Source organism: Halichoerus grypus, chromosome 11, assembly GCF_964656455.1.
Source record: "Halichoerus grypus chromosome 11, mHalGry1.hap1.1, whole genome shotgun sequence".
NCBI classification, from domain to species: Eukaryota; Metazoa; Chordata; class Mammalia; order Carnivora; family Phocidae; genus Halichoerus; species Halichoerus grypus.
In genome coordinates this window covers 106,530,252-106,757,516 of record NC_135722.1, presented here as the reverse complement: position 1 = coordinate 106,757,516, position 227,265 = coordinate 106,530,252, and the positions used below count along the sequence as shown (strand labels likewise).

Here is a 227,265-nt window from a genome sequence, read left to right as displayed (position 1 = left end):
TGAGTAAAACTTTGATATGTGCTAAAAAGTCATTTTGTTTGAGTATTTTGTATTGTGTTATGTATTATATAGTATTCTATCTAACTGCGTGTAACCCCAATCTGTAAATAGAATCACACTTAGAAGACCTGTTTTATATGAGCCAAACTTTTCCTTATGAAGCAACATCCATGGGTTATAAACAGACCTAGGCCTTTGGCATCTGTTGATCTCCTGAAGTTTACTGAATGACAGAAAGAAATTACAAATGACTGTCACACCCTGGTCCTGATCCCCATGAGTGACACTGTCATTATTCTCCAATGCTGAGTGCTATGGAAGCAGGCAGAGGACTTTCCGATAGTTCTCTGGCACACTTTCTTAACCATTTCTTTCTTCTAGAACTGCACTGTCCAATATAGTAGCCACTCACTACATGTGGTTATTAAAATTAACTGAAATGAAATAAAACTTAAACATTCAGTTTCTCAGTTGGACCAGTCACATTTCAAGTACTCAGTAGCCACATGTGGCTAGTGGGGGCTGCCGTATTCGAGAGTGCGGAAAGAGAACATTTATATCTTCACAAAAAGTTCTGCTGGTAGAGGAAATGTCTAGCTTCAGTGAAAATGTACAATAAAGCAGGACGCCAAAATCCCAGGAGTACTTCTTTGGAAATCTGGCTTGAGGGATGAAAACATTTTATTTTACTTTTTTAATTTTCTATTTAAATTCAATTTAGTTAACATTTAGTATATTATTAGTTTCAGGGGTAGAATTTAGTGATTCATCGGTTGCATATAACTCCCAGGGCTCATCACATCACGTGCCCTCCTTCATGCCCATCCCCCGGTGACCCCATCCCCCCCACTCCCCTCCCCCCAGCAACCCTCAGTTTGTTCCCTAGAGTTAAGGGTCTCTTATGGTTTTTCTCCCTCTCTGTTTTTTTGTTTTATTTTATTTTTTCTTCCCTTCCCCTATGATCCTCTGTTTTCCCAGCAAGAGAAGGGCAATGAAACTGTAATTGTTGGGGTTGTCTTCTCTACCTATCCTAAGAAGGAAGAAGAGGTAGAGGTGGAAGGAAGGAACAGAGGGTGGTACCTCACACTCACAAATAAATGACACTGGATTTATCTTTCCCAAGAGCCAACGTCTCCTTCAGATCTCTGGGCTTCTGTAATGGACACTAACAAGGGCAATTCTCTTTTGAGCCCCATCAAAGTAGTGGTTACATCTTCTTTTATAGGATTCTCACAACCATTCCTTCCTGTTTCTTCCCACTGCCACCCAACCACTGCATTGTCTTATCATCTCATTGTCAAAGTCAATTAGGCAAACAAAAATTTTTGTTACTGTTTAAGATTCAGGAAAACTTTTTAAATCAGTGTTTATCTCCACTGTGGTTAAGTTGTTCATTGAATACCACAAAGACAAATGAAACTCTTATAAGCTCTGAATACTCTGCCTCTTAAAAAAAACTTAGTAAGTTTTTACATTTATTAAGATTTACTTATTTATTTGAGAGAGAGGGGGAGAGAGATAGAGAGAGAGAGAGCGCATGCACAAATGAGGCGAGGGGTAGAGGGAGACAATCTCGAGCAGACTCCCTGTTCACCATGGAGCCCGATGCAGGGCTTGATCTCATGACCCAGAAATCACTACCTGAGCCAAAACCAAGAGTCGGAGGCTTAACCAGCTGAGCCATCCAGGTGCCCCAGTTTTTACATTTTTTAATAAATACATTTTAAAATCACCTTTAATTTTCACTTTTACAACTGTTTTCTGAAGTAAAATTATCTGGACAATGTTTAAAAAACATTTGAAACATTTAAAGGGCACAAGAGATGAAAGGTCTTTGATCTGTTGGAGGGAAGGAAGGGAGGGAGGGAAGGAGGAAAAACAAAACTAGTAAACCATCAAGTTCCTGAGTGCTAGAAGAATTTCCTTTTCTTCCTGAGGGAGAAGTTACAGATCAATTATTATAGTGAAAAGGTACCAAAAATACCTTGACCTTGGTGTCCACACGTTTTCTTTGACCTTCAATCTGGTTGTCAAGCACTACGGTGCTTTGAAGCTGCACATCTTCCTTAAAGAAGAAATTCATTTTTCTGATCTTGCCTTTTGTCGAGAGAGGCTTATATGTCTTTCTCTCCCGTCATTCATGGACGACTCTGCTGGCCACCACTAGTCTTCCTGCACCCCGTTCTGCCTTCCCACCTCCCACCCTAGCCTGATCACAACACCTCCTCCAGAATAAGCTTCCCGAATTGCTGCTTTTTTTTTTTTTTTTTAAAGATTTTATTTATTTATTTGACAGAGAGAGAGAGACAGCGAGAGAGGGAACACAAGCAGGGGGAGTGGGAGAGGGAGAAGCAGGCCTCCCGCGGAGCAGGGAGCCCGATGCGGGGCTCGATCCCAGGACCCTGGGATCATGACCTGAGCCGAAGGCAGACGCTTAACGACTGAGCCACCCAGGCGCCCCTCGAATTGCTGCTTTAACTTAATCACTCCGCTGCTCAGAAAACTATTAGGACTCTGTTCCTATTATGTAAGTTCCACTTTCCTTAACCAGCATGTGAAGCCCTTTGTATTCTTATCCTAGCCTCTCTCTCCAACCTCACTGCCCACTCCCCTCACTCCCATGCAGACAACGCTGTCGAAGATAATACTTCTCAACCCGGGCTCCCGTTAGAAGTCCTGAGGGTGCCTGCGCCCCAGTTCTCAGAGGTCCTTCTTTAACTGGCCAGGGGGGTGGGGTGGCTCAGAACTCTGTTTCTAAAAGGCTGCCCAAGTGATCTTTTTTTTTTTTTTTTTTTTTTTTTAAAGATTTTATCCATTTATTTGAGACAGAGAGAATGAGAGAGAGAGCACGTGAGAGGGGGGAGGGTCAGAGGAAGAAGCAGGCTCCTCGCTGAGCAGGGAGCCCGATGCGGGACTCGATCCAGGGACTCCAGGATCATGACCTGAGCCGAAGGCAGTCGCCCAACCAACTGAGCCACCCAGGCGCCCGACCAAGTGATCTTGATGTACAGAGAAGCCAAACCAGACTCTGAACGTGGAGGTGAGTACACTACTGCTTTCACCTCTTTGTAATAAGCCCATTTACACCCATGGGAATCCTTACCCAGTCTTCAAGTGCAGCTAAAACACCACCCCTCCCATGAACCTCTTGCCCGGTTCCTGTAGCTCAGACTTTCTCTAAATTCTTAAGCCAATATTTCCACTTACACAGTCTCCTATGTTATAACTTATCAACTCTAACTGATGTCAGGTCAGCAGTTCACAGAGTTCTCCCACGAATCTCTCCTCTGGTCTCTTTAATTTACTGTACAATGGGGGCTTTATCTCCCCCAATGTACGGATGAAGAAACTCTGGCTCAGAGAGTGTGAATTTATCCCCCAAGCTCACACAGTTGGTAAATGACAAAGCCGCAGGCTGAGCCCGAGTCTCCTGAGCCCAATGATTGGGTCAGAAATATTTAAAACAGGAAAAAATCAAATCCTCATCACCATTACAATGCGCAAACGTTACTCAAGGAGCCCATCAATGCGCACACACCTGCGTCCCAGCCTCCCGCGACTCGGGCTCATCTACCTGCACAGGTCCAGGAACCTGCACTTCCAATGGGCACCACCAAATCATTCTTATGCAGGCGTTCAGGGACCACATTTTTGAGAAAAACTGCACTAGGTGAATACACACCATATGGAGATTGTAGGGAAACTTCCAAATGGCCATATTACCCATGTAAAACGATAATTCAACAATAATTAAGAATTAATTGAGGGAAAAACAGGTTCTGGCCGGTAGAGATCACAGCCCTTTTGCCCAAAAGCGTTTTCTCTGTAATTGTGAAAGTTGCTTCTTAAAACCACATCTGTCAGTCCTCCAGACCAGCAGAGGGTGGGTAGACCAGATGTCCGCTTGGTGGCTGGTGCAAGCCTGCTCCCTCTGAATTATGACAGGTGTGCTTACGTTACAGTCCTCCTCTGGGAAGCACAGAGGTCACCTGTATCATCTCTCATTCCAGGAGGGCTTTGCGGAAACTCGATTGGCTCAGAGCTTTCAAACCAAATTTCCCTCATGATAGACTCTTCACTGACATTCTGTTCGGTTGACTTGGGTAATGTCCTATGGCTTCCTGGGGGGGGAGGAGGACCCTCTGCCTAGATTAGAAATGACCACCTGCTTCTGTGGGGAAAGTTTCCAGTATTTTAAATGATACCATTTTACAACAACCTTGACATTCTGAAGAAAACATCTTTTCAGGATCAGCAAGAATAAAAACTGACATTTGGCCTTTTGGCATGAAACTTCTCCTGGAGGTCAAATATGTCAACAATATCCTGACTTCTGTGTGAGAACTTTGTGGAGTCCAAGATTACTTGGGTCTATTCATTTCTCAAAGAGGACTTGTAAAAAGGTTATTCTCTAACTGGAGGCAATAGATTTTTCATTCCTCGAGGGAATCTTCCCTCACCTGGGTAGCATTATGTAGGGAAAGGACACAACACTGTATCGGATGAGCCCTTGTGTCTAGTTTAAACTGAATTTTAAAATAAGGCTCTCTATTCTTTTGAGCACCACTTGGCTTTAGAGCTCAAAACACTTCTGTCTCTTGCCCTTCCCAATCCTCTGGTTTCTTAAGAAGGTCAGGAGTGTCTGGCCAGTATAACAGTAATAACAAGGATAAGCTTACAGGGTACTCGCAAATTACCCAGGGCTGTGTCTTTCTCTCTGAAAAGAACTTTCCCCGCTCTCAAAACAATATCCAGGCCTTTTACTTCCTTGGAAAGAGAAGTAGGAAACTAGTAAATTTGGGGGTTTCAAGCCAAAGGGGAGTTAGTTGTTAATCGGACGTGGGGAAATGCACTCCACACCTTTTTCCCCCTACTCTGTGCCCAGGAAGCTGCGCTTCCTGGACTGCATCCCTGGGCTCCTTTGCTTTTTGGTTTCCTCTTGGGTTCAGCCAGCGAGAGACGCAGGCAGAAGACTGGAGAGGGAAGAGGAAGTAGGGGTATTGATTCCCCTGAGCCCCTACCTGTTTGGCTGTAGATTAATGAGTCTGTGTTCCTCTATCTAAGGCCCCTGCTGCCGTGAGGCAGCCCTCTCCCCAGCTACCCTCTCCGGCTCCCAACACTCTCCCTACCCCTGTTCTTGTGACTTCAGGCCTAGGGAGAGTTATGGCTCCCAGCTGTTGCCAGCCCCAGGTGCTGCTTCTCTCTGACGGTTTCCCCTAGCCTGGCCCACACTTCTGTCACCAGTCCCTTCAGTGAACTTCCCCCTAGCACCTATTGGACTGTGTCACCTGGGCTGTCTGCTGGAGCCGGACTTACACAGACTGTGGTTACCAATACCGAACTTCACAGTCGTCTTGGTGCAAAGAAACGAGGGCTGCCTTTCATCGAATTTGGAAAGTAACGAAAAAGAATTCTCAAATAAGATGACAACTAAGGCAGAGCTGACTGATACAGATCTAACTTTATAACCCTAAAATAAACACTTTCTTTTCAGATGCTCAGACATTCACAAAAACTATACGTTAGGCGGTAAACCAAGCCTCAACGAATTACTGAAAAGTAGAAACAGCTCAGATGTCATTCTCAGATCATAAATGCAGTAAAAGGAGAAGAATAAGGGAACTTTAAAATTTTATTATAAAATCAGAAAAGTTTCCATTGTGCCTTGAAAATGTAAAGGTCTTTGATATAATTAACTCTTTGACAAATGGAAGTTGCCAGATTTCTTAAAATCAACCATGATGGAAACATGACATTATCAGAACCTAAAGAAGAGTTTAAAGGACAATGGAAAACTTTTATCAATACAAAAGGAAAATGAAAATAAACGAATTAAGCATGTGTCTCCCAAAGGAAAGCAGAAGGAAGGATATCAGCGAATCAGAAAATAGAAAATCAGTATTAAGGAATAAATCCAATAGCTAATTCTTTAAAGAGAAAGTTGGACACACTACCCAAGTGCTAATGGGGCAAAGCACAGAAACAGGAAGTAAGAAATGATAAGAAAAGTAACCATAGGGGCACCTGGGTGGCTCAGTTGTTAAGCGTCTGCCTTCGGCTCAGGTCATGGTCCTGGGGTCCTGTGATCGAGTCCCACATCAGGTGCCTTGCTCAGTGGGGAACCTGCTTCTCCCTCTGCCGCTACCACTGCTTGTGCGCTCTCTGTCAAATAAATAAATAAAATCTTTAAAATAAAAAAAAGAAAAGTAACCACAGGAAAAGAAAGTTAAAAGAATCCTAGAAGATCACTTTGTTCAACCCTGTGTAAGCAATTATGAGAACCTGGGTAAAAGCGATAATATTCTTAGATATAATATCTGACCTCAGGAAGCAGAAAATCTAATTACATTTCCATTGAAGAAATAGAGAATTTGTTAAAGAGCTATCCCTACCCAGCAAAGCAAATAAAACAAAACAGAAAGGCCCAGAGTGCTTCGTAAGAGTTGGCCCAAGCCCTCAAGGAGATCACTCCAATGCTCTGCAACAATCTCAGAGCTTGAGAAGGGAAGTGGAGGGGAGTGGGCGGGTGGAGAAAAAAGCTTCTGTAGTAGTTTTATGAAAAGAGTCTAACACTGACACCAAAACCCGACAAAGACCGCAAAGAAAACTACAAACAATTCTCATACATGAATAACAATGCCAAAATCCTCATTAAAATAGTAGGCTATTAAAAGAAAACATACATGAGCAAGTGAGGTTCACCTGAAAAATTTTCAATGATTCAACATTAAAACATCTACTAATATAATTTATCACGTTATAGATTTAAGGAAAAATAATTACATTCATGTCCTTAGGTGCTAAAATAGCACTTTAAAAAGTGAATGACATCCTTGTTTAAACAAAGGTCAATAAAATAGGGATAGACTTGATACCGCAATAAAATTTCAGCCATCTCAGCCTCAAAACAAGTAACATACTTAAAGGAAATCACAAGAATCATTTCCACTCAGGTTAGGAATAAGACAAAGATAATCACTATGTTGTTATTTAACATTGTACTGGAGATACTAACACAAATAGATAAGAAAAAGAAATTAGAGTCATAAAAATTGTAAGCGAGGGGTTAAAACTATCCTATTTGTGTATGATGTGCTGAGTATATGGGAATAACAAAAGAACTCATTGGAAATTACAACTGGAAGGTATGAAATTAGTCCACAGACTTTAAGCATTATACCCAAACACAAAAATTGACTAGTTAAAATACATGCTATGTTCTTGGTGGGAGGACTCAACATCATAAAAATACCAACTCTTCCTAAGTTCATATATAAATTTACTACAATTAAAATTTAAAATCCAACAAGTTTTTAAAATTAAGGTGATTCAAAAGCACACACACACACATAAAAGACAGGCAAGAAACTCTGAATAAGAGCAGTTGGTGGGGAGGAAGAAGTGACCAGACTCACCAGATATAACAAATCCTCAACAATGACAACTTCACGGAACTAGTACACAAGTAGACTTAGCAAATAATGAAATGAATTAGAAAGCACAGAAATACATCCACCTACATACAGAAGATTATGGGAAATATGAGGTCCCAAACCAGTGAGACAAATATAGACTATTTAATAAATGGTATTGGGTCAACCCAGTAGCTGTGTGGGAGAAATGAATACATTTGACCTTTATGTTACACCATGCAAGCTCCAAATGGATCAATTATTTAAACATAAAAAATCAAGCCAAGATTACTAAAACTTAAGTGCGGAGTGAGAATGGAAAACAATGGGACAGTTCCTTAGTATCTTCAGGTAGGAAAGATCTTTCTAAGTTTGATTCAAAATCCAGAACCATGAAAGGAAAGATCAACACCAAAGCCCCATAAGCAAACTAAAGAGACAAAAAGCTGGAAAAAATATTTGCTACCTACTCCATAAGCAAACGAAAGAGACAAATAAAAAGCTGGAAAAAATATTTGCAACTCATCTCACAAAGGGCTAATCCCTAAAAATCAACAGAGAAAAACTTAAGTCAATAGTAAAATAGTCAGAAGACGTGAAGAGACAATTCACAGAAACAATTAAAAATGACTTAATACACGAAAGTATGTTCAACCTCACTCATAAGAGAAATGCAAATTAAATGCCCTGAACTATGATGTCCATCTATCAGACTGGCAAAATCCAACATTTTCATAACAAATTCAGATGGGGAGTTATTCTCACATATTTCTGGTGGGATTATAAATCAGTATAAATTATGTGATGGGTCATTGAAAATAGCAAACAAATTTACAAATGCACATTCTCTTTGAGCCAGCAACCCCACACTTTGGGGTTGTTCCTACAGATATATTATTGAAGAATACATGAATGTACAGAGGTAGATACACGTTTTTGTCATAGCTAAGAATAGATATACTAGTTACCTCCTGCTGCGTAACAACGTATCCCCAAACGTAGAGGCTTAAAACAATATACATTTCCGATCTCGTTTCTGGGTGTCAGGAATCTGGGCACAGCTTTGCTGGGTCCTCTGCCTCACTGTCTCTCACAAAGCTGCCATCAAGATGCTGACCCAAGATCTGAAGACTCATCTGAAGCTACACCTGGGGAGGAATCTGCTTCCAGGCTCACTTAGTGGCCATTGGCAGCATCCATTCCTCAAGGGTGCTGGACTAGGTTCCTCACTGCCCGATGGCCAATGTCTGCCCTGAGTTCCTTGCCACAAGGTCTCTCCCGAATGGCGGCTCCATCACCAAGGCCTGCTAGCCCAGAAGGAAACAGAGAGTCTGCTAGCAGGACAGAAGTCACTTCCTCTAGCCTAATCGTGGAAGCGACATCTCATCACACTTGCCATCCTGTTTGTCAGAAGCAAGTCACAAGGTCCGGCCCCCATGCAAAAGTTAGGGGTCAGAGAAGGGCATGAATACCAGAAGGTAGGAGTGGTCGACGCTATTTGCCACCACAATCGGAAACAGGAAGATGTTGGGAACTAAGCATAGAGATGACAGGGTGTTGGCAGGGTTCAGAAATTTTAAAATAACAAAAAAGTTATCAGTGAAAAGTTACTCAGTGGTGAAGCAATGAAACGCCTTCTACTATTTAAAATTTTCTCAACCATGTGAATATATAACTTACGATATCAAATTAAAAGTGCATGTATTTAAAAAAATAAAAAATAAAAAAATAAGTGCATTTATTTTTACTTTTACTTCTCATCATTCTGCAGGAGCTCTCCTGCTTTTATTCTCTATGAGCAGATCCAAGTTATTTCTTTAGAGCACAGGATAATGACTTGCATATTAACTTGTTTATTGTTTGTCCTTTTCACGATATGCTAAGCTTTTAGGAAGGCAAGGGCAGGTCTGTTTCATTCAGCAGTGTATTGCCGAGGACCGCCATGGGGCCTGGCACAGAGCCAGCATTCAATAATTATCCACTGCATAATGAACAAACCAATGAGCAGTACAAGCATTAAGAGTGACAATGTACATAAGACAAGAATAGAATGGATTTGATTACTCGCAAGAAAATGGAATAAAGTTGAGAATGAAGTAAAAAAAGTAACAATGTATCCTCTTTTAAAACCCAATGGCATGATATATACCTCTTATCCTATTACTATACCTCTATCACACTGGATTATTTTCCCACACCTGTGAGCCTCTTGAGAGATAATTAAACTTGATACAAGTATAACAGATATCAAATTTATTAACATTTCCTTCTCAAAATTTAACTAGAATATCTTTAATCATGACATTTCTTTCAACAAAGCGAGCTTACATTCATGTATACCAATGAATATAATAAGATACAAAGGAATAAACAAGACCATCCCAGGTAAAACTCTTTGGAAATCAGAAGAAAAAGATACTATTTGGGGGGGGGAGGATGGATATATCTGGAGGGAGGGATTGGAAAAAGCTTTATGGAGGAGATAGCATTCAAAGTCGGCCTTAAATAATGGGTAAGATGTGAGCAAGCAAAAATAGCAGAAAAGAACATCTTGGGAGCAGGAAGAGAAAGAATCGGTAAACAACGCGGGGAGAGTGTGAGGCATGCATGGGAAGGAGCGTGATATTCGGTAGGAATGGGGCCCTGGGCGTGAGGGAGGTGGGGGCAGAGAGAACTGACAGGGCAGACCCAGCAGAGAACCGTTATAAAGTCACATCTGATAAATGCCGGAGCTTGGGTTTCATTCCTGGGAATTAAAAGTCACTGATGGAGTTCAATTAAGGAGAAACATCTTCAGATTTTATAAAACTCGTTTTGGCAGAAGTGTAGAAAATCAAAGACAGGTGAGGCATAGGGCAGGGGAGAAGTCAAGGCATGGCATATTTAGGAGTAGGCATCAGAAGGACTCGGTGACCCAAAATGCAAGAAGTGACGGAGCGGCGCAGGACAGAATCAATTGCAGGACTCAGCCCTGAGCTGCAGGCATGTGGTAGGGAGCTCGGGGCAGGGAGTGGTTTAAAGGCTCGGAGAGGCCGGGACAGATGTCGGGATGAACCAGGCCGTGCCATCTGTGAGTCCTGGAGGAGCGGATGCCTCCTGCTGAGTCGACCGCAAGTTCGTGTTAAAGAACCAAGCTTTGCGTTTAAGTGCAGACTGGGAATCCAAAGCGCGGCCTGCTCCTCATTACTAAAAGGACTAAGTCACTGCATGCGTTTAACTACCCGAGCCAACCAGTATGCAGCCAGAGTGACCGGAGAAAAAGTAAAAGGAGTTGGAAACGTGCTTGTAGCTCAGGCAGCTCCACCGGGTACCGGGGGATGTGCTCCCCGGCCGAGCCATCAGCCCGCCGTGCGCCGCCGCCCGGTGCGCCCACCACCGCCCAGCGTCGCTCGAGGCGCGTCCGTGTGCTGCCCCAGCCAGAGAGAGGGCCAGCTGAACGGGGACACGCAGGCGTCCCCCTCGCCCGCTCCGAGTGCTGGCGGCGGCGCGCATCCCTGCAGCCCTGGGGAACGCGGCTGTGCTCTGGCCTGTTCGCCTGGGGAGGCAGCGCTAGCGCTCGCGCTTGGCCCTTCCGACAGCGACGGCCCTGCCTCCACGGGTCGGGCACCCACGCGGGGCCTCTGGCAGCTGCCGGGTACCAACATTCCCGTGCTTCCTTCTGGAAGCAGGGACGTAAGCGCACGATGGGGTCGGGGCCCCGCTGTGAGGCGGACCTGAGCTCAGACTCCACCATCCCCGGTCTCCCCGTGGGGCCACAGCGCCCTCTCGGGTCTCCCAGAACCGGAGGCCGTTCACGGCCGGGGGCCGCTAATCGCCCCGAGGTCTGCTTTCTTTGGCCCAGGGTGCATCGCCTGGCTGGGGGCTGCGTGGGAGGGAGGCTGAGAGAAGGTGCGCGCTGGGAGCTGCAGCAGGGGGCCGGCGTCCTTCCCCAAGGGGCGCGGGCCTCCTCTTAATTCAAGGGGCTCCGCGTCCGCAAACTGGCTCATGTCTGGAATTGACTGAGGGGCTGAGGCTCTCTGTGTGGGTGATTCAAGTCAGACGTGACCTGTAACTATTCTGCTCACCATATCCAAGTAAAAATTGTTAGCAGATTCTCATCTAGTTGTCTTCTCGGGACACCATACTCGCCCCGCCAGGGCCACAGGCCTCTTGGAGTCAGACTCTGCCGTCCTGGACGGCAGCCGCACCCCCCTTGCTTTGGTGGTTAGGTGCGGCCGCTTAGCGCCTGCCCCCCAGGAATCCAATGACCCCCACTGCTTTGGGGTCCCGGGTTTGTTGGCAGCAGCTCTGTCTGTAATTTCAGAGACGACTGAGCACAGAGCTCTGCAAGGATCCTGGAGTCGCCTCACAAATTTGAGATCTCCTTGGGGGTCCCCTGCTGCCCCCACTCCTCCTGCCGCCGTCGCTGAAGGCTCTCCGGCTGCTGCTTGGAGCAGGACAGTCCCTGTTGCTCTGCCCATCGCCGGAGACGTGGCTGTTAATCCCACGGCTGTAGCGGTCCGGCCAGAAGATGCCGCCACGTCATTTCTGCCGGCCAGACAGCCTCACGGTGCGGATGCTGCGCCCCTGCATCGTGTGGCTTCATCTGCCCCTCTCCTGGAGAGGACCTAGAGCAACAGGAAGATCCTCGCTGCAGGTAGCCCAGCCTCTGTGGTCGTTCTGCTGAGTGCAGGCCAGACTCCCCATTCTCAGTCCCATGGTTGGCGCAGTACGAATGGACCCAAAGATACGCAGGAGGGCCCCGGGGGCGTAAGCCAGTCAAGGGATCCCATTCCTCTGGCTACAGTGACAGGTGTAGAAAATTGCACCAAACCCAGGCCCACGCCGATCAGCCCTCCATTCTCCTAGTCACGGTGATGGAACAGCAGATCAGACAGAATCCTGTGCCACCAGGCTCGTGACTATACGGTCCAGTAACCAGTGACAATCTGCAGGGCGATAGTTTTGTTTTCTCCTTGAACCGGCTAATGTTTCCACCGGTCTCTGCCTGAAAGTGTGGGGCCTCTCCTACTATGGGTTCAGTTGCTCTTTTTAACAAGGGGATGGACTAGTCTGGTTTGTTTTGTGTATCGTCCAAGAGGAAACAGGAAGTTTTCTGTAGGGAAAAGACCACTATCCTGGTTAATACCTATTCTGCCTTTCCTATTCCTGCCCCCAGGTTAATCACAAACTAAGGAACATAACCATGCCCTCATTTCATTTTCACTTAGTCTTTTTCCCACATAGGACCCAAATATGTATTCAAAAGGCTGGACCAAGGACTGATTCAAGTAATAATCATATAGACATACCACCCCTACACACACACACACACACACACACACACACCCTGGGGGCACCTTTACATCCCCATCTACCAGCGCCTCTAGTGCTTAGACTGTGGGCTGTCTTTAAATCTCATGAGCACGAGCAAGGGAAGGTCACTGCCTAGAGTCTATAGCTTACGCGTTTTAACTTTTTTTTGAAAAAAAAAAAAAAATACGGACCCTTCCCCAAGAAAGAGGTCCACATGCACCTGCCCAGTTTTGCATACCGTGTGGGTCACTCACACTCTGAAGCTTATTCACCGACCATAGGTGAAGCATTCCTTCCTTAACTCTACAAGCCTCTCTAGCTTTTTCTGCTGAGCCTTTAAAACAGCTTCTAAAGGCTTTCATTTCCTTACCTGCCCTATTTTCCTTGCTTGCAACTACAAAAGCCAGAATGGACATTCTTTAAAATTGCATTAGAGGCTTATTCGCCATCTCTCATTAATCAGTAACAAACTCCAACTGCTTTTGCAAGGGGGAAGACAATGAAACCCTGCACTCTGATGGAATATCTCCTGTTGTTTCTTCTTTCACACTTGCTTTTCAGGGCTTTTTTGGGACCTGTAAATAGAGGTCCAACAGAAGGCAAGGCAAGAATAAAGCTCTTCACTGCCTCTTTTCATCACTATTTATGCCCCCTTGCTTCTGCAAAGGGCATTTGAAGGTTATGCTCCTGCACGCCTGGCTCTTTCTTGGGGAAGCATTTTCTCTCGAGTGATTTACTAAAAATAAAGTGCCATCAATCACCTGCCTTTCTATGGCTTACACTAATTTGGAATCCCTGGATGTGTGTGTTTATCTCGGTCTAATGGCCCCTAAAGGAATTTATGGTGACAATCCTTGCACTGCTTTCTATTTCTGTTTCACTGACTGAACATCTAGCTGCTCGGGAGCGTGCAGTGTCTGAGCTGAAAGTACCTACCGGGTTTACTGCAGATGGATTACCAGGAAGACATGCTCAGGGCGGCACCATGATGGACCTATGCCTGCAAGCAAGCCGGGGGAAGAGAAGGACAAAGCAAAATTGCATCTGGAGGACAGATCCGGAGAACTGTGAGACAGCTCCACTCTGCCAGTGTGGGGGCATCGCTGGCGTCCCCTACTCTCCCACACCCCACCTCGAACCCGTCCCCCGCGCTGATGGCCCTACCTTCAGATTACACATCCCAAAGCCATTATCGCTGGCCCCCACCTGCGCTGCTGCCTCGCTGGGACAAGCCAGTCGCCGTCTCCCATCCGGATTCTGGCCACAGCCTTCCAGCCAGGGCCCCCGCGGCCACCCTCCTCGTCCTGTCGCATCTCCACACAGCAGCCAGACTCGCTGACATGGAACGGAGATCATGTCGCTTGTCCACTCAAAACCACCGAGAGGAAAAACCAGAGACCTTCTGGCACATCCTGAGTGGTCTGCCTCACTTCCCGAAAAACCCTGACCTCACCCCCAACGGCTCTCACGCATCCGCTCCAGCCACACCGGCCTCCAGGCGCCCCTGCACCTTAGGCCTTTAGGCTGGTCTCTCCCTCTGCCTGGAATGTTCTTCCCCAGATCCGTACACAGTTAGCTCCTCCCCCTTCTCACAGACAACCATCCTGACCACCCTTTTAAAAACTGGATCCCGGGGCGCCTGTCTGGCTCAGTCCGGGGAGCGTGTGGCTCTTGATCTCAGGGTTGTGAGTTCGAGACCCACACTGGGTGTACAGATTACTTAAAAATAAATAAATAAAATCTTAAAAAAAAAAAAACCATGGAACCCATGTGACCTCCCACCCTTCACCTCTTTTTCTGCTCTACTCCTTTTCTCTATGGAAGAAAAAACGCATCCCTTTATAACATGATATATGGTTTACTTACTTATGTTTATTGCTTATTGTCTATTCCACCACGTACCATGCACGATACGACTCCCCCCAACTAGAGGTAAGCTCCACGGGCACAGGATCTTCATGTTCACTGATGCGTCCACCATTTAACACAGTGCCTGGCATGTAGTAAGCCATCAGTAAATGTGCACTGGATTAACTAGTTAATTAATGCCTGTGTCACACTGACCACACACACACACAAACGCACACACACACACAGATTAGAAAAGGTAAAGACCAGATTTGCTCTCAGGGATGCAGTTCGGCAGAAGATGGGGAAGGAACAAGCTGGTATTCACTGGCCATCTATGCTGTAATATCTTCCATGCAACCTCACATAATCCACCCAACACCCTGCAAGGTAGGTATTATTACCCTCTCTTTACAAATATAGACTTCCCCAGGGACCTACAGCTGGTAAGTAGTAGAGTTCAGTTTCAAATCCATGTTTGACTTAAAAACACTTGATTCTTTCTGGAACCACTAAACCCATTTGCCTCGGGTCAGAAGGGCACCAGGGAAGAGTGTTCAGCCAGGCGGACCCTAAAAAGTAAAGCAGGCACAGAGTTGCACCCCACTCTGCTCTTCACGCTAATTTTCAAAGATCTGACTATAATTCTTAGAGCATAGAAAATATGATTCGGATCAGAGCAGAGCTCCATTATTATTTCTTATGCGTTTGTCCTATTTTATCCAGTGCTGATTTGAACAGAGTATCTTCCCAACTATAAATAAGGTTTTGAAGCCACATGTGGGGAGCTAATATTTCTAAACAAATAATCCGTACCCTCAGCCCCCAGATATTTTCATTCGAAACTGATCAAACAAGCAGCAGAGGGAAGAATTGTGAGTCACACTATATCTTGGTGCCCCCCAACACCCTCTGCTAAAATGATAATTCTTCAAAATGATGGGGTCATAGCTGGAAACATTAATTGGAAGTCATATTGTACATTCTCTCTTTCTATGTGGGAATCTTTTATGACAAGATCAAGACTTCTACTAAAGAAGGTTCTTTGAGGAGAAGGCCACCAAGACTGGACCTCGAATGCTCCTCTTCATCTTCAAGGGAAGACAAAATACACAGATGAAGCTAGGAATCGAGAGGAAGCAGGACACGGGAGGTGTAGAGAGAAGTCATACCTGCTCAGACCACTGTGAGTGGACAACATTCAGGAGCTGACTTAAGGCTCTTGGCAAGAACGACGGACTCACTTAGTAAACCCCAGACTGACAGCCACGCTTGCTATTCCCAAGTGGGAAAGCCATGAAGGGAATAATGCAAAGAGAGAATCGCTCTTACTTTTTTTTAAATGTCAAGGAATAAAGAAATATTCAAAGAAGCAAAAAGAATAAATAATACATTTTAAATGAATTTTTATCCTTATGGTCAGTCAACATGGCTTACTTGCTTTATTTGGAATCTTAAATTCTCAAACACAATCTTCACACATATTTAGGAACTGGCTAAGATCACATTTCTTTCATATATAAACAGTGTCTTATTTTCCTCAATGGATTATAGAAAAACGGCATCATTAAATTGGGTTGTCATTTGAAATAATCCTACTGCAAATTGTTCTGGGGGGGAGGGGGAAGCCTCATTAATGGAATAATAAACATTTTTCCACCATTAGTCTTTTAAAAGTGGGCTCATGAGAATCTACCTTAATTATGTTTTATTAATTGAATTTTCCAATTATAAAATTCATGGAATTCTCTCCCTGGTCAACTCAATCTGGCTAGAAGTTTATCAGTTTTATTGGCAACAAGAACATGCTTTTGGTTTCATTGATTTTCTTCATTGGTTTTGTTTCCTGTGTAATTGATTTCTGCTCTGATCTTTATCACCTCCTTTCATCTGCATACTCTGCATTTCATTTCTCTTTTTCTAGTTTCGTGAGAAGAAAGTTGAGGTTCTTGTATTTGAGACCTTTCTTCTTTTCTAACACAGGCATTTAGTGCTATAAATATCCCTCTAAGTACTACTTCAGCAACGTGTTGGGAGTCCCGAGGTCGATCCCCAGGTTCAGTGATTTGCTAGGAGGATGCACAGGACTGAGCATGTCACTGCACTCAGGGCTAAGATTTATTGTAGCAAAATAAATCACAGTCAGCAACGGGAAAGGTACACGGGGTGAAGTCCAGAGGAAACCAGGCACAAGCTTCCAAGAGTCCTCTCCCAGTAAAGTCACACAGGACATAACTAATTCCCCCAGCACTAAATGCTGCCAACCACAGAAGCTAGAGACTCAGTGCCCACATTTTTTACTGAGAGCTGGTCACGTAGGCACTCTCTGCCTGGCCGGTACCCAGATTCTAGACTTCCAGAAGGAAAGCAGGTGCTCAGCACAAACCATAATGTTTGTACAAACACTTCAGTCACTGGGAGCTGATCTTATCAGTTAGGGCAGTGGGGAACCCCCCTCCCCAAATCCAAATTCAGAGATACCAGCCAAGGGCTAACTTTCTAAGTAAGTCTTTCTAAGGATAGCAATGTCAGGACTGCTGTGTTTCTGTTGTTGTTGTTGTTTCTCTGCACAAATTTTGATATATTGTGCTTTTATTCTCATTCAGTTTAAAATACTTTCTATTTCCCTTTTGAATTCTTGCTGAATCTATGGGTTATTTCCACTGTGGCCAGAGAGCATATTTTGTACGACTATAATCCTTTTAAATCATCAAGTCTTGTTTTATGACCTGGAAGCCAGTCTTTCTCAGTAAATGTCCTTGTATCCCCTGCTGTTGTTGGCTGGACTGTTCTACAAATATCAGTAAGGTTAGGTGGTTGTGTTGCTCATGTCTGCTCTACGCTTTCTGATTTTCTACGTACTCGTTCTGTCAGTCACTGAAATTTCCACCTAAAATTACAGATGTGTCTATGTTTCCTGCACTTACTTAGATCAGTCTCTGTTTTGTGTGTTTTGAAGCTGTGATGAAGTGCATAAAAGGACAAAGCTGGGAACCTGATTCCAAACCTTATTATGAAGCTATGCTCGCCCGAACAGTAAGGTATTGGCGTAAAAACAGATACAAACATTAAAAAAAAAACAAACAAAAAAAACCCTATGCAGAAATATAACCACATCCGTACGGCCAAGTGGTTTTCCACAAAGGTGTCAGGCAATTCATTTGGGAAAAAAAAAATTACCTTTTCGAAATGATGTTGGAACAACTGGATAGCAACATGCAAAAAAAAAGCCAACCCTCACAACATGTATACAAAAATTAATTTGAAATGGATCATAGACCTAAATGCAAGGGCTAAAGTTATGAAACTTCTAAATTACAACATAAGAGGGGCGCCTGGGTGGCTCAGTTGGTTAAGCGACTGCCTTCGGCTCAGGTCATGATCCTGGAGTCCCGGGATCGAGTCCCACATCGGGCTCCCTGCTCGGCAGGGAGTCTGCTTCTCCCTCTGATCCTCCCCCCTCTCATGTGCTCTCTCTCTCTCTCTCTTTCATTCTCTCTCTTTCAAATAAATAAATAAAATCTTAAAAAATAAATAAATAAATTACAACATAAGAGAAAATCTTAGTGATTTGAGTTGGGCAAAAATTTCTTAAATAGAACACAAAAAGCACAACCTATAAAATTAAAAAAATAATGGAAAAATTGGGTTTCATCAAAATTTAAAATGCTGGCTCTTCAAAAGACATTAAAGAAAATAAGAAAGCAAGCCACAGACTAGGAGAAAATGCTTTCAAAATATATGTATGATAAAGCACCTTTATCTAGAATATATATAACTTATATAACTCATTAAAGAGAAGACAACTCAATTTTTAAAAACTGACAGAAGATTTGAACCAACACTTCACTGATGACTACATACAAATAGCAAATAATGTAAAAATGCTCCACATCACTTGTGTTTAGGGAAATGCAAATTAAAAATATGGAAAGATGCTACTACACACACACAGTAGAAGGGCTAATACTAAAACGACTGATAACACAAGTGTTCGCAAGGATGTGGTGTCACTGAACTCTCAAACATGGCCAGTGGGCTACCAAACTGGAACCACCACTCTGGAAAAGTTTGCTGGCGTCAGGTTAAACATACACTTACCCTATGACCCGGGATTCGTCTCTGAGGTATCTACCCAAGAGAAATGAAAACATATAGACACACAAATGTGCTCCTAAATGTTCAGAGCAGCCTTAAAAAAATTAGAAGTTCTGAACTGGAAATAGCCCAAATGTCTATCATCTGGTGAATGGATAACCAGATTGTGATAAATCTTTACAATAGAATACTACTCAGCAATAAAAGGAACAAACTATTGATATATGCAAGAACAAAGATGAATCTCAAAAGTACTGTCTTGAGCAAAAAAAAAAAAAAAGACATAAAAGTCTACAAGAGTATGATTCCAGAAATTCTAGAAAAGGCAGAAGTATAGCAATAGAAAGCAGATCAGTCTTGGCCACAAGAGGGAACCAATCGCAAAGGGGCAGGAAGGAACGTTTCGGGGTGATGGAACTGGTCTCTATCTTGACTGTGGGAATGATTACATGACTATCTGTTGCAATGAGTCAAAACTCATCAAATTACACACTTCAAATTGGTTAATATTATATGCAAATTATACCTCATAGAAGCTGACATAAAATATATTTGAAATATTTAACTGTGTCTTTTGAACTTTCTTTTACAAATTGTTTTAAATTCTTTTTGAAAAGATTTTATTTATTTATTTATCTGAGAGAGAGAGGATAGTGTGAGTGGGGGAGGAGCAGAGGGAGAGGGACCGGCAGACTCTGCACTGAGCGCAGAGCCCAACACGGGGCTCGATCCCATGACCTGAGCCAAAATCAGGAGTCAGACGCCTAACCGACTGAGCCACCTAGACGCCCCCAAACTGTTTTGAATTTTGAAGTTTATATTACACATAAAGGTATACAAATCATAAGGGTCTTATCACACACTTAGTATGTGAGTTAACACCAAGCAAGCACCCATGTAAATGCCCCCCAGAGAAAGAACACTGTGAACACCCAGAAGGCCCATTCACTCCTTCTTTTCGAAAGCTCACTATTATCTAGTCTTGTAAAAGTAGAATATTGCTTGTTTTTAAACTCTCACCTCAAGAACACTGTGTAGTAGAGTTAACCTTATCCAAGAAGAGGTCTGGCCTTTGCCTTAGGCTCCTGGAAGCTGATATCTAAGCCCTTGCAATACCCTGCCTGGTAAGTATCTGTTTACCTGGGGGCGCTGGGCCCAGTGGTTATCAGCCTGACCTCCAGAGGAGCTAGCGATTAAAGGTCAGCAGCATGTAGTTAGGCCCTCACTGAACACCGAGCCTCCAGGGCACCTCCCTGGTTGGCAACACTCCAGGTGTATTGTCCTATATCTTGCTGGGAGAAATCAGCTCCATCCAAATCCCACTGGGAGTGGACGACTGGAAATTCCATGCGAGTAATGCTCCTGCACTTGGCACCACGCACCTCTTCCCTTGACTGATTTTAATCTGTATCCTTTTGCTCTAATAAACTATGGTCATGAGTATAACAGTCTCTGTGAGTTCTGTGAGCCCTTCTAGCAAATTACCAAACCCGAGGGTGCTGGTGGGAGCCCCTCCGAACTGGCAGTTGACGCCAGAAGAGAAGGTGGTCTTAAGAGACACACCTGAACTCTGCAGGAGTCGTATGGTTATTACGTCTTCGACGCAGCATTATGTATCTGAGATCCATTCATAATGCACCTTGTAAGGACAGTTTATTCACTGTCGTCACTCATGCAGTGACAATGAATTGACCATTATTTACTCACTCTACCGCTGATGGACATTTGGATTTTTTCCAGTTTTGCCATGTTATTGAATAGACTTAGAAGGACAAATAGAGAAATCCACAATCATAGCGGGAAATTTTGATTCATCTGTTGCACCTGATAAGAACAAAGCAGATAAAAAAAAATCAGTAAAAACAGGTTTTGATTATACAATTAACAAATTAGATTTGACATCACTCAATACTTAAAACTCATGTGGGCTTTCTTTGGGAGCAACGGTAATAAATATTTTCCCCAAATGCTTACTACATTTTTGTACCACTCTAAGAACTCTGTAAGTATTATTTCAGCTAATTTCATAACAAATCTTCCAACTTTACAGCTGAGACACTGAAGCATGGAAAAGTTAGGGAATTTGTCCAGAGTCCCATAGCTAAAAAAACAGCAGATCAAGAGTTCAACTTCAAATCTGATCCAAGAGCCAAGTTCTGAACTCCTGTGCTGTTTTCTACCTCTTCTCGAGGCAATGTTGGTATTTGCGTCTTCCTTGGAAATCATCGATTCCATCCAGAGTTTAAAATTTATTAGCATGAGCTGAACTTCATATTGCGATATGAAGTCCTAGAATTTCTATCAGATTAAAACTGCTTTTTAGCCGTTTATTTTTCCTTTCCATATCATGAACCTTATAAACTCATCTGGAGGGAACATTTATAATCTTGTAGTTAAATTCCATGACAAAAATATTCATTGTCTCACCTAAGACCTATTGATCACCACCAGTTTCTGGAAGCTTGATGCCTGAAAATAAACATTACGAACACTAACAAGAGATACAATCGTCTGGGCATCATCATTCACGGAAAGGAATTTTTCTTGAAGTTGTCTTAAGTATTACGACTATAAAGCAACATACGCCGGCAGTAAAATATTAAAAAAAAAAAGTCCTTTCCTTTCTGCGTGATCATTTGACCTATGGTCAACTTTCTACCTTTGTTCCTCCTGGAAACTTGACCTAAATGGTAAGTTAACTGAGTCACTATGACATAGTTGTGGGTAAAAACTGCTGATTGCACCCGGACTAGAACAAACTATGAATGGACCAGAAATACCCAATAGTAACACCATAGCTTTGGCTCTATGGGCATAATTAGGTCTGACTGACAATTCTAACTTTTGCTATTTATTTATTTATTTATTTATTTATTTTTTAAAGATTTTATTTATTTATTTGAGAGAGAGAGGATGAGAGAGAGAGAGAGCATGAAAGGGGGGAGGGTCAGAGGGAGAAGCAGACTCCCTGCTGGACAGGGAGCCCGATGTGGGACTCGATCCCGGGACTCCAGGATCATGACCTGAGCCGAAGGCAGTCGCCTAACCAATTGAGCCACCCAGGTGCCCTCTAACTTTTGCTATTTAAACAAAGGAGTTACAAGAGCATATTGGGGTTGCCTTTAGCACCTAACTCGATGCATTAGGGGTACCAATTAATTCTTGGTAATAAACTACAGTCAGGATTAGTGGTTATCTCAGCCCTTTAAAAATAACTCTTTTGGGCACCTGGGTGGCTCAGTTGGTTAAGCGACTGCCTTTGGCTCAGGACATGATCCTGGAATCCCAGGATCGAGTCCCACATCGGGCTCCCTGCTCAGCGGGGAGTCTGCTTCTCCCTCTGACCCTCCCCCCCTCATGCTCGCTCTCTCTCTCAAATAAATAAATAAAATATTTAAAAATAAATAAATAAAAATAACACTTTTGTTCTCAGGTGCACCCTCCCACTCTCATCTTACTTTCCCCCATGGCATGTATCACCGTCGAGCACACGGTGTCTGTTTATTTGCCTATTGTCTGTCCTCCTTCTACCACGAAGTTCCAGAAGGGCAAGAGCTTTTATTCTTGCTCGCTGCTCCACTCCCAGGTCCTACAATAGTAACTGATACATAGTAGGGGTTCGATGAGGATTTGTTGGATGAAGCTCCTACTAAGGTGTGGCTATTATCTGATGGACTAAAATCTTACTGGGCACCTACTATGTGTCAAGCCCTGTGTTAGTAAGGTGAGGGGACAGAGTGGTCATCAGCTGTGATTTTACAGCGTTAATAATCAAAGAGAGAAAACTTGAGACAATTCTCTACTGACCAAGAATATTTTCTTTATTAAAATGTTGTACGATTACACCACTAGGATCCTACGTGACTTAGCTCATTAGTAACATGTCCAGCAGAAGTTCATCTTCAAGGCGCGGTATTCTCGCCCCAGGACCCAAGTACTTCGCAGACGGCTCCACTCGCTTCTACAAACTGGCGCTGGTCCTCACGTTCAGGAGAAGCCCACATTTACGGAGGGAAGGAGGTCGGCCGTAGCAGCGGCCTGGGTGTGTCCCAAGCATCTGCTCCCGAACTCCTCTCAGGCCCGCTCCTCTGGCGCTTCCGCACGAGCCTGCCGTGGCCGCGGACGCCGGCGAGCTCAGTGCCCTTTACGGACCGCGCCGAGCGCTCCGCCCGCAGCCCCGTCGGCGTCAGGCCTTCTGCAGAACCACGCACCAGTTGCCCTGATCGTAGTAGCTCCGCAGCAGGCGGACGTGACTCAGGCGCCGGCAGGCCTCCTCCAGCTCGCCCGCACGGAACACGTGGTAGTACCGATGGAGCACGGGCCCGCCTCTCCCGGGGCCCCCCCGACGGTGCCAGGGCACCAGGACGTCCTGAGAGCGGAAAGAGGTCCTGTTCGTGTGGACCGGCAGCGTGGCATCCGTGAGTCCGCCGGCGCCTCCCCCTGCCGCCCGGGCGTCGGGACGCGGGGGGTCCAGGTCGCCCGCCTCGGGCACCTGCTCGGCCGGCGGCCCCGGCTCGGCTGCGTCGCTGGGGGTCGCCTCTGCCTCTCCTCGGCGACGTGCGCTCCCTCCAATGTACTTGGATTTCTTCTTCTCATATTCCTGTTCCATCGCCCACACGTAAACGAGCGCCATGCCCCCGGGTCTCAGGAGTCGAACAAGTTCTTGCAGAGCCGCCGCTCGACGCTCCTGGGGAGAAAGCGACACGTTGTCCTTTGTCAGCCGAGAGCAGACGCGGCAACAGGAGAGTGGAACTGACGGAAGTATCAGATTTTTTTTCTTAAAGGTTTTATTTATTTATTTGACAGAGAGAGAGAGAGAGGACAAGCAGGGGGAGTGGGAGAGGGAGAAGCAGACTCCCCACTGAGCAGGGAGCCCGATGCGGGGCTCGATCCCAGGACCCTGGGACCATGACCTGAGCTGAAGGCAGACGCTTAACGACTGAGCCACCCAGGCGCCCAGTATCACCGATTTTAATTAAGTTGAACAGCCCAGAAAATCTTAACAAAATATATAAAAAAAGGGGGGGGGGGGAATTTTGTTCTGTGATTAAGGGGGAAAAAAGTTTAAAACACAGGGAAAAGGACATTTTTATTTGTGCTAATAAAACAGAGGCACAGGGGGTTCTTGGACTTCGTTTCGCATTCACGCAGGTCGTCGGGTGCAGGAGACCCCGAGTGCGGGCAGCACACGGCGACCTGTAAAATCACCGCTCACGTGAGGGGACAGACCAGTGACACAGGAAAAATAAGCCGTTTTTTCTTATAAGAAAAATACAGAACATTAAATTGACTTATTTTGAAATCAGGACCTTCTAAGACGAATTAAAGCACGAGGGACAGACTCCTACCAGCGAGTTTGGAAAAAAGAACAACAGCGGGATGGGAAGGAAGACTCGCGAAGGTCGGGGCGGGCAGGGCTGAGCGGGCGGCGGCCCAGGGCGGGCGAGCTCCCGGCTCCGCGGCGGCTGGAACGGGAGACCCTGCTTCGGGGAGCCGGCCGGGGCTGGGGCGCACTCGGCCGGGCAGAACCGCGCGGCCCGCTCGGCTCGCTGATCCCCGCCGGCAGCCGGCAGGCCCCGGGGGCGGGAGGGAGGGAAAGCCGCGCGTCCGCTCCCGCTCCCGCTCCCGCTCCCGTCCCTGCGGAGAGGGCGGCACTCACGGCCGTGGCGAGATGGTGCGTCACAGCAACGGAGATGCAGGCGTCCCACGAGCCGCCGCGCAGGGGCACGGCCAGCGCGTCCCCGACCAGCACCTCCGAGCGCCGCTCGCGGCAGATGCCCACGAGGGCCTGGCTCCGATCACAACCAACCTGCAACAGAGGAAGGGCTCGTTCAGACGTCCTGAGAAGCAGAGCCACGGCGTACTCGCCACCACGCGCGACGCCACGGAGCGCAGTCCGCTGCGGGCGGCGGGAGGCCCTCGGGCGTCACACTGACTCACGCCCGCGGGACACAGGGTTAGAGATGGCGCGGGAAACGGCAAGTCCTAACGGGCATCTACACATCACCGACCGGAACCGACATCTTTTCGTAACATCACACATATAAAAATGGAAATTATCCCATAAACACAGACATTCAGTCTTTGGTGGGGGGCCCCAGGTGTCACTCAACACGACAAACTATACTGTGATGGCCCAGATGGCAGGAGGACGGCTGGGGGCTTGGCCTGCGGTTTCTTACTTTTCAGTACATTTTACTGTACAATCAGAAAATAAAATCCCCAAACTATAAAAAACCAAAACGATCTCATTTTTTTGAAGCTTTTGAGTCTTGTTCTGCTAAATATAACTTAACCTACATATATATATATATATCTCAAAAACAAAGTGCTGAATTCAACATTTGCAAAATGCTATTTAATTAAACCTTTTAGTGTAAGCCGACCACCCGAAGGGAACAGCAGCATCCCCTGGTCTCCCCAGGCAGGGACTGTTACTAAGGTCTACGGGACGTGTTTGGGAGCAGGACTGCCTGTCTCCTCTCAAGCTCTGTTATTTTTGTACACAGTTCTGCTGTTTAGTCCTAAGAGTACACGCGTGTGCGTGCGTGTGTGCATGGAGGACAATGTGCACAGGTAAACTGAGGGAGCACTGGGAGGGGGGAGGGGCATAAGAAATGTTAAATCACTAATTAATAATCATCCCCAGATAGTTCTTCCTAACTCACTCTCTACAATAGGGAAAAAGAAACGTGAAAGTAGATTTCAGCAGATGGAAGCGGCCACCTCAAGCTTGTATTTACTCATTTGAATTTTAGATGCAGTGAGCATTGATTATTAGGGTTGCCTCAGTCTATCTGAGAATAAAGAATAGGAGCCCTCATGTCAAAACAAGTCTTACTAAGTTAAATCTTACTGCCATGCTAGGCATACTTAATATGAATTTGCTCAATTTCTAATTGGTATTAAACAGCTTCTTTCTCTATCCTAGAGCTGCATTAATTTTTGAGGTATAATAAAAGGCACCGAGCTAGAGGTGAGGTATGGCAATGTCCCTTTGATATATTTTACGATAAGGAAGTACAAAGGGCCCATTAATAACACAGTGGCACAATTCCCAACTGACTGCTGTCTTTACCTACATAGGATACATAACTGGCTTATTACTTTTATTTCTTTTCCTCCATATTCTGTGCCGCCGAGCCAGCAGTCACAATATCAAGCTGACAATACCACTCAAATAATACGCGTATTACATTGAGGGGCTTGCCACCTTTTTTTACAATAAAATTCAGTTCATGGAGTCAGAAGTCTCAAGTCTGTCCAATTCTGACAGACTGCTACAAATCTTGCTAATCCAACTTTACTACAAAACAAATACCAGGAGAGAGAGCTCAACCAAGAAGGAAAGTTATTACCCGAAAACCACAGATAAGGCAGAACAAGGAGAAGAGCAGCCAAACCAAACCGGAGGAGATGTCCTTCCTCCAGCTGCCCATCGGTACGGAGGGCGGTCTGACCCACAGAGCAGCAGGTCTAGGGTAGACAGGACTCGCGCCTGGCGCATGACCTTCATCCTGCGCTGATTCTGCCCAAGACTTATATACACTCTCATCCAATCATCACTAATTTTCTCTCTTCCCTTTCTATTCTTAAATTTCCTTAAGTCTCTGTACCAAGGACAGTACCCAGGATTTGAAGGTCTCCCTAATCACGATGCATAATGTCAACAGTGTGATAGAAAGTGGCTTATTTATAAATACAATTTATAAACACATTTATTAAAGGACTCATGTAAGGCTACGCAATTCTGTGTGCTGGACGGAAGTCAGTGACATGAAAACACACACTGGTTGGGCTTGAAATGTATACTTACACTCCTTTATAATTTTTTAAAATCTTCAACAAAACATTAAACACGCAATTCTGGGAAGACTGGTACAAAATGAAAAACATTCGACCTAGTAGTCAAAGGTGCAAACTACAAAACTAGGTTTCATTTTTCTCCCAGTGAAGTATCGAAAATATATATATTTTTTAAGATTTTATTTATTTGACAGAGAGAGACACACAGCGAGAGAGGGAACACAAGCAGGGAGTGGGAGAGGGAGAAGCAGGCTTCCCTGAGAGCAGGGAGCCCGATGCGGGGCTCAATCCCAGGACCCTGGGATCATGACCTGAGCCGAAGGCAGATGCTTAACGACTGAGCCACCCAGGTGCCCCATCGAAAATATTTTAAAATCAAAATACGCCACGGGGATGGCAGCAATAAAACCAGCTCTCCGAAGCACTAGGACAGTGCAAATGGACTCCACCGGTTTTCAAAAGCCATCTGGTACACCACTTTTTAAGAAGGATAAAAATGTTCACAACTTTTTTTTTTTAAAGTAGGCTCCATGTCCAGCGAGGAGTCTAATGCGGGGCCTGAACTCATGACCCTGAGATCAAGAGTCAGATGCTCAACCAAATAAGCCACCCAGGAGCCCCAAAAATGTGCATAACTTTTGACCCAATAATTGCTCTTCTAAAAATTCATCCTAAAAAGAAATTATCCAAAATATGAAAAAAGCTAAATGAGCTAAAAAAAAAAAAAAACCTGCCTTTTACTGGCGCAGCCACCAGATATGACCGCAGATTCTCTGTATTAATGACCTCAACCCTGAACACACACCCTGAGTTAGCTACTGTTACTACACTGCAAATGAGGAAGACTTGTCTCACCACACGTAAGTCATCTGCCCCAAGTTAAAATAGTTAAGTGGTGGAGCAGAGATTTAAACCTGGGCTTTTCTCCCTCTAAACCCCACGTTCTTCCTTCCCGTCAGACTGTTTCTCAGGGGAGATGCTCGTTACTGTGTTATTTATAGTAACTCCACACTGAACATAAGGAACCATCAAGAGTGTTATTAAGTCCAGGAACTGATATATTTCCATCAACACAGAAATATGAAGTGATACGAATGAGTCATCAAGGTGTACGCGTATTCGGGACGATACAAACATTACAGGAAAAACATGGGAAGGACATCTCCCACGAGAAACTGCTTTCTTAGGGTGTTAAGATTACAGGCAAACACCCTTCCTTTTGTCCATTTTCTGAACTGCGGCTGTATTATTATTACTTAAAAAACACCACATTTTTGGGCGCCTGGGTGGCTCAGATGGTTAAGCGTCTGCCTTCAGCTCAGGTCATGATCTCAGGGTCCTGGGATCGAGCCCTGCATCGAGCTCCCTGCTCCTTGGGAGCCTGCTTCTCCCTCTGCCTCTCTCTCTGTCTCTCATGAATAAATAAATAAAATCTTAAAAAAAACAAAAAACAAAAAAAACACCACATTTTTTAAGCTACTAAGGAAACAAGCACTATGGGGAGATGAGACTGGCAATAAGGGGTTCAGAGTGCGGGGGAAAAGGCGAAGCCCGTCGACGACATTGAAAACAGCAACCTCAAGTCCCGAGCTGAACTAGCTGGACAACCTAGGAAAGCCACTTAACTTCTGCTTCCTCGTCATAAAAATGCCTACTTCTCAGGGATGAGATGAGAACCAAATAATTGATGTGTATGAAACACTTCACTCCACAAATGTTATTGTGACCGCACGGAACAAAGGCTGGACACAACCTCTCATCCTGGTAGTATTTCAAAAATACATTTTGTTAAGGAAGCATGTAATAATAATATAAACTTGTTTTTTAATTCTAAGACAATCCTACGTGTGAATACCTAGAATGAATGTCCCAGGTCACATTCCCTCATGAATATCAAAAAATGCACATATTTTCAGGCTCAAAGACAGCTGCCGAAAATACACTCAAACATACAGGCTGGAGCTTCGGCAGCTTCCTTCGATCATATGTGACTCCATTTCTGGTATAATGACAACCGTAACTCCAGCCAGACAAGGCGTCTTCATTCCTGCATTGAACCAACACCTACTGAGCCTTCCCGGGAGGTCAGACTGCGAATCACAAACTGCCAACCATGAAATGAATATAAATAGTGGAAAGTGACTATACTTGTGATTTTCTCATTCTTCTAAATGTATTCTGTCTTGAACAGATTCAGATCTTTGGGCTCAGTTTACCAGGAAATCATGTTTCTCAATTTTAACAGGATAACGCAGTCAGTAGGACTACGTCAGTGTGGTTGACCTCCACCTCGCTTCGCTGTCACGAGTGCTGCCTGACTCCGTAAAGCTGGGGGTTAGCATCAGGAAGGTGCAAGAGCAGAGCTCACTGAGAGACGTTTTGGCCAATACCTTAAGACTAAAATATCAGCAGATATCACTTGGATTTTAAGTGGCACATCAAAACCTACTTCTTCCACATGAACAAACCTAACTCATTAAACCTTATTCTTGATAAACTAAAATTTAATTGTAAACATAATGACAATACATGGATACTAATATCTTATCTTGATGAAAAGCTATGCTTTTATCTGTCTCTTAATGCATGAACCCTGCAGCGTAACTCACTTTCCTCAGGCAGGTGCGTACTATCAAGGAGGAGGTAAAGATACAGATGACGCGCCACGTGACGTCCTCCAGGAGCCCGTGAGTGTGGACTGCTCCGTTGTCCCCACCTCCCTCCTTACTCTAGTCCTCCTGCCCCTAATCTTGAGAAAGGGAAGTTTCAGTCCTCCCAAGAGCAGCGTTGATATGGGTATTTACAATAATGCACCAGTGTAGGGAGAATGTTCTCCTTCCCAGCACGGCAGGAAAAAATGTGAACCGCAGGAAAGGAAATCATAGCAACTGGAAACAAATTTGGCACGATAAAGAAGTGGGTTCAGATCCTGGGCCTCGAGCTGTAACCTCGGTCACTTGGTTTAAGTTCCTTAAGCCCTAGTTTCCTCAACAGTAAGACACCAATAAACAGTAACTTTTATTTTTTCCTACTGTGAATGAAAGAATACTATATTGGCATCAGAGGCACAAGTTCAAGTCTCAGTTATGTCCCCTAATTATACGACAGCAGGGAAGTAATACAGTCTGTGAGTCTTGGTTGCCTCATTTATAAGAGACACATGAAAATATCAGCTTTAACTTTCTCATACTTAGGAGGATCTAAGCAAAGAAAGTGGCTTCTCTAAACATCCCTTCTGACCTGTAAAGAGTTTAATAAATATAAGACAGTTTCTGAATCATGGAACACTATATCTAAAACTAATGATGTAATGTATGGGGATTAACATAACAATAAAAAAAATTAAAAAAAAAAAATAAATATAAGACAGTTTTACTGATAAAATAAGCACAATCTAACGGGAAGGGGAAAAAAAACCACACACATACACTACAAATAATGGCATGCACACCCACAAATTCTCAGGGGAATAAAAAAGAATAGGAGTGCTCATTAATTTTCCATCTGTTGGTTATAACTTTTATAATGACCTTTTAAAAAACAGCATTATACCATAAGGCAGAAGGTGACAACAACCTAACAAATAAAGCCAAAAGAGAGCCAGAAGCAACAATGACTTGCCATATATAACTCCTTATTGATGCCAAGATACTTTCCGTTTCCACAGCCAACATCAGCCACTAATGAACCACTTGGCAAAGCTTTCAAGAAGTCCACGACGCGCGGCCACGGGGTGTGTCTCGTGCTGCTGAAGTGCTCAGCAATCTCTTCATAGACTCGATGGACGTATTCTCGCTCCAGCTGTGAGGCTTCTCTAGCACTCTCTGGAAATGATGGGGGGGTCTCCTTCATCTGGCTGTCACAGACCAAAGGGTAACCTAATGAAAAATAGGGCAATATAAACCGTTCATTTTTATCCAAGTGATTCATAAGGTATGTTTTCTTATTTTTATTTTTTTTTTTAAGATTTTATTTATTTATTTGAGACAGAGAGAATGAGAGAGAGAGAGAGAGCACATGAGAGTGGGGAGGGTCAGAGGGAGAAGCAGGCTCCCTGCCGAGCAGGGAGCCGGATGCGGGACTCGATCCCGGGACTCCAGGATCATGACCTGAGCCGAAGGCAGTCGCTTAACCAACTGAGCCACCCAGGTGCCCCATAAGGTATGTTTTCTTAAAAAAACAACCAAATCAATGCAAATTTGGTGGCTAGGGGTAAGCAGGCTCTGATTTATCAGTTTAAAAATAGCTCTTACCTAACAAGTCCAATTACATGTGTGAGGGGTCTAAATGAAAAAAAGGGGAAAAATCCATCTGCAACAAGACATGAACTGCAATTCTGCAAGCCTGATAATGCAGATGCCTAGTTCATCCTGGGATTAAGGTCCTTTTATTTCGGAAAGCATCTTGATGGGCCTGGCCTAACCAGAAGAAATTTAGCTGAATTAACAGGAGTTAGGGTTTTTCTCCTGGTGAGCAAAGGAAACAGGAGTTCTGGGGCCCTAGCACTCTTGGAAAAACAACAAGACCTAGGAGGAGGTGTCATTTGGTTATGATCACAAGCATTTAATGAACACTATTTGAAGGAGTTTATACGGATGGTCTCAATTCTCACAATAACACCTTGAGATGGTACTGCTGCGTCCATTTTACAGATGAGGACATGAAGCCCAGAATGCTGAGTAACGATCCTGAAGTGACAAAGATGGTAAGTCACAGGGCCAGGACTTGCACCCAGCCAGTGGGGACTCGAGAGCCCATCATCTCAGTGACGACAGGCATCGCCTCCTTCAGCGGATCAGCACACCCTAAGGAGAACACCGTCAAGTCCAGGGGATGACAAGGGAAGCTGCGGATACACTGTTATCCTAGTTAACATCCTAATTAAATGAATTCTGAAGTTGTTCCCCGTTCCCTGCAATCATGGCTAACACTCATTTTAAATCCCTGCCTGTTCTCTGCTATGCTGTAATTTCCCTGTATCTCCGGCCGACGTCTGGGAGACGCATCTTTTCACTGCAGGAAGTACAGGAGGAAGGAGCGGTGTTCCGGAGAAGCCACAGTGAGAAATCATGTGGCAGCTCAGAAGTGGGCGGCAGCGTTCACGGCTTTGGGAACCCTCCCTAACTCTCATCAGAGCGTGCCGAACCTGGAGAAATGGGTGGGAGACAGCTAGTCTCTGCTACTGTGTGAAGGGCAGCTCTAAACACTTCATGCGGACATTGGAGAAAGCCCGACAGCTCTGACACCTGCAGGTGACAACAGACGGGTCACCTTGTATCCTGCGCACATCAGGATCACACTACCACGTACACTACAGTGACCCTCAACCGGGCCTGGTAACATTTCATCCTCTTAGAAATTATAAACAGCTAAGTAATCTAGAGAGGCAACCCTTCTCCTTAAAAATTCACAAATTTTGACCAAAAGTATCCAAAAAGATGGCCTTGAACGTGAAAAACATCTGTAAACTGAATATACATTCAGAGCTCCTATAATATGCCTTACATTCAATTAACATCCGCAACAAAGAAACCTCTGTAGAAGAAAACTAGGCTGTCTCTCCAACTGGACCCTCAGGTTCCTCAAGAACAGGAGTCGTGCTGTATTTTTCATTATCTTGTAAAACTAGAGACAGTGTCAGACACTCAACAAATACAAAATACACTTTTTTTAATTGATAAAAAAATTTGATGTTCCAAGGCCTCAATGACACTTTTAGCAAAAGAAACAAAAGTCTGTTTTAAGTTTCACTAACATCAAGGTATCAGATATAGGAAAAAAAAAGATATCAAATATAGCAATTTCAAATTTAATAACAGATACTACTTACAAAATGAAAGAGATTTTTATTCAATGAGTCCAAGAAATACAGGTTATGATGTACTTGTATAGACAATTCAAAATAACATCCTCTTGACAAGTTTTTGGCATTTCTCTTATTCCCTCCTAGATTTCCAAATTGACCAAAACACAAACCACTGTTTATCCCCCTAGAGATATCTACTTACTATGCAGCAATTGGTTCATCTCTAACTTCCTCGTTGGGTTAATGAGAAGTAATTTAGAAACTTGACAAGCTGTTTCCAATAAAACCTATTTTTGTACAAATGATATTTTAACATGCTATAATTTTATTTAGCACTCTTAACTGTGACTTCAATTTAAAAAAATGTTTATTTGGCATCCAACTATGCCTAAGTACTATATTTGGGAAAATAAAGATGAATAAAATGCAGTCCCTGCTTTCAAGGAATATAAACTCAATGGGGGCGGTTAAGAAAAATCTCCATTAAGTACAACACTACGCAGAGTATGAGAAATGCCATTAAGGTTAAGACCAAGCTCTCCTTGGTTCTGATGGGACTTTAAAAGATTTTTACACTAGATTTACTCCATTTTACAGTGGAACCAAAATTATATACTTACTACAATTACAAGGTGTTTGCCTCACTTTCCTAAATGTAAATGATGTCCTTATTCCCCTCTTGCTTAAAGTTAAGTCTCCAACATCACTGGTGATAATCCCACTTCTGTGACCCTTGGATGCTTGAACAGTATCAAATTTTCTGGGTGTGATTCTAAAAACGAGAGTCAAAATAATTTATTTAATAGTGTATTCAAAAAAAATTTCATGTCCTTTTAAAAATATCAAGGGAACAAAGCAAACTTAGAAGAATTTATGCCACAATAAAAAAATTAAAAAAAAAAAAAAAAAAAGAAGAATTTATGCCAAATATCTACTGGATTCCCCAAATTGTTAAGCAATTTAGAAATAGAAGTCTCTATTTTTTAAGAAGCTATCTTCAGGGTAATCATATTAAAAGAATGTACACTAATAAGTTATTCAAAAATACAAATAGAATAACAAATATTTAATTTTTTTTAAGATTTTAAGTAATCTCTACACCCAATGCGGGGCTTGAACTCACAACCCCAAGATCAAAAGCGGCATGCTCCTCTGACTGAGCCAGCCAGGCGCCCACAAATATTTAATTAATACAATTCTGAGAAAGGGAAAAAAAACAAGGAACAGATGGAGTGAAGAGGAAACACATAAACAGTAAACTTAAATCCAATCAATAATTACGTCAAATGTAAAAAGACTACAACATCCAATTAAAGAAAAAAGAATGTCAGAATGGGTTAAAAAAATAAAGTCCATGGGGCGCCTGGGTGGCTCAGTCGTTAAGCGTCTGCCTTCGGCTCAGGTCATGATCCCAGGGTCCTGGGATCGAGCCCTGCATCGGGCTCCCTGCTCAGTGAGGAGCCTGCTTCTCCCTCTCCCACTCCCCCTGCTTGTGTTCCCTCTCTCGCTGTGTCTCTCTCTCTCTGTCAAATAAATAAATAAAATCTTTTAAAAAAATAAATAAATAAAATAAAAATAAAAAAATAAAGTCCAATTATATGCTGATTACAAGAGATACCCACCTTAAAATAAGAACATAGAATGGCTGAAAATCAAGATAGAAAAAAAAAGACACAGGGGCACCTGAGTGCCTCAGTCAGTTGAGCGTCTGCCTTCGGCTCAGGTCATGACCCTGGGGTCCTGGGATCGAGCCCTGCGTCAGGCTCCTTGCTCAATGGGGAGCCTGCTTCTCCCTCTCCTCCCCGCTGTGCTCTCTCTCGCTGTCTCTGTCACTATCTCTGTCTCTCTCTCTCAAATAAATAAATAAAATCTTAAAAAAAAAAAAGAAAAAAAGATATACAGAAGACAAGTATTTTACATATTCCAAGCAAAACCAAAAGAAAAGTGGTATAGCTATCCTAATCAAAGTAGGCTTCAAAGGAATAAATATTACTAGAGATGAAAAGGGACATTTCTTTTTTTATTTTATTTATTCATTTTTTTTGTGTAGGCTCCACACCCAGCGTGGAGCCCGTCGTGGGGCTTGAACTCATGACCCTAAGATCAAGAGTCCGATGCCTAACCAACTGAGCCACTCAGGTGCCCCGAAAAGGGACATTTCATAATTAACAACAGTGTCAATACAACAGGAATGTATAAAAACCATCTATATTTGGATGCATCTAACGAATAACACAGCCTCAAAATACATAAAGCAAAAAGTGAACAAAAATAACAGGAGAAATAGACAAATACGTAATTACCATTGTAGCTCTGAATACATCTTTCTAAGTAAGGGAAATCTAGTTGAGGGTCAAGGACATCAACATCAGAAAACAGCAGATAATGGAACAGTTCCAGGCTGACATTCTTATACTTGGTATTTCCTGAGTTTTTAATTTTAGTCATTTTAGTGAGTGGCAAGTGGTATGAAATTGTGGTGGTTTGTTTTTTTTTTAAGATTGATTTATTTATTTGAGAGAGAGTGAGCGTGCATGCGCAAGTGCAGGGAGGGGCAGGGGGGGAGAATCTTCCAGCCGACTCCCCGATGAGCCTGCAGCCCTATCTCAGGACCCGTGAGATCGTGATCGGAGCCAAAACCAAGAGTTGGATGCTTTACCAACGGAGCTACCCAGGCGCCCCTGAAACTGTGGTTTTAATTTGCATTTCTCTGATTACTGATGATGCTGTATATTTTTGTGTGCTTATTAGCCATTCATTGATACTTTTTCTGGTGAAGGATCTGTTCAAATCTTAAGCCCAAACCTTTGTTAGATATGTGTATTCTGGATATTTTCTCCCCATGTGTGGCATGCCTTTTCATTTTTTTAATGATATTTTTTGACGAGTAAGTTTTTAATTTTGATGCGGTTAATCTTTTTTTTCTTTTATAGTGTGTTCTAAAATCTTTCTTTAAAAAGTTTGCCTACCCCAAGGTTGCGAAAATATTCTCTTGTATTTTCTTCTAGATGTTTTACAAGTTTCACTTTTACATTTAAATCTATGTTCTACCTTGGGGCGCCCGGGTGGCTTAGTCGGTTAAGCATCCAACTCTTAATTTTGGCTTAGGTCATGATCTCGGGGTCGTGAGATCAAGCCCCAAGTCGGGCTCCACACTCAGTGGAGAGTCTGCTTGGGATTCTCGCTCTTCCTCTCCCTCGCCCTCTGCCCCTCCCCCAGCTTGCTCATGTTCACGCTCTCTCTTAAAATAAATAAATCTTTGAAAAAAATCTATGATCTACCTCATATTACCCTTTGTAAATGGTGTGAGGCAGACATGGACATTCGATTGTTCCAGCACCAGCTGTTTATAAATTTCCTTTCCACACTGAATTGCATTGGTGTCTTTGTCAAAAATCAACTGACCTTGGGGCGCCTGGGTGGCTCAGTCAGTTAAGTGTCTGCCTTCAGCTCGGGTCATGATCCCAGGGTCCTGGGATCGAGCCCCACGTCAGGCTCCCCGCTCAGCAGGGAGCCTGCTTCTCCCTCGGCCTGCGGCTCCCCCTGCTTGTGCTCTCTCTCTCTTCTGTCAAATAAAAAAACAAAAATCAACTGACCTTATATATGTGGATATATTCTGCCCCACTGGTCTACCTACCTACACACTAACACTACATTCTTTTCACCCTCTTTTTTTTTCAAGTAGGCTCCACATCCAGCGTGGAGCCCAACGTGGAGCCTGAACCCACAGCCCTGAGATCAAGACCTGAGCTAAGATCAAGTCAGACATTTAACCGACTGAGCCACCTGGGCATCCCACACACTTTTTTGATTATGTAGCTTTAGTAAATTTTAAAAACCAGGTAGAATAAATCCTCCAACACTGTTGTTCTGCTTCAAGACCTTTTTGCTTTTACCAGATCCTTCACATTTCCCTATAAATTTTAGAATCTGCTCATCAATTTCTATAAAAAAGTCTTAAGATTTCTAATTGGAATTACACTGAAACATTGGATCAACTTCGGACAATCGATATCTTAACAATACTGAGTTTCCTATCCCTGATCTCAACATCTGTACCTCTTCATTCATGTCGGTCTTCTTTAATTTCTCTCAGCAGTGTTTCATAATTTTCAGTGTATTATGTGTTGCATACCTTTTGTTAAATTTATTCCTAAGGATTTAAATCTTCTGAGTCTAAGTGTTCTGCTTGATATACCCTAGCTAATCTACCTCCTAGAGAGGTGGGTTTTATATTCAGAGGGAATGTGCTAAGCCTAAAAGATCTCAGCAAATTATTAAAAAGCATAATTTTATATTTAAGTTGTTGATTCCTCTTTAGTAGGAGCCAGGTAAGTTTTTTCTACACATCTAAAAAAGAGAATGTTCAACCATATAATTAAAATGGATTTGATCCTAAAGTGAAAAAATATAATGTATTTCAGTTCTCAATTTTCATTTTGTCATTGTTATACTATTTCTTCAGTCTGTTGTTAGAATCAGAATTCCCAAAAGGCAACAAAAGCAAAAACAAACAAGTGGGACTACATCAAGCTGAAAACCTTTTGTACAGTGAAGGAAACCATCAACAAAATGAAATGGCCACTTACAGAATGAGAAAAAATATTTTATATTATATATCTGGTAAGGGCTTAACACCTAAAACATATAAAGAACTACGACTCAACAACAAAAAACAAACCATTTAAAAAATGGGCAGAGGATCTGAATAGACAATTTTCCAAAGAAGACATACAGATGGTCAACAGGTACATGAAAATGTGCTCCATATCACTAGTCATCAGGGGAATAGAAATCAAAACCACAATGAGGTATCACCTCATACCTGCTGCAATGGCTATGATCAAAAAGATAAAAAAATCACAAGTGCTGGCAAGGGTGTAGAGAAAAGGAAACCCCTGGGCCCTGCTGGTGGAAATGTGGTTTGTGCAGCTGCTATGGAAAAGAGTATGGAGGTTCCTCAAAAATTAAAAACAGAACTACCCTGTGATCCAGCAATTCCACTACTGGATCTTTATCCAAAGGAAATAAAAACACTAACTTGAAGGGATACCTGCATTTCATGGTCACTGTAGCTATCATTTACAACAGCCAAGACATGGAAACAACCTAAGTGTCCATCGGTGGATGAATGAAGAAGGACACTGTGGTATGTATATTTTAAAAAATTTCATTTTCTAAAAACTAATTTTTGAATATTGACCTAGTAGGCTACAACCTTGCTATATTCATTTTTTAGTTCTAGCACTTGTTTTGTAGATTTCCTAGGATTTTCTACATCCGTAATCATAAAGAGTTTTACTTCTTCCTTTCAAATCCGTATGATTTTTATTTCTTTTTCTTGACTTGTTATACTATGTAAAACACCCACTGTAATATTAAAGAGTGGTGGTGAGAGCAGACATCCCTGCCCTGTTGAGTATCTTAGGAAAAGGCATTCACTATTTCACCATTAAATACGATGTCAGCTGTGGGTTTCTCAGATGCCCTTTATCAGATTGAAGAAGTTTCCTTCTTTTTTTGCCAAGTTTTTATCATGAACGGATGCGGAATTCTGTCAAATACATTTTTTGTATCAATCAAGATGATTATTTTTTTCGCCTTTGTTCTTTTTATGTCATGAATTACATGGTTTGGTTTCAAAATGTTAAGCCAATCTTGCAGTCCTGGGATAAACTCTACTTGGTCATGATGTACTTTCTTTTTTATATATCATACAATTGGATTTTCTCCTATTCTGCTAAGGATGTTTTTTCACCTCTGTTATGAGAGATATCGGTCTGTAATTTTCTCTTATTGTAATGTCTTTGACATGTTTTGGTGTCAGGGTAATGCTGGTCTCATAAAACATGTAAGGAGAGTGGCTCTTTTTTTTTTTTTTTTTTTAAAGATTTTATTTTTTATTTATTTGACAGAGAGACACAGCGAGAGAGGGAACACAAGCAGGGGGAGTGGGAGAGGGAGAAGCAGGCTCCCGCCTGAGCAGGGAGCCCGATGCGGGGCTCGATCCCAGGACCCCAGGATCATGACCTGAGCCGAAGGCAGACGCTTAACGACTGAGCCACCCAGGCGCCCCTGAGAGTGGCTCTTTTAAAAGAGCTTGCACCAAAGGCAATTTTTTTAGAAGTAAAAAGCAAGCAAACATTGCCTGGATTTATATGATTGTTACCCTGATGGCAGAAAATGAGTAAAACTGTAAGTCAAGTCAAGTAAACAAAGTCAAGATATTTCAGAACAATGAGTATCTTGAAACTCTTATTAGCAAATAAAGTTCCCTTTTGAGGACCAAGTAGTTCTCTATCACAGTTCTTTTAAGTCAATTACTTTACTTGCCTAGAATTAAATCTTAGACAAAGGCCAAGCAGTACTTAACAGCTTTTGGCACCAATCTCAGATTTTTAGGAATAGGTAATCCACAGGTTAAGATTAATAAATTCTTTAAACATTACTGAACATCTTTTTTCCCTCCTTACTCAAATTTATGATCTAGTTGAAAAAATATCAAATAAAAAGATAAAAACATTTTTTAGATTTAAATAATACTTCGATAGAAGAGACATCTCAAGGTAGCAGAAGACAATATAATCTCTAGGAGTTTAAGGGAGAAATTATTTCAGGCTAATGTACCCAGAAAAAGTTTTATATATTATAAAGGACGTAAGAGCTGAGCTCTATGTTAAAAACAAAGGAAAAGGAAATTTATTGCACTGAGGGCTAGCGCAAGAGTAAAGGCCAGAGGGCACAGCATAAATTTGGAGGAAAAGGAGCAACCTAGTCCAGCAGGAACGACATGGTTAAGGACACAGATCCTGAGGCCAGACTGCCTGGCTTCTCATCTTGGCTCTGCCACTTCATGGTTTTCTGACTTTGTACAAGTTACATAACCTCTTTATGCTCCAATTTCCCTTAAAAATGGGGACAAAACCACGCAACAAACTTTCCACTGTGACTTGTAGGAGTTAAGTGAGCTAATTGTGTGAAACTTTGAGAACAAGGCCCAGCAGAAAGAAAATGCTCCAAAAGTAATTTAAAAGGAGAGTCAAATAAACTTATAAATAAATGCCTGCCAAGCCAGTCGAATAACCTCAAGGAGGGAAGCACGTGGGTTTGTCTAGAAACACCCTGTTTGCTGTTAAACACGTATGAAGGGTTTCGTTTCAAAACAACAGTGTTCTCTTCCACTTTTCTTAAAACACTTGCCCACTCATTCTAGCTTCCCATTTGCTACTTTTAATGCAGACAAGATTTACCGCACGTCCAAGCAGCTCCAGTGCCAGCAGTGACGCACGGCAGCTGGTGCTCAGCCCTGGCGTGGGCGCCACAGACCGCGGTGGGGACTGCGGAGAGCTTGAGGACGCAGGCCCCACCTACAGAAGGCCACACAGTGTCTCCAACGCCAGGGCCAGGCCTCCACGGGCCCAGTGCCGTCACACCGCCCAATTTTCAAAAGAGACTGAAGACTCAGACGTTTTAGGTGAAAGCTCCTGATTTTTACATGTAGGCAATTTATAAAATTGCTGTCGCAGGGACCACCACTGCCCCGCCTGACTGCTGGATTTGGCTCAGGTGCTGCCATTTCCGACTTAAGGTACGGCGGCTACGACAGTGAGTCTGAACTAGACCGAAATAAGAGTTTGGAATTAGCCCCGCATCCGGCTCCCTGCTCGGCGAGAGCCCGCTTCTCCCTCTCCCTCTGCCTGCCACTCTGCCTACTTGTGCTCTCTATCGCTGTTAAATAAATAAATAAATATCTTTTAAAAAGAAAAAAAAGTTTGGAATTAACTGTACAGGGCAGAGTTTATCAACTTTTTTTTTTTTTTTAAAGTAAACTTCACCTCTGATGTGGGGCTCGAACTCACAACCTCAAGATCAAGAGTCACACGTTCCACTGACCGAGCCAGCCAGGAGCCCCAAATCAACCTTCTTCAATTCCTATCCCTCGATAGTGCTTTCTAGTGCTTTGTTTTCAGCACAGAGATCAAAATAGTTTTTTATCAAGGTGTATTTCCTGTGTTTTGTACATATTTTTAAGTGTATTAAATGTGCTTTTTCAACCTAGTCTCTGGTCCACCCAGAGATTCTGATGAATACCTCCATAGTTGGTATATCATTATTTGGTCAGCCTCTCTCTATTTCTGTCTCTACCTGCAGCCCCTCCCTCCTTACCCTACCCCTTCCTTTTCTCCTTCTCTTCCCTATACACACACACACACACACACACACACACACACACACACACACAATCACATTACAGGCAATGAGTATCAATGGGAGCCTTTAAAAATAATACTGAGGGTTTTTCTCCCCTGAAATTATTGTAAAGAATTTTGATTCTAGAGAAAGGTTTAAAAATAAATGTTGCCTGCAATTCAATCTTCCAGAGATAACTACTCTTAACATTTAACCTCACAATATTCTTTTTTTAAAAGAGAATTTGTTTATTTGAGAGAGAGAGATAGAGAGCGAGTGAGCATGAGGAGGGGGAGAGGGAGAGGCAGGCCCCCCGCTGAGCAGGGAGCCCGACATGGGGCTCGATCCCAGGACCTGAGATCATGACCTGAGCCGAAGGCAGATGCTTCACCGACTGAGCCACCCAGACGTCCCCACACAATATTCTTTGAACAAGAAAATAATGTGATCGGGGGCAACTGGGTGGCTCGGCCGGTTAAGCTTCAGTGAAGCGTCTGTCTGCCTCCTAAGTTTAAGTGTACTCTTAAGTTTAAATGTACCGATAGTAAAAATGCTTAAACTTAAAAAAAGAAAATGTGAATATTCTCAATTCTAGAAATACCTGAAACCACTGGATCGCCTCACCATTTTCATTTACTGTAAGTGAAAATATTTTAGAGGCCATCGAAAAAAATCAGGTAACTTTAAGCCTCATTGCACAAAATCAGGCCATCAGTTTTTATGGCTCACATTCAGGACACGTTACCGAATCATTTACATGTTCATTTCCTTTATTTCTTAAAATGCATCAGTTAAAATCAAGCAGGACTTTATTAGTAAGTACAGAACTCAGCAGTATTTTCAGTAGACTGTATGTAAATTTTAGTAGTTCAATGTTTCTCCTCTAAAGGCTAAAGCTATGCTCTTGCCGAAAGTGCATAACCCATCTCTTTGAGATGAGATTCCATCAAACAAACTCAAATTGAGGGCCATTCTATAAAACAACTGGCCCCCTTAGAAAGGCCAACATCCAGAAAGACAAAGAGAAGTTGAGGAATTGTTTCCAAGTGAAGACGACTGAAGAGAACTGACAACTAATCAGTGTCATAGACGGAGTCCTGGGTCAGAGGGAGAGTGTACTACAAACCACTAACAAAGATTCTCTGCTTGACCAAACTTTAGTCTGACTCCCCTGAGCCCAACTCGCCCCATCCTGGGGCATGTCCGTCAAGAGCCCCACTTTAGCAAGAATCCCACCGAGTCGGCTTAACCAGAATCCCCCACTACCCACATCTGATCCTCCTTGACAACCGACCAAACTCCTCACTGCCCAGCTGTCCCCCAGCTGACGTCTACGCAGCAGGAATCCTATGGTCCTTGGCCAGAAGCCACCCCTCCCACCCCGCCCCATCGCTATGCTTCCACTGGGGTTCCTCCGGCCACGGGCACCGCCCCACGCCCAGCTCCTCGGCCGTCTACCCCGACTCCTCCTGCTGTGTCTGGGATCCAGCCCAGGTCTGTACTGACGTCCCTATTCTCCTACTGCGACGGTCCCTGAGTGAAGTCTGGGTTCATGCCCACACTGCTGGCAATCTGCAACAGCACTATGCTGTGAGGTACGACTAGCAAATCTGAAGATGGCTGTGTGAGAATATTTTATCAATGCGGATGTTTCTGAATTTGAGCTGCACCACAGTTCGGCAGCGCAGGGGTTGGCAAACTTTTTCTGTAACAGGGCCAAATAGTAAACGTTTTAGGCAAAAAAGGCCACATACAGTTTCTGTCACATATTCTCTGATGTTTTTGTTTTTTACAACTCTTTAAAAATGTAAAAACCAAAACAACAATCATAATCATAATAATCATAAACACATTTTTTAAAATACAAATAAAAATGTAAAAGCCATTCTTGGCTCAAGAACTGCACAAAGCAGGCTAAGGGCTGAATTTGGCTAATAAGCCATGGTTTGCCAACCCCTGATATAACCAATATCCTTGCTCTCAGGAAATATGCAATGAAGGACGTAAGAGTAAAGGATCACGATGTCTGCAACTGACTCTCAAATGATTCATCAATGATAATAATAATGATAACATATGAGAACAATAAAATACATGGTCAAATGTTCACAACTGGTAAATCTAGGTGAAGGGAGTTCATTATACCATGCTTGCAACTCTCCATTAAACTTGAATTTCGTCAAAATAAAAGCCTACTATTTACCATCAAAAGGGCACAGATGTCCGTGGGGGTTGAAACCTGGACACCTCAGTGTGCAGACATGGGACACAATTCTGGTGGCTCAAGCAGGAGAGAATGCGAGCTCTCACAAAGCAAGAGATATTCTGTCACCAAGGTCATTTCGATACGTACCCATGTGTCCAGAGGTATCTAGATTCTCCGGTCATCACCAGCAAACTCCGACGAGGCAACATGACCGGCACTGTGACACCATCTGGGTGCTTGAAGTCCATGACAATCTTGAAGGAAAGACGAAAGCATAAAGATGAATCCAAAACGTAATGTATTCCAAGGACAAGAATGATGAATTGATTCTGGCTATCCTTCTAGGTTAATAGAGATTAAAACATGATAATGCTTATAGAAGAGCATAGCACAGGGGTCCTCAAACTTCAGAGCACATAAAAATCAACTGAATGGGGCGCCTGAGTGGCTCAGTCAGTTAAGCGTCCAACTCTTGATTTTGGCTCAGGTCATGATCTCAGGGTCCTGGGACTGAGGCCCACAATGGGCTCTGTGCTCGGCACGGGGTCTTCTTGAGATTCTCTCTCTCCCTCTGCCCCTCCTCCTGTACTCTCTCTCTCTAAAATAATAAATAAAATAAATCCTTAAAAAAAATCAACTGAACGACTAAAAAACATACTTCATCCATAGATTCAAACTCAGCAGGCCTAGGATGAGGCTCAAGAGTCTGCATTTGTAACAATCGCCCCAGGAAATTATGATGCAGGTGGTTTGAGGACCATACATACGATGCAAAACACTAGGGCGGTGGTCAAATGCTAGGACTTGGAGCTGAAACACTCATATCCTGAGTCTTCCATGTGCGAGCCGCATGACCCAGGACAAGCCACTTAACCCCTCGGTGCCTCAGCATCCTCAGCCCCTTACCCCTCTGGTAACCAACCAAAGGCTGGTTACATGAATTAAATATACAATGGTTATAAATCACAGTGTCTGACACACCATACAAAAAAACAGCAGCTATAATTACTCATAGTATATTAAAAATTAATGAATAACCCCCCCAACAACCATTAGATGCCTATTCTCATATAACCCATTTTGCCTTTAAAGTCACTCAACATTTTGGATATTAAAGGCTAATTTATAGGAGATAATCAAAGAACAAAGGAACATTTTCAGCAACTCTTCCTAAGTTGTGCTCAAATATTATTATGGATAACAACCTATAAAGATACAACATCCAAGAAACTGTTTTTGTCCTCAGGAACCTAAACACCAAAGAGTTCAGTCTAAATGTAGCAGCAGCTGACAAATGTGAATTCAAAAGGCATGCCACAGGGCTAAAAAATGTTTTTTAAGTGAACAAATCAATCCACTTGAAAAATAAATACAACAACCAAGTATCAGTGGGATGAGCAGACTTTAGTATCTTCGTTTTTTGTTTTTTTTTTAAGATTTTACTTGACAGAGAGAGACACAGTGAGAGAGGGAACACAAGCAGGGGGAGTGGGAGAGGGAGAAGCAGGCTTCCCGCCGAGCAGGGAGCCCGATGCGGGGCTGGGACCATGACCTGAGCCGCAGGCAGACGCTTAACGACTGAGCCACCCAGGCGCCCCCTTTTTCATCTTTTTCTATATGAAAATTTTCATACTGAAAAGTTGGAGAGAGGGGAGAAAAGCCCACTGTGACCCATTTTTAAACCAATACATACAGGTTTCACTTTTCTGAAGAAACACTAAGGTCTACATAGGAAATAATGAGCACATTTATTAATTATTTTATTAGAGAAAATCATTTGTGGCTTAAGGGGATGAAAACTGTTGATGGGAAAATACTCTGAGAGACTAGACTCCAGTTTATTCTTTAGACAAATATTTATTTTTCACTGTCTGAGATATCAAAAGCCACAATGTTGAGCGAGGGACACGACCTTGCCCACCCAGAGGTTACAGTTTCTGGCTAATTAACATTCAACATGTGTGACAAATATACAGCACCTATTTACTTGTGAAATTCAAACACATTTCCTCCCATCAACAGAAAGCAATGATTTCTAAATAGGGAAATCTCAGTTTAAACAAATGATTAGAACTAACAAGACAAGTATGAACGTGACACTAATTAATTTGGAAATACTTGTCCTGAATACAGAAGCCAAGTTTCAAGGAAGAAAAATATACTACCAACTAAGCCAAATATTATGGGACTTAGATTAGAAAATATATACAATACTTATTATTACCCTTGATGACCATTATTAGTTTGCTAGAGACGCTCACAGAACTCAGGAAAACAGTTTACTCACTGTTGACCAGTTTATTATAAAATGATATGATAGAGGATACGGACGAACATCCGGATGGAAGAGATGCATAAGGCAGGGATGTGAGAAGGGGCACAGAGCGTCCCTGACCTCTGCGCGTGCGTCCCTCTCCTAGGACTGCCACATGTTCGTTCATCAACCTGGAAGCTCTCTGAACTCCATACTATTGGGATTCTTATGGAGGCCTCATCACATAGGCATGATCAATTATTACCTCCATTTCCAGCCCCACTCCCGTCTGGAGAATAGGGACAGGACTGAAAGTTCCAAGTTTCTAACCACGGCTTGGTCTTTCTGGTGACCAGCGCTCATCCAGGAGCCCACCAAGAGTCATCTCGTTAGAACAAAAGACACTGCCGTCCCCCAGGATATTCCCAGGGATTCAGGTACTCTGTGTCAGGAGCCCAGGTGAATGACCAAACGTAAGAACAAAAAATGCTCCTACTACTCCTATCGCTTAGGAAATTTACAAGTGTTTCAGGGGTTCTGGGCCAGGAACTGGGGAAAAAGACCAATATATATGTCTTCTATTACCTCACAGGTATCTAATGTGAGACTACAGGTTTTTTTAGTTTAAGAAAGTAATTTTTACTTATAAAATTAAATGTATATTTTCGATGAAAACTATATTTTTCTTGAAACAGTCCATCATAAAATATTGTCCCTATCATTATATTTATTTTTTTAAAGATTTTTACTTATTTGTCAGAGAGAGAGAAAGAGAGAGCACAAGCAGGGGGAGCGGCAGAGACAGAGGGAGAAGCAGGCTCCCCGCTGAGCAAGGAGCCAGATGCGGGGCTCAATTCCAGGACCCGGGATCAATGACCTGAGCCGAAGGCAGACGCTTAACCAGCTGAGCCACCCAGGCATCCCTCACTATCCTCATATTTAAAGTATCTTTATCTTAACTAAACAACACTTAAAACCAAAAAAAAAAAAAAAAAAAAGGAAGAAAAAGAGAAAAGAAGACTTTTTAAAAAATTCACAAAGGATTCACAATCAATAAGGTCCCCTGCAACTCCTGAATCATTCTGCCATGGGACAGCTTTGTTCCACAAGACCTTTTTTCCAATTACTCTTTTTGGTTTTACCTATTTTCCTTATTTTCCGAGATGGCAGAGTCAATAGGATCAAGGTCCCAGCAAGCTTGTGGGGCATGACTAAGGATAATATTCAGTTCAAAGCAAGCAAACAAAAAATTTTAGACTTTCTGATCTTACAAAACCTTTGCGCATCCAAAGTACAATTGAGTGAAAACCCCAGACACAGCCATCACTCTATCACTCAAGTGAAGAGAAGACTCATGACAGGAAAGTACATAAAATAAACAGATCTCCACGTCAGCTAAACAGGAAGATGGAGAGTACACTGCTACTGGGAACACTCCGGATAAGAACACAAACTCAACGTGGATCCTTACTGGTTTGAAAGGGGCTGAGATGGTTAGCCTTCTAAAACCTAAAGGGCGTATACACAAGAGACAACACGAGGTGAAGCAGGACGTGTGATTCACAGAGAATGACGAATGCCAGAAGGGTGGAGGAAAGTACGTCACAGCCGAGAAGGGGGCAGGAGAGACAGAAGCCCACGTGTCTCCCACAGCCTGCCGAATATAAATCTTCTGTAGTTGCACTGATGTTCTCACTGGACCCAAAGGTACTAAGAATTTGCTTTTTGTTGGAAACAGCAAACAGGTGATTCCACAGGCTTCCTCACGGCCATGTCTACCATGTTTGGACAAGCGGGAAAGGAGAGAAGGAGACACACTCACGATTGCATGTGGACAAGACTGAAGCTACAAACTATTGACAAAGAAATACGGGTATGTCAAAAATGCCTGTTTACATCCTCTCCTTGGATCACAAATACAGAATCCCAGCATATCACCAGATCATTAGTCCACTTGGGGGAGACGAGGAACTGAAGACATTTTTAGTAAACCAAATACAATTTTCTGTCTCTCTACAAAAAAATGACACACCTAGACGTCTACTTTGCCTAGCTGAGAAGCAGCTGGAAGAGAAGCCTGCTGACATGCCGTATTATGCCAGGGCAGAGGACCTAATAGGAATTTTGTCTGGAACACGCTGGAGACCAGCAGCTGATGTCAATGACCTTTCAATCTCCTCCCATATAAGCCTGCTCAGTTTCCATTCCTTGAGGCAAGTTAAAATTAAAGACTGAAACCAACCTGTTTCCCTTCCTTGACTCCTATTAGCAAGATATGTTTCCAAACAACAACAAAAACAGGAGCCTTGAAATCTGCTAAATGTCTTGAAAACTGGAATCTCAAGATTACCAAGTCTTGTGAAACTCAAAGGAAAGAAACAACGGCAGGAACAAGACCCAGGGCCTCTCATTTGAAAATCACTGTAAGAAACCAAACTCTACTCCCTCCTTCTGCAGCCAGGAGCAATATTATAAAGGACAGGTCTCCGTCCTTGTCAGGAGGTGGAAACTCTTGCACATGTGAACATAAAGATGGTGCTCTAGGGCAGAGCAAAGCGGTCCCTCAGCGGGGACACGCAGGAGGGAAATGCTACTATAGCCCAAACGCATGGCTTCTCACTGCCGCCCAGAGAGGGTGCGAGAAGCAGAGCGTCACCTGAAGTTTCTGGTGTGAAAACCTGCCCAGCTGGTCAGGTACCATGTACGCATTTAGCACACATACCTGGGAACCTGTCTGCAGTACTGTGCATGTGAAGCGAGCAAAGTGAGGCTAAAATTTTAAAAGAAAACACCACAAACAAATCTACTTTATAGCATATGTCAGCAAATCCCACTTCTGAATACAACGCTGCCTTCAGAGCCAGGCCTCAGCTGCTGACTGAATAGAAGCTGCCATCTCTGCATCTCCACCCCAAATACACGACTTTGAACTGCTTTATCTGACCGAGCTCAAGCTGAATGTAAAACAAGAGGAGGCGTTTTTTAGTTTAATGGTCGAAACACATTTGCAAAAGGCACAAAAGAGAGCAAAGGAGACCTTGCATAACAGAAAAATAAGCGTGAAAAAGAAAAAATGCTAAATTGGAGACACTTTAGCCACCACTGAATATCCCATACTATAAATGCTTAGCTTAAACGCCTATAATACAAGGGCGCCTGGGTGGCTCAGTCGGTTAGGTGTCTGCCTTCGGCTCAGGTCACGATCTCAGGGTCCTGGGATCGAGCCCCACATCAGGCTCTGTGCTCAGCAGGGAGCCTGCTTCTCCCTCTGCCCCTCCCCCTGCTCACGCTCCCTCTGTCTCTCTCTCAAATAAATAAAATCTTAAAAAAAAAAAAAAGCCTATAATATAATCATGCTTATGTGTCTGCACTGAGACCACCTGCTTTCAGCTTTCATTTATCACACTGTGGCTTCGTTCCTCTGTAGGGACTGTGAAGTGAAAATCCACGTCATCCAAAATCAGACTCCAAAAACAAGAGTCAATCACAAACCACTTCAGTAAAATTAAGTTTTATTTTATATATGACAAAGCTCCAAAGGTAATGAAACATTTTAGCTTTAAAAAGACATTTTTTGAGATTTTATCCTTATTTACTTGCTAGATTCTGTCTAGCAGATTATACTCAAGTATTTTTGAATGAATAAATTAATGAATAAATTCATCATAAACAATTTATGTGAAAAGAACAGGGTAATGTACCTTACATTTTTGGACAGAAGGCTTCCTAAATTCCATTTATTTATTTTCTGAGCTTTCCTCCTTAAGCAAAATAAGTCAACAGATTCATATACACAAATAACCAAAACGAGACAGCTAAAGTCAATAGTTAAGAGTGTATCTCTGGCCCTAGATTACTCCTCATAAAGAAAAACTCATTTAGGATAGTACTTTCCTTAGGTACCATAATGAGGTATCACCTCATCACTCTTAAAATGGCTACTATCAAAAGAAAGAAAGAAAGAGAGAGAGAGGGAAGGAGGGAGGCAGGGAAGGAGAGAGGAAGGAAGGAAGGAAGGGAATGGCACAAGTGTTGAAAATGTGGAGAAAGGAGAACCCTCGTGCACTGTTGGTGGGAATGCAAGCTGGTGCAGCCACTCTGGAAAACAGTATGGAGGTTCCTCAAAAGAAACTAAAAACCCTATGATCCAGCAATTCCACCTCTGGGTATTTACCCAAAGGAAATGAAAGCACTAACTCAAAAAGATACCTGCACCCCCATGTTCACTGCAGCATTATCTACAACGGCCAAGACATGGAAATGACCTAAGCGTCCATTGACAGATGAACAGACAAAGAAGTCGTGGTGTTTATACAGAATAGAGTATTATTCAGCCATTAAAAAGAAGGAAATCCTGCCATTTGCAACAACATGGATGGACCTGGAGGGCATCATGCTAAGTGAAGTAAGTCAGACAGAGACAGACATGCCATATGATCTCACTTATATGTGGAATCTAAGAATAGAAAACACCAAACTCCTAGATCCAGAGAACAGGCTGGTGGTTGCCAAAGGCAGGGAGTGCAGGGCAGGTGAGATGGGTGAGCAACCCTCCAGGTATAAAACAAATAAATCCTGGGGATACAACGTACAGCATGATAACTGTACTTACTAACAGTATAATGTATATTTGAAAGTTGCTGAGAGGTCTTAAAAGCTCTCATCATAAGGGGGAAAAAGTTGTAATCATGCGTGGGGACAGATGTTAACTAGACTTACTGTGGTGATCATTTTGCAATATAGACATATATCAAGTCATTATGTTATACACCTGAAACTAATACAACGTTATATGTCAATTATATCTCAATTACAAAAAAAAACAAACAAACTAGGAGATATACACCAAAAAAGAAAAGAAAAAACAAACAAAAAGCCCACCTCATTGCTGGTGGTAATGTTCACAGTAATGCTAGTGTTGCCAGTGGGAGTGGAAGCTACAGTAGCTGCTGTCATTATTAAATTCTTCTCAATTCTGTTTAACAAATAAAATTCAAGAACTATATGCCAACTTCAAACTTCAACAGAAAGCACAGAAATGAGGTGACTTCTCCATGGTCCACTAGGAGTTACCAATAGGGATGAGCTAGAACCCAACTCTCCCAACTTGTCCATGCCGGATCAAGTCCCAGTGCAAACATCTAAGGGTCTGGACACAACACGCAGAGACTTTCACTTTCTCGGTTCCTAGCGCGGCGCTGGAGTATTTAATTGCATGGTGACTGCAGCTGCCCCGGCACCTACATTATTTCATGTCTACTTATTCTGGGAAAGATTACTATGAAATCCTACTGCCTTTGAAGTTGATACTCTCACAGACTGAGCCTTTCAGCATTTTCTAACTCAAAATCCTAGCTAAATATCATAATTGTCTGTGAGCTTTCTATAAATACAGAAAACCGGCCTTCATCTCAGGCATTCCGAATCAGAACAAACCACAGTACCTGCTCTGGAAAAAGCCAGTCTAGCAGGGAGAATGGAAACAAACCACGGGGACCTCAAATATGCAACTATAAGATACAGGCTAAGAAACAAAGATTCTTACCATGTTTACAGATATAAACACCAAGCTTGAAAATCTCAGCAGAGAACTGGACATGACTTAAAGACATCGTAAATCTGAAGAAAAACCATGCAGATACTCTAAAACAGAAAAATACCATGACTGAAATGAGGCCATCGATGACTGGATTTAGCAGCAAATCAGACGTGGCTGAGAAGAGAATTAGTGACAGAAGAAACCGTCTGGAGTGGAGAGAGTAAATACACCAAACACAGAAGAGAGGGTAAGCAAAACAGTCTACAGAAAACAGGCAGATGGAGAATGGAACAGAGACAAAATCTACAGGGATAATGGCTGAGTTTTCCAAAACTGATGGAAAAAAAAAATCTACAGGTTCAAGACACCCCATAAAAATCCCAAGAATAAATAAACCCATCAGAATAAGCAGGATAATCAGGCACATCAAAATGAAACTACAGAAAACAAAAGATAAAGAAAAAAAATCTTAAAAGAAGCCAGAGAAAGAAACAAAGGTCACCTTCAAAGGTCACAAGAGCAATACTGGGAGCCAGAAGAAAGTAAATGAAATCTTTCATGCGCGAAAAGAAACTAACCACCAGCCTGGAATTCTGTCCCTGGTGAAAGTACCCCTGAAGGATGAAGGTGAAATGAAGACAAAAATAACAGAGTGGCCAGCAGCAGACCTGGACTAAAGGGAATATAAAGGGTGCTGTATTATAACGGGAAAATGATCCCAGATGGAAGGTGTGACATAAAATAATGAAGAGCAAAGAAAATAGTAAGTATGTCTAAATGAACACTGACTGTAAGTGCCAAAGAAGTATCTAAAAAAAATTAAGAGAATTCAAACACACAATAATAATGAGATATAAATTATCAGGGAGTAACGGAGTTTAAGAGTCCTGAAGTTCTTATACTATTCAGCAAAAAAGATACCAAATAAGCTTAGACTCTGAATGCATCTCAGGTAATTATGTTGACTGAAAGAAGCCATACAGCAAAGAGCATATCCTGTAACATGCCCCTGTAAAAGACTCTGGAAAATACTTGTGATCTAAGGTGCTGAGGAACAGGAGGAGATAAGGAAACTTCTGGGGATGATGGACACGTCCGTCACCTTGAAAGTCATGAGTGTCTATTTTAATATGTGCAGCTTACTGCATGACAATTATGCCACTAGGAGCTGTTCTTAAAAGAAAATGTGGGGGATTTGGTTAAAACAGTACTTGAAAGCAAAATTCACAATCATAAAAATGTATGTCAAGACTATTTCCCAGGTTCTTGGGGCACCTGGGTGTCTCAGTCGGTTAAGCATCTGCCTTAGGCTCAGGTCCCAGGGTCCTGGGATCGAGCCCCACATGGGGCTCCCTGCTCAGCGGGGAGTCTGCTTCTTCCTCTCCCTCTGCCCCTCCTTCCAGCTCATGCTCTCTCGCTCTTTCTCGCTCTCTCAGAAATAAAATCTTAAAAAAAAAAGAATATTTCCCAGGTTCTAAATTGATCCACTGGTGGACAATTAAACAGAGCAGGAAACGCAGGAAGAGCAAAAGCTTGTTTTGTTTTGTAGGGGAGAATAGCAGTAGGTAGTAAATGGCTGAAGAGAAAGATGAGTTCAGGCGTAGAAAAAAGAAAATGTCTTTTAGAGAGTTGGATATTCAGGTCCAAAATCAGAGCTGGGGAGGAGGGAATCAAAGCTGGAAATATTTTTGTATCTCCCACATTGCTTGGGAAAATGCAGTCAGAGAAATAAAAGCTGTTTTAAGAGACGTCTATTTAACCAACTGATATACTCCGTTACTTCTGGAAGGTATGTTCAAGCCCCAAATGTATGCTGATCATAGGCAACTGTCCAACACGTTCATGCATTTCTGCTCTCACCACCTGAGCTACATGCTTAACAAGTCAAGCACACTTATTTTGCAATTACTTAATTTAATGATACATTATGTAAACCAATGAAATTGACAAAGGAAAGATAGGATTTTTTTCTCTATACATTAGGTTGAATGCTGCTGACAAACAGTACAAGTGAACAAAATAATGAATTGTTGTAACAGATGTGATAATTCAACAATAAAATCTTGGAAATACAAACATCAAAACATAAAACCCTACACTCAGATGTCACAGATAACTTTAAGCTTTTGCTTCACCTTAAAGAAATGAAAACTGGAAAGACAAGGCAGACTGTGGACCCTCCCAGAAAGAAGGGCCCTACATCAAAATACTGGTGAGTGAATTTGTATGTAGGTTAAAACAAAGTGTTTGCAGTATGTATGTATCTTTTATTATATTATCCCCAAATTTAAGTGACTTCTCAATTAACAGCCATGCATCTCCTAAACAGGCCTCTATTGTAGCTTTCTGCACTCAGTGATAAATTTTATTCTAGTTCTACATACCTGGAGTGATACAATGTTGCTGTCTTGCTACAAAGTAAATGTACAAATTCTACCTGAAAAGATAAAAGAATTGGTACTTGGAAGGCTCCAAATACAACAAAACGTTCTATTTCATGATGTCACGCTGTGAAACAGATCTTTTTTAGCAGATTACTGGCCCCGGAACAGGCCTCTTTGCTGTCCTCCTTATTGTAAGGGCAGCACGGATACTGCTACATATAAAGGACAGGAGGACACTCTAAGAATTGTCAGCAGACTCTCATTTGCCCCATTTACACAAAAGGGGATTTGAGTCTCCAAGAGATCTTGAAAGATAAGAAAATTAAACAAAAATTGGCATCTTCAGAACCTAAGTTAGTAGGGGAAATGTTTAAGTGAAAATAGAATTCAATGTATAAAGAAATACACAACCAAGTAGGGTAAAGCATTTACTTCTGGCCCACAGACTGGCAGACCCACTGGTCCACATTAGTTCTGAATGTTAGGGACACACTGGATAAAAAGGAAAATGGAGACGTGGCCCAGTACACCTCCATCAATATACACAGCCATACCACAGCTATGGATGGACACAAAGCGCCCACGCCCACACCCACACCCAAAACGGGGGAGAAATATAAGCCCACTTGGAGAGCAGATCATCATCCTTTCGATGCTGAGGGCACTACAGAGATGATGGAAAACATCACAGGTAAGTTTTAAGGGACAGAGAAGGGAGAAAGGAGCTACACAGCAGACACAGTTTATTTGACAGAACTTTACAAAATGTAAATATTCCAAGGACTCACAAAAGAAGTCTGGGGCCTAGAACCAAGATAAAAATAAGAAGAAACTGCTTGGCTTCTGAGGCTATAAATGTTGCTTATATAGACACATTCTGAGGGCTGAATTTGAGGTTAAAGATGAGGTCAGGATGCTGAGGGTGTAGATTGTATTAGTTGTTTCAAGCCCCATAAAGAAAGTGTCTTTGTTTTCTTCCCCCAATTTGTGCTGAGGATCAGAAAATAAGGAAATATTTGTCTGTTAAAGCAACATGCTCCTAAAAGAGAAGTACCCTTGAGTCATTCCTGACATACAGGAAGTGATGAGAATCACTCCAGCATCAGAACATCTCTGGGGCAAACTACACGGAGTTTGGAAAAAACCAAAGAATCTACAAAACTACTCAGCTTGCAACAGAGAAAGTGGGTCGCTCGAGACATTTCACAAAAAATTTTTCCTCAATACCTCATATTTCAGAAGATCAAGCTGGACTCAGTAACTATTTGCTAAAAGCATGAGCCTGGAGTGAGAACAGGTAATATAACGAAAGACGGAGCCCTGTAGCAGGCATTCAATAGACAAAGTCTTCCTTAACCAAATACCCAACTGCCCAGCCCACTCAGTTGCAAAAATCATCATAATAAAAAATATTTACTGATAAACCGACTTCTTATAAAATTAGTACTTCTCCAAATATCTCTGTGTTTAATACCAGCAGCTATCCGTACCGTGGTAACCCTTTGGTCAGTCTTTCTGTGAATTTTGATGTAATGTATATTAACTTTGTAGGGTGACAGAAGGTAACCAGACCCCTTATGGTGATCATTTTGTAATGTATATAAATTTCAAATCACTACCTTACACCTGAAATCAATATAATATTGTATGTCAACTATACTCAATAAAAAAAAATTAGGAGTTCTCATAAATTTTCTAGGAAAAGGAAGCAAGTAAAGAGTTAAGTATAATCTCAAGGATTTTAGCTAAGGAGAAACAAACAAAACAAACACTAAAAACAATGGTGCCACTGACAAATTATTACAATGGAATGGAAGCTGGGGTAGATACTACAGTAAATTTCTTACAGCAATTAAGGATGTCAAGCATGAGGGAATAAAGAAAAAGGGACAGACGTCTGGGAGCCAGGTTCTAGGTCTGGGGCAAAGAGCCAGGAGAGAGTGCAAGCAACTACACAGTGTCAAAAGCAAACAGAACAGGCGCAAAGGTGGGTAAATGCAAGAAGAAAAGGTGAAAGCCATCTTTATGGGGACCACCGGAAACCTTATTTTGAGGCCATGGGAATGTGACCTTCCCTCTGTTACAGAAGTGAAACCTTCCAGGAAGGGACCAAAGAAGCAGCTTACCTTAGTAAGTCCCTACACCCATGAACTGCTCTGAGTTAGAAAACAGTTTCACATACGTTAACTCACAATCCTTCGGCCAGGCAAGAGCTAATATTAATCCCATTTTACATATGAAACAAAGGGCTCCAAATATAGCCAACTTTTTAAACAGCATGATACCCTTACATGTTTAGTAAATACTTCTTCCAAAATTACAAAGATTAGCTACCTGTCAAAAACATTCTTTTACAAGAAAATCTATTGTTCTTGTCATAAGTTGCAACATGCATGCTTTTCTGTATTACCAAGGCGGCTTTAACCACGAACCCCATCATTCAAACTGGCAGCTAAAAATTATGTGCCTTCAGAGACACCAAGTGGAGGTGACAATTGCAGGAGATAATCAGTGCAGGTAAAGGGCAGTTTTCCCTTCTTTACGATTTTCAATTGTGGAGGAACATTTAGTCCCACTCCTCGTATTTCCCTAGGGGGGGCAGAAATTTCCACAGGAGTGAGAGTATAGGAATAACATACCTGGCTTTTCTCCACTCCTTCACTTCTTTTCTTTTTAATTTTTTTTTTTTTTTTTTTTTTAGGGAGAGAGCATGCGGACGACCAGGGGGAGGGGCAGAGGGAGAAGAGGGAGAGAATCTCCCCCAGACCCGCCACTGAGTGTGGAGCCCAAGCCGGGGCTCAATCCCACAACCCCGAATGAGATCACGACCTAGGCTGAAATCGAGGGTTGGTCACTGAACCTACTGAGCCACCAGGCGCCCCTCCACTCCTTCACTTCTAACTCTCCAGGAGGAAGGGCACGGCTCAGGCCAGCGGCTAGCCCGGGACACGCTTTCTTGGCTGAGCTCTTCCCTCTTTTTCAGATCTAGCTGGTTTGCAGAACCTAGTAACTGCTCCTTCCGTCCGATGTTAGAGCGGAAGAACCTGCCTCTACGAGGAAGGTTTCCAGTTGTCTGGCTGCGTCAGTGACAAGGACGGCATGTCACTTTAATTCAGAGGTGACGTATTAACACGACCACTTGGCTACAGATCTAAAGCCATGCTCTCCCGTGTTTTCTCAGTAGTAAAGTTGACACTCTGATCTCCAGTTATGTCTCCTTTCTCAGCTGGTTACACAGTTGAGAGGAAAAGACAAGGATGTTCTTTACTGATCCCCTAAAGCCACAAGCCAGGATAAGAGGTAAAATAAAAATAAGCCAGACAGAGAAGAGCTCTTGCTCTTTCCTATCCGTCCTCATTATTTTATTTTATAAAGCATTTAATAAAAATCCACACATGTGAGTGATAAGATGGTTCCGTCTCATAAACAGCACTAATTCTCTCGTCACAGCCTCAACATGATCACACAGAATTCAGTATCGGTTAAAAAGCCAAAGCACTAAAAACCTAGTGATGGGAACTATACAAATGCAAAACAAAACAACCTAGTAAACAGTATTCGCCTCCAGGAACAAGATCAGATTTTGAAGCAACCTCTAATCTAGTTAGATTAGATGACCTGATATTTTAAAGGTTCTTCTGGACTTAAAATTCTGATTTCTAACTAAAATTCTCCCTGCAGTATGCACCCATCACTTTCAATCATGCTTTTTCTATCTTAAGCAGGTCAAGTAGAGTGCAGCCATACAAACAAGTCGATGAATAAACATGAACCTCGTATTCTTCATCTGTAAAAATGAGGGTATTACCCTGTACTGCTCAGAGTTTCTGAAGGGATTGGATCGGGTGATATATGTGAAAAAGTATCAAAATTCTGGAAAGACATATTTTGTGTTCCTTTTTCTGTGGCCCGCAGCCACCATCCTTCGCCACTAGATGGCAATGCTGCACGAGTCAGGAGGGTAGTCTGGCTTGTCTTCACCAGCTATCAGCGAAATGCGTAAAAAATGTGTAAAAAACAGGGGTTTTCCTACCATCTGATCAGCTGATGGATAAAACTTCAGACACCCGCAAGAAGAGGCTGTGTTAATTTTACATTCTATAAGAAATGAAAGTACTAATAGCACCTTTACCTCTCATGTTTAAATCCTAACTCATTTAATTAAGAAATCCATGAAAACAGCATCGTATAAGGTAAGACAGTTGTTGATGGCTAATGAAAATATTTGAACATTTACCTCTGACCCCAAACTGAGAGAAACAATCTCCTCCTCAAAAGCAGAATGTGTGTCAATATGAGCAGGAATTCCTGGGATAGAAAATAAAATAATAGGTCACTTCATTTTTCCTTTCAGTAGATTTAAGACACGTGCGGCCTCACTATAGTGGGGAGAGCACTGGTGTTCTCAGGAAGGTACTGCAATTTTAGTTAAAAGGAAACATCTGGGGTGAACATGACTACATAAAATCAAGCTAAATCTGAACTAAAAATATCTCCAGTCGGTCCTGAAGAGCCACTGGCAGCCGTTCTGAAACCAAGACGCAGGAGCCACGGCTTGCCTGAGGCATTTACCCAAGCCCAGCCCAAGGGAACATGCGACAGAGAAACACCAAAGTCACGTGGGCCCGTGAGCGGGGGATTCCCAAGTACGTGCAGAACAAAAGCAAGAGCCAGGTGTGAAGACTAAGCATATCCCTCATTCAGATATGGCTTCCTCCATCAACTTCTCATCTACGTTAACTGAGCATCTCCCAAGAAAAAGGATTTGCTACGTGGTAAGAGCATGTAAAGCAGGTAGGACACATCCCTGTCCTCAGGGGGCACACAGACCAACAGAAAGACTGACAGCTAAATATGTAATTACAATACATTATGATAAGAGCAGGAAAAAACCCAAAACCCCATGACGTCTGCCACTGATAAAATCCTTACGATCATTTCATTACTACAAATATCACATGAAGATGCTGCTAATAAGTGCAAAAAACTCAGGAGCCTAAAGATTTTTACTAACATATCCTAGAATTGTCTTCACATTCTCAGAGGAGAAAGAAGAGCAAGACCATCCAACCAAGCAGCCTTCTTCTAGGTATCTGTAAATTATGTGGTTCTTCCACTACACGTGCCTCCTATGTCTTTGAAACAACCTCCTCCCTCTCTAAATGAAATGTTGAGAAGCAAACAAAAAAAAATCACAAACAGCAACTGTGTCAGTCTACTTATCTACACTCTGAGACACGAGTTCTTCAAGGGATTAACATGTAAATCTGCAAGGGATTAAAGTCAACACAGGTAACAAACATAAGCAAATTACTGCGAAGAGTTAATTTAAGCTAAAAAATCATATCTTTGATTTTAGGGAGTTAAAGAATCTACTCAGTTATGAAATATATGATTGCAGTGTGGAAATAAGAAAATACTCACCATGCCCAGGTTCATACTGGTTAACAGTCAATTGGTCAGGTTTGTGTTTAATGAAACCTTCTTTCAACCACTTCTCCAGAATGCTATCCCAAATGTCAGGAAGACCTGATGTCAGTAATCATAAAGATAAATCATTAAAATATTTACTTTGCATGTTTTACTCAAGAATTTAAAAAAAGCCACTGTGAGAAAAATCACAGAGCTTTTATTTTAGTTTAGCAGTCAAGGTCTAAACATAACAATAAACCCATAAGACAAAACAATAAAAACAAAACCTTCAGAATCTTTTGAAGTTATTTTATTGATTTTAATCAAACAAAATATCCAAAAGAAAAATTTTGCTCACAATTCTGGCACTTTGTAAAACAGCAATAAAATTATAAAATTTAGGGCGCCTGGGTGGCTCAGTTGTTAAGTGTCTGCCTTCGGCTCAGGTCATGATCCCGGAGTCCTGGGATCGAGTCCCACATCGGGCTCCCTGCTCGGCGGGAGGCCTGCTTCTCCCTCTCCCACTCCCCCTGCTTGTGTTCCTGCTCTCGCTATCTCTCTCTCTGTCAAATAAATAAATAAAATCTTAAAAAAAAAAAAAAAAATTATAAAATTTACTCTTACATGCTGGAAATTAGACTGACCACTCTTTCTTGTTATTTAAAATTATTCCACTTTTTAAAATTAAATTTAAATTTAATTTACTTATTTTCTAAATCATTTCCTTTTATTTTTTTAAAATTTTCTTTTTATTTATTTATTTATTTTTAAAAGATTTTATTTATTTGACAGAGAGAGACACAGCGAGAGAGGGAACACAAGCAGGGGGAGTGGGAGAGGGAGAAGCAGGTTTCCCACCAAGCAGGGAGCCCGATGCGGGGCTCAATCCCAGGACCCCAGGACCATGACCTGAGCCGAAGGCAGACACTTAACCGACTGAGCCACCCAGGCGCCCCTAAACTTTCTTTTTATTTAAAAAGCAATCTCCACACACAACGTGGGGCTCGAACTCATGACCCCAAGATCAAGAATTGCTCATTCTTCCAACTGTGCCAGCCAGGCACCCCTAAATTAGTTCCTTTTAAAAAACATAGTTTTTGGGGCACCTGGCTGGCTTAGTTGGAGGAGCATGTGACTCTTGATCTCGGGATGTGAGTTTGAGCCCCACTGATTCACATGTTAGGTGTAGAGATTACTTAAGAAATTAAAATATTTAAAAAACAAAAACAAACCAGTTTTCAAAGTAGAACTAACTTACTTTCACTGGAATCAGAAATGTTATTTTATGAGGGAAAGTAAGCCTTAAATAAGATTCAAGTCCATCAAGTAAATATAACTCCAACACAATCCTACCAAAGGTTTAATATCCAGATCATACAATAAAATCTTATTCAATTAGTCAACCCATTAGAAAAAAACCGGCAAAGGATATGAAGAGGAATTCACAGAAAGGTAAATTAAAAATGGCCAACCTCACTAGTAATCAGGAAATTATAAAGTTAAAAGTTTTGTAATACCACATGTTGGTGTGGGTGGGGGAAGGAGGTACACGCTCGGTAAGAATATGTCAATACAGCTGAGTTGGGGACAATTTTTCAGTATCTATTAACATTTTTAAATGGACACAACTGACATAACAATTCTACTACTTAGCAGTCTCCCTTGAGAAATTCTTGCTTACTGCATAAGAGATAAACACAAAGACACGCAGAGCATCACTCCTTATAAAAGCTAAAACTATAAATAATCTAAATGTCTACCAAAGGGAGCTAACTGAATAAGCCACTATTGAACACTGAATACAATGAAAAATCAGGCAAGATCTCCAAGACATTCAATAAAGGGAGAAGAACAAGTTGGAGGCATACGTGTAATATGTGAACATACAACATATAATACTCAATACAATACTCCATGTTAACAACTACATACTTCTACAGTATCTCCACTGGGATGTAAACTCTTTGTTACAGCACACGTGCTCACCTGTTAATAGTACTACCTCCGAGAAGTACGGGAGTAAGGCTGGTGTGCAAGAGGAACTTCAGCCTTAGCTATATGTATCCAGTTTTTATAACAAAACTGCACTACGTATGTAATTTAAATGTTTTAAATTTAATCAGCTATTTCAACAGTTTACCTAGAAATGACAAATGAAACATACTATGACATACTTCCAATATATTAAATCTTTCTTTTCTGAGCCAGCATTTGTCGTTTATTAGCAATTACTTACCCCCAGGTAATGGCTTGTCTTTATCTACACTGTTGTTCTCATAGTGGAATTCATAACCAAAATGCTTTACTCTCCTGTGCTTTAAGGATTTTTGAACTAAATGAAGAAAAAAAAAGTAAACTATTTGAGAGAAAAATATTTGCATTCCTTTGTTTCAAAGTCAAAACTGTGAGTCAGGATTCCTTTAGTAATGGTGATTTTGGTTAACTGCTAAATTACTGTCTTTAATAAAAGTAACCATTCTACCTCACCTCTGCTGTTCTTTTCAGTCTAAAATGGTAACAAACCCTTGGAGAGTTTCATCCCATCAACCTGAAAAAGTCAAACATGGACGCTGCCACTCACAAGACCTTTTATATCTGGAAAGAGTCAGAGGAACTCTAATTTGCACATAGCTCCAGGAAGCTCTTACTGCATTTCGGCAGCAAGGTACTGAGCGGCTGATCCCGCACCGGAAATGTGCCTGGGGGGCGGCGGGGGAGGGACAGGATCAAAGAAGATAATGTATGTGAAAGGGCTTATCAGTGCCGGCTCTACAAATGTTAGCTAATAAATATTAATTAGTTTGGAGCTTAAAATTGATAGCTATATAAATGTCATTTATTATTAATGCCCCTAAGAATTGTTGGCATGACTTGCCTAATACTAGATCTAGGCCACTCAGTAATTTTGAAGAAATATTAGAAATTTCAGTAAAGCAAAGGAGGAGGAGGAAAGGAGAAGCATTAGCATGGCATTTTGCAGAGACATTTAAATATCAAATTTGAGAAGTTTTACTTACCATTATGATTGTCTATATCCTCTGTCCAGTTAACGCTTTCCAAAAGGATTTTCTCATCCTCAGAAGAAATAATTTCTTCTACTACCATGAGGCCTGGAGGTAAAGCCTGAAGCCCCAACTCTTTCCATTGTGCTGTGAAACCAAAACAAAACAGTCACATACAAAACTTAGAGTTCCGAAATGCAAATAATTCTGTCCAGAGGCCATTTATCAGTTCACAGAATTCCCTATCTTCATATTCAGAAATAAGAATGCTAAGGGCACATGACATAGGAAAATACAAAAATAAAAACCAAAATAAAGATTTTTTTTTTTAAAGATTTTATTTATTTATTTGACAGAGAGAGACACAGCGAGAGAGGGAACACAAGCAGGGGGAGTGGGAGAGGGAGAAGCAGGCTTCCCACGGAGCAGGGAGCCCGATGCGGGGCTCGATCCCAGGACCCTGGGATCATGACCTGAGCCGAAGGCAGACGCTTAACGGCTGAGCCACCCAAGTGCCCCAACCAAAATAAAGATTATGGTACATTGTATCCACCACAATTACCAACAGCAAATAAAACGGTATTTACTTAAATATTATTTGAACACGATTGAGCTACTTTTTAAATCTCACTAAGAAACAAGGTTTGTCATAATATCTACAGTTTGCCATTCTAGCCAGACCGTCTCTAAATATTGAATACAAAAATTTAAATGCTCATTTTTGCCCTTAGGTTCTTGATACTAGGCTATGGCCCAGGAACAGAAAAAGGTAAAACAACAAAAAAAGTATTCTAAAAAAATAAAAATATCATCCTATGAAGAATTATTTGGTATATATTAAAATAATTTAAGTCCCTGTGCCCTTCAAAGTTTACGATAGGTGTAGCTGTGAAAGAAAAAGAAGAAAAGAATTTATGATTAAAGGGAATAATGCAATTCACATTTAGGGATCTCATCGTTCACGCTACAGACGTGATTTCCAAAGCTTTTCTGCTGAAGAGTTTTCATCCTTGAATCACTTAACATAAAAATTCACAGAAACAACAATATAAACGTCTACTAGATTTTATTACTATTTCAGAAATACAAATAGTGAATCACCTGATAAATATTTACCAAGTGTTTACTACATGTCAGGCATTATATTACTTATTCAAATTATGTAAGGAAAGCTTCGAGGAAAATTCCTTAAAGACAGGCAATTTATAGTACAAGTAATTCATACTTAGTTTTCTAAAAATAGTTTTTTAAAAAAGAATTAAAAACACCCCTTGTATTTCTTACTCAGTGGCTCTCTGGTAGCAGTTATCGAAACCAATATCAAAACATTTGTGACACAGTTTTGTTCTCTATTTGTTTCTATTGGGATTTATTTCCTAACAACAGCCTTGGAAATACATCTGGATCTAATGTGGGATTTCAAATAAAGAACACCCCAGAACTCACTTTGTGCAATTTCTTACAGAGCGTTCAACATACTGACTAGGGGAAAACCCAAGGACAATACTTTCTGATTAAAACTTACTCCCAAACCACTCAGTTTTCAAAAGCTGATCATAAACACATACAGAGATAACAGTTTTTTAAATCTAAAGCTTATGTCAGATTTTAAATTAAATACACATACTGAGAATTATAACTCCTAAAATATATCTTTAAAAAGTCTTTAAAAGTTTCCTCTGAGTCTTATTTTACAGAAACATAAATTCGGTCAGATTACCCTCACCTACCCATCCCCGGGGTATCTGAACAAAACAGTGAGCTGCCTAAGTAGGTGGCAAATGAATATAATGGGAGACCAGATGTCTACATCCAAGTTCATCTCAGTACGTCTTATTTCCATGGGACAGTGGTGAAAAGATGTAATCATCTCTGTAGCAGTTCTGTTTATGGGTCTATAAGGCTTTTATTTAAATTAATTTCCTTAAATAAAATTTAATTAAAAAACCAGTTCCTCAATCCCACAATCACATTGCACAGTGCAGCTATGCACGTACAGACGCCATCATCACAGGGAGTTCTGCCGGACACGGCCACCGTAAAGCTTTAGGAACCCCCGGGGGCTAACGGTGTCCCTCCGTACGGCAAGACTGGCACACAATCATTCGGATCACAATTGATTCCTAAGCGACTAATTGAAAGCTTCTGGGTAGACTCTATAAAATTGGTAATCTGAATCCCCAACATTAAATTTTGAAAAGCACAATTAGGTAGCAGGATTCTAAAATAAGTAACACAGATAATAAATATACCGTTAGGGCGGTAGGCCCAGCTCCAATCCACATCCCTTCAACGACTGGCCGCACGCCCAGCGAAAACTGGGTGCGTAAGGAGTGTTTGTCAGACAGAAAGGGGCTGCTTAACTGAGGTCCTGTTTGGTTTCACAGTAACTCAAAAAACAAGAAAAGAAAAGAAAAGAAAGGAAAGGAAAAGAAAGAAAAGAAAGGAAACAAAACTCACACAAAACCAACGACTTTTTTTTAAAAGACACCTGTGTAACTAATACCTTTTTCCACAAAATTCAAGTACAGAATGATCTTTTGTCCTAAATCATCCACTATTTCTTTTCCATTGAGGGTGACATAGGCTTTCTCAGCTTCTTCTGCAGTTTTGTATCTTACAAATGCGTAGGGCTTATTAGGTGGCATTAGGAGAGCATCCACCAGGCCACACTTCTCTAACACTGGGAGCAGCTGGTTCCTACTCACATTGTTACCCAATCCACCATTGGCGACAACCAGGCTCTTTAGAAAAACAAAAAAAGAAAAAAACCATGAGCAATTAGTATCAATCCATTTATTTTAAAATAAGATTTTAAAATAATATTTATTAAAATAAGATTATTATTTATTTTTTTTAAGATTTTTATTTATTTGACAAAGAGAGACACAGTGAGAGAGGGAACACAAGCAGGGGGAGTGGGAGAGGGAGAAGCAGGCTTCCCGCGGAGCAGGGAGCCCGATGCGGGGCTCGATCCCAGGACCCTGGGATCATGACCTGAGCCGAAGGCAGACACTTAACGACTGAGCCACCCAGGCGCCCCTAAAATAAGATTATTTTTAAATAAGATTTCCCTTCAAAGGTGTAATTAAGACGAGAAAAAAGGTTTCCTTACGGTGGTTAATTGGGTTTCTAATTTCATACACAGTATATAAATTAATTTATTAAATATCGTGGATTAAAAAGTATACCTATGATATAAATAATATTGATTTTTAAATAGACTTTGCAGTAAAATATTCCTTTCTTAATGGCTATACATACAAATTAAAATGTCACATTTATTACTGCGTACAAGTTTAGCACAATGAAAGAGAAATAAGAGAGAGACAAGGAATAGGGGTTACATAATACTTTCTGCCAGTCAATACCTACTTTTACCTACTTAATCCTCATTAACATAACCTTCACAACAAGCCTACAAAGTGGGTAATATTAGCCCCACTTCACAGAGTAGACACTGAATAGCAGAAAAGTTACGGTAGTGATGGGGGAGTTGGGTTTCAAACCTATTTCTGTCAGTTTTCAGAATCCACACTTGACATAACCATGATACAATGTTACTACAGTTTCTACTGAACACAAAACAGGAAAATTTTCCTCTGTGTCTGAGTAATTCAGTCATTTTGCAATTAAAACTTTCTCCTTAGTTAAATTTCATGCTTACTTCCTGTTATCTGCAGTCCTGCACTAAACTTTATTCAAGGGGTTTGTCAGGAGGCGGGGGGGAGAGAAGTTTCCTATTTTTATTCTGATGCTTATGGCCTAGCACCTCTTATAAAACATTCTGCACAGTGTTAATATTTTTAATTTATAATCTATGACTTCTAAAAGCTTTGTAGCATAAGAGAAGTAAACCACTGATGGCTTACTCTTACCAGTTTTACCATTTATACCAGGTATTGACAAACTTTTTCTGAAAAGGGCCAGACAGTAAATATTTTAGGCTTCTCAGGCAAGTCTCTGTCACATACTTTATTTTCATTTTTAACAACCCTTTGAAAATGTAAAACTCATTCTTAGCTTACAAGCCAGATTTGACCTAGGGACAGTACTCCACCGACCCCTGATTTATATACAAAGCTGGAGATTAGAATATAATGTATTAGTTTCATATACACCAAATGGGAATATCTAGAAACTTGTTTTAAAAGAATGTAATAGATTATTATAAAACTGGATGAGAAAAGTAAAGCTCTGTGCTGTCACAGAAGACCCCACACTTCATATGTTTGCAAATACACACATTCACATGATGAACAAATATGATAATACAATGATATAAAACATGCTATAAAATTTAGTCTAAGATGGCTTGCCTTGGACCTCATTCAACAGGGTTTATAAATTAAAGTAGTAAAATAATTTGGCTGTATGCAGCCATAGTTACAAAAATATTTCTACATTCCCAAATCTAAGGAATTGCAAAGGTGATATAAATGTCAAGGGTCCACTACCCCATCTAGAGAATGAGGAGCGTGGTGAGGTGTGACCTGAGGAATACTAGTGGTCCTCAAGGACACTAAGTGATCTGTGGGCAATTCTAAAGGCAAACCACACAAAAACAAGTGCAGAGGGGAGGAAAGGGAGGAATTTATTTTCAGTTGCATGTGAGTCACACAATAGAATTAAAAGCAGTAACTGTCTTATCTATAATTGTTCGAGCAATCTTCCCAGTAATATGAAGTAGAGAATTCAGAATTTTTTTTAACTTATCTTCAGTCCTGACAATTTGCGGCCACCGCTCTAGAGAAATCTCACAACGGCTATAAATTTGCACAAAGGCACGTATACCTATAACACATCACGAAAAGAACATTTGTTCTCTCCTGGATAGATAATATGCAATTAGGTTCTTCTAGAATTTTATTCCTTTCTTGTAAAAATATTGTGGAGAAAAAAAATAATCAAGCCCAAATAAGAAGACAATTTGGAAGCCATGAAGGTGAGGTTAAAGCTTCTAGAAATCTAAAAAAACAGATCCATTAGAAACAGCTTCAGAGGCAGAAAAATTATAACCCATTTCTTTCCTTACGTTTGTCTTCACGACCCTAGAAGGAAAAGAAAGCAAGTTATGCTTGGGAAGAGAGGAACAGAGACCATGTCAGTTTAGTCTTCTGAACGCCACACAGCCTCGGCGGCTCTTGGCAGAAACAGCAGAGCGTGCACATCCGTAGTACTTCTAATCCAGTACGTATTCTATCCTCTATAGGAGTTTGGTTTAATTCTCTGAAGTCGTTAATACTGTGTTGAATCTAAGTATGGGCCTATCACCTGCTAAATTTAAATCTCCCTCAACAGGGGCGCCCGGGTGGCTCAGCTGGCTGAGCGTCCGACTCTTGATTCCGGCTCAGGTCACGATCTGGGGTCGTGAGATCGAGCCCCGCATCGGGCTCCGTGCTGAGCATGGAGTTTGCTTAAGATTCTCCCTCTCCCTCTCCCTCTTCCCCACCCCGCTCTCTTTCTCTCTAAAATAAACAAATCTTTAAATAAATAAATAAATCTCCCTTAACAGATCACTCATTTCTAAAACTATCACACAGCACAGCAGACAGTGTAACATGATGTAAGGGAAGAGTACTGGTCTGAAACCCAAGTTTTAATCCTAGCTTCACCTTCTCAAGGGCATGTGCTCGGCCCTTGGTTAGATGATGGCTGATCTTCCTTCCTACCCCTAAGAACCAGAAAAAATACTTAATGTTCACATGGAATTTTAATGATTAATAAGTACTGTCACATACTTGCTCTAGAATCTAACAATCCAATGGAATAAAAAGGCATGCGAGACTACGTCTTTACAAATGAAGAAAGCTGATCTCGAAGGGACTGCTCACGTCCAAATAAGTGGAAAAGCTAAGAGTTAAACTAAGTTCTTCTTAACTCACAGTCCAAGAACTCTCACAGTCCCTCATAATTAACACATATTATAATATAATATATATAATTGAATTACTGCCATTAGAAAATGAAAAGGCTTTGTAAATAAGGTCTAATAAATTAAAACTGTTTTACAGCACCTGATCAAAATACTTTATAACAAAAATGAAGTTAGGAATAGAGGCGAAAGAGGTTTAGGTTTAGTTTTCTGTCCAGCCACCCTATCAGAGGACATACCACCTGCCAGGGCCTTAGTTCTCTAACCCATCGTGTAAGAATTCCTAAGGAATTAAATAATGAATGGAAATATGCTTTGTAAGTTCTGTACAGTTATACAGTGTTTCTGTTAACATATACCCACCACTCCCTCCAGTTCAACCAACACGGTCAATGGAAATTCAAACTATGTCCCCAAAATAGAAAGTTAGCGGGTCCTGTCATGTGTATACTGAATAGAGACACAACACAAGACTGAACAATCACAGCCTTCTTCTCTGAGCAATTATTAACAAATATGACGACAACACGTTAACATGGCGACACGGCTACATTCAAACGGTGACAGTTTTAGGTTACCCGAGTGGCACAGGATACGGTCTCAATGCCTTCGTGTCTCAGCAAAGTATGCCTGGCTTTCATCTGCTTCCTCAAGAACTTCTTCTCAGTTTTACTGAGTTTGTAACTACTTTGATGGCTGCTGTCCATGACAGTACTGGAAAAAAAAAAAAAGGTATAAAATGTCAACTTTAAGAATCCTAGCGGAAGTTGTAACAATGCTATTCATATATTCTATAGTTTATAAATATTTCTATGTGATCATTTTTTAAAATGCTTACTTTACTTTTCACCAACCAAGAGAAGTGAAAACAAACCGATGCCTGGACAACAAAGGGATATTTAAGAAGGTAACAAAAAAGCAAGAACATCAAAAAAGCAAGAGCATCTCTGAGGGTCTACAAAATGTTCCAATGCTCTATTCGGTGCACTACATTACCCACAGGTGATATAGCCCCTTACTTGTGAAGTCCTAGGTAAAATGTGCCACAGACGAATTTCACAACATAAGGTTAGGAAAGAAAGAGGAGGAAGAAGAAGAAGAAAGAAAATAAAAAATTCACAGAATATACGGTATGATTCCATTTACATAAAGTTCAAAACCCAAAAGTAAGCCATATGTTGTTTAAAAATACACATATAGCAAAACGCAAAGAAAAGCCAAGAAATAATAAACACATAATCCAGGAGAGAAGTTATTTCTGGCGGGAGGGGAGGAATGTGATATAAAAGGGACATACAAAAGCATCAAAGGTACTTCTTAAGTTATATGGTGATTTCGGTGTTTTTTTATTTTTTAAGCTGTACATATTATATATATTTATAGCCATAATTTTTTAAATACGGATATAAGAACCCCATAGAACTGTGTTTTCCTTCTACTAAAATATGTCAGTCAGCAAGTAGTTACTGAGCACTTTCCCACAAAGGCATTCACACTATCCAAATCAACACCCTACATCATGCTTTATTACAGTGGCCTATTTATTTTAGTCACAGAATTTAACATAATTTGTGATGATTCGTTTGTAGCTTAATCGAGCAGGAATGCTAGACGTAGTAGGTGCTCAATAAAAATGTGTTGAAGGGATAAATGAGTGATAATGGGCAGATACACACATGCCTATTTACGGTCTCAGCACTCTGCAGCCTACAACTACAATACACAGTTCGTGCTTTCAACAAGTTTAGAAATTAGTTGAGGAACACAGACAAACACTAAACAATGAAAGAATAACATATCTTGATATAATTAAGTGTTAGCTATAGAGTCTTTCAATGTGACATGAATTAGAAAAAAAATAAGATCGCTGTTAACTGGAAAAATCAGGGAGAACTTCAAAACAGAAGTCGACTTGAGCTGAGCACTGAAGGGCAAGGGGAATACGGAGTCATCTGGAAGGGAGGTATCCAGTGAGGCAATAAAGAGCAGGAGCTAAAAACAGAAATGGATGCGTCTGGCAAAGAGAGTGAGAGGTAGGCATATTTTTTTTAGAGCAGAGACTGTTGGCTGATCCACCGATCCCACTCTTCACCCACTTGAAAATCTTCAAAGTTAGCAAACAAAATAAATTTAGGAAGTTAAATAAAATCATATTCCAAAACAGCTCATAAACAGCCAAAACTCTAATCACTACTCTTTATGTCTAGAGAGAAACTGCTGACTCGACTGGAAGAGCAGCCAGGAGCTAACTTAACTAACCCACAGGGTGCGTGTGACAGGAACTGAGGCCAGAGCAGCAGGCCGGCTGGCCAGCCTCACAGGGAAGCGAGGGGCAGGAGGATCTGCAGTAACCCGGCCTGGCAAGTAGCAGCACCGGCCGCTCCCGCGCGCAGGGAGGCTGTAAGAGAAAAGGAAACAGAGAAACGGGGGAGGACCAAAGAAAAGTTCTAGTACCTTCCATAGGACTTGGTGACTACTGATACATGAGGGAAAGAGGAAACACAGATCACTTCCTAACAGGACAGAGCCCAAGTGACCAAGACCATCAGTGTCATTCGGAAACTGCAGAGTCAGAAGAGGGTCTGGAAGAGAGACAGTAACGAGGAAGGGAGGTAATGAGTCGGACTGAGGATGTAACAGGTCTGAGGCTCTGGTGAGATACAGTTGTAATGTCTGGCTGGCAGGTAACAGCAGGAAGTGGCTAAAAGGAAAAATCAGGTTAGAAAGCTTTCCGTGTCCTCATTAGACAGGAAGAGGAGAGTCGAACAGATATCTTTGACACCGCACTGATTATAATTATTTGTTCTAATGTCTGGCCCCTTCCATTGGACTATTTTGACAAGGATTAAATCATAATTTTCAGTGCTTCCCCAGAGTCTCCGTGAGTGCTATGAGAGAGTACAACACAGTGTTTAGGGGTCCAGGTTCTACATTCAAATCTCAGCTCTACCACTTACTAGCTGTACCATCCTGTGAGTTACTGATTTCTGCGCTTGGGTTCCCTCATGTGTAAAATTGGGCTAATAGAGCCTGCTCTTGGCACACAATTCCAACTAAACCCTGCACTAAAAAACTAGACCAAACTCGACCATGGCTTCTAGCAGCATAAAGCCACGTCCCTAGGATGTCCCCAGCTTCCCCATTACAATGACTGCCTGAGAAAACTAAAAATGCCGCCAGGAAATTTAACATTTGTTCTAGCAACACCTACTGATGGGCCCCTTATCTCCCTTTCCTAGAGCATTTACTAAAAGGGAATCACATTTGTGAATATGTATCTCTTGCAACTCAGAAGTATCTCTCTCAGAGCACCTGGGTGGCTCAGTCGGTTGGACGTCCGACTCTTGATTTCAGCTCAGGTCATGATCTCAGGGTCGTGGGATCGAGCCCCACATCGGGCTTCACACTGAGCAGAGTCAGCTTGAGATTCTCCTTCTGCCCCTCACCCCCACTCACACACTCGGATTTTCTCTCTCTAAAATGAATAAATAAATCTTAAAAAAAAAAAAAAGTATTTCTCTCAAGGACCTGAGAGTCATTCCTTTGAAATGTAATCATCAGGAAGGACAGGGCCTCTGTTTCCCAGTCTCTGTGGTAGGATAGAATCCTATCTTTAATAACTGCCAGCTAGCAAACACAGCTGGCCTAATTGCATTTGCAATGACCTTTGTGATTTTTCACTTCTCTAACTCTATGGAGCCCCTGCTCTACCCCGCACCCCATTCTACCTTTAAAACACCCAAATCATTTCTCACAAATTGGAATGGAGCTCAGCTCTTTCCCCTACTGTCAGTAGTGACTAAATAAAATCTGTTTTCACCACATTAATGTCTGGCTGTGTTAATTTCTGACACTATCTCATAAATTTGTTAAAAGGATTAAATGTGTCTGTTAATAAATTGTTGGTAACTTCCAGAAGAGCAGGATCAGAATGGTTTAAGAAGACAAGGAAAAGCTGAGGGCCTTCAAAGGAACTATCTTATTGCCATTCAAGATCATCACCTTTGGAATGGCATCTTTGCAGTGTGAAATGGAAAATAAGGGATAAAAACACTAAGAATTCTTATTTTAATATGTCACATGAGCAAAGACTGCAAAGTGGAAGAAATAAGAAAAAGATGCTGAATACATCTTTTTAAAAGCATGAAACTAAGAGCCTAGAACAGCAGATGGAGCCTCATGATCACATTCTGTCATCCTCTCTACCTTCTTCCCTTTCTTTTTTTAATTTTAAAATGTTTTACTTGAGTTCAAACAATTAAGATTAGAAAATACTTTAAAAATTTAATAAAGTTGGAACTCTGAACTCAATCAGAAATATTCTTATTGAGCTAAAAACAATGCTATTAATTCAAGTGATAGTGTGTTTTTTTGTTTTTTCCCTTCCTCCCTTTCAAAGACAAATCCAGATAGCTCTGGAGGCTCATTTGTTTCCCATTCCAGTGACTTGGCTATGTGCTGGCCCAGCAGGTCTGAGTCGCCTCAACACAAGGAATAGGCTGATACCAGCTGCTGAGGGCTGGAGGTGCCCTCCTGTGTAAAATTGGGCTCACAAGGCCACTTCCCTGGCCAAGAAATCTTCACTATTGCACAAAGGTTTGGATGCTCCTTGCCATGCTATGGTAGTGTTATGGGATGTTACGGGAGTAAGGTCACTCATTAGTTACTAGATAGACTATTAGCCATACTGAGTCCAGTCTAATCAAAAACAGTCTAAGCACACTCTCCATGAGTTAACAAGAGTTTAGAGATTACACAGACTCTGCTAGTAAGTTTAACCCCAACATATCCTATTGGATATTGCCCTAAGTGCTAACGGTAGTGTGATCCTGCCCTCCTTGAACAACAGAGTGCCCATAATGAATCAACACAGTATAGAAAAATGTTCCTGTGCTTGTAGATAAATTTGAATTTAGTAGCTATTCAAACTGCATTGCCTATTAAAAAAGAAAATTAAAATTTTAAATGATTAAAAAATTGACCCCATCACTTGTCATATCACCCTGTTTTAATTCTTTGAAGAACACCTGCTCTGTATTTTCTTATGTCCTCATTAATTTATTTTCTTTCTCCTCTAACTTACCAGAAAAATAAACTCTATGAAAGTAGAGATTTTGTCTGTATTGTTCACCCTGGAGCACTCAGCACCTAGAACAGGATCCAGCAACGAAAAGCCACCCAATAAACGTTTGCTGAGGAAGCCTGTACTTACTAAACTTAACCAACCTTGCCTTCTTCCCTCCTAAACCACTTCTTCAGAATTCTGAGCTTGGTGGCCGTGCTGGCGTCTTCCCTGATGCCTGGCGGCTGCCTCTCTCGCCGCCATGTTCAGGTTGTATTACAATCACCCGTGTGTGCGCTGCGCCCGCCCAGAAAACTGTCGTCGACTCGACCTGAGGTCAGAGACTTGGGTGCCCGGCACACAGTAGGTACTCAATGAATATCTGTGACCTAAAATCAGCTGAACCCACAGCCGGACACTCGCAGGCGCCAAAGGGCCGCAGGGTTACTCAAACGCGAGCACAGCAAGGCGCAGCGCCGGGACCCAGCGGACCGCCCATGCCGCCTCCTCACCGCCCCGGCTCAGGTCAGACGAGCCCGAGCAGCTCCCGACCGACGCTCCCCAGGGAAACAGAAGAGTGACACAGCACGTGAGCATCCGCCCGAACGCACGCGTGCAGCCCGCACACCGACAGGACCCGCCGCCCACGGACCAGCCCGGGGTCCCGCTCCGCTCATCCCTGCCCTGGCTCTGGCCTCAGGCCCGCCCGGGGGAGGCCGACAGGAGGACGCGGGGTTGCAGCCACCCTGCCCGCCAGGAGGAAGCGCCACAAATCTCCGCCACGACTCAGGCTGGACTCTCGCTACGCCGGCGCCCTCCCCTTCGCCAGCCTCACCAGTTTGTCCCCGAAAGCTGCGGCGGGTACCCGCACAGCACCTTACCCGGGCGCAGCCATACTGGAGGAACCTGCACTACATTTCCCGTGAGTCTGCGGGCGACGGAGGGCGCTCCCACAACCCCCTTCGCCGCCCTGAGGCTCTCGTCCTCTCGCGCGGTCAGAGGCCGACGACGCGCTCTGCGTCACGGGGAAGGCTTGGTTGCCTTGTTTGCGGGAATAGAAAGGGCTGGGAGGGCGTCTGACTTCCGGTGGCTCCCCACGTGGTCACTGTCAGGCCCGCTGTGTCCCTCGGTCGCACAGTGATGCCTCCCCCCCTTGGACTTGGGGCAGCTCTCCTCCTGAATCTTCTTAGAGGAATGGAAGTGGGCCCTGGGGTCTGAAAGGTGACCTCGCGCGGGCGCCGGGGACGGGAGGAGAGGGAACATGCATGACCGTGCCGGGGAAGTGGGGGGGACCACCCGGCGACAGGACGATGTGTGCAAGGCGGCGGGGCAGGGGAGCTGGGCCGCCCCGGGCACAGAGGACTCCCGCTGCTCTGCGTAGGTGTGAGAGGGCCTGGAGGAGACGGTGGCGTGTGGCCAGAGCTGCTGGTGGAAGGCGGCAGGAGAGCGTGAACGTAAGACCACCAGGCCGGTGCAGGGCTTAAGTATAAGCTGACTGTTAAGTGGGACCCAGTAGCAGCAGACAACGAGGAAGAAGATCTGGTAGCAGACCGGAAGACACGGAAGATGACGATGAGCCACTGTTCCCGCCCTCATGTCACGTGTGGGACGTGAGCGTACTGTCCCCGTCTGCCTGCCTGCACTGTGAGCTGTGTGAGGGAGAGCAGGGAAGGAGTCGGGGTGAGGACGACGTCACTTTGCATAGCGCCGATCGATGCAGGGCCCCCACGCGCACCCCGTCACGGTGGACCTGCAGTCAGAGCTGGGGCTGGCTGGCCAGGGAAGAGGCACCTTTATGCAGAACAGGTTAGGAGGAGGAAAGAACGGGGGGACAGATAGGCAGCCACTGCAATAGTCCAGGGAAGAGAGGGTGAGGCTGAGGCCGGATTCCAACACTGAAGAGCCAAGTGCAAGCTGGAGAGGACAGATCAACCGCACAGCGCCGACTATGGAAGAGACGATAAGGGAAAACCTGCTGTCTCCCCATTGTGTTCTTACTTCTGCACAACTGGATGTGTTCAAAAACACACTCCCCTAGGGCTTTCTGTGATGATGGAAATGTGCTAGTTGCCCAGTACGGTAGCCACTGACCATATGAGGCTTTTGAGCATTTCAAATGGTGAGTACAACTAAGGAACTGAATTTTGAATTTTTAAATTTTTTATTTGGTTTTAACGAATTTAAATTTAAATAGCTGCATGTGGCTAGTGGCTACCAAATTGGACAACAATGTAAAATATCTCCTCTTGGCCAAATTCAGTTATTTCATCTTCTTATCCAAGGTACTGAAGCTTTTAAAACTTTTGAATTTCTTAGCCTCCATGAAACTACCTTAGTTCTTGGGGCGCCTGGGTGGCTCAGTCGTTAAGCGTCTGCCTTCGGCTCAGGTCATGATCCCGGGGTCCTGGGATCGAGCCCCACATCGGGCTCCCTGCTCAGTGGGAAGCCTGCTTCTCCCTCTCCCACTCCCCCTGCTTGTGTTCCCTCTCTCACTGTCTCTTTCTGTCAAATAAATAAATAAATAAATTTTTTTTAAAAAAGAAACTACCTTAGTTCTCTTAGTTCTCTTTACACATTGTGATCACTTGTTTTTAGAGTTTTTCACTAGCTTGCCTTCATCTTTCCACAATTAAACAGAAGTAATCCTTAAGGTTTTGTTTGATCCTCTTCTCATTCTATAGTCTTTCCCCATCTGCTGCCCCAGAGTTTGAGGGATATGTGAATCATTCCTTAATCTTTTATCTTCACCCCTGACTTCCCTTTAGGAGGCAGTTTGGTTTAGTGAAAACAATATGGGCATTGGGGTATGACCTGCCACAGAAACTGCAGAAGAGCATTCACTTTTGGGGATTGATGTAATAATTAATTACTATAAAGTACCTATTAAATGGTTGTTCGTTCCTTTTCTACCTTTCTGATCTTGCGTTACAGGCACAAATTTCCAACCACCCACTCTCCATCCTTGCCTCCATATCCTTAGAAAAAGGTGGATACATATAAAATTTTGCATGAAATCATTTTATACAGGCCCTTATCTTTTGCTTGGAATTGCATGGATCGTTTCTCCCAGAGAAGATGACTCCCTGAAGTGATTTTCAGCTACATTAAGATTCTGTTTTATTCATTATGTAATTCCAGTGTCTTCTATAGTCTTGTAATAACAGAAATCTAATAAATGTTGAGCTGAAAAGAAACTTAACTTGAAGATAGAATTCATCTTCACCTGTGCCAAAAGCTTTACATGGTGATCTATAATTATTTCTCGAAGGTATTAAATGCTGACCTAATGACCCTTTCCCTAGTAAAATCTATCTCAGCTTCTTGGTAGGTGCAATCCTCTGTATGACAGGTGCGGGGGTTGGCAAGATTTTTCTATAAAGGACCAGAAAATAAATATTTTCAGTTTAGTAGCCACACATGGTCTCTGGTCACATATTCTTTTTTTGTTCTGGTTTTGTTTTGTTTTGTTTTTAAACAACCCTTTGAGAATCTAAAAACCTTCCTCAGCAACCCTGGCTTATGCCAGCAGGATTTGGCTCATGGGCTATAGTTTTCTGACCCCTGGACCCCCTTCCTGGACTCTGTAACCCTGAGCACAGTCTCAAGGTGAAGCTAAGATTGATGCCACGACTGAACACATTTATTATGAATTACTATATAAATAAATTCATTCAGATTAGTCAATACAACATTTTAAGCATGGAAAAGCAGAGGTCTGTCCCACAGTAGAGCTCCAGAAATCAAGGCTAGGAGCAACATATCATTCAGAATTGCTTTTAGTTGCCAGTGACAGAAAACTAGACAGACTGCTTTAAAAAAACATAATTTTCCTCAACTGACAAGCCATCCAGACAAAAGCAACCACTGGTATTGGTTCTACTGTTCAAAAATGTTTCAAGAATCCAGGTGCTTCCTACTCTCCCACTCCACCACCAAAGCTTTGTATGTTGACTTTTTATCCTCATTCTTAATGTCTCCTTGTTACAAGGTGGCTGCTGCAGGTGCTCCCAGATTATCTTGTCCCCATACTAGTGTCTCTAGCTGGAAAAAAGGAGCAGGGTCTCTGTCTTTTCACCCAGGAAACGAAGTTCCCAATGGACTCATTCTTGTTTCTTTGATCATACATGGGTTGCATACTATGGGAGGCAGAATAATGGATCCCCAAAGATACCCACACTCTAATCCTTGGAACCTATGAATATGCAGGAATAATGAAGTTTGCAAACCTCAAAATAGAGTATCTAGGGGCCCAGTATAACCATACAATTCCTTAAGAATAGAACATCCAACCCTCTGGTTCCCTTTCCCATCGGATCTGAACGCTGGTCTTGGTGGTTGTTAAAGGAGGAAAAGGAACAATGAAGCTGGCCTTCCAGTGTTTATAATCTGGTATACAGCTTGTGGGCTGTTTTAAACAAGGTTTGAATAAAAAACAAAACAGACAGAACAGAACATCTACTCTGGCCAGAGCAAGAGAGATCGAGCAGAAGAAATAAAGATTGCAAGTGTTAAGGATTCATCATACTGTTGCTGGCTCAGAGAGGTAAGAGTCTGTGTGCAGGGTCTGGAGAGAGGCTTCTAGAAGCTAGAAGCAGCCCCAGCTGATAGCCAGCAAGGAAGTGGGGACCTCAGTCCTACAACCACAAGGAACTGGATTCTGCCCACAATCTGTGTAATCTTGGAAGCAGATCCTTCCCACAGTATCAGGGCCCAGCCAGCTGACAGCCATTCTGTCCTTATAAAACTCAGAGCAAAAAAAAAAAAAAAAACAAGCGAGCCAACCCAAACTTAGGGCCTACAAAACCGTGAAATAGTAACTCTGTGCTAATTTGTTACAGCAGCAATAGAAAACTATTACACATGCTTACCCCTGACCAATCACTAGCTAAAGGGAGTGGGATTGCCATGGCTGCTTTAGGCTAGTCATGCTTAATTCCATGGGGCTGAGATGAGGGACATCCTCCCTGTGATCAAGTAACCTTGATAGAATACACTGTACCTGGAGAAAAATAAAATGAGGGTTCTATTAGCAAGAAAAGCAGGAAAACAACTGTTGGGTAGATAAGTAACAGCATATTCCATAAGAGGGTTAAACACTTCATTCAGCTGGATTTATCTCAAGACCTAAAAGAAAGGGATGCTGGAAGGATGGGCACTACCATAAACTAATAAAGCATTGAAAGGTAGAATTTTAATAGCATTACATTTCCACTTCAAGATTCCTCAATCGGAAAATATCAAAGATGTTCCCAACAGTCCCTGAGGCTTATTATATATTTACTATGGTTCCAAATCATGATATCATTTCACTGCAGTTTCAGATTTAATTCCTATACTTAGGGGGTTTCTAATTTCCCTTCCTCCCAATCCAGAACATTTGTTTTTGGCTACCTTCTGGCTTTTTCCTCACCTGTCCCCAGTGGCAAGTGTACTACTTTTGTTTTTTGTTTTTTTTTCCTACTTACGGTTTAAAAAAAAAAAAAACTTCATTTCTCAGTCTTTCTACTTATTCTTCTGCTACTTATTTTATCCCTCCTAGGTAAATGACAAGTTTGTATCAAATGACAAGTTGCCCTTCCAAACTTTTGTCTCTGCTGCTTCCTGGATTGCTGTCTTCTTGAAACTACAGCAAGAATGCATTATGTAAAACCATTTGATGTTCACGGTGACATTTCAGGACTGAATGCATTATTCATGCTTTGGTGATAAAAATTCAATGAAAAGTTTGCAGTTTTGTAAGTCATATGGTGAAAGACTTCCCATGCAGTAATTAGAGGCAAAAAGAAAAAAAGAAAGGGGCCAGTCTTCAATGTGTTATATAAAACATAAAACACTGCTTGGAGGATTGTTGGGTTTTTGGTCAGGTGCAAAACATAAGATTTTACCTGTAAAACATTAATGTTCCCCCACACACACACACAATGGTTTACTTATCTTGAGGCTGAAGACCTGCTACTTCACAGAATAATTACTTATTTGCAACATACTTCTCAGGCAGAAGAAAATAAAGAGCAGATAACTCAGGGTATAGGGAAATCTTTGGTATGACCAGAGGACTGGGATTTGTGATTTATAAAGATTATGGTCAAATGAGGCAACTTCTTTTCTTTTTTTTTTTTTTTTTTTAAAGATTTTTTATTTATTTATTTGACAGAGAGAGACACAGCGAGAGAGGGAACACAAGCAGGGGGAGTGGGAGAGGGAGAAGCAGGCTTCCCGCTGAGCAGGGAGCCCGATGCGGGGCTCGATCCCAGGACCCTGGGATCATGACCTGAGCCGAAGGCAGACGCTTAACGACTGAGCCACCCAGGCGCCCCAAATGAGGCAACTTCTTAAAAATGCTTCCCTTTACAAGAATTTAAAACATATAATCTTAAAAATCTATAAACAATTCATTTTAAAATGTCAACTTTGATGGCTTCGTACTATCATTAATCTCTCAAAAATGCACCAAAATAAAAAGATACTTGCCAAGAGACGGCAAGCTTCATCATTAACTGCACTGGATATAAATCTGTATTTCATATCATCTTCATGCTCACTTCTAATTTGGGGGGATTTCTTATTAGATCTGATTAGATGGTCTTAGCTTTTCCTTTATGGCTAACAAAGACCTCCCTCATGCCAGAAGCATCAATTTTGCCATTTTCTGTTGGTTGGGCAGAAATTATCTTTATTCACCTGTATAAATAGGGAATTTAGGGAATTTGGAATTTTCTAACCCACTTGTCCATTTTGCAAAAATAGTTTTTGGATTATGTAAGCAACTTACCAGGCACCAAAATCCTGCCTCACTTAAGGCAAAGGCGGGAAGGCACGAGAGGCAGCTCCTCGCCCTGAGAGCTCGCACTCCGCTCTTCTTTCAGAGTCTCTCTCTAGGGCTGCGACGTGCGACAATCTGACACGCAGACCTGGTGAAGCTCCCGTATATCAACCGTGAGTGGAGTCGCACTTGCTCTATGTGAAACTGTAAACAGAATTTCCAGCATCTCCCAGCCACTCTCCGCCGTGCACACTACATCAGAGGCCACAACACGGGCAGGTTTCTCAAAGGGTGGCCCCTAGACCGGCCGCCATCAGCAACAGTACAGTACCTGGTAAAAACAATCCCAAGCCCCATTAGACAGGAGTCAACTAAAGGCACATGTAAGTTTTAATAGCTTCTCTGAACCCCAGTGGGTTATAGGGTGCATTTAAAAATCTCTGCAGCCAGGGCCTAGCGATCTGCATCCTTAACAAGCCATCCTGCTGCTTTTCAAATGTTCAACCATCGAGGAAAAATTTTGCATATTATTCATCAATATAGAGCTCTTTAAAAACCTGCCCCAGAGTAACAAACAGCCAGGTTTCTAATGTTTTGGGGATTTATTTAGGTGAAATGTTTTCATTTTATAAGGTACGAGGGACCAAGAAACCAAATGGTACAGCACTTAGATTATCAAATTATTACGGAACCTGTAAAATGTGTGTCTCAAAACAGTTCTAATTACTGTCATCTCCATATCCCACTTTGCAGATGTAGCAGCTGAGACTGGTTAAATAGGAGACATTTTTAAGAGAGTGATTCACATTCTGTGTTCTCACAGTTTCATATGTTAAAAGATATCTATCAACTATCTTTTGGCAAGTACTAACACTGAACAGATGTTATTGTTTAACCCTAACAACAAAAAACAACCCTAGGAGTAAGTTTTATTCTCTCAATTTTACAAATATGGAAACTAAGGCTCTACGAGATTAAGCGACTTTCCCAAGATCATGCAGTTAGTGACAGAGATAGGAGTCCATCCCAGTGTCCCTCCTTCTCCAAGCATATGCATTACGCTCAAGGACAGCACTGTAGGAAGATGTCCGTTGGCGTTCTGAAATCTGTCCAAGCATTCTGAGACAAATACAGACACGACAAACATGAAAAATGGTTTAAATGGTTGCATCTTTTAAGCAAGCACATGCAAGAATAATTTACACAGTATAATTTTTAACCTTCAATAAAGATAGTGTGTCCAGAATCCTAATTGCAAGTTTAGATGCTCTCTTGTCAACTTTTTAAAAAGACAAGCAGTATTTTTTTTTTTTAAGATTTTATTTATTTATTTGACAGAGAGACAGCGAGAGAGGGAACAGAAGCAGGGGGAGTGGGAGAGGGAGAAGCAGGCTTCCCGCCCAGCAGGGAGCCCGACGCGGGGCTCGATCCCAGGACCCTGGGATTACGACCTGAGCCGAAGGCAGACGTTTAACGACTGAGCCACCCAGATGCCCCCCAAAAAGACAAGCAGTATTAATTGTCTTGTTCTCTTCTGTCATTCCAGCCCTCAGCGTCAGAAATAAGATGGGTCACCATAACTTTCTCGCCTATTGATGATCATGGCTTTGGAGGCCATGGTTACGAGGAAGTCAACTAGACCTAGAATTTACTTTTCAACATCTCTAGGAAGCCTGTTGACATTCTCAGGATGAGGAATTAATAATTAATTAGCATTGATTATGGAGCTCTTCATGAAATTTAACACACCATAATGGAAACAGATAGCTTTGAAATATCATTTGAAACAAGAAACTTAGTGAACTTGAATTATTGAGATGGTGATACAGGTAGACCATGATCTCAAGTTTAAAAATGTTTTCCGTGCCTGCCTAAATAATTGTTTGGGGTTTAAGGGTCTGACAGATTTCTTATGTCATCCCTTCTATTACAAATTCCTCCATAGTTTTAAATGCTCTTATTGTAACAGTGGCCTCGTGTTAACTAGTTCTGGTCTAATCCAAGGAGATTGGGGTGGCATGAGACAAGCCTTGGCTGGGAATTCAGGAAACAAAAGGAGTTGGGGATAAATTGTTAAACAAATGGGCGTCTAGGACCTAAAGAACCTCAGGAAGCATAAAGCCGCACCCCGTTCAATGTAGCAGGCACCTCCAGCCAGGAGAGGGCAGCAGTGGAAGCGGGAACTTAGAGGAAAACAGAGAAATAAATAAGAATCCCGGGCAAGTATCCATACTTGAAAATCAGGACCGGGTCTCCAGGGCTCCGGCCTCACTGAAGGCTTCTGGCTGCTATGGAAGCCTTTAGGAGGTGCCATGTCACTGAAGTGATCCCAGGCTTCTCCCACTCAGAGTCCCAACAGAAAGGGTTAGGCGTACTGAGCAGGTGGTAACAAGCCAGGGTAGCAAAGGGTCTCTCAGAAGTCAGCCCAGTTCCTACCAAGGAAAATCAACTAGGCGTAACAGAAACATCAAAGCATTTCAATAAGAAGCAGAATGATGAACAGGGATTCGGGCCATAAGTCATAGAACAAAGCAGAGAAGCAAATCTGACTGGGAACTAAAAATGTGGACAACAGGGGCCAGTGCCAAAGATCTAGGCGGGCCTCCGGTTCTGCCAGGTCTTGGAATGGTGGTGGGGATCACCCCTGGGAGGACTCGGGTCTGAGGCGGGAGGTATTCTGGCAACACACAGCCATCTTGTGTCTGGGGGTAGTTCAGTTTCTTGAGCCATACCTAGGTGGTAATGAGAGCAGCTACGGTTAGATGGTGCAGGTCACACATGCCCCCTTCTCATCAGCTGTTAAATAGAGGAATAAGGAATGAAACCAAGGTGTCAATTAGTTGGATCAAAGAAGGCCAATGAATGTTTCTTCCCAGGAGCTTGAAGAGAGTGTTGCTGGGGCTGGGGTCAGACCTAATCACCACAAGGAAAGATTATTACAGTAAGGAATTCACTTCTAGTACAACATCTTACATTCTTGGTTGTGCCATTTTATAAAGCATGGCTTAGTCTCAAGATGATCTAGAATGGTCATTAGTTCTTCTAGCCAAGTCTATGACAGAGGTGATGGTTGGAGCCTTACATCCGTAGAAACACTGACATGAGAGAAATGGGGTCAAACCACAAATTGAAGAAGAGCTGAAAACCTTTGTTTGGGGTTCTAAACAAAACACTTAGATTTCAGCAATCATTTCTATTTCCTGAGGGAGGATGTGCATCAGGAACACTCCTTCCCTTAGTCATAATTTTCGGTTAAAGCAGCATCGTATCAGGTTGTCTGTCTGGTCCAGAGCCCAGGATGAAGCAAGACATCAGTCACCCGTCCTTCTTTTAAGGAACAGGGCCTGTTGCTCAGCCTCAGATACATAGCACAGCTCCTGCTAAGTCCTAAACACTCTTCTCAACCCTCTCCCCTTTCACTTCAAGACCCAAGGTTATACTTTCCAGGTGAGTCAGGTTTGGAACAGGTGCTGCTTGGCAGAGCTAGCCCCCAGGTAAAGGATGGCAAGCAAGCAAAACCAGAGTACTCCACAGTCAGAGTACTCTTGCTTTGTTTCTTATACAAACAGGGCAGGGGAGCCTCCAAGGAAATATGATATGTAGAAATGCCTAAGGAATTTGAGATTCAGACTTTGATCACCATGATCCAGGCCCTTGCACCATAAAACACAGGGAGAACCCTGCCTTGCTCCCAAAAATACTGTGGGGGAGACTGAGGATGCCATCCATTAGCTGAGGTCCTATATGGACCTAGAGACTGAGGCTCCAGCCACTAGTCTATCACTAAAGGTGTAGCCACGGTTGCCAAAGGTCCAGCCCTATTAAAAGGGGGTAAATGTAACCCCTACCCCTCCAAGCAAGGCAGTTTGCATACCAACCATTGGCCAGGAAGCCAGAGTCCCAAGTCCTACACAAATGCCAGAAGTGGACAACATAAAGCAGCCCACACAGAAGAGAGCTGTCAGGCCTTTAATATGGAGCTGAGCGGTCTCCACCCTCGCTCTACACGGGACATACAGCTGGAAAATGCTCAGACTCCCACAGCTGACGTAGGTCTCCTATCAACAGTTGGGGCTTGAGCTCTTCTCTGCCATGATGCACTTCAACTGGAGAAAGACTTTGAAGCTTTGAATTTAAAAGCTGGGTTACTGCTTCTCTCTCACACCAGCATTGTTTTTCTCCCCCCAGATTTGTGAGGGCTTTTCCATAAATGCTGTCCAGGGGGCTGTTACTCACACAGCAGGTTGCTTACCTCTTGAGGCTAATGATCTTCAGCCTGATTTTCATGTGATCAGGAGAAGAGTCCATGACTAGATTCTAGGACCTAGAAAAATAGAAAAAGGTAGGTCAACACCAAATAACTAGCCAGGACTTCTGTAACTCCACTGGGTCAGACTGTCAGTGAGGTGGGCCGCACTGTGATGAGATGTCCTCTGTGCTGGGTCTTTAAGAGGTGGTGCTCCTCACTGAGGAAGGAGATGTAAGGCCTCTGAGCAGCATTCTCCCATAGTAACTGCTGGTCTAGACGCCACAGAGCCCGTGTTATGGGGGTAGGTGGGGGGGGGGGTGGTCAGGGCCTAGAAGGGACAGGTAAGGCTGCTAGTTCACTCATGCTCTTATTTGCAGATTAGGTTGTAAAAAACAACTCTCCATCCCTTAGTGACATAAAGGCCCAAAAGATACATATGCACTCAGGTGCACATTCAGTTAGACTGACTGCAGCTAAGACCAGGAAAAGCCACCAGCAAGAAGCGACAGGACCTCTTCGGGCACCACTGGCAAGGTCTGTTTCCCCAAAGGGAAGATGCAGAACTACCCATCCATCCTCCAGGGTGGCCAGAAGACGGTCCATCCAGAAAGCATGGCAGACTTATCAGGGACATGCAAGCAACCCAAGGTAGCAGAGTCATCCCAAAACAAGGACAAGGAAGAGATCCAGGAGCAGACAATCACTGAAACTCCAGCAAACCATCTTCAGGGAAGTCTACCAGCAGGGAAAAGCCCTCTGTCACCAGAGTTTAAGTCGACTCAGAAGAAAAAGAAGCGACAGGCAGGAAACACTTCTGAAGAGCTCATAGATTAAACCAGATACTGAGCAGCAGGGGAAGCAGCTGGGGCAGGTTTGATCCGACAAGTGAGAGGTCAAGGACTCCAGGCGTGTTCAGAACCTCCCATGTGGGGACAGCCCAAGCCCTCGGCGAGCAGAGATGGATAGTGTCTGATTAAATCACTCCTGGTAGCTCCCGCCCCCTGGTCTCTTTCAACTATTCAACTTTTAGGTTATTAATTCAATTTTCCCCAATTAGGCTATGAACTCTTTGAAGGCCATAGCTTATACTTTTATATCTTACACTATTGCCTCCAGGATCAAGTACTGCACGTAAATAGTGCTAATATATATTTGTGGATCTATTCTGTTCACGGGTTGAAAGGCAGTAAGGTACATCCGAGAACATACTGCTGGGGCACAAGTGAGGAGTATTTCATTCCTGCAAGTCTCATCACCTTTCTGCACCTCAACTGCTTCTCTGTGAAATGGGGCCTTCAGACCTAACTATTGATTTTTCAGTTGGGTTTCTGTGAGCCTCGGGGTTTCTCAGAGATGCGTCAGGTAGTCACCAAGCACAGCGGGAAGGGAGAGCGGGGAGGGACACTGGTTCAGGCCCACGTTATGGACAGCACATCTGCTTCTGTCGGTCTTACATCGTGCGGTTCACAGTAGAAGGCCATTTATCCGAGTTCCATGACTAAAATTTTTTAAAACGTTACCTGACTCGAATATTTCAAAGGTCCCTTTCACTCTAACATAGGGTTTTGCAATTTCATTGACATTTACATGGGACAAGAGGCTTACTAGTAACAGTCCATCCCTGTCCAAGGACTGGGTTTCCCTTTCCTGCCCCGGCCTCTGGCCTCCAGCCTCCACTGCAGCCCTCCATGTCTGCAGAGATGAAACAGACCCGGGCTGTGTTTGCATCAGACTGCATCCCTGATCTGCACTCCTCAGCTCACTCATTTCAGACGCGAACCCCCCTCCCTCTCCTCCAGCTTCTCAGGAACCTAATGGGTGTCCTGACAGGTGGGAAAGGCCCCTGGGCACCCCTCCCTCCACTCTGCATGGACACATCCCGCTTCTCTCAGCTTTTGCCGTCCGTGTAGGGTTCTCACCTCTGCCTCCTCTGCCTGGCATAACACTTGGCTTCCTTCTCCCACTCTGCCTATCTATACCCGAGGGTTCCCAAGAACACTAAGAATTTATGCAGGTAATGTCTCTGGACTGACAGCCTGAGCAGTGGAAAAGGAAAAGTGATGGCAGGAAGAAAGGGAAAGGACAAAGGGGAGGAGGAGAGGGAGAGCAGTAGAAGGAGGTGTGCGTGGCCTCAGCAAATGGCGCTACGCACTCTTCCTCGCCCTCCTCTAAAAGTCACCCCAAGTTGCCACTAGGCATGGGGCTGCTTCTGACTAACAATTAGTAAAGAGACAAACCCGAATAAAATATGCACTCCATTCCTTATCACCAAATTAGAGTCAGCGCCAGGACTTTGAGAGACAATATCACCTGGTCGTTCAAGCACACATAGACTGCCTAGAATCTTGCTAGCTTCGTGACCTGGACCTCTCCGTGTCTCAGGTTCCTCATTTATTGTGTTGTTTTTTTTTAAGATTTTATTTATTTGACAGAGAGACAGCGAGAGAGGGAACACAAGCAGGGGGAGTGGGAGAGGGAGAAGCAGGCTTCCCGCGGAGCAGGGAGCCCGATGTGGGGCTTGATCCCAGGACCCTGGGATCATGACCTGAGCCGAAGGCAGACACTTAACGACTGAGCCACCCAGGCGCCCCTCAGGTTCCTCACTTTAAAGTGGGAATAATAAAAGGACTCACCTTTATGGTTGTTACGACGATGAAGTGACAGAATGCAAGCACAGTGTTCTGACTTGAGGCTGGCCCACAGTGAGGCCGTAGAGATGATGGACAAGATTCTAAAGAAATGTTTTGCTTTAAGACTTTTCCCCCATCCCCGTCTGCTACACCATATTCCTTTGTAAATGAATTGGCCCAGTCTCGGGTGGCCTTACCATGCCGACCAGAGCCTAATAAATGTTAATGGTAAGTGACGGCAAACGTTGCTTCTCTCTCTGGAGTGCCTATTAAATGCCCTTGCTGTCATGCTAGTTAAGGACTAGTTCCACTTAGGCAAAAAAAGGAAATAACCACATTACAGTCTATTCACAATAGGCCTGTTCAGAAGTTTCAGCCTGGGGAAGCATACAGATTCTATGATTTTATTGTAAGAATATAATAAAATATGAAACAAATGAGCTCCTGTTCATGCTCTTACAGAACTTGGCTTATCTCCTAAGTGTGTGGTCCTTAATTAGCTGTGTGCATTAGAGTCACCTGGGAGAGTTTTCAAACACATACATGCCTGGGCCCCACACCCCAAGGATTCGGATTCCCTAGGCCTAGGTGATGTTCTGGCATGTCTATTTGGGAACTATTTACCCAAGCGATTCTGATGCAAAACTAGTGTTCCAAGTATTCCTGGCCCCTTTCCTCCCATTCAACAAAAGCCAATTTCAACGAGAATGAAAATATCACCCGCAGTTTTGATGGTGCTCTCCACATAACTAGGTGTACTGGGAATTTCTTAGCAAATTCTCAGATCACAGAAGAAAATGTCTGTAGTTCAATTTCATCACAGAACCATGGAATCATGTTCCATGAGGACTGAGCTACTAGGAACTCTTCTAGAGGGTTGTTCTGCCATTTTAAAGAGAAAAACAACAAAACAGAGCCTTTGTGGATAATTTTGCAGCTCACTCCTTCACCTGATGTTTTGAGCATGATGGCCTCGCTGTTGCCCCTTTGATTCTTCCCTTGGGGGCTTCTCCCCCTACTTTCTTATTTTTGGGTGCTTGTTTACATTCGTATCTGAGGCACCCAGTCACGCAGAACTTTGATCTAGAAACAACAGTGGAACAGGGAACAGGAAAAATACAATGAATTTTATTCTATGTAACTGTTTAACTTTGATCTAGACACAAGAGTGGAACAGGGATCAGGAAAAATGTAATGAATTCTCCTCTACTTAACTAATGCATGTGTTTTACTTTCATAAAAGGATAGATGTTATAAATAAAAAAGACATATTGGTTCACCTACTTGTAGCTCCTCAGCATTGAAAGTCCTCCGAATTACCATTGGCTGCTGCTCTGCCTTTAAGAAGTGTTGATAATCTGGCCATCTGTAGCCGCTCCTTCCATACCAGCTCTAAGGAAACACTGGCTCAAGTGATCTAGCAAACAAAACAGGGATTTTAAAAGAGGGCTCTATTTCCTCGCAGAGTCAATCACAAATTTCTCATCTCCTTTATTCCCAAATGCACAGAAATCTATTAAATCAGAGACGTGAGAGCCCCCCGTCATTTTAGTTGAGTTAGTATGTCAAGTGCTTACAACAGCGCCTGGCACATCATGAGAGCAATGTGGAGATGTCAGTTATTTTTATTATTTTGTGTTACCTTCGGGTATTATTATTATCCTGGGGCTACAACTAATTTTTGGGACCCAACTATGTGGACTCTCCCTAGAAATGTGTCTCATTTATAGTAGGCACTCAAGAAATGCTTGTCAAATTTATAATGAATTTGTAAGTAACGTTTTTGAACTTCAGAGACGCTCCACAGAGGAAATGCCCTTTCTACAATAACAAAAGAACAGGTACGCTAAGCCTGGCTGTCATGTGGGATTTCAAGAGCTGCAAAGTCCAACCTTCAGAGGCACATCACTGCAGACTGCTCTACATTGTGACTAATATACTTAAATACGAAATGTAAAGACAGCTTTTTCCATGAGCAGCACACCCACACGGCATGAGTCACAGGGCAATGTCGTGACATGCCACTGAGCTATGAGGAGACACGCTCGTGGACAGAAAAGTTTCCTTGTGTGTAGGAAATTGCTGGACGTTACTAAAGAGGGATATACTCAGACGCTCCTTCCAGTGGGCTCCCCTCAGGAATCTGTCCATATCGCCAGTCCACCACTTACTCTTTTGCATTAAATATGTCTAGGGGTGCTTGGGTGGCTCAGTCAGTTGAGCGTCTGCCTTTGGCTCGGGTCATGATCCCAGGGTCCTGGGATCGAGCCCCCCACGTCCAGCTCCCTGCTCAGCAGGGAGCATGCTTCTCCCTCTCCCTCTGCCTGCCGCTCCCCCTGCTTGTGCTCGCTCTCTGCCTCTCTCTCTGTGTCAAATAAATAAATAAAATCTTAAAAAATATATAAAATAAATAAATAAGTCTGTTTCCATGACTCTTTTTTTGCTACTAGACTGCTACTATTTTTGAGGCTGGTCCCCACAGTATTTATCTTCACGTCCCCATTGCCCACCAGAACCTAGCACATAGCACTCAATAAATCCAGCATGAAGATAGGATGTCATGGTAATCTTTTTTTTTTTAGTGTGCATATTAAATAAGTAGGAGAAATATCTCCATGTATATGGTAACACGGCTTCTGAACCAAAAATTGAGATTCATCATCTGAAACACAATCTGACAGTGAGAGAAAATATTTGAAATCTGGAGTCTCAGAAAATTCTGGACAGGAGAATGCCTTGTCCATGGTATTCATTTACCCAGCCTCCCCTCCTTCCCTCCTCTCCATTTATCCACCCATCTGTCCACTTATCCATCCATCCATCCCTTATTTACTCAAAGTACATTACCAACTCATACTTCCAAAATGGGTTGGGGAGAGGCGTATATGTTGCTTTTGACATTAAATAAATACATAGTCACAAAGATTGCTTTTTTTGTTTGTTAGTACATAATTTTTTGCTAATAGGTCACATAATATAGGATTTAAATTAGTGAACATGTTTTATTTTATTTTTTAAAGATTTTAGTTATTTGAGAGAGAGAGAGAGAGCACGAGCAGGGGGGCAGAGACAGAGGCAGAGGGAGAAGCAGACTCCCCGCACTGAGCAGGGAGACTGACTCAGGGCTCGATCCCAGGATCCCGATCATGACCTGAGCCAAAGGCAGATTCTTAACTTTCTGAGCCATCCAGGCACCTCTCTAGTGAACACATTTTAAAACCTTCACCAAAACTTAAAACTTAAACCAAATTCTTCTCTACCACATAGATAAATATCACAGAAAAAGCCACACTTTATTATATTATTCCCTCTTACAACAACAAGCTGGTAAATTCTGAAGAAAAAATAAATTTAAAACACCAATGTCTATAACAAATTTGATCTTCAGTATTGCCTCACTTGAAGATGAATGAATTACATCAATTTTCAGGAGAATCAGAATTATTCAGTTATGAAATAAAAACATTTCTGCTCCACAGACACAAAAAAAAGCCTTTAGGTTTGATGTTGATTGTGAGGTAAATAGTATATTCAAGGTTAAGGCAAATGGTACAATACATATGTGGGGTAAACATGTGGACATTTTATTGGAAAATAGTTTGGAATAAAACAACCCCATAAATTCCCAATATGGGTTGGAATGAAAAACTTGCAATAATGTTATATTGTGTAATAGCTAATTGTTAGAATGTTTCAGTTGTAGCCTTTCAATAATTTAACATGACCAAGCCATCTGTTTTAAATATAATTTTGCCAGAGATTTTTTATCTCTATGTTTTAATTATTATTTTAGGCTATACATCCAGCAGAATTCTTTTTTTTTGAAGAGAAAGAGAAAGAGAGAGTGCAGAGGGGGGAGGGGCAGAGGGAGAGAAACCCAAGCAGACTCCCCACTGAGCGCGAAGCCCCACTCCAGGCTGGATCTCACAGTCCTGAGATCACGACCCTGAGATCACGACCCAAGCCGAAACCAAGAGTCCGTCCCTTAACGAACTGAGCCAGTCAGGGGCCCCTAGAATTCTTTTAAATAAACTAGGTCCTAATTCAAAAATTTTCACTGTATTCACGAAGAGTGCTCCCAGAAGTCAGCAAAATGCTGCCCACTGGTAGTTTTACCATGTAAAGAACATAACATGAAAAATTATTTTGATGAAAATTATATGTGAAATTAATTGTTAAGAAAGTACAAATTTAAGATTTTCCATATGCCTCCTGACCTTCACTCACTTCTTTTTTTTCCCCAGTGGAAAACTATGTTCTTTCTAGTGATGAGAACTTTCCTGTTCTTCTAGGAATGGAGACTTCTATCCCCAGCGAATGAGAAACAAGGAGCCACTTCTTGCCACGTCGGCCACAGCCTTCCTGAATGTGCCCTCCTAGCCAAGGCCAGAAGTAGCAGGGAGCTGGACACAGCCGCACACGTGCTGAGACCCCTGCTGATTCCTTCAAGTCTGACCACCGGAGCCATGAGTTCTAGCTCTGAGCGGTCTTTGAAGAGGCCATAAGCAATATAGCCAATTTCACTATTCCACCTAAAACCATGTTGAACATGGTTCCAACCCTGGGATCAGCAACGAGCAATTTAAAAATTTAATATGCCTGAGCCTCCCTTCCACCACTACTGAGATCCTAGAAGTTGGCTGGGTTTTGACCAGCAAAGGAAATGATGTCATCCAGAACCATGTCTAGCCCAGCACCATCCACAAAGCAAATGATATTCCCATTTATTTTTACATATTCTAGGTCATGTCGTTTTCAACAGATGCATTTTTTAATTTGTTGTCCATGGAAAATGTGTGTTTTTGTAGGTGTCTTGAATTGTCCTGGAAGTTTATTGTGGCATCCAAACAGATGACTTGTCTTTCCACAGTTTCATCAAAGGGCTTCCGTGCAACTAAGTAGCATAAATTTTCAGGAAGAAATTACACAGGTTCTTATTGTATCGCAGCCTGGTTTTCACAGACCCACAGAAGCAAATTTTCTCCCATCCACTAAACGTGACTGTCCTCAAAAAAAAAAAAAACTTCAAAAATGTTAATTTGCTCCTTACATATATTCTAGTATAGAAGCTGCTACCGATTAAACATCAATGCCCCAGGTCGAGGCTGACCATCAGTAAAGGCCACTGCAGGTTGGGCCCATTAAAGTTTCCAAGTAGGAGCATCATCCACAGTGTCAGTCACAAAATAGTCCGACTTTTACCTCGCTATCTGACGTGAGTTTCTTGCTCGTGGATTCCTGCAGGATCTGCCGTCTTTCAGAGATTAACTAAACCCCCTTGGACTTGGCTGACCAGAGTGGGGCCTGGGCACCAGGACTCACAGATGTTTTCGGCCTCGTGTCCCGGGACAATGACATCTCAAACAACAACCAGGCCCAGGGGAGTCTGACGGGGTGACTGAGAGGGGAGGGGAAGGAGGTTTAGTAGAGATTTAATCCTATATTAGCAAAAACCTGGAGAAAAGGCCCACACTGTGTGTGCGTGTGCGCGTGCGTGCACACACAGGTGTTTATGCCTCTGTGGATATGAGCTCCTCAAGATCACACACCGGGCTTTATCCATCTTTGTCTCCCCAGGATCTAGCATAACATATTATATACACTAGGTGTTCAATAAATGATTATTAAGCGGACTGCATTTTGAAGCAGGGTTTAGGCCCTGGAAAGCCCCTTCTGTACCGTATCCTAAGACTCCTGCCACAGCAGCATGTCTCAGAGCCTTAGTGTATTTGGTTTCAAGCGTTCTCCAGCATGACGATTACCTCTCATACAATCCCGGGCACAATTTTATCCACATAGATAAGGCATATACTCCACATAAGTTGGAGGCACAGTGGGTCCAACTGCCATGTCAGTTTTGTACCCAGAACTCCATAGGCTTATAAAATCCATTCTATTAGGAAACAGAATGGCCTTATATTGATTTCTAAACTTTACACAACAATTAAGCAAAATGAGACAAGGCCTAACACTTTTTAAGCCCAGAGGTTGCCTTTCCGGTCTCATGATGAAGCCAATATATACAATACGTACATCTCCTACTACCAATTCTTCAAGTCACAACATGAAGACCAGAGCTAGATTAAAAATAAATAAATGGGCCACGACTTCCACTCCACCCACAAAATGGTCCAGGCGGGAGACTCCTACTGGCCTGTTGCTCAATCGAACCTTGCTGAAGATAGAAACCTCTGGGTGGGGAGGTTTTTATTCAAATAAATACCTAAGGATGATGTTACATGAGAGATCTCCTGAGCAAGATAGCACACCCACCTGCCTGGGAAAGACAGGAAAGACTGTGTGTCACCTGTAATGAGCTGAGGTGGAATCCCACAGATGAGAGAGCGCAGCATCCGCTCCCTCCTCAGCTCCACTGTGGTAACCGGGGCAGGCTTTAGTGGTACAAGTCTCTCCTCTGTGGACCCTCCCCGCTCATTACACCCAAATGCTACCTCAGATGGTCTCAGTTCCTTCAGCTGCCACCCCCATTGACCCCATGGTAATCTGTTCAATACGATTTGTATCCAAAAGTAATGGAGCTCCAGTCATGACTAACATTTATTGAGCACTATGGGCTAGCCACGATGCCAAGCACTTTACAGATCACCCATGTAATCCCACCAGCAACACTATGAGGTAGACGTTCTTACTGTCATCCTCGCTTTAGACAGGAGACTGAAAACAGCGAAGCCTAGACCCCTGAATTCCCAGGCTGGTGCTTTATCATCGTGTAATATCGCTGCAGCAAGTATCACCAAATACTTTACTTCCTTCATTGCAACAATTAATTGCTGCCAGACTCCCTGAGCAAGGATCCCCATGGTTTGGAAGCCCGTAAGGACTTCCTGGATCAATCCAAACAAGGTTATTACCTGAAATTCTATACGTCGCTCTCAGCATCCTCCTATGCTATCAGTCAGAGTCCTCCAGTGTTGATGAACTGACGAGAAATGCTTCATTTGCCTGTGACAAAGCTGCATCTCAGAGCAGTTTTCCTTGAGCAGTGCCCAGCTGGTACTCTACTAAAAGATAACAGATGTCTGATGATGGAGATATTTAGAAGCAGAGCATGAGGTCACACATCTTGGTGTACTTACAAGCTTGGCAGTTGTAACTGTAACCATGATGAAGCACAAAGGAAATGCCTGGAGATGGGAGAGAGCCGATGAGGCTTCTTTAAAGAACCCCTGAGAGCGTCACATCAGCCAGTCATTTTTAGACACCTTAAAGGGGCATGGGTGTCCAATCAGGCTTCCCAACAAACTCTGGGTATGTTCATCAGAAGATGGAAGGTGGTTGAGAGAGAGAAGGGAAAGAGAGAGAAGTTGGGCATAGCTGGGAGAGAGTGAATAAAGATGGAAGAAAATAGTCTACTGATACAGACTAGCATCAAGAACAAAGATATTCACTCTGCTGAGATTGAAGAGGAAGAGCTGGGGTGGTGGGGTGGAGGACATAGTCACCGTAATGAGCTAATTCCTAGGGTGATGACCCTTGATGGTCTCTCTTCTCTGGGGCAGTGGGGAGAGCCAGAGGTACATTGTTCAACACACAGCTGGTGGGGAAGATGGGAAAGAGAAAGAAGTTTAAAAAACAGTTGCGGTGGACCAGAGGAAACAAGAATGATACCGATTTACAGAGAATACGTTGTGGCTTTCGTTATAACACACAAATTATTTCATGAATTAAGGTTTTCTTCAGAATGCTCTGTGGACCCTGAAGGGAAGAGATCTGTGGATTTGTGGCAGGAGGGGAAATTAGTAGAATAGAAAAGGGTGAAACTGAGCCAAATCGTAGGGTTCGTAGAAAGAGTAATTAGAAAAGAACTATAGTCTGAGGAAGCAAGAAGAGTTGAGAACCTGTACACATTCATTCATTCATTTCACAATCTTTTATTGAGGATCTATTGGATAATGGTCATCTGCTAAGTGCTGTCTACATAAGGATGAGTGAGATCCTGCCCCAGAGTTAAACCTTAAACAGTGGCAGGGCTGTCACTAACGGCTATGGAATACATGTATACACGTATACTTTGGAAAAGTTGGTTCTAAGTGGTGCCAAGTCTGTCTCACACTCAGACAATAAGAAAATCAGAGAAAAAAGCTTGAGTCATTCAGATAGCAGATAGATCCAAACTGTCAAATGACGTCCAACAGAGAATAACTATTGACATAAATAGAGGCCAAAGATCATGAGAGGGGAGGGACTGGGAGTGCTGCGTGATCCTGGAAGAGAGGCCTGGGACTCAGGAGAGCTGGGAATCCAGGTTGAATCCAGCCACTGGAAATGCCATTCCTTGAATTTAGAGAAAGGATATACTTTTGTGTGGGGGCTAAACTCTCTGGCTTTCCCCCATCCTCTTCCACTCTTCATACGGGATTGTAGGAACCCACCTAGAATGGTCTGGGATTAGGACTGTTTTAGCTGAGGGAGTCAAATGAAAGGAGTAAAAATCATTGCTTCTGCAACAACCAGTCAGGGATCCATGTCCATGTAGTCTGGTCAGCCCAGGGCCAATATTAATATTTTTATTGATGTTTTTGGAAGGATGAATCTAGACTGTATACATTAATCTGATGAATAACACAAAGACAAAAATATACATGGCCTGTGTCCTTGGTGATTATTTACTGTTTAGGTGTTTATTGCCTATCTTCTTCAAATGAGACTATAAGTTACATGAGGGCAGGCACCCTGTCTGTCCTGTGCGTTGCTATCTTCCTGGTGCCTGGAATGGTGCCTGAACCTAACAGTCACTGGGGAGGTTGTTTTAGATGGCTTTGACAATGCCACTAGACGGTGACACACGCAGACAGCAGGATGACAGCGGAGTATTAACTCCGCCGTGGGGTTTGGGGAAGTCTTTGGAAAGAAGGTGGCATTTGAACTTGAAGAGTGGGTAGGACTCTGTGAAGTGGAATGGAAAGGGAAGAGTATTCCAGAAAGGGTGGGATACCATAAGTAAAGGCACAGTGTCATGAAGAAAATGATATGTTTTGGAGATAATGTTTACTTTTTTTTTGGACAGAGACACAGCAAGAGAGGGAACACAAGCAGGGGAAGGGGGAGGGGGAGAGGGAGAAGCAGGCTTCCCACTGAGCAGGGAGTCCGATGCGGGGCTCGATCCCAGGACCCTGGGATTATGACCTGAGCCGAAGGCAGACACTTAACGACTGAGCCACCCAGGCGCCCCAATGTTTACTTTTTTGAGAGAGAGAGAGAGAGAGAGAGAATGAGTGGGGGCGGGGATGCAGAGGGAGAGGGAAAGAGAATCTGAAGGAGACTCCACGCCCAGCACAGAGCCCAACGTGGGGCTTGATGCCACCATCCTGAGAGCATGACCTGAGCTGAAACCAAGAGTCAGATACCTAACCGACTGAGCCACCCGGGCACCTCTGAAAAGCTTACTTTTTGAACATCAATACTTTTAAGAGTGGACAGTATTATGCAGAGTAAACTTCCTTCCATACCTTACTTTGTGCAATAGTTGTGAAACAAGGACCACAGGGGAATGCAAGTCAATAAAACACTTTTAGAAGACTATGGAGTGAAATTCTTATGTGGATAATCCTGCCCATAGTGAATCACCCCTCTATATGGCCTTGGTCTAGCTTTTTTCCTAGAGGTTTATTCAAGGAAGTAGGAAGAAACTGGAGAGTTGAGAGAAAAGGTAACAGTGGCTAATATTTTTTAACAAAAAGTTAGAAAGATCCAAGTCTAAGGTTATTTAATGTGAAGAGGCAACACCACAAATGTTCACCATTTCAGGATTAGCACTGGCCCGCCCAACCTGTCACGAGAACAGACCAGCAGGTGTGGAACCTCAGAGACTCATTTGGCGAACACCTACTGCACAGCAAGAGCTCTGCCTACTTGCCGCACCCAATCCTCACAACAATCCAGAGAGGTCAGGATCACCACCTCGGGATGACTACAGAGGCCCGGAATGGTTAGGGAACCGGGGTGGTAGGTGAAACTGAAATCCAGGCCGACCTCGAGGCTCACCCTCTTTCCTGACCCCAGGCTGCCTCTGACGTAGGCAGCGTTTTGCTTGCAATATAGAGAAAACGTTCTTCATTCAACATGAAGCACCACAGCACAGAAAGGCACAGGTTTCGGAGAGTGTTAAGTGAGTCGTTCTGGGCCACTCCTGTTGCACTGTGAAGCAGTGCTCCCTAAATAGCCCCAGGCCGCGGTGTGTATCATCCATCCATTACAATTCACCCCGGGGTGAAGATATTGTTTCGAAGCCCTGGTTGAAATGCAGATATGTGACCTGGGAGGACTGACAGCATCTCTCAATTACACCTAATTAAAGAGCTGGCTCTTGGAGAACTTGACCCGACTGTCCAGGTGTCGGAAAAGGCGGGTGCTACCCGCGCACCCCGGAGGGCTGGTCCCCAGGCACAGGAAGGCAGGTGGGACGTGCGTGCCAGGATTGCGGGAATCGCTCGGTGAGGCCGCAAGGGCCGGAGCTGAGCTAAAGCAAACTTTGCCTTCTGGACAATTCTCTGGGGAGCAAGCGAGAAGCACACCTTGCCCCTCATTGCAGGGCTCTCTGCAGGACACGCTGACAGGTGTCCGGGTCCCCGCGCCCGCGGGTCAGCCCGGCGCGACCCAACCGGGCCACCGCGCCCGCGTCCCCGCTCTGGGCGCCAGGGGCGGTCCCTCCCCCGGCCCCGCGCCCCCGGCTGGGGACTGGGCATGCTCAGTCGCCGCCCGCGTCGCGCTCCCAGGGAAGCCTCCGCACGCCCTCCGCGGGCTGCTCTCGGTCGCCTCCCCGCCGCCGGCCGCCCGGGTGCCTCCCGGCTCGCTCCGCTCCCCGCGACCCAGATTCCTGGCCCGCCCCCGCCCCGCCCGCGCCCGCAGCCAGTGCGGCAGCCGCGGCCACCCTGTGCAGCCGCGGCGCGGGGGACGGACGGACCGCGTCCAGCGCCGCCTCCGAGCGCGCAGCCCGAGCGCCTGCGGAGGGCGGGCATGGAGACCCGGCCGCCGCGCGCCGGGACCTGCTGAGCTTCCCGCCGCCGCCGGGGTCCGGGTGAGTCGCCGCGCCTGGGCCGACCCCGCAGGGGCAGAGGGGCGAGGGGCGAATGCCCTTGGAGAGCAGGGGGGTGGTGACGAGGACGCGGCACCCTGCGAGCTGCGTTGCGTCTGGGGCGCAGCCGAGAGGTCAGGGCTGTGACTAGAGAGGGGCTGGAATGAGAGTGCGCGCTGTCTCGGTGCAGGGGCTTCGGGGGGCAACCAGGACCAGGTACCCAGCGTCATCCTTTCCCCCTCCGGCCCCCCAGAACTAACACCCGCGGGCTGCGGGGCCGCGCGGGAGGCCGTTTGCGTCTCGGCCCGGACGCGGGTCACCTAGCGACCGAACGGGGGCTCTGGAGGAGACATCCCTGGCAGAGGCCAACATGGGAGGCGGGGACGCCGAGGGCGGCCTGGCCCCGGCGAGTGGCCGACCCGGGTCCTGCCCCCCCCGCGCCGCGGCCTTGGGCCCCAGGGGCGGTGCGGGCCTGCGGGGCAGGGGGTCTTCCGCGCTGCGGTCCCCGAGGGGCCGTCTGAGGGGCTCCTGCAACTGCCAGGAAACTGCTCACTTGGAGAGCATCTCTCCTTCCCGGGCAGGTAGAAGGAACGGGCGTGTGGGGAGCGACGGGCTGCGGACCGCGGACCGCGGAGTGGGGCGGCGGGCTGCCGTCGCGAGTGCCTTCTGCCCCCGAGCGTGGCTGCGGGCCGCTCCTGCTCGGCGTGCGCCTGCTCCAGCTCTAAGCGGCGAGTCCGCTCACACGCCTTCTGAATATTTCAGGAACGACCTCGCAGGCTCGCTTGCTCCAGCTCAAGTTCACCGAGGGTGTCTGTCAGCCCCGCTGCACAGTCGGGCGGAAACCCCGTGCCTTAGCTTTCCAAATGTCCTCCCTGTCTCGCACCGACCGGGGAGATGCCGCTCCTGAGCCCCGTGAGCTTGGGCATGGCCCCATAGACTGAGCGTGTCATTTGGAGAGCCCGGTGGTGGGCAGGCGTCCAGGCATTGTTCTGCATCTCTGCAGTGTGCGTGCGGTGCCGGCAGCTCGCCTGACAGCCGTCCCCAACCGGAGCTGCCAACATGGTGGAAAGCAGGGGCCGTGCTGGTGTCGGGATCAACGTCCTAATTCATTATCCCCTGGTGACACCGGCAGGTGCGGCGGACTTAGTCATTCTCCCCTAGAAGCTGAAGCTCAGGTCAGTCCAGCTGATCTGAGGAAGGTGCACTCCGGTATCCCTCTCCTTAGGGACGCATTTCTCGCTCCTTGTTGCTTTCGTGGGAATAAGCAGTGAGCAGTCCCTGTCAAGCACACTGAAAGAGGAACGCATTAATGTGGGAAACTTTCAGGACGGGAACACGCCGTCCCCTTCACTCCCACTGCACCGTCACCGTCGGTAAACCCACGCACACAGCAGTTAGTACTCTCCCATGGTACTCCTTTGCAGAAGAAACCTGCTTTTTTCTTTCCTTACTGAGACAGGTGTGTCTTTCAACGACCTGGGAGGAATTCTTCTGTTGACCAAGGTTTCAAGCCTCCAAGATTTACAGGAAACTAAAAGAGGCAACTCTTTCCGCTTTCCAGCCCATTCACACTGACGCTGAAGCGCTTGGGTTTACAGATGTTCCCATTTAGGGGCGCCTTCTCCAACAAAGACCCACTGCAGTTACATCACAGCCCCGGCTCCGCCTGCCGGGCTGCTTCTCCCCAGCCTCTGAGTGAGGACAGTATGTCTCACTGTGCTTGATTAATGAAGAAAAGCCCCAAAATGAAAGACTTACTTATTTTCAATATTGTGTTTTGCTGGCTTAATTGAAAATATTAAATTTTTAAAAATTATTAATTATTAACACATGTAGATAGGACTTGACTCAGGCATAGTAATAACTGAATATCAGCTTTGTAAGAGATTTTGAGCAACGCTACAGTGTTCTTTCTGCTAAAATTATTAACAGATATTGGAAAGGAGTTATATAAATTAGTAAAATAAATGAAATTATATAAACAGCATTTCCTAAAGCGTGTTACTGAGATGTTCAGAAAGAAACCCAGCTGCAATAAAAGACAAAATCTGCCCAACTGAGAAGTTTGCAGAGCTGGGACACAAACCTCCAAGTGCTCTAAAGAAGCATCTTTAGAATTTTTAAGGAGTCACTGGTTGAACTGTCAGACTTAGCAAGTAAAAATACAGGCTGCCCCGTTAAATTTGAATTTCAGATAAACAATGAATAATTGATTTTAGTTTAAGTATGCCCCATGCACTTCTTGCGACATACTTATACTTAAAAAAATATTTGTTGTTTATCTGAAACTCAGTTTTAATGGAGCAACTTGTATTTTATCTAGCAACTCTAGTCACTGGAAATTTCTCACTCGTTTTTGGGTCACTTATGGGTTGAAAATAAAGTGGAGCAGGAATCATATGCTGTTCTGCAGACAATCTGGGACAAGCTCATTTCTGGTTCAAGCTATTGAAAATAACTCATGCTTAAAAGTTCGTAGTTTCAGTTCAACACATATTTGTTGAGTACCTCTGCTTGCTAGGCTTAGTGAGAGGTGCCAAAGCTGTGAAGATGAGTAGGGGCAGTGTGTGGGGGGGGGCGGGGGGGGGGAGATCTACGTCATGAGACATGAAACTTGCTAGCCAAGTGGGCCTAGGAGCCAGGCAGCAACACTGAATTCTGCTGGGCAGCTCCAGTCGGGGAGTGAGATGACCAGCACTTTTGAGGGGCCTTGAATAAGAGAGTGAGATCTTATCCTTATTCTGGGAGGAAAACAACCCCTGGGTTTATAGCTAGTGGAGGAGAGCCAGAAGTTGAAGGGTCTTACTTGAAGGCTTCAGTTAGAGGACAGAGTGGCCTGCTGAGGAGGGAAGTGAGAAAGAGATTCAGAAAGAGACTTTAAAGAGTTGCTGATGGGAGGGAGCAGAGATGGGACAAGTGCAGGGCTCGCTAATGGGTGAATGCATCTCATTGCATTTAAAAAAGCAGTTGGTCTGCCCTTTGCCTAATACCCTAAGTCCTGCTTCACTATTCCGCTACCGTCCTGGTTTCCTCAGGTAAACAGTCATCAAGTAACACTGGAGTATAGCGTTTTATAGTGTTTGGTATGAAAGTAGATGTTTAAGTGTAATATTGAGATGTCTATCAATATTCAGTTGCTTCTGGCATGAACTTCTGAAAAAGGATTAGCAGATGTTTTGGTTTTAGCAGATCTACTGCCTCAAGTAGGAAAAGATACTAACTTGCAATCATTTTCTGATGTTGTCCAGCTACCTTTAAGGAAGCATATTCTGATGGTGGAAAGAATGTAGATTTTACAGAAATAGCACTGTGTGAAAATGACCGACCATATGCTTGTAGTACCAGAGAGTACCTACTCAGAATATTCCAAATGCAACTAATTCCAAAAAATAGCACACCACTTACATTCGTGTCTGAAAACCCTGCGGGTGCCTTCACTATTAATCAGCACAGGTAGTTTCCAGAGAAGTTAAAGATCAAACCAGTACAGCCATGTAGAGAACTCAAAGATTCCGATTTGTCAATCTCAAGCAAAGGACACAGGGTGCCATTCTAGATAGCACTTCTGTCAACAAATCTAGTTATCTGAGGGACCATCTTCAGAAGAGGCTCATATGTTTGAGTATCCAGATGGTTAAGTTTCCACTTCATATTTTATAGTAAGTCTTAAAAATCATAAAAATTACTCTATGCTAAAATGCATAATGAAGTAGTTAATTAGGGTCTTTCTTATCAAAGGATTATCCTTTAAAATAGAGCAAAAAAAAAAAAGTTCTATTTCAGGTATTTGTACCGCTCCTCTTTGTAAGTGTCTGCCAAACGTGTCTTGCCTTATAATTCTGATAGATGAGAAAAAAAGTGATCTAGGACATACTGAACTTACTAAAATTTCCAGGCAATTAGACCACAGGTTTTATTTTCAGCAAGATTTCCCATGGATATGGCTTATTAAAGAAAGGCTTACTGCAGTGGTCTCTAATGACAGCTTATGTGCACTATCACCCCGAGAGAGCTTTAACTGAAATTGTGTGCTCGGTTCACATTCTAAGTCCTCAGTAAATACTCTGAATTTAAAGAATCTGAAGACAGTGTGTTCTTGCCTCCCAGGAGCTTTGAACCCTCCAGCACACTTACACTGACCACAAGCAAGTCTTATTTTACATCAGTTTCTGTGCTATAAAATGAAAGGCGCATTTAAAAAAGAAAATTATGCCAACTCCAATCCTCTATGTCTATAAAATAAATGTTAGCTTTTACTACTGTTTTAAGGGATAAATAACTTCATTTTCAGGGTAATTAGACAATTTGTATATTGTCTGTGTACCCTCTGCTGTTTTAGACACCATTGAAATAATTCACAATTTGCTCTGTTTCATTTTTTGCTTTTTCGGTACAAAGCAAGATGATTGCAGTAAATGCTTAAGAAGAGCTTATTAAACCCCTTTAAAAAATCAGTCTCAAACAAGCTAATAACTGCAGAACTCAAAGGTCTTTACATAGTTTTTAAATATAGTTTCCATTTTAACTATTGATATTAGGACTTGGTTAATGAGAATGCTTCGTATAAGAGCTTATTTCAGCTGCAGTAACTCTCCCTCCTATTTCCCTTGTACAACTAGATGGCAAAAAGCTGCTATGTGTTTTGAAGGTTTCATTCATGGTGAAACTAACAATTTATTTATCCCACAGCTGCTTTTTGGCTTAGCAAATATCAATGACATCATAAACTCTGTCCCCCCCCCTTTTTTTTTACATCACCAGTTGGCATTATAAATATTTTAAGTGTAAATCGATCCCTGCAATGAATTTACTATACAAGTACATTTCTTCCTTTTTCCTTCAGAAGAAGAATAAGAATGTTCCACCCTTCAGAATTTAGAAGCCAGATTTTCTAAAGATTCTACATTCCAGTAGAACACTTTAATTTTAATTAGATTTTCTTTGGTCTTAGAATCCATTTAAGTTAGCAAAAAAACTTAAAACAATTGTTTTAAAAAAAAAGTTAAATCATACATTCTCTTAAAATGGTAAGCATTTATCAAAGTTGTTTTAATTAAAATGTGCATTATGCTCATCATTAATTTTTAAAGCCTATATTAAAATGCCTAATGTAGAATTTTGACTTTCATATTGACTCATATACAATGTCTACGTAGCCCAATAGTAAACCCAGCATATGAAAATCAAGACTTACAAAAGGACTGGGTTATAGTTTTTGCTTCACTGAAGAGTTTTGTGTTGAATCAGAAATTTCTCCTACTGCTCTTTTAAATTGTAGATAACCAAGAGTATTTAAAATAGAGCCAGACCATCAGATTTTTAAATCCTCACAGTCCTTTTGGGACGTATCTGTAAACCAGGCTCCTGAGTAATCTTTGTGGATGAGATACAGAAATGAGTTCTAGGATGTGGTCTAATAGCTGGGTTGATCAGCTGTACCCAAAGAATGTTCATAGGTGTGGAAGCCAACATAGAAGGTGGTTCGTGTTGGCCTGCTTCAGAGCTCTTGCCTTGACTCTGACATTTCTACAATTTTATCAATGACTCAGGTATACTTAGACTTTATGTATATTACGTTTGCTGATGATGCAAAGCTCAAAGCACTAGTGAATTTGAATGACAATCACTATTAAACTTGATATCCCTGAGCCCAGAGCAAGGGCTGAAACTAAGACTATGTTTAAAAAGAATAGATGTTGGCTTCATTTAGGTTCTAAAATCAGCTGCCCAAGGACATGGAATGGAATTCCTAGCTTAACAGCAGTTTGGGTTGTAAAAAATAGTTTTAGGTCACTTAAGTATTAACCAACAAGACAAAAGAAATTAATGCTATCTTTGGTGAGATTCATAGATGAATAGAGTCCGTATCAGAAACAAACAATATAATACACTATACTCAAAATGATGCATTGTGGACCACCTGTCAGGGATGTAACAAGGGGGACTGCCTTTGTTGGTATGGACGCTGGATCACATGACCGTAAAAGCACCTCTTAAATCTGATGATGCAGTTCAAATTGAGCTCCCAGGCACCTATACGTGAGTCCGCCAATGTCCAACTCAGCCCGATTCAGTAACATTTATGTAACATGCAACTATTATACATCCTTTTGTTGATTTATAGTGAATATCTATCCTTATTCTTTTCTACTTAATGATTATTCCCTAGGTAATTAATCAGTCATCACTTAAAGTAAGTGCATCTATTCTGTGACCACCACTGGGTTAAATTTAAAAGGCTATTTCCAAGTATTCTTTCATTATCTAAGATCATAATTAAAATTCCTAGTTCAAAATGATATGTATTTTGAATAGCCATAAAATAGGCATGTGTCCAGGTTTTAATATAAAATTGCACAGTACACCTAATCAACTTCGACAAAGATGGAAGGCGAACATGTGTTCACTCCGTGTACTCGCTGTGTACTCCACTACTCTACATTGTGTTTTGGCTTTCAAAAGTATTTCTTTATAGGGTCAAGTGGACACTTGTTCCTTTTTTTTTTTTTTTAATGTTTTATTTATTTATTCATGAGAGTCAGAGAGAGAGAGAGAGAGGCAGAGGCAGAGGGAGAAGCAGGCTCCCCGCCTAGCAGGGAGCCCGATGCGGAACTTGATCCCAGGACCCTGGGATCATGACCTGAGCTGAAGGCAGACGCTCGACCATCTGAGCCACTCAGGCGCCCCAACACTTGTTCCTTTTGAACGCTGTCATCTGAACCCCTTTCCCATGTTGGGGGCTCTCCCACATTATGAGGCAGAGCCCAATCCCCACCATAGGAGCTAAAATGCTAGATACATCAGGCTTGCATCCTGGACCCATGACCCAGACTCTGCCCCAGTGGTAGCTGCTCCAGACAGCAACACCCCTTGCCCCGTGCTGGGGGATCAGCGGGGCTTGCTCCAGAGTCTGGACCCGGTGGCAGCAGGAGAGGTGTCTTCACTGGACCTGCTCCATGCCATCATTTTAAGGGTTATTTTTGGCTACATAACCTCTAAACCTAGTTCTCTGGCCCTCCTGGAGAGTCTATAGTTTACCTTCAGAACATATTCCTTTTCAACTAAAATAGGCAGAGCTAGTTTCTGTTCCTTGTGATAAGAAATCCTGGCTGTTAGAGGGTGGAAGTCTGTGCTTATGTGGGCATGTTAGTCGGTCACTAGGACCTACTGAACGTGATGCACTCCGAACAGCACAAAAGGAAATGTTTATTCATTTTCTGAGTATTTTTTTGCTTGGCATTGGACAGAAGAGGCACACGAAGCTGGTGTTTTCAAATTATTGCTGTGGGGACAAGTAGGAGGAGGTTGTCAAACAAGATGGAGACAGATATTATTTTGTGGGTTTACTGATTCTGAAGATTGATTTAGCGTGGGGATAAAGGGTCAGAATAAGAAAGGATGCTCTTTAGAAAAATACTGTGTTTCATCAATTCCAAGAGGCCATTTTTTTTTCATCTTAACATTTATGAAATTAGGAAACATTGTTAGAGTGTGTCATATTTTAATTGCCACTTTTTTCTCCTAAACCCATCTACTATATTTCACCAAATAAAAGATGTTATTGATATACACTATTACATGTTTTAACCACTAAGAAACAAGCTCCATAAATATTTTAATTTTTTTTTTGAGAGAGAGAGAGAGAGAGAATGTGAGCAGGGGAGGGAGAGGGAGAGAATCTCAAGCAGGATCCATGCTTAGCGCGGAGCCCTACGTGGGCTCCATCTCATGACCCTGAGATCATGACTTGAGCTGAAATCAAGAGTCAGACGCTTAACCAACTGAGCCACCCAGGTGCCCCCTCAGTAAATATTTTTAAATGGCGACACCTAACACCAGACGGAGGCTCTAGAGCATTTATAGTTCTTAAGAGAACTAAGTCAGTCATGGAAGTGGTATGGGTTAGATACCAAATTCCTGTTCATTTTTGTTGTAGTCTCCCAAAGCTGTTAAAGAGTAATAAATTTGCCTCCAACTTCTGTTATGAACAAAGTCAGGTGCTAATCATCTTTGCTTGGCTATAAAAAATGCTTCTTATGGTTACAGTGATTCTCAATTTTGTTGAAGGCACCTTTTTTTTTTTTTTTTTTTTGGTAAGCTTTTATTTGGAAAATGTCAAATATATACAAAAGTAGACAGAATAGTATAATGGATCCCAATATTCAAAAATCATCAACTCATGGGGCTCCTGGGTGGCTCAGTCGGTTAAGCGGCTGCCTTCGGCTCAGGTCATGATCCTGGGGTTCTAGGATCGAGCCCCACGTCCGGCTCCCTGCTCGGCAGAGAGCCTGCTTCTCCCTCTCCCTCTGCCTGCCACTCTGCCTACTTGTGCTTTCTCTCTATCTCTGTCAAATAAATAAATAAAATCTTTAAAAAAAAAAAATCATCAACTCATGACCAGTACTGTTTGATTTTTAACCTATTGTCTGCCCACCCCATTTTATTTTGAAGCATATCCTAGACACATATCATACCATTTGTAAATATTTGTGTATGTTCTGTGAACTATGATGACTTTTCAAAAATACATAATCACAATATCATTATTACATTCCTGAAAAATATATCTATAATTCGTGACATCTTTTTTTTTAATAACAAATTTTGTATTCATTAATTAGGTTTTAAGGTGCTTTTATCTGGAGGTTTTTTGTTTGTTTGTTTTTTAATTTTTTTTTTTTTAAAGATTTTATTTATTTATTCATGAGAGACAGAGAGAGAGAGAGACAGAGGCTGAGGGAGAAGCAGGCTCCCCGCGGAGCAGGGAGCCCGATGTGGGACTCGATCCCAGGACCCTGGGATCATGACCTGAGCCAAAGGCAGACGCTTAACCGACTGAGCCACCCAGGCGTCCCTATCTGGAGGTTTTTAAAAAGAAAACCAAATTAGGTCCACTTCCATGTCTACTGATTTCTTTTTAAGAAATTAATATGATGCTGTAGGTTGTATTGCAGCTTTGGAGTAGTATTGATCTTGACTTTCCATTCTGTAGCTTTCTTATTATTGTGTTTTCCAGTTGAGAATTTGTATAAATATACTGCTATTCTTGCCATTTCCAAAGCAACCTTCAGAAAACTCATATCTATCCCCTTTTTATTTTCATTCCCAAAAGGAGGATTCATAATTACTGTATCAAATGACTTGGACGTTCTATTAGATAACGGGCACACCTGCAACGCACCGTGTCAGCATGTGTTAACACAAACTCTGCGACTCCCCTGTTGAAGATTTCCAGTGCACCTTCATGTGTGTCACACCCAGCACTCACCCTGCAGCTTGTGGCCCAGTCAGATACTGTTCTAGAAGTAGGGTGGGCTTTCTGAATTCGCCCCCTTGTTGCAGGCAGTGCTCTGGTTCCTTAAGCCTTAGTTTCTCTTTCATTCTTTCTCTCTTTTCTGTCTTTCTTTCTGTATGGATTCACAGAGTTTAGGGCACTGGACCTCGGGAGGCTGGAAGCACCATCCTCTGTGCGTCTTCTTTAAATTTAAGTTTTTGTTTTTATCAGAGTAATATCCACCACTTAAAACATCATATAATTATGTCAAGTAATCTGTCAGTTCATTTTTTTCATGAAGACATCCTTTGTTAAGCCCCCATTCACCATCCTCCTGAGAATTCCTTTCACCTTTCTCAAATATGGATCTTCTGATTCCTGGGTCCAATGTCTTCTCATTCTCTCCCTTCATTTCAGTGGAATACTTCCTTCAGAAACTCCTAAAAAGGCATGCTTGGGAGGTACATGAAAGGCTTGTGTGTCCAAAATTGTCTTCATTCTCACCTCATACTTAATATTTTGGCTGGGTATAGAAATCTACATGGGAAGGAATTTTTTCTCATAATTTTTATTCTTGCTTCCATGTTCCTACTGACAAACTGGGTGCTCTGATTCTTAGCCCTTTGTATGTGAACTGTCTGTTTTTATTCCCCCACTGGAAACATTTATGTTGTGAAATTTCATCATGATATGCCTTGGTGAGGATCTTTTGTTGTTTAAGGAGCTGGGTATCCTGTGGGCCCTTTTGATCTGGAGGCTCGGATTCCTCAGTTCTTGGAATTTCTTGTATTATTTCTTCAATAATTTTTTCACATACTTTTTCACTTTTCTTTCTCTCTGGAGTATCTGTTGTTTGAATGTTGAATCTTTTCCTCCCATTTTTCATCTTTTTGTCAATTTCTTCTTAGCAGATTCCCTCAAATCTGGGACATTTCTTCAACTTTCATTTCTATCATTTAAAAAAAATTTCTAAGAACATTTTCTTATTCTCCTAATGTGGATTTTTATTATTTCTCATATCTCTTTCATGAGTGTAATATTTTTCTAATATCTATGAAAATTGATTATGATGTATTGTTTTCTTCCCTTTGCATTGCTTCTGTTTCTTCCAAATTCCCCCTTTTCTCACCTTTCATTGAGTCTCTATAATTCAGTCAAGTTAGAAACTTTTCTTAATTCTCTGATAATCCCTGGCTGTCTATTCACATTTAAGACTGAGGCACTAAAACACTGATTGGAAGCTTTCTATGCATCATTGGGGCTTGTTGACCAGTAGGGGGCTGGTGCTTCACTGGGGGAGATCCACATGTATGTTGGGTAATTTCCTGAGGGATAAATCCCCAGTAGCCTGAGGAGTAGCATTATGGCTGCCTCTGTTCTGAGAGCTGAGTGGAAGAAGAAACCTGAATAAATCTCACATTTACCATGTAGTCTTTCACTTAAGCTTCTTGTATTCAGTATGAACCAAAAGTTCAGAACCTCTCTAGTTCAACCTCTTCAAGAGTAAATCTTACCTATTCTGATAGAATGGTGAATACTTGCTTTCAAAGAATGGGGAAAGAGATCTAACTATTCCTTATGGAAAATGTCAGCCAAGCCTCCTGTGTTGACTTCATCCTACACTACCACTTGTAGAGGAACTGGGCATCACTAACTCCTGAATATAACCAAGATTCTGTATTCTACATTGTATTGCCTTTGGGTCACTTCCTTCACTGCAGGCTTCATCAGTTAGGCTAAGTAAATTACCACTTGTCCATCCTTTTCAAGCTCTACAAATCTGCTGACACCTCATGTATGCCCCTGTTGCCCTCAGCCTTATGGATTTATGCCTTTTTGATTTCTTTACTCTCATGTCGGTGGGATTTCATGTGTTTTATTTGCCGTGTTTAAATGGAAGTCCATGACACAAGTTTTAAGGGCACACTTAAAAGGAATTAATGTAAAATACTGTTACATACATCAGCAATAATTACAGTGAGAGAATTACTATGCAGTATGGACCTCATATTGCCTATGTAAACTCGCACAACTGCCATACTTGTTTTGCTTACTCCTCTTGTCTCCTAATGCACAGTAAAATTTAATACTCTCTTAACCTACTCATACCATCTTCTTAGCAAAATATTCCACCTAACACATACTACTATAAATAATATGTACTCCCCCCTAAAAAGAGAGACAGAGAATTTCATATAATCACTGATCAAAATCTTGTCACACATCCATGAAGAGTCCATGATACTGACAGATTGCTTAGGAAGCCTTGCCTAAGAGGATAGTCTGGTTTAGTCTGACATGGCTGAAATGTATTTTTGTTTGAGACAGCTCAGAGCTTCTGTACTGACTTCAGAAAGGCCCTAGACTCCATGTGTGAGATCTACTAGATTTTCCACTCCTGGAGGGCAAAGTCTGTGTCCTGTTTATTTTGTGTCTCTTAGTGCCTACAAAGAATTGAGCATAATAAGTAAATATGTTTATTGACTAGAAATAGGAGCTGAGGTCTTTTCCTACCAACTGGTTGTCTGGCCTTGGACAAGTCATTTGTTGGATCTGATTAAGGCCAAAAGAGCAGGTCACTTAGAAGAGGTGAAGGGGAAGAAAAGGGTCAAGAGTGGAACGCTAGGGAACACTTAGGCTTAAAGGGCAGGCCGAAGAAGAATGTGAAATAGATGGAACCAGGAGAAGAAGGATCACGGAAGCCAAAAAAGGCCCTTAGAGAAGCAGCATCACCTGAAATCATATCAACTAAGAACAAGAAAATGGAGCTTGGATTAGACAGTGCTCTGTCTTCAATCAAGCATTTCCATACTCACTCATTCACTCTTTGTGTAGATAAGGCATGCTCATCACTCCTGAGATGTTTATGGTGAGAGCATAAGACGGTAGCATAAGGAAGTTGTGCTGAGCCCCGTGTATGTGTGAGAACATTATGTGTGTGATTTGTGTATGCTGTGTGTATACTGGAGGGACTGTGATATGGAAGAGAACCAGACCCTAGAGACTATGTAGTAAGGGGTTAGGAGGATCTCCAGTGAGTTAAGAAGGACATGAGTTGCTCATATGTAATCAACCTATAACATATCATGGAATTTACTCAGCCTGGTGTAACCTGAACAGAAATGTTTGAGTCAGGGAATAAGAATCCCCTAGTGTGATTTGCTGCAGGCCATTAGTGCTCTTTGTCATCAACCAATGGATTCTTCTGCAAAAACATCATAGCCTGGAATTTGGAAATAAGTAGTAGGCTTCAGTCTTACTCTATTTCATTGATTCTAAGATTTTTTTTTCCCACACCACTGAAATTAGGTTGTACCACAGTTTAATTAGCAGCATTTTATTCTTCCTTAAGGACACATGACATAATGGTGTATTTTACCCTTTATGGCCCTGATGAAATACCATTGGAGAGAATAAAATAATATTCACTCAGCAAACATTTATCAAGTCATGCATATCAAGTCATAGCTCTAACGTGAGTTTAAAACTGTTTTGTTTTTTTTTTCCATTTGTTTTACAGTACAAATTGTGCAGAAGCCTAACCTAAAAGATCTACTTGTCCTCAGTGAATGCTATTATCTCATCTGTGTGCTGTGGGTTTGCCGCCAGGTCCCTGGAAATGCTCCGACTGGCTTCCCTGTCCAATGTTTCTAGCAGATGCCCTCACTCTATTTCATTATATGAAAGAGAAAATTTTACAAAAAGTATCAGTTTAGATTGGCAAAATCATAATCCATTTAATTTTTATGCAGACATAAGTTTACCATTCTTTGATTATGATTTTATTTAGAAATTTAACTTTTAAAACTCAAATATATAATTGAGAATGTATAAAATCTACATTGAGTATTTTTGTTAAAATGGATTAATACTTAGATTTTGAAATTTCCTTACTTTTTTTTTTTTTTAAGATTTTATTTATTTGACAGAGAGAGAGAGGGATAGCGAGAGAGGGAACACAAGCAGGGGGAGTGGGAGAGGGAGAAGCAGACTTCCCGCGGAGCAGGGAGCCCGATGTGGGGCTCGATCCCAGGACCCCGGGATCACGACCTGAGCCGAAGGCAGACGCTTAACAATGGAGCCACCCAGGCGCCCTGAAATTTCCTTACTCTTTTAAAGATGAAAGACAAATCTGATCAATTCTGCTTTCCCCACCCTTCACTCCCTCCATGAAAACAGTACAGACATGTAGGCAACCACAGTGAGAGCCAGAAAATCACTGTACCTTTAAAGCAGATCATAAATACATTTGCAGGCAGCACTGAATTCTGTGGCTGGCATGGGCCCCCATTGCTATAAATCACAAAAATAAACCCTGGGTGAGTGTTTTATTCCCAAAGAGGGGGAAAAAAACCTTCTTAATTGTCATATTAGTGAGTGTCAGCAGAGCATTTTTCAGGCTAATCGCCAGAGGAAAGTTCTGGAATGTGGCCTCAGGGAGAATGTTATACATGAACATTATACTCTAATGTGGTATGCAGGCCAGCATGTTTTACATGTAAATGCATAATCGGAAAGATTTTTCATTTCTCCAGGATGGTGAATTTTCATATTGCTTGCTCTCTCCCTCATCTGCATACCTGTAATAAAGTCAAAAGTGGCATTGTATACATGTTTCAAATGCTCAAAAATAGCCTTAGAAATGTTTCTTTCCCTTCTCTTTCCTCCCGTGCTCTGCCCACCCCTCCCTTCTTATCTCACGTGGTGAGTGACTGCGTTATATCCTTTCAAGACTGAGTCCCTCATCTGTCTAGGGCTCCCTGACACAGTGCTTCTTAGGACTTGACAAAATAGGAAGCATGATGCAAGCTTAGCTATTCCCTAAACTTGCTAATCTGGACCTATTTGTTCACCTAATTTGAGTCTGATGCTTGGCCCACCAGATTTAAAAGACTGACCTCCACCTTCTTGTGTTGCTCTGCGGGTCGGTGCGGCCAGAGCCCAGCCCCTCGCACGGCAGGTGGCTGACCAGCCACTCCCCAGCCACCACATCCATCTGTACCCCTGCCTCTGTCCCACAGACACGTGCTCGTTTGGGAGCGGTTCTCAGGTAATCACACCCCAAAATGATCTTCGCTTCAAACATCTGTAAGGTTTGGCTTCATCAGAAGAGCTGCCTTCTCTCTGTTTTACCTACCCCGCCCCACAGACATATCGCTATGGCTGAGGAAGGGGTGGAAAAGAGGAGCCTGTATCTGTTTCTGCAGAAGTCCCAAATCTCTCCTGACCGATCGAGGATGTCACCACTGTGACTTCACTGGATGCTAGCAGGACACTAGGAACACCCTCTGAGACTATTCCAGAGGGAAACTGAAATTGCCCCACAGGTGAAGGTCATTGACTTGGGTTTATTATGTCTCAAATACTTTTAAGAAATATTTAAAGTGACAGAGTATAATAAAGACAGAATAAATGGAATTGAACCAAATTAGCCATAGGCTTTCTTCTGATACCCAAAGCAGCTTTTGATCAAATGTATTTTTAGGGGAGAAAGCTATAAAAGTTATTATTTCTGGACCTTATGGTTCAATGTGTCATTGTTTTCTTCTTTCAAGTGAAATGAGAAGAAAAGCTTAAAGTGAGGAAATTAAATCAGTGGCAAATCATTTTGCTGCTGCTGACCTTGACTTTTATCACCTGCAGAGTTAAGTTGTAGGTGTGCCCCCTGCAACTGCTAAGTGGACGTTTTTTTCACTACTGCCAAAAACCGTTGCCCAAACTTTGTCTTTTGAATCCAGACTCAGGGGAGGAGGAGTGGAATGTGTTTTCATCTCCAGATTATAATTACACATTTTGAGATTGACCCATTTGATTTTTTTCTTCTTAGTTGTGCTTTAGCGTGAAAAGAAAACAACAGAAGCAGTTAGGGAAATCTAAAGAATGGAACTTACTTTGCTTTTCAATGACTTCAAGAAAACTCATTCAAGTTAATATATATCTCCTAGGTAAATGTGGAATATTTTGCCAGCCATTATATGTATTTTATGTACAGTAAAAAAAAAGGTAAATATTTTCATTTGCAAAGGAAAAGGTGTAACGTATTATGAAAACAAAAACATACAGAGGTGGACTGAAAGCAAACCCAGAGAAAATGCTGATTTGAAGACCCTGTCACACTGATCAATGACTCAAAGAGTAATCTGGGGAGAATGAAATCACCACACAAAGAGCACTATGAACCTAGAGCTTGAATTTCATTGGATTTCCCCTAAGGGAGCACTAGATTTACATTGAGGGGAAGGGAACTTTTACTATTAGTTATTTCAGAATTACACTACCAAGGATTCATATGTCCTTGGCAATGTGGCCTCAAGAGAGGATATAAAACCCACCCATTGGGGCTCTGTTGTGTAAGTCCCCATAAAATGTTCTTGTTTGGAAACTTTCATATCTGCAGTGCATTTGCTTCAGGAAAGGAAAGAGGTTAATAGTGGAATAGGAACCCTTATTATGCAAGAGTCCCCTCGCTAGCTAGCTCCCAGAGGAGCACGAAGTTCTGAAGTGCAGATGTACACCCAGGCCTTGATTATCCCCAGCTCTGCAGTCTAGTTTGAATTGAATACACTGTTCATTTCTTTCACTCTCTTGTCAGTCCAGAATTTCCTTCCAGTGGTTTCCAGAGGCAGCACAGGAGGGTGCAGAGCCTCAGGAGCCAGGCGGCAGGCTCTGGATCCCAGCTCTGCCAGCAGTGGGGAGGTTGCTTCACCTCTCTGTGCCTCAACTTCCCCAGCTGTAAAATGGAGATAATAATTATTATTCACTTCATAGGATGACTGTTAAGTAAGTTACTATAAACAAAGCTCACAGAATGTTGCCTTGCATATGGTAAGCACTTTGTGAATATCCGCTATTATTCACAAACCTTTAGGCTGAGACTAAATATGTAAATTAAATTTTATTTTTTAAATGTGTTCCATATAACTTTTTTAAAAAAAACTAGGATAATCCCAAGGCAAGTTGTGAGAGTAGAACACTGTTCACTTTGTAGATTGTCTTTTATTTACATATAAACATTATGAGTCCACAAGCATTTTGGTTGTTATAGGGGATTTAGTCAGAATTTGAAGGGCTACATACAACATCAATTTTTTAGTCTCACATAGGGATTATGATTTTATTGAAAGGATTTCTCTTTCCTCTAGCTGAGTGTCTAATTCATTCCCTGGGATGCTCAATAGATAGATTGGTTTCTAAGAGGCAGGGTCACCCTGAGGGACTCTACAAAGAGCCTTAGGGGGCTTCTCACTCAAAGGAGGCAGGGCAGGTTCCCTGATACCAGGTGAGAGGATGAGTTCTCAAAGGCGCAGACCACGCCTGCTGCCCCTTTCTTCCCAGCTGGAAAAAAAAAAGTACAAAGGGGACATAACCCCACACACAGCACTGAAGTGTCAACTGATCTCGGAGGTGTTTGATGCATCAAACACAGTCATTTGATACTTCCCTTTGGAACAGGTCCAGGTAGTGGACTCATACATGTGGAGAGGAATCACTGCAGATAAACTGGAAGGATCAGGAAACCCACGATCATGATCATATTCTTTGTTTTGGTTTAAAAAAAACCAAACAGGTTTTTCTTTTTCTTCCAGTGGGGAGATTTTTCATTTGTTTTATTGGTGCTCTTATGGAATAGCGCTATTAAAGAAGTGCATTGCTCTAGAAGGGTGCTGAGTTCATTCCAACAAACCCATTCTGAGCCCCCAATGTGCCTGGCATTGTATCAGGCCCTGGGGCTTCCCTGGTGCCCTAAAAGAGCATGTAGTCTAGAGGGGAAAGAAACAGGAAGCACATCACTTCAGAACAACAGGAGAGATTTTAAACAACAGGGATTTCTGATGTCCACCTGGTTAAAAACCCCTCCAGAGAGGAAGTTACAGGGAAGAGGCGGCACAAGAGTGGTTCCCACATTGTCCTTGCATGCTGCGAAGCAGGGGCATTAGAGTTCGTGTCTGACCAAAAAAGGGCGAACTTGGTATAAATAATACCTGAATAAATCTGAATTAAACAAGAAGTTCATATCAGTGTTTTTCAAGTAGTGAGACAGATACAAACAAGGCCAAGTGACTTAATTGAGTTAAAGTCAATAGGCTGGTGTGTAAAATACTTGAGAATCTACCCGGCCTACCCTTTTGTTAAAATGTTGTGCAGACCAGAAGCAGCTGCAAATTCTCCCTGAACTCTGGCCCTGCCCAGCACTTGAAAAATGCTGCTTTGGCCACAAAGGAATAGATTAACTCAGCACCACTCAAGGGAAAAGCAACTCAAAAGACATTTTTTTTTAAATCACAGTGGCTTGGAGTATCATACTTTGCACACTAACTATTTGTTGCATGTTCCTACCTTTACACAAATTGTCTAGTTAATAGCAACTAGGACATTGACAAATGTGCCTCCTTTAAAACAAAGCCAGATTTTAAAAACTTAGTAAGCAGTAACTTTTTTCTTATAGAAAACATTTAAAGAAGCTATTGAATGAATACCCAGTGAGCACTGAGTTAAACAGCATTTACACAGGCTTTCCACCCAAAGCCATTTTTGGTGTCTCCTCTTTGGGGGACAGATAATTAGAACTAATTGCTGTCTTTGTTTCCTGTTTGGGGGACAGATATTTGGAACTAATTGTTATTTTGCATCCCTCCACTTTTCCCATCCAACAGTAAGTCCAGTTGATGCCACCTTCTCAGTATTTTCCATGTCTGTTCACTTCTCTCCACCACCACTGTCAGTGTCCCAGTTCAGGTCACAACCTGCCAGGATTTATCTAAACTATCTCCTCAGTGATTCTTCACTTGACAAAATGGCCTTTCATTTTAGAAGAGTCTTTAATAAGAATGATAAAGTGTTGACAACGACGAGTACCAACTCATTTAGCGCATATTGTCCACCTGTCACTATGCTAAGCACTTTACATGCTTTAGCTCATTCAGTCCTTAGTACAATCCTACAAGGCAGTTATAATTTCTTTCCCCATCCACCAGGGAGAAAACTAAACCCTAGAGAGGTTAAACACCTTGTCTAAAGCTACTTGGCAAGTGGTAGATCCCAGATATGAACTCTCTGTCTCTAAAACTTATGCTCTTAACTACCATGCACTCACTGCCATGTTTGCTGAATTTTCCCTTAAATAGTAAAGCTCCCCTGCAGTATTAAACTATGTTATATTACCCAGCACGATGCTAGCATTAAGAACTCAAAAAGTTTTTTTTTTAATGGATAGATTCAGGAATACTTATGTAGACAACAAGAAGCTGAAGTATTATAATATTTCACTTATCCCACATCATTATGAAAATTTTTTAGATAAACCAGTTTTCTAGATAACAAATTAAACCATTTAAGGATATAATTATGTTTATTTTGATAAAATCTCTCTGAAATGTATTTCATTCTTTATTGCCTTAGTAATACAATTCTAATTTATTACCCTAATGACAAAGAACTATTGTTATGAGCAACAAATGTTGTATACACTATTTAGTATTTCCTTCTGGATTGTGATTTTATTTTTTTTAAGACTTTATTTATTCATTTGACAGGGAGAGAGACAGCGAGAGAGGGAACACAAGCAGGGGGAGTGGAAGAGGGAGAAGCAGGCTTCCGGCTGAGCAGGGAGCCCAATGCGGGGCTCGATCCCAGGACCCTGGGATCATGACCTGAGCCGAAGGCAGACACTTAATGACTGAGCCACCCAGGCGCCCCTGGATTGTGATTTTAATTACCATCTATATGCTGAAGAAGCCCAGATCTTTGTCTCCAACCGGATTTCTCTCCTGACTTTCAGATCCATGTATATCCACACTACCACTTGACCCTTCTAAGTATCTCTCAAATCCATCACACTTCTTTCTCTGTCCATTGCCCTCTCTGGCCACTAGTATCTCTGCCTGGATTGTTGTAACAATCTAAATGGTGCCCCTACCTACAATTCTAACACAATCTAACTAATTCTTCATACCACAATCGGAGTATATTTTTAAAACTAGAAGTCTGGTCATGTCACATCTCAGTTTGAAAACTTTCAGTAGTTCCCCATTGCTCAGGGGATGAGGTTCAAATGTCTTCAATATTGCTTACAAAGCCTTCTGAGACTTCTTGCCTTTCCATATCTTGCCATCCCTTTTAACCTGTCCCTCTCCCCGAGCACAACTAGGTCATAGAGAACATTTCCTCTCTACACGCTGTGTATTCTCTTCCTTCTAGGATTTTGCATGTGCTGTCTGGGGAGCCCCTGACCCCTACATCTAAAGTATGCATCTCTCATGCTCACAATCACAGCAGCTGTTTCCACTTGTAATATTGTGGTTAAGCACCCATTTGTTTCTATCATCTTCTCTTCTCTCTCCCTCAAGGAGACGGATGGAACCCATGCCCACCTGTTCGACCCGTATCCCTAGCACCTAACTGTGTGTCTAGAGCAGAGTAGGCACTAACATTTCTTTTAAATTTTAGTATAGTTTTAGATTTAGAGAAAAGTTACAAAGACAACACAAAGAGTTCCCTTACACTGGCACCCAGTTTTCCCTATTGTCAACATCTTACATTAATGTGATACATTTGTCACAACTAATGGACCAATGTTAATACCTAATTATTAACTAAAGCCATGCTATTCAGATTTCCTTAGTTTTTTTTTTTTTTTAAGTTTACTTATTTTTTAGTAATCTCTACACCCAGTGTGGGGCTTGAACTCATAATCTCCAAGTTCAAGCGTCATATGCTCCTCCAACTTAGCCAGCCAGGTGCCCCCAGATTTCCTTAGTTTTTAACCTAATGTCCTTTTTCTGTTTCAGGATCCCATCCAGGATACCACATTCTATTTAGTATCCGTGTCTCCTTAGGTACCTCTTGGCCTTGACAGTTTCTCAGACTTCCCTTCTTTTTGATGATCTTGAGAGTTATAAGGAGTACTGATTGGGTATTTTGTGGAGTATCCCTCAATAAGAATTTATCTGATGTTCTTCTCATGATTAGACCAGGTTATGAGTTTGGAGGAGGAAGACCGCAGAGGTTAAGTGCCATTTAGATCACCTCATATCAAGGGTACAGAGGGCCAACATGACTTACCACTGTGATGATAACTTGATCACCTAGCTGAGGTAGTAGCTGCCAGGTTTCTCTAGTGCAGGGTTACTAATTTCCCCCTTTCCATTTTGTACTCAGGAAGTCACTACACTATGTCCAGTCTACATTCAAGGGGTTAGGAGTTAAACTCCACCTCCTTGAGGGCAGAGTATCCACATAAATTATTTGGAATTCATTTGTACTAGAGACTTATATATTCTTTCTTTATTTATTTATATCAATATGCAATCATGGATATTTATTTTCTACTTTGGGCAATAATCCAATACTACTTTATTTTGTTACTTAAATAGTTCCAGCTTTGTCCATTGGGAACTTTTTCTGTTGGCTCATGTGTTTATTTGACATATCCTTGACTGTCTGTCTTTCAAGCACTCCCTTACTTTCTGGCACAAGACACTTCAGGCTCACCTTGTGTGCTCCCTGCCCCTGCCCTAGAATCAGCCATTTCTCCAAGGAGCGCTGGTTCCCTTAATTGTAAACTGTATTCAAAACCATGATCTGGGCTCTGGGTAGGTACTAACACTTTTTAATACAAAACCAGATTCATTTTTAAAAGCCACAAAAGCACAAATACTAATGTATCTTCCCACCACCCAAAATAAGTAGATGTTTTTTCCCTTTGTTTTGCTTCAGATATATGTTAAGAAATAAAACACGAAATCGAAGGCCAGTTTTCCCCAGTGGCCTTTTCCCCAGTCCTAACCCCTTCCCTCACCACCCAGAAGCAACCACGATCTTAAGTTGAGGTGTAGATCTCTTTTTCAAGCATTCATGGAACAGTTACAGAAGCATATGTATTAAAGGAAAAACCTGGCTTTTATTTGGGCTGAGCTGCCCACCTTCTTGGGCTGTTCTGGTTGGTAGTGGTGAGTGTGCCCCAAGCCACGTGTCTGCACCCTCAGCCCTCGCCTCGCTCTTACATGCTGGGGCTCCGTTCGTCTCTTCTCTCAGTCACCTCCAGCCACTCTCTCTTCTCTGGTCTGTATACCTTTCCATCTCGCCCCAACTTGCTGCTTTGTAGGCAGCTTCTGGCAACCTCCCTGTCAGGAGGAAGGAGACCAATAGCCCGTAGACTTTGCGGAAGCAAACTATAAACTGGAAAGTGCAGGCAAATGGAAAATTTTACTGTTTTGTTCAAAGTGCCAAAAGGGGAGGGGAGTGGGGGCATAACATTCATTTGTTTGAAGTACTTGGCTCTTTAACATCTAATTTTTAGCTTAAAGACATTACCAGTTGCTTCTAGTTACTTTTGAGCTGTACTTCTGTAAAGTTGAGGCTGCCAGATTTAAGGCCACCAGATATCTAGAAATTAGGATAGTTAATTTCATGATTCTCCATTTCTATTTTTCTTACAAATACTGTTCTTCAAAATATAGGAATAATACCCAAAACAGAGAAAACCCTTACTATTGAAGAGGTTGCTTATGAAACGAATTCTTTCTCCAGCAAGGGACCTACAATGAAAGACTAATTAATTATGTAATTATAAAGTGAAAGCCTTTGGCTATAATCTCCATCCACCGAATTGCAATGCTATGTGAGCAGTTTAGTTGATCATGTTCTGGGTGCATAGCACATTATCTGCTTATTAAGGTAAGCAGTAATCTTGGGTTTGGGATTTCTAGCCCCATTAATAGTAAATATATTAAATTTCTTCCCACAGCTTACACTTACTCTGACAAAGGCAAGTTTGGAAGCAATTACTTGGGGACAGTTTGGATAACACCTAGATAATCAAAACGGGCACAATGAAGCACTTCCTGAGGTAAGTATTTATGGCCTGCTTGAGCCCTCTAAAATGGAGAAACTTCCTTCCAAATTAGGAAAATAGTTCTCTGTTCACCATTTGTAATCCTATAACCAGATCTCTTAGGATTGCATAAAATAGCATTGTATTTTAGCTAAGAATAATTTGGTCACAAGTTTCCTCTGCTGCCCTATCTGAATACTGATGCTAAGAGAGCACTTACCAGTAGGAGATTATAAGAGAGCACAGGCACAAAAGCACGGGGCAGGTGTACTTTGGACAACCTGGACGCCATGTGTCTCTAAAGCCTTAAGGTTGAGGTTTGAGGAATCAGTAAGTAGTTAAGGAATCAGTATAATTTGTGTGGAATCATTTTCCTGAAAAAAGTAATTTTAAATATTCCTTAATTTAGATTTTGGTTAGCTGGCTATTCATACAGGCATTTTCAAACATTCCTTCTTGCTAAAAAAAAATATATATATATATGCATATAAAACATATATATATACACATATATATAATATATGCATTCTAAGCTTTTGCTCTTCCTGCCTCCTTGATGCGTCTGAACTCTGCATTGTTGGTTCCCTCAAGATTGTGCTGTATAGAGTAACATATATGCTGGTGTGTTCTGTAGTGATATTGTACTGTTCTGAAAGCCATTTGGCTGGACCTATAATTATAATTATTTTTAAGAGTATTTAACAGCCATTCACAATCCATTAATGAAATTCCCAGAGAAATTTTACATCATATTAAAATACGACAAAATAGAGTTATTCTGGTCCCGAAAGTTAGAAAATAATACATACTTTCCAGAATATTAAGTTTCTTTTCCTCAAGATAGCCTACCTCTATTACACATTCCTGCCCCTTGCTCTGGCTGTTTTCTCTAAGCAAATAATTAGTGGGCTCACTTCTTTTAGGAAATGATTTCATTCTTTTAGTGGCTTCCATTTAAGATTTTCTTTCCCTCACTGATTTTGATTGCATCACTGTGTCTGGAACACCTAGATCAGTTTGTGTGGGATTCACTGTGTTTTGGTGGGGCTACTGGTCTTAGAATTATGGAAACCTCTGAGGAGGTCACTGTTAAACCGTTTACAGGCATTAGCTTTGGTTTTATTGTACAGAATACTCCCCAGCCTGTTTATCTCAGCTGTGTAAAAGGGTAGTATTTGAAAAATCACTAGGACATATGCCAGCACAGTACTGACCTGACGTGATTGTGGCTGCCATGGTAATTAACCCATCTACTTACACATTCTATTTATGAATCCCTCCTGAATGTAAACATGGTGTCTTTTAGTTGCAGAAGGTTTTAGTGTTAGATGAAGCTTAGAGGTCAGGAGCTCCTTTTGAAAAGGGGGAGATGGTAGTGGTGAAGTCTGGGACAAGATTCGTCTGATGGATTTCTTCTTCAGAGTCTTCATTTAGAAAAACTTGAGCAGCCTTACAACCAGCCATTTTAGGAGAAATAGTAGCATTTGTTTCTGTTAGTCTTCTGTTAAGCTGAATAGCTACAACACTGTGTCTAGTACAGATGAGAACATTTTTGGAATTAATTTGTATTTGGGACTGAGAACTAGTCTGGTAAAAACCTGCTGTGACTTCACACAGGCTAGCACCAAGAAGAGCAGAACCAGCACATCCCAGTCAGTTCCGTGTTCTGACACAAATCCTTCTCTTTCAACTCGAGACATATGTTTTATAAATATTACTTGACATTGATCATTTATATGAAATGGAAGCTAGGGTAACAGATTACATATCAAGAAAGAAACTTGAGGATTTTCATTGACCATTGGTTTTGAAATAATAAAAGGAAACTCAATCACTGCCCCAAGCTGATTATTGCTTTGGCCTTAGTTTGTGTTTTTAATGCTTTTTTATTGTTATAATGTGTGTGTATTCATTATATGTTGGTGTTTTTAATGCTTTTTATTAAGTTATAATGTACGTATTCACTATATGTTGGTGTTTATGGAATCGGAAAGATAAGAGGGCAAGGAGAATTACCCTGAATTACAAGCTCTATCGGGTCATTTAAGATTACCTTTTTTCCCCTGTAGTCCCTTTGCACAGATGTGGGACAATTTCGGCAATCTTTTGATTGAATCAAATCTTTTGATTGATTTGAACCAAAGAGGAGGCTATGTAAACACAGCCTGAACAAATTAGGTGTTTATTCCTGAGCTCAGCAAATACATTATGCAGAATAAGGAGTTGATTCTGAGAAGAATTCAGTATTATTTAAAAGCCCACAGAGTGGTTAAAATCGGTCAGCCTCTGAGTTGCTCTAGAATGAAATGCTTCATGTATAGCTCCAGCAGAAATGAGGTTAATCTTTTTTTTTTTTTTTTTAAGATTTTATTTATTTATTTGAGAGAGAGAGAGAGAGAGAGCGCACATGAGAGGGGGAGGGTCAGAGGGAGAAGCAGACTCCCTGCTGAGCAGGGAGCCCGATGCGGGACTCAATCCCAGGACTCTAGGATCATGACCTGAGCCGAAGGCAGTCGCTTAACCAACTGAGCCACCCAGGCGCCCCGAAATGAGGTTAATCTTAAACCAAGTTGGGGTAAAGAATGGATTTTAATCCACAGTTAAGTGACATGATACCCACACTCCACTCTTTCTAGCTCACTGCTGCCATCAGTGTGACTGTCACCAAGTGTATCAATGGTGTAACTGTTCAGAGCACAGCAGGGTGGAGAAAATATTTGATTAAAAAAACATTACATGAAATATTAGAAATAACTGCCACAGGATTAGTACACCTAGCTGATGGGTATATTTGAAATTGAGAGTAGATACAGGATACTGGATAAGTAACCTGTAGTCATTCAATGACTTTAGCCGTGGTCTGCATTAAGGGAATACAAAGATAAAATGCAGAAGAAAGTGAATTTATGTAGATGATCAGAAAAAGAGGGGGAACTTTTTGAGCCCCAAATAGAACTGAGGCTTAGGGTTTAGTTTATATATTTTATTAATTTTAATTAAGTTGATGTATATAATAGGGATGGCTTAAAACTTGTACTAAGATCTTTTCCCATGCTAGGATTTTTTATTGAAATTGTATTTTTTACAGTTATCAGTACATTATGAAATTTTCTAATAAAGGGAATCTTTTAAGTCACTCCATGTAAATAATTGCTTCCAACTGTCCTAGTCTCAGGATCTCACTTTCTTGGCCATGGACTTCACTGCGTACCTTTTTCCCTTAGGCAGAAGAGCGGGAAGGAAAGCATCTGTCACACTCACACCTCCTTGGGAGAAATTTTGAGAAATAGAACAAACTTATACCCAAGTGCTGGCTATAAAGCAGTGAAGGCGGGGGAGAAAGTATTTTACTGCTATCATTAGGTAAATAAAGGCTTCCAACTAACAAAAATATCTGTAAATTGGTTTTTTAAAACATTCACACTTGGTTAATATCTCGGTCCACTGATTCATTTAGTAGGCACTTACTGCTAATAATTCTAGTAGTATCCCACATTTTTAATTTTTATTTTCTCTTTATAACAATTGTAGCAAAGTAGGGATTACTATCCCTTTGTACAGAGCAAGGCAAGAAGGCTTAGCAAAGTTAAATAACTCATCCAGGGGCACACAGGTATCTGAAGGCAGGCCTGTCTGCCTTCAGAGATGTTTCTCATCATTTCTGCACCACGTTACCTCCTCACTCTGTGCCTGTTGTGAGGTGTTGTAGGTGACACAAAAGCGAATATGTGGGGACCTCTGCTCCAAACCTACCACATGCTACAGAGATGAGGCACACACATATAAAACTCTGATATAAGTAGGAATGTGCTCACTGATGTGCCACAGGCATTTTGTGGCAGGAATTTTCAGGGAAGGCTTCACTGAGGTGAGGCTGAGGGAAAGGAAGGACTAGAAGTTAGTATTTTTAATTAAGGACAGACGGAGTGGGAGGTGGAGAAGACGCTGGGAAGGAGAAAGGGCTGAGAAAGTGTGACCAGCTGCCACAAGCAGCAGGTGGTCCAGGTTTATTGGCTGTAGACCCTTTTTAGGGTGAGTAGAAGAGAAGTGGCAAAGATAAACTTGGGGCAGTTCTCGGAGACCTTTGCAGGCCGGGCATAACACAGCCCAGGAGCATGGTAACCTTTTCAGCCAGACCTACAGTGGGACTTGAAGAGAAGGGAGAGTCCGATGAAAACTCTTTTTGCCTTGCGACACATGTCTAGCCTTCTCTCAGAGCCAGAAAGCTAGTCCATTCCCTTCACCTGACGAATGAGAGGGCAGAGACCCAGAGAAGCAAAGTATCTTGTCCGAAGTCACATAGTTCATAGTGGCAAATCGAGGCTAGAATGGAAGTCAGGCTTCCAGACACTTCCCTACTTAATCAAGCGGTATTTCCACTCAGCACCAACCCATTTCCACTACTTGTAAAGGGCAGAAGGTGTGTACAGTCATGCATGTAGTTGTTCCAGAATTTGGTTAACATTGCTTGAAACGATGACTGAGCTTAGGAAATACAGAGGCGGAGTCCTGAAAAGGGGAAGGTTTATGGCCTGAGCATCCAAATACCTCTCTCACTGGAGACCGGTACTTTTAGCCATAGTTTTCTCTTTCTTAGGACACACACACGCACACGTGCATGTTGATCATATATGTATATACATACATGTGCACACACACATGTACACATGTATGTATATCTACACATACATATATTTTAAATCATTTTGTTCCCTGCGTTCAAATAAAACAACAACAAAAAACTGTTTCCATATCCTTGTTGAAATATGTTAACCTGAAAAGTTTTCTAGGCAGTTTCCTGTGGGTGGCCTCACCATCTAGCTGTGTTAGAGCTCCACTGTCGGCAGCCCTGCTCTCCTGCCCCTTTGCTTTCCCTCAGCTTTTCAAGACTGACTCTTGGCCACCTCACTGTTCGGGAAGCTCTTCCTCCAGAGCATGAGCAAGATAAATGAAAGCCAGGGACACTCAATAAGTGCTTGTTTGCATTTCATTCATTGAACTATTGTATGTTTCACTTTTGTTCTGAAGGGAGGAAGGCATACTGATTTTCCATGTTGTTTCTGCCTCCTTGTCAGGAAAATCAGTTGCCAAGAGCTGGCTTTCCTGTCCAATCTCAGAGGAAGGTACTTTCTCTCCTCTGCCTCTCTAACACTCTGGACCATTTCTTTTATAGAATTATCACACTGTTTCTGTTTTTACTGTCATTTTCTTTACTAGACTAGAAGTTCTTTGTGGATAAGGGATGGGCATGGGATTTGCAGTGACATTAAGTTCTTGACTCCTATCCACCTCTTCCCTCTGCCATATCCCCACCCCGTTCTGTACTACACAATTTCTCATTTTGTATTTGTTCAGTTCCGAGAAGGAACTTTCAATGATCGTTTTTAATTTTTCTCCCCAAGTCATCTCAAATCTCTTTCCTTCAGCTACTCCGGGTCTTTAACTCAACAGAAATTAATATATTCATAATACTGAGAACATCCTCTATGTAGTGAATCTGTAAGAGTAACAAGCCAACTCCTTATGCCCTCTAGAAGATTTTGAGGCCTATTATGGACGATGACTTTTTTAAATTTTTATTTTATATTATTTTATTCTATATTTTTTATATTATATTTTTAAAAATATTTTTATTTATAATAAAACTTTATATTTGAGATTATGTTTAAATACTCTAGTTTCTTTTTTATTTTTATTTTTCACTTTTATTTTATTATGTTAGTCACCATACATCACCAGTTTTTGATGCAGTAATCCACGATTCATTGTTTTCGTACAACACCCAGTGCTCCATGCAGTACGTGCCCTCCTTAATACCCATCACTGGGCTAACCCATCCCCCCACCCGCCCCAAAACTCTCAGTTTGTTTCCTCAGAGTCCATAGTCTCTCATGTTCATCTCTCCTTCCGATGTCCCCCCCCTCATTTTTCCCTTCCTTCTCCTAATGTCCTCCATGCTATTCCTTATGTTCCACAAATAAGTGAAACCATATGATAATTGACTTTCTCTGCTTGACTTATTTCACTTAGCATAATCTCCTCCAGCCCCATCCATGTTGATGTAAAAGTTGGGTATTCATCCTTTCTGATGGCTGAGTAATATTCCATTGTATATATGGACCACATCTTCTTTATCCATTCATCCGTTGAAGGGCATCTCAGCTCTTTCCACAGTTTGGCTACTGCGGACATTGCTGCTATGAACATTGGGGTGCATATGGCCCTTCTTTTCACTACATCTGTGTCTTTGGGGTAAATACCCAGTAGTGCAATTGCTGGGTCATAGGGTAGCTCTATTTTTAATTTTTTGAGGAACCTCCACACTGTTTTCCAAAGTGGCTGTACCAACTTGCATTCCCAACAACAGTGTTAGAGGGTTCCCCTTTCTCCACAACCTCTCCAACATTTGTTGTTTCTTGCCTTGTCAATTTTTGCCATTCTAACTGGTGTAAGGTGGTATCTCAATGTGGTTTTGATTTGAATTTCCCTGATGGCTAATGATGTTGAACATTTGTCTGTTAGCCATTTGTATGTCTTCTTCAGAGAAGTGTCTGTTCATGTCTTCTGCCTATTTTTTGACTTGATTATTTGTTTTTTGGGTGTTGAGTTTGAGAAGTTCTTTATAGATCTTGGATACCAGCCCTTTATCTGTAGTGTCATTTGCAAATATCTTCTCCCATTCTGTGGGTTGCCTCTTTGTTTTGTTTACTGTTTCCTTTGCTGTGCAGAAGCTTTTTATCTTGATGAAGTCCCAAAAGTTCATTTTTGCTTTTGTTTCACTAGCTTTTGGAGATGTGTCTTGAAAGAAGTGGTGGTGGCCGATGTCGAAGAGGTTACTGCCTATGTTCTCCTCTAGGATTTTGATGGATTCCTGTCTCACATTGAGGTCTTTCATCCACTTTGAGTTTATCTTTGTGAATGGTGTTAGAGAATGGTCGAGTTTCATTCTTCTATATATAGCTGTCCAATTTTCCCAGCACCATTTATTGAAGAGACTGTCTTTTTTCCATTGCATATTTTTTCCTGCTTTGTCGAAGACTATTTGACCATAGAGTTGAGGGTCCATATCTAGACCATAGATATGACCATAGAGTTCTAGATCCATATGCTCTAGACCATAGAGTTGAGGGTCCATATCTAGTCTAGTCCATACTAGATAAACCATGAATTTATTTATTGTTTTAGTTATCCCTCTGTCAGCTATTGCTCTCTAAGCCCTCAGATAAAATTTCCCTGGAATGTAAAAACAGTGCCCTTTGCTCTAGCAATAGAATTTGGAATGGTGTCAATCCATGATAAATTTATATCACTACTTTTCAAAGGCAGTGTGATCTTCATGCCCAGGGCACTGGGCTCGATGGGGGGAAACATTCTTGTTCTTCTAGAGGCCCATAAATGGTTGTGATTTCATAATATCAGTTCATGCATCAGGTCCTGTCCAGCCTCTCTTAGTAGTAGCAAGCTCATTATAGAGAGGGGTCCATTGACTAGGCCAAACCCCTACTGACAAGTTAATTTCCAGTTGATTGCCAGTGCCCCTAATTAGGAACTCCAACAGAACAACTAGTTTTTTAAATATCATTTCAGAAAATGCATGAAATGCTGAAAACATTGAGCAGTTTGTTGTTCTTTATGGCCACTTAGATGGAAAGTGTTTCATGTAGGAAACTGTGGCTTGACCAAGAAATGTGATTATTTTGTATGTATCCTTCCTCACCAGTAGTGTACTTCTTATTTATTACAGGATTTCTTCAAGCAAGAATTCACTCTCATTAGCAAACTCATTGAAACTGTTCAAAATAAGCCACTTTTCTCTTACTATTCCAAACGAAGACGTCAGTCACAAATTTACGATGCTGGAGTAGTGTTGCACTACAGGTGCCCTCACCTCCCACCCCACAGGCAGGGGGCTGCATGGTTCTGGGTGATTCTCCCATCTCAGAGGCCCCATCCCTGCTGTGTGGATTCCTCTAACAAAGCACCACAAGACAGGAGCTCGCTTTTATTTGGTGTTAGAGATATGATCCATTTTGAATAATTTACATTGGATGGCTATTCTGGTTCAAGCCAGAGAATGGATGTTAAATAATAGAAGTGTTCATAACTGCCTTGTGGAAAAACACTGCTGTGAACTCCACCATAAACCTTACTCAGCAGCGTATTAACAAACAGTTGTAATAGAAAATGTTGGAAATAAAACATGCGTAAGTAGTTCTTATTATTAAATCAGTTTCTCCCAGTGCTTATGCAAGGCATTCGTTGTTAGGAAGCCACAATAAGTCCTTCTGGAACACCATCAAAATGCTGTGATTAAAAAAAAGAAACAGAAACGAACACAAAAATTGTTGTCTATGCATACAATTATTAAAAATGGGATAGTGATCAGTATTTTCTCCTAGTACTCTTGAGAATGTTATTGTTGTTCCTACCAAATGTAGATCTTTTCAGTAGTGAGTTAAGAATCTTCCATCAGAACTAAGAAAATAAGTCTAGTGTTTTAAAGAAAAAAAGCAAAAGATTCCCCTAATTAAAAGTAAGCCTCTTGTTTTGGTAAGTTAGGCCAGAAGGAAAGACCAAGCAGAATTATAAAACCTCTGAATAGTGTGCAGATGGTGGAGAGGGTGTGGCTATAATTCTTATTCTGAAAGTAGGAACTTCCTTCCTTCCTTCCGTCCCTTTTCACCTAAACCAACCACGGATCAACTTGAGAGCATTTGAAGATCCATTTCTTAAGTTCCTCCTTTTCAGGGTAAACATGCCAAAATATTCTCCCAAATTTCTCCCAAAATATTTAATCATGTTTATCCTCCTCTGGACCTTCAACAGTTTTTTCATAAACTTTACAATTTGGGGACTTAAATAGGTCCAAAAATTTTAAAAGTAAGCCCCTGGCAACACCCAATGGTGAAGAACAGCCATCCTGAGATGCTCATAGGGAGGCTTTGCTGATCTGATCCTATCCAAGCAAGTTGGATCTTGTTTTTGTCATCAAAGCAAGGCTTCCAAAGTAAAGGGCAGCACTGGTGTTTCCATCTCTGACCATGCCTTAGATTTATGATCTAAATGCAAAATAAATTATATCTGTTAAAACACTGACTTGATGATCTAGCTTGAAAAAATACAAAGTACCTAGCAAAGCAAGAAAACACAGTGCCTAGCATAGTGAGCTGGCATTTTAATGAAATATTTGTGGGTGTTTTGGCCCATTAGGAAAAAAATTAACATAATATCCTTCATAATTAATATTATCAGGACAACTGGCCCAGAAATTACAAAAGAGTAAAGAAGCAGTGTATAAATGTCACTCTGCAAGTGAATGGGCATTTCTTGTGCACAGTTTGTGACAGTGTTTCTGTGACTTTTTTGAGAGGGATGCGGTACACCTCGGAGAGACGAGCCCAGAGGGATGATGCAGCATCTTGAACCCCTCACTGTACATTTCCACTGGGTTTTCCAGTCTTTGACAGTAGGAACCTCCTCAGGGGAGTTGAAAAAAAAGAAAAGAGAAAAGCAAACAGAACATGATGTCTTTTCTCTCCTTTTATGTAAGGCTGTCTTAATGCAAAACAGCTCCCCAGGCATTTTCTTCTCGCGTGCAAGGAGGCCAGTGGGAGAAACTACAGATGGGCTAGAAGCCACTGTACACCTGGACACTCCCTGGCCCTAGGAAGACACTTCTAGGCCTCAAGCCACATCTTTGTATGGATCTGATGGAGAAGTTGCATGGGGGAAACTTTCTAGTTTAATTTAAGCTATAAAATGGTCTGGTGGCTTGAACCCTAAGTAGAGTAAATACAAAGATACTCCCTAAACAATAATCAGAACCCTTTCGTCTATGAAGATTTGGTACTACAAGAACCTGATTGTCCTAGGAGTCCTGACACATGAACTGAAGAGGCTTCGTTTGTGGAGTTGGCTCCCGTGCTAGGCAAATGACATGGGCACCATAAGGACAGATCATGGAAAGCTTTTATCCTCAACTTAGTAACAGGCATAAAGCCAACCTGTAATATCATTACCACTTGGCTGGTGACCAGTTAACAAAGATATTGCTCAGTCTTTTCTTCTGGCATGGCTGTCTACTAGGTGGAAAAACAGAAAATTTTTTCCAAGAGAGAAAGTTGAAGTTTCATAAAATTTCTCACTCATCGAATTAAAATGTTCCTCTAGCAGCCCCTGGGTGGTTCAGCTGGTTAAGCGTCTGCCTTCAGCTCAGGTCATGATCCCGGGTCCTGGGATGGAGTCCTGCATCGGGCTCCTTGCTCAGCGGGGGAGCCTGCTTCTCCCTCTGCCCCTACCCCCCACTTGTGCGCGCTCATGCTCTCTCTCTCAAATAAATAAATAAAATCTTTAAAAAAAAAAAAAAGGTGTTCCTCTAAATTTATTTTTAGGTTACCTTTTTTGGGAGGAGGGAAGCTGATAACCTCAATCCTAATACATTTTAGGATGTATTTGACTAAAATAGTTGAATTTCAGATTTTATGAGATAGTAAATCCATTTTTTATCTTGCAGCAGAATCTGACTTCACATAGATATTTTATATGCATTTCTGTAATGGCTTTTGGTGATCATTTTATACATTTTAATTGTTAAAACCTTTTTTTCTTAAATAAAATAAAATGTACAAAAGGAAAATATACTTAGCCAAAAATGAAAATTAAAAGTACTCATAATTCCTTTACCTAGAAATACCACTGTTAACATTTTTATTGTATATCCCTCATCTTTTTCTTCTTGTTCATACATCACAATTTTTTTTTTCAAGAGAGAGAGGGATGGGGAGGCACAGAGGGAGAGGGAGAGAGAATCTTAAGCAGGCTCCATGTGCAACGTGGAGCCTGGCGCAGGACTTGTTCTCAAGACCCTGAGATCATGACCACAGCTGAAATCAAGAGTCAGATACTAAACCAACTGAACCACCCAGGCGCCCCACCATTAAATTTTTTTTAAAGAAAAAGTAGATCATTTCATATGTGTTTATTTCTAATTTTTTCTATATGTTAAGCATATTATGACATTTTCTCGTGTTACTAGATCTTCTAGAACATAATTTTATTGCCTACAAAGGATTCCATTGTGGTATCTTAGCATAGCAGTTTCGTTACTGTTTCCTTCGTTCCCTTTGCACTTACAAGATATAGATCCCAGTCCCTTGTACAAATAAGCCTATTAGAATTTTTATTTTTAACACAGGCAGTCCAATATTAGAGCCAGAGCAATTACGCAAAGGAACACAATCAAAATGTTGGTTCATATTCATAGATGGATCACATCACTAAGGCTATTAGTTAACTACTCTCATTAATCTGAGTGACCCTGGATCACCTTATGTTAGAGTTGGAGGGAATTAGTGAACATTTGTGAAAAAGAAACATCTTTTAGAAATGACACCAATAGGAAGTTATATAAATAATTCTGCCTCCAAGGAATGCATAGTAGGAAGAGAAGATGGGTTGAATATAAGTTCCTGGATGAGAAGTCCTCTTTACTTGTGTAGCTTGAGTCATTTTGAGACTCTAAACAGTACTGTGAAGTGGAAGACACTCACATATTAAAAATAAAAGTCAGCATACAACACAAATCCCCATGTGCCAAAGACATTGTAAGTACATGATTGGCGACTATACACTTCATAGTTTGTTGAGGAATTATTGGAGTGAGACAGAGGGTGCTATAAAGAAAACTTTGTTAGCAGGAGCCAAGAACAAACTTGTCAAGAGGCAGAGTGTGGGGAAGGTTTAAATCAGAGAATGTTGGAGAACTAAAGGTCAACCCACGTGTTCAATGAACTGATGAGGAGCCTTCTGGCAAGTCCAAGAAGTGGTGGGACTGGGCAGCAGAGAAGACAGGTCCTGCACAAGCAAGTCCTGCAGGGGGACAACAGTGCCTAAAGGAAAGCAGAGAGCAGGAGGGAAAGAATGAGAGCAAGAATCAAAGAGAGGAAGACTCAAAATAGTGGCCCCCTGGCCAAAAAAGGCACTAAGGAGGGGCTGGAAACTGACTAGGACTAGCTGAGAGGCTGTCTCCAGAGGCAGAAGAAGACAGCTGCCATAGCATGTTCTTCCCCAAGACTAAGGGAGAGAGACAACTTCTAAAACACAAGGATACTGTTCTCAAGGTACTGATGTACTGATTTATTTTCAAAATGTTTTTAGGCAAAGGTAGGAAAAGAAAGGATTCTTGGCTGAGCCTCACCCTCGGTTTTTGGAGTATCAAATTTACTAGAATAGAGCATTCTGGAGTTGCTTGCAGTGATAGATAGTGCATCCTCACAGACCCTGGGCTTCCCTCCCAATAATGGGTTTTGTAGATATGTCAAATAAAAATAACATGGGATTAGAAAAATGAAATATGCTTTTAAACCCAGAAGTCTAATGGTTGATTTTCTTCTGGGCTTTTCCTGCTGGTGGTGGCTGCTTTCTGTTCTCTTCCAGAGTTCTAGTGGAAGGGTGCTGTCTTTTGTCTTTGACAGAATGTTCTTCCAGGTGTGCCTGTATTTTTACTGTAAATTTTTGTGGCGCTGCCTAAAATTTGTAATGAGGAAGCTGACTGGAAGATGTGAATTGCAACGGATCTGTTACAATACCAAGCCTGGGGCTTCTAGAACCATGAAAATCGGTAAGCATGAAACAAAGAAGTAAGCAAAATGTAAGCTTGGTGGGATTGTGGAATAGTGTGTTATATTTGTGTATAGTAATTTTAAACCACTTGTAAAGGAAAATTTTTGAATGGCTTTTTTTAATTGTCACTTTTACAGAAACATCACTGAGGGATTCAAAAAGTAAGGTAAGTAAAATTGTTTCTATATTTTCCAGCAACTTTTCACTTGGAGGCTTACCTCCATTATCAGAAACTTAACATTTTAAGAAACAAAAATATACCAATGGCTGTGCAAACTGAGAAGAAAGAGTTACTTGCCCATCACAAGCCACTCCACTTTTGACATGAGAGCAGCTACTATATATGAATTTCTAGGCAGATTTATGATGCACTTATGACTTCATTGTTGAAGTTGATTTTTTATACTTTCCAAATTATAGAATAAATATTCCTTGAAAATAAGAGCAATGTTAACTCTCTGGCATTTCTTAAATATCCAAATCATTTAACTTTATACTCAAGATTTCCCAAGAAAATCAGAGAAGCCACTATGCTAGCTTGTATAGCAGTTAAGTGTCCACATAAGAGAGAAAATCTGGGGTGTTTTTTTTTTCAAGATTCTTGAATATTATTACTTAATTTTGGCATCCTCAAGACTATATCCTCCATGTACTTCACTTAGTCATTGGCATACTGCCCATTAACAATGGAAACCATGTATATTGGATAAGAAAAATAAAATAATATTTCAATATAAATAGCTTGAAAAAGATGAAAATAGTAAAAAAAAAAAAACCTTCTTTCTGTTTTATGTTAATTACCTTAATCAGGAAAACTGCACTACCCCCCTATTGTGAAAATGTCTAATTTACTAGAATTCAAATATGAAACCAATTTTTGCTTTTAGCTTAGTTTTAATTTAGTCTCATTTAAAAGCTCTAAGCAAATACTTGAAGTCCCATCTAAATAGATCCCGCTCAAGTCACCGATGCTCTTGACAAGGGAATTGCCTGAACCATGTCTTCCAGCTGCTGCAGACTTCAGTGAGTGTTCACCCTGACGCCATTGAGAAAACTATAGAGGACATCATGGAACTGAAGAAAATTAACCCCGACATAAATCCACAGTAAGAATGCATTTATGCTGTCGTAAACACAGAACACATGGCACGTACTTAGTATTTCTGTAGTGCTGAGCTCGCTAGCGTGCTCTCCCTCTCTCCCTGCCACAATCATCTGCAATATGCCTGGTTTTCCGATGAAGAATAAAGAAAAAAGGTGCCTTTTTCATATTTGTAAATAGCAGCAACTCTCTAGTTCTGTTATGATTTATGCTTATGCTTCTGAGCTGCGGTAAGAAATCTGATGGATGCCCTGATATCAGAAGATGAAATCAGGGGAGCCCATTTATCAACAGTGGCTCCGTGCGACACCTGTTTACACTAACAGTAAACGTTCACATTGTAAATGTGCCTAAGCTGATTCTGCTCCATCAAAAATATTCCTTCAGTTTATGACAGGCTGATAATCTTGGAGACGGTTCCTACTTGCTTGTCAAGAAGACTGGCATGTGTGGGAGGGAGAGATGGTTTTTATATGAAGACTTCAGAACTTTGTAATTTAGTCATCTCATCTTGGAAATATTAAAATGCATTTGGCAATGTACATGACGTTTAAAATTAGCTTTATATTTTCCCTTGGGTAGAGGAGTTTTTCAGTAAAATTTTGGGCTAAGGATGTTGGGTAGAATAAATTCCGCAGGCAGATATATTTAGAGACAGTTTAGGTAGGTAACAATCAAACTGTCTTTTAGATGTGCATAGGCGAGAACTTCACATTATTGCTGAGAAAGGCTTTTAATTGCCAAAGACAGGGAGCTGTAGTTGAAGAGACTTTCAGAGAGTGCTGCATATAGGTCTGTCTCTTGGAGGGAGGGATGCTGGGTACTAGCAATTGGGGCTCATCACAAAACTCCATTTCCACATGGTCTCCACAGCATTCTTCTGCAGACACTTCAGCTAATTAGCTGTCTTTTCCTTATTCAGTCATTAAGGGTGATTTAATTATACAGCAAATGTCTTTTTGAAACCTCTGACATATATTTTATTTCTTTGGGAAGATGATAAGAAGGCAATTCATTTTAAATTAAGTTGAACCAAAAATTTAAGACTGCAGTTGGGCATGAGGGATATATTAGACCCACAATCATATTTGGAGATTGGATTCAATTTAACAGTAAATCTTTTTTGTCTCTTCTATGAAAGTTATGTGTTTCATTCAGAAGCATTTCCTTGTCATCTATTCTTTTGATTTCCTTTAGGGCAGAAAAAACCCTTATAGGTAGTAGACTGTGTTTTTACATCTCAATGTGGATTTCAGTGCTTTTTTTCTAGACTGACATGACAAAATGTAATGTTTTAAAATGAAATAATTTTCTGTAAAAAAAATCAGGAAATAGAGAAGGCTAGGGGAAATGTTTTATAATTTATCAAGCTATTACTACCATTAACCACACTGTTTTTTTTTTAATTCCAGTGTAGTTAACATACAATGTTATATTAGTTTCAGACGCACAAATAGTGATGCAACACTTACATACATCACCTGGTGCTCATCATAACAAGTGCCCTCCTTCATATCCATCACCTCTTTCCCCCATTCCCCCAACGCACCTCCCCTCTGGTGACCATCAGTGTGTTCTCTGTAGTTCAGAGTCTGTTTCTTGGTTTGCCTCCTTTTTTCCCCTTTGTTTTTGTTTTGTTTCTTAGATTCCACATGAGTGAAATCATATGGTATCTGTCTTTCTCTGACTGACTTATTTCACTTAGCATAATACTCTCTGGATCCATCCATGTTGTTGCAAAAAACAAGATTTCATTCTTTTTTATGACTAATATTCTACTGTGTATGTATGTGTGTATATATATACACATACACACACACACATCTTCTTTATCCATTCACCTATTGATGGACACTTGGGTTGCTTCCGTAATTTTTAACATTTTGTTTTAATTACATTTTTTTCAAAGTGCTGTTTATGCACTTGAAAAATTACTACAGTAAAAATGGGGGAAAAAATGGAATTGGCTCCTCTTATTCCCTCCTGTTTTATTTCTCTTGCTCTCTTCCTCAAAATCAACTCTCTTCTCAGTCCTACATTGATTCCCTGGGTGACCAGTGCCACTCTGTCCTTTTCCTAAATTTAAGTATCTCATTTAGTTTTTTGGTAACAGGTAACTATAAGGGCCATTTAATTGAACATTCAAGTTTTATTTAAGTTTAGTATTTGGGTTATCTGACCCTGTGCTCGACGTGTGGAATAGGTATACAATCTTAAAAATGTATGATTCTCTATTACTCCCAGCGTTAGACTTAACCTCTAAATATCTCATTTTCTCCTTCAAAAAAAAAAAAAAGATAGTCATGATTATAATAACCACCACAACAAAAATCCTCAAATGTAGTGTGAATTGGGAGTAGGAGCATATTGGACAGTAACTCTGAGTGGAATCCTATGAAATTGCCAATGTTCAACTATCTTGGAGCTACAAAAGTGAATGGCTATAAAGAAACAACAGGAATACATAAATGTGAAATACTGCCTTTAGATTTAAAAATGCCATCAAACAAGTACAGGAGAATAATTTACATAACAGTAGCTTGATAAAGTTGTTATGTGACTACTTGAAAAGACCCTATTTTATCTACTATGTTGTAGGAGAGAAAAACAACACTGAGGTCACAGTAAGTAGTGATCCTCTGTATATCATGCTTGCTAAACTGTTTTCTGTTCTGGTGATCTGTTTTAAGGGGGCTGTTATTCAAACAATACATTCAGAGAAGACTGAGTGAGAGAATAAAACATGTGAAACCCATGTCCCATGAGAGGGAACTGAAGAAATCCGGGATTTTTTTTTTTTCCCCTGGAGATCAGACTAGAAGAAAGAATCACTATCTTAAAATAAGTAGTCACGGCAGGGGAAAGTTGGAAATAAATTTGCTCAGAGAACAAAATTTGAACCACTTGGTAATAAGGAAAGCAAACTTTGTTTCAACATAAGAAAAAGCATTCAGACAAATAGAGCAGTCAGAATGGAATGAGAAACTTCATAAAGTAGTGAGTTCTTTCTCTTGGCATTGCGTCATCTGTCAGGGATGCTCCCGAGCACAGATGTTTTTGTATTTGTTTTGTTATTGTTGTTTTGAAATTTTCCTTCCACTGTGCCCCTGAGAGCTAGCTGTCTCTCTCACACACATTATCACCTATATTTTCTACATCTTACTTAAGTCACCGGCAAAAAGAGCTTCCTTGTTTTTTAAGCCATATTGTTGCAACTTGGTTTAAGAAAAGGCCAGAACAAAAGGTAAATTTTAGCCAAGTTCTACAACTGTCCATATGGAGCTTCAGTAAAGAAACTGTGCTTCCTCCACTCAAGTAAGAAGTGGTTGTGAGACCAATGCAGGAAATGTTACATTCCTTTATTTTTCTCAGTAAACTAAATATGGTTCTTTGTCCACAAAAAGAAAAGAAAAACTGGGCTTCGGTTAAATACATCCCGTACGAGCAATTTCCTCAATATTATATAGATGTGGAAATCCTATTGTGCACATATCAAGTGAACAAATGCCAAAATATATGTTTTGTTTTTCCTCATGTGTGTTTCTTCTGTTTTTGAACACCTTAGGCTGGGAATCTCTCTTCAGGCTTGCCTTCTGCAAATTGTTGGCTACCGAAACCTTATCGCAGATGTGGAAAAACTGCGCAGAGAATCCTATGATTCTGATAACCCCCAACATGAAGAAATGCTTTTGAAGGTTAGACCTCGAACACATTTCAGTGCTTTTCTTAGGTCAGCTAACCTCTGCCAAGCACCTGCTAAGTGCTAGACACTGCTCTGATGGGGAGGGTATAAAGATGAATAAGACACGGGCGTGTAACTGGTTGGTAAAGCCTACTTTGCTTGCTGGTTCAGATGTACGAGGTAAATTCTTCTTTAGAAAATTCATGTGGGAAGCTAAATGTAAAGCCTTTTTTTTTTTTTTTAATCTGAGAGAGCATCAGAGGTGATTTCCATGAGTGCTCATATTCTGGCTCAGGTTTAGGCTGTTTAACTGTATTGAAAGCCAGTAGGAGAAAGAGCATTTGTCAAAGAGTGACCTGGGATTTCCATTTATGACTTTTAATAGACATCAAAGATGATGGAGTTGGTTTCTGCTTCAGCAATAGCCCTCTTGGGAAATTACCTAAGATCTTATTGCTGATTATTTATTCATGTAACTTGGAGAGTATCAGAAGAGGAAGTTAAAGTTTATATCTGGTTTATTAAAACTGTTAGAAGAACAATATGCACTTGTAAATACTTCTTCTGGCTGTCAAAGCAAAACCTTAAAGATTTTATATGATCTGATGTGCATTATTAAACACCAATAAAACTTGACCTCAAAACACTGAATTTGGAGTTTAAGAAATTAAGACCCAACCTTTAGAACTATTCATCTGGAATATTTTCTGAATTCACTTCTGAAAATAGATGCTTTTTAGGATGGAGTGCTTCCCTGTCCTTTGCTAGAATACAAAAATACACTAACAAAATTGGAAGGAAACATTTGTTTAGCTGCCTTAACTCTATCTTATTGAAAATTGTCAATAGGAGCTGTAATTTTGTGTGAAGGAGTGCTGTATTTTTGTGTAAAGGAGTGCATGCTTTTGTGTATGTAAATACTTACGCAGATGACTTGTCTCTGCTAATTAGTGCTATATCTGATGTGAATCCCTAAAAATGAAAGAAGACTCATTCTTAGCAGTAGTTTTTCTTCTTCCCTTTCTGCTCTGCTTAAATTTAGCTAACCTACTGGCTGAGCTTCATTTCCTATTATTGCCTTTTTTATCATATTTTTTGATAGCCTAATTAAAATCAAGCTTAATTAAAATGACTTCAAGGTGAGAACTGAGAGGTGAATGAAAGAGAAGTGGGGCGCCTGGGTGGCTCAGTTGGTTAAGCGACTGCCTTCGACTCAGGTCATGATCCTGGAGTCCCTGGATCGAGTCCCGCATCAGGCTCCCTGCTCGGCAGGGGGTCTGCTTCTCCCTCTGACCCTCCCCCCTCTCATGTGCTCTCTCTCATTCTCTCTCTCTCAAATAAATAAATAAAATCTTCAAAAAAAAAAAAAAAGAAAAAGAAAGAGAAGTGGAAAAATTAACAGAGTGGCCACAGGCAGCTGAAGAATTCATTAGAATGGCCATGACGCCTTCAGGATCAGTGACACCTGGGCGCCTGCTTTGCACCATCTTAGCTGATCTGTTGTATGGATGCTGCACATAGTGGGTTTTCAACAAATACGGGGAAAAGCATGAATTACTGTGGTTCATTAGCTACAAGAAGTCAAGAACTTCTATGATACACCTTTTATATGTGGTTGTGATTTGAGTTTGTATGTGTTATTTTTACTGGCACAGCTGTAAGAGGTAAGCAAGGTGACGGTTGGTAGCTACAGCAAACTACAAGCATTTCAGTGCAGATTCTGATGCATACAGCTAATAAAGTATAAAGCCAGGACTGGCCACTACTGCCTTAAGCACTTTGAGGAAATGCATCTTTTCTACTCTCAAGTGTCTTGCAATCTAATTGGGGAGATACTACGCATCTACAAAAATCACTAAATCTTATCCATAGACCTCCCTCAAAATAGCTCTTGAATGTTTCCCATGCCCACCACCTTATTCTAGCATTATCTCCAGCTTGGGCCATTATAATAGCCTTTTAATTCTGCCACTAAGTATTAGCTTCCTCCCTTCCATCTTCTAAAATACTGCTGGAGGGATTATCTAGTCATGTTATTCCTTAGGTCAAAAACTTTAGGTTCCCTGTATCTGACAGAAGACATCCCATGCTTGGCATTTTGGACCCTTTGCAGTCTGTTTTTCCAAGCTGTATCTCCTGTGTCCTCCATGCTCTGTCATTCACCTTGACCCAGAACAGGCCGTGCCATCCCTTTTGCCCAGGTATTTGCTCATGTGGCTCCCTCTATTACCTATTATTCTCATAGCAGAAGCTAGCACTTTTTTAAATCCTTACTCATTTGATTTTGAAATCTTCTCTAGTCTCCCCAAGAATACTTAGGAATGGGGTCTTTATTCTCTTCTTTAGTTTATTCAAATCCCAAGTATGATAATGAAATCAATAATAATAAAACATTAAGTGAGTATTTAGCACACGTTAAACATTACAGTAAATGTTTACAGCATTATTTCATTTAACGGTCACAGCCTTGTGGCGAGATCTTCAGGTGAGGAAGACGAGGCTGAGCAGTTACGTACTGCCCGAGCTCACAGTTAGAAAGGGCTCCACGCTACTGCACTACGCCACCTCCCAAGGGAGGAACTGTGTCTGGTTCCCATTTGCATTTCGAGAGGCTGGCCTGTGGTTTGTGTTTAACTGCCTGATCTTAGGCTGCTTCATCTTTAAAATGGGTAGTAATACCCTTGTTACCCACTTCATAAATTGTTTAGAGCAAGAGCCAGCAAACTAAGGCCTGCGGGCCAAATCTGGCCTGCCACCCATTTCTGTAAGTCAAGCTTGATTGGATGTGTGTCCATACACGTGTACACCACTGCCTGCGGCTGCTTTGTGCTAGTGACAAAATTACGTAATTGCAGCAGTGACCATTTGGCCACCAAAGCCTAAAATATTTACTGCCTGGCCCTTTACAGGCAAACTTGGCCAACCCTTGATTTAGAGACTTAGGTAATATATTACCATATTGTTTAAGTGCTTTGATTTATAAACACGGGAGACCATTATCAGTGCTTATAGTCTTAAAATATAAAAAAATCTGGATTTTATGATCATTCAAATATAGGGTGAGATGAAACTGAGTAACATTACTTTATGTTCATATAGCACTGTCCATATGTTATTCATCCATATGTTATTCTATTAAACATTTGCTAACCACATTAATAATAAGGTGAAAATTTCAGGTGAAGTCATGTACTTAATAGAAAAAAATAGGAGCTCCTGGGTGGCTCAGTCACTTGAGCATCCAACTCTTGATTTCGGCTTAGGTCATGATCTCAGGGTCATGGGATCGAGTGCTGCATTGGGCTCAGCACTGAGCGTGGAGCCTGCTTAAGATTCTCTCTCTCTCTCTGCCCCTCCCTCCCTCCCCCATCTAAAACAAAACCAAACCCAAAATTAAAAGATCCTCTCCTGATGGGAAGAGATAATTCCAAGGTGGCCTTGGTGTGAGGCTACTTTTCCTTGAATGAATGGATAGACAAATGGCCTTGCCCTTGCTCTTTTGCAGCCGACCTGAGACAAGGGGAAATGTTGAAATAAGTTTGTGGTAAAGGCTCAGTGCAAAGAGAACAGAGTTACACAGAGCGTAGGCCATGATGGATGACAGTCTGACCCAGGGTACAGCTCCCACACCTGAAGCTTGTCATTTTCCACAGGAATCACCCTTGGTGATCTGGTCTCCTCCCTGTAGCAGGTAACTCTGTAATAACTCCACTGCCACCAGCACAGTTTGGAGGGCTGAACTCCACAGAGCCCCCCATCAGAGGCCCACCACCTTTGTTCAGATTTCTGGTCAGCTCCATATATGCAACAAATGACCTCACCCTTCAGGGCCACCCTGCCTCCTCCCCTTACTTTTTCAGAGAAGAGCCTATCAGGAGAGAATCTAGTAGCTCATTCTTAAAGGAAATATACACATGGTAGCACTTCACAGAAGTACTTTAGCATAATCGACTTTCATTTTCTGAGAAAGTGGCCCTTATTAAAGCAGATAGGATTAAGACCTTAATTAAGAACACTTTTTAGCCATTGGTCTAGTCTGTCATGATACACGAAATTATTAAAATGGAATTTCTTTTTTAAGCATTATTCAAACTTTTACTCCCCTAAAGTATTCCCCTAATGAATGAGGTTTATAACCTACCTATAGAAATGAAGTGTTTGCTTTTGCCATTTCACTCCACTGTGTAAGGCCCTGAGATTCCTTCGAATTATTGACCAAATGAGTGTGATGAGCTTTACCAACTGTTTCCTTTCGTTCTTGTTTGTTTTTTTCATTGTGGCAGTAACCAAATCAGTTCCTAAAGAATTTTTATTTTTTATTTTTTTAATTTTATTTTATTATGTTATGTTAATCACCATACATTACATCATTAGTTTTTGATGTAGTGTTCCATGATTCATTGTTTGCGTGTAACATCCAGTGCTCCATTCAATACGTGCCCTCTTTTTCTTTTTACCATTTTTTAAAATTTTTTTTATGTTATGTTAATCACCATACATTACATCATTAGTTTTTGATGTAGTGTTCCATGATTTATCATTTGCGTATAACACCCAGTTCTCTAATTACATGCCCTCTTTAATACCCATCACCAGGCTAACTCATCCCCCCACCCCCCTCCCCTCTAGAACCCTCAGTTTGTTTCTCAGAGTCCATAATCTCTCATGGTTCCTCTCCCCCTCCGATTTCCCCCCCTTCATTTTTCCCTTCCTACTTTCTTTTTTTTTTTTTTTCTTTTTTAACATATAATGTATTATTTGTTTCAAAGGTACAGGTCTGTGATTCATCAGTCTTACACAATTCACAGCACTCACCAGAGCATATACCCTCCCCAATGTCTATCACCCAGCCACCCCATCCCTCCCACCCCCCACCACTCTAGCAACCCTCAGTTTGTTTCCTGAGATTAAGAATTCCTCGTATCAGTGAGATCATATGATAATCGTCTTTCTCTGATTGACTTATTTTGCTTAGCATAATACCCTCTAGTTCCATCCACGTCATGGCAAATGGCAAGATTTTGGGGGTTTTTTTGATGGCTGCATAATATTCCATTGTGTGTGTGTGTGTGTGTGTGTGTGTGTGTGTGTGTGTACATATATATATATATAATATGTATATATACATATCACATCTTCTTTATCTATTCATCTGTTGATGGACATCTTGCTCTTTCCCATAGTTTGGCTATTGTGGACATTGCTGCTATAAACATTGGGGTGCATGTGCCCCTTCGAATCACTACATTTGTATCTTTGGGGTAAATACCCAGTAGTGTAATTGCTGGGTCGTATGGTAGCTCTATTTTCAACTTTTTGAGGAACCTCCATACTGTTTTCCAGAGCGGCTGCACCAGCTTGCATTCCCACCAACAGTGTAGGAGGGTTCCCCTTTCTCCGCATCCTCGCCAACATCTGTCGTTTCCTGACTTGTTAATTTTAGCCATTCTGACTGGTGCGAGGTGGTATCTCATTGAAGTTTTGATTTGGATTTCCCTGATGCCGAGCGATGTTGAGCACTTTTTCATGTGTCTGTTGGCCATCTGGATGTCTTCTCTAGAAAAATGTCTGTTCATGTCTTCTGCCCATTTCTTGATTGGGTTATTTGTACTTTGGGTGTTGAGTTTGATAAATTCTTTATAGATTTTGGATACTAGCCCTTTATCTGATAAAAGAGGCCTTTTCTCTCATTTTTTTATTGCTCCTCTGTTGAACTCAAACATTTTCTGTCCTAATGTAGAGCACTGGCAAATTCTCATATGCATAATAGAAAAAGAAATTTCTTATACTCATGTTTGCTATTTTGCTTTCAAGCATGACAGATTTACTTTCTTCCCTCTGAATTTTTTCTCTCACCCTTCAGATTGCATTTACCTGTTGAGCCACTAACATATTGTATCCTTCGAATTGTATCTTTTTTTTTTTTTTTGGTTAGTGTTTCCTGTCACTGAATGTTATGTTCTATATTGAGTCAGATATGACAATTCACTATAAAGCAAGCTGTTTCTGTATTACTATTCTCTGTAAGATTTAAAATCCATACATCATAGAATAAACAATTTAGAAGTTGAATTATGTCTGAAATAATAATAAGAAAATTTTACATTTGTATTTGACCCTGTCTATAATAAAGATATATTATTAATAGTCTAAAAAGTAAATTTGCTTATATGCCCATCTCTATTTATTTGAAAGACTAGTTTGAGCATTATATATTTATGCAGCTGTGCATCTCACTCTTTCTCAAGTAATAGTATGTGCTGAATCTGTCTTTCTATAGAAAACTCAGGAAAATAGAACCAGCTCCTTAGGCAGTGAAGAGCATAGTGTTTGCAGTTTGTATTTGTCAATTAATATATACTGATTGGAATTAAAATTCTTTTAGGTAACTCTTAAAAATGATAATATATTTTGAGGTTTATTTATCCATGAACATCAGTGATCCTCCTTTATCCAGCTATATGATGCTTGTTTATTCTTACCTCTGCTACAGGTGAGAAATGAAACTCAAGTCAGTCCACTTTTCTTTTTGTTAATAATGCTGTAAAAATAATACATGGCCTCAAATTTTTCCTTGTTCACCCCTTACCTTCATTCTCTTACATATTTTTGAGGACCTTTTGTGGGAGATTATGCAGTTATATTTTTATTAGAAATTAAAACAGAAAGATGTAAAACACTAAAATATACAAGTACACATTCCATAGCCTCCAGAGTAATGACATTATCACATGTCATGCAGCCTCTGGAAAATTCCACTATATACTCATGAGAAGATGAGAGGGAAAAGGCAAATAACCTCCTAGTTTTATTACGAAATAGTTTTTACCTCCCAGGCCCTCTGAAAAGGTCTTGGAGTCCCTCTACGGAGTCTTCAGACCATACTGTGAGAACTGCTGTCCAAATCATTGAAATATGATCAAATCTATATTCAGCTTTGTAAAACTCCTCCTAATAACGTAGTTTACAAAATCTACCACAGGAAAGAGCGTCTGTGTTTGCACCCACAGGCTAACTTTCTGTCTGATCTTCCAGTTATGGAAATTCTTGAAGCCCAATACTCCATTGGAATCTCGGATTTCTAAGCAGTGGTGTGAAATTGGTTTCCAAGGTGATGATCCGAAAACAGATTTTCGAGGAATGGGACTTCTGGGCCTATACAATTTGCAGTAAGTAAAATGGAGAAGGGTCAAGTATTAAAAAGTGATGTCCTAGTCACATGGAAATGACCGTTGAGTTACTAGTTCCAAAAGCCACTTGGCAGAAAGCTCCAAGAAAACAGTGAAGTCCTCTGAAAGTCCTCTGAGAGATAACTCAGGTTCCTAAATTTTAAAAAGGTACTACCTCTCCCTTTTCTTTGGCAAACTTTATTGTTTTATAAGCAGATCTCAAATGTTTTAATTTTTAATTTCGTATTATGAAAAAATTTAAGTAGATACAAAAACAAATAGAAGACTGTAAAGAACCCCCTTATACTGCCCAGGTTCAATAATTATCAAGATTTCGAAACACCTGCAACGCTTATTTTTTTTGGCGGAAGTGTGTTAATGAAATCCTTTACTGTTTGTCATTTCGTCCTCACATTTCAATATGTAGCTCTAAAAAAATCAGTATTAGCTTGTATTAACCCCGGTGCCACTATCACATCTAACAAAACTACAGCGATTCCTTGCTGTCATCTGTATCCAGTCCATAGTAAAATTTCCCAGCTCTCTCAAAAATGTCTTCTTATGGCTGGTTTCTTCCAATCCAGTTCCATAAGAATATCTACAGATTGCACGTAGTTATTATGTCTCTCCCTGTCTGCCTTCTCCTTTTGCCCCCTCCCCAATGTCATGAACTTGTGCAAGACCCCAGGTCAGCTATCCTCTAAAATGTCCCATGCTCTGGATTTTCTGAAAATTGGAGGTATTCAGAAAGGCATGAGTAGGTTCAGGTTGACACTGAGGGTGGCCTGCCGTGTCCCCTTCTCAGTCCTGTGCTGAGAGGGATGGGAGGCATCACAGCCTGATGGCTCCATTGCAAAGTCCCCCATCAGCCTTTTATCTAACCATTTCATCCTTCAGTGATCTTTGCTGGACCAGTTAGTTAATTGCACAAAAAGTGCTTTTCCAATTCTGTGATTCCTCCCACAATTGTTGGCTGGAATTCTGTAAAGATTTGGTTTCCTTCATCAACTATGGTTATTTACTTTCTCTAACATACAGGCAGGACAGATGCTCTATTTTTCCATGTAGTTGCCAATTATCAAAGTGAGGAGTTAGTGCCCTAAGGTCCCTCGTTAGTGACCAAAAAAAAATTTTTTTTTACTTTATTTTTTAAATACCATTTTTTTAAACAATTAGGCCCTTACCTCTTTATTTTATTTATTTGTTTGACAGAGAGAGAGAGCACACAAGCAGGGGGAGGGACAAAGGGAGAGGGAGAAGCAGGCTCCCCAGCTGAGCAGGGAGCCTGATGTGGGACTCGATCCCAGGACTCTGGGATCATGACCTGAGCCGAAGGCAGACGCTTAACCAACTGAGCCACCCAGGCGCCCCTTAAATACCATTTTTAATTCATGGCTCTTATATGTTCATGATGATTCAAATAACTGTGCGCTCATTCTTTCTTTCATGTTTAAATTAATTCATATGGAGTCACTATTTTTCAAGCCAAAGGGAGTCCTTTTCAGTGGTTCTCTGCGATTTGACACCATCCTATTAGTTAGGGTAGCTATGTATTTTTTTTTTTTAAAGATTTTATTTATTTTTATTTGACACAGAAAGAGAGATAGTGAGAGAGAGAGCACAAGCAGGGGGAGCGGCAGGCAGAGGCAGAGGGAGAAGCAGGCTGCCTGCTGAGCAAGGAGCCCGATGCGGGGCTCGATCCCAGGACCCTGGGATCATGACCTGAGCCAAAGGCAGCTGCTTAACTGACTGAACCACCCAGGCGCCCCAGGATAGCTATGTATTTTAAAAAGAAACGAAGCCTGGGATGCCTGGGCAGCTGAGTCAGTTACGTGTCTGCCTTCAGCTCAGGTCATGATCAGGGTCCTGGGATCGAGCCCCGCATAGGGCTCCTTGCTCAGCAGGGAGCCAGCTTCTCCCTTGGCCTGCTGCTCCCCCTGCTTGTGCGCTCTCTCTCTCTCTCTCTGACAAATAAATAAATAAAATCTTTAAAAAAATAAAAATAAAAGAAACTAAGCCTTAGTCATTTTTGATGCACCCCATTTTTCCTCTAGATGTTTGCCTTTATTTTAAATTTGGGACACTTAATAATCACCTATTCTTTTATGAAATGTTGTAAATACCACATTACATAACATGAATGAATAAGAAGTAAATTTTGAGGACAAAGATACTGTGACAAATAAGTGGATAAAGGATGAGCTTTTGAATAAGTAGAGCTGAGAAAAAAAAAAATCTCTACCTCTGTCTCAATCTCAGTTTCACAAATGGAATGTCAAAAACAAGTCTTTACAACTTTTGGGAGAAAATCTTTTCAGATATATAGGGAGGGATCCCTTAAAGACACAAAGAAAAAAAAGCACAAGTTATAAAACAAAAATCAATACATTTCACACATTAAAAATTTCTGTAAGATAAGCCACCATAAATAAAGTGAAAAGACAAGCCAAGTCTGACACTCACATAAATGATAAAGGATCCCCATCCAGTATATTATTCTCTATAGGGTTATTTGTCTTATTTGTTTGAAGACATTTTTAGATATGCTAGACCAAAAAATATGAACAGATAAGACACAAAAGACATCCAGGTTTTCTAGATGGCCAAAAAAAGTATGAAAAGAGACTCAGTTTCATTAATAATCATGGACGTGTATATTAAAACTGCTGACTGTGGTTTGAAATTTTCTGAGAAAATTCAAGAGCTTGTTTCATGCTTCAGATTTATGTGGGAAATATATACACATCAAATTAAATAACATATGCTAATCTTTTATTTTGTTACTGTCTTCATGAAATAATTTTTGTGATGTATTTTATAAGGTATGTAACTGTATTTTTTAAGAAATTTCATTGCCCTTTTTCCCCAGGGTAGAATTTTGCTTTTAGCACCGTATTTTCCATTCATCCAGAATTCAAATACCCATGAATACTCTCCAGGAAAAATGCACTTGAAGTGCATCATCTCTCACCTCCTCTACTCTCTTCCTCTCTCTGTCCCTTGACTGTCACAGCCCCTCGGTATGTCCCTTCATCCAGGCTGCTTCTGCCTTCTGAGGGGCCTCATCCTGCCCCCTCATCTATAACCCTTCTAACTACAAATATCCTTAGCTCCCTGGGGAATGGCAAAGTTCATAATTAAAATTTCAAACCTGTGGCACCTGGGTGGCTCAGTTGGTTAAGCAGCTGCCTTCGGCTCAGGTCATGATCCTGGGGTCCTGGGATCGAGTCCCACATCGGGCTCCCTGCTCAGCGGGGAGTCTCCCTCTGCCTCTGCTGCTCCCCCCTCTTGTGCTCACTCGCTCTCTCTCTGTGTCAAATAAATAAATAAAAATCTTTAAAATAAAAAGATAAAATTTCAAACCCACTCGATACATTCCTAAATCTGTGTGGGTTTTACAACTACCCTATTATACTGTCATTATATTTGGAAAATCCTATTATGAAAAGCCGTCTGTTCTCTGGAAGAGCTGAAACAAGTGGGAGTCTTCTGCTGGTGTCTACCTCTGAATGCAAAATGGCCTGAAACTGGATTAAAATGAATGCATCCAACAGGTATGGAGCTGTGGTTTTCTTTTCCCCCAACTGCAGGTATTTTGCAGAAAGGGACGCTGCAGCAGCTCAGCAGGTCCTCTCTGACTCTCTTCATCCAAAATGCAGGTAATTACTAAAAATAAAAGATGGATTAGGCTTATGGCTTAGGTCAGAGGAACTTCTCCTCCATAGATATGTAAGTGAGATTCTCAGGAGCATCAACCCACCAGAAGTGAGGCTTAAAGCTCTTTCAAATGAGCACTTTGGACAAATACTGAATAAGAGGGTTAAAACTTCAGGTACTTATGACAGGATTCAGGATGTAAAGTGGCACCGTTCAAGTGAGATGAGTATTTAAAGGGACTGATAACATCGCTGGTGTCCAGAGGATTAAGGAGGTGGGCATAGAAGGAGAAAGGCAGAGTCTGAAAGAAAGATTTCAGAGACAGAGGAGCACGATGGGGGGACAGAGGGGAGAATGGGAGCTATGAAGTCAGGGGCCAACTGAGAAAATCCAGAATGCTGAGGCTTTTTTATTTTCCTTGATAAAAATCTAGATTCTAAATATTTTGCATTTTCATTTAACTTCCTAAATTTTTTTTTCTTTAACTGATTACATGAAGGGATATCACTAAAGAGGAAATAAGGTATTTCTTGTTTGCTTTTGTGTTTTGTTGCTTTTATTTCATTTTAGAATCAGTATGGGTAAGAATTTTTACAGAAATATAAATTCTTGAAAATTTTTCAAAAAACATTTCCCAACTTTTTATCTATTATACTTCATTATATTTAGGTTGTGTTTTAGTGAAGGAAAACCAGATTAGACCAACCTAACAGAAAATATCAGAGCTTTTGTACAGTCACGGCTGTTCCTGATCAGAGAGCCATGCTGAGCACCTCACCTAATGGCTGAGCACGCCACCACACATGCTCTGACCTCATCTGCTCCCCAGAGAGGGACACTTCATTTGGAAGTTCTGTTGCATAGAGCAATTTTTCTCTTCTACTATCTATTTCTAATTTCATTATTAAAAATAGTAGTTATTGTATATAAGGAGTTCTGCCATTTTGCAGTCATGCTTTTGTATCACTTTTTTCTCCTCAGCATGCCAAGTTCCTTGTTAGTGTTCATATTTAATAAATCAACCCAAAATTTTATCATACCATTCTCAAAATTCAGAAACAGGTTACCTTTGCTCCCGCCACCTTACTATTATTCAAGCTTCATTTGGCTAAGGTTCATTAAATTACACTATACTTTCTAAATTTGTATTTATACTCTTTTATTTATAAGATTACATTTTCATTTTTTTACCTTTTTATTTGAGAAAAACAGTAAAATCATTTAGCTCTTTCTTGAGATAGATATATATATATATATATAAAACCTGGTTAAAACCAAGCTATTTTAATTTAATTTTTAACTGCATTTTCTGAATTGCATATTTCTGTAATGTAGAGACTCTGAACTTCCTCCAATTAAAATTGTCTGGGGAGTCCATGTCTATACTCAGGTATTCCTGGAAGAACATCAGAAAAACACATGAATCCTCCATGGTCATTGGGAAGTGAATATTTTTTTGATTAATCAGGATGATAAATTTTAGCTGTGAGCCATTCTCAAAGCTAGGCTTTGTAGTTTTATTTCTTGTGTCAACCATCAGAGAGGATATATTTGATAGTTTATGTGTGAATACTCTTATTTAAGAAGAGACTACCATGTGTGGGGGGGGGGCTTATAGATAAAGCCACCATGCTGTGTTCCTCAAGCCACCATAAAACTGAGTAGTATTTGAACTTCAAATATTAATCACTTCATATTGATGGTAAATGTTAGTAAACACAAATCAGAATGTTTTGAAAATGCTACTGTCCTTCACCAATGTCTAAAATAAGTATATCTTGATCACCTGTGCTAGCAGCGTAGGTTCTGCCAGGCCCTGAATACTTCAGGTGCTGAGCAGCAGTGTATACTAAGGAAACTCTCCTGTCCACCCAACAGCAAGCATTATACATTGCTGTATTGCTCTTGTAAACCTCCATCTGTTAAGTCCTAGAGTAGCCTGAGGGACATAAGTACACTCAAGTTTAAGAGAATTTTGCAACAAGTTTGTTGTTGTTACTGCTGTGTGTTTCTTGAAGAAAGGGATTCATTCTATTTGGTCCAGGATATCCTGTAAGTGATTAAATGAGTGGAGGTCATTTGGCCTTTTCTTTTATTTCCAATGCAGAAAAAGACTTCACTTAACAAATACTGAGACACTATGTATTTTTAAAGCTTTGTTAAGAGAAAATAGATGCTTATAAATCTGTTTATTTAAAGTTTCTTAAATTTCATCCCTAACTCAGTTTAGTTCAGATATGAGTCTTCTAAGTAAAAATCTAATGCCTTTTTGGCTGGTTGGTTGGCTGGTTTGTAGGCAGTTACACTTTAAAAAGAGGTGGCATATTTTAACATGAATGAAAGGCAGTTACTTTGAATTACAACTAGTCATTTACAGAGTAGAAAGTACATATAGTTAAATAGCAATTTTGTATCATGTTTTTGTGGTCTTGTGCTGTGTGTATCACATGGGTCTTTTAATGTAGTGTGTGCAACGTATTATAGAGAACCCTAGTTAGATGGAAGCTAAATGTTCATAACAGTAGTTTTAAAATGTTATTTAGTTCAAATGCTAACCACATTTTTTAGTGTAAAATGAGGATTACATTAGCCAGAGAGGAGTGGAACATGGTTTCTGTTTACAAAACATTGACAGTATGGAGCGGGGGGGGGGGGGGGGGGGGGGGGGGGGGGGGGGGAGAATGGGAAGGACTTGCAAGTCCACAAAGTAAAAGAATGCACGGCAGTATTTTCAGAATACTTCTATGATAGACCCCTTTCTACAAAGTCTTATTCAGAAGCTCAAATTATAAAATGGATCAAAATGGGACTGCTGTGGTTTAGCTGTCTTAGCTTAGACAGAGGAAATGCCATAGGACTTGTGAAAACAGAGTTTTTAAAACCTATATATCCTTCCTTCCTCTCTCCCTGCCTTCATTCCTTTCACTAGTTCACTACTTTATTCAATTGGGCACCTACGGTGAGCCAGACATCACAAATAAGAATGAATAGGATAAATGCCAGGAAATAAAACCAAAGGAGATGCGGTGGGGAATTATGAGAGAGCAAGGGAGCATCTGGTTAGAAGAGACATACCCCATGGAGAAAGTATTGTTTGATAATCGATGATTTCATAAAAAAGTACTTTAGTGTTTCACCTTAAGGACTGTCTCTCACTGCTGCACTAAAGGGAATAAGGGATAAGTAGCAGGGCTTTAAATAATCCCATTTCTGAGCTCCACATAAATTTTACTGTGGATTTTTAATTGATAAAATTTAAATTGATTAGTGTTTGAGAACTGAGTTACAGACATCTCTGCATCTAGTCAGTAGTTTTAATATAAACATTAAAAGAGAAAAGTACCAATTAGAGATTAAATCTTATTTCTTTATTCATTCATTCAGCAAATTCAGCAAAGCAGAATGGGAGAAGAAAAGGATGGATAAAGCAATTGGGTGAGTGTGGGATTTCATATATAAAGGCTGTCAATCAGAACCAGAACCAGGGAAAAAAAAAAATGTCCTAAGAACACTGTAAAAGATGACAAAGATGAAAAATGTCCTAATGGAAATATATAATCCAGTTGAACTTTTAAAAGAATCTGTTTATATGTTTTTGGATTTATTTGGGTGATTCTATGGTAGTACTTTGCCTTTGACCAACTGACAATCTTTACAAAGTTATAACTATATGGAAATGATTTTCAGAAATCATCATTTAGAATTATACTTGGTAGGGTAGGGTGGCTTAGTTGGTTAGGCATCCGACTCGATCTCAGCTCTGGTCTTGATCTCAGGGTTATGAGTTCAGGCCCTGCATTGTGCTCCATGCTGGGTGTGGAGCCTACTTAAAAAAAAAAATAAGTGTAGGGGCACCTGGGTGGCTCAGCCGTTAAGCGTCTGCCTTCCGCTCAGGTCATGATCCCAGGGTCCTGGGATCGAGCCCCGCATCGGGCTCCCTGCTCCGCGGGAAGCCTGCTTCTCCCTCTCCCACTCCCCCAGCTTGTGTTCCCTCTCTCACTGTGTCTCTCTCTGTCAAATAAATAAATAAAATCTTTAAAAAATAATAATATAAATAAATAAATAATAAGTGTATCTGGTAGGGTTTTTTTTAAGGATTTTTATCAAGTATCAGGCTATTAGATTATACATTTACTTTATTAGTTTTTTTTTTAATGCCCCATTTCATTCAAAAATATTTCTGAATGGAGACTCCTTTTTTTTATGTGCTGGATTTATATTTCCCACAGACTTAAGACCTCAATTCCATTTAATTTTTGTTTTTTGTTTTTTAAATATTTTTATTTATTTATTTATTTGACAGAGAGAGAGACAAATAGCAAGAGCAGGAGCACAAGCAGGGGGAGTGGGGGAGGGAGAAGCAGGCTTCCCTCCGAACAGGGAGCCCGACGTGGGGCTCGATCCCAGGACCCTGGGATCATGACCTGAGCCGAAGGCAGACGCTTAACAACTGAGCCACCCAGGCGCCCTTCCATTTAATTTTTGGTAGCCATGTAGAAAAGGAACTAGGAAATATACCCTGAGTGTCAAGATACTTAAATTTTGCCTCATTTTAAAAGTAATATATGACTTATTATGGAAAATATAGAAAATGCAGGAAAGGAAACAAAAAAAATCACCCCTATATTATTCCTCTAACATAGCATAGTAATATTTGGGGGCACTTCATTCTTGCCCTCTTTTTGTGCACATGTGTGAGCATGTAATAAAACGTAGCTTGTTTCATACATAATGTTTCCAACTTAAATAGTCTTTAGGAATACAGTATTTGTTGGCTGTAATATGAGATTGCCATAATTTATTTCACCAGTCATCTTTTTTTAGAATATCTGAATAGTTCCCATGTCTTTGCCATTATAAATAATGCTATAATGAGTATCCTTGAATATAAAGCTCTTTGTTTCTGATTTTTTTTTCTCTCATATATTTGGAAATAGAATTACCAAATCAAAGCATATCGACTCTTAATTCCCTTGGTTACATTACGGGCATTTTCTAGTAAGTTACAACATTCAGGGTAAAGATTGGGTAGAAAGGGAATGGCAACCTGCCACTCTGATAATTTAGCAGCAATTTAAAAATCAGATTATTTTTAAATGCTTATGTGACATGCAGTTGGTTTTGTGGTTTGCACTTTGCAGGTACTCATTTGCAATTGTGGGCATCAATATAACTGATCTGGCATATAATCTACTGGTGAGCGGAGCTCTAAAAACTCACTTCTACAACATCGCCCCAGAAGCTCCAACACTGTCTCATTTCCAGCAAACATTCTGTAAGTGTCCTGTTGCTGAATTATCAATACAGTTACTATGGAACATTCTATGCAAGGGGCAAAGCTGAGAGATCTTTGCAATGTGGCTGCTTTGGGATCTTTGAACTTCCCCTTTGGTTTTGATTTTGTTGTTGTTTTCTCATTCAGAAACCTCGAGTAATATTTTCAGGCATTGTGGATTTTTCTCTTTCCCAGCTCTTGCATAATATCCACTCTATCAACTTCTGGTCTGGGTATCTCTCTCCCTCTGATGCAGCATGGCATAGCACTCGAGAGTGCAGGCTCGGAAGGCAGCCCGAGTTGATTCCCAGATCTATGTTTACCAACCTCTCTAAGCCTTGGTTATGTCAGGTATAAGATGAGTCCTTTCCTCATAGAGTTGCTATGAAGACAAAGTGAGATCATGGGTAAGAAGTTCTAAGGAGCTCGCTCCCTAGTTAGTGCTCAGTGAGCATCAGAAAGAGGAGATGTCGGTGTAGTGGGTGGTGCTGATGGCGGTGGAGCTCCATGGCATTATCTCCCTGCTACCACTAGTACCGCTACAGAAGGAAGTACTAATGAGGGCCATCCTTTGGGTTTGCAGGGACACTGAGGTTTCAGAAGATAAAAACCGAGACTCTATGACAGAGTCCTGGGACAGTGTTTTCTATTCTTAGAGAGAGAATCCTAAAATCTGAATGTCATTGTGACCCTTGTGGGCCAGACACAAACTGGTTTGGAGGAACGTGGAAAGATGTTCCAAGTCACTAAGCAATCCAGGCAATTTAAAGGAGAAATGTCATTTAAACCATTTAAACCATGCTTACTGCTCTGAGGGCCTTGTACCCAGACTTTCTTAGAAATTTTCTAAGAAAATTTCAAAGTTTTTCTTCTCTTTTAAACTTTTTCAGCTCTTCTGTTAATTTGCTGAGCAGGTCTGCCACTCTAACTATGGTTAAGACACAGCTGTTCATCCCAAATCCACTCTGGGGAATACTGTTCCCCACTTCATTTTTACAATGTGACAGAGTTAACAGCAATTTCTTTTATCTAAACTCCTAAATTAATAGTGATTATGTTATCTAGGATTTTGTCTTTTTTAGTGTCTGCTTAATCAGGACTTCTGGTTAGAGATGGCATAATTAATGCATGCATTATGCTCCTTTTGAAATTTCACTAAAGTTAACGTAAAAGGATTTTTCCAAGAAAGCATAAACCCACAAGGACAGGAAAAATCAGGAACAAGGCAGGAAAAACCTCATTTTGGAAGCTGAAAAACAGGTGACGTGATAACTGATTTAGTAGTCCTGAGGAAGCAAATCCCAAATAGGCAGTGTGGAAAAGTAAGAAGCAACCTGATTTATTCCATGGGACCTCCCAGAAGGTTCAGGAATTGGCACCATTAGGTGTCTCTGGAAATAGGGCTGAAGGCAGGATCAAAAACAGCAAGACTGCTTGAAAATATGTTAAGAAACTCTTAGAGGCCCAAATCCCCTTCCCTAGGACACAGCTTCTGTCCTTCCCTGCCCCCCAGGAGAGGCTGGTGGATTATTCTCTAGAGAGTTAAAAATAACATGTCTCTGGTCTGATGAGAATCAGGTACAGCTGTGGGCAAACCACACTGAAAGTGATGATGGGCACTGAGTCATGCAGGCGGCTTCTCCCCCACTCCTCTGACCTCGGCAGCCAGTCACGAGGCTGACAGGGCCTTCTCTGGGTTATCGGAGCAGCCCGACAGAAAACAGCTGAAGATGCTGACCTCTGGGTTTCCCCAGTGAAACAACCCAGCCATAGCACTCTACAGTCATGCTCACTCTCAAAAAGCCCTACTTACATGCCCAGAGCTTCCAATAAGCTTTTAGTCCCTGGCTTTTTATTTAGTAAAAAATATTAAGACAGCCAAGGATTATCAGATGTCTTAGTTAAAAACATGTCCTCAAATTCTTTGACACTCCTTCCATTAAGAGCTAGGGTTTATTTGTTCCTCTTACCCCTTGAATCTGGGCTGACCAGTTGGCTGGCCAGTAGAATATAGCAGAATTGACACTATGTGCCTTCCAAAACTATGCTAGAAGAGGTTTTTGCCTGGTTCTCAGGGACCGAGCTGCTTTTGAAGGCATGAGCCCCATGTAACGGATCTGATCTCTACATGCTGTGAGGAAGTCTAGGACATATGGCGTAGCCATATGTAGGTGATTTCACTGACAGCTCCAGATGAGGTCCCAGCTGATAGCTAGTGTCCCCACAAACATGTGAAGATACCTCCACGTGATTCGTGCCACCAGCTATCAAGTCACCACACCCTTCAGGTCTTCAGACATTGAGTGGAGACTCCAGTTGAGACCCCAGACATTGTGGAATAATCCCTCTTATGCCCTTTCTGAATTCCTAATCCACTGAATTCATGAGTGTATTAAAATGGTTGTTTTAAGCCACTGGATTTTGGAATAATTTCATAAGCAGTACTAGATAACAAGAACAGTAATGAAAGCCTCAAGCATGAAAGAGTCCAAACAAGCAGAAATAAAGCCACTAGAAGGAAATAGAAACCATGCAGGGAGAGAAAAACTTCAAAACTATGTATCATTAGTATCCCCAAGGAATTAAGAAATTGTAATTATGAAACAAGAACAAGGTGCTACAGAAAGAACATTCAGAAGACAAAAGAGTGCTCTTAGAAATTAAAAATCAAATAGCAAAAATTAAACACCAAAAAGGATTAGAAGATAAAGCTGAAAACACTCCCATAAAGTAGAACAAAAAGTATAGATGAAAAATAGAAAATAAAAGTCAAGATAATAAAGGACCATTTTAGAAGTCATATATAAAAATGGAATTTCCAGAAATAGAACAATGACACTAAAGGGAGGGAATCAAAGACGTAAATCAAGAAAAATTTCCAGAACTAAAGGATGAGTTTTCATATTTAAACTAGTAAGCACCAGCATAACAGATTAAAATAGATTCATACCCAAGGTCCATATCACTATGAAATTTTATGACATCAGAAAGAGATGATTCTAAAAGTTTCCAAAGCTGCCACATGAAGAATTGGGAATCAAGATGACACTGGAATTCTCAACAGCAACATTGTATTCTAGAAGACAGTGGAATAATGTATTCAAAAATTTAAGAGAATATTTTTTAAAATCTAAGGGCATATGATTTCAATTTAGATTTCTATACCCAGGCTAACTTCCCAATTAAGTGTGAGAGAACAATAAAGATATTTTTTAAATGCAAGGTCTTAAACATTTTACCTCCTTGTACCATTATTAGGAAGATCCTGAAGGGTATGTTTTCATAAAGAGAGTAATCCTGAAAGGAATACGTGGGGTCCAGAGAGCAGGAAATCTATCACAGGAACCAAGTGAAGAGAATCTTCAAGGATGAAGGTGAAGGGAAAGCCCAAGGTGGTATCTGTGCAGCAGGATGAGAATAATAAATCTAGATTTTAGCAGGTCGGAGGCTCTGGTAGAGACTCTTTGAAGAATATGAAATTGATGGAATATCTACTGTTTGAATACACTGCAAAGATGCTGGCATAGCTTAGAGTCCAGTGGGTGAAAACTAAGCAAATAAACAGAGAGGGCAGTTGGTAATACAGCACAAAGAAAATTGTTAGAAAACATGTGATAATGTGGTTGGAATGGGTGAAAGGGAGCTAAATCTTCATCTTCTTATAAAGGAAGTCCAAAAAATCAAGCAATGGCAATCATGTTATATAGAGCTATGGAGGTCGATAATCAGAAGAATCAGCACAAGAATTGATATGTTCCTTTAAGGAAGCAATAATTAAGGCAGGAGGTGCTGCTGGTTTTGTGGTTTTTTGTAACAAGACTTGTTAAACTATGAGACTCTATAAACTATGTGCATGTATAACTTAAGATAAAAATGAAGAGCAAATTTAAGAATACATATACCTTATAACTTGTTAAAAATGGAAAATTAAAGTCCCTTACATATGTGATTATAGCTCCTACTTTGACAACTAGATGATTATATTCACTTTGACCACTTCTGACAGATATTGAAGTTTTACTACAGATCAGGTTCTGTGCATCTAAAAAAATAATTAAAACATAGTGGAAGAATTTTGTAATTGGGAAGTAAATGTACTGTTTTTAAAAACTGAAAAGTCTTATGACTGGCACAGCTCACTCAGTCTGGGAGTCGAGGAAAACTTCCCAAAGCAAATGCCACTTTCCATGAGACCTGAGGGATGAGTGGCAGGAAATCAAGAAATGGTGGCTGAGTGGTCCAGCCACAGGGGGTGGCACAGCAAAGGCCACAAGACAAAGAACATGGTGGACTCAAGAATCAGAGCATAGGGTTTGAGGAGGCAGGTGATAGAGCTGACAATAATAAGAGCAGGGATGGGGAGGTGAGGGGCACTTATCTTGAAGAGCTTTGTAAACCATTTGAAAGAACATCAACAGTACGTGCACCCCGATGTTTATAGCAGCAATGTCCACAATAGCCAAACTATGGAAAGAGCCCAGATGTCCATCGACGGATGAATGGATAAAGAAGATGTGGTATATATATACAATGGAATATTATGCATCCATTAAAAGGAATGAAATCTTGCCATTTCCAACGATGTGGATGGAACTGGAGGGTATTATGCTGAGCAAAATAAGTCAATCAGAGAAAGACATGTATCATATGATCTCACTGATATGAGGAATTCTTAATCTCAGGAAACAAACTGAGGGTTGCTGGAGTGGGGGGTGGGGTGGGAGGGATGGGGTGGCTGGGTGATAGACATCGGGGAGGGTATGTGCTATGGTGAGCGCTGTGAATTATGTAAGACTGTTGAATCACAGACCTGTACCTCTGAAACAAATAATACATTACATGTTAGAAAAAAAAAAAGAAGAAGAAGATAGCAGGAAGGGAAAAATGAAGGGGGGGAAATCGGAGGGAGAGAGGAACCATGAGAGACTATGGACTCTAAGAAACAAATGGAGGGTTCTAGAGGGGAGGTGGGTGGGGGATAGGTTAGCCTGGTGATGGGTATTAAAGAGGGCACATACTGCATGGAGCACTGGGTATTATACACAAACAATGAATCATGGAACACCACATCAAGAACTAATGATGTAATGTATGGTGATAAACATAACATAATAAAAAAAAAAGAACATCAACAGTAGATAAATAAGTCCCCTTGCTTTGCTTCCCTACCCCTTGTACGTACCCTATTCTATATTTACCATGCTTTTTAGGGAAGCAGTTTTGAGGGAAAATAGAATGAGTTTTAGTTTCAGGCATACTGGGGGTGAGTTCCTTTTGGGAAATCCACATGTAGCTAAATAGTAGACATTCCAATGGAAGGCCCTGGAGCTCTGAGGAATTCCAAGGGCAGATTTGGGATGCATGAGCATTGAGGAGAAAATCAGAGCCACACAGTGTGGGAGCTCTGGCAGGAGAAAATCAAAATTAGAATCATAGGAATTGACATTTAAAGACAGGCATTTTGTTGTTTGTATTCACTACCTCAGCATAGAGCCTGATACAGAGTAAGTACTCAGTAAATATTTGTTGGATGATTGGATGGATGGATGGATGGATGGGAAGCTAAAATATTGGATAATGTCTTTTGTGGAAGAAAGGAAGTGTAGTTCCTCATGGAAAATTTAGCCTTGGCCCTGAATGGATAGGCTTTCAAGACAACCCTAGCCCAGGTGAGTAGCATGCAATAGGGTTACTTATTTCCCAAGGCCCTCACCAGGTTTTAGAAAGAGCAGCAATCCCCCAATAATTGGGGTGTAAGCAGAGGGACTCATGCCTCTCCAGAGGAAGCAAACCATGCCCTGAATTCACTGTTCCTCTATCAGACATGATCAGTTCTGCACGTTTCCTCTGTAATATTCTTGCAATTACCTGTGTCCTTGCTTATGTCTCTGCTGTCTACTAACTGAATGCAGTGAAGCAAAACTAAGATACATTCAAGCAACAACAAATACACTGCAGGCTTGGGTTGGAAAGCCAAATTAGTATTCTAAACAGGTATTTCATCTAGGTGAAAAAATGTAAGAAACTAATGGCTCTATCATTCTGACTTTATAGTATTACTCAGTGAATACTGCACTGCCAAGGCAGTGTGCTACAAAAACTGCATTCCATCTAAAGCCCCACGGAACATACAGTTCCACTGAAATGAAGTAAGGCAAGGTGTAGTGAGCACAAGGGAAGTATAATGATCAGAAGAGGAAAAAGAATGATCTTTCCTTTGACCTTCAGAAGAAGGGACTATTCAGTAAGAATAAGAACCAGGGAAAGAGAATACACTAGGAAAGGCAGCAGGTACAGTGGTGAAAAGTCAGCTGATTTCGGGTTCTCGCTTCCAGCTTCCAGCTATATGGTGTAACTGTACGCTATTCAAATATCTTTTCTAAGCCCCATGTCCTCATCTGTTAAATGAAGATACATCTACACTACCCACTCCACAAAGAATTAAGAGACTATAAGCAATAGCCTGGCCTCTGTTTCCTCCCTCTACTTTCCACGCCATCTTGTTAGCTTCCTTAGCTACTAAATCATTGGCTGAAATTGTCTACCTGGGTGTCTCTCCCCAAGAGACAAGAGAATTGGGGAGCCCAGGAACTCTACCTTTTTCTTGTATCTGCTGCATATTTGTTAACTGGCAGATGAGCCAACTGATCAATTGACCAAGTGGATAAATGAACACTCTGTAATGTTATAAAAATGAGTGGAGTATTATAATTATAAATGTACCCTGGAAGCCAAGCCACCATTTCTGCATTTTGATTAAAATCATGTTATACAATCTGTATTTTCCTGGTAGGATAGAGAGAATCTGCAAGCTTTACAGCTTCACTTTTGTACCCTTAAGAGGAGGGATCCTGAGAATAGTGTCAGATTGTTAACCACCCCACCCCTAGTCTTATCCTTGCCTTTTTTTTTTTTCTTGCCTACCTTTTAACCCTTTCAAAATGTTTTTCTGTAATTGCATGTAAGGTGGAAAAATGAGGAAACCAAATGGATCTGCATTCTTTTAACACTCTGCACCACACTAGATCACCATTCGAGTGAGTTGCCAGCATACAAGCACACTGTAGAAGAGTATTTTTATACATATGATGCAAAAGTGAATTCTTCATTAAAAGATAATTTTCACAGTACCTGTTCATTATTGTCAATAAGAGTAAAGACCTTATCACTCATGAGATAATAATGAGATTCTTTTAACTCATCATGTATGATTTTAATTCATAGTATTATGAATTAGTATTAGAAGCCTGACTCTATATACAAAACAGCTCAGATGTGTTTATTTGAGCTGAGAGGCCAAGTCAGGAAAATTATGTATTTTATATAGCACAGGAAGAAGAAATTATAAGTAGTCATAGATTTCACTTAAAACATAAAAATATAATATTTAGGAAAAAGCCAAGGGAACTTAAAAAGAGGGCATCTTTTAGAGCAATGGATCTCAAATTTTAGTGACCTGAGATTCATCTTACTGCACTGCAGCTGAATCTGGGATGGGAGGTCTGCATTTTTAAAAAAGTACCCCATAGCATTCGTGGGATACTTTAGGAGTTTGCCCAGTCACTGAAATGGACAGATGATTGAATTCTTTTGGTTGAATAAGGTACTGAGATTAAGGGGAACCACTTCCTCTTGGTGTGCACTAAACCCAGCAGAATAGTAAACAGATTCCCAGTCATGGCACGTGAAAAATGGTGAGGAGAAACAGGGATGCTTAACCTGGAAAAGGGAGAAGCTCAGGGCACAAGAGACACTTCAATTACCTGAGTTGGAGAAGGACTGAATTTGTTCCAAGAAATACAGGGTAACAGATTTTGGCCCAGTGTGAGGAAAAATCCTTAAGAATCAGGTTCTTCATCCATGGGACAGGTTAATGTCAGTGCTGTCACAAGAAGAGCTCAAGGCTGGAAGCTGCCTCCGGGACTCCCAGCACCAGATAGAGCAGAGATGGACTGGACAGCTCCTGGGATTGCTGATACCTGTGATCTGGGGCTTCCCTGACGTTATCAGGTGCCCGTAACAGTGGCAGTGGGCCCTGGAGTGTGGCCCAGAGGCATGTGAGTGAGGGTTGGTGGGTGTCCCCATCAAGAGATATTAAAAACAGTCACATCAGTTAATATGTGTGGAGGGCCCAAAGATAATCCAATCCTAAAAAAATGCAATGGTCAAACCCCCAAAAAAGTAAAATAAGTTTTCTCTCTCCTTACTACCTTTCTTCCTGTAGTTGTAGAGAGACCATATACTTAAAAATGTATAAGCATATTTAACAGTGTAATGAATGAGAAACCCAGGTGTGTTTGTGGAAGTGGACCAGTATCTGGAAGTGTGTTGGGGGTGGGAAGGAAGGTCACTTCTAATTTTGTATTACAGTGAGATATGGTAAAGATTTTAAAATATATGTTTACAGACCTATGTTAAAGGTTTTCTCATAAGTAGCTAGTTACTAGAAAAACAAATGGCATTCATTTTTTTTTTTACTATTAGCATTGAGAATGTTTGTTCTCAAATTCTCTCCCCATGCCCCTTATCATTTCTGCTGCTCACTCCTTCCTGTGGAGGTGGGAGGGCTAGGATTCAAACCAGGTTTCTAGCTTCAGAATCCTTGCTCCTATATTCTGCTCCTTCTAATGCTAAAACCAAGAAAAGCTTCTGTAATGTTCGATTTTTTAAACTAGAATTATTTCCTTAAATGCTTTGCTTCTAATATATGAGACACTTGAGCTTGTAATAGGTTTACTACATACAAATATCTATTATTGTCTTTTTAAAAAACTATTCACATTTCAATTCTGAATGTGGTTGGGGGAGGGTGCACAGTGGGGAGACAGAACACAGTGAATAGATTCAAATACTTAACATTTATTCCAAAAATGTTTCCAATCCAGATCATTCATAGATAACACTTTTGAGACAGAGAAGTATTTGAATACAACATTATGCTTCAGAGCAAGAAGGTCTTATTAACAATTTCATGTAGTTTAATGACCAGTCTGTGTTTTTCAGAGTTGATTTACAATTTTAATTGTCTCACAATAGACTGTCAGAAGCCATTTGTTTGATCTGTCAGAGTAATTTAAAACTTTACTCAAATCAAATATCAAGAGAAAAAAAGCTGAGTGGAGTAATTTTGAAAAATCAGACCATTATTTTAATTTAATCAGGAGGGGAAGGATGAAGTAGTCACTGTCGGCCTTTCGGATTATGTTCCAGATGTGATTCATATTCAAGAGATGGCAGAACTGATTTGTCTTCCTCCTTGGGAAGAGTAAGAATAATTCCAGGACCAATTGCAAAAGTCTTGCAGATTGGTAGCTTCTACTGCACTAGTTTTAAAGAATAATCTTTAACAGTAATATTTGCTGCATTTTGATCTCTTCTTTGAGCTCCGTGGTTGCTGTCATTTGGTCTGACATCTCTTTCAGCATTCAGTGATTTTGAATGTAATTAAGGACTTTTTTTTTCTCCTGCATTCTTATCACGGTCTTATTTCTAACAGGCTATTTGATGCATGAGTTTCATAAGTTTTGGATTGAAGAGGACCCCATGGACATAATGGAATTCAATCGTGTGCGGGAGAAATTCCGCAAGAGGATCATAAGACAGCTGCAGAACCCAGACATGGCATTGTGCCCACACTTTGCTGCCTCAGAAGGTTTAATCAACATGTAGTCACCCACGCTGGTTTTAACGGATACCCTAGAACACTGCCTCATTGTCGTGTTAGATCCTGCTTAGGTCCCAGCTCACACACTGAATGCACAGTGATTGTATGCATGCCTTCTGGTACAGTATTTTCATCTCTTGGTCATAATTACCAGATCCCCAGATACCACTGTTTCTGGAGTATCTGTCATCCAGTGACCGTTCATATTGTGGCATTATGCAGTGTTACATTTGCCTTGACACCCAGGTATGGAGAGAGTTTTCTATTTTTTTAGATTGTTCTCCTCCCCCTCATAATTCAGCACTGAAGAACTGTATTTCTCTAGCTGTATTTTGTATGCAAGAGATTTAGCTGAATCTTGTTCTGTGAAAGCCTTTTAATTTACTGATATGTTTCATGACTACTGCTGCTAGCTCTTCAGGCCAGGTTCACGCTTGGATCTCACTCCACTAAAGTGTATGACTTTCAAACAATACAGACAGACACATGATAAGCCAAACCATTCCTGCAAACACAGCCGCGCCTCGTGAAAATGTAACAAGGCTTACAAGAAGCAGATTTAGGTAGGTGCTGTTTTTGTTTGAAGAACCGCAGAATTATATTGTAACTTCCCCCAGCTGCAACTGTGTCATAGTCATATGGATACCAAATAATTTTATTCCCATAATTTTACTGGCTTGGATGCCTAAATATGTTTATGATGCCTGGAGCCTCAGAAAAGAAGTATGCATACTTCAAAAGCTGCAAAAGGTTTTTCACTGCCTGCCTCTTGCTGAACTCAGAGTTACACCCTGGCACTGTTCTGATCCAAGCATCTTTGCTTGGGGAACTGAGTGCTGACTGGTTTGTTTTCAATGTCAAGAGGTTATATCAAAAAACAATTTGCAAGAAAATGTGTTGCAAGAGAGGGATCTAAGCTGTGTCCTTCTGTAATATTTCTTGAAAATAATGACCTTGTCTTGTATCAGTGAAAAAAGTAAATTGCTTGGAAGGGAAAAAACATCAAATCATTCCAAATCTGCTAAAAATCATTTTAAAAATCATGATTTAGTTTGGAATTATGATTGTAGTCTGTTGAATAGTATTTACCATGGCATTTCATACCCATGGTATTTTATACCTTCTGACTATCAATTTTAGTATTATTAGACATTTGTGTGATCACTTGCTTATTTAAATGAAGTCTGGGTCCTGCCTAACTGTCAGTTATATGAATAAATTACATGTCATTCTACTGTAACGTATAGTGGATTTCATTTTAATATTTTTGTGCTTGTACAGATTCTGAATATGCAAATATATGAGTGGGTAGAGTGTCAAAGACAGACGACCTAGAGCTGAATATAAATCATGCCATCATTCAGAGTAACCAGGTGTAAATTAGAGTGTGTCATGTCTGACAGACTTCTTTTATTTAATGTTGAGGCCTGATGGTGCTTTAATTGAAAGAGTAAGATCCAGCTTCTTCTTTGTAACTTCCTATAAAGCCTGGTTTATCTACAGCTAGACAATGATAAAGGCAACATGAAGCTGCCTTTTGTTTCCTTGTCCCTTCTAGCTCCTTGGGGACTGTGCATACTTTCTCTCTCAGCTGCGTACCAGGTGGCAGCATTCTGCATTGCAACTCTTACGGCCCTGTGCCCTTCGACAGAATGGAGAAGGGAAGGAGTTGATGAACGCGTGATGTGTATCGTGAGGAATGACAAGAATACAGATTCCTCTCCAGGGTGAGGATGTGTGAACCCGCTAAGTGGCCCGTCCCGGGAGCCGTGAGCGTGCGCCGCAGCTGCAGCTGCTGAGCGTGCGGACAGCTCTCCACTTCACTACAGCCTTTGTCAGCCACGTGTGCGTCCGTCTCCTGCTCCCCACCAGGGCCCCGTGTCACTGCCGCGGCTTGATAGTATGTGGCATTTACACCAGCTCATGTCTCTTCTGCTCAGGTAGACACAGTTGATGGTAACAAAGTCGGGAGTTTTCCCTCCCAGCTCCTTGCATCTCTCTCTGTTGTACCCTAACATGGCTGCACAATTTTAGGATGCGCAAACTGCCAGCTCCTTCCAGTTCTGAGTATTATTAGACTTCTCGTTCACACCTCTTTGTGAAAGATGCGTTCTACCCAGTAACCGGAGGTGAGGTGAGAAAAAGAAGAGAAGAAGGTTTCAAAAGCATAAAAAAATGTGTGATGTGTATGCGTTTTCCTCTTGAGCATTCTTAGCTTGCTTATCCTTATTCCGCCGAACAAGGGTTGACCACTTAAAATGTAAATTATGTAGCAAGCCTCTCACAAGTTTTCCAAAACACTGCTTGCTATGATAAACACATTCCGGTTTGTACCACAAAAAGAAAACTCTTTGAAGCACCATTTTTGAAAATTATGACTTCCATTTGACTTTCCTTATCACAGTTCTTATTATTGTAACTGAAAAAATAGTTTTTGCCTGATAACCCACCATCTTTTCCACTTGAAACAAAACTTAAATACCTATCTATCCCAAAATGTAGGATGACCTTACAATATATCTTCCAAAGCTCACGACACTTTTGAGAGAAAAAGAGGATGCTGTTAATAATTTCTTCAGGACAACGGCGTGAACTGGGACAGTATAAGAAAACTGAGATGTCAGACATTAAGTAGGGACTGTCTACCCACAACTCAGACAAATGCAACCTGATTTTTTCACATTCAAGCCTCTGGCAGAAGTATATCACAGGGATACAGATATTTTGATATCTAGGATATTACCCAACATCTTAAAGACCCATCAAGAGGCACAAGCTTCATCTGAGAAGCTCACATGAATAGGCTAGGCTTATTTATAGAAAGCAGTAGGGAAACAAAACCCAGCAATCATACTCCATGGCCCTAAATTAGCTTGATCTGTAAACAGATGGGGCCAGATCCAAACCGAAGAAATATCAGGAGCAGACCCAAGTTGGTAAAGTGTGGGGATCAGGCATGAGAAATAGAAGGAAAAGGGGACAGGAAAAAAAAAAGTGTCAGCTAGGTCCATAGCCATACCTAGGAAACTTTGAGCCACGGTGACATACTCTATCAAAGCAATGCTTCTAACTCTTCAGGGAGCTTGAAGTAACTGCTCTAATCTGGAAACAAAATGGCAGAAAAGCAGAATCAAGTATAACATCAAGTCCTAGAATGACAGAGATTCTAGTATGGTTTCCATTTCAAGAGTGAACATTTAGTGAGTGCTGATGCTATGTGCCAGGACCATGCTAGCCTTTATTTGTATTAGTTCATCTCCTCAACAACATACAAAGTGAAATTGCTTCCTTCTTTTTCTAGACAAACAGGCTTAGAGAATCAAGTATATTGCCATGGGTCTCAAGAAAACAAAATATCACCTCACACAGCAAAATGTTGAAGATGTGGAGAAAAGGGAACCCAGGTGCACCGTGGGTGGGAATGCAAACTGGGGCAGCCACTCTGGAAAACAGTGTGGAGGATCCTCAAAAAATTAAAAATAGAACTACTCTATGATCCAGCAATTCCATTTCTGGGTATTTATTCAAAGGAAATGAAAACACTAACTCAAAAAGATATCCGCAAACCCAAGTTCACTAGAGCATTACTTAAAATAGCCAAGACATGAAAACAAGTGTCCATCGAATGATGAATATATATATATATGCCATGTTTTCTTTATTCATATATTTTACACACACACACACACACACACACACAATGGAATATTATTCAGCCAAAAAAAGAAGGAAATTCTGACATTTGTGACAACATGGATGGAACCTGAGGGCATTATGCTAAGTGAAGTAAGTCAGACAGAAAAGCAAATACCTTATGATCTCACTTATATGTGGAATCTAAAAAAAAGCCTGAACTCACAGATACATATTGTGGTTGCCAGAGCAGGTGGTAGGGTAAAGGTGGTCAAGAGGTACAAAAAAGTAGTAGTAGTAAGTGGCACAGCTAGATCTTGAACCCAGGGCCTTAATCCCTGACTTGTAATCATGCTGTCTCCCTAACGAATTATTCTCTATTGCCCAGGGTAGATTATAAACTTAAGTATACAACCTACCTCCCAAGTGATAATATATATGTAAAAACAGTTCTTGCTCAGGTGTCTTTAGGATGAATTCATACACTGCAGATCACAAATGCTGCCATACTGTCCCTCAGGACTTCTCCCATTTTTGGTTAGAATTTCTTTCTTGATACACAAAGAACAATTTTTACAGGACTGTGAGCTCTCTCTCCTGATCTCTGTCTCCCCCAAGAGTCATGAAGCCTGCACACCACCTCCAGGCTCCCCTGTGGGAACTTCAGTGAGGTTCCTCCATGCAATATGCTCACACAGATGCTTAGGAGAGAGGGCAGGGCAGGATTACAAAAAATAAAATGTTGACTTAGTACCTTCCTATTATTTTATCTATTGTGTACCTGGCACTGTGGTCTGCTTTGCAAAAGAGGCCATAGATGAAAAGTTTATGGTGGGGCACCTGGCTGGCTCGGTTGGGTAAGCGTCCAACTCTTGGTTTCTGCTCAGGTCATGATCTCAGGGTCATGATATCAAGCCCCGCATCAGGCTCTGCACTCAGCACGGAGTCCGCTTGAGATTCTCTCTTTTCCTCTGCTATTCCCCCTACTCATGTAAGTGGGCTCTCTCTCTCTCTCAAATAAATAAATAAATAAATAGATAGATAGATAGATAGATAGATAGATAAATAAATGTATGTATGTGGCAAAGAGAAGAGAAAGCTGAGCTTCAGCTTGTAAAGCAACAGTTGAACCCCCTCCATCATGCAAGGTGGGTTAAGGGAGGTCCCTTTAAGACTGCCACCTACCATAACAATAGCTCAGATGCATTCCACAGCATTGAAAGGCATGGGTCTTGGAATAGACTTTATTAGGAATATTTCTAAATCAAGGATTAGCAAGAGGAAACAAGATATGAGTGCATCCCATGTCCCAAGGCATACCAGGGCCTGTGTGCTACGCTAGACACACTGTAGGTCTGAGTGGGGGTGAAGAATCCCGATCCCCCTGTTGTCCTCCCTTCTTTTAGGGCAAGCCTGAAAGCAACCATGGGGGAGGTGGTGATCTGACAGGATCACTTTGTACCCAGGCAGTCTGGATCTGGCTGCCAGCTGCCCTGCCCCTGCAGACCATGGGATGTGCGGGACGTTGCCCTGGGGAAGGAAATCTCTGGTCCTAATGAAAGGTAAGCAGATGCAACCCCTTCTGAAGGGAGAGAAAAGAGCCTTCAGGCACAGATAGTTTGGTCAGGCAGCCCAAAGAGAGTTTGTGAGTTCTTTTTTGACAAATCTCATCATATCACACCCACATACACTTACATTTTAGATATATTAGCTCTTCTATGCCAAGTGTGTAGCAATTAACAAGGAATAGGGACATCAGCAGCCTCTCGGTATATGATACTAAAAGTTAAATAATCTGCTTTTGGTCAAGTTTTTACTATTTCTGCAAAGTACAGCAGGGAAAACTGGCAGTCAGAAGACCCACATTGCAGCGTACCTGCTTCTAGCCTTCTTTAGGCCAGTGACCTGCCCTCTGTGACTTCGCTTTTATCATCCGTAACAGAAAAATAATAATGACAGCTCCTCTTCAGACGATTATTGTTAAGAGTAAAATCAAATAAGCTCTCATTAATTAAAGTGCTTGGGAAACTCCAAAGTACTGGTTAAACACATGTTTAATTACGGTTGGTATTTTATCCATTTGGTTTTTGGCTATGAGCTTACTCTAACAGAAAAGCTATAAAATTTGTCCTTGTAGCCAGTGTCCCCCATTAATTCAATTCAGCAAATATTTATTGAGCACTCACTTTGTGCCAGGCATCATGCCAAGACTGGGGATAAAATGGGAAACAAGACAGTGTCCTTGGTCTCACAGACCTCATCGTCTAAACAGCACCTTCTTGTCAGATGTGGTCCTTGGGCCAGCGGCAGGAGCACTGCTAGAAATGAATCGTCGCTGAGCGCCTGGGTGACTCAGTTGGTGAAACGTCGGCCTTCGGCTCAGGTCATGATCCCAGGGTCCTGGGATCGAGTCCCGCATCGGGCTCCCTGCTCAGCAGGGAGCCTGCTTCTCCCTCTGTCTCTCTCTCCCCCTCTGCCTTTCTCCTGCTCGTTCTCTAATTAATAAAATCTTAAAAAAAAAAGGAAATGAATCACTGCAACCCCTCCCCAGACCTACTGAACAAGAATCATGTAACACTCTCCTCAGCCGGTTCATGTGCACTTTTGACAAACACTGCTCTAGAGGGTATTGATCCTGTCACTCTCCACTGAAACCTGACAAAGACTACACCTCAACTGTTAATGGTTTAGAAATCAATCAAACATCCCCTTTGTTTTCCCACAGCTTTCTCTGGAGCAAAGAAGGACTACATGTTCTGTTGTCATCCTCTTCCAAGTGCAGACAGGAGTCAACGTGGAAGAGGAGGGCTGTGAGGGACTGGATATCTGTGTCCCTCAGTACACTGTGTCCCCTTCATATGCTGAAATCCTAACCCCACTGTGATGGTCTTAGGAGGTGGGGCCTTTGGGAGTGATTAGGTCATGAGGCTTCGTGGATAGGAAGAGACATGAGAATCTCTCTTCTCTTTCTCTCTCTCTCTTCCTCTCTCTCCCTGACGGTACAATAGGAGGGTGGCCATCCAGCAGACCAAGAAGAGTGCCCTCACCAGACACTGGATCTGCTGGTACCTCAATCATGGACTTCCCAGCTTCCAGAACTATGAGAAATAAATTGTTGTTTAAGCCACCCAGCCTATGGGATTTTTGTTACAGCAGCCCAAACCGACTAAGACATCAGCTTGGACACAGGAGGATGGCCTGCCCTTCCACCCAATGCTTCTTGAGAAGGCAAAGCTGGTGCTGCCCCAGATGCATACTCTCACTGAAGGCCATTCTCAGAGTTTTGTTCTCAAAGTTATCTGTCAGAGTGGCCAGCCTCTTACATGCTGGAGAAAGCAAACAGAGTCTTCACATATTAGCCAAAGTCTTCCCCTCACTGAACAGAAATCATCCAGTTGCAACTTAGCAACTATCCAGAGAAGTCATTTGAAGTCTGAGGCATGTGCTTCTGAGAGCAAACCCAGAAGCTTGGAAGCAGCAAGAGGATAAGAATCAGAATAATGCAACTCTGCCACCCCAGTGTCCTGACCCTATTCTAAGAGAGAACCAAGGAGTGCACTTGTGATGAGCACCAGGTGATGTATGAAGTGGTGAATCACTATATTGTACACCTGAAACTAATATTACCCAGTATGTTAACTGAAATTTAAATAAAAATTATTTAAAATAAATATAAAAATAAATTTTAAAAGAATTTTTAAAAAGGGATGTGGGGTAGCTCAGTCAGTTAAGAGTCCAACTCTTGATTTCGGCTTAGGTCATGATCTCACGGTCATGAGACAGAGCCCTGCCTTGGGCTTTGCACTGGGCGTGCAGCCGACTTAAGATTCTCTCTCTCTCTCTCTCTCTCTCTCTCCCTCTGTCCGTTTCCACTCCTCTCTGTCTCTCTAAACAAACAAAAACTTAAAGAAATTTTTTTAAAAAGAGAACCAAACATTTGCAGAACAAGATGGAGCCAGTCTTAAATAAACTATAAAGAATCTCACCTGACTTATAACAATCTAATCTTTTCTCATGATCTAGAATAAAAATGGCAAGTTTAAACCAATTTAAAATACTAGTCAATTATAAGAAAGCTATTTAAATGTCCTTATGAAACTGCTACTTTTGGGGTTACGCTCATCCTTATCATAAGCCACAAAGCCAATTTCCTGGCTTTAGGTCTTTTCCTTGCTTATACTGGTGTTCCTGACTCTATTTAAATATAAAATGAATTAACATGTATGAATATGCTACACAAATGTGACGGTTTCTCTTTTGTAAAAATTATTACTATTTGCAGCAGGATACATGGATCATCTAAACAGGATTCATCTAAAATGCCATTAACTTGCTGTGGGTTTCTTTTTTTATGGATTAATATGTTTTAATTACATTAATTTTGTTTACTTTCCCAGCTTCTGAAAGCATTTTTTAATCAAACTTTTTAAGATAACTGTACGTCTTACCACATGCAGTTGTAAGGAATGATATGGGAAGATGCCATACACCCTTCATCCATTTCCCCCCAGTGGTAGCATCTTGCATAACTATAGCACAGTATCACAACCAGGAAACCAACACCGATACAATCCACCTCAGATTTCATCAGTGTCATATGTACTAATTTGTGAGAGTTCTGTTCTATGCACTTTGATCCTGTGTGTACACTTCTGTAATTGACACCACAATGTTCAGAACATTTCAATCACCATAAGGATGCCTTGGGCAGCCCTTCTATAAGCACACCCACCTTCCTCCCCCACCCCAGTCGGTAAGCACTGACAACCACTAATCTGTTTTCCATCTCTATCATCTGGTCATTTCAATAATGTTTTATAAATGGAATCATACGGTATGTAACCTTTTCTGATTAGCTTTTTCACTCAGCATAATTCCTTAAGATCCATCCACGTTTTTTCCTTTAGCAATAGTTTATTCCTTTTTATTACTGAGTAGTGTTCCATCAACTAACCATACCAGTTTCTTTAACCATTCATCTGTTGAAGCATATTTGAAATGTTTCAAGTTTTTGGCTATTACAAATAAAAGTTGCTCTGAATATTAGTGTGCCTTTTTTTTTTTAAAGATTTTATTTATTTATTTGACAGAGAGAGACACAGTGAGAGAGGGAACACAAGCAGGGGGAGTGGGAGAGGGAGAAGCAGGCTTCCCACTGAGCAGGGAGCCCAATGCGGGACTCGATCCCAGGACCCTGGGATCATGACCTGAGCCAAAGGCAGACGCTTAACGACTGAGCCACCCAGGCACCCCATAGTGTGCCTATTTTTATGTGAAAATAATCTCCATCACTTATTTCACCCATCCTCCCACCAACCTCCCCTCTGGTAACCATCAGTTAGTTCTCTGTAGTTAAGAGTCTGTTTCTTGCTTTGTGTATGTGTCTCTCTCTTTTCCTTTGTTCATTTGTTTTGTTTCTCAAATTCCACATATAAGTGAAATTATATAGTATTTGTCTTTTTCTGACTAACTTACCTCATTTAGCATTATACTCTCCACCCATGTCGTTGCAAATGTTAAGATTTCATTCCTTTTTATGGCTAACATTCCATTATATATATATGTACACCATACCTTCCTTATCCATTCATCTATCAATGGACACATGGGCTGCAATGCACATTTAATTTCATAAGAAACAGCCAAATTATTTTCCAGAGGAGCTGAACCATTGTACTCAAAAGATGAGTAGGAATTTCTAGATACAGCAGAGACTGCCAGTAATTCCCCAATATCTGAGTGACCCATCTCTCATAGTGATTGAAACCCCTAATTTTGGCTACCCCAAAGTAAAGACTTACATTCTCTGTCTTCCCTCGCAGCTAGGTATGATCACTTGATTAATTCTGGCTAATATCTTCTAAGTAGGAGTTTTGTGGGAAGCTTCTAAGAATATTCCATTAAAGAAATGCAGATTGTACCCTCTGCCCCTTTACTTATTTCTTGGTTCGTCCTGCTGCTATAAACTAGATGTGATATTTGCCATCCTGGATCATAAATACAAGTGCTGCATCCTAGGGATGTCAGAGTGGTAAGCTGGAAGTAGCCTAAGTCCCTGAGGACCCCGGCAGACCTATTAGCCCTAGACTGTCTTGCCCAGACTTTTATGTGAAAGTAAAATAAACTATGTGATTTAGGCTGTTCTTTAATTCCCTGTTATTCACAGTTGGGACTGAATCCTGACCAGGTACCAAAGCACGGAGACATAAACGATCCACCCAGGAAACACCATTAGCTCAGAGCAGTGTGAGCACGGAGTACTCCCTGGTACCTAACTAGAAAGGAAGCAGAAGCCAAAGACAAAAGCAAGGCCCAGTCATGAAGGGTGTGGCACACCAGGGCTGCTCATCTACAGGAACAAAGAGCTCTCTTTCAAAAGCTTGCCTTAAAGGTCTAGGAATACCCATGCATCCAGATGGGTTTTCCCACAAACCACCGAGAGGGAGGCTTGGCCTTGGCAGGAGGCTGGAGCCCGCCCGGAGGCCACTGCCCCCCACGGATCTGCTGGGCAGCTCAGCCTCCTGGCTCCACTGCTGCTTTGGCAGCTGACACTGCAGCTCTGGTGCACATATCATGACAAATAATTCAGAGCCCCCTGGTCACCAGATCTCTCCAGCAACACTGCTTGTAGCTATAGTATCACCAAAAGTGCTTAAGAAGACAGTGCCTTCAGACTCTGGCCCCAACTCCCCTCCCCCATCAGAGGGGTCTCAAGAGCACAGGGGATTTCAGACACCTTTCTACCCTCTCCACACTTCTTCTGGAGCTAAAGCACAGAACTCCTTCCCTCACCCTCAGAATCCACACACACACACACACACACACACACACACACGCACGCACACATACACTTTCTCACTCTCCATGAACCACACACACACACACAGGTAAACATGGCAACCCCGTGACCATGGCAGGGCTGTGATATGGTCATTTACACTTAAGACTGCTCTCTGCTTGCTGCATGGAAAATGGTTTCGAAGGCAGCAGGAAAAGAAGCAAATAAAACTGTGATGCCCAAGCAAGAAATTCTGAGGGCCTGAACCAAAGCAGAGACGGGGGGCGGGGGGGGGGGGAGCGGTATATTTGAGGATCTCCTCCCCGCAGAGAGGAGGGGACAGATTTGAGTAGCACGAAACAAGTAAAATCAACAGCATTTGGTGACTGGTAGATGTAAGGATGAGGACAGGGAGGAACATGGGGAGACTTCTGGGACAGGATAACTTAAGTTATTAATACTAAAGCTACTAGAAAGAGCCGCCAATCACTGGCCACCAACTCCATGCTACTCCCTGAGTCTGGTGCTTCATATTCATCACCTCTTAATTCTTAGACTCACTCTGTGGAATACAGTTTTAATCCACACTTTACAAATAAGGAAACTGAGGCAAGGAAAAGTTGAGTGACCTACTCAGAACTTCCCAGGTAGAAACCAACAAGGATATGCCTCCAACCCTGTTCTCTGGCTCAGTGCAGGTCTCCATGACACCACCCTATGCTATGTCCCCCAGGTCAGCATTCAGATGCTGTTTTTCAGAAAAGGAACTGAAAGAAAATATACCAAAATGGTTACCTTTGGATGGCAGAAGCGGTTTTTATTTTATACACATCTATGTTTTCCAGATTTTCTTCCATGCATTCGCACGGTATCTATAAAGGAAGCAATAACTGTTTCTATCTAAATAATAATATAACACTCTGAGAAAGAAAAGCTTCAGAAATCTAAACATATGTACATATTCTTTGGCAGGAAAGAGGGGAGGGTCTTAAGTCACAGGCCCAGGTTGCCATAGAAGTGAGAGCCAAGCCTAATAAATACTCCCAGTAAAAGCCTTGTCAGATGGCAGGCCCCTGGGCTGGTACTGGCCAGGAAGGCCCCTCTTTTCACAAAGACATTACCTTGAGAAGTTCTCATTATCTCACTGGCTCTGAGACCACTAGTTTGTTGGTTTTTCCTCTTTAAAAAAATTTTTGTCAGTAATAATTTCAGGCACTGAAACAAAAATTCCAGACAGCACATCCTCTGCCAACACTTCATATGTGTCTGAATAATGGCACCATGAATATTTATGTCTTGTTATTATCACGGCTACCAGGAATGACAGTTTCAGCACAAGTGACCATATTCGTTTTCATCTCACTGTTTGACCCTGAATATTCTTTATTTCTCCCACTCAGCAGCACCACATACCCCACTGCAGATTTGCGTATGGTCCTGTTACACAGGGGGAATACTCCTCTAAGAAATGTTCGGTTTTCCTTTCCTGTGCAACCAGAGAGCTAGGGAATCCTGCATTCGTCCATCCATCCATCAGCAAATACTCATTGAGGACCCTGTGCTGGGCTCCAGGACACAAAGCTGACATGTTCCTTGCCTGCAAGTCGGGTCAGGAGACAGACACATCAACAGCCCGTTACACTACACTGAGGTGAGTGCAATGAATGGCTGGCACTAGGTCGCAGGTGCTGTGGCAGATACCACTAATGGGGACAACATGAACAAAGGCACCAACCTGAAAAGAGCACAGTCTGGGCAGAGCATGACGAGCAGTTCAATGTTGTCAGAGAGCAGCGAGACAGAATAAGAATGGCCTCAAAGGCTTCAAGAAAGAGCTGGGACTTGAGGGTGAATTTAAGGGATCAAAATTAAGGCAGCAAGATTGACGGGAGATTGGTAGTACAGGCCAGGAAACAAAATTATGGGGGCCCAAACTGGAACTGTGGGGGTGGGTATATGGAAAAGGAAACAGATTCAGAAACTACTGGAAAGATTAAATCAGAAAACATTGGTCCCTAGTTAAAGGAGGAGGATGGTGTGCATTTGGACGAGTTGGGAGAGGAGTATTAGGGTGTAGGAATGGGAGGAACCAATACATAGAAAAATCTGCAGATTATTTTATGGAAATTTCATCTATTTAAAACATGGTATCTTCCAATCCAGGTTCTTATTGTCTCTTCAAATATTTAAATCTTCCTCTAGTCCCTCAATAACATTTCATCATTTTCTTCACTTAGGTCTCACTTATTTCTTTCTAGATGAATACATACGGATTTTTTATTTCCCTGTTGCTATTGTAAATGGGCTCTCTTTTTCATCATATTTTCTCATTAGAAAATGCGTCAGTTAAGATTCACTTGGTTACAAATGACAGAAAATCCAACTCAAACTGATATAAACAAATAATAGTAACACATATTGAGTGCTCATTATTGCTAGATATTGATCCAAGCACTTTACATGTATTAATCTTCTGACTCAGTTAAATATAAGGAGAAGATTTAAATGAAAAAAGTGAGTCATGTCTGTCTTCAAATATAGATGGATCCAGCAGCTCAAAAACCCTCACCAGGACTGAGTATGTCTCCATCTCTTGGCTCCACAGTGGCAGTGACTGAAGCAGCTTCCACACTGTCTACTTTTAGGTGCAGGCCTGGCAAGGATTTAGGTAGAAGAACCTGCTCCAGATAAAGACCTCACATTGAGTCTCTCACTAGCCCAACTTGAGATGTGTGCCCATCACTGCTACTAGAGGGAAGTGGTGCTTTGACTGGCTAGATGTGGTCATGTGCTACTCTCCCAAAACTGTATACACTGAGAGTAGGGGAGGAGTCACTCAGTCTTAAACAAATCCTTTGCAAGAAGTAGGGACATGGGGGGAGATGGCAAAAAAATAACCAATGTCCACTCTACTGGTTACTACTCCATCAATTACTATTATTACTTTGGATTAAAACTACACACACACACACACGCCTAAATATTACATGTGTAATATACATATAACAAGCAACCAGCCTGGATAATTTCAAGGTTACTTTAATTGGGTGTTGTACTAGAGTGATTGTACTAGTAGCCCCAATCTTCACACTTCCCTGAATCTGATCCCTCCGCTCTCCACACTGACTCTGGGCTCAGCCTGGTGCCTCGCTTTTACCAATGGGACAATCTCAAACCTGATACAAACAGGCCTGAAAAAGAAACTTTAGGTTTCCTCCTCCTCTCTTTGAACTTGGCCACCACCAGGAAGACAAGCTTGGGTTAGCCTGCTAGAGGATCAAAAACCATGTGGAAGAATGTCAAGATATCCTAGCTAAAGCTATCCTAGACCCAACCAGCCCCAGCCGACCTGCCAGCTGACTGCAGATGCATGAGCAAGCCAAGATTAGCCAAGCTCAGCCCGGATCAGCAGAACTACCCCACCATAGACTCATGAGAAATAAAAAATGGTTGTTGTTTTAAGCCCCTAAGTTGTGTAGTGACTTATAATGCAGCAATAGGTATCTGAAATAGACATTCTCCATTTATGCCTAATAACGTGATTATCAAAATTAACAAAGGCAACAAAGCCCAACATACTAATGGGCTAGTGCTGGTGCTCAGGAAGATAGCAGGGAAGAGATGGACACTGGGCTGCAACCTGAGTAGGCTGCTACATTACGCACACTAGCAGCCTGAGATCATGGAGAGCAGGGCCAAGAGTACTGAAAGGCAGAAGTAAGTTGTTAACAAAGGTAATTTGCAAATCGAACCAATCAACATACAAGTTTCAATTCACACATTTTTGTGAATGCAGAGGTCTAGGCCTTGAGGCAAAGATAAAGGAGCTGGGGAGAGGAGACGCCAGCTCATGAAATGAGAGCATAATGATCCCTGTGATATGACCAAGTACACATAGGCGAGACGCAGGAGCAGAGCAACATAAAACTGGAGAAGGGAGACGGCTAGCCCTGGGGTGCAGGAAACTTGAAGGAAAGAAACCAAGCCAGATTTTCCATGAAATGGGAAGAATATAATCCCAGGAAATTTGGAAGCTTGAAGAGTATACTAAAGGATGTGAATCATGTTGAAAACCACAAAAAAATCTGGAAAAATTTATTTCATTGTTTTTGTGCTAGAATAGAAAAAGCAGAGTTGACGTCAGGAGATGCAAGTTTTGTTTCTGCTTGACCTTGGGTAAGCCACAGAATGTCTTTGTGTTTTGGGGTTTTTTTTTAAGATTGCTTTATTTATTTATTTTTAAGTATCTCTACACCTAACCCAGAGCTCAAGCCCACAACCCCAAGATCAAGAGTTGCACCCAGCACCAACTGAGCCAGCCAGGCACCCCAGAACATCTTTGGATCTTAGTTTTCTCATCTATAAAATAAAGAAATTCAATAATCTCTAACCTTTCCTCCATGTCTAAAAATTCTCCATTTCTTTCTTCCTCTCTCTCTCCCCCCCCCCACTCCTCCCTCTCTTCCTTCTCTCTCCTCCCCCTCTATATATAGCAAAAAATATAATTTCTGGAATATTTCATCCACCTTACCTTTGGTCCAAGAATCAGCTCTTCTCCAGACAGCTGGAAGAGGAGCGAAAAAACGAGCCAACTGTCAAAGCCGAGGATGAGGGAGATAAATATATTTATCTCCAAACATATGATGAAAAAGAATAATCTCTTGGCTATTACCATTTTCCAGAAATGTTTCAAATCTTCCAACAGTAATAAGGACTCTTTTTTGACACTGTGAAAATAATCAAATGTCTTTCTCTGCTTGGAACACTAACCTGGGAGTGGTAGCTCACTTGGTAGCTCACTCTGCTTGGAACACTACCACAGGGAGTGGTAGCTCAGTATCTACTGTCATTGCTCTTTTTCTTTTAAAATTTTTTATTAACATATAATGTATTATTTGTTTCAGGGGTACAGGTCTGTGATTCATCAGTCTTACACAATTCACAGCACTCACCATAGTACATACCCTCCCCAATGTCCATCACCCAGCCACCCCATCCCTCCCACCCCCCTCCACTCCAGCAACCCTCAGTTTGTTTCCTGAGATTAAGAGTCTCTTATGGTTTGTCTCCCTCTCTGGTTTCATCTTGTTTCATTTTTCCCTTCTTCCCCTATGATCCTCTGTTTTGTTTCTCAAATTCCTCATATCAGTGAGATCATGATACTTATCTTTCTCTGATTAATTTATTTCGCTTAGCATAATACCCTCTAGTTCCATCCACGTCATAGCAAATGACAAGATTTCTTTTTTTGATGGCTGCATAATATTCCATTGTGTGTGTGTGTGTGTGTGTGTGTGTGTGTGTGTGTGCATGTATATATACCACATCTTCTTTATCCATTCATCTGTTGATGGACATCTTGCTCTTTCCATAGTTTGGCTATTGTGGACATTGCTGCTATAAACATTGGGGTGCATGTGCCCCTTCGAATCACTACATTTGTATCTTTGGGGTAAATACCCAGTAGTGCAATTGCTGGGTCGTAGGGTAGCTCTATTCTCAACTTTTTGAGGAACCTCCATACTGTTTTCCAGAGCGGCTGCACCAGCTTGCATTCCCACCAACAGCGTAGGAGGGTTCCCCTTTCTCTGCATCCTCGCCAACATCTGTCGTTTCCTGACTTGTCAATTTTAGCCATTCTGACTGGTGTGAGGTGGTATCTCATTGAGGTTTTGATTTGGATTTCCCTGATGCCGAGCGATGTTGAGCACTTTTTCATGTGTCTGTTGGCTATTTGGATGTCTTCTTTGGAAAAATGTCTGTTCATGTCTTCTGCCCATTTCTTGATTGGATTATTTGTTCTTTAGGTGTTGAGTTTGATAAGTTCTTTATAGATTTTGGATACTAGCCCTTTATCTGATATGTCATTTGCAAATATCTTCTCCCATTCTGTCAGTTGTCTTTTGGTTTTGTCGACTGTTTCCTTTGCTGTGCAAAAGCTTTTTATCTTGATGAAGTCCCAATAGTTCATTTTTGCCCTTGCTTCCCTTGCCTTTGGCGATGTTTCTAGGAAGAAGTTGCTGTGGCTGTGGTCGAAGAGGTTGCTGCCTGTGTTCTCCTCAAGGATTTTGATGGATTCCTGTCTCACATATAGGTCTTTCATCCATTTTGAGTCTATTTTTGTGTGTGGTGTAAGGAAATGGTCCAGTTTCATTCTTCTGCATGTGGCTGTCCAATTTTCCCAAAACCATTTGTTGAAGAGACTGTCTTTTTTCCTTCGGACATTCTTTCCTGCTTTGTTGAAGATTAGTTGACCATAGAGTTGAGGGTCCATTTCTGGGCTCTCTATTCTGTTCCATTGATTTATATGTCTGTTTTTGTGCCGGTACCATACTGTCTTGATGATGACAGCTTCGTAATAGAGCTTGAAGTCCGGAATTGTGATGCCACCAGCTTTGTTTTTCTTTTTCAACATTCCTCTGGCTATTCGGGGTCTTTTCTGGTTCCATACAAATTTTAGGATTATTTGTTCCATTCCTTTGAAAAAAGTTGACGGTATTTTGATAGGGATTGCATTAAATGTGTAGATTGCTCTAGGTAGCATTGACATTTTCACAATATTTTTTCTTCCAATCCATGAGCATGGAACATTTTTCCATTTCTTTGTGTCTTCCTCAATTTCTTTCATGAGTATTCTATAGTTTTCTGAGTACAGATTCTTTGCCTCTTTGGTTGGATTTATTCCTAGGTATTTTATGGTTTTGGGTGCAATTGTAAATGGGATCGACTCCTTAATTTCTCTTTCTTCTGTCTTGTTGTTGGTGTTTAGAAATGCAACTGATTTCTGTGCATTGATTTTGTATCCTGCCACTTTATTGAATTCCTGTATGAGTTTTAGCAGTTTTGGGGTGGAGTCTTTTGGGTTTTCCACATAAAGTATCATATCATCTGCAAAAAAGTGAGAGTTTCACTTCTTTGCCGATTCGGATGCCTTTTATTTCTTTCTGTTGTCTAATTGCTGAGGCTAGGACTTCTAGTACTATGTTGAATAGCAGTGATGATAGTGGATATCCCTGCCATGTTCCTGACCTTAGGTGAAAAGCTCTCAGTTTTTTCCATTGAGTATGATATTCGCTGTGGGTTTTTAATAGATGGCTTTTACGATATTGAGGTATGTACCCTCTATCCCTACACTGTGAAAAGTTAATCAAGAAAGGATGCTGTACTTTGTCAAATGCTTTTTCTGCATCTATTGAAAGGATCATATGGTTCTTGTTCTTTCTTTTGTTAATGTATTGTACCACATTGATTGATTTGCTTGAACCAACCTTGCAGCCCAGGAATAAATCCCACTTGGTCGTGGTGAATAATCCTTTTAATGTACCGTTGGATCCTACTGGCTAGTATTTTGGTGAGAATTTTTGCATCCATGTTCATCAGGGATATTGATCTGTAGTTCTCCTTTTTGATGGGGTCTTTGTCTGGTTTTGGGATCAAGGTAATGCTGGCCTCATAAGATGAGTTTGGAAGTTTTCCTTCCATTTCTATTTTTTGGAACATTTTCAAAAGAATATGCATTCTTTAGTTCTTCCTTAAATGTTTGGTAGAATTCCCCTTGGGAAGCCATCTGGCCCTGGGCTCTTGTTTGTTGGGAGATTTTTTATTACTGCTTCAATTTCCTTACTGGTTATGGGTCTGTTCAGGTTTTCTATTTAACTGCCATTGCTCTCTTAATACACGTAGTAGACTAGGTCATTATTTAACTTCCAACACGTACCCCCATTCTAACAGTACCTCAACTTTCTTGAGGGGAAATAATTCTCCTCCACTGTGTAATCTTAGAAGAAAATTCTTGGAAACCACTTCCCATAATAGAAGATGAAGGGCTCAGCTCCTCCTTCTCCTGGCCCTGGGAGTGGGAGCAGGAGTGATGCAAGTAACTAAGATTGACCAATAAGACATGTTCTGAGGACTTAGAATTTGAGCCAGCTTCAACTGACTTAGGGTTGGGTGTTATTCTTTCCAAATGTTGCTCACCACACTGTTCCTTCCCCACAATGCCTACTGAGATTTCCATGGGTTTTTATGGGTTCTACATTTCCAAGCCTGCTTGTTCAGCCTCCTATCTGGTGTATGAGCCTCCTGACATCCCACCAAAAATTCCCTTTAGCTTAAGCTATTCTGAGGCAGCTTCTAGTATAGGAGACTGAGAAGTTGACTGATACAATAACATTCCACCAGAACCAGTCTTAGGCATAAGTCAATGTTAGGCTATGTCTTACTTCCTGCCCTTTTACACACTGTTTCCTGTGCATCAGGTGCTTTTCCTCCTTTAATAATAATTAACTTTTATTTATTTATTTACTTATTTATTTTTACTTTTTATAGAGATGATAAGGTAGCAATTAAAAGCACAGGGTAAAATTCCAGATTAGGTCCTAAATGTGAGCCCTGAAACCATAAAAATCCTAGAAGAGAGCACAGGCAGTAATTTCTCTGACACTGTCCATAGCAACACTTTTCTAGATATATCTCCTAAGGCAAGGGAAACAAAAGCAAAAAAAAAAAAAAAAAAACCTATTAGGACTACATCAAAATAAAAAGCTTTTGCACAGTGAAGGAACCATCAAGAAAGCAAAAAGGCAACTTACTAAATAGGAGAAGATATCTGCAAATGATATATCCAATAAGGGGTTAATATCCCAACTATATAAAGAACCTATACAACTCAACACCAAAAAACAAATAATTTAAAAATGGGCAGAGGACTTGAATAGACATTTTTCCTAAGAGGACATACAGATAACCAACAGACACATAAAAAGATGTTCAACATCACTCAACATCAGGGAAATGCAAATCAAAACCACAATAAGGTATCACCTCACACCCGTCAGAATGGCTAAAATCAAAAAGACAAGAAATAATTAGTGTTGGCAAGGATGTGGAGAAAAAGGAACCCTCGTATACAGCTGATGGGAGTATCAATTGGTACAGCCACCATGGAAAACAGTATGGAGGTTCCTCAAAAAATTAAAAATATAAATACCATATGATCCAACAATTCCTCTACTGAGTACTTACCCGAAGAAAACAAAAACACTAACTCAAAAAGACATATGCAACTATACCCAAATAAAAAATTTTTGAAGATTTAATTTAAAAAAATAAATTTCAGTTTATCCACTTATGTACTATTCAACAAGCTAGCCATTTAACACCTATGGCTTTGATTTCTTCATATGTAAAAGGAGTATAATAGAAATATCCACATCACAGAATTGTTATGAGGATTCAGTGAGTTATATTACCTGAGAAATTAAGTAATAAAGTAAATGAGAATAATGTCTGGCACCTGGTAAATGCTATATAATTGTTTGCTATTGTCATTATGTACTGAGTACTGTACAAACAATTCCCTGTGCCTTTCACAATGTATCAAGTAGGCACAATAATCTTTATATATATAAGAAAACAGACTCAGAGAAGGTAAAAACTTGCCTTGGTCCCACACTTAGTTAAGTATCAATGGCAGAGTCAGTTTCATGTCTGTATCTAACTTCTACTGTCTGCCTCAACTCAAGTTTATCTCCTCCAGAAAGCCCTGAAAACCCCATGCATTTTCCATGATGACTAGCTATTACTTTCATAAGCAATACAATTTAATTTTTATAAAATGGTGACCTTGGAAATATAATGGGGACTGAAGACTGACATTAATCAATGAACTTACCTCCATCTCTTCCTTTCCCTGGTCAAACCCCTACAACAAACCAGGCTCCAAGTTCCCTCCAATCTTTCTGTGACTGTATGAAAAATGAATTTAATCCTTTTCTAAGCTTAATAGTGCAATTGTCTAGCACAAGAGTAACCTCTGTTTGGGCCATTTAGTATTTAGTTATTCCACTGTGGAAAATTTTGCCATAAACTTTCCAAAACAAGGTGGTGCTTTAGTCATTATGCATCTGGCCTCTAGGATGATTTACACTTTTTTCTAGTATAAGTTTCAGTTAAGATAATACAGTAATGTATAAAACATGTGTTTTTACATATGTATATCCAGTGTAATCACCATTCATGTCAAGAAAGGAAGCATCTCCAGCTCTCCAGAGGGTTCCTTCATGTTCTGTCTAGTCAATAACCCCCCCAGTCAAAAACCATTATTCTGCAGACTGATATCAACACGGATTATTAGTCTGCCTGTTTTCGAACTTAACATAAATGGAATTATAGGAAATGGACTCCACTGTATTTGGCCTCTTTAATTCAAGGTTATGTTTGTGAGATTTATACCCGTTGTTTCATACTCCAATACTCTGTTCTGTTTCAGTGCCAAATAATAATCCATTGTTTGAATTTTCTAATTTACCTATGCTACAATTCATGAGCATTTTGATTGTTTTCTATTTTGGTCTATTAGGAAGAGTACTGTAATAAACATTCCTGTGCAAGTCTTTTGTTGTGCATATACATTCACTGATATCGGGTATAAATCTAGGAGTGAAACTGCTGGCTCATAAGACTAACATACAGCTTTCTGAATTTTCCAAAGTGATTCTATTAATTTCAAAGTAGTTATATTAGTTTTAAATCATAACAGCAGTATATGATAATTTGTATTTCTCTATATCCTCACAAACACTTGGTATTATTACATTTGTTTGTTTTATTTTAAACTATTTTGGCAGGTGCACATCATATTATTTTTGCTTTAATTTAGATTTCCCTGATAACTAATGAAATTAACTACTTTTATATTTGTTTATTGGCCATCTGAATATTTTTTGTGAAATTCCTGTTCCATATGTCTACTCATTTAAAAAAAATACCCTGCCCCATTTCTCTTATTGATTGGCATAATATCTTTATACATTCCGTGAATCTTATATCAGATATACATATTGAAAACATCTTTTACTCAGTGGTTTATCTTCTTACTCTCCTAAGGGTAACTTTGGAGAAAATATATTTTACATTGTAATGAGGTCCAATTTATCAACCTTTTTTATTTACACTTGATACTATTTTTTTTTTATATTGAAGCATAGTTAACAATGCTACATTAGTTTCAGGTGTACTACATAGTGATTCAACATCTCTATACCTTATGCTATGCCCACCACAAGTGTAGCTACCATCTGTCATCCTACTATGCTATTACAATACCATTGACTAGGGGCGCCGGGGTGGCTCGGTCGCTTAAGTGTCTGCCTTCAGCTCGGGTCATCATCCCAGGGTCCTGGGATCGAGTCCTGCATCAGGCTCCCTCCTCAGTTGGGAGTCTGCTTCTCCCTTTGCCTGCTGCTCCCCCTGCTTGTGCTTTCTCTCTCTCTCTCTTTCTCTGTCAAATAAATAAATAAAACTCTTTGAAAAAAAAATACCATTGACTATATTCCCTATGCTGTGCCTTTCATCCCCATGACTTATTATTCATTCCATAATTGGAAGCCTGTATCTCCCACTGCCCTTCACCCATTTTGCCCATCCTCCCACTCCCTTCCCACTGGCAACCATCAGTTTGTTCTCTATTCGTGGGAAGTTCTCCCTATCTGAATAGAAGCACCCTCCAGATCATCCCTCCCTTCCCACTCCCAGTTCCCATCCCCCACACTCCACCCCCTGTCTAAATCAGGCCTTATGAATTCCTACATGAACTATCTCTATGGGTTCCAAATGGTTCCCTTACTACAACATTCCTCTATCAATCTATTCTGCTATTCCTTGTGAAACTCACCTTCCAAATGGTATCTATGATCACATTTTCTCTTCCTCAAAAACCTTCCTTGATCCCTCACAACATATTTCTTTATGTAGGGAAATAACTTTTAGACAGTATTTCATCCTCAAGGCATTTGGAATAACCACAGAGAAGGCTCTTCTTAAAATGATGGAAATTTTATATAGACAAGAAATTCAGAGGCCACCTGAGTTAATTCATAGGCCTACATATTTAAACTCAAACCCTTAAATCTCTATGAAAAATGAACTGGTGGGTACAGAGAAGAGATGGTCTTGATCACTAGATGGAGTGAATTAAGGTTGTGGGTTCTGTTTAAACCCATAGTCTTGAACTGTTGAATTAGACACCTCAAAGGCATCTTGCCTTCAATCTCTCCTCCCTCCAAACTTTGTATCATACCACTACCAGAGACAGCTTTCTAAAACCCAAATCTATGTCATGCCTTTAACAGCTTCCCATTTTTACAAAATAATGTCCATAGTTGGTATTGAGATGGCGATAATCTCTGGTATCTGATTTTACTGCAAGAGCACACATGTCCACAAGTCTTCACCCCTCTCTGTATCCCCACCCTATGCAATTTGACTTTGCAGCTCCTCCCACCAAGGGGTGGAATCAATTTCCCCACCCTATGAATTTAGGCTGGTGTGTGACTAACTTTGCCCAATAGAAAACGGCAGAAATGGCAGAGTACCAAATCCAGGCGGAGGTCTCAAGAGGCCTTGACCACTTCCACTCACCTCAGAACCCTGCCACTGCCCAGTGAACAATCCCAGGCTAGCCTACTAAATGACGACAGGCCCAATCACCTTGATCCACCAGCCAACATCCAGCCAACCACCACACGTGTGGATGAGGCCATGCTGGGCAAGGCAGCCCCTAGTCTACCCATTAGGTCACCAAAGACTTGTGACCAAGCCCACCTGAAATCAGCCAAGTCTGACCAGATCAGCAAAACCCCCCAGCCGCCCTGTACCCTCATAAACAATAATAGATACTGATGGCTTAAATACTACATTTATCATAATTTGTTTCGCAGCAAGAGCTTACGTGACTTATTACCCAGCACAGTTGAGACACCAACCTACTTTCCACCTTCTCCTCCCACTCCCTGCCTTGTATTCTGATAGTCCTTCATCCCAAAGTACTTGAAATTCCCTATCTCACAGTCATACCTCACTGCCTTCGTTATGACCCACTGCCTAGAAGGCCCTCTTCTCTCTCCTATATTGTGAAAATCTCATCATTCAAGATCAAGCTCAAACATTATTCTTGGATCATGAGATAGTTACTGAGGCTAGGCACTAAGGTTTCAAAACTGAACGAAACACAGTCTGCCCACTAAACCAGTTCACAGCTGAGGAAAGGCTGATGTCCCTGTCTTACTTCTTCCTCCTCCCTCACTCTCTTCAGTAGACTTATGTCCTTCTTATTTCTTCCCAAGCACCCTTCAGTTACAGCACAGCTCACAGTGTGGTGCCAGCCAGGCACAGTATCTGACTTACAGAAATCTTATGAATAATAGATGAGAGTATGAAGGCAAAACCCTTAACACGGTGTGTGAAACACAGTAAGTGGAAAATAAACGTTAGCTGTTGTTATTTTTAGTTAACACATACTCTCATCTCCCCTACTTGACTGCGTGTAAGCTTCTTGAGAGCAGGACCGAAGCCAAACTCATCTTTGTGTCTGAAGTGCCTGAAGTGTGTATGTGCCTGGCACAGAATACACACTCACCAGATGTTTGCTGAACAGCCATCACCAGATCTGTAAGAACTGAGCACAAACCCAGTAACTGCAGAGCTGTTCAGTGGCCCCGGGGCTTTAGTGTTATACCGGGGCGCCCTCTGCTGTGTATGATCTGTTCACCATCTGGGTAGGAAGCAAAACTCCTGAGGGAACTCAGTAAAGCTGCAAGTTTCCAGAAAGGCTCATTCCAGGCAAAGCATTCGTCTCCTTCACCAGGGGGTACTGCTTTCCCTCCCCGGTGCTATACCTGGGGTCATCCATTTTACAGCTGCAGTCACCCATGTCATTTGTTTTTTGAAAAAAACAAAACGTTTTGGCTCAGTTTTTTTCTTTAAAAGACTTTTATTTATTATAGAGAGAGTGAAAGAGAGAGAGCGAGCACGAATAGGAGGGGCAGAGAGAGAGGGATAGAGATTCCCAAGAAACTCTGCGCTGAGCATGCAGCTGGACGTGGGGCTCAGTCTCACGACCCTGAGATCACAACCTGAGCTGAAACCAAGAGTCAGGCGCTTACCTGACTGTGCCACCCAGGCGTCCCTGGCTCAGGTTTTATACCTCGTTTAGGTCATAAATAAGCCCTTCATGAGTCATAATGGAATAATAAAGTGAGGTGGTGGGACAGATGGTAGGACAGCTCACAAGACTCCACACCCTATCATGTTTGAAAACCCTCTGAAGAGACAGCCAGAGAGCAACTATGTACATGGGACGCGTCCCTCACTTGAGATTTTAGCTAAAGACACCTGGATGTAGAAGAACCTCAACTGAGAGAACGGACAAAATCTGAGGAATGCCCACGTAAAGCACACTTTTAGTGAATCATATCATATGCTATGATGAACCAAGTAACTGCCAAGAAAATGTTTAACCAGAAGGGATAAAAAAATTACAATTAATCTTGCAGCAGATTATTTAAAATACCATATTCACCTGAAAAGAGTATATAATTTATATGTGAGCAGACACTGTCTGGACACTGCGGTGAGAAAGGAAATGTGAGTGGGAGATGCATTTCCAGTCACGTCCCTGTTTCTACTTGAGAGAAACCATGTTCCAAGATAGCTGCGCTGAGTAACTCAACGCACAGGGCCCCACACACAGTGGCCCCTTCGTCACCTCCACACAAGCCATCGAGGTTCCACGCCGTGGCAATGCTGTTCCCTACACCGACGCTTCATGCCCTTGGGCTCCAAGCCGGAGCCAGACGAGCCACGCAGAGCACCGCGCTTTTCACAAACACAAAACTCCTTTATTCCCTAATTGTGCTCCTGCTGGATATCAGTGCCTTTGAACTAATTTTAACTGAAACCGACCGCTGACACTCGCCAGGATATATGGCAGATTTGTAACTGCAGCAACAAATTTGGGTAAATTTAGAAGACCTTTTCCCTTTCTCAGCGTTAACCGAGGCAAGTACGAGGGCCACCTGTAGGGGAATCCTAAGCCTTCTCTAGGGACAGGAGAAGAAAATTTACAAAATTAAGGTGAGGCGGGGCGGAAAGGAAGATGAAGACAAAGCAAATTAGCAAAGAAACGGTAACATTCCCTGAAGAAAACTGACTGTCAAAAAAAGAGGGCACCTGAATAACCTGGAGACTACAGTCCAAATGGGTAAAAAACACTGCTGGAGGTATTTGTGCACATTAATGGGGCACCCGACGGACTCGGCGTGCACAGCGTGCGACTGTTGACCCACGCGCTGCGGGTTCGAGCCCCACCTGGGTGTAGAGATTATTTAAAAGTAAAATCTCAAAATACCTAAGTAAATAAAATTTTAAAAATAAAAATACGGGCTCAATAAAAGTGACGCTAACGAGTCCTTTAAGCCGGATAGCAGCAGCAGGCCTGGTATTCCGGGAAGGCCGCGGACCTTATAACCTTCTCTTCCTCCACAGCGATGCCCTCACACCCCCACGCAGGGAACTCGACCCACGGAGCAGAGGGGAGGGCAGTGCGCGCGAGCGTGAGGCCCGCCGGCCCCCGGCTTCCGCAGCTGTGCACGGCGCAGACCCGACGCCCCGGCCTCCGGCCTCCCACCGCCCTGCGCCCTCCTTCCCAGCCGCGACCGTGACAAGCGTGTCCCCGGGCCGCCTCCGCCTCGGCGCCGGCCAACGCCCGCCCTCGAGCCCACCCAGCCCGCACGCCCGGCGGAGGCCGCGTGCACCCGCTCGCCGACGCGCACCGGCCGGCCTGCCCCTACCTCGGTCCGGGCTCCGGGGTCCACCGCCTCCACGTGGCCCTCCGTGCGCCGCGCGGGCCCTTCTCCGGGGGCGCCCGAGAGGAAGCGCGAGGGCGCCGGCGTCGCCCGAGGGCGCCCACGCAGCGCGGGGCTGCGCCCGCTTCCAGGACCGGCACAGGGCCTCGGCGGACGCGTGGGCAGGCCCCTGGCAGCCGTGGGGCCGGAAGAAGAACGCGAGGCGCGCCGGCCCAGAGCCCGAGCCGTCGGCTGTGCCCGCGCAGGCGCCCGTGTCTGGGACCTCCCGGAGAACCACTTCCTGGGTGAGGCGGTGACCCCGTCGGGAAGATGGCGACCCCCTGAGTCACTCAGCGGGCCGGCGGGCTGCGCCGGGAGCTCTCGGAAGGGCTCGCTCGGAGGCACAGCTCGGAGCTCTGGAGCCCAGCAGGCCCCTGTAAAGTGCCCCTCGTGTCCCCCTGGTGTCCCCGTGGTGTCCCCCTGGTGTCGGGCCTCTGCCTGAGCCTCTCCATGCAGCCACCCCGAGACCTCTCCCACCCCAGGGACCAAATGGAGACAATAAATGCTTTTGTGGGGGGAAAAAAGGCAGCAGCGCTGGCCGGCCTTCTAGAAGACCAGACTGCAGATCCAGAGAATAGTAAAAGCTATAAGAGAATACAAGGGACAACTTTATAACTATGTATTTTTTCCTTGACCATTTTTGCGGTTATTTCAAAGTCCGTGTCTGTTCTCCGGGTCTTCCTTATTGTCTGTTGTTTCTCGTTTTTGATTACCTTCTCTTGTCTCTTCATGTGCCTATTTTTTTTATTGAGTGCCAGATATTGCCTATCAAAAATTATAAAAATAAATGGAGCTCTAGGATTATGAGAGCGTCTCTCCCAAGAGAGTTTTCATTTGCTCCGCCTGACCATTGTCGCTCTAACAATCTTACATCTTAATCCAGTCAAGAGGGTAGATGATTCAAATCTAGACTCCAGGAACTTATGCTTTTGCCTAAAATAAATAAACCTCACTCTGTATCTTTCTCTAAAATCATCTAACGGGGCCCCTGGGTGGCTCAGTCGTTAAGCATCTGCCTTCGGCTCAGGGCTCAGGTCATGGTCCCAGGGTCCTGGGATCGAGCCCCACATCGGGCTCCCTGCTCCGCCGGAGGCCTGCTTCTCCCTCTCCCACTCCCCCTGCTTGTGTTCCCTCTCTCACTGTCAAATAAATAAAATCTTTAAAAAAGAATAATAAATAATAAAAATAAATAAAATAAAATCATCTAACAACTATTAAAATGGTGAGTTTTCTGGTTTTTATTTTTCTACTCAGGTCTTCTAATTTAGACTCTAGGGCAAGCCCAAATCCTGGAACTACACAGCATGTGTCAACAGAATAGCTCCAAAAGAAACCTGTATTTTCTAGTCAGAGGACCAGGTAGGCAATTGTGAATTTGAAGGATATCTGCCACTTTTTTCTTTTATTAATCTCCTGACCCTGCCCCGTGTAAAGTCATAAAGCTGCAACTCTTGCAACAAAGCAGCAGTGGTGAGCCTGCAGGCGCCTAAAACCCAGAGAAAAATCCTTCATTATTACCCAAGAACTGAGAAAAGGAGTCCCTGTAATCTGAACACTGTTGAAGGAATCTTTATTGTATTCTCTCTCTTTTGTTTCTACCCTTTGTTCCTAAGCCAGACCCAGCTACGGAAAGTATGCAATGCATGGAAAACAAAACAAAACAAAACAAAACAAGAACAGTACTCCAGCTTTCTAAGGACCGTGAAAAGGTGCTCTTGAGAGCTAGGGGATATTGGAAAAATCACAGAAGAGAGACAGCTGGAGAAAGGCATGCCCTAAATCTGTGTATGAAGCCACTTCAGAGCTCTTCATGGCTGCCCATGACTCTGACTCTGATAGTGAAAGCGTTCTATTCAAAGCCCCCTCCCCAGTCAAGCTTACAGATAAAACTCACAGGTGTCTGTTTTGTTTTTCCAGGTCATGGTGCCCCTCATTCTCAGAAAATAGACCACAACTACAAAACATATTCCTCTCTAGCCGGCCCATAGCCCACATTCCAGAGGAGCCCAGGACAGAGCCCTCTCCCCACTTCTGAAACTTGTTAGTCCTGCTCTACCTGGCCAAGAGTCAAGCCCCTCCTCACAAGGCCCAGCCTAACAGAAACTCGGGGCCTACCTCTCTCTCCATGTCTGGCCCCTCTCCTCCCTTGGAGAGTGAATAAATTCTGTCCTGCTTATTGCTGTATTCTTTGTGCAAATCTTTGCCGCCAGCATCACTGGCCACCCTAACAGGTAGTATAGTGAAAAAATAATACATTGTGGTCAGGTAGGATATATCTCAGGAATGTAAGTAGATTAATTAATTACCAGATCAAATGAGAAAAAAAACCTATATGATAATCTCAAAGGAATAGCTTGTGGTAAAGCTAAAACCATACCTGATTCTTTTAATTAACAAATTCAAAATAGAAAAGAAATTTTCCTTACCAGGTAAAAGTTATCTACCAGAAGTTTACATTAAATATCATATCTAATGGGGAAACTATAGAAGCATTCTCAGTAAAGTAAGAAAAAAATTAAAGGATGCCCTCTATTATCACTGTTAATTGACATATTATTGGAGAACCTAGCCAATGCAACATGAATACAAAGGACATACTAACACCTTAGTAAAAAAGATGAAAATTAGGTCTTACTTGTTTTTTTAAAAAAGATTTATTTATTTATTTGAGAGAGAAATAGAGTCTGTGTGTGAGTGGGGTGGGGCACAGCGAGAGAGGGAGTAAAGCTCCCTCCAGCTCAGCGCAGAGCCCATGTGCTCAGTCTCACCACCCTGAGATCATGACGAGCCAAAATCAAGAGTCGGATGCTTAACTGACTGAACCACCCAGGCGCCCCAGATCTTATTTCTTATTCTTGCCTTCTCTCATACAAACTCCCACCCCCGAAACATACATGCACTGATCCATGTGTGGGACTTGGTGGGGCATTAAATTCTCAAAGCTTACCTTAAATAGAGATGGTGCTCCGTTCTAGTAATCACACTCAACCTATGCGTCATAGTTACAAGTTATAATTTATCTAGAATGTACTATATTAGAGTACTTTATATGTACTATTTCTACTTTATCACTAGCTTCTGAGGTACATAATATTATCTCCATTTTTAGATTAGACACCATGGCTCTGGGAAATTATTTTACTTATCATAGGTCAAACAGCCCATAAATGGCTGAGTCAGGATGAATACTTCAACTGTAGCAAAAGCCAGAGCTTTTTTCACTATGCCCTATTGCCTCTCTTCTGAGGAAGACGCTGTGGAAAGAATTCCTCTGGCATCTCTCAGGGAATAGGATACTGTGTCACTAGGAAGATTTTCTAGCCAAGGTCTTGGGGCCTGTGATGATTCATATTTAGATCATGTTCCTTGAGAGTAGGGCAAGATATCTGAAAGCAGCTGGTTTTAGCATCTGAGTTGTAAAGAAAGTTCTAGGGAAACCATCCAATGATATTGTAGGAAATCTCAGAGGTCATAGGAGCTGTTTGTTCTTCCCTGTGGCTAAAATTTTAATCCTTGCTGAAAATTTCCTCCTTCCAGCCATAATAATGAAGGCTAATCATAAGAAAAATTCTGAGCGATTCTGCAGATTTCTGATTCCAGCACACCTAAGCCCACACTTTTTGGGTAACAGCACTGTTAGCTGAATTCTAAGTTGAGGGGCCTGGACATCTAGGCAGGATGAAGTGCCAGTGTATTTTCTGGTCTACAGCAAGACAAACCTGGCCATGGGGAGCCACACAATCACATTCTTTCAGTTGTATACATACAGAATGAGATCTACTCTTTGGGCCACAGCCTAAAGGAGCCAGATTTTGCCCCTTTTTTTTCCCCCCATCTGAGAGCTATGAAGAGAGATTCCACTAAAGAAATCCAATTATTCATAGTTGCCAGTTGAAAAATGGTAGCCTAAACATCAGGATATCTGGCTCCTCGCCCCAAAATTGCAATTAACAAATAGGGAGTAGTTGCTTAACTTTTCTAAGCTTGGCTCCTCACCATAAAATTTCACTGTTGAACCATATATCTTTGAAATTCTCTCTAGCTGAAACATTCCAGAAGTTTTTTTGGAGGTCTGGTAGTGAAGAGAAAGTTTGAAATTAGCCCCAAATTATTGTGGGGGCGTATCTCCTGCCTCTCCATCGAAGCTTGTGCCTAAATCACATGGTCTAGTTTAAGCATCATCACTGGATGCTGCCCAACGTGAAGCCTTCACTTGAAAGGTTTCTAATTTCCTTCTTTCTTTCTTTTTTAGAAACCATTTATTTTCCGTCAACATTATTTCCATTTTGTTTGCCTTAGTGCAAAAGTAGCTTAAGACCACTCACTTTACCAGAGTTCCAACAGCCTCAGGGAAACTCCAGCCAAACAAAATTTGAATAAATTTCTCTCTTTCCAGAAAATATAAGACATTATAATGAAGTGTTATAACCAATTGTAATTAAAATAGTATAGTAAGATAATAATTCATATTTCAGGACTGAATTCTTCACTTGTTATGATGAGCACTGGGTGTTGTATATAAGTGATGAATCACTGAATTCTACCCCTGAAACCAATACTGCACTGTTAACTAACTATAATTTAAATTTTTTTTTTTTAAAAAAGGACCGAGTTCTTTTTTGATTGGCACCCAGATAGAAAAAGACTTCTGATACCTCTTTTAAGTCATCATATCTAATATTCAGAAGAACATTTTTGAATTGCAAATAAAAAATAGTACTTATCAAAATATATGCCTTGTTACTGGGTACTACTGCATCCTTTTCTTCCATAAGAGATATTCCTTCATTCTCATCTCCATAGATGAGTGGTCATGACGAAAGATGGGGCTTGCTTTGCCTTTTCACTGTAAATAGAAAAAATTTTCTTTTATTTGGGGGATTGATTTGCAGATTAAATACAGCCTTAGCCAATAGTCATATTAATCATTATGGTAGCAGAATAAGCTCCTGAAAATACCAGAAGGTGGAAAAGATGGGACCAAGTACAGACATCTTCAAGGAAAATATATTTCAAGATACCTGTCTTTCTCAGGAAGAGAACGCTTTATGGCTCAGAGGCTAATCATCAGTAATATTAAATGTCAATGATATGATCTTTCATAAGTGATATTCAAAATGAACTGGCCCAGAACCATCATTAAAGTCAGTGACATATGGTATAATGCAAAATGTATCTCAGGTTGGCAGTCTCCCCAACTGCATATGACTGTCTCTCATTTCCAAAATCAAGGTTTGATGGCATTATCACATGTGACAAAATCAAATCTTACAAGTGTGGTTTCCCGCTTATTCTATGAGTCTGCGATCTGAATGTGATCGTACTCATTCCAACAGCGTCGGGATGGTGGTGGTGACTCACACAAACGGCCTTCTAGTACCACTTGATTCCAAGTGTTGCTCTTCCAAGACGCTCTGAGTGTCTTGTCATTCTGCGTGAAATGGAAAGTTCATCGGGGGATGCAGCAGAAGACAGGGGCAGTTTTCATGTTGGATTATCAGAGAATCACATGAAATCTCTGAATACCTGAAAAGGTTGCAGTGCGAAGACAAATCGTCTTAGGACTTGGCAGGACTTGGCAGGATGTGTGTGGGGGGGGGCCGGGGGGTTGCTGGATATCACTTTGTATGTCACTGTAGACCCAGCATGTATTGAAAATAGACTTTTTTTCTCCCATGGCCTTTTTGAGGCTGTGTCAGAGGGATCTAAAGTGGGTAAGTGGTTGGAAGAAAAGCAATTCACAGGTGGATGTAGGTCAGACAGTGTTGGCTGAAGCCTTGAACACTGCCCCCAGACTGCTATCACACCAGGCAGACCCTGAAACAGCTGCTGCGGAGAAAAGTCATTTTCACTTTACCCACCCAGGGAGAAAGTAACAAATTTCTGCATTTTTAAAATCCGAGATCTAATGGGAAGACTGCTTTCTGCTGATGTTCTAGCCTTGGGTGCAGTCTCGTTGCCAGGAAGAAGGTGAGGATCAAGTGGGAACATAATTTGGAAAGATCTATTGATGTTTATGTTTTAAAGCTATCAAAATTTGAGCGACAGTTCCAACATTTTCTTTGAAAATGTATCAAAATAGAACCCTTGCATATAAGCTAACACACTACATAACCTCAGGTTTAGAAATAATTTTATTAACATTAGTATTAGTTGTATTAGTGGAGGTGTAGAGAGCATCTGAATCTTCAGGTACAAAGAAGCAAATACTTTTGAGAGAGAATCTATAGATCTGGTATGGGAACTATTAAGAATAGGGGCTAGAGGGTGCAAGGAGAGCTTTCCCTGGAAAGATGGGGAGGAACAAGAACATAAATTTGGGGTGCATATGGCCCTTCTTTTCACTACATCTGTGTCTTTGGGGTAAATACCCAGTAGTGCAATTGCTGGGTCATAGGGTAGCTCTATGGTGATGGGTATTAAGGAGGGCACGTACTGAATGGAGCACTGGGTGTTATACGCAAACAATGAATCATGGAACACTACATCAAAAACCAATGATGTAATGTATGGTGATTAACATAACATAATAAAATTTAAAAAAAGAAAGAAAGACCATAAATTTGTAGTTCAAGGGGATGGGGTAAGAACTCTGTGATCCCTCTGAGAAAGTGAAACTGGGAGAACTTGTGAGTCCAGCGAGAACCCAAATCCTTAATAGTATTAGAGATGCAAATCCTGTGAGTTGGCATGTGTGGGTGTTGCAGATTCGTGGTTCTCAAGCTTTAGGGAAATAAGAATCATCTAGGGAGCAGGTTTAAAATGTAGCAAGCCAGACCCCACTCCTAGAGATTCTGTCAGATCCAGGGTTGGTGCAGGAATCCAGATATCATTCAAATGGTCCTTGCATTTTGAGAAAAATACTGTACTCTTTTGGAGTAAAAGAATCGGCCATTCCCTATCCCTTTCCTCTGCTTTAAAAAAAATCCCAACTTTTACAAAGTGTTTCATTTTCCCTCTTAAAAGAAATAGCTTTGGGATCTCAGCAGCATTACTCACCACAAATCTTTAACACTCTTTTAGGGCTACATTGTTCCAAACATTGTACACACTTTACTTATGTTACAATATTAACTATTGTTTATTGAGTATTTACTAATTTCCAGGCACTCTAATTAAACACAGGATATCTAAATAATGTCTAATCTTTCTACAAAGAAAATATTATTCTCTATTGTTATAGCCAAGAAAATTGTGGCTCACAAAAGTTCAGTAACTTGTCTGGGGTCACATGTTAGTACACAAAATATAGTCTGTGAATCCAAAGACTGTACTTCTTCCAGTACTTATTTTAAAATGATCTAATGAGCAGGAGATGAAAACATCTCCATGTGACAAATTCCTGCAAGTGTGTATAAGTGGCTAATGCTGTAGAAAGAGCTGTCATTTCTACTTAATCCCCATAGATAACACTGACACATTGAAAATAGCTTTAATCAGCCATCAATATTCTTGTCCTTTCTCGTCTACTGCTCAGTGGACTGACGAAGATGATTCCAGGACTTTGTATCAAACTCTTGGGCAACAGAATTGTGTACATTACACACCCGGTACGATTGAGCTACAGAGCAGTTAAATCATTTGCCTGGAGGCCTCTAACATGTACTATACTTTGGCACTTTCAGCCCAGATTAAGGGAATGTACCTTCTGCCCTGGAGTCACTCATCTGATAATGCAGAGGGGCAGCCCTGCGACTGGAAAGAGCTCTACGTGATCTGAGCTGGAAAGAACTAGATTTGCCTCTCAGCTCTGCCTCTCATTAGCTCTGTTTTAGGACTGGTCATCTGTCTTTTATGTCCAGCCATCTCACTGGCTGAATAAAAGTATGAATAAAAATGAATACTTAACAAGATAAAAGAGAAATGCGTTTCTCTTATTTACATACAGTAGGTGTGGCGTAAGTTTTGTTTAGGTATGCTGTCTATAAATGAAGTTTAACCCTAACTTTATGTAGCTTGAAAAATGGAAATTTTTCCAGTATCACCCTGTTTGTAGATGAACTCAAATGTGTGCTCAACACATTGGGCTTTGCTGAGTCATTCATAAACACTGTCAAACTGTTCAGGGTGGCGATAGAGATAGATCAAAAGAAGCAAGTACCATGAATATTTCATAAAGATGCAAACTGCCTTTGGAAAAGCTGTTTCAACTGCCTAAAGTTTAAAAGAAGTTTGCTTTGCTCATTACTGTGATAGAATTTTTAGAGCACAGATTTCACGCCCCCTCTTTTCTTACACTGTCGTGAGCACAGATTATGCACCTAATCATAGAAATGGGCACAGGTCTATTCCCAAGACTGTTATACCCAGCCAAGCATTTCTTGATGGATTCAATGGATACTTACCTAGTGATGATGGTCCACCAGCTAGGAACTAAAATTTAGCTTTGAAATAAGACAACCCCCCCCGCCCTGCCATGGACTAAAAAGAAATGAGAGAGACATGCAACAAACTATGCAGTGGGATAAGGGCTAATAGCACGTGAAGCATGAGGCTCATGGAAGGGAATCCTCTGGGGATAACCTCCAAGAGGTAATAACACCTAATGGCAATCTTAAATGCATTAGCCAGGAAAGGAAAGAGAAGAAAGTCCAGACAAGAGGTAATAACACCTAATGGCAATCTTAACAAATGCATTAGCCAGGAAAGGAAAGAGAAGAAAGTCCAAAGGGATGTACAAGGTCACAGCAGCATAAGAGAGCATGGCATACTTGAAAACTATAAATAGTAAGAAATGACAGGAAATGAGGGGTGGAGTGGGGCACATGGGACAGGCAAACAGAAGAGCAGCTACAGGTAGGCATAGGTCAGCTAAGAAAGGTCTTCTGTGCCAAAAATTTTAAAAGACATTCTAAAAACAAAAATGATAAAACCTATCTAGGAGAATGATGGGTAATGTATTTGGAGGAAAGAGGTACAGAACCAGCTTAGTTTATTTGATCCCTATCACTGGGGGCACTCTAGGCATTCAGGACAGGATTCTGGGTAGTGAGGTCTCAAGGAGGTAACACACATACCCACCTGCTGAGGAAGGCTCTGGGATCCCATACAGGAATGACAGGGAGCACTTGCCCAAATGGCTGTGGGAAGGCAGAATGGCACAATGAATTGTGTCCCAGGGAGGGGCACCTGGGGGGCTCAGTCTGTTAAGCATCGGCCTTCTGCTCAGGACATGATCCCGGGGTCCTGGGATGGAGCCCTGCATCGGGCTCCCTGCTCAGCAGGGATTCTGCTTCTCCCTCTCCCACTCCCCCTGCTTGTGTTCCCTCTCTCCCTCTCTCTTTCAAATAAATAAATAAAATCTTAAAAAAAAAAAATTGTGTCCCAGGGATATAAAAGGGACAGCTAAGCAAAAAGAAAATCCTAAAGGTGATTAGTCCCCTTAACCATGAGCTAAAAGGAAAGTGAGAGCAAGACCCTTCCATGAGACCAAGCCATTCCAATATAGTTTGACAATTATTTCTCCAGTACACCTGATAGTCAATCAGAAATGAATGGATAGGGGGCGTGGAAGAGACCAAAATATACATACTTTGTTTGAAAATATCTATTGATGTGGCAGGATACTATCCAAGGGACAGGCTTGTGCAGCAAGAGATGACTTTTTTTTGTGAATCTTGCTCTTTTGACTCTAAACAAATAGGAATAGGAAGAAGGTGGAGGAAAATAAAATTGCAAATCTGACCTTTACCTTTTCATGTGAGACTGCCTTCTAAAGGATTCCCTAATTTGTTATTCAGTGAGAGAATAAAGTTCATGGTTAGTGCAAAAAAGAAAAAAAAAAGTAAACATGCAATGGCTGTTGTCCCCTTGAAATGCCTTCTAGAATGTTTGAGAGCCCACATTAAAAGACAACAGTGGCAGGGCACCTGGGTGGCTCAGTCGGTTGAGCGGCCAACTCCTGATTTCAGCTCAGGTCATGATCTCAGGGTCATGAGATTAAGCCCTGCATTGGGCTCCCAGCTCAACGGGGAGTCTGCTTGAGGATTCTCCCTCTCTCTCTCTGCCCTTCCCCCTGCTCATGTGAGAGCTCTCGCTCTAAAATTAATAAATAAATCTTAAAAAAAAAAAAAAGACAACAGTGGCAGCACCATCATTTTATGATGATTTTCACACTTCCCTGTCTGGGTCAATCGAGCAAAGATGGAAATGTGATTGGAAAAGCTGATCAGGTTGGAGTACCTTGGGGCTCTTTTCTAAGAGCCATGGCTGGGACACGAATTATATGGAAAATTTCGTATGCCTATAAAGCCGACACTCCTGGCAGTCCTAAGGAGAGGAGTTGGCAACCATATATGGTGGTGGGACTGTCAACAACTGATAAAAGCATGTGTATCTCCTCAGTGTAAGAAAATTGTTAGATAAAAAGAGGATGTCCCAGGGGCCCCTGGCTGGCTCAGTACAGCAGGCAACTCTTGCTCTCGGCCATGAGTTCGAGCCCCACATTGGGTGTAGAGATTATGTAAAAATAAAATCTTTTAAAAAAGGAGGGGAGATGGATGTTCCAAAAGATGCCTAATTTAGTAGTGAGTTTAAGGAAGACTGGAAGAAAAGCCTAAGCCAGCACTTCAAAATACCTTCCTTTTAAAATTCATATGGTTGGTTGCCACTGTAATATGAGCAGCTCAACTTTAAGAGGCACTTGAATGGGCAGTCTGGGGTTTATGGCAAGAAGAGACCATCATCCAACAGAGAGCTACCCCAAGGGAGAGATGGTAAGTGGGGAGAACTCTCCTCACTGCTAGGGGTACAGGTGACCAGGGGTTCCCAGACCCAGCGTCTAATTCCTGTATAAGCACAGACACGGTTCAGATGATTGTTGGTGGCAGGAGGTCCCTTCCAGTGAGTGAGAAGGCATGACAGTGAGGAAAGCCAGAGATGGTCCAACTTGGAAGTCAGATGCAGTCAGAGCCTTGAGACCTGCCCTCATGTGGCTGGAGTGGTACTTTATGCTTCAGCGGTGCTGATACTTTCAATTTCCTGGAATTGCCATGCTGTCTGACCTTTGAATTTCTATTCTTGCTGTTCCCTCTGCCTGGAATCTCTTCCAACAACACCCAGCCTGTCCTTCTCTCATTGAAGAACTTATGCCATTATAACCACCCAGTCATGTATCTGTCTCCCCCACTAAATGATATGCTCCTTGAGAAGGGGGCTTGCCTGTCTTATTTGCCATTTTATCCCCAGTGGCTAGTATAATGCCCAACACATCATAGTTCCACATAGGTACTTGTCAGATGAATGAACTAAAGAGAAAGAAGCTAGCATGATAGATCAAGCCCATGAGCTGGAACTTTAGCTAACAAGTAGGATTCAGCATTCTGGTTGCAAAGAACTAGCATTTTGTTTGAGTGGGTGGGGCCAACACTGAGGGTGCTGTGATGATTCAGATACCTGAGGACTCAGGGAAGGTTATACATGAAGGGAGACTTACAGGGCGCCTGGGTGGCTCAGTCAGATAAACGTCTGCCTTCGGCTCAGGTCATGATCCCGGGGTCCTGAGATCGAGCCTGGCATTGGGCTCCCTGCTCAGCAGAGAGTCTGCCTCTCCCTCTCCCTCTGCCTTCCCCCCCACTTGTACTCTCTCGCTTACTCTCTCTCAAATAAATAAAATCTTTAAAAAAAAAAGGAGGGGGGATACTTACAAGTCAAACAAGAATTTAGCCATACTGACTAGGACTCCTGAACGTAGAGGAAATTAGACACATTTGCTAATGGATGTCCTACCCCTGCAAAGGTGATCCCTAATGTGGTCTGCAAGTGGGTCCTATCAGTAGATCCAATCACAGCAAGTTAGGAAGAGAAAGGCAGGAAAAAAGCAGGTGAGGAGTGACAAGCAGAGAAATTACATAGAGAATTACACCTGTTACCTTTATCTCATTAGCCTGATGTTTTAGAATGCTAAAGAATATGAGGGTACAAACTTATAATCAAAGGGTTTGGAGAGCTATAATAAAGCATGACTTGTTTGCAGTCCCGACAGAGGGGAACACGCTATTTTCGTCACCCTCGCTTCACCACTTACATCTGGTCAGTGCAGTCTGTGATCCTCAGCTCCCACATCTACTCCACATCTACTAAACGGCATAATATGTGGAAAGTGCCTGGTGTGGGGCTTCACGTACAGCAGACTCAGTAAACGGCTGCTGCTGTAAACGTTGGCACCAGTAGTGACTCGGGTGAAGGGACTGTTCTCACTCATTGTGTCCACTTCCCTCTCTACCACCATACACACACCTTCTCAAACACAGACACAAACAGCCGTAGATTCTCTGAGGTCTTCTTAGGGTAAGGGAGAAACTAATAACCCTCTACCAAGGGCCCCAGAGCCACGTGTCTAGGAGGAGGTGCACTGCACACTAAATCATTAAGGACTGCACATCCGCAGGTGTAGTCAGACTCTAAAATAGGAACAGGAGGGGCGCCTGGCTGGCTCAGTCTTGAGCATCCAACTCTTGATTTTGGCTCTCGTCATGATCTCAGGGTCCTAAGTTGGAGCCCCGAGTCAGGCTCGTCAGGCTCCAAGCACGGATGTGGTGGGGGGAGTCTGCTTCTTTCCCTCTCCCTTTCCCTCTGCCCCTGCCCCCCCCAAATAAATAAATAAATCTTTAAAAAATAAAATGAAATTAGGAACAGGACACTGCAATTTCCTAACTTTTGCTGGGAACACCTTAAAGAAAAAAAAAATTTTTTTTTTCCCTTAATCATATCCGGGTTCTTAATTGGTTGCACAGAAGAATCACCTGGAATCCTTCTGAAAAAGAATAATGCCTGGGTTCACCCCAGACCAATTAGATTAGAAACTCCTGGGAAGGGGCGCCTGGGTGGCTCAGTTGTTAAGCGTCTGCCTTCGGCTCAGGTCATGATCCCAGAATCCTCTTCAGACCAATTAAGTAAAAGCCTCAGGGGGTAGAGCCCAAGCATCTGCATTTTCCAAAGTTCCTCTAGATGATTCTACTGTGCAGCCAGAGTTGGCAATCCCTGATCCCCACTAGTATTTCTCAAACTTTGATGTGATTATGGATCACTGGAAGTGAGGATTCTGATTTGTTCTGATTCTAATTCAGTCTGGAGTGGGGCCTGAGATCCTACATTTTATTTTTATTATTATTATTTTTAAATATTTTATTTGACAGAGAGAGCACAAGCAAGGGGAGCAGGAGAGGGAGAAGCAGGATCCCCGCTGAGCAAGGAGCCCAACACGGGACTCGATCCCAGGACCCTGGGATCATGACCTGAGCCAAAGGCAGATGCTTAACTGACTGAGCCACCCAGGCATCCCACATTTCTTGTGACTTTTAAAGATAAAACGCAAGACCTGTACCCCTGAAACAAATAATACATTATATGTTAATAAAAAATAAAAAGGATATTCAGCAATTAAAAAAAAAGATAAAACGCAAGATTTCAAAGAAATTTTGTGCTTTAAGGGGACACTTCAGGCTCTGCCCCAGACCTCCTAGTGGAATTTATTTTCCCTTGGCCCTCGGAACCAGTTTAGAGAGTAAGTTTGAGGAACACTGAATCAACAGAATTATTTGAAATGTGACAAATCTTAATTGATTTGGTTTCAAATCCTCAGCATCTTGGCTTATCTCAAATGCTAGAAATACTGTAACGTGTCACTTCAATCCCAGCCAAGGGTCAAATGTAGCATCGCAAATAGAAGGCGAAATCAATCCCAGAAGGCATTTTGTGGCTGACTTCGCTTTATTCACACGAGAGCTAGAGGGGCTGACAATGACTTCCTCCAACATTTCTTTCTTCTGGTGAGTTGATGGAGAGTTTGGTTGCAGACGGTGTAAGGAGATGGGATGTGTGGGAAGACAGATCAGGGGCTTGTTACAATTCTACATCATCATGAATCATTTAATTTTAACCTTGTGGCTTGTCTAACACATTTGCCGTAAGAGTTGAGGAATAAATCTAATGCTCACTGGCAAATACTTGGCAGCCCGTGTGAGCAGCATCTTTAGAGGACACACGATCGATCCTAACGCTGGAGGCACCTCACATCGTGTGCCTGTGGGTCAGAATGCCTTGGGGTGCCGAGAAAGGCATCCCATGACAGCAGTGGGTGCTCAGGACATGCAGCAGGGAGCTCCAGAGAGTTGCAGTCAGTCCCAGGAGCGTGACATGGCTTCTCAGTACTGATAGGACCTCACAAGGAGCCACATAAGAATCACGGTGATCAGGACAATAGTGAAGTTGAGAAACAGCTCCCGGGTGGATATCCCCATCATCTGAGTTGGCTTGGTGAGAACTGACAGCGGACTTCGGAGGGCACGCCAACGACCTCCTGCTTGTCCTCACCTAATGGAAAGTAGCAAAGAAAATATGGGGAGATTCGTGAGCATGCTGTCCTCAATGTGGAAGAGGAGAGTGTTACGGGCTGAACCGTGGCCCCAACAAAATTTATATGTTGAAATCCTAACCCCCAGTGTCTCAGTATATGACTGTATTTGGAGATAGGGTCTTTCAAGAGGTAATTAAGTTTAAATGAGGCCATTAGGATGCACCCTAATCCACTGTGACTGGTGTTTTTATAAGAAAAGCAGACGAGGACAGACATGTACAGAAGGAAGTCCGTGTGAAGGCAGGTGAAGGCAGTCATCTACCAGCCAAGGAGAGAAGCAGCAGAAGGAATCAACCCTGTCAACTCCTTCATCTTAAATTTCTAGCCTCCAGACTATCTTTGGACTAGAGCCGCAGCTCTTCCAGGGTCTCCAGCCTGCTGACCTCCCCTGTAGATTTTGGACTTGTCAGCCTCCAAAATCACCTAAGCCAACTTTATCCATGTATCTACCTACATCTGTCTTGATATTAACTATAGATGTAGGTCACACACACACACACACACAAACCCTATTGGTTCTGTTTCTCTGAAGAACCCTAACTAATAAGAAGAACCTGGGTTTTCTGCCTAACGTCAAAAAGACCAACAAAGTCCTGATTGTTTTTCTGTGATGAATACATAGATGCATTGGATAAAACACAAAATATTGTATTTTCTCTCTCCAAGGATGTGTGTGCTTGCCTTGCTAACATAGGGTACCAACAAGCAAGGTCACCGAAACAAAGTAAGACCAAAAAGTGGTATGGTTTAGTATTTGTTCTTGCCTGGAATTGCGTGTAGAAGTAGGACCCCGTAATTTCTCAAGTGTCGGGCTGCCATAGGTCTCTATCTAAACCTGTGAACGCATGAAGTTCTTGCAGCAGCTGCTTGGCCTCTTATAAGCGCTGCATTGGGCACAGAGCCCACTGGGGTCAACCAAAAGTCCCTCGCATAACAGGCACTCAGTCAACAGAGCAAGTGTTAACCTCATGGGTACTTCTATTTCAAAAGGGCTTCTGCAAGCTATTTTTAGTCAAGTGCAGGATGTGCCTATATTGTAAACACTTCAAAGAGCAGGGATGGTATCTTTAGAGTGTGTACAGACAGGACATGCAGGAAATCGTACTTTGAGAACATATGCAATGCAATCAATGAGATTACTACCTTCAGTGATGTGGCATAATTGGTACTTTGTGTATGCAAACTGAATGAAATTAAAGATGAAAGATAACATTTTAGATATTTATTTAGATACTAAAATTTTAGATACTATAAAGTGAAAAAGTTTAGGGGGAAGGAGTGTTTTGTTTATTTGTTAAGGGTGGGAGTTCAGGGGGTAGGAAGGGTTGTTAGCATGCTTTTGGCCTGAAGGGCATTTTTAAGCATCTAATCGGACTGAATTATTAATTGTAATTACCATGTTTATTATATTATTAATGGATGAAATCACTAGTTGTACACACCAACTAAATAATCATTCTTCATATTATGGAACGGTTGGTGTAATTAACACATAGGTTCAAATGAGATGGCGTCAAGCAGTAGCTTATTGAATCTTGCTTTAAAAAACGGCTGATAATGACTGATTTCTGTATCATTTCCCTTTTAATTGCTATCCATCGTTTGGCCCTCCACATTCAGGATACAGTGAATTCCAATGGAATGCTTTACAAAGATTTGCTTTTGAAGGATAAAGTAAACAGAAGAAAATAAATGGATAAAGGAGGTAGAGAGAATGTGTTAGAAGGTATACAAGAGCAGAGAGGAACGGGAAGGTGACAAATCCAGGCCAGGAGCCTGGAGGCAAAGGAATGAGAATCATAGGCAGATTCTTCTCTCTTAATAAAATCTAGTCCTCGTCCAAACACTAATTTATTTGGGTGCATTTTGAAGAAATACAGAGATATGCAAAAAGAGAGAGACTCTATAATGATCAAAACAACCCAATTCAGGGAGGGCAAAATCACTATCCCACCAAATCTGCTTATTAGATTAAGCTCTTAAATAAAGGGATCCATGGAGAGTGGCCAACGAGAACATACTCAGAAAATGTTATTGAAAGCTGTCCACAGCTCTGTGTGACCTTCACAACTCTGTGACCTTCACAACTCCGGCAAATATTACCACGATTTTTCTCTTTCCCATGACTGTAGCTGAGAAACTGAGAGAGAAGGTACGTTGTTTGCATAATGGCACGTAACAAGTTAGAGGCAGAACTAGAATTGGCAGACTGGAACTGAACTAATTGTTAGAATTGTGGTTACTACATAGGAGTGATTACAAGGATGAGTTATTACTGCAATTAACTGCCCTGACAAAACAAAGTGTGTGTAAAATTTCAACACTTTGGGAAAACCATTTGACATTTTTTACTGAGGCTGATAATGCTAACTCTCTATTACCCAGCTATTTCATGTCTGCTCTAGAAACGCAAGCACGTGTGCACCAGGATCCATATACAAGAATGTTCACAGCCACATTTTCATAATATCCCCAAGCTGGAAACAACTCAGATGTTCATCAACAGTGGGATGGATGATGAGTTTTGGCACATTCATACATTTGAGTGCTATAGAGCAAAGCAAATATATGAACTATAGCAACACACAAGATGGATGGATCTCACAAATAGAACTGTCAGGCCAAAGAAGAATTTACAAAAGACACATAGAATGTGATTCCATTTATACAAAACCCAAAACAGGGAACTTAGTCATGTTGTTTAGGAATGTTGACAGAGGTGGTAAAATTATAAAGAAGAGAATAAACAAGATTATCTCAGCAATCAAGATGGTGATCACCTATGGTGGGGCAGAAGGGAGAGATGATCAAGAATGGACTTCTGGGGTGCCAACAATGATCTCTTTCTTGACCTGGGTGATAGCATACAGGTGTTGCTTTATAATTATTGTCCAAACTATGTTTTATGATTCTTTACACTTTTTTCCAGTAGTCTCTGAATTGACAGCCTACCTCATATACTTCTTTACTTCCTACCTCTTACTATTTCTCACACTTTGATGGTAAACTTGAATATTTGTTGTTTTATATATTTTTAAATAAGTAAAATACAAAGAGTTAAGCTGAGAATTTCTAATGAATCCAGTTGAATCAATGCGCACGCTAACAGTAAGAAGTGGACTTTACTATCACACACATTTATATCAAAGTTAGGCAGATATTCAGATCAGCAAACTTCCATTCGTCTGCTGCTACCCCACAAAGACAATTCTGGCCTCATTGTAAATCTTCCCCAGAGTCAAGATCACACCATATGACCCAAAGTGATTGCCAGATGGGTGAAATAAAAACCAGAAAAGCTCTGAATACATTGACATTGACCTTCTTCCAATGGAGGCTTTGCGAATTAGGAAGGGAGAAATGCATACCACGAGATGAAAGAAAAAAGGCAAATAAGAATAAATAATACTCTTTACATCTTTAAAAAATACTGGATACAATAGGTATCGCCTATTTCATTAAGAAATGTAAATATGCCTCTGTGTTTCTCATTTGCAACTTGTACACACACAGACACACATACTCTAAGTATAAAAATCCCTCTGTCACCTGAAGAGGGTCAAGGACACACCTGGCTGCAGTAGGCTGCTTCTCTCTCTCCACCTCGGGCTCCCACTCCTGCTTGTCTCCCAGGCTCTCTGAACTCCTGGACTCTGGGCAGGGCCTAAAGTAGTCTGAGGGAGGTGGCAGTCACTGTGATGTCACTGATGAAACATCTCAAAGGAACAACCTCCAAAGGTTTGAAGCTATTTGTGTTTAGGGGGAAGATAGAAGTCTGTTGACTAAGACTCTAGTCCTCTGGCTGCCTATTTGTACTAACACCACACGGACTTAACGTTTTCCCTTCCCGTTGACTTTAGGCACAATTGATGTGGATTTTAAATTTATCTTTTACATCTTCACGAATAGCTCTAACATGTGTTTCAGACATCATAAACCCAGAGCGATAGACTAATACCAGATTAATGCTGAAACTGGCCACTCCCCCCTACTCATCACACAAGGGTGTAAAAAATACGACTTTGTTGGGGCACCTGGGAGGCTCAGTCATTAAGCGTCTGCCTTTGGCTCAGGTCATGATCCCAGGGTCCTGGGATGGAGCCCCGCATGGAGCCCCGCATCGGGCTCCCTGCTATGTGGGAAGCCTGCTTCTCCCTCTCCCACTCCCCCTGCTTGTATTCCCTCTCTCGCTGTGTTTCTCTCTGTCAAATAAATAAATAAAATCTTTTTTGGGGGGAGGGGGGCAGCAAAGCAAGGTTTATTGAGCAATAGCAAAGTGATAGTACAGAGCTCCTGAAGAGGGAGGGGACGTGGAGGGGTTGCCCAATAAATAAAATCTTTAAAAAAAAAAAAAAAAACTTTAAAAAAAAATATGACCTTGTTTTACCATCCATATCCTTAACTATCTGAAATATGAAGAGTTCTCTGCCTTGCACACACACACTCCAAATCACACGGGCACCAGAATTCAACAGACATCTCCAGCTCCTTCAGAACTGACCTTCATCCAAGCAGTGAAAGCTATCTCCTCAGTCACCTGCTCTCCATAACATTCCAGCTAAGTCGTATTTTGGAAGTTTACACATTAATATACAGTTTCATCTGAGACAGCTGTGGAAGGCATGGTTTATATCTCTTTCAGTAAACTAATCCCGCAGCAAACTTGTAGAGCAAAACTCAGTCCTTTGGAGAGACCTCAGGGGTAAAAACAGAAGCGGTTGACACTAGTGCAATCGTGAGTTATGGAACCTATCTGCAAGAAATAGAAGTGTGTAACTTTCCATTATAAACGCTAACTAAAACTAAGCTGTTAAGATGAGTTTACAAGCAACATTCTAGATGTCTGGAGGTAAATGGAGCCCCTGAACTACTTAATGGGACTTGAAAGCACATCAGCAAAGCACTTTCCACGGGACCCCAGCAACTATGTTTGCTCAGCAAATCCCTTCCTTACAGATGATAGAGCAAATCCCCCTCTGAATTCTCAAGTAGGGCCAATCAAAATAATGCATTCCCAGAAGGCATAAGCAAGCAAAATTCTCCATATAGTTGTGTTCATTGTCAAACCTCTCCCCACTGTGCCTTATACTCCAGAGACGTTACTAAAAGACTTTCCATCCTTTTCTTCATTTTCAACATAAACCCAGTGATAGATAATGTTAAGACAACATTCTGTCACCATACGCCTTGTAAAAAGATAGCTGGGTGAAGTGACAGATAGTATATAATAATTATAGCTCAATCGAACACTGGCACTGACGTGTTGCCATCTGGCGAACCCCTTCAAATGTAGTCAGATTTCTGTCTTTTGCCTCCGAGCTCTTGCCAGATCATTTCAAAAGCTGAGAGTGTTTTCCTAGTCACCAAGCCACACCCGTACCTTTTTTTAACCACTCAAAACTATGCTGGGGGCAATCAAAAAGTTACATATGTATTACAGAACATTTGAAAATATTAAATCATACAGAAAATTTCTATTAGCTATTAACCTCACCACCCAATGGGGGAAAAAAATCCTTCCTACTACTTTTTATTCGTGTTCAGGCTGCACACAGTCTCAAATTCCCAAGATATTTTTGGTAAAGGAATCTGATATGTGGAAAACCTCTATCTTTTTTGATTCACGTACAATCAAATTCATATTATGCCGTGGGTTTGGTATTGTGTGTAGGGGACGAGCATTTATTTTGTACATGTTCAAAACAGGATTAGCTGTACAATATTTAAAACATTAAATACAATGGGGAAATGTCAACATATTCCCAAACATTGTCAATTTGTTCGAATTGGTCAATTTCAATGTAACTGGGAGGGAAAATCCTATTGCTTATTAATGAGTCAGTTCAATTTGTCTACTCGGTTGTCCCATTTAAGTTGGTCCACTTTATACCAGGGACTACTCTGCCCAGTACATTGACAAATTCGCAGATAAAGCCCTCAGAAGCTTCTGCATAGTAGTGGCTTATCCACTGATGTCCTGAGACAGTGGGATTACATTGAGAATTTAGCTTGTTATCAGTTTGACCTAACCCTCTCCAGAAAAATATGAAAGCCACCCAAAGTCACGTGACAACTATTCAAAGGCCTACGGGATAGTTTAGCCCTGAGGATTTGCAGGTCTCAAAAAAAATAAATAAATAAACATTATGGTCTCTCATTTAAGAAACTGAGAATAACAAGATTTCAAAACTCAGTGCCAAAGCAAATGCATCCTTTTCAATTAACCTTTCTTAAGGTCTGCTGACATTTTCCTTTCTGTGAGCAGTTCCCAGGACTTAACAGCATTCATTCCCTATCAGCTTTCTTTCAAGGTGCTGTTCTGCCCATCAACAAGAAGACATACTAAAAAACCTTTGACGTTATTTCTATGCCTATGAATATAGAATTCAGCCAAGGGCCCAAAATGTCAAGTAAAGGGGTGCCTGGGTGGCTCAGTCAGTTAAGCGTCTGCCTTCAGCTCAGGTCATGATCTCAGGGTTTTGGGATCAAGTCCCGCATCGGGCTCCCTGCTCAGTGGGGAGCCTGCTTCTCCCTCTCCCTTTGCTGCTCCCACTGTGTTCTCTCGCACTCTCTTTGCCAAATAAAGAAATAAAATCTTTTAAAAATGTCAAGTAAATAATGTTCACATTGACATTGATCCTGATGATCTACTTGGCATTAATATACCCTCCCCTGCCCCTTCACCACCACCATACATTCTTCAGTATAGTATACCCTTTGAGAATCAATGCTGAGCTCTTGTGCTTGATTATTCCCCGTTTTCATCCACCGTTTTACTTTGCAAAAAGTGAGCACCTCAAGTCAGTCCATGATTTCTGGGTCAAGTCTATGACATGATGGAAGAAATCAGCAGGGCCTGATGAAAGGTGATAAGCTCTTAGCACATCACGGTAATGAATATGATCATGAGGACGATGCCTTTCTCATCTTCACATCTTCACATCCAGCTGCTCATGGAGCTGCTCAGAAGGAAAGAAACTGCTTTCTGCTGTGCTTTTTCATTATCCCAAACACAGAAGTACAAGCCCAGAGAAAGAGGAAACCCTATTTCTTGAAGCTCTCTCTAGGTCCTTGAAAAAGTAATGATTACTATCTGTATTCTCAATTATTTATGGCATATGTGTGATTTTTGTCTCACTAAGTGGATTTTAATTTCAAAGGCAGGGATAGTCTCTTGTATTTCTCTTGTTCTCTAGCCATGCATCAAACCAACGAAGTATCATAACAGATGATCTAGAATGTATGGCAAGGGGCTCAGTCTGCACCTCCATCCTATCACATCTCCTACTGAGATCCAGACATGTCTGAGTGTGCCCTGCAAACATGAATGGGGGAAACTGAGGTCGACATCAAATAAACCCATAAAAGGATCTAGATACCACCTGGGAGAGAAAACTCCTTTAAAGGGAAGTGATCAAAAAGAGGGGCGCCTGGGTGGCTCAGTCGGTTAGGCGACTGCCTTCGGCTCAGGTCATGATCCCAGGGTCCTGGGATCGAGCCCCGCATCGGGCTCCCTGCTCGGCGGGATGCCTGCTTCTCCCTCTCCCACTCCCCCTGCTTGTGTTCCCTCTCTCTCTGTGTCAAATAAATAAATAAAATCTTTAAAAAAAAAAAGCAATTGGCTTAAAAAAAAAAAAAAAAAGATACATGTTGTTCAGCAACAGGGAGAATAGTCATTCCACTGCACATAACACAACTGGTTAGCCAGGCCCCCTGAGAAATAGATGCCAAGGTGGGACTAAATGTGCAAAAGGAAAATATATTAGAGGAAATGCCTCAGAGAGAAAACATGGAGGGAGAGGAACTAAGAGAGCCATCGAACAGCAAAAGAAAGAGACAGGGGGGAAAAGGAACGGAGGTTGGGTAGAAGCATCTCAGACTGCAATTCAGTTCTAAGGAAAGTCTGACCAGGCTATTTGGAAGCCTCAAGTCACAGTCGCATGTCAGAGACATGCCACGTCTCCCAGGGAGGAGATGACCTTCGCATTCCTCCCATGCTCATTGACCAGGAGCAGCCCGAGGGGCTCATGGCTTCTGTGCAGATGTGATTATGATTTCAGCTGGGATCCACCTCGATGACTATAGGTGAGAGGCACCAGCTCGTGGCCCCTGTCCCCACACACTACCCATCCTGCTTCACTATTGCTTGGAGTCTGGGTCCTAGAGGAGAGAGAGCTAGGGATAAAAACTCTGAGCAGCATGTAGCACTGAGCGGGAGAGAGAGATTCTCCCTCTACCTGTACCATCTCTTGGACCTCAGCGCATCCGGGGAACCAGCAATGTTACTTCCTTCTGGTGAAGTGTCACGGAGCCTGGCAGAAGCAGCAGATCAAGACCAACTTGCAGTTCGTATTCAGCTGTGCAGGCCTCCGTAGCAAATAATAGTAGAGAGCAGCTTAAGCTAAAGAGCAAGAAAATGGCAAGCACTGTGTGGTAGCCAGCCGCACTTGTGCATGGGTCCATGTGAACCACCTCCTCAAGTTGCTGGAAATAATCAGGAGGAACATGACAGGGACATGCAGTTTTGCATAACAGGTGGGAACGAGAGCCAGAAAAAAAATATGTATTGGTCCTTTTTATAATAACCCATTTCGAGTCCTGGGTTGGTGAGATGACACCTGTTAACATCATTTGACTTGGAACCAATTAAATTCCTCTTCTCTGGAACAAGTGTATTTCTGCTCTATAATAAGATTCTGCAAGCAAACAGCTTTCTTTCAGCACGTTAAACATAGCAACCAGGGAGAAAAAAGAAGCAGCCAAAAATGTGTTTACTACTAGGCTAATACCATCTGCCCTCAAAACACTCCCAGATTTCAGACTGGCTTTGTTATTTTTCAGATGGGAAATAAGAATTCAGCAGTCTTTCGATGTGCTGTTACCGAGCCGCTCAGGGAGACTAGCCAGACACGCCTACTTGAAACCTTCTGTTTCCTGGTGAATTTGATCGAGGATTTCACTGAATCTCTTTTGAGAATCTGTCAGTCAGAATATCACAATTGCAATTTCAAAATGAATAATAAGGATCAGGCAAAATTGCTTGTTCTCTGTGAACACGTTCATTTGGCTTTAGCTGTGGCTATGAAAGCCCAGGGAACAGAGTCGTGAAGAATCATGAAAATCTAACTCTGCTCTCTGTGAAGGCAATGATAAAACCGAAGCGCCTCGTTGCAGTAATGTGGAAGAAGATTAGCTGGGTGCAAGCTACAGGCTAGGTTTCCTTTTGGATGAGGGATGTACTCTCTCTGAGAGTATTGGGCACTTGTTCTAGAGCCTGGGGAGTAACCTAACCTTTTACACTTTTACAGTAAGTGATGTGAAGTTGCCAGGGGCTTATATTCTGAGAATTTAGGCAGCTTATCTGGGAGAAGTGGTTCAGCCCTCCTCTTTAGCTTGCATTTTGCTGGTTCTTGCCCTCATGTGCCAGTGTGCAAGAGGAAAGGGGGCCCCCACACCTCAGGCCAATTATATCTGTGTCCTCATGGGGGTACCCCTTTGGCACTAACAAAAATCCAGCCAGCTAACTTCTTCTTCATCTTCTCTTGTTCTGCCCCCTTCTTTTGCGAGATGCTACAGCACTCGCCAGGCCCTTACCTGTCAACCATGCCCACTGAGTGCCAACGCAAGCAGAGACATCCCTGCCACTTCCGCTCTGGACCACGGCATCTCCCAAGCACCGCCGTGGCTTGCCTTGTCTTGGGCCTACAAGACACCTCTCCTCTGCAGCCTCCTCTGCTGGGTACCACAGATTCTGACCACCGTGGGCCCCGAGTCATCCTCACTTCTGGAGCAAGATGAGGAGGGGCAGGGAGGCAGTGTGCCTTCCGTGTGTATAACCCTGTCGAGGAATGCTGAAGGAAGACTTCCCTGCTCTCGCCCCCATGTCTTCCCAGACATGAGTTCGCAGCCAGGGACTACATAGAAGTCATAGGCATCATCTGCTCTCAGGTTCACTCCTTCCCTTCCACCACTAACATTTGATACTAAACTCTCCTTTTCTTGGCATGGACTGTCTCTCGGCAGGCGGCTAAGTTCCCAGAGCAAACCAGCCTCTCTGGGGTCTGCTCTATCAGTAGGCATGATACGCACTGACAGAAGCTGGAATGCGGCCCTAAACACAGGCCTCAGACTCCCGCTCAGGCCCCACCACATCAGCAGCCTGGCACAGACCGTGTAGCACACTGAGCTTCCCGCCAAATATCCGCCCGTGGAGGTCAGAGCAGAAATTGGCTTCTCTTCGCTCCAGAGAGAAAGCATACTATTTTGTGTGTCAGTGGTTTCCTGCAACTCCGGGATGAAGTTCAAAATCTTGATGAACAATGCTACCAGAATCAAATCAAACATCACATCCCCTGGTCTTTAAGGCTGGGATCCCCGTAGCCAAGCACACTACTAACTCCACTCTATTGTCACCATGGACCTTCTTGTCCATCTCCCCAACGTAAGAACAGGGATCAGACCTCTCACCCTGCAGACGCAATGCCGAGTCAGGTAGTGCAAGGAACATAACGGGCCACCCCATAGAAGTTTGTAGAACAAAATTATGCCTGAATGCAAACATGATTGATTGGTTAATAACTGTTCAACTCTGGAGAGTCATGGGCCAATGAATGTTGTAAAAATAAACCTCTCGGGCGCCTGGGTGGTACAGTTGGTTAAGCGTGGGACTCTGGGCTTCGGCTCAGGTCGTGCTCTCAGGGTCGTGAGATCAAATCCCGCGTGGGGCTCCCTGCTCAGCATGTTGTCTCCTTAAGACTCTCTCCCTCTCCCTCTGCCCCTCCTCCCTCTCTCACACACCCTCTCTCTCCAAAATAAATAAATAAATCTTTTTAAAATAATAAAATAATAAAAAATAAGTAAATAAATACAACTCTCTAACCTTTCAACGATTTACGTGAGAAAAGATGATGATGTTCACAGGACCTGGAGTAATTTGAACTACTTGGGATTTCTTGATCTAAAAATAGTACATTCTAGGCTTCTTACCACTGACCAGGTCTGAGAGCTGTTTTTGAGGTTGGTACATAACATGCTTTAAAGGGATGATTTTCTCTCTATTGAAGCTGAGCAACAACATAATTTGTTGTAGATTTTTTAGAAGAAATTTTAAAATTGAGCAATGTAAAAAATAATTCAAATGTGCCTACCACACAAAATTAACAATTCTTAATATCTTTGTCATATTGCTTCATGTCTTTTTTAAATAAGGGAATGAAAATATAATTGATAAAGCTGAGGTCCCATTGAACCATCAACGCTATGCTCCTTCCCACCTCCCCCCCCACCCAGATAAAACAGCTGCTATGAGTTGGGGGTACAGTCCAAGTTCTATAATTAAACCTTTTAGATTTAGCATCTAGATTACGCTAGCGTGATAGGTAGGTTTCCCTCTTTCTTTCTTCTCTGAAACAATTTGTGTAAAGTAGGCATTATCTTTTTTCTTTTTAAGATTTAGAATCTACCGGTTCCTAAACTAGGTGGGCCTGGTGACCTTTTTGAGAGTATTGGAGGAAATTTTTGACTACTCATTTCATGATTTTTCGTAGTTATAGGTCCCACTTAATAGGTTTTCTGTTTATTCTTAAGTCAATCTGGCAATTTACTGTATTACTAGAAAATTGTCCATTTAATGTTTTTGTAATTTTTCCAAGTATCAAATTTTATGTTTTCATTTCATTTCATTTTTGCACAAAGGGGGCAATTTATACACTTCTACTTCTGCATACTTGGCACTTTTGGTGCGTATGCGAAGCGGGGCAGGGAGAAGAACTCAGATTGGTGTGTGCGGGAAGCAGAGCAGGGAGAAGAACCAGGAAGAGCCCCGGGGCAGGGACTGGGACTCTCTCGCTGGCTCAGTCGGCCATCTTAGGACACAGATTTTCCTTATCATTCCCCCCCTTTGATGCCCTTTAAACACCTAGTTTAGAGGGCATCATTCTGTTTGACTCTGAGGGTTGACTGCAAGGCTTGGGGCGAACACGGACTTAATTATAAACTTAACAGCACACCAGGTAGCAGAGGACAAGGACTGACTGGGGCCAGGAAAACCATGGTGAAATGCACTCAGGAGTAGACAGCAGAGGGCCAGTAAAAGTGGGATCTATGACCTTAGGTAGAAGGCTCTGGGGGAAAGTCCAGTCAGGAGGGGCAACAGTGTAGAGTCCGACTCCCAAGATGAGGGAAATCACGCTGAAGCCAGAGTGGGTTCATGAATCCATGAGAATCCATGGCTGGATTCTCCACTGGCACAGCTCCTCGTCCGAATGACGAGCTTTCTTCTTTCTTCCAATCTTTGACCCAAACTGAGTCCCCTGTCTGGAAGGAGTGTACGTAAGACCCTAAGGAGATTGGGGCCCTCTCAAAGGTGTACTTTTGTAATTTATTTAGGGTGGCCCCCAGGGCCTGAACCTGCTCCTTTATCCCTTTATCTCCAACCTGATGCAAGTTTCCTGGAAGGTTTCCCAAGCACAGGGGAGGCCGTCCATATAGTAATTCAAGTGGGGAGAAACCTGATGTCCCAGGAGTGCAGCGAGCATGCAGGAGAGCTAGAGGTAGCAGACCCAGCCATGGAAGTTAGTTTCCTGACAAAACTTTGCTAAGGTTCCCTTGAGGGTGGGATTCATTCACTCTACTGTTCAGAGACCCCATCTCCTCTTGCCTTGAATTCAATTGGAGGCTAGTGTGTCCAGTGGGCTCAAAGGTTACTGGAGCCCTAAGCTTGGAGAGTATGTCTCAGCCCAGGAGAGGGATGGGGCAATCAGGCAGATAAAGGAATTCATGTCAGACCTTGTGGCCCCTGAATTCACACTGGCGAGCCTGGCAAAAGGGCTGTTGTATCACCCGCATTCCAGTGGCCCCGAGGATGGTCACAGTCCTTTTGCTGAAAGGGGCCACTGGGGAGGTGACAACAGAGTGCTCGGCCCCAGTATCAACCATAAAAGTCACTAGTTGGCCCCCCACCTTCATTCTGACTGTGGGCTCATGGGGGCCAAGGAGGAAAGAGCCTGGTCCCCCTCAGTCTGAGTCCATTCCCACAAGGCCTATGAGGTCCTCCTCTCCGGGTTCTTCCTTGTAGCGGCTGGGCATTCATTTTTCCAATGCCCTTTCTCTTTACAGTAGGCACATTGATCCCCTGCCAAGGGGATTCTGGGCTTCCCCCCTTTTGGTGGTTGGGGTTTCCCCATCTTTGTGTTGTCCTTTTCTTTCAGGTCAGCGGTAAGGAGGCTGACTTTTTCATCTTTTTGTCGGCTTCCCATTCGGCTGTGACCTCCCTGTTCACGTAGACCTTATTGGCAATCTCTATTAGTTGGGTGATGTTCATCCTGGCAAAACCCTCTAGTTTCTGAAGTTTTTTTCTGATGTCTGGGGCAGCCTGAGCCACGAAGGAGGTGTTTATCATCAGTTGGCTTTCCTGTGCCTCGGGGTCAAATGGAGTGTATATCCTGTAGGCTTCACATAGTCTTTCATAGTAGTCCCCAGGGGACTCCCCTGGTTGTTGAGTGACCGAGGATACCTTAGTCATGTTCATGGGTTTCTCAGCTCCTACCCGGATTCCCTGGAGGAGGGCCTCCTGGTACCAGTGGATGTGGGCCTGTCCCTCGGTTGTGGTGAAGTCCCATGCTGGGCGCTTTTCGGGTGAGGCTGTATTAGCCCCGGCAGCAGAGTCAATGACTCCCGCTGGTGCGTGCTCTTCCAGGTACAGCCGTGCACCTTTCATTATTCTCCTCCTTTCCTCTGTGTTAAACAGGGTGCATAGTAACTGTTGGCAGTCTTCCCAGGTTGGCCAATGAGTCTGGAAGAGGGATTCTATGAGGTCTACCATGGCCTGTGGTTTCTCAGAGTAGGATGAGGTGTTGTTTCCAGTTGAGGAGGTCGGTGGTGGAGAAGGGCTGATAATACATCATGGAACGGCCGGGTTGGACCGTCCCGTCTTCATCGCACCTCTCGGGTTCCCGTCTCTCTCATACCACCGTTTGGAGGGCGCTTGCGCCCGGCCTGGGGCGCAGCCTGGCTGCTGGTCCTGGAGAAAGTGGATCCTTTGGGCCTGGGGGCACTGGTGAAACCAATGGCAGCAGAGTGTCTGGAGCTAAGGGCCAGGTGTTGACGGTCTTGGGGGTATGTACGGTGGGGGCAGGTTCGGTTCGTCCTCGGGATCTCCGGCTAGGATTTGTGGACACTGGGGCTTTTGCTGATTTTCTTTGGGTCTCTTGGATGAAGCGATTAAGACCCTGGCCTGTCCCTGCCTATTGCAAGCGAATCGCACCCAGGGCAGAAGGGTCTGAGCAATTCCTAGCCAGGAGTCAATGTACGGAAACTGGTCAGGGTGTCCTTGTTCTCCTGTTATGACTCACCATACTCAATGAATTGTTGGGACATCCAATGGCCCTTCTGAAGGCCACCTGACATCAAAGGTGGGCCATTCCAATTCACATAAGGTTCTCAACTTGCCAGGGTTCATCCTGACTCCATAGTCTTCCAAAAACCCCTTTCCCTGAACTTTGGGGCCAGTAAGCAGTGTTGAGTCTCCAGGTGATGTTGAGAGATTTGGTCAAGACCTGTACAATGTCTGCCACAAATGCGGGTCCATTGTCACTATGGATTGTTAATGGCAGGCCGAACCGGGCATGATCTCCCGTAAGAGGACTTTAGCTACTTCCCAGCTTTGCTCTGTCCTGGTCGGGAAGGCTTCGACCCACCCAGAGTATGTGCATACTATTACTAGGAGATATTTGAATCCCCTGCTCGGCTGCACATCTGTGAAGTCTACCTCTAGATCTTCAAAGGGGGTTGCTCCCATCCTCTGGATACCTGGCAGGGACCATGGTGCAGACCGAGCATTATTTTTAGCACATGTTATGCACCATTCACTCATTGCTTGGCATAGTGCTGGCAGCTGACTGAGGTAGTGGTGCTTCTTGAGAAGGACCTCTAATGCTGTTTTTCCCAGATGAGTGAGTCAGTGGTGTTCCTTGACTAAATGCCCTCCAGTTGCTGTTGGAATAAAGATGCGTCTGTCTGGCATCATCCACCATCCCTTTTCAGTCAGGGTGGCTCCCTCAGCCATGGCCCATTCTTTCTCCTTTTCAGTGTAACTGGGTGGAGGGACTTCTTCTGGGGGTGTCAGGGCCATGGTGAGGGAAGGGGCTCTGTCCATGTCCTCACTGGCTGCGGTCTTGGCTGCCTCATCTGCCAGATGATTTCCCCGTGCTATGGGGTCATCTCCTTTCTGGTGTCCCCTACAATGCAGGATTGCTACTTCCTTTGGAAGCCAGGTGGCTTCAAGGAGTCTCAGTATCTCCTCCTTGTTCTTCATAGCTTTTCCTGTGGCGGTTAGGAGGCCCCTTTCCTTGTAGATGGCCCCATGTATATGTACAGTAGCGAAGGTGTACTGAGAGTCAGTATAGATGTTGACTCGCTTGCCTTCACCAAGGGTGAGGGCTCGGACTAAGGCATATAATTCAGCCCATTGAGCTGACCATCCAGCTGGTAATGCCTTAGCTTCTAGGACTTCAGTGGTTGTAGTTACTGCACAACCTGCTTTCCGGGCACCCTCTTGTAGATAACTGCTGCCATCGCTGAACAGCGTGAGCTCTGGATTCTTTATGGCTTGATCCCGCAGATTTGGACGGCTCTCATAGACTTCATCAGTCACCTTGGAGCAGTCATGGTCTGGACCCCCCTCTTCTGTGGGGAGTCAGGTTGCTGGATTTAATGTCCTTACTGTTTCAAGGGTGACCCACCGGTTTTCACAGAGGAGCCCTTGGTATTGTGCTAGCCGAGAGCTGGGAAGGAAGCGGTGTCCATGTGCATTCATGAGGGACACAACTGCATGAGGGACCTTGACGTTAAGTTCTTGCCCCAGGGTAAGTCTGTCCACCTCCGTGGTGAGTAGGACTGTGGCTGCCAGTGCCCTGAGGCATGGTGGCCATCCTGCTGCCACGGGGTCCAGCTTCTTTGACATGTAAGCAACTGGTTGTTGCCAGGGTCCAACAGTCTGGGTGAGTACCCCGAGCACTATTTTTTCCTTTTCAGCCCAGGCAGGGGGTTCTCGATCTGGTCCCCCTAAGAGATCATAAAGGGGTCTTGCTATTGCCGAGAACCCAGGGATCCAGATGTGGCAGAATCCTGCAGCCCTTAGGAATTCTCATAGGCCCCTTTTTGTCTGGGGCTGTGGCAGGGAGATGATGATCCTTTTCCCCTCTGGCCCTAGTTCTCTTTCCCTTGGGTGAGGAGAAAACCAAGGTATTGAACCTGTTGTTGGCAGATTTGTGCCTTCTTTCCATGAGGCTCGGTATCCCAAGTCTGACAGTTTTTTCTGAGCCACTTAGGTGCCCCCGGGGGTTGCTTTTTAAACACACAGAAACACACAGCTTCTGGGATATTCCCCCCATCCCACCCATTTTGATTCAATGGGTTTGCATAGGCGGGATAGTATTACACCCAGTGCTCATCACAACACGTACCCTCCGTAATACCCATCACCTGGCTACCCCATCCCCCAAATAGTTGCCTTTTTAACAAGGTCCTCCCAGGTGACTCTTATAAGGGAGGTTTGGAAACAATGTCTAAGCCTTGCTGTTCAGAGTGCGGCAGGTGGACCAGCAGGATCTGTATTGCCCGGGGTATCTTGTTTAAATCGCCAATGTCAGCCCTACCCCAGACAGACAAACGGAATCTGCCTTTGAACAGTGTAGTAGCTTGGCTTTTGATCTGACCTCTTCTCAGTTTTCATTTTAGTAGGGTTCCTCCCCCGACTCCCTTGCCCCAGTCCTCTCCAGAAGAGCCAGTGCCCCCTGCCTCTCCCTACCTGAGACCTGTCCCATCCATGGGGGGGTGCTCGCCCCAACCTCCCACCACCCAGAAATGACAGAGAAAGGTGCTCTGTGAAGCTAAAGAACCTAAACAGCTGGAGATCTTGCCTTGTTAGAGAAGGCCGACTTGACTCCCAGGTCCTCCGACCTCCGCAAATTCCAGACCCCCAGGCCTGTCTCATGATCTCAATTTTGGTTGCTCTGCTTTGTCTCCATCAAGTGTTCTGAAGCATTTCACACACGACTGGGCTTAGGCAATTTGGCCAGACCTTTAATCATGGTCTTTAGAACCGTAGGTTTACTCTGCCCTGACCCCATGGTGATGTCCCCGTGTGCGGTGGTGCAGAGACAGACAAGGGGGGGGCGGTGCATCCTGGGATGAGGAGTCCAATCAGATGCCCGTCTGGCCGTGTCCTGAAGGAGCTTAGGTGAGGCTTAGCCGTGGCGGTCTCAGTGTTGTGACTTACGATCGGAAGCTATTCTGATGCTGCCACAGACCATATGCATTCACCACGGAATCGCAGCCGGGCCCACTCAGACTCCGTAGGCTTCTGGGGACCTTAAGGGTGCCCGCCCGTGGAGTCACAGAATCAGTCTGCTTGAGCAAGCCAGGTCGGACTGCACATTCACTCACACATTCACACTCCAGAAGTTATTACATTCCCTCCCTGGGAACCCCTACCTGGGAGACCTCTAAGAGGTCCCTGGGAGGTGATCAGGCTCCCCTTCCACCCCAACGGGTGGACCTATCCGGGTCCTGGGGCCCCAGGCCTTACCAGAATCCGACGTCAGGACCAGGTCCTCACCTGCCAAGCTTCCTCGAGTCCAGCGGGAACAGCGGAGCAGGGCCGGCCCGAGGCGACCGGGATGGGAGACTGCCGAAAATTAGGCAGGGCGCGCCTTCTCCCTTATGATCCCTCGCTCCGTCACCGCCCCGCCGGTGGCAACAATGGGCCAGCGCAGCTGGGTTTCCCAGTCAGGGAACCAAATGTTCCGGAACCTGGACTGGATGGCCCAGTGGAAGAACCAAGCGGCACCCGGAGATCCTGGAGGACAGGAGGTTTATTTAACGCCGGCGGGCTCAGAGGAGAGTGGTCTCCAATGCTCTGAGCCCCAAGCACAAAGGGGGCAATTTATACACTTCTACTTCCGCATACTTGGCACTTCTGGCGCGTGCGCAAAGCGGGGCAGGGAGAAGGACCCGACTGGTGCGCGCAGGAAGCGGAGCAGGGAGAAGAACCCGGAAGAGCCCCGAGGCAAGGCCTGGGACACTCTCGCTGGCTCCGTCGGCCATCTGAGCACACAGATTTTCCTTAGCACTTTCTTTAGTTATGAATTTTCTTATTTATGGATTTATGACTATTTCTCATGACACTGAGTATCCTCATGTTTGTAGGACACAGTGATATTTGAGAGCAAAGGCAATAGCCCTGGTCCCCATATTGAAGAAGAGAACTGCATCTCCATCCTCTCGTGACTAGGACGTGTTGAGTGCTCGATCTCACGAAGGCAGTGAAGCCTTGCCGTGCCTGCAATCCCAGCTTCCTAAGCACCGGGAGCCTTCAGGCCCTGCTTACCTCGTAGTTTCCCTGTGTTTGTCCATAGCAGTTTTTCCAATTGTTTTTTTAATGTGATTATACGTATTATTTAATATTTTATCTCTTATTTCTATGCATTTAGAACAGAAAGTGGAGATTTCCACATGTACTCATTCTGTCATGCTGACTCAGAAATTTTGCTTCTGGCTTTTAAAAAAGTTATTACTGAGGTAAAAAACAAAAACTAAAACTTCCATGCACTTAAAAATCAAGAAACTTGAACCTCATTCCCTAACCCTGAGGTAGGAATGTAGGTGAATTTTTTTTTCAATTTTCTCATTATGCTTCTAATTATTATGTGGAAAACTTTGATAATAACCTCATCACAATGACATCTGGTATTTTCAAAGTATGTGGTTACTTTTTTTTTTTTAAGATTTTGTTTATTTATTTGAAAGAGAGGGCACAAGCCAGGGAGAGGGCAGAGGGAGAGGGAGAAGCAGACTCCCCGCTGAGCAAGGAGCCTGACATGGGGCTCGATCCCAGAATCCTGGGATCATGACCTGAGCTGAAGGCAGACGCTTAACTGACTGAGCCACCCTGGCGCCCCTCAAAGTATCTGGTTTCTTCAAAACACTCGAGACTCACAAAATTCCTGGAGGAATAAATATAAGGTTGTATTGTATTCTTCGTTTTTCAAATGAGGAAAGTTAAATGAGCCACATAAGTACTTAAACGGTCAACCCAGGATGGAGTCTTACCCTTTATATATGAAAGCAATATTTATAGTCACTCAAAGATACATATACCAGATCAAGTACTCATTTCACTAAATAAATGATTTCTAAACTTTTAGAAAATATTTATCAACAAAATGCATACTGAAAAATGTTTTAGTCACTTTAAATGAATTCTGTAGCATCAATAAGTATTTAAAAAATAGTAATAAGTGTCATGTATCCAGTCCATAGGGTATGTTTGGTATAAATAAGAATTCACTAACTTTGGTGGTAACTCCATAACACCCAGGCTCTGATCCAATCTACATCATTCATGGAACATCCTCAGTCCCTTAAAGTTTCATGAACAATATTACATAATAAATTTCTACCTGAACTTCTCAAAGAATTAGAAGAATCCTAATATCATTTGATATGGTGGAATCCAAAATGGATCATTCAATGGGAATATATATATATATATATTCACTGGCCTTCCTATCATTCCTAGAAAGTAATAAAACCTAAATAAAACTAAGATAAAAATAAGAAAAATATTAGACAAGGAGAAAAGACAGGATATTCAATCTACCATCCTTTTTCTAAGGATGATAAATCTGCAACTCTATTAATTATTGAAAGATGTCAGAGAAATTTTTCTTTTCCATGAAGTCTGTCCCTGTACTCATTATAGAAAGGAAGACCCTGCTGATAAAGGCCAGTACTTTCTTTTATTAATATATTACATGATTATCAAAGATATGGTCTGGCTGTCATATTTGAAAAACCATTTGTAGAATAAATCTTCACAGATAATTTGGTTGTAGCAAAATATAATTACCAGTCAGAACTATCTACACACAAACTTTTTTTTATTTTACTTCTTTTTTATTTAAGATTTATTTATTTATTTATTTGACAGAGAGAAAGAGAGAGAGCTCAAGCAGTGGGAGTGGCAGGCAGAGGGAGAAGGAGAAGCAGGCTCCCCGCCGAGCAGAAAGCCGGATATGGGACTCCATCCCAGAATCCTGGGATCATGACCTGAGCAGAAGGCAGATGCTTAACCCACTGAGCCACCCAGGTGCCCTACACACAAACTTTTTAATCAAAGGAATAGCTCTCTTCTCTCTTTAAGAATAAAACAAGAGATGAAGTATATTTGTTATTATTCATTACAACTAGCATTATTTTGTGTAAATAAAATTAATTTTCCTGATTATAAAAGTAATATAAGCAAATTTCAGAGAAAGAGAGAAATGTTAGAAGGAAAAAATTAAGTAGAAAATAGCAACATTAAATACTATTAACATTTTGTCACTTACCTTCTGGTCTTCTAGTTATGTTTATGAAAAACATATTCGTGTGCTCAGAATGAATGGAGGCAAGCTACAGGGCAATGGTCATATCTGTGGAGTCCCTGTGGAGGTGGGGGAGGGGTCCCTGGGGAAGGGGGAGAGGGAGGGGGTGGATTTTTTCACTTCTTCCTTTAATCATGTCCAAATAATTTTTATGTTTTACTAAAAAAAACAATAAATTCAGTAATAAAACTATATAATGGGGAATAAATGGGGGGAAATTTTATTTTCTCTTCTCTATAAATAACCTCATTTATAATATTCTTACCATCCTAAATTTGTATGGAATTGTAGAAGCTGTGAGTTGAGAGAGTACTCTGTCCAATCTCTGTTTTATAGATGAGGAAATCAAGGCCAAGAGAAGCTAAATGACTTGACAGAATGATCACATCTCTAATCCCTTTGACCTATGTGTTATAGGTTAATATTAATTTACCTTGAATAGCTAAAAGGTATGTGTATTTTACTGATCCATTTTAACATTCATCTGGATTCGACATAAGCAATATTCTCAGTCATTAAAAGCTTTTCCCAAGAGACTGACCCAAAGTAATTCTCCCTGGTTATTCTTCACAGCATTCTGTTCTTTCCCTTTATAGCACTTACCACAAATTTCAACTGTATATTTACTTTGCTTATTTATTGCTCTAAACTCCTCAAAAGCTAACCTTACACGTGTTCTGTTCTCCATGATATACCTAGTGTCCAGCACAGTGCCTGGTCTATAATGGGCGCTCAATAACATGCAACCAGAAGGTTAAAAAGTCATTTACTATGGTTTCTCTCTGCTGACTATCCTGTCATGGGCACCGAAGTTCCCTCAATTTGTTGAGCAATGTTCTAGAATTTAGACAATGTAAGAAGCACATCATAGATGGATATGTACTTTAATCTCAAAAAGGAGCTGCATTATTATCTCTATTGTACAGATAAAAAAAATACTGAGGCTAGGAGAGGTTAGGTAAAGGTCAAAAGGTCAGAAACCCAGCAAGTGGCAGACACAGGGCTCAATTCCAGGTTTAATTCCAGGGTCTAAGTTTTGAATCCTTATGCCATCTCATTGCTAATTTCCTGGCTTTGATTGATGCTCAAGATTCAGTAATAGGAATAGCATCTCTTTACCCTCAATTTAAAAGTTTTCTGGGCTTCTGGGTGAAGATAGCAGATTGAACATATGCATCTGATTTTGCTCCCGCTCCAAACCCTACTAAAATAACGGTAGAAAGACTTTTTTAAAGACATAAAGCCATAAGGACAAGGAGAATCAAGGAAAAAGCAGCAAATAAATTTTAGAAGCTGTAAAGCAAAAGGACGGGTGTAACCAATTTAGCAAATCTAAGAAAGCTGAATCTTAAACTGGTAGTAGAGAAAGCCAAGAGCCAATCTAATTTAGACTCTACAGATTGGTGGCAATGGGGATAAAAAGTGGGGCGTCTAAAATAAGGAGAATGAGAATCGGTTGAGAGTTTTTCAAGAAATTGTTAGGTGCCAAGATCTCTTCTTCCACCCAAACTTGGTACAGCCAACAGTTGCCCTTTCCCCACCTAGGCAGAAGGCTGGAGTTCTATTCCCTGGAGAGAGTCTCAAAACTGAGAAACCACAGGCACAGTTAAAGAAAGAAGTATCCTATTGACAGGGGGGATTTAAATGAATGTACATCTGTATGGTGAACCTACCTCCCAACTAAGCCTTCTTCCCCGGCTCAGGTTCCAGAAGAGTAGAAGCTAAACCTTCATATGAAGTGCCAGGCAAAAGATGAGAACTTTCTCTGAGAAATCTGAGCAGCCCAAGAGGAAAGGATACTGACATTGGAATTCCCCAATGAAAAGGTCTCAATATCAGTGGAACAGAATAGAAAGCCCAGAAATAAACCCATGACTATATGGCCAATTAGTTTTTGATAAAGCAGGAAAGAATATTCAATGGGAAAGAGATAGTCTCTTCAACAAATGGTGTGGGGGAAACTGGACAGCCACATGCAGAAGAATGAAATTGGACCATTTTCTTACACCAGACACAAAAATAAACTCAAAATGGTTTAAATACCTAAATGTGAGACAGGAAACCATAAAATTCCTAGAAGAGGTAGTAACTTCTCTGATTGGCCATAGCAACTTCTTACTAGATGTCTCTGGAGGCAAGGGAAACAAAAGCAAAAATGAACTATCAGGACTTCATCAAGATAAAAAGCTTCTGCACAGCAAAAGAAAATCAACAAAACTAAAAGGCAACCTATAGAATGGCAGAAGATATTTGCAAATGACTTATCTGATAAAGGGTTAGTATCCAAAATCTATAAAGAACTTAAAAAACTCAACACCCAAAACAAATAATCCAGTTAAAAAACGGGCAGAAGACATGAACAGACATTTTTTCAAAGAAGACATACAGCCAACAGATAGATGAAAAGATGTGGGATATCAAAACTACAGTGAGATATTCAAAGAAGACATACAGCCAACAGATAGATGAAAAGACGTGGGATATCAAAACTACAGTGAGATATCACCTTACACCTGTCAAAATAGCTAAAATAAAAAACACAAGAAACAATAGGTGTTGGTGAGGATGTGGAGAAAAAAGGAACCCTTGTGCACTGTTGGTGGGAATGCAAACTGGTGCAGCCACTGTGGAAAAAAGCATGGAAGTTCCTCAAAAATTTAAAAATAGAACTACCCCTGATCTAGCAATTTCACTACTGGGTATTTTGAATACAAAAAGACTAGTTAAAAGGGATTTATGCATCCCTATATTTATAGCAGCATTATTTACAATAGCCAAGAAATGGAAGCAGCCCATGTGTCCATCAATTGATGAATGGATAAGGAAGATGTGGTATATATATACAATGGAATATTACTCGACCACAAAAAATTAAATCTTGCCATTTGCAACAACATGGATGGAGCTAGAGAGTATTATGTTAAGTGAAATAAGTCAGTCAGAGAAAGACTGATTTCAATCATATGATTTCAGTCATATGTGGGATTTAAGAAACAAAACAAATGAGCAAAGGGAAAAGAGAGAGAGAGAGAAACCAAGAAACAGACTCTTAACTATAGACAGCACACTGATGGTGACCAGAGGGAAGGCAGGCAGGGGGGTGGGGGAAATAGGTGATGGGGATGAAGGAGTGCGCTTATCAAGATGAACATCAGGTGTTGTATGTAAGTGATGAATCACTATATCATACACCTGAAACTAATGTAACACTGCATGTTAACTAACTGGAATTAAAATAAAAACTTAAAAAAAGAAGAAGAAAAAAAAGGCCTCAATAGCTCATCTTATAGAGAATTGCACAATCAGAAGCCTGTCTCATGTCCTCAAAGAGTCTTAGCAGTTTTTAGTCCACATACTTAAATATTAGCAGAAAAAATAGAAGTTAGAGCCCAAAATAAACAGAAGAAAAGCAACTTGCAGGAAACAGAAATCATATGGGGGAGAAGAAAACATGCAAAGAAGAAATCAGATTGGTGTCCAACTCCTCACCAGCAACACTGGAAGCTAGTAGGCAATGGAGAAATTACTTCAAAATTCTGAAGAAAAACTATATCCAACTGAGAATTTTATCCCCAGTCAACTATTCATCCAGCGAAAGGGTAAAGATATTTTCAGACATGCTTGGCTTCAAATAATTCACCTCCCATTAGTTTAGCCCCAGATCATGTGCTCCACAAAAATGAGGGGTTTACCCGTGAAAGAGGACATGGGATCCAAGAAACTGCAGATTCCAAGGGGATGCCAAGATAATCGTGAATGGATGTGGCAAAGTGATGTCTGGATACCTTGGAATAAACAGCCATTGGTCCACACTGGAGTAGGTCAGGCAGCCATGAGAGATGCCTTCTGGAAAATGCAAACCACTAGGAAGCCTGATACACCTGAATATCTTGAAAGGAGTTTTAGAGAATCAGCAAAATTTGTAGTTGAAGAACTGATAAGTATTAGAAAAGCAAGCAAGCAAACAAAAAGGTGCCAATTTTTACCACCAGGAAAAAATTAAATTTTGTACAGAAAATGAAAAGTAGTCATAGTTTATTACATGGCTCAATTATGAATAGCATTTCCACAACACTAATGTAAAAAAAATATGAATATTGAGCTAAATAATATTAAGGCATAACTCTATTGAGACATGGAGGGGGTAGGAGTAAAAAGAAATAAGCTTTTTCTACTATAGTAAGAAGTCAATATAATGCTTAAAATTGAAAACTCAAGGAGTAATGCAAACACGTTATTTAAAAATA

General features: G+C 42.0%; 3 protein-coding genes, 3 long non-coding RNA genes and 1 other non-coding gene across 15 annotated transcripts; 4 read left to right on the top strand and 3 right to left on the bottom strand.

The window, feature by feature from the left end:
• Positions 1–22,448: 22,448 nt before the first annotated feature.
• Positions 22,449–73,158, bottom strand: ALKBH8 (alkB homolog 8, tRNA methyltransferase). 4 transcript variants are annotated; one of them, XM_036067854.2, is made up of 12 exons: positions 73,071–73,158; positions 67,706–67,841; positions 63,759–63,996; positions 61,268–61,399; positions 60,487–60,582; positions 58,263–58,367; positions 57,076–57,146; positions 42,809–42,915; positions 32,886–33,037; positions 30,081–30,337; positions 24,313–24,462; positions 22,449–23,340 (listed from the first exon to the last, which is right to left on the bottom strand). In XM_036067854.2, the coding sequence occupies exons 1-12, from the start codon at positions 73,082–73,084 to the stop codon at positions 22,840–22,842; spliced, it is 1,959 nt and encodes a 652-aa protein (XP_035923747.2). In that variant the 5' UTR covers positions 73,085–73,158; the 3' UTR covers positions 22,449–22,839. The 4 variants fall into 4 exon arrangements, with proteins under 4 accessions (XP_035923747.2, XP_077915188.1, XP_077915186.1 ...); XM_078059062.1 differs by having other exon boundaries at positions 73,025–73,103; XM_078059060.1 differs by lacking the exon at positions 73,071–73,158 and adding an exon at positions 72,354–72,451.
• LOC144379475 (uncharacterized) lies at positions 72,569–90,863 on the top strand. Its single transcript, XR_013442635.1, has 2 exons — positions 72,569–73,410; positions 90,124–90,863. It is a non-coding gene; the product is annotated as an uncharacterized LOC144379475 (long non-coding RNA).
• Positions 76,478–76,609, top strand: LOC118520115 (small nucleolar RNA SNORA61). Its single transcript, XR_004909545.1, has one exon. It is a non-coding gene; the product is annotated as a small nucleolar RNA SNORA61 (small nucleolar RNA).
• Positions 80,216–188,365, bottom strand: LOC118520106 (uncharacterized). 3 transcript variants are annotated; one of them, XR_013442634.1, is made up of 5 exons: positions 188,183–188,365; positions 87,116–87,248; positions 86,782–86,914; positions 83,205–83,276; positions 80,216–81,684 (listed from the first exon to the last, which is right to left on the bottom strand). It is a non-coding gene; the product is annotated as an uncharacterized LOC118520106 (long non-coding RNA). The 3 variants fall into 3 exon arrangements; XR_004909539.2 differs by lacking the exon at positions 188,183–188,365 and adding an exon at positions 92,704–94,856; XR_004909540.2 differs by lacking the exons at positions 86,782–86,914; positions 188,183–188,365 and adding an exon at positions 92,704–94,856.
• On the top strand, positions 96,548–111,318 carry LOC144379476 (uncharacterized). The gene is made up of 3 exons (XR_013442636.1): positions 96,548–96,869; positions 111,024–111,190; positions 111,290–111,318. It is a non-coding gene; the product is annotated as an uncharacterized LOC144379476 (long non-coding RNA).
• ELMOD1 (ELMO domain containing 1) lies at positions 118,886–163,382 on the top strand. Of its 3 annotated transcripts, XM_036067857.1 has the most exons (12): positions 118,886–118,987; positions 122,197–122,335; positions 131,446–131,591; positions 131,731–131,759; positions 132,602–132,699; positions 136,261–136,390; positions 143,413–143,546; positions 147,137–147,205; positions 147,703–147,726; positions 150,588–150,638; positions 152,345–152,478; positions 161,975–163,382. In XM_036067857.1, exons 3-12 carry the CDS (start codon positions 131,447–131,449, stop codon positions 162,145–162,147), a joined length of 987 nt encoding a protein of 328 aa, XP_035923750.1. In that variant the 5' UTR covers positions 118,886–118,987; positions 122,197–122,335; position 131,446; the 3' UTR covers positions 162,148–163,382. The 3 variants fall into 3 exon arrangements, with proteins under 3 accessions (XP_035923750.1, XP_077915189.1, XP_035923752.1); XM_078059063.1 differs by lacking the exon at positions 122,197–122,335; XM_036067859.2 differs by lacking the exons at positions 122,197–122,335; positions 147,703–147,726.
• A 13,897-nt stretch (positions 188,366–202,262) lies between the features above and the next one.
• Positions 202,263–210,949, bottom strand: SLN (sarcolipin). Of its 2 annotated transcripts, none has more exons than XM_078059059.1 (2): positions 210,830–210,949; positions 202,263–202,549 (listed from the first exon to the last, which is right to left on the bottom strand). In XM_078059059.1, the coding sequence occupies exon 2, from the start codon at positions 202,477–202,479 to the stop codon at positions 202,381–202,383; it is 99 nt and encodes a 32-aa protein (XP_077915185.1). In that variant the 5' UTR covers positions 202,480–202,549; positions 210,830–210,949; the 3' UTR covers positions 202,263–202,380. The 2 variants fall into 2 exon arrangements, with proteins under 2 accessions (XP_077915185.1, XP_035923753.1); XM_036067860.2 differs by lacking the exon at positions 210,830–210,949 and adding an exon at positions 206,164–206,221.
• Between the last annotated feature and the right edge of the window lie 16,316 nt (positions 210,950–227,265).

What these genes read in the sequence shown, in the direction of transcription:
- ALKBH8 (XM_036067854.2), bottom strand. An exon ending in CCGTATCCTGTGCCACTCGG is followed by an intron (nt 63,997 to 67,705) that starts GTAACCTAAAAC and finishes GTTTTTCTAAAG; the next exon opens with AGCCTGGTTGTCGCCAATGG. An exon ending in CTCTCAGTTTGGGGTCAGAG is followed by an intron (nt 42,916 to 57,075) that starts GTAAATGTTCAA and finishes CTTTCCTTCAAG; the next exon opens with ATTGTCATGGACTTCAAGCA.
- ELMOD1 (XM_078059063.1), top strand. An exon ending in TTCTAGAACCATGAAAATCG is followed by an intron (nt 131,592 to 131,730) that starts GTAAGCATGAAA and finishes TCACTTTTACAG; the next exon opens with AAACATCACTGAGGGATTCA. An exon ending in TCATTTCCAGCAAACATTCT is followed by an intron (nt 152,479 to 161,974) that starts GTAAGTGTCCTG and finishes TATTTCTAACAG; the next exon opens with GCTATTTGATGCATGAGTTT.
- SLN (XM_078059059.1), bottom strand. Translation starts at nt 202,479, where the DNA reads ATGATGGGGATATCCACCCGGGAGCTGTTTCTCAACTTCACTATTGTC.